The sequence below is a fragment of the Aquila chrysaetos genome, chromosome 19 (genome assembly GCF_900496995.4).
Source record: "Aquila chrysaetos chrysaetos chromosome 19, bAquChr1.4, whole genome shotgun sequence".
Lineage (NCBI taxonomy): Eukaryota > Metazoa > Chordata > Aves > Accipitriformes > Accipitridae > Aquila > Aquila chrysaetos.
Genome location: NC_044022.1, coordinates 12,026,607 through 12,314,964, shown reverse-complemented (window position 1 = coordinate 12,314,964; position 288,358 = coordinate 12,026,607). Strand labels below are relative to the sequence as shown.

Sequence of the window (288,358 nt, the reverse complement as noted above, 5' to 3'; positions counted from 1 at the left end):
CACAACATTTTTCAATATTGCATAACTTGAAAACATTAAAAAATATCTACAGGAATTAAGGGAATATTCTGCAAAGTGTTTGTTTTTCTTCCTGCTTCAGTTTCATACATTTTGAAGGGACAGAATTGAAGAAAGGAAGAGAGGATGAAATCTGAATTACACAGGAAAAGCAAATTGTCCAAAATTAATCCTGTTACACTGAAAATCTTGATGAGGTCTAAGCTTCCTAGGTGGACCCAAGAATTCATCATTAGTCTAATTAAAATCTGAACAGTCTAACTAAAGTTATTCTTGGTTCAGTTGCAATAGTGGTAACAGTGTTAACAATACAGTTAGGGCTGATGTATGCAAACTTTCTGGTACCTACTCCTTTTCCCTGCTGTTCTGCTCACCCATCCTCTTCCCGCCTCTTGCCACAGCCCCTCAAGAGGATGGTGGAGATTTTCAAGCAGGGATCAGTGTCCCGAGTTCTTTTCAGGGAGGAGTGTGACACTGGCATTCCTCAACCTGGGATCTGCTTGGATTCTTTTTACACACTATCTAAAGCAATATGCTTGCTTTCTTTATCTCCAGTGATTCCCAATTTAATATTTTGTTTGCTTTTCTATTCTTTTATTATCCTTAAAAAAATGTTTTACCAGCCACACATGGTTGCATTCCTACAGTGCCCAGTAATTGACCACTACCATTTGTGTTTACAGTCCTGGGGTTTTTGGTATCTGTCAGTTGCTATACTAAGATACTTTTTTATTATGGGATCATAGGCAGTTCACCCTATACAGAATAACTACTTGTTATCATTACCTATTAGTTAGCAGTAGGCATTGCACTGCACAATTGCACATGGCTAAACTAAAGCTAAAACAATTTAGGATATAGCTATCTGACCTCTAGACAATTGCTGTCACAGCTGTGATGTACTAAAATCAACTCAAGTCAAGAGAATTGCAGACAAGTCTGGAGAACCTGTATTATTGGGTTAATACAAAGTCTGTGGCCTCTTACCAGTAATGGCAAACTCATTTTTACTCAGCTACAGGGCTCAAATTTTGGTTGGGAAGTTCATGTGAAGGTTTTCTGAAAGTCAAGGATTTTTCTGAGAGTACTAATTATGGAAACATTAAATGAGTCAAATGAGTAATACAAATACTTCATGAAAGAAACCCATAAACTTTGAAATTGTGTAAATATACAGAGTTTTAATAAGGTTATTCCTATAAGTTTTAAATATTAAGAAACACTTATGGGTGGTCTGCTTATGAAGGCTTAATCTTGTCCAAGCTTCAGCTGTTAAGCCATAAGAAAGTAAGTATCTCATTACAACTGCAGATTGGAATTTTTACGGTCTAATCACTGACAGAAAACTTCATTATTATATATGTGAGAAGTGGATGTACTAATCATCTGCCTCTTGACAAAATAAATTTAACCTTTGACCTAAATTTTATCTTCAGTGGTTCTCTAGCCCATTTAATCTTATTTTGTCGTTTGTTCTAGATGTGTGAGCACAAATTCAACCCTTTACCACATATGGCCATTTCCTTTGAATCTTCTTCTCTTGGCATCTTTTTTCTTTTTTTGAGGAGGTGCTAGGACATAATTCTGGCAGTTTATCTTAACTTGGCAGCCTTTTATAAAAAGTCTAAGTGTATTAGCATTTCCACATGCTCTTTAGCATGCTTCATATACATTTTATGCTTTTTTATATTAGTAGCAGTCTTTAACTCTTTAGTCTAATAGAATTTGGATTTCCTAGGTACTGATTAAGGTCTACAATGTGCTTAGTATTTGTACCCATTAGCATGAAAACCATAAAACAGTAAAAGCTCTGCTAGAGTCATTGCATATCTAAAATAGTGGGCCTTAACTTGAGGAACTATTGCCAGTCTGATGCTGCTGAGGCCAAAACGAATCCCCACGCAGGGCCACCTAGCCCATGACAGAGCCCGCCTTGCAGCCTCAAGATTCTGAATTGTTGGTTTTCAGGTAGATTTGGTTTCAAATATACACTTATAAAAATGTCAGTAGAGACAATATTGTTCTGAGGTCTCAGGAGCTTGTCTGTATGTAAACACAGCACTGTTGCTTGAAAGGGTGTCAGGACATTACATTTTAATGGATCTGTATTGTTCCAGTTCTCTTGTTTCTATGAGACCTGTGGGAACACTTTTTCAGAGTGTAATTGCCCTTAAGCTTTTATGAATTGTTTTAAAAGACCATCAAGTATCCAGCACCAACACTTTTATACAACATGAGAAACTTCGCTGAGCAAAGTTGCTTGTCTTGGTAAATGTAACTCACTCTTGTAAAAATGCTGTTCTGAGACTGGCTGGTTGCTCACTTTAGCAATAATTGCTTGACTATTCTTTGGTGGGGAGGGGGTATGAATGAAAAGGACATTCATGATGCTACTTGATTTCAGCTTTTTTTTTTTTAATATCCCAATTGCATTTAATCAGATAGGATGGAGCAGATTCTTGAAAGTTTTCAAAACGGGGGATTTATGGTACAATAAAATCACTCACAGATAAGCTTGTACCAAGCACAGGTAAAGTGATTTGTCTCTGACACTGTTCTAAAGTTTTTATGTCAATATGTCTTGTGTTGGTGGAATAAATTTGAACAAATAATTAGCATCTCTTCTATTTGATGACCTGCAGAGCTACACACACTTGGCTTGTACATGTTACTGCTTCTGCTTAGGACTCTAATGCTTTGCTACAAAAGAATGGAAGGAAAATTATAAACATAAAAATGTTTTGCTTTCTCAGCCTACACACACATACATAGCACTTTGTAGATTTGAGCAGTAGCCTCTGTGTGTCTTCACTTTTCAGGATTGAATTATCTGTATAATTATAATTACACTACCTGCACTGTCTACGCTGATCTTTACTTTGCACCTGTCCATTACATGTGGTCCGAATTCTATTGTGATTATCAAGGACATATCAGTTTATAGATGAAAAACAGGTTGTAGGAGATGAACCTGAAAAACTAGAGTGCATTTTAAATGCGCTGTAGTCATTGGCTGAGGACAGGGTCCTACTATTGACCAAACAGTCTGTAGTCAAGGAACAGTCTTGATGTTCTTCTTAATATTAAGTTCCCTCAAAGTAACACTTGTGAATAAATTTCTATCACTTTTAGCTAGCTAAATAAATAGGTCCATTACATCCCACTCAATAATGATCCAGCATAGAGCACTTGAGCACATCTCTCAATGATACTTAGTCTCCTTATACGTGTAATATATATAATCATAGAAATATAGAATCATAGAATGGTTTGCTTTAGTAGGGACCTTTAAAGATCACCTAGTCCAACCCCCCTGCAATGAGCAGGGACATCTAGATCAGGTTGCTCAGAGCCTCGTCCAACCTGACCTTGAACACTTCCAGGGATGGGGCATCTACCACCTCTCTGGGCAACCTGTTCCATTGTCTCACCAGTCTCATCATAAAAAATTTCTTCCTTATATCTAGTCTGAATCTACCCTCTTTAAAACCATTACCCCTTGTCCTAATGCTACAGGCCCAATTAAAAAGTCTGTCTCCATCTTTCGTATAAGTCCCTTTTAAGTATTAAAAGGCCTCAATAAGGTCTCCTCAGAGCCTTCTCTTCTCCAGTCTAAACAACCCCCACTGTCTCAGCCTTTCTTCATAGGAGAGGTGTTCCAATCCTCTGATCATCTTCATGGCCCTTCTCTGGACCTGCTCCAACAGTTACATGTCTTCCAAATACAGTTGGAAGGGATCATTAGAGGTCATTTAGTCCAACGTCCCACTCAAGAAAGGCTATTGCAAGACTAGATCATACATTGTCTCAGAACTGGCTTCTGGTGGAGCTTGTAGTCTGTCTGTGGGTTAAAGCAAAACAGAGTCGAAGAACAGAGATGATGACTGTTGCCAATAGCTAAATTTTTCTGGCACAATGGAGAATAATAGGAAAGACTGTCCTACAAGGGGAGTGGATGTCTGAATTGTGAGGTATTCTGCACAAACTGTCAGAAATCGTATTGTCTTTTTGCATCAGTATAAAGGTGTATATCTTTTGGCTTGTCTTCTGATACAGAAATGCAAAGGAGTACCTTCTTCTTCAAACTAGCAGCAGCCTAATCACCAACCAAGCAAAATTAGAAGTACTTTTTAGAGGAGGAGAATATGAATAACAAATCATATGTAATGATACAACAGATTGAAGACATTGAGGATCTGTGGTGATAAACATGAGAAAAGAATCAATGCAAAATGAAATAGAAATATATTAACATCGTAATAATTAAATGCCAGGCCTATGGGAGAAATGTTCTCCTGAATTTTATTAATAAAAACTAACTTATTTTTGTCATGAAATAGGGGTTTTTGTTTCTGCACCCTAAATTTCATCTCAACATGTTGCCCTGCTTGCCTTCAAGAAAAAACAAACAAACAAAAAACTGCCTTAGAAATTCAATTTTACATTACCTGTCATAGTAAGTGCTTCAACTTGCCTGATGGCTCTGAGAAAGTGCTAAATCATTTATTTATATGGTAAAAACAATAAATGGCCTTGTTTAACTTAATATGTAATATACTAGTTTTATACTTTAGGTGGATAGTAAATCCAGCTAACATAACCAAAGAATGTCAGTGTTACACATGGTTCTGTAAGAGCTCTAGGAATGAAACATGGAAGAATGACACCATTTTTCTCAATTGCAGTTGGAGTCATCTGTCAGTTCAGGGGAATGTTGTGTTAAAACCTTCCTGCTAACAGATGAAATAAACAGTTCACAATCACTTAAGTATTAAATCACACAGCAGATGCTTGATCGATCTGTCTGTGTTCTTTCCCCCACTTGCTCATACATGCCCAACAATACAATAAGCAATAGTTAGGCTGAGCTATATTTTGAAATCAGGTTATCATTTCAACTTGTATTTACTCTGAGAAATGTGTTTTGAAATTCAGTGATTCAAGGAAAATCTGTATTTTTAATCCTATTCTTATAAGGGAAGGTCAATTTTCTAGGACAATAGCAGAATTTTTCCCTTGAAGTTTTCAGATGTGTCCTAAATTAATAATAAAACAAAGCCATCTCCTTATTTAATACAGTTTGCAGAACTACAGCTCTCTAAAAGTGAAACTTGGAGCTAAACTATACTAAGGCTTGCATTTTTCTTCCTAAGCTGAATAGTCATATTTGGTTTTTTTTTAATGTTGTATCATAGCAATCCCAAAATTTAATGAATTCAAGAGTGTTCCTGCTTCTATTTTTGTGAAGAACTGGGAAACATCTTTATCTTCAAAGGGTCAACTGACCCTTTTACAAATTTTTAGTGTCACGCTTCTAGTATTAAATTTTCCAAAGCTCAGGATGAAGTTTGCACTATGAAGGGAAGATCTTTACTTACTTGTACTTTCAGTCTAGCTGTCTCCTATAATTAAAGTATTTCATTCATTTAGAGCTCTTAATTTGAAGTAAAAACACCAAGCAGTAACTGAAAATTCAAAGTTTATTTTTTTTTCTACCTTGTGGGGGAAAAAGCAGTTAGAAAGATTATGGAGTTCTCATTATAAAGATTGAAAGGTCATAGGGTTATATTTTCAAACTTATTTAGACATTCAAATACATAGTTAGCTGCCCAATATGACTACATATTGTATATACGTATATATGCATATCTAAGCATCTAACTATCTTCAAATTTTGGCCAAGGATGACTTTGGCCAAAACTTATTAAATTCTGTTAATTCTGATAATTGTGATTCAAGAACAGATATGTGTGATACTCTAAACATGTTTTCACGTGACAGGTATTTCAGGAAAAAAAAATATTAAAAAAAGCGCAACAATTCTGTCTTGGTTGTTTTCAGTTCAGTCACAGTTTTCTGCTTAATACAGTCTGAGACAACTCTCAAATCAAATCGTGAACAAGGAATGCGTCATTCTTCAGTCTCTAAAATGTCAATAGAAAAATCAAGTTTCTAACAATGTATGCCGACTTATACGCTCTCTCAAATAAATATATACGAAGACAATATACCATTTTACTCAGCCAAAAATATCAAATATGCCATTAAGGTTACACTAGAAGGAAAATAAGTATATTATAGAGGCTATGCTGAAGAGGCAAACTCTGATTAAAAGGATGGTTTAGATCAATTGACCTGAGTCAGTCTTCCCTGGTGATAGAAAACAGCTTTTTATGATTACCTATAAATATTAAACATGACCTGATGTGTCATGCTTCTGTGTTTGGGGAAAAAAAAATCAACACAATGCATTTAATAGCATGTAGGAAAAAGTTGTACTGAACACCTTGGTGCAATTCTTACTTACTCACACTGAAGTTAAAGCTCTGACCATGCCTAGTACATGACTAGATTTTAAACGGTATTTTAGGATGGATATCTGGATTTTAGAGAGGCGGGGTTGTGTGATTCTGCAGCAAATCAAGTGTTGATAAAGGGGGCTAGTCTCAATGTAATTAGTATCTTTCATTCCAGTTTTAGTTGTTGGTACTACAGCGCTTGTAGGAGGAAAGTATGTCTCCCTTCCTTGCTTCTTGTTCTTCACCTGATGGAAAATGACAATGCCATATGCTAGTAAAATAAGCTAAGACACATTTCAATATGTTGAAAAATACATGAGACTTCAAGACTATTTCCAGATTCCATTAATATATTACAGTTTCATTGCATAGTAATAAGGGGCTGAACATTACATATGGAGGCAGGAGTTACTGTTTCTTAGAAAATAAGAAAAGGTATGCTGTTTGCTCAATACCTGTGTTGTTATTTCTGGAGAAAAAATTTGGCTGAAGATCTCCAACATGGAATACAACCTAACCTCATTGGAACAACCCTACAAACGTAGCTCAAAGGAAACCAATTAGAGTAATTAGAATGAGATTCAGCTCTTACCAAGGCTGACCTGCATATAATAACCATACTTGGTTTTGTCTCTCTGCATGAAGTTTTTAGATCCATAGAGGGTGAAAATGTGCACATAAAATGCTTGTAGTGTTTTCTTTAAAAGCACCCCTTAACGGCTGATATGCTCCATAAGTTTCCCCAAAGTTCTGAATATTGATGTTCAGTTCAGACTGGGACTTATTATGCTGAGCATGAACTTGCCAAATCCTATTATAGTGAAAACCTTGAGATAATGTTTAATGGCATGAAGTGAGACTGCTGTAGTGAAGTTAAATGATATGTGCCTGAAGAAAAGAAGTGATTTAGCAAGAATCTTGAAATCTTTAATCTTACACACAGTTTCTTAAAAGTGTATTTACAGACAAAAATAGAGTTTTTCAGCTCTGAGAGAAAAAATAAACAAAAGCAATATCAAAATGAAACAGCTATTTTTAGCTGGAGACATTTATTTTCTCCAAAAGGGAAAATCTGCAATGAGTCATTCCAGCAGCTGGTGCTAAAGCTGGGTTAGTCACATGCCTACAACCCTCTTAACATGGGTCCAAACACCAAAAGGTTCCTGAAGGAACTAAAACCAGAAGTCTGTAAAATATACGAAGGTCCATGACAAGCAGGTATCATCTATTTGAGTCATCTCCACGCTATCATCTTTTATACATGTGCCTGTGTTTTAACCAGTGCTTCCTGCATCTGTATCTTTAGCTGGGCATTGTATCAAGATGAATTAAGGTTAGCTTACTAATAACAGCTTTAACTAGCGCTTACACCTAGCAAGATGTATTATCCTGTAAACTGTATGTGGTGCTGATCCTAGCAAGGATGGCAGTGTCCACCTTTTCTGCATATCCACAACATGCGGCAATTCTCTTGGGCATTATATTGCAAAGCCATTTTTCCTTTCCAGGTGTTGAAAGTCAGTTGGTCTTTTAATGAGCTCAGGAAACTGAAAATATTATGGATTGCTCCTTTGAAATTCTTCCAGACTCCTCATAGAAGCTAAGAGAAGCAGGCTGATTGCAAAGAGCAAATAGTTGCTTACCGTGCACGGGTGGCTGAGAAGTCAAATCCATGATGGTGAGTCAAATTCTGTCCTTCTAACTAAATGACTGTAATAAAGTACAGTTGTTGGATGCTAAGTGAGATTTTTACCCCTCTTCGGTAGCTTTGCCAGCTCTTTTTGCATTTAACCTATGCTCAGTGCCTGGCCAGGAAAGATCAGGACTGTCATGATTTGTATCACTCTGCTCCAGGTTAAATGAAGTGGGGCAGCCTGATCCACAGCAGAAAGCCCTGAGTACTCTCCTGTATGTCATGTGCGTGGCTGAGCTGGCAATGCTGGCATCTAGACACACCAACAGCCAGGGATTAGTTACATATAATTGCAAACTCAAGAAACTGAACAGTTGGTAATGTTTATTTTAAATGTTGAAATCATTGCAAATGATGATAGATCGCAGCCAAACAATGATGTGTGATGTCTCATTGACCCTGCTCCACGGGAAAAACATGAAATCATTAGGGAAATAATTTTAATTCTAGCAAGAAGAGGAACAGCAGTCAGTCAGCCAGGCTATCAGTTAGGCAGTTCTTAGTTGTAAAGGAAAAAATAATAGCCAAGTATTTGTTATTTGCAATTGTTTCACCCCTTCAGTTCAGTAAATTTTGTTATTTTTATTAGGAAGCGCTTATTAGAACAAGTCCAAAAGAACCTAGTACATTACAGCTATGGAGGGGAGTGAAGCACTAAACAAAATGCATTCATATGTCAAAATGAAAGACAACTTCATCAGTATTTTTCTCCACTAGTCTGTGCCCTGTCAATGCTTTATCTTATCCATATGAAAGTTTCGTTTAACTTGAAAAGTGTGATGATATTTTCTAGTAAAACAGGTAGAGAGACTTCCGTACACACATTTTTATTATAAACTTAGTCTGCTTGAATTCTGGTTATTGCCATTAATTTCTTCTGAGTGTACACAAATTTCAACTGACCCAACTTTGCACAAGACCTTAATGTCTCTTTTTTTAATTAGCAAGCTCACTTACAAGTATCTAGACGCAGAAGAGCTGGTGAGATGATTAAATTCTGATACTGAAATAAGAATTACTGAAATAATTCTTTGCATACATTTTGGACACCATTCATATATTCTCTTTTATATAGAAATAAATAAAGTGCATTCTACCTTGCTACTGGGACAGTGTGCACATGCTCAGTTGCAGAAACTCACTTGACAGGTAGTAACTTGCTAAGACTTTAACAGATATTCATGAGTGATGTGTCAGAGTCCAAAACCTCTGACTGGCTCTTAGATTTGGCAGTGACAAAACCAGCAGTTCTGAGTTGACTAGAAACCTGTCAAGCTTAGGCAAGCTGTTCTTCTGCACTATTTCTAAACTGTTTTCTTTCTCCCACCATATTTTTCCATTTCCTATCCAAACAATCATAGAATCATAGAATCACAGAATGGTTTGGGTTGGAAGGGACCTTAAAGACTGTCCAGTTCCAACCCCCCTGCCAGGGGCAGGGACACCTTCCACCAGACCAGGTTGCACAAAGCCCCATCCCACCTGGCCTTGAACACTTCCGGGGGGGGGCATCCACAACCTCTCTGGGCAACCTGTTCTAGTGCCTCACCACCCTCACAGTGAACAACTTCCTCCTTACATATAATCTAAATCTACCCTCTTTCAGTTTAAAACCTTGTCCTAATGATACAGGCCCAATTAAAAAGTCTGTCCCCATCTTTAAGTATAAGGTCTCCCCGGAGCCTTCTCTTCTCCAGGCTGAACAACCCCAGCTCTCTCAGCCTGTCTTCACAGGAGAGCTGCTCCAGCCCTCTGATCATCTTCGTGGCCCTCCTCTGGACTCACTCCAGCAGGTCCATGTCCTTCTTATGTTGGGGGCCCCAGAGCTGAATGCAGTACTCAGGTAAACAAACACCACTCCAGTGACAAAACTTCACTTTTTATATCATAATGTTATATTTCTACATCCCTGAAGCCTCCATTATCTTCAATAACACCTCCCAGGTTTATGTTAAGCTATTTGAGTACTGAGAAGAAGGTATTAGGAGTGTGTGCTGGTGATTGTCATTGGTCCTACTCTACCTAGGTAATAGGCTAAGATTTCTTACAGCACTGCAAGTTGACACACGTTTATACATAAGCATACCTTCTTTTCCTATATGTAACTTGGAAGTGCAATTCACCTTTGTTACGCTCTGCAGGTCATCTGTACAGGGAAAGTGTAGAATTGCTATATCAACATACAGGTAATCTTGCGAGCCTTTTAAGTGCAATCCTGCTGGTTCTTCATAACAGCTTTACACCATCTAATACTATTTAGCCAAAAGACAACCAGACTCCAGAATGTATATGAAATCAAGGGTGGTATAACATAGTAGTATGATCTGTTCAACAATTGTAATAATAATAGTTTTCATACTGGTTTCATTGATGTTTCTGTTGATTATTTGTGCTAATGTAAGTTAAATCAGAATGGGTCCACGATGCCGAAAAGGCTTTCAAATGAGCCATTGCCAGATTGATGACAACATACAGCAAAACCTGTAGTCATTAGTGATCAGCTATAGCTGCAACCAGCCTATCAATTCAGAACCAGTTTTACTGACATGCAGGATACAGTAGTGTGGTGGGATGATCCTGGCCAGCAGCTAAACACCTACACAGCTGCCGGCTGACTGCTCCCCAACTGTGGGATGGGGGAGATAATAGGAAAGGCAAGAGTGAGAAAACTTGTAGGTCGAGATAAAGACAGTTTAAAAGTGAAGGAAAGAGAAAAACAAATCAAAAGCTGATGCAGAGGCCCCACCTCCCACAAGCAGACCAATGCCCAGCCAGTCTGAGCAACAGCTACTGTGGAAGACAACCCCCCCGCGCCTTTTTTTATTTATTGCTGACAGTGACATCATATAGTATGGAATATCCCTTTGGCCAATTTGGGCCAACTGACCCAGCTGTGTCCCCTCCCAAATTCTTGCCCACCCCCAATCTTTTTGCTTGTGAGGGCAAAATGACAGGGAAGGCCTTAATGCTGTGTAAGCACTGTTCAGCTACAGCCAAAACATTGGTGTTTTATCAACACTGGTTTAGTCACAGATCCAAAACACAGAACCATATGGGCTGCTATAAAGAAAATTAACTCCATCTCAGCCAGATCCAGTACAAGTAGAAAGAGTGCTTAGTGCCTAATCTATTGGAAACAGACTAAAATTCAGTGAATGGACTGCAGAACTTAATCTTACAAAACTGAGTGCAGTTCATTTCTTGGAGACCATGACTATAGTTTGCTATTTTTCTGCTAATTATGTAGACAACAGCTGCTCAGAGTGCCTGGTGCCTCCTGGCAGGCTCCTCGCCTGTAGAGAATAGCATGTGTGTCCTGGGGAGTAGGAGAGAGGCAGCAGGAGCTGTTTTGTGCTCAAGTCTCCACACGTGGTGAGGTTAGGCAACAGCTGTGTTGTACACTTGGTTCCAGGAACTAAAAAACATTTCTGAGTTTTGTGGTACAGATGTAGTCCAAAAAAACCCCTTTATTTCCTCTAAGTCTGGCATTGATCTGATGTCCTATGGTGGACTCAGAGCTGGAGGACAGTCTCATCCACAGCTGAACTTGAATGGGATGCCTTCATCTGCAAGGCATTTAACCATTGAAATACTTCCAGTGACCTAAAGTCAGGTGTTAACACTAACCTCTAGCTGAAGCAAAGTGTAATTTTAAGTTTGTACATAGGGAAAGGAAAAGGAGATTCACAAACTTGAAGAGTCAATGTAGTGTGCTTAGATCGTGTTTAATACCTTCTCTCTAGCTTGACACAGCCCTACCTTTCATTAGCAGTTCTGCAGATCTGTATTCACTTGCATTGACTTTCCTTTCAAGAAGGATGAGCTGTTCCTGCAGCAGCTGTGATATAACTTTTATGAATATGAGGGTGTACAATGTATTCCATTAACAGAGAGAGAATTATATTTTACTGGAAGTGTTGGAGGAACTCTGCCTCACCCCTTTGTACAATTTCTACACAGCAGTCAACAGAGAACCACACTTTGTGTTCATGAAAGCACTGCATGGCTTCCTGAATTGCTTCTTATGTGCATAATCTGAATGCAAATTGCAGCTCTGTGTTCATTATAGGTACAATAAAATAGCAGTAAGTGTTGAAATTTATAACTGACTGAATTTGCTTTAAATGATGTGTGCTTTATTGCCTGTTAATGCACAGTTGCTGCAGTAAACTTTGCAGTCTTGTTATTTTATAATGTTTTACCGTGCATATTAGAACAGCATGCTCACACTAGCATAGTTAAGAATGAGTTGCAGTTTCCATTACAAACTTCTGTTTTCAGTCGTAAAGACTCACTCGCTGCTCTAACACAGTGCATGAATTTTAGATCTGTGCTTTTTCCTTAGTAGCAGCCAGATTGGCTAATTCCAAATAATTTATGTATGAATACAAGAAGGCATTCGTTGGAATTTGGATTAATTTTCAATCTTGTATTTAAAAATGCAAGTGGCTGTAATTTAAACAAGGAAAACAGTTATTTACAGGAGCTGTTCTGGTTTAGTTAAGTGAACTCTTTTCCACTCTGTTTTCCTAGAAAGTAACGGAGGGCCTACATGACATAAAGTCATAATGACCTGATGTAGACCTGTATGTTAAATGAGTCAGTCCAGTTGGTCAGTGGGGCTTCTGCCTTAGTGAAGAGTACAAGACCAGTTTTACTATGAGTCGAAGTCCACATAGACAGATGTTTCCCAGAAGTTAGGTTTTTATGAATGCTTAATAAGGAAGAAATCCAGATAATCTTTTTTAATAATAATTTTGCATTCATGTTACATTTTGCCTCTGGAGACTTCATTGCACTATACAAAGAAGGGTACTGGAGGTACTGCTCCCTGCACTTATTCTCTAGAATGGAGGACACAGGTACTAAGTAGGCAAAATACATGGTATTAGTTAGTGACTCAGTATCAGAGAAAGGAAAAAAGTAGAATGCTGGTTAGTTACTGAGCAATATTGGGTTTTAGGCTAACCTCTCTGTTTTGGTTGTTTGGGTTTTTTTTTACTTTTCTACCTCAAGTTCAAGTACTTCCAAAGAAGCTGTAGAAGTCAGTATTTCTTAATCAGTAAACCTAAACGTGGCTGATATAGTTCTGGAAAAATACAGAGATGTGCATCTGTGCCTCACTCTTACTAAGAACTCACAGAAAGTATGTTGGGAAAAGAAGAGGATGGGGCAAGAGTGGAGGTCCATGCTCCAAGACATGTTCAAATGCAAGATTTTTGGGAAGATTTAGGCTTACACAAATCTTTCTTTGAAAGTCAGTGAGAAACCCTCATACTTCCTGGCTGTGTGTTGCATGGAGGTATGGGGTTTATTCTGGCAAACTGGAACCACTCTGTGAGAGTCCTTAGCAATCTGTTGAAGTTACAGGTTCACCATGGGCAACATCAAGGGCATAATGTTCCACTGAGATGGCAACTGAGAGGAAAAATGGAAAATAAGTGACTCAATGTACTTGCCCATGAAGTCATGTACTAACCAACTGGGTAGCAGTTCATGTGCTCAGCTGCAGCATCTTCCCAAAATGTTAGTGACTCTTAAGGAAGAGAAATCAGGAGCTAGTGCATGTGCCAAAACATCCCTCTGGGCAACTCTGTTCGCATATATTAGGAAATGGTGGAAGTGATTAACCTATAAAACTATTTGCTATCTGAGACCATTTCAGGCAAAAATGAGGCACAAATCACATTCCCCATGTCCGCTGCCGAGCTGCTGTGTCACAATGGGGACTTCCATTTCCTCTGCAAAATACCTGGAAAGCAACACAAAGTGGCAACATTCCGTGATTGCTCAAAAGGCAGTGGTACATATAGATGCACAATAATCGCAAAAAACTCACATCAAAGTCATTGTTTCACGGGCCAAATGTTTCCTGAGCTGAGAGAGACAGGGGTAGCACAGCCCTTGCAGATCTCCTCCACCCTTGTCCAGAGCCTGCATGCTGAGCTGCGAGGTGGCCCTTCATCTGCATCCTTATCCTGCACTCGTGAGTGCTCATTAAAGAGGACATGTTTTGCTTAACAAGAAAATCCCCTGCATCGTCCACTGTATAAGTCAGCTTCCCTTGGACTTCCCCTGAGTTGCAGCATTACATTTCTGGGAGCTGCTGACAGCCCCCGAGGCAGAGTTAAGCTGAGCTGAGGACAGCTGAAAAAAGAGGCAGTTTCCATGTGCACAGGCTTTTTATTGCATTTCAACTTTGCTCTAAATACTTTTCCCTTTCGAAAGGATGAATTAAGCAATGCTTTGCAGTGACAGGGACATCTTCAAAATAAGCATTTGCTGACAAAGACAAGTCTTTCAGCATCCACATCACAGGGTGACCTGCAGAACAAGGTGTGGGTGGTACCAAAGGGGGCTACAACCTGTGCCCTGACTTAACCTCTTCACCCAGCATTTAATACCCACCCCAGGAGGGGGTGGATCAAGTGAGCCTGTAGGAAACCCTGTGTGCTGTTAGCCAGGTAAGCGCAGGGTAGGCAGTATTTGGGGGAGCAGAGCTGAGCAGCAGCCACTGGCCCCTCCCTGTGCCACCTTCCCTGCTCCCCCAGTACCAAATGGTACTCAAAAACAAGCATGCAGGGCCACGGAGTGATGTGGCCATTTTCCATTAGACATCTCTCTCTTGTCAGGAGAGGCAGAAAGACCCAATCTATTTAGCACTGTGAATTCTTTGTTCTTCTACCCACACAGCTGATCTGCTTTTAATGACACCTTCAGTAATCAAAGGTGGCACAGAAACCATGAGATTAGCACAATTTCTTGCCCTTTCCAGTTGTTTCACATATAACATGATTAGGAGCAGTGATAGTCTTCATGGCACTTGTGAGATCCATGTGGAACTTATTTTCCAGCTACCTCAACTGTGATCTGGCAATGACAGTAATAATGTTGTTGATGTAGCGGCAGTGCTATAGCCGTGAAGGTCTAAGGATATAAACAGTGCAAGGTCTGAGGAGAGTGGTTATATCTTTTATCAGACCTACTAGATGCAGTTAAAAATATGATATGCTTCCAGGCATGCAAGACTCAATACCACATACAGAAATCTGTTTTCTCCATCTATGAGTAAGTCTAATAAAAATAAAAAAGGAGGGCTCACTGTGTAACCTTTCTCCTTTCTGTCAGAGGTTAACAGTTCTTAAGGACACTGTAGTTTGGCTCAGACAGACAGCAAACTAGAGAAAAAATTCTTGAGGATTAATGTGTTTTCCGCTGTATGCTGTGGGGCAAATGCTTGGTGACTGCTTCTCTCTGCACAGAAATCATCTATGCAGGGGATGCTGAACTCCCCCCCCCAAAAGAGCTCAGGTGAAAAGCTATAGCTGCTAATGCAGCCTGAAAACAGTGGTACTGCCTTTGATACTGATGCTTTGGGATCAGTTTCAGGAGCTGGATGTTAGTGTACAAATCCACAGCTCTGACTCTCCCTCTGCCTACCCCAGGCTGTGGCGTGGACAGGGGCAGCCCAGCACAGAGTTCTGTGTTGTGCAACCCAACAGGCTCCAGTTTCAAGATATTGCCACAGCTGTGGTTTCTGCAGCACGTATTTATCCTAATTCAGTTGCCATCAGTTCTGCTATGGCTTTTCCACGGGACTCAGGTGTGGTCCTGTGTGGAAATCCCATACTTTTGTTTCTAATGAAAGAAAAAAAAATAAATCAAAGCGAGCTGAACACCAGCATGTGAATACAAAGTCTTGTAGGTACTTAGTGCACTAGAGAAATACGATTTCATCATGTGCCTTATGATATCTATTTGCATAGAAACAATGTAAAAATTATGCTGTTGTAGAAAAGCACCCTTTGGAATAGATGCAAACAATCTCTTCCTAAAAGCACAAATGAGTTAAACTTATTTTAACTTCTTTACCCAAGACAAATTACTGCAGTGATTAAACACAGCTCAGGAGCCACTTGGTACATGGTGCTACTAAACTATCACAGACAAGTCAGCATGGACTGAAGGGAAGGTAAGATCCATATTCAGAAAAAAGATGAAAAAATACCAAGGGAGTATTATCACAGTGACACAGGGAGAAAAGTGACAAAATTAAAAGTAACAAGGGAAGTACAAGTTGCAAAGAGGAACTGCTGCATAAGGTATGCCTTTTTAAAGCATCAGAATTTTAGCTCTAGCTGAATGTAATCTTGCAGTTCTAGTCTGACAGGACATGGCTTTCCAAGAACATTTGGAAAGTAAAAGCTTGAGGAAAAACATGGTGTTCGATCGGGGACTAAGCAAAACCTTTAATCAGGATGGGCATAAACAGGGTGGGCAGCAGCACCTGCAGTTATGAGGTGTCTAGGGTAACATAACACTCAGGCACAGGTGTTTTTTTCTTTTATTTGACTTTCCTGGACATCAGTGGGCTTTTGGTTTGGTTTTTTTTGGTTTTGGGCTTTTTTTTTTTGGTTTGGCTTTTCACATATATTTTTATATATATATATATATATATATAGACATGAATTCACATATATTTTTATATTTTTTCCTGCACTGTTGGCTTAAAACATGCACTCTGCTGGAGAACATCACACAATGAATTTTGACAAAGTGGAAGGGATTGTCCCCACTCGCTCCTGCCCTTATCTACCATTTTTAGTGTGCCAGGTCTGAAGTTACAGAGCAACTGTAGGTGAGAATTTAAGAAATACAGAGACTTCCTTACTGAAAACATAGACAAAATATAAAACTTTTCTCTAGCTTTACAGATAAATATGAACTAAAATCCTAGATCCAAACGCCCTTCAATTTTGGAGAAAATTCAGACCTCGAATTAAATTGACAGATCTACTTTAAGATTTTCTCAGGTGGGAAGAGACATTTTAGGCTGGAAGAGATAATGCTGCAAAGACTGTGGCTTCAGATTTACACACCAGCTGAGCCAGAAGCTTTCAGGATTTCCGTTTAGGACTTCCCTGAGTGCATTCTCCCTAAATGCTACTTTACGTTCCTGGGGTTCTTTTTGGAGTTTCTGGCCATCAGATATATCTGAAAAACTTATGCACTCTCCTTTCAGCCAAAAGAATTGCTCAAAAATTGCTGGTAACAGTAGACTTTTATCTTTTGTATAGGCCAGTCACTGAAAAGGAAAATGTAATTTTTGGCAAGTTTGTGGCAGGAGGAAACATGCTGTTTATCCAGTTTGGAATGCTTTTCACATTTAGTAAGAGTGTAATTTAGGTAAACTTTTAAATTAGTTATGGGAGGTATGTTATAAACAGACATTATAAAAAAGGAAAGAAAACCTACAAGACTGAATGTCTGGAAAAATAATTCCTAAATGTGAAGTTCATTAAGCTGTGGTAAAATGTCCCAAGAGTAGCAGTGGTCAGCTGCTCAGCTCTTCGGTCAAATAAAAGTAGTCTGGACAAAGTATTGCAAAACACCCTTTAGGGAACAATTTTGTAGTAGCCAGGAAAATGGAGTAGGTGAACTAATAGGTCTTTTTCATCTCCATGTTCTATTACAGTATGGTTGTTTGAAGAAAATTTGTGTATTTAACCTCTGGCTCAGGAGTCTGAGAAAGCTGTTACAAAATCTATGTAGCCATTAAAATGTATACAAAGGTATAATGGAATATAAATTTAAAAGCAAGGGAAACCCCAAAAGAGTTAGGTACAAAATATATCTGTGTGTAATGTTAAAGTCCTGGTCATCTATGACATACGTGGTAATTTCAAGAAGCTTCTGGCATTTTGTTGGGGAATGTTTTCTTTTTGCTGTTCCAGCAGCCATTAGGAAAGCTTTAATAACTAATAGCAAATTCTCACTGCAATCAGCCTAAAACAACATCTTTTTAATGCCCTGCTGTCTTTTTAATTGGCACCTTTAGAGCTGCGAACTAAACAGAAGCAAATAGTTTAAATGTCACTCAGGTTTACATCTTTTTCAGGACACCTAGGGTAACAAATTGACTAGTGTCTGTGCAAATGAGGTGGTTTTTTAGTGTAGGCATGAATGCCTTGATTGTCGTAAGGGTGAAAATGACCCTGAATTGCATACATGCTGGTGTGAGTAGGGTTTTGAGTGGGCTGCCTGTTCTGGTGAACAGGTTATCTGTCCCTTTTACAACCATCCTATTTCATCAAAGCTCCTCCATTAGGCTCTGTTTGTAACTGATGCCTTAAATTGACTGTGTAGAGGTCCCCTGTGTTTATACGGCATGGCAATAGCAGTAGCTGAGCTACAGAGGTTATCGCCAGATTACACCAGCTAAGCTCCCACGAACATGATGTGCTTGCTTACACCTGATACTTTTCTCCAAAAAAATTCGGAAATGATTTGCTGAAGTGCCTTGAGGCCCCCTTGGCTATAACGATTGCTTCTCTGCTTTCTGTTACAGAGTGTGTGGCTCTGTTGGGCAAACATCTCATACAGACACCTCATCCTGGTGTCTGCATTTTGCATCGAGTCTCATTATTATCGTGTCTCAGTTTCACATTGACTGTGCTCAGGTTAAGGGAAAGAAGCACCTTCCTGGCTGCAAACCACGCAGACAGAGCTGAGCTAAGCACTCTCCTTCTGGTGGTGCCTCCGCGGGGACCAAAACTCAGCAGCTCAGGCCGTGCTTTCTGCAATATCCCCTGCTGTCAGTAAGTCTTATACGTGTGAGTGACAGGTTCATTACCTTCCAGCTATAGGGTTCTGTAGGGCTTCTCTCAGTTACGCATAAGGAGGAACGGGAACCACAACATACATATTCATAGGGGTTCAGACTCTGCAGGGCTCTTAGGGGTAAGAACAGCCAAACACACCTTTTTGTGCTGGTGTCAGCAATAGCTATCCAGTAACCCAATAATGAGACCAAGGAATAGCTGAGTTACCTGATAGCTCAGGCAGAGATGTCACATAGTTAATTAAAAAAAATGCTCCCCAACTTTCTCTACATGCTAAATGGAGGGAAAACAACTGAACTTGCCCCTACTATGCCTTGATCTGATATGCTGAAATGGCACCTATGCCTTGCTCAAGAGTGAAACTCATTACAGTCATTCATACAAGAAGCTTTACCCCATGTAATTTGGACCAGTGGGGCATTAAGAAGGTCTCAAGCTTGCTCTCCTGTACATTCAGTTTTTGATGGAAATCAGTTTCTGTTTCATTTAAGTACATTTAATGATGTTTGGAGTCACTCGGTGACTCCCAGCAGCTGCCATGGAAGTGCCAGCTGCGGCTCCTGCAGTCTGTCTTTGCTTTCCATTCAGGCTCTTGATGCAGCTAAAGATTCAACTCTTTTATTCTTTTTGTCAAATGCTATATTTTCTTCTTGCTTTCTCTTCCTCTGGTGCCTCTGGACAAATAGTATAATTCTGACACCAATAGTTGTTATAAATAATATAGTTCCTGCTCTGGGGAATGAAGACTTGACAAAGGGAGGCATTGTGCATTGAAAATAGCAGGAATGAAGCAGATCTGTCATGCAAGACCACCAACCCTATGTGAGCTACAGTGGAAATGCACTCAGCTTCAGTTTGCCTTTGGCTTCTGTGCTTCAGTTGGGAAAAGATAATGGATTTTAGATTATTCTTCAGATTTTAGGACATACCAGACTCGAGTACTTTGTGATATATATCCATGATAAACCTATGTATTTACCATAGATCTTGGCAAAAAGACTCTTGCCTAACACTTGGGACCCTTTTTGTTTTATAAAACGTGCAAGGACACACAAAAGGAGAAGTTCTTTAAAATCTGAACTGCAAGTCTGGCTTCTTAATTTTTAGGTTTAATTCTCAGCATCAGGGAACTTTTGGGGCTCAGTTTGTGTTTACCCTCTGTCATACATCAGTGAGGAAAGCTCATCTGTACTTCCTTGTTTACCTAAAACAGAAGTTTGGTAACATTTCAATTCCCACTTTATCCTGAGGACTAGTCTTTAGTTTTCAGTTTCTCCCATTTGTACACCTGACCTCTGGCTTGAGGAGTCAGTAGCAGGATGCAGCTCCTTTTATGCTGCAGCTCATTACGTTAACCATTTTTGTGTATTCATTCCATATACTTGTTCCCAGAGAGACTGTGGTGGGTGTATCTATTTTTAGAAGTAAACAATGACAAATATTTCCATCTGGACAATAGTAAAAATGTTGCTTCAGTAGAACCTAAAGTTTGACTCACAAGGAAACAGACTTTTGCCATACTTTGAACTTTTAAAGTGAAAAATTAGAAGGCAATTTAAGATAGGACTGAGGAGGATTTTCAACGGCAGCTGTGTCTGTCAGACATCTAATTGTCAATGACTTTTCTCCAGAAAAGTTTTAGGCCCCTGGCTGGTCTTCAGTGCCTTTGAAAAATCTCTTCTTTCCTAGTCCTGTGCTGTACATGCTGTGTGGAAACAATTCTGATTATCCCAGAGCTGCTTTCCTTAGGATAGCCAAAATGCAGCCATTTAAAAGGCACATGCCTCCAGTGAGCACTCCCTGGTAACACATTTCTGTAAAGCCTTAAAGGCAGGGACGAATCCCCCACAAAAACCCGTATAGGACAGAGCACTGCTGTTTGAATAGCAAAACCAACAAGGTTATTACTTTGAGGAAGCAATGGAAGTTGGCACTACAATGTGTCAGAGTAAGGTTAAGTGAGCTAAAGACTGCAGGCCTATTTAATTAAGTAAATAGACTATCAATCACAAAGAATAACTGTCCTAAATAATAGGTTTATAAACCTTGCAATCTTGTTCCACAGATTCCAATGTTGTCCTCTTTTCATTATGCAGAACTGGAGATTTTCACTGAAGAATCAATTCTCTGCAGGACAGCAGTTACAAGCTCCTGGCAATTTAGGGGAAAAAATGGCCAGATGCTCAGAATAGGTTTGACACTTAAAATGAAGAGATAGATACAGTGTCACCAGTCCCAAGTGTGCCAAGCTTATGGGTGACTTCGGAATTTTAAGTTTTCAGAAGGTAATACATATCCTTAGGACTTTCCTTTATTCTGTAACTTCTTCATTAATATTTTCAGGTTGGAAGGGTGAAGTTTGCTTTATATATTTTTAACCAAATACTGAGCTTCTGCTATAATTGTGTAGCTCTTGTAACTTGGTTCAAATAAAAACACCAAACTGCAGAACCTCTGAGATATGCCTATGACAGCTAGCAAGAGAGTGAGTTTCTTAACAAATTCCAGAGAGAAGACATAACAATAAATTCAAGCTGTTATGAGCCATTTTTAATGGAGATGCCTTAGATCTGATGCTAAATTCTGAAGTATTCAACAGACTTATTATAACTCATGTACAGTCCACGAATGCTCTTCCCCTGCATCCCATAATGATGCCACACCTCTGCAGGCAGTGACCCCTTCCATGGTGATAGGTGTCCAGTGGTCTGAGGAGATGACTGGGGCTCCCCCACCTGCCGGTGTGCCCCTCTGTTCCTTCATGTGTGGGGATGAGTATTAAAACACACAACCTGACAGTAATGACCATGTAAAAATTCAGACCTCAGCTATACTTTCTGTGATCATAGGATGGCAGAAAAGTTGCCTTAGGACCTTTGTCTGCAGTAAAGGTTTATAAATATGTGTAGATAATCCCTAATAGATGTTTATATTTTGTGTTTTTTTTTTAAATCCAAAGAAAGGAATTTTCCATCATTCTTGCTTGGTCTGCTCTGCTGTTTATCCAGTCTTAGACTGGTATTAAAGAAATTTTTACTCTAAACTGCTTTGCTAAAGGTTAATCTTGCTGGCCCTACTCTGAGCAGCACTGGAGAAGTACTACTCATTCTTCTGGAAGACATGCTAACAGACCTGTACCTATAAGACACAGGCTTACCTAAACATTTTACTGTAAACTATCCAAATTGACTGTCTTACAAGCTAGGCAATCCTCTCTAGCATGGCTTACTTGAAAGCTGTATGGGATATGTAGCCTGCTGAGTAATATTTCTGGACAGATTTTCCATTTTTTTTTCCTAGGTCATAGCATGTTGGGGGAAAAAAAAAAGGCACTTACTGGAAATGATGGAATTTCAAAGCATAGGAAATACAGTTTTGTAGAGACATTAAGGGCAGTAAGGGCAGCTTCTGTTTAAGCTAAGTTGACTTTCCCCTCTCTGTCATACATCACACCTGATCCTGAGAAAAGCTGACCTTTCATCCTCTCCTATTCCTGGCAAAATTAATGGAAGTTATCCTGTTGTATTATAAGTGATTGTGAGCTTCAACTGTATTGCTCCAAATTAGCTTAACTGGCACTGAAGGCACTGTTGATCCCTGGTAGCCCAGAAGAGTTACATTGCTGTGCCCTTTATCTGCTTTATATCTTGGATTAAGCTTCCTGTTTCTCTTCTCAGTAAATATCTAAACACCCATCTGCTATGAAATGCATTAAAATAAACCTTGATCTACCTGAAGCATGACATATTTTTATTGAACAACTGTTCTGAAACAGAAGAAAAGGCACTTTGCTTTGCTTACCAATACCTGATGTTGGAAGGTCTTATTGCTTAGATCACCAGTCAAGCCTGAGTATCTCCTAGAGCAGGATGCTTGCAGGTAATCAAGAAATAAATTAGAATGCTATTAGGGAAACATTCTAACTCTAACTTCTTTGCTATTTGCTAAGGTTAGAAATAGAAGAGTTTTATAGCCCTTTTTTAGAATGTAATTGGGAGAAAATGTAATAGAGAAGTGGGTGGCAAAAGGAAGACAAAAATTTATAAATCTTTCATCAGTTCTTCCTCTATCTTTTTAAAGTCCTGTTTGTCTTCTGCATCTTGGGTACCTAGTAGTCTACGATGAGCTATTTTTGGACTTGAACCCTGGGGGAAGAAGGAGGTTGTATTTTTGTCTGCTGATCTAACCCCATGGGCACTGTATTGTTTCTGAGCTGAATCCCAAGCAGGAAGAGGCACCACAACTTGGATGCTGCTAAAATCTCATGGGAACTCAGTTCTCGTGTAGTTTCAGCACCTGGTAGAGGCAATTTTCTAAGTTCCATATCTTGAAGGCTCCTGACACTCAAGACAATGTTCATCTGATAGTTTTATCTGCTTCTGTGATAATTCCAATATTTGGGATCAAATCTCATGGGAGCTGGTGAAGGGAATGGGAAAAAAGACATCTAGTCTAGTTTATACTTAACCATGGTCCAAACTCCAGCTCTTCTACAGGGCTCTTTCAGTGTCTTTCCCATGACATGGGTTATTCAAAAGTAGACAGCAGCAGAACACAACATGATTTTAATTCCCAATTTATTCAGTCAGCCACTAAGTTTTCCAACCTTTGTTTTTAAAAACCACCAACACTCGCTAATTAGGACTCCCTTCTTTCTCCAGCTGTTAATGGGCACAAACATGGCCAATTTGAAATATGTCTAATCAGAGCACTGCCTGATTCTGTCTTCATACAACAGCTATTACCCTAAGGGACAAATTACGTCTTCAATTGCACACACTCATCCCGTTCACCAAAGACTTGACAGTCCATCCATCAGAGGGAAAATATATACTGCAATTAGCTGCACAGGTTACATATTTATTCCTTTTTTGAAACCTCTATTTATTTTGCATATATGAATATACATGTGTAGTGATTTATTTGTTGTGGATTATAGTTTATTTTTTACTCTAGTGGTTCTGTTTTCTTTAAGACACTGTCCTTTATATCTGTGCACAAGCCTACAAGGAACCTTGAAGAAACCCACTCTCTTTAGATATGTTTCACAGAACATACTCACATGAACCCAAGCTACTCTGTAGCTGCAAATTAATCTCAGAAAACCTGTGTTTATTGACTGTTAAAGCTTGATAATCTCTCCAGTATGACTGTAGGCTGCAGGTCCTCTGCCACAAAATTGTACACCATCTCTTGTGGAGGCGCAGACTAAGCTTCATAGCCTGCTTAGAATGAGGACAGAGATAACAGCCAGGGTGGCTTGTGGATTATCCTCAGCCCATGACTCCTGCATGCATGGTGGTTAAATGGCACTTTGCAGCAGAAGAAGGATGTATTTTGGAGGAAGGGGTAGGGAGGAGAAAGGAAAGCATCAGGGCTCTGCTGTGGGTGGAGGTGGGAAAGAGGGGCTTGGAGTACTTGTGTCCTGAGGAAAGGTGGACTGGAGGCATGAGTTGTCATCCCTAAGGTTAGGGGGTGGAGAGGGAAAGGCAGGGCTGGCTTGAGAGTGGTTTTGATCTATACTCATGCAAGAAATCCCTTTTCACCTCTTGTCTCAGTGCCTTCTTGAAGCAGGGAGCCATCTGGAGATGTGAGCCGAGTAACAACAGGACACCGATACGGTTAGAGTTGTTCTCCTCTTTAATTCTACAACACTCAGTTATATATTGTTTCTCTTTCCTATCACGCGTAAGCCATCTGTTGATTGGTTAGCATGTGTCGTTCACGAGACTAAACAATAATCTAATTGGATAAATTCTTCTGATCACGCGAATGGTTCCTCCACTTGCATCTTGTTGCTAGTCACGTATGCTCGACCTTGTTCTACTTTTTATGCTTGCTTTGCAGTTTCGTTTCTTCCCCGTGTTGTATTTTCTTGAACAGTTTCGATTCCTCACCTTGAACAGTTTCGGTGCAGTTTTGTTTTCCCATATACTTTTCATCACTTAGAGTCTGTCCTCTGTTATCACTCCTGGGTTGTCCAAACCCTGCAGTATTATTCCATGACCATTTTCTGCAAGAAATTCCTCCACACCTTCTGCTATTGCTTCATTTGTTATGGACTACTGATTGGCAAAATTTCTAATGCCTTTGCAGAGGAAAGGAATGAGAAAACCAGTGTTTGGAATTTGGATTTGAAGCAAGTCTGAAGCTGCTTTCAAAATATCTTGCATTAGGGTGACATAGGCTGCTGAAAATGAGGGGAAACTGCCTATCAGTCACTGGACATAGGGTTTATGTCCAGTGAAAGGTAGAAAGCTGAATGTAAACCCCTCACTCCAAAGAAGGTAAAAAGTAACTAACAGTTCTCGGGTATTTAATTGCCATGTTCATTTTTGTCTAGCTTTTGTCCTTGTATTTTCCTAACACTAACCTACTTATATCACCAGATTCAGCTTCCTAGTCAGTGTGTTATGCTCTTTTTTTAGTGCTGGATCCACAGATAATTTGAGGGTCACAGCCCCCAGTGGTGCAGGTTAAAGGCAGTTGTATTTTAGCTGTGAAGGTACTGGTATATCAGATGAGGTAGCTGCTATTATACAAACAACTGTTTCCAGAGAAACAACTGGACTGCAACTGGACCCAAGGGGCAATCTCCACAAGACAATATGTGTCTGGAGATCCAGAGCCTCACTGGATATCAAACCCCATCTGGGTACCCTCATCTGTGACTGTTAGCTAAGGATATTATGTGCCCTGCAAAGTCAGAGCTGAGGAACTGAGAGTTTGTGGAATTAGATGGGGGGAAGGGGGAGACATAAAGCATGGTTACTAGGTAATCCTGCTCTCCCTTATAGGAATATTCCTGGATTTCTAAACATTGGCTGTCCATGATGATTTCTTCCAAACTCCAAACTAATAACATTACCAAGAATCTCATAGAAGTTTCACTGGCACTGCGAAAGCTGTTAAAAATATAGGTCTTCTGGTGATCTACATGCTAGACAAAAGGTTTGCATTATCTGACAAGCATATAAAATTGATTCTGCACCTTCAGCCATCTGACTGCTTTCAGGACTTATTAAAAAGTAAAATACAGTCCATCCCTGTGGTTTCCGCTAGTATGATCTACCAGTGCAAAGATGGCCTGGGATGTAGGCAGGACTTCTGCTACATAGATGAATGGATCAGTGACAGTTTAAATACAATCCAGAAGAAACTATTCATGGTCTCCAGATGAATATGAAGACAGCAGCTGCTCTCTGCTACATGCCTGCAGGAAAGAAATGGATTGGAATTGGTAAAGGAGGAAAGACCGTGATCTGAGCTGGTCTGAGCATCTCAGCTCAATGGTTGGAAGAGCTTTCTTAAGATAGCTTGCTGTGGGCCATAACCTTTATCATCACTGCTGCTTGCCAGGAAAAGTTACCTGCATCCTGACAGGGAGGGAAGAGCAGGCAGGCAAGCAGCAACAGCATTTAAATGCAAAGTGTATATTAGCATAAGTTGTCAGATAGCGAAATACTGCTCTGTTGTTGCTCCTGACTCTAATCGCAGCTGCCATGAATTTGTGTTCTAGCTTGTAAGTTAATGTATTAGTTATATTTCTGCCAACACAAGAACACAGTTAATATTCCTTGTAACTAGCATATACTATAGTTTTGCTTGCTTTTTATGTATTACAGAAGTTTCAGTGATTTCAACCAATTTGAATTTGATCTTCTTCCCCCCCGTGACTTCAACAAGTGACCCTAATCCTTCACAAACCAATGTAAAAGCATTTTAATATTTGCACATAGCAAAAGCTCTGCTCAGGATTTTTGGCTAAGAATACATTTTCTCACTAGGAAAGAAATAATGTAAGTTACTTTTTTCAAGGAAACTGCCTCTGAACAGGAGTTATTTATAGAATATCAAGAACAATTTGGATAGTAATCAGTTTTCATTTGCTTGCAGATAAAGGAGCCCAGACGAAACTGCCTGAACCTTTCTTTGTCTTAATCCAAAGGTTAAAGAGAAATCCAGGTAACTTTTTATTCTGTTTTGCAGTTTCTGCTGGTTCCAAATGTGCAGTTGTGGCTCATTACAAAACCAGTTAAGTGGAATCCATGAAAAGTCTCCAGTCCTGGGCAAGGGAACACAGCAATTGCAGTGGGTTCCTGCTCCCACTGAAACTCCTGGCAGTCCTTCCACTTATTGTGACCTGGACCCGCCATAGCAAAAAGTGCTGTGTTCCACTTATTGATAGTTCTAGGCTTTTCTGCCATGTGAAAAAGTCCAGTGGAAAGTGTTTGCACCATATGTATATGAGAGTCCTCTTAATCAGAAGTTCAGCTCAAGGATCAGGTTTTTCTGGTTTTAGTCAGGTCTTAGTTCCCACTGAACTGGTATCTTAAGATTTCTCATGCTGCTTGGTGACTACTTTTAAAGTGCCCTGCATTTTTCTTGGAATATGTAAGTGGGTAGAAATAGACATTTAATTTCATTATATCTCTAAGAAGATTTTGATCTGGGGTTGAAACTAGAAATACTGAAAACTTATGAAAGAGACTGCTTTTCTAAGATTTCAATCCAACTTCCATGAATGTACAAAGGTTAGAAATTCTAGGGAATTACGTATATTAGGCATGGACTCCACCTTGCCCAGCTTCTGTAAAAAAGTTAAATGCCTAGTCTGAACTCATTATGTGGCCTCCCTTGACAACTGTTGGAGGTAAGGACACCTTCATGTTAGAACTGAGACCTTTGCCTATATGAGACAGCTTTCATAGTACAAGACAAAATGCTATATAAAGATTCTTATTTCTCTCTGCTGATATAGGTTAGATGATAACTTCCATTAGACATCTAACTCTTAGCCAAAAGGAATTCATTGTGATGAATCCAATCATGGATGTTTGCATGTTCTAGGGGTTTTTTTAAACTCAAGTAGTAAATGATATGATATGATTTCTTTATCTGAGGATATAACTTTCAATTTCTGGCATGTGAGTATGGAGGGTTTGAAGCAAAACAAAGGAGAGTGAAAAATTATTGCCTAGCTTCACATTTTGTTTTCTTGGTTTGGTCATCCTTATTAAAATTTGAAATGAAAAAAAAAAAACCATAAAAACTCTCATCCTTTTTATGGATTTAATAGCTAAATAATTGTTGTGGTTTAACCCCAGCCAGCAACTAAGCACCACGCAGCCGCTCACTCACTCCCCCCCCACCCCAATGGGATGGGGGAGAAAATCGGGAAAAAGAAGCAAAACCCACGGGTTGAGATAAGAACAGTTTAATAGAACAGAAAAGAAGAAACGAATAATGATAATGATAACACTAATAAAATGACAACAGCAATAATGAAAGGATTGGAATGTACAAATGATGCGCAGTGCAATTGCTCACCACCCGCCGACCGGCACCCAGCTAGTCCCCGAGCGGCGATTCCCCACCCCCACTTCCCAGTTCCTATACTGGATGTGACGTCCCATGGTATGGAATACCCTGTTGGTCAGTTTGGGTCAGCTGCCCTGGCTGTGTCCTGTGCCAACTTCTTGTGCCCCTCCAGCTTTCTCGCTGGCTGGGCATGAGAAGCTGAAAAATCCTTGACATTAGTCTAAACACTACTAGCAGCAACTGAAAACATCAGTGTTATCAACATTCTTCACATACTGAACTCAAAACATAGCACCGTACCAGCTACTAGGAAGACAGTTAACTCTATCCCAGCTGAAACTAGGACAATAATAAAAAATCAAATTCTATCAAAACCAGATTAAAATTCTATCACTTTAATTAAACTAACTAAATTTGAATAATGCATTCCTCCAGACTAAGATAGCTGAAGTCAAATCAATGAACTGATGAATTAACAATAGTATGAAATTAAGTCAACAATTATTGAACAGCGTTGGACAACAGTTAAGATTCCCTCAATGAAAATCTACTACATATAAGTGACTCCTACAAATGATTAATTACAGAAATAAAAAAAATGTAACCTGCTTCCCTTACTCTCTGCTATGCAGGAAGGAGTCTCAAGGCTCCTGTTCAATAAGGGATTTACACAGTTAACCCTTGCTCCTTGCTTCAGTATAACACAATGCTTAACTTTAGTTTAAGGGTTTCTGGTAGATTTCTTTTTTCCATGATTACTTTATTAAGTTAAAGTGATACATGGAGTTGTGAAGTCGTGTTTGCCAAAAATAGGGATCTTCTTGTGCATTTGCTGAATATGCAAGCACATACATTTGCATCTCTACAGATACTTAGGAGAATAGCAGAGTAATATTTGTAGGCAGAGGTAATATATTCATTAGACAATCTTGTATAGCTGGAATAATGTGACAGACTTTCAGATGGACAAGTCCCTTTCCAGATATGCCGTAGAAATAGGGAATTTAAAAACCAAGGCTCAGAGTTTACTGAGATATGCACTAGATGAGTAGTATCCAAATGAGAGAGCAGTTGGTACTTGTGGAGTTGGAAGGAGGGGAGAATGGGAAAGAGTAGAAAGGTAGTTACTGCCTGGGGTAAAGAGACATCCATAATTCAAGATCCTATAATTTACTGTATTCTCAAACCATGCTCAGTGTAATCATTAGTGACTTTTTTTCCCTGTGCTCATAGTTCTTGTGTATTTTTATTCTCTCAGAATGTCCTTTAAATATTCACTTTAGCAGAAACAACAAAGATATTCTTCTTGTTCTGATCAGATAAAGGATTGCCTTTCATGATAAACAGATTTTACAGGAACAGAATTCAACAAAATTCCAAGTAAACTGTTAAGTATTTTCAAAAGAAAATTTGAAACTCATATGCACTAGTTCTTACCCAATCTATACCCCCCCAATTTAACAGTACATAGGATACACATAGGATGCCTATTTAAGATAATAAGAAAGTTATAACTAATTCAAATAGGAGCAAGACAGAAGATTACCCAGTGAAGTCCAGTATACTTTACAGATATCCATGTGCTACATTCCTTCTCAGCTGTTTGAATACTACGGAAAGGATACTACCAAATGGAAAAAAAAATCATTAAAAGGTAATGCCAATTTATTTATCATGTATTTTAAGACGGAACATCTGTGAATAACATGTAAAAATTATGGCTGATAGTTCTTGTACAGTCTTTGTCAAGGGTACTTAGACTGTAGTGTTGTTTGAGACTTGCAAGTGAAAGTTTATTTATCTTCTAATGCCAGTGAAGTAATTATTCAAGTTTACATTCAGCAGAATTTATTCCCTGAATAACCCTACCAAAATTAGGTAAGGAATGAATTTCACTGATTACGTTTTGTAAAGAAATCATTCTAATTTGCAGTTACACAGTGCTTGGTATCAAAGGATCTCAAAGCATATGACTGTTAATTAAATTTCATGACCTGTCCCTGTGGAAGACATGCCTAGCATTATCACTTAAACTTTTATTATATTCATTAAAATCTTGGCATCCCTTTTCACCGTTGCCTTCCCATGGAAAATGCTGAGCTGAATATGCTATGAATTTTGTTTTCCTTGGTTGTACCTCAGTGAAGTGACCACATGACAGTCAGTAAAGGCTGATAAACTTTTTAGGTGTGGTGGCACTTAGAATGGAATCCCAAACCATATTTTAGGACACAGTAAAAAAAAAAATCCTGAATATGGAACAAACTAAAATAATTCCAGGAAATACTGAGGCAAAGAACGAGTCTTGAGATCTTGCATCTTAAGCCCCTTGTTTAAAGGTGCAGGACATATTCCCTCCATGTGGGATTCATAGTTCTAAGTTTGTGCTGGAAAATAGGTCTGCACCATCATTTGAAATATACTTCTAAATGCAGGGACTGTAGAGGGAGAAAATGCTGCCCTTCTTTTCATTGTTAGTTCTCTTGCAAGAGTAAGTGTAATTTTGGATTTAGGTAGCTAAAGTTCACCCACATCCCACTTACAGTAATACTAGACTTTTCTGGATCTGGCACATTAAGACTAAGTAAATGTAACAAATCAAATCTTCCACTTCTAGGAAAACATTTTTATTAGGAGGATAGCACAACACAGCAAGAAATTACCCAGGGAGATTGCACAATTTCCGTCCTTGGAGGTTTTCAGGAGTAGGCTAGACATAGCCATGACTGATCTGTTCTTATGTTGGCAACAGACCCACTTTGAGTGAGACATTGGACTAAGTGGCCTCATGATGTTCCTTACAACCGAGTTGACTATGATTCTACGAAATCTTCCCATTCTGGATATCTGTTATGGGTAATCTGGCAGAAACCAGCAATGCATTGTCAGTGTTTTAGCTGACTATGATTGCATAACGTCAACCCACCGACCCATCTGTGAACAGCGAGGTTGATTTTGGGGATTCTTATTGCTCTGATTCATTTGAGTTTACCTTGTATTCAGCTTCTTACTAGCTTTTGTCTGCTTCCTCTGGGCTCTACCTTCTTATTTATCTACAACTAGAGAGGTTAAGTCAGGAAGTGGCGATTCATGAGAGAGTCAATGTCATAGTCGTAAATACAAACCAGAAAACTCAACTCTCAGTCCTTGTGATGCTGTCTGCACTGAACAGTAGCATTTCCAAAAAGGCCTGTTCTGGACTGCACAAGCAAAATGGAACAGAGCACAGCTCTATGGGAATTAAAGCTCTGCTTCTTGGCACTGTGTGAACCGCCACAGTTCTATGGACTTCTATGCAGTGATCAATATTCAGTAGTCAGTACTAGTCACAGCCACCACTCACAAATGATAGGGTAGTTTTTTATTCTAAGCATTTAAGAGGGAGCAAAATCATATATAATGCTTCTACTTTGACTGCAGCTGAAGAAAAAATATTAATATATGACCCTTTTGTCTATATTTTTCATATTCACTCCCTATAGAAGTCTTCACTAGGCTTGTAAGACTTGTCAGGGTCTGATGGTGATCAATCATCCATCACCCACAGCCTACCATCCTGGCTGAAAATTAAGAGCAGGAGGATGAAACCAGCATTTTTTTTAATTTTTTTTTGGGGGGGGTCATTACAGGCACGGGTTCATTTGAAGATGAGGCAACTAGTCAGTCACTGGCAGTTCAAAGCAATTTGAAGATAAACAGCGAGTATATGTGCATACATATATATATATAAACACACACAACACACATAGCACAAATAGGTTTTTAATATGATCAAAACCACTGGACAGGAAAACTTGGGTTCCATTGCTTTCTTACATTGATTTTTCAATTAAAATTTACTGCCTGGGTAACCACAAATTGGGATTAATCCCAGCTAACTACAGGCAACAAATTTCAAACTATTTATACAGTGTTTCGTCCCTTAAGTGTCTAAGATGGATACATGGATACGGGAGATGAATCCTAACCAGGACCTTCCCACTTCAGCTCAGTTGTCATTAATGTCATCATCTTAAGTAATTCTTCCAGAAAGTGAATATTCCACGTTCCAAAAATTTTGAAATTTAAAAACTTGTCTTCTGCTTTCTTCTGTACGGTGTCTTATGTGATCAAAGTGGATTCTGTCTCTCTTCCTAAGACTTATACAAGCTCCTTTTTCTCCAGGGATCTACTGTAAATAGCTTTTTCTGCTTAATTTTATACCATAATGATTTTGTACCTATTATTTTTTCAGCTTGTTCTTTCCTTTTTTGGGAACCCTCATCTGAAGCCAGATATCAAGTAAGAAGCAGAAGTTGATCTCTGCTGTCAGAAATCAATATATATTAACTAAGAAATTAAATATTGATGAGTTCAAAATCAATGCAAACATTAAGGAACAACAAATTTTGCTATGCACCAAAACAAGAAGTAAAAATAGAAGGTTTGCCACGGTATATGTCCATCTATCACTGAAATTCACTATATCTGTGTGCATTTAAAGGTAAAAATCTGACCTGTTATGTCTTGCTACATATATTGATCACCATATTCATATTTTTGTGTTGATGCATCTGATTTGGACTTCCTAACTGGATTAATGGGTCACGTCACTTATTTTTCTGAATGAAAATTCTGAAGAAGACATGAAATTAAAACCATATAAAAAGAAAAATTGGCACTTCTCTCCTGTAAAGTCAGCAGTGAATTTGATAAAGTTCACTGTTGTGTATTAGGAATGAGTGAAATACCATGACTGGAAAAATGTATTTCCGGGACCTATTATTGACCATTACTCATGAGCTGAAAGAATACAAATAGTGTCAGCTGGTTTCAGCTAGTCAAGAGATATGCTTCATATGTCTAATAATACTAAATATTTCACAATAATTTGTATTTATATGTGGGATTTACCATTACTTTTTGATTTATTTTCTTTATTAATTTCTCTATATCCATATTTTCTGGGACTTTACTTACTGGAAAAGATACAATGATCATGAAAGAAATACAATTATGGGAAATATGACTCATAGGAAAAGGTACTTAGCAAGATAAGCATGACCAGAAACATACTATAAGAAGAATTTGGCAAAGCTAAAGCAAAATTAGAGCAAAGCTAAATTCTAACCATTCTGTCCAAAATTTCCTGATTCATCCAAGATAAGCAGTCCCTATGACTCAGGGAAAAATGCATCAGCCCTCTTATGTTTAGAACTTCAAACATTCCTTGGAATTAGCCCCCTTGTTTTGGAGAAAAGGCTTCACATTTGTCAGGAACAACATTTATGCTAGAGATGACTATTTTACTCCTGTGGAAATTGCTTCAGTGGCAGCAGAATTACATGCCTTCACAAAACATTCAGTTCCCACATGTTCCCCAGTGATGCCTGTTATCAGCTGTACTCTCAGTGCATTTCAGACAACTTTGAACATCCTTCATCCACTTTGTCTCTCTAGATGATGAAGCTGTTATCACCCCTAAATACACTTCAGGAGCAAAGTTGGACCTTCTCATTACTGCTGCTTCCTTTTGTTCTGTGCCAGGGTGCTGTTACATAGCAGAATAACTCAAGAAACTTGCTCTTCTGTATTTTTCTGCTAAATAAAGGTCTTAGAGAAGGAATTTGAGCCCTATAGCTTTGGTCATCCATATTGCTTTATTGTAAATTCTGCTGCCTCTGGTTTGGACTGCTCTATTTAACTTATTCCAAGGTAATAGGCTGGGAGATTCAGTAAACCATTCATTTCGGGGACTGTTTCTGTAAGGTAGTAGGAATGGGTCTGTACCAGGTTTTCCTGTCTTCCAAGAGTGTCCCAAAAGACTTTGCACTCTCAAATTCCATGAGGAATACCTTCACCCAGTGAATGTTATATATACTCTTAATTTCAAGCAAAATTCCCCCACTGTTGTGTACAAACCTCACACTATTTCAGATTATTTGAACTGGGAAAGAAACAAAGCTTAAACACAGAACAATAATTCTGCTGTACAGCCACAGGAGGTCCAGAGGAGACCACAAACCAAGTACTATGTAGTATGGATGTGACAGTTCTGTGCTGTCAGTGGAAGAGTCTGAATATAGCCTCTCTCCGTAAAGCCTCTTTCCTCTATCCTAATCAGCAGGAAAACAGGCAGGCACTGCAGGAGGTCAGCTTGGCTGGACAGGGATTCCTGATGGAGTTCAAATGCAAAAAGGAAGCTCAGGTGGAAACTTTGCCAGGAGATGGAAAATGAGGCTACCAAAGAAGAAGCGTTTGCAGTGATTCTTGCAGTGATGAATGCCAGGCCTATATTGGGCTCCTTTAGCAACAACAAAGGTTGAAAGAAAATAATTATTAGATATCATTTTGTCCTCTATTTCACATACGTCCAGTTTTGGGACCCCACTACACGTTCAGGGACCTGAACCACAAGATGTATGAAAAAAGGGAGCTGCGTTTGCTCAGCCTGGAGAAAAAGACTAGGGAGGGGATCTGATTGCTCTCTTCATCTGTCTGAAGAGAATTATAGAAAAGATGGAGCCAGACTCTTCTCAGTGGTGCATGCTGAAAAGACAAGAACCAACAGCTGCAAGTTATAATAAAGGAAATTCCCACTAGGCACAAGGAAAAAAATATTCAGACTGAATGTGACAAAGCTCACAGAGACTGTGAAATCTCTACATCTGGAAATATTCAAAACTGGTCTGGAGAAGACCCTGAGCAGCCTAATCTGACTTTGAAGTTGGCCCTGCCTTGAACAGGAGTTTGGACCATGTAGTCCAAACCCAGAACCCTCCCAACTTAATCTTTTCTCATTCTATGCCATCCAGCTCCAGATCAAGATATTACTACCTATCCATCTTTTACCTACTCCTATAAATGTAAAGTTAGTGACTTCCAGCTTGTGTTTGGGTGGTGTGAAAGAAGAATTCATCAGTCTCAAAAAGAGCAAGGACACAAGCCAGACTGGGAGATAAGAAAAGGAATACTTCAGTGCAAGAAAACTCAGACTTCTCCAATGAATGGAAACCTTATGTGTGAAGCTTAAGCTGTGGATCACATAATTGGGATGACTTTCTGTTTACTCAATAGATATAAAAATGGTGCATCAGGGTGGGCATCAATGGGATACTGACACATTATCAAAGAAGCCCCACAGCTCTAAGTTTTTGCTGGAGAAAAAGTCACTAGTGGCACAGGGACCTGGGAGCAAAAAGAAAACAATGGTACCATCTTCAAAGTGTAAAAAATGGATACTCTGGTTGGGAAAAGAACAGACAGGCAAGGCTTGGTGCATATGAAGATTGTTGAGCATCAGTGGGAATGGAGAAACTGTGAAATGAGTTAGCAGTAGCTGAATTGGCCAGGCAAAAAGCCAAGCTGAGGATAGGCAGCCTGAGAAGCGAAACCTAGTACAGGCTTGTCAAGGGTTTCTCATCCCTCCCTTACACTTCTTGATATAGGTTGTGTTTAAATTAAGCTATACATGTATACCCTGCAGCCTGCTGAGGACCTGTTTTTCTATTTCTCAGGCCAGTGAAAGCATGCTGCATCTACTGAGTGCCTGATTTTCCTTTCTGTAGGGACAAACGTGCAAGGACATGAGGATGGGAAACAAGCGTATATATGATGGCTGGCAAAAGTTTGGAGTAGGGATGCAGCCAGTGTGTTCAACTGGATGTAGGAGCTTGAAAACGGTCTCACAGTTCATATTGGGCTGCAGAAACTATACCTCAGAATACTGCTAGCAGCCACTACAGTAGTTCAGGTATCTGAAGTCTGCAGGCGAAATTTCTAAGTGTCATCCTTGCTGTGTCTGAAGGTTTCTGCAATGCAGTGTGGTGGAATTGAGGGAAGTGACAGAAAAATGGCTCCTATTTCTTTTATAAAAGCTCACACTCTGAACTTAAACAAACCAGCTTACAGACCTTTCTGCATTTGCAAATTCTTATTCTTAAGCCATACCTGCCTGCATTACAGCCAGGAGGGGAGGGTAGCCTACAGCAATATTAACGGTGATGCCTACTTTATTAAATGTTGAAATGCCTCATGGTATTTCTGAAAAGGTTGTTAAGATTTTTATTTCTGTTACTGTGGGTGCCCCAGGCATGTGGCGGTATTCTAAAGTAACACTCCCTACTGCAGCATTTCCTGATTTATTGGATCTGCCTCGTCCCCTCCCACCTGAGATGCTCAAGGGTTTCATGAAAACAACATAGGACAGGGAACTTACTGAGGAGGTGTTACAGGGTGTGCCACAGGAGGTCAGTGAGTGCTAACAATGTTTGGGAAGAGGCTCATGAATACTCACGGGTATTTGGGCTGGAAGACACGAAGCAAAACAATTTCTTTCTTTCATTGCCAGTGGCCAGACCTAGATACTTCACAGGAAGCAACAAGCCCATAATAAAGAATAATAGGATAGTCGTTGCACAGAGGAATGTCTTTTCTAACCTGAGATAGTTTGTATTTTATATTTGAAGCATGGAAGTTTATGTACACTCATAAATTTTACACTATCTTAGTGCAACTCGGGGATTTATTTTTTTAATTCATTTTACCTGCTATTAAAAAAAATAATCTTATTAAACTCTTGATTTTGGTAATTTTTTGTGGCTGTTCCTCAAGTTAATATGGTGCCACAGAGACAAAAAACTTCTGCATTTGTCACTTTTCTATGTGAGTCTTTCTGTGAATCTTGCTCGTAATGCTAGAAAAAAGTGTCAAGGAGGGAGACTTTTTCTGTGCAGTCGCCTTTTAATCATGGTTCTTGCACTCACTAGTTCACAATGCGTGGATGCAAAAGGGTAAGTTCTCCACAAAAGCAAAACTCTCACGAAATGTTTCTTGTTTTGGAATATGGAAAGTAGCCAGAGGCTACCTTTGTTTTATCAGTGTTTCCTCCTTTTTTAAAGTTGAATTTCAAAAAGAGACCTGAAACTGTAAAATCACTTCTTTGGTTTGTTTCCTAGCTTCCTGTGTCTGAATAAACTTGTCAATCAGCCTCAAATCCTCTGCTTCTATCTTTCATATGCCTGGGAAAAGAATAAATAAAATAAGTTTCTCTCCTCTCTCATCCACTTCCCCTGTTTTCTTGAATCTGAGTCCACAGGGTCTGATTGGAAAGAAATTAAGAGCTCTGTCATCTGCTTTTTAAAGATCTGAACCTGTTTAAACTAAATGTTCCCCAGGCCTCATGCACAAAACATTTCACATTAGCAGAAAACTAACGGAGATCAGTGCCTGGCATCATAATGGTTTAGTTTATTAAGTGATGCTGAAATTAACTCCAGTGGAGTTAGTTTTAATTTCTCATGTGCAGAGAAGTAAGCTAAAAAAAAGGAAAATGAGAGGCAAACCAGGTAGGTAGACAATTATGGTCTAGCTTACTTGGTGAGAAATTTCTGTATGCATTTTTCAGGTTCAAATGGAGTATTCTGATAATCAGATACAGGAAATGCTAACTGCAAAGTGAAAGACTCTGCCAAAGTGAGTTTCCTTGTTCCTAAAATATATCCAAAGCAAATTTTGTTTTGATGTATTTTGTTTAAATTTTTTCTTCTCAGCTTATCTATCTGGAATCAAACTATCAAACTGAATTTCCTTTTGGCTCAGTGGGCACAGGTGACATCTGAAGACTGCAGGTCATCCAGCCAGAGGATGTGTGTACCCCGAAGCTTTTGTGTCACAGAGGGACAATAGCACTTTCCTTTCCTTCCCAGGTAAACAGCATAGCACTGCTTCCCCTTGCCCAAAGAACACACAAATGTTCTTTTGCACCTTTTATTCTTATTTTTACATAAATTAAAAATTAGTTGAAGTTGCTTGACTGGCAGCAACTTCAAGACAAGAACATCTTGCTGGCTATGAAACAGCATGGGGAGCACTGGTGGAAATCCCTCCACCCTGCTGTGAGCCTTTCTGAGAAGCTCCTTGACTGGTCTCTGTGTTAAGTCTGGCAGTTAGTTTTCCAATAAAGGCTAGTTTTAGTGGTAGCTTCTGTAAAGTGAAGCCACGGGATTCCTTTCAATGAGCCACTGAGCAGCTTTTATGCATCTTTTCAGCTCTGCCACTGTCAATAGGAACTGACAGCAGTAATGGCCAAACTTGCTGTCATTCAGACATTATCATCTGTGTCCCAGACACTCTTAACGGTTACTTAGGAAGGAACCTATGGCTCATCTATCACTTTAAAATTGCTCAGCTGTTATAATTCCACAGCTGACTCAGCAGGGACCGTAGCAAAGTCTACAAAGACAGTTAATGGGGACCAGTAAGGACTAAAAGAAATTGGCTGTTGGACATTTAGTGGAAGAGTTTCTTTCGGTGGGGTTGGGCAGTGGGTTCTGTCTGCCCTCTATTCCAGGGTGAAAGGCTAGGTATGCAACCAGAATAGACCACTGCACTGGGACTGGGGTGAATCTTAGTTCCTGAAATCCAGAACTGGGATCCAAGAAAACTTTGCCCATGATCCACCTAGACTTGCTAAATTTCTTCCTTTTAATCTGCTTCCTAAGCTTTCCAATCACTACATGTTTACATACAGGCAGCCATCATAAGCCCTACCTCCTGCCAGCTATATTTGGAAAACTGTGAGAGCCATTGAACCATTCACATACAATATGCAAGTGTTTAATGTAGGAATGAGTTTGGGGTACTGGACCCTATATGAAGAGATACCTGTCTTGTAGCCCTAAAGAAATAGGGAAATTCAGATACATTCCTGTGTGAAGCAATTCCTATTGCTTAGTATGTGGCTTCTGATGACTACCTGGGTTTTGCAGATTATTTTTCTGAGGTATTCTCTCCGTAATAACAACGACCTTTGGGTTTCCCATTGATGCTAGTCATCTAAAACACTTGTGCTATGATATCAAACTTAAAGGCAAGTAAATCCATGCTGAGGCTTGCTCTGAAGTCTATTTCTCTTCCCAAATCAAGTGAGCCAGTACAGCAACAAGAAATGGGCTGGACCCCCTCCTCTTCAGTGGAAAAGAAGTAGTGGTGGGTAGAAATATGGCAGAATCTGTATTATGTCTGAGCCCCTGAACAATTAAAAATATCAGTTAGGCTAATTAAGTGCTTACCCCTGAGACTGTCTTTCACTTTTTCTTCCACTCATGTCATGACTTTACTTCTGGCTGATGGTTGGGGTCAGAAAGCATGAAAAGGTGATACTGGGATGGATGGCTCACTCTTCAGTGGGTCTTTCAGGATGACTGAACAAAGGCTTGTCATATGAAGAATGAAGCTTTTCAACAGCTCTTATTATTAGGAAATGCGAGGATAAAATTAAACCTGAGAATGAAAAAAATACCTCTTAACTAACTGGAGCTGCACCAACTTAAATTTTCTCCATACTGCATGTTGGAAAGCGCCCAAAGAGTTAATGTACCTTTTTCAAAGCAGCTATTGCAGGCAACATTTTAACACTTTTTTTCTTATTCATTCTGCTAAGATATTTACCTGGAACTCATTCTTCCAGTTAGTTATAGCCCCCTGCCTTGCAGATTGTTCAGTACATTTTTTTCTCTGCTAATTTTGTATTGTCCTTCTTTGCTGAAATGTGAAAGAGACCTATCATCTGAAACAATTATTGTAGCTTTTCCTTCTGACTTCAGAATGTAATTATTACTCTTTTGTTTTGTTTGGATGCTATGGAAACTGTTAATTGACTTTTAATTAATAGCCAGGCTAGCTACAACTGAATATTCTTTAACTGGCATATATACCTTTAGGATTTACACACCACCAACAACCCACTTTAAACTGTGCTTGAGCATGCTAAGATTATGCAGAGTTATTCACAGAAAGGAAAGCTAAGAAGGGCAAAAGTTGCAGCCATATGCTTCCTGGGAACTTATCAAACAGAAACAAAGTCTATTAAAAAAATACCAAGGTTATTCCTTTGCCCAGGCTAATCTGTTGTGTTCTGACAGCTCAAAACTTGAAGGTACAAACACAATTTTGGAACAGAGAACTGCCGTAAGCCATGAATTTGCAAAAGTGGAGCTAGCAAAGGAGGGAAGGTGAGCAGACTGGGCTCAGCTTTAGGTGTGTGTTTTTAGACTACTTTCCTCACCGTCAGTTTCTTATTTAAAAATGTATTTGTAGCCATGGAATTTTTGCATGAAAGGACATTACTTCAAAGCTTTGCATAATTTGCATTCCTCTCCCTCTGATCTTTATGTTGGCTGCTTACAAAGAAAACCGTAATAAATTATCACTGCACTAATCAGGAAAAGGCAAAAATGCCAATCCTACATTTTGACATTTATAGTATCTCTTATATATTTCATCCTTATATCCCGTGATCTCAATTTCAAATGTTTTCATATAGAACACCCACAAAACTGTACCCACAAAGCCATTGTTCAAATACTTAGCGCATACAGGAGCTGTCAACCTCTGTTCAGGATACTGCATCCAGCCTTCCAGAAAAATTCATCTACATAAGCCTGTTCCCTCATGCCTTTTTTCTTCAGAAGCCCTCAGACATGGATAAAGCATGGACTCTCATGCTGTGGCCATGTGATGAACACTCAACCTGTTATGTGATGGGGTTGGGTTGAAGTACCTGACCAGCTTGATAGAAAGAGTTTAGTCAGGTTGATGTAAAGATCCTGTTTATGGTTAATGGCAATGAAAAGTTTGTGCACCAGTAACACGGAGTTACACAACCCCATGTTATTTGTTTTTAAGCTGCAAAATTCAATGCTGCTGAATAGTGTTTATCACAGGCAAAGGCTCTCCGTTTGTACAGTTACTCAGCCACTCAGAACTGAGTTACTCAGTTACTGAATTTTCAAGAGAAATTCATGAGAGATCTACTCCCATTAAAAGCTCAGTAGATGACTAGCCACTATTTGTGTTTGTGAATCTCTCCGAGTTGTGCAATGGCCATGCAGCGGCTCAGCAGCATGGTATAGGACCAAGAACTCTATTCCACACGCTCCCTGTATCCTCTTTTCCTCATCCATACAGCTTCTCTACCATCTTTAATTCCTCTGCAACTCTATCATGGATGACTCCCTTCTGTAGGTTTTCTAAAAAATGAGACTATTTTTTTATATATATATATATATATATATATATAAATACATTAGTGTAGCCCAGTATCTCAAATGTATTTTGGTTCATAAAACTCTTAGGAACTTAAAAGAGTCTGGGCAATACTTGTAGAGTCCAATGTAGTATATATAAAACAGACCTGAGGGGCTGATCATGCGCCTTGGAAAGTCTTTCTGCAGACTTTAGAAGTGTCTTTTGAACTTTCATGGAAAGGGGACTCAGATATATTAGCTTTTATGAAATGATCAGAGTTTCTTTGATGGTAACACTTCAGAAATGTTTGTTATTATCAAAGAATCTGAACAGCCAGCCTATGTCCATTATTTTCTACACTATTTTAATTATTTTTATTACATAAATCAGTTTAGTCTGCCAGTGAATGATTATTAATATAGCTTGACATGGTCTTTTGGGGTGTGAATTTTGATTTCATGGCCTGCCAATTTCACTGGAATTACTCTCAATTTAAACTGGTGAAAAAGGAAATCAGAATGAGCCCAAAGTTTTTATGAACCAAAGAGATTTTCTTCGATTTTGATGGGACATGCTTATATATTCAGAGGCAGAATTGGCTGTGCAGCAATCATCTGGCATTTTGCAGCTCTCACACTACTTGAATACAGAATACGAGAAAGAGGTTTCTGCAACTCAAACAGGTCTCATTACTAAGTGATGCATGAATACTCTCATGTACACAGTCTGTAGCACCTAGGAGATATGAAAAATTAAGAATGGCATAAAATTAACACAAAACTTGCTGTTCCTGTATCTCTTAGGATGTAATTTATTGATTAATTCTTCTGAGAATAGTCTGTGTCAACTGATCAATGCAAATGAAAACTGTTGACTGGCTAATACCTGCAGTGATGGTTTGAAAGGAGGCTGTGGCTAGAAAGTCTTAAGCATCAGAAGTAAAACTTGTATTCCATTAACAAAGACCCTTTCATCCTCCTTTATCCTTCACTCAAAGGAAGTCTAGTGTGCCTGTGGAAACTAGGAAACACACTCAGTGCTGACAGGCATCGTCTGTAACCCAGGTTGAGTCAATAGGATTTGATGGGACATCAACCTGTGTTGAGTATGCCCCTATATCTTCTGTAAACTGTCTCATCTATTATCTCTTGTGTGAGAATATAATTTTCTGTACCTGTCCAATGTATCCTCTCTCTACCTTGTTTCTGAGAGCCTGGAAGTGTCAAATTGGACTTAAAGCAGGAAATCATAAGGATTTTGGTATCTAAATCTCTTTCACTGATATATTGAGAAACACATAGCAAGTAACTCAGCTTTCCTGTCTGAAAATACCTGCATGTTGTTTTCTGTTTGTACTGCACAGTGCTGTTTTAAGATTTTCTTCATCAGTAAACTTTCATATACAGTGTCATCATTATGCATATTGACTTGAAAACCTTAAAAATTAAGCATAGTTATTGGACCTTATATAAAAAAAGAAAACAACAAAACAAAGCCCAACAAAATAAGGGGAGGTTCAGACTTGACATTAGAAAGCATTTCTTTACCAAGTGGGTGGTCAAAAACTGGAACAGGCTTCCTAAAGAGGTGGTCAATGCCCCAAGCCTGTCAGTGTTTAAGAGACATTTGGAAAATGCTTTTAATAACATGCTTTAACTTTTGGTCAGCCCTGAAGTGGTCAGGTAGTTGGACTAGATGATCATTGTAGGTCCCCTTCAACTGAAATTATTCTAATCTATTCTATTCTATTCTTTTCTATTCTATTCTATTCTTTTCTATTCTATTCTATTCTATTCTATTCTATTCTAAAAATGTCATGCAAGGTCAGCTACTGACCCTTTGACCCCCACTACTGATTTTAAGTTGATCTGAGAGCTCTTGGTGAAACTTCATTAGGAAATTTTCCTGATTAACATTGCGTTATTGGTCACTACTGGTCTTGTCCTTTATTAGTTTGTCTCTATCAGCTGGTGTTACTCTGAATCTCCAGCTGCTTATTTCTCATTCCACTGTTTTTTCTTCTTCTTCTGTGATCTTTATAGTCTTAAATTTCACTGATACACATTTTGCAATTTTCCTTTTCTTTCACTACATTTATTTCATGGACTATTACTTGCAAAAATTTTCACATGACTGTACTGATAAAATCTCTCTTGGTTGAAGATTGCAGTAAGCCATACTCATTCCTAAGGTCTTGTCAGATATCATCAACTTATATATGTCCCATTTTTCTGAAAAAGCTTCCTTGCTTTTAGACCTTTAATAAAAAACTGCATTCCTTATTTTTTATGCTTAGGAGAATGAGGGATAATTTAAAATGAACTATAAAGATGGAATAGAATTGAGAGCAGAAAATGTAAAAGAACTTTTGACTGACTGTACATACTCAAAAGGGCAAAAAGTAGAGTACAATATGGTGTACTGTAGTGTGGTGTGGTATATAACTATCTCATGAAAAATCTGTTCTCCTGAGAAATGGCATCCGGTTGATGTTAGCTTTGTCATACATACTGAGATTCCTGCTAAACCGGGCAACCTACTGAGAAGCAGAAATAATTGCCTGATGCATATGCTTCCTTCTTTCTATAAGAATATTGTGCAACCATCATAAGCTTTTAGATGTCATTTGTGATGGACTTCTCAGAAGAAATCAAAAGCTACTACCCTGAGCTCAGTGACCTCATCAGCTGTATCCTGAAAGCTTGTTAGACTTTTATATTTGGATGCACATATAAGTTGGGATACAACTCCCTGACCTCATGGGATGGACAGTACCAACAGCAGCACTGTGTGGTCCTTTGTGAACTTGGTTGTGTTTTCCAACAGCTGAACACCAGAAGGGGTCTTGAATGCATCTAAGTTTTTTTTCAAAGCTAGTTTAGCAATATGAACTATGTTGGAATAACCTGTGGCATGTGTGATTATTACTGTTGGATGGGTCACTGCAGGATTTAACACAAAGTTGCATCCAAAAGTCAACCCAAATATTGTCTAACAGCTGCAAAGCAAATGTTGAGGCTAGTTTTGGAAAAAAATTACATCGCAGGAAATCATAAAGAGCTGGTCTGAAGCTGACAGCTGCTGCATCTGTTTCTGAAACTCTTTCCAAGAATGATCATATTAGGAAGAACAACAAACTTTATATGGTGTTCTCCTCTTGCCCTGGTCAAATTCCTAGGTTAAGTGATACAAAAGTCATTTTGGTTAACAGTTGCTTAAATAAGAAGCATAGATTGTGTTAGGTAGCATAGACGCAATCAGTGGCAAGATGGATCTTACAAAAATTTGTTGTTGAGCCCTAATCAGGTTACTTTACTTTGTATGAAAAATCCATAGTTTTGTGTCAAGGCTGATGAATTGCATGCATAGCCTGACAATAACCATACATGCACAGATGGAGGCAGTTTCTGGAAAAGCACTGGTTATAGGGAACTAGTCAAGACCACAGATCAAAGACTGTGAAGACATATGTCAATTCTTAGATTTACATGTTCAGTATCTTTGTGTTGAAGTGATCGTCAAACAGGCAGATGACTTGAGGAGCCTGTTGCCATTTTAGACAAGCTACGACAAATGGGGTTCAGTGTCTTTGTGATAACCTGAAAGATGGCCAGATATTTGATCCGGGCAGCAACCTGCCAACTACATGACTGCATTAACTTCTCTGTCTGATTGAAGTTGATGAATGTGGTGTCTCTGGACTTTATAAGCTTTAGTCACATCAATTTAAGGGAAAGGAGAACCTGACAGTAGCTGGCTTGGTCTTCTCTTAGATATCCTGGGCTGAGTGCTGCTTTTGTGGAAAAGAAACTTTTGGAATTGCAATGTCACACTGGATAAAGTGCAGAAAAATAAGCACCATTTTTATGGCTTGAAAACTCCTGGAAGTGTACCCAAGGCAATATCTAAAGATCTGAGCATTTTTTATGGGTTTGATGATAACATTTGACATAGTGAGACACCCTGGATTTAAGAGCATCATGGTAAGACTGTCCTAGCCCAGAAAATTTTGTTCAGTCTTGAGATGGACAGCTCTGTGATGGTATATATGGAATAATATAATAATAATACTATATTATTATATTTCCTATAATAATAACCCAACAGTAATTAAAATAAAAATTCAGTTCATTATATAAAGATATAGAAATTATTGTGGGTTGTTTTCTAGTACTAAAATCCAGTTTGAGAGTGTTCAAAATCCTTTCTATATTTTCTTGTTTTTCATTAAAACTGTTTTGAGTCCACTGTAGCAGTGCTACATATCAAGGTGCCGCGATTAGATCACTGGTCGGCCCGGACCAGGGAAGAGACAGATAACACACATGGTGTGAGCGTCAACTCCGTCTTTTATTGCGCAGTTAATTCCTTTTATACTAACAACGGTAGGTGGGATTACTGATATGTCATAGGGAGGCGACGACTAGCCTTCTACCTTTCCGTGACATCGCGAGATCTTCCGAACGCCGTACCCTACAGTCCGTATTGGCTCTTACACAACACTGACAAGGTTTTTGGAAGATCCAACTCAGCAGATAGTTTTGATTATTTCAGCAAGCCACAACAGGCACTCTAAATAGAGCCTGTAAGCCACACTCAGCTTTGAAATTCTTTTTTACCACCCTTGTTTCAGTCACTACCAGTAAGTAAAATCCATACACCTGGGGAATTTTTTTCAAGGAAGGCCTACATAGAATATATATAAATAATGTGTTTGGGAACCAACTGTGTAAGCTTCATACACATTAATGGATAGCATATTCGCAAACGTTCTCTCCAATAAATATTGGCAAGACCTAACCAGTTGATTATATAAGAAAAGTTTCATTTGCATGTACTCATTTGTATTATGTTTACTTGTATCATATTGCTAAATATGTTAAGATCCTGCTGTAGTCATAACAAGGTAAACGCTAGTTTTTGAGATGTCTTCAAGGTCTGTGGAATGTTCTTATATTGCCATTGGCTGTTACTTCATTGACTAAGTTTCCCATCAGCTTCAAAATAAAGAAAACAAGTTCTCACATTGCACAGAGAGGTTGTGGCCACCGAAAAATAATGTTTATTTGAATATAGTAAAAAGGTTCATGTCAAAAATTTCTTTTACACTTCCTGACTTGGCTGCTCTCACAGTGTTGGATGTGTTACATTTATGATCTTACAGCACTGAAAAGCATATTAGATGCTTTCCAAAATGCCTGAGTTCATGGTCTTTCTGATTCCAAGACAAAAAGGGTGGTTCAGGTATTTAGACCTGAGGATTTGAAATAATTCTGCATTGCTGTAAAAAGAACCAGTTGATGGAATCAAGTGATCGCATATGAATTTAATTTTTCATATAAAACTTTTTTTAGATTTTATTATTGCAAAGATATAAACTCAAGATCCAAATGTAGTCTCAAATACTCAAAAGACATATTTGTTTCTTCAAAGAGTTGCCTCAGAATATGTAGGTTTAATTCATACTTTTTAAACACTGGGGTGTTTGAGACTATTAAGAAAGAATCATACAAAACATTTATCCTGACTTGCAATTCCCAGACTACTTAATGCAGGAGCTCCTATGCTAACCCATTTTTGTCCTCATTGTAAATATTTTGTGATCTGAGGAAGAGGTAGGTTACTTAGTCAAGTGTCTGTGATGATCACAAACATTTTCCAACAAAATTTGCAGCACTACCCAAAAGATCTACTGATGATGGTCCTCCTATTCTGCAATGCTCCAGCATATTCTTGCGTGTATGTATAACATTGCTATACATAGACTCTTCTGCCTTCTTTTGACCGAATATTCATTGCTATCTATTAAATGGCAGAAGATCAAAGGAGGTTCTTCTTAGACATCTGAGCTCTGTCTTGCAAGGTTTCGATTCATTGTAGGAGAGGTGCCTGGGCTTTTCTACATCATTCATCAGAAGCACAGGAGGTATTCATCCTACCTGACTGTAGACATCCCTACTATTAACAGCTATAGCTGAGTTGGTCTCTCTAGTATGTTCATAATGACTGGAGGGAAATGGTAATCTGTGGTGTGCATCAGCTGGTCCATTCTAGACATCTACTCAGGATAAAATCCATCACAGAAACACTAGAGATGCTAATTTCTTCACTGATTATGAGAAGAGCTTAAGGCCACTACATATGTGAATTCAAAATATTGGCATTTACTCAGATGACTTATTAGTCCCTCAGCGTATATTTCCGGCAGAGAATTTGTGCTACTGCTTAGGGTGGAGCAAAGTGGTACTCAGTATGAACGTCTCCAGCACACAGGCAAACCTCCTACACAGCACATAACACTAGTCTTTCAGAGTAATAGATGGATTTGGTTTGACTGACAAAGGCGGCTGTGAGAAGGATATAGTTTCGAAGAGTGGTTAAGGAAAAGATGCAAATGTCATTTTTAGCTATATGTCTGAGAAAACTGTCAGCTAGCCATACTTTTTGCTTGGCTTTCTATATTCTTCAGTAACCCAAAATAAGGATAAACATATTTTTCAGAATGCTGTGAGTTTCAATTATCTAGTCTGAAATATCTACTTAATATATAGGTAAAAGCAGCCCGATATTTTGAAATATGCCAAGCACCTAAAGCTCCTTTACAATTCAATGGGACTTGTTAGCCAGAGTCTCTAATAGCCAAGCAAACGAGAGGTTTAAGAACTAATTTTAGGCACTGAAGACAGAGTCTGGGCCACAAGAATCTGTAGCATTTCTAAACTAATATATCTATCTCCGATGAGAGATATTAAGTGGCCATAATCAGAACTGATGCAGAAATCCAGGGGTTTCAGAGATACTTTGGCAGCTAACTAGCCTTTTGACAGTAGAAACTACTATTCAGCTATTTCAGCATGTAGGTGTCTAAGAGCAGAACTAAGAATCCATAAGAGCTTGAACCATGGAACTGCAAAGGATACAGTGCCTGTGGTATCCTACGGTAATGTACTTTGAAAAAATAAATCTAATAAATAATAACACTAACCTGAAGTTTGACAAAAATAATTTAAGAGCTTTCCTGGACTAATACAAAACTTTAAAAAATGCAAACGATTAACATCGGTCTTTCACCTGCATTTTGCAGACCCATTGTCTTGCACAGAATCTAGACTAGAATCTTGCACAGGTCTAGAATACCGGTTTACTTAATAGATTACAAGTATCTCATAAGCGTTGCTATAATAAAGGCTGACTCATAAACATGCATTTTATGAGCTTTTTTTATGAGCTTATATGAGAATTTTTGAATCCCATCAGACCAGTGTCCTATTCACAATGAGTACGATGTGCTTTAACATGCCCTCAGGGAGGTGTCTATTTATGGCTCATTAATAAGGGCTGTTTTCCAAAGAGCTATCTGTTACATAATTATAAAGAACACTAAAAAATGACCTCCCAGTTACTGTGATGGGGTTGTTCAATGTTTTCTGATGGCATGAGAGCAGATGAAAGCATCTGCGCAGCCCTAGCTTCTTGCCTAATTAGTCAGCTCTGGTATATTTGCTTTTTCTTAAACCATACAAACACATTTTTAAATTACATTATCTTATTTGTAGTCTGTTGGGTGTACGGGTGAAATGTAAATTACGGTAGTTAATCATCTGTCTATCTACAGACATGTAGCCTTTCTCCCTCTTTTGTGTGGCTGTGAGTGGCATGCCAGGTGTTGTCTGGGGACCTCAGGATGTAACTGTGCCTGACATATCATTAAGGGCAATAATATGCAGCAGGAACAGCAGCTGAGAGATGAAACTGCTTTCTTTTGATATCTGCATCACACTGAGAAAAGAAGGAGGCATGACAGTCCTGAGGCTGGGCAGGAGGCTCAGCAAGCGGGGATGCGTCTTACCGACCTTCACTGGCACAAAGCACATTCGGCAGCTGAAGCATCTACCGAAGCTTTGCTCTGAATCACTGCTCAAATACCCAGGGCAGCCCTCCTGTCTCAACTATCTGTGTGACTTTGAGCAGGGTGCTGGTTTCCTTTGCCTGTCTGTGAAATAGCAATGACAATATATAATTATCCAGCCTACCGTGAAAGGGTAGTTCTGTTTGTAACAGGCTTTGAGCTTCTGGAATAAAAGCTGCCTAGCAAACACAAAATATTATGATGGCTTTAAAGTTGAATGGTATATCAAAACATGTAAGGGAAAGCACCCTGCTGGAGACTGCATAGTGCCTCCACATACACATTTCTATTTGTGTTTTCCCGGAGAATTTTATTGCTTTAAAGTTCCTTGTACAGGTGTGAGGAGCAACGGGGTGACCAGATCTTTTGTTATTTCTGCTAATAGGTGATAGAATTACCCATAAAGGTGATAGAATTACCCATAAAGGAGAAAGTCTCTCTTTTCCCTAGTTTTCCTCCAATCTCACAGTGTATTTCTTAGTAACGAAAAATCAACATGAATACCACCATGTTGTGTTTTCCTTTTCAGTTCTGCAAAACAAATACTTAATATTATATTCTTCTCAGATCATCTCATAACATGTACTATGCTGTTCCATAGTAAAAGTTATTAAATAGCATTGCAAGCTATGTTATGAGTCATTACTATACACGTAGGAAAGGAGGTATTTTTTTCATGCTTTTTATTAAACCTTCACATATAAATTAATGTATAAGGGCTTAATGGATGACTAATAGATATTTCAATAAATAATGAGTTATTATAGACTTCATCAGGTCAATAGTTTGCCAATTATCATAGTACTTATGTACATTATGTACTTATAACCATCTGGTACATGTACAGCTTAGACCTGTAGCAACCTCTTAATATCTATTAATCATTTTAAATAATTTATAAATGTAATATTTGAATGATGTGTGGGTTTTAGCATATGAAAAATAGAGATTCAGGTTTCTTAAAAGGAAAGAACCATTTAGTTCTTGGTTGTGTGTTCAATATGCTCAGCATCTAATTTGATTTGTAGCTTCTCTTGGTTTATGACAACGTGATCTTTCCCTGACAGCATTCCGTTGACAGTGCCAATACTTGCAGTTGCTTGTTCATGTGTGAATACTATTTTATAAGTCTCTATATTCATATGCTGTCATTCTGCAGCAGTAAAATAAACCACCATATTTTTCAGACATGGGTAGAATCAGATCAGAGTTTTTCTTTTCACAGAAAGATAAAGTAAAATGCTGAAGGATACTATTGCTGTGTTTTTGGAGCATTGTGAACTGAGCTGATGAGGAAGTAATTAAAGACAGGAAAAAACAATCCCACTGAATCCATCTCATACAAATTACAGGAATCAGAAAAGCTTTTCATATGTAGAAGCCTGATTTAAAAGCTCTGAGGGGAGAGGGGTAAAAAGAGGCTTTATTTGTGAGCAATGCACAAAATCAATGGATTAGGCTGAACAGGCATTAGCTCCTGGAGCCTGGAAACTGTGATTCACCTCTATTGTGTAGCAAGTGTTTTGGGGAGTTAGATCCTCAAGTCCTTCCAGATTTGTTCACAGGATCTGAACAATAAAGAATTCTATTATGATTGCAAAATATGAAATATTTCCTACTTACATTTTCTTCAGGGATTAAAGGCCAGCACTGCACCCTTCCAGCCTGAAACAGAAGGCAAAAAGGTGAGACTGACCCAGGTTTAAAAAGAAGGTCTCATTCCCCGCACACTGGACGTAAGTAGAAAGGGATAGTGCTACTTATTAAAGACTGTATTAAATTCTTCCCTTCAACATGATCTGTAGGGACACACACATGATTTGCTGTGAGGCAAAGTCAGGCAGCTGCCTCTGAAAGTGAATATTGCCCAACCTGTTCCTAGGCCCAGGCAGACTCACACCACCAGAGCGTGCTGCTGCTGAGAATGGCACACGTCTCGCACAAGGCTTTGCAGAGTCCTCCACAGCCACAGGCAGGACTAACGCGGCACTGGCTAACACACGGGGTATGAGTTAACTCAGGAGATTGAGAGACGGAGCAAGTGGGGATGGAAATGGCTTTCAGCATTTTTCAGTGTAGCTGGGCTATGTGTAGGAGTTCACTTCTCCCTAAGAGCTTCCACAGGGAAATACCTGTTGCAAAGACACCACAAGGCCTGCTGCTTCCAGGGTAAAGGTAAAGGAAGCTCCAGTATAATGGGAAGTGCAAAAATTTAGTAGATGCCTCTCCCCTTCCCTTTGTCCACTACAGATGATTGTGGATTAAACAGTAATGAGAAAATGTTCATAGGCACAGGAGCTTAACTGACCTGTTAGTAGGGTCCCCTATATGCTTTTTGCTCTTCACACTCTCATTAGGGACTGTTGTTCTTGTCAGTCCCACTGTTAAGACATGATTGTGTAAGAGTATGTGAGAGACTGAAAGAGTTAATGTCTCAAACATTCTGATGGGGCAAGTTCTGCTTAAAGACAAACCCTGCACAGCAAGAAGCCAAGGTGAAAAGCCCATCAGCTCACACACCAGCAACAGGAGGGGGAGGGCGTGCTGGAGGGTGCCCAGCTCCCTGTTCTGATAAGCTGTTCTGATACAAAGATCAAACAATGGCCACGTCTGCAGGGAAGAAGTTACTCCACAAATGACCCCCAAGCCCAAAGGCTCACAAACTGCTCATTAACCTGACGAGTTCGGGTGCCCGCCCGAAGGAGGGGCAAGGATGATAAAAGGACACAAACTGAAGCCCCGGATGCACAAGACCACCAGGACTGGACCCCTCGGCTGACTGGACACCTCGGCTGACTGAACCAACGCTGGACCCAGGATCCGTGAAATCTTTCTCTCTTCCTTTTTCTCTTTCTGTCTTCTTCTCTCTTTCCTTTTCCTTTTCCACAATCCCTACACCTCATCCGTTTCAAGATATAAACCGTTGACCAAGTCTGAGACTAAGAGTAGATCCAGCCGCCCCTAGACCCTTCTCTGAGGAGGAGTCTGGAAAGCAAGGGGGTCTGCTCTGAACCTCGTGACTCAACAGGAGGGATCTCCTTATTCCCTGAATCGATGTATATGGTTACACAGTTTACAGAAGCAGTCTTATGCCAATTCCTGTTGTGAGAAACCCTGCCACCTACTACCACGCCTCCCCAGTTCAGTTTGCTTCTGTCATGAATAAAATCTTTAACTGATCGTTTGGTGTCCTTTCACCTTAATTTAGCCCGAGGGAATTTCGAATTAAACACAACTCACTGGTCTGTCCAGTCTGGGTCCTGACAGAGTAATGAATGCAAAGGAGAGAACAAAGCTCCTGACCATCACCAAACTAACACAATCAATGGAAAGCTGATGAGCAAAATATTTTGTGAAAGATGATATTGAATGCATTAATTTTGTTAAAGGGGCAATAAGATACAAATTTTTGGAAAGAAGTGCAAAGACAGGTGTACATGAGGTGATTCCAGCTGAGGGAAGCCAAGGGGCAAAATGCTACACTGTCATGCCAAGATACCCATATAGCATCAAAATCATGTAGCTGAGGAAGTGCAGAAGTGAATGCAGGTGTGATGTTGAATGGGGCACTATGCCACAGCACAGCATTGTGCCAAACTGGGAGGACGGAGGTGGACAACACTGCTGCTACTGCTGTCTCTTCCAGCAGAGCCAGAGTGGGGGTAGCAGAGGCAGCCAACCATGGGAGGACCAGATTACTTCAGTTCACAGTTTCATCAGGGCCTCAGTGCATGGACAGGCCCCTAGGCATCTCCAGTTTCAAGATTTGTAAAAGCACAAAGATATAAAGTAAATTGATGTCTAGAGGTGAACACCACTAAGTATTTTTACAGTGATTAGTGGGAGGATCTCAATACCAGGGAAACTTGTCACCATTCAGAAACAGAAAGATGGTATTTTTATGCCCAGATTTTTTCTTGAACAACCAAATAGCAAAATCTAAGACCAATCAAATAGCAAAACCTAAGACCTATTAACTCAGTACAACATCACAAATAAGTACCTGTTTACAATCCTAGTCCAAAAAGTCATTTTCCTGATTGTTTTAAAGTTTCCATTCCGCCTGTACATGTGATATTTAGGAAATAAACTTGATAGGATAAAGTTGTGAACTCAAGTCTGTTTAACCCAGGATACCCTATACATGCTAAATAATACTAATTATAAACTATCTGTACTCTACAAGATCATTGAACCATCCAAGAGTACTGAGGGAACTGGTGGAGGTCCTTGCCAAGCCACTCTCTATCATCTATCAGCAATCCTGGTCAACAGGGGAGGTCCCAGAGGACTGGAGGCTTCCCAGCATGACTCCCATTTATAAGAAGGGTCAGAGGGAGGATCCGGAGAACTACAGGCCTGTCAGCCTGACCTCGGTACCGGGAAAGATTATGGAACAGCTTGTCTTGAGAGCACTCACATGGCATGTGCAGGACAACCAGGGGATCAGGCCCAGTCAGCATGGGTTTATGAAAGGCAGGTCCTGCTTGACCAACCTGATCTCCTTCTATGACCATGTGACCCGCCTAGTGGATGAGGGAAAGGCCGTGGATGTCATCTTCCTTGACTTCAGCAAGGCCTTTGACACTGTCTCTCATGGCATACTCCTTGACAAGCTGGCGTCTCATGGCTTGGACAAGTGTACTCTTCGCTGGGTGAAAAACTGGCTGGATGGCCGAGCCCAGAGGGTTGTGGTGAATGGGGTGAAATCCAGTTGGCAGCGGGTCACAAGTGGTGTTCCTCAGGGCTCGGTGTTGGGCTCTGTTCTGTTTAATATCTTTATCGATGATTTGGATGAGGGGATTGAGTGCACCCTCAGCAAGTTTGCAGACAACACCAAGTCAGGAGGCAGGGTTGATCTGCTTGAGGGTAGGGAGGCTCTACAAAGAGATCTGGACAGGCTGGATCAATGGGCTGAGGCCAATCATATGAAGTTCAACAAGGCCAAGTGCCAGGTCCTGCACTTGGGTCACAGCAACCCCATGCAACGCTACAAGCTTGGGGAAGAGTGTCTGGAAAGCTGCCCGGCAGAAAAAGACCTGGGCGTGCTGGTTGACAGGCGGCTGAATATGAGCCAGCAGTGTGCCCAGGTGGCCAAGAAGGCCAACAGCATCCTGGCTTGTATCAGAAATAGTGTGGCCAGCAGGAGCAGGGAGGTGATTGTTCCCCTGTGCTGACACTGGTGAGGCCGCACCTCGAGTACTGTGTTCAGTTTCGGGCCCCTCACTACAGGAAAGACATTGAGTTGCTGGACCATGTCCAGAGAAGAGCAATGAAGCTGGTGAAGGGTCTACAGCACAAGTCTTATGAGGAGCGGCTGAGGGAGCTGGGGCTGTTTAGTCTGGAGAAAAGGAGGCTGAGGGGAGACCTTATCGCTCTCTACAACTACCTGAAAGGAGGTTGTAGTGAGGTGGGTGCTGGTCTCTTCTGTCAGGTGGCTGGAGATAGGACGAGAGGAAATGGCCTCAAGTTGCAGCAAGGGAGATTTAGGTTAGATATTAGGAAAAATTTCTTTACTGAGAGGGTTGTCAGACATTGGAATAGGCTGCCCAGGGAAGTGGTTGAGTCACCATCCCTGGAGGTATTCAAAAAGCGCATAGATGGGGTCCATAACGTGGATTAGTGGGGATGGATGATGGTTGAACTCGATGATCTTGAAGGTCTTTTCCAACCTAAATGATTCTATGATTCTATGATTCTATCTACAAGTATAATTTTCTATTGCAATTTGTGCATTTGGACTCCCATAGATCCCCGATCTGGGGATGATCTGGGAACCTTGTGGTATCGTGGCACAACCCATTAAGTAAGTCAAGATCAAGCCTGAGGATAGTCCATTTAAAGGATGAAGTTCTTTCTATCTCTTACAGGGGTCCTAGGTAATTAACTTACATTAGATTCTAAATTCACAGATATCTAAAAACAAGTGATGGACTCCCGGTACATGTAAAAAAAAAACAGGGCCTTTTCCTAATGAAGGTTACATATAGCTACAAAATTTCTTGCTACTTTTGCTGTAAGCAGAAGAAAAGCAGGCAGCAGTCATTCCTTTCTGTCCTGCAACAAGGGCAGAAGAAAGTGTGTGGTAAAAGGGTTTATTTATATAGTCCACGTAGAAAGGACTGACTTGTAGTCTACCACCACTGGTAGAGGTGGCCACTGAGAAAGTCCACAAAGTGTAGCATACCATTGCTATTGGAATTGCTGTTATTGCAGTAACTTCAAAGAATACCTGCCGTATATCAACACCCCACAGTGCCAGGCTCTGTACTAACACAGGCCAAAGGATGATTCTTCCAACAGAGTTTTACCATTCAAAAGCAGAATAAAATATTCTTTGTGCTAACACATGCTGATCCATGCTGATCTAAATCATAATACGTGAGTGCATCTGAGACAAGCCAATCTCTTCAGCAATGTGAATACTAGCTGAATCTTAATTTTTAATTTATCTTTGCTCACTGCTCTTCCAGCTCATGTGGATGTCAGTGAGCTGCAAGGCCATTTCTGCATGCTACTGCTGGACCTATCTATTCTCAGTCATCTGCACTTTCTTCCATTTTGTTTGTTTCTCTTTTTAATATGTCCTCCTCATCACTCCCCATTCTCCCAGATGAGTTTCACTCTCTCCGTTGAAATAGTTTCTCCAGCATCTGGGTGTTTCTGGCATCTGGAAATTGGCAAAAGGAGAGCTTTTAAAAATGTGATGTAGTTGCCTCTAACATTATAAAGAATTGTCAACTCTGAAGGCCTTTTTTCAAGATGATCAGTGTTGAGGGAATTTATACTGCATGCAATTAACTGGGTATGTTTTATGGAGCTAAGACTGGGCACCCAAAACAAGTGCATTAACAGCGATTCTGCTTCCACCGAAATGGGCACATCTAGTGCTCAGAATTTCATTTACCTAGGAAAAGAACAGGTGTGTAGAAGGACTTGAAATGCCAGTGATGTAAAATATGGAGAAAAACATTCTGAGTTTGGTTCAGGGGTAACGTAACAGTAAACAAAAACAGGTAAACAGAATAGTTTGTGCACACAAAATATATTGCTTCAAATTAATAACATAGTGCAGACACAGCTGACAATGAGCACAGCCATGTATTTGTCTTTGTCATAACTGTGCATTGAATATTAAATTAAGTCAAAAAACAAAACAAGTTGGGGACGTAGAAAGTTGTGTCTAAGTCATCAGCACAGGAGTGCTGGTGTAGAGCCAGAGTAATACAGTAAGAACCAGGATCTGTGATTAAATCAATTGTCCTGAGCTGCTGCAGTTCTCGGAGAGAAAATAATTTATTACTTTTGTGTGGGTCTCTGAGTAAAGACAAAGAAATGCAGTGGAGTAGTAAGTGAAGAAGCTTTGATGCAGCAAAATTGTAGCCTGATCCTGTAGTGTTAATTAGAAAAAAGAATTATAAACTCTCCCGAGTACTGAAAGATACCAAAAGAAACGATATCTGTTTCTCCTATTTGTTTTCTCTGTTCAGTTCTGCTCATATTCATGTTTACTTTACATATAAACAGAGATAAGGTCAAGATAGTCTTCTCAGGTCATGGGCAGTCCTTCCTTACCTCCATTTATATAAGCAGAATCTGGACCTCTGATGGCAGCAAGGAATAAACTATCTGGGGAAGAATGATAAAACACAAAGAAAGACTTTGTGATTTTCCCAAGGTGGAACTAGATTTCATCTGTGAAGAGCTGTTCTCTTGACGTAATGTGGTCAGCTGCTTTCATCTGTGGATTAAGCTAACTAGAGGTCAGGGGACAGAGGTCAGGATTCAAAATGCTGACAGTGAAAGAAATTAATTTTCTCCCTCATGCTTCAGAAATGAACTGGAATGCCTTCAAAAACCTGACCAGAGTGGGCAGGATCCTGACTGGCTCAAGTGCAGTAAGGAAGCTTCAGCATGGGTGGTTGTGGGGAAATGAACCAAACATGGTACAGAAACCAAGTGCCTTCCTGTTGTTCAGAAATAAATGAAGTTTTGAGGCTGTGTTCTGTAAAAGCAAAATAAGGTGGGAAATGTAAGGGGCTTTCTCAGCCTAGATCTGGTAACAAGCAAAGAATTAGGCAGGTATGAACAAATTGTGTTCACAGCTAGGTGCATGGAAGTCAGCTCCAGGTGTCCAAAGCATCTTGTTTCAGGTAATCTCAGTTTTCTTTGGAGTCAATGTAGAGACAGAGAGGGAGGACAATTCAAAAGACCACAAATAGCTCTCTGGATGCACTTATCTTCTTCCACTGACTATAAAGAAGCTCAGACAACCAGCTTGGACTAGACACCCAACGCAAGATGCATGAATTAGCTAAGTCCTATCTTTAGTAACACAAAGAATGCCAGAATCTTGCCAGTCAAACAGGTATCATAATTTGTCATCAAAATACAAGTACGGGCAGAACGGGCTTTTCTGATTTGCTGTATTGTTTGTAGAAATGATCCCACCCATAGTTACACAGGGACATATCCCAGGGTGAGCCAGGCAGGTAAACAGAAACGTAGTTTGCAGTATACTGGGAGTGTTCAGTACTTAACCCTGACTAGTGTAAACTGATTATGTAGGAGATTTAACTGAAAAAAAACCCTGAATTTGAGCTAGGTTTTGGAGCACAACACAGAGGACAATGTTATGCCAGGTTATGCAGTATGTCTGAAGATTAAATGTGGTGTATTCATTCACTGAAGAGTAAAGTTCAATTTAGAAATTGCACTTTGAGAAGTGCATTAGCCTGAATGAGGCAGAACTGTCTGCACTTGCAAGCCACACACTGCTCAAACTCTTTGCAATCGCCTGCATGCTTGCACTCTTCTCACACTGTGAGTTGCTCAGAGTTCTGGGCTGGGGGCATGTTGCAGGGTCCTCAGGTGTACTCTGACGTGAATTGTCCTGCTTTGAATCATAAAAGCTTTCACAAGCCCTAAGCAGGAGTGTTCTCAAACCACTCAAAGACAGAAATGTTTTTTTCACCACTGTTTCCATCACAACCGACAGCACATCTAGGTATCAGCATCAAGGCAAACTGTGTACCAGTAGCAGAATTTAAATTCGGAGTTTATAATGAAGTGAAGGGATTGTTGACAGCAGCTCAAGGTCCTCAAATTTTGCAGTGTATCCAGCTCCGTGTAACCTGCCATCTTTATGTATGAGGTGCCTGACTGAGGTTAGGATGGTTGTGAATGCCCCTGTGCTCACCAGAGGGTCAGGGGCACTCACCAGAGCAGGGGGGCCACACCAGGCTTGCAGCTATCATCAGGACCTCGAGGATTTCTGAGAGAGTGGATGCAGGACAAGCTAGCTCTCGACGTCAGCCTGGAGTAAGACAGGTCTGCCAATTCAGAAGCAGGTTTCCACAGCCACCTGGAAGCCGATCTGCTCAGGCTCCTACAAGCTGGTCGGTGTTCAACATTAGTGAGTCAGTGCTGTCTTCAGCGGGGATGGTAAAGCCATTGTGCTTATAGTTTACCAGAGCTGGTGGAAATTGCTAATTTCTGGAAAAGGAGATCTGAAAAACAGATCCTAAATATAAAATCTGTTTTCACACGAGCAGCTTTTCCACAAGGCCCACAGTACACCCTCTTCACATTCCCTGCACATTACAGAATAGTCTATGCATTTGTTTCTCCATTTTAAATCGTGAGCTTCTGATACCTACTTTCTACACTCCGTAAAACACTTTAAGCTCTATGGATTAAATATGCTAGCTAAGATCCAGGTATGATTATCCTCACTGTTACTCTTTAATCCCCCAAGAGGTTTGCTGAAATGACTCAGTAGATTACTTTTGAATGTTTCTGACTTAATTTTCCTGTGTAATGCACATGTGAATAGGCAGGTGCCAGATGTTGACTACAATATTTGTATGATCAAAATTAGCAACCATTGTGCATTATTTGGTTCATCCCCACCTTGAATGTATAAATCAGAAGCTGAGTGGTGAGCCCTGGCTGCCATGATCCCTGACATGGGAAGAACAAGCGTAGCAAAGATTTACTTAGGAGTCCAACACCTAATTAAATGAGGGGCTGGAGAGAGGAAGAATAAAACAGCTATGGGGGTGAAAATAAAGAAAGAGTTTTACAAGTTTGCCCTTGCTCCAGGGAATAGCTCTAGTTCAAAACATAAAAAGGATGCTTTGGCTTACAAACATATGGCATGCTGGTTCAATTTAGAGGCATTAAATCTGCAAAAATTAAGTAAATATTCTGGCAGCTTTATTAAGCATTCTGCTTTCTCTAGAAAGGTAAATCCTAGATTGGACTCAGTTCAGAGACAGGTTCTCAGGCTTTACCAAAGGCACAAATATAGCAATTATATCACCCAATCGATGGAGCTGCCATCCCTTCCCTTGGGAAGTTTTTCACAGTCTGGTAGACCTCACTACAAGGAAAATCACACTAAAACTTCAGGTTGAGATTCAGTCTATTTTTCCCTTTTTTTGTCTCTCCCTCACCCTCCAAATTAATGCAAAATGTTCTTACAATCATCAGCACTGAGGTATAGTCTCTTGCACTTCTGACACTTCGTTGTCTTTTTCTTGATTTTTGAGCCTTTTGGGTTAAATTATAATAATTTCTAATGCATTTCCTTTGACAGAATCGATCAGGTCCTTAGCTGCTGCAGTGACCAGCTATTATTGCCTGCCAGGAAACCCCTTTACCTTCAGTACAGCATGTGGACTCTTCTGTGCAATGCAAGGAGACATATAGGCATGTAAGGAGGGAATTTTCAGAGAAAACACTGAGTTAAACATTATGTCACTAATAGGAGAAGACCCCTCATGAATCCCTACCATTTAAAAGTAGTAGATACCCAGCTGCACTTGGCATTCCCAGTCAATGCATCCTCTTTGGCTGCTGGAGCTTGATCCAGGTCAACCCTTTACCACGAAGGACCTCAAAGGCTATTGCCGATGTGACACATAGATGCAGCCTGTGCCCTCCTTCCTTTCCCATCATCTCTGCTGGGGCATACTTGAATAATCTATGGCTTGCTCTTTGCCTAGGGGCAAATGGGGTCAGTAGCCGGTCATTGAGCCTGCGATGTGAGCCCTGAGCAGCTCAGCAGGGACAAATCATTGGTGGGTTGAACTGCACAGACATGAACATAAGAACCTCATGGGTATTGCTCTCTGTTTAAGGTCTAGGCTACTATAAAGTTAAGCTGTAGCTGGGCAGAAGATTTGAGAACTGAAACGTGTCTCCAGAGACCTGAAACCTATATCTGCCATCTCACGGGTGTCTGGTTTCCCAGAACTGAGACAAACTTTTCTAGAGCAGAAAGAAAAATATGTTATTTGAGGGAGAAGGGGGATTTACATTGATGCAAGTAATTGAAACGACCTCCTTTTTTTTTCAAAAATACTGTAACACAATAGCCAAGTAGGTCCTACAAAGAACTATGTTGGTGGTGCGAAGATTGCATGACTCTACATGTTACAGGTTTATTCTTAGACCTGAGGTGGGTTCTGCAGCAAAGCAGCACTGCCTGTGGTCTGGTAGTGACACCTGGCTGCCATGAAGCCAGTGGGAAAACTCCAGTGACCCCAGAAGGTGAGCAGCCTTGAACATGGGAACCAGTGAGCAGGATCAGGTCTGCTGGCTGTCCTGTTTGCTGCTGAATCTCTGACAGTGCTCAGTTACAGGTGCTTTGGAAGAATATTCTAAGTGTAAAATACTCAAATTCCTAGGGCAGTATCTTGTAGCCAAGACATTAAGTCATTGCCTTTTGTCCTTAACCATGGTTTTAAATTTTTAGATACGTTTATCTCATTATATGAGTTATTACATGGATTCTTCAGACACAGAAAAGCCATGTCCTCAGCCTTGGAGACAAAACAATTTCACATTTCAGCCTCTTTTTCACTGGGATTCAGGTGATACTTTGTGTACTCTTTGGAAGGTAATACATTTTTTTATGGTCCAGACTACAGTTTTGTTTTATGCCTTTTAAGCTAAACAGCTTTTGCCTTCCAAATCCCAATAACTCATCACCAAAACCCAGAGGATACCCAGAGTGCTGTGAAGTTTGCTTCTTTCCATTTAGCATGTGAGTTGGAATGTGAAATACAGAGGGTGCAGAGCCCCAAGCCAAACTGGCACGGTTGCTGAAATGCATGCCAAGTGCATGAATGCATGTCGACTTGTGCCAGGTTTTGCACAGGTCCTGACGCAGGTTTGGAAGTAATGCAGCCTCAGTCCTGGTCACCGCCTTCCTCCCAGGGGAATTCAGTGCATGCTTGTGAAATGGAGGGCATGTAGCTGTCTGGGAGGGTGTGAGAGCACAGCAATGGACACAGCTGTTTTCCTCATTCTGTGTGCGGAATTTTTTCCTTTCTTGTTTACAGTGCTATAAATTGCTTGGTAGTCGGGCCTTTGTTCTGGGCACAGCTCAGCCTTGAGCTGGGTTTGCTTGTTTGTTTCCGTTGCTGCTCCGTTTCCTCTGCCTGCCTCCCAGTGTGACTAACACTGTCTGTGCTGCTTCCCTTGTCTCCACAGCTTCCCCTCCGTGCTCTGCCACCGACACGGGCAACTGCCGTGCTGCTCCTCCGTGTACTGCCACAGAGCGACCTGCTCAGCACGGAGCAGTGTGGGAAAGTGTGCTAACAGCAGCTGAAAGGTGATTGCTTCATAGAATCATAGAGTCACAGAATCGTTTAGGTTGGAAAAGACCTTTAAGATCATAGAGTCCAACTGTAAACCTAGCACTGACAAGTCCACCACTAACCCATGTCCCTCAGCACCACATCTACAGTCTTTTAAATACCTCCGGGGATGGTGACTCAACCACTTCCCTGGGCAACAGACCTTTACTTTTAGTTAAGCAAATGAAAGCTTTCCTAGGCTTTCCATTTTTTCTCTCACACTTATATGACCAAAGCAAGATGCATGGGTGATGAAGAGAAAGAGATCTTGTTAACTGATGTCGTGGTTCAACTCAGCTGGCAACTAAGCACCACACTGCCGCTCGCTCAACTCCCCCATGCCCCCCGCCCCAGTGGGGTGGGGGCGAGAATCAGAAAAGTGAGAAAACTCGTGGGCTGAGATAAAGACAGTTTAATAAGTAGAGCAAAAGCCATGCGCACAAGCAAAGCAAACCAAGGAATTCATTCCCCACTTCCCATGGGCAGGCAGGTGTTCAGCCATCTCCAGGAAAGCAGGGCTCCATCATGTGTAACCGTTACTTGGGAAGACAAACGCCACCACTCGAAACGTCCCCCCCTTCCTCCTTCTTCCCCCAGCTTTATATGCTGAGCATGACGTCGTATGGTGTGGAATATCCCTTGGGTCAGTCGGGGTCAGCTGTCCCAGCTGTGTCCCCTCCCAACTCCTTGTGCCCCCCCAGCCTGCTCGCTGGTGGGGTGGGGTGAGAAGCAGCAAAGCCCGTGGCTCTGTGTAAGCACTGCTCAGCAGTAATGAAAACATCCCTCTGTTATCAACACTGTTTTCAGCACAAATCCAATACATATACCCATACTAGCTACTATGAAGAAACTCAACTCTATCCCAGCCAAAATCAAAACACCTGGGGTAATTTCTGATTAATTAGTATAAGTCTGGGAGCTGTAAAGTGGCAGCTGTCTTCATTTGATCATTCATATTCCTTTGAACCAGAAACACGTTTTCCTTCTTTTATTTTGTCTTATATTTTGCTGGTCCGGGCCAAGCTTTTTGCTCTGCTATAATTGATATGATATATCTTCTTAAATGACAGCTCACTTTATCATTTCAAGCCTGCTAAGGCTCCTTGAAGCCCAGCTTGGCGCAGGGACCTCCGTCGCAGCGGTCCAGACCCTGCAGTGCCTTTGCTGCCTCTGCAGCTGCCGGCAGTCCCTGAGCTTAACTTCTGATTCATGCATTTTTCACTGCTTCTCAGAAAGTGCAGGCTTCCCCTTAGCACAGGAATGGCTTCATGTGCTAATGGATGTCCATGCACTGCAAGCATGGACCTTCTGAGCTGACTGGCTTGAGCAAAAGGGGTTGAATTATTTCCCTTGTTTACTACTGCTTGTATTTCATGTCTTTTGCAAGTGAAAGTGAAAATGAACTTGAACCGAATTCCACTGAGGTCAGTGAATGGATTGCTGCAGATATCAGTGGATGTTGGACGGTGGCCCTGAAACCTACAACTCCTCGGGGTACTCACCTTGACCAGCTTTGCACCTCAAGTTATCCCACTGACTTCAGGCAAGTATTTAAAAGCTTTGCTGAATCCATTCTGGGTTCACAGAGACCACGCTTCAAAGCTTTTGTGACAACAGAGCAATGACAGCTCAAAATGCAAGCAAGCAATGGGAAAAGCAAGAGTTTTGTTCTTCAAAAAGAATGATTCAACAGAATCAAAATAAATCTGCAAGTGGATTTAATGCAAGTTTTGCCAAGCTTAGTGCATGTTTTGCCATGTACAGGTTTTGCCAAAAGAGCATTGTTCGAGGAATTTGTCTCTGTTTTGCTTATTGCTCTGATATAAATTAAAATGCTGATAGCGGTATTTTTCACTCTGGACTGTTCCCTGTATCCTCACAAGGGTGGACAACATAGTGCTGGTGGAGTGAGTGTTCCTACGGCTTGGGACGCCAGCTGGGACTCAGAGGACCTGGGTCACTTTACAGCTTCCTCATGGACATCTAGAGTGGCCTATGTCAGCTACTGCACCTCATTTATAAAATATGGATAGCAGTGCCTCTATGTTTTAGAAAATGCTGTCAGGATAAAGCCTTTTAATGATTATGAGACACCACAGGCATGATAGTGATTGAAAGAACATACGTAGATAGATGTAACCTGTTGAGAGACTCAGACTGGGAATTGGTCTTGACAAAAATAAATGGGGAGAATCTAAATACAGACAATGGTTTTCTGCTGAATTACACTGTAACAAATCTGATATTACACACACGGCCTCAACACACAGATGTATATGTTGTGTACATTCTTTATAGGAATCGCTCTGAACATACACATCTTCACAATAAACAAGGGAAAGTAATTCAGGATATTCTCCCCGCACGATCTCAGTCATTACTCACTGGCAAAAAAAGTGAGCAAGTTGAGCATTTCCCCAGCTTGTCAGCTTCCTGGGAAGCTGAAGCGAGCCCGAATCACTGGGCAGGGCTGGCAGATGCAGGCTGCTGCCCAGGACAGCTTTCGCACAGCACCAGTCGCAGTGTGCTCCTGCTGCGCTCCTGCTCTGGGAACCCATCTGCAGCCATGTCTTACATGAAGGATGGTGGGAGGAAAACAGAAGTAACATTGCCATACTGGAGATGTGTGAGACACAGAAGGGGAGCCTGAAAAGGCAGGGGTGTATGTGAGTCTGACCTGACTGTATCTACTAGCAATACATCTATTCTTTTGTGGAGCAGAATCATGAAATAAGGTTTTCAACTACATTAAGTGGTTAGGGGCTGCTATTTATTTAAATGAAAGAGGCATCAACCTCTCTGGCTGTCTCTATGCTACTGAATGAAATGGGCCAGGGACTGTTCTTTGGCCAGAGGACATGGTGTGGTTCATCTCTGCATGGCTAAACTCTCTCCTCTGTCAGAACAGGGTGGCCTCATCCATCCATCCATCCATCCACCCATCCATTCATTGGGATACACTTCCTGGCACTTGCCATCTCCAAACTGTGCCTGAACATGGGCAAGGAGAGGACTAGTAGGTCTGAGCCAAAACTATTGCAAGGAACATCCTTATGACCAAACCCTGGCTAGCTGCAGAACAGGGCTTAGACCTGCACCTCTTTTTTTTTTACTAGAATAGATATAATGGGTAGGTAATTGGTAGAGATGGTTGTTCCATTCTGTGTTTGTAGCATGCCTCATATAGAAAGATTGTGGTCACTACGTAACTATAGTGACAGATCTTCATCTCATTGTAAAATAATAAGTAACAAGAAAGATGGCAGGTATTTGCCCCCTCCATGGTGTTGTTATGTCCTCAAACATATTCCTGTCTGAGACGCAAGATGGATCAAATTCAGTCCTATGGTAACAACCAGTGTATAAAAAATCATTAATGTAAAGGCCCTGCAGTTCCCTTTTTTATGGAGCTAAAACCAGCTATTTCATGAAATTGTAGGCGTGATTCCCAGTTTTCTATGAGATATACACGTTCTTCATTTCTAGCCAGGGCACTAAGAGATGACATTTTGTGGAACCAAAAGGTATTTCATATCATTTACAGGAAGTTTTATGGCTTCATCTGAGTCTGGCTTTATTGAACTTGTGATGAGGACACATGACTTCAATACCAAAAGGATGTGAAGGCAAGTCAAAATAATTTTTAAACATCCTTAAACTTTCATAACATAAATATCTGCAGCTTCCTTGGTATGTGCAAAATTCATTAAATGAGACTATACCCGATGATGCGGTGTACTTTACAGCCATGTAATGTTAGTTAGCCAGGAATTGGATTTCCACTATACAGACACTATGTAAAACAAATCCTGACCCAGACACCCTCCAGTTTAGGCAAGACTGTGCAGTCTGCTGACCATACATAATGGATTTCTGATTACTCATTTTATTCCTGTATAGGACTGTTAAAATGGTCTAGCATGGAGGCACAGGAGTTTAAATAAATACTGGAATGCAAATGAAAAGACTGGATAAAAACTACTTCTATTTTAAACAGGGTTACTGTAGGGCTCCTTTATGTATCCCTCAACTACAGGGACAAGGAACATTTATCCTTATAGATTTAAAATCAACCGCAAATTTAAATTTAAAAATAAATTTGAAAATAATATTAAAATTTAAGTAGACTTAAAAGTAATGGCTGTTACCCTTCCAGGCCTAAGCTAAACATCTTGCCTGTATCAAGTATGGTTGCCAATTACAAGCTGTATAGTGCCATGCAAGTTCCTAGTACCGGAACATTGTATTGCCCACATGTTTTCTTCAGAGTGTCAAACAATGTGTTAATAATTTACTTAAATGTTAGTACATCTAGTAGTTTTATGATATTATGATTTAATTTATTCCCTCATTAAATTAAGAAAACTGAGGTGGGACAAGAAAAGGGAAAAGGGCAGAAAAGGTGAGATCTGAACGTAAATGTAACTCCAACAATTATTTAGGGCTGGAAAGAAAGCATACATCCCACAATCCATACTTTTTTTCACAAAGGTAAGTATAAAGAAAGATGTATGGTTTACCTAAAAAAGGTAGCATCTGGACAACTTATCATGTGGACGACATGGAGTGAGGGAAAACTTCTGGCTTGCCTTAAAGGTCTTGTTCAGGAAAAACTAGTTTTAGAGGTCACAAAGAGAACAGAAAAAAAATTAATAACTTGGAATTAATTAAGAGAAAAGGATAAGAAAATATTTAAAAATAACCCCATGTGGACCCCAAGACAATCAAGATAACCATCCAGCCTCTCCTGGAGAAGAGGAGGAAGACACCTTTGCTCCCAGTCCTTCTTCACACAAAGACCCCAGGATGCTGACGCCACCACACAGCGACTGTCAGTGTTAGCACCCAGAATACCACAGGAAGGGGGACCATAACAGCAAAGAAAAGGAGGAAATACTAAGAAGGTTTTTTTATATAAAATTTTTAACAGATACTGAGTTTTTTCTTTATTAATTTAGGTTGTTAGTGTACAGTGTTGTTACTAAACTAATAAATGGGATTATTAGCCTGTTAAGACATTAACTCTACTAACTGTGAAATTCTTGTCTTCACATGTAAGTTGTTCTCCTCTCTGCTCATAGTAAAATTTTGAGCATAACAGAAGGTAAGAGGATGGTCTTCCCATAAGCTGCATGGATTAGTTTCAGAAATGGTAAGAAATGTGAAAGAAAAATATGATAGTGCCAGGAAAAATTCAAGGCATAGAGCAGAATAGAGGAGATAGCACTTAAAAACTGAGGGTCTTTTTGGAGCTTGTAACAGTTCTCTGCCTAAATATTACAACAAACTAAATTTGCGCAATTATAGAAATTACCAGGATGAAAGGATAAAGTAAAAGGACTTCCAACGAAAAAAAACCTAAGCCCCCAAATAAGAAAAAGAAGAGGTGAAAGTAATGTTAATTTTTATACCTGTGCTGTGGACATTTCATTAGCTAAACAAGCTCCTAAGACCAAGTGTTTTTTAAAGTCATACTGCCTTATCAAATTGTGATTTCTCATCTGTGACTTAGATATGTCCTGGATCAGTAACTTTTCAGAATTATTCTTTACATTATAAAAATATATATCTTAGTTTCTAAAAATAGCCTAGCTGTTCAGCAAAGCAACTTAAGGTCCTCAGACCATAGAGAGCCTATCACTTTTTATATGACCAATTCACACATTGTAATCATTCTTCTTTGCAAGGCTAAGATGTGTTTTATTTCTCTCTGGTGGCATTATGTACTATGATATAAGCTGTGGAGTACGGCATTTCAGTTTAAGTAAAAAGCTTTCTTCACTGGATCATTGTAAAAAAGCTTTTTCTGTAACTAAATTATGATTCTGCTAGCAGCTCCCTGTTCTATTTTATTATTATAAAAAGAATAACTTCCTATCAAAATAAGCTTAAAAGAATATAAAAATATGGTTTACTTAGGAGTTCAGCTACATCAGAATGGATTAGTTTTTGCCAACTTGTTCCCAAACATTTAGTTTGGCTTTTTAGAGGGCTCATGCATAGGTGAAGTTTGCAGCCACCTAGGTACTTCATGTGAGTCCCATGGGTAGAAACACTCGTGATATCACAGGAAATACACATCCTCTGGAGTAGCATTTTTACAGAAAGAAACCCACTTAAACATGAGAGCACATTTTAGGAAACGAGTACTTAAATTACTTTCTTCAGGTGAGTATTTTCAAGTCTAGATTTTTTTCAATCAGGGTTTCAGTAACTAAAAATGGAGTAAATTTTCAAAAACAGCTAAACACCAGAAAGCTTTCAGTGAAGCGATTGATCCACTGTAAATGTGTAACCTTAGGCAAATCATTTCAAAGTTTTTAAGTTAGGTTATGCCGTAAGAAGCTGGTCCCCACACACAGAGGAGCCCCCAGGATCAGTGGAGGGGGGGGACCCCAATTACACCCCAAACAGTTGCTCCTGAGGCATCGAAGGAGAGTGACCAGCCCCCCAAAGGCTTATCCCCCACCATGAAGGACACCGAGGCACAAGCACAGGGAGACCCCCCGGTGACCCCATCACAGACACAAGCCCCAACTTGCCCTGCTGGGCTGCCCTGGGGAGCCTCAGCCCATGGGCCGGGGGACACCCACCATCATAACCCAACAGGAGGGGGTCCCCATCACCCCACAGACTGAGGGGTGGTCACTGCCAGGGGCATGGGGACCAACATGGGAGGGCAGGGGAAGGGTGTTTCAGGATTGCACAGGACTTCTTATGGGATGACCCAGGAAGGATGGGTGAAGGGAGGATCGCGGTGTTTTGGGGAGGAGCGAGTGGGAAAACAGCAGGATAAGGGGACAAAAAGGGCCGGTCATGTGCAAGCTGGGGCTGGTCAGTGCACCTGCCTGGCCGTGCCCTGTGCGTGACCAGTGCAGTCTGTCCTGGCCTCTCACTAAACCCCATTTCTAGCCATTTTCCCAGGCAAGGGGCTCTGTCCTGTGTGCGGGGGCGTGTGGTGGGGGGGAGTGTCTCAGTGACAACCTGTGGGCTGGGACCAGGGGCTGGAGCCCTGTGTCTCCATGGTGCCAATGACTGGAGAGACCAAGCTGGCTGCTGGAGGGACCAGAGGGTCCAGGTCTGAAAGACTGTGGGGTCTGGGGGTCAACTGAGACCCACCTCTGTGTGTGTGTGTGTGTATGTGTTTGCACATCAGAGAGACATCCATACCAGCAGCTGGAGTAGGGCTGCAGCCTCAGGGGCTCATATGTCCAGGTGCTAGCATCCGGGGAGACTGGGTTCCCAGGGCAGCTACTGGGTGAACTGAGTGTCTGAGACCAGCTGCTGGAGGGATCCACCTTGCATGATTATTTTGCCCAGTAAGGGACCTTATAGAATTAATCATAGAATCATAGAATGGTTTGGGTTGGAAGGGACCTTAAAGATCATCTAGTTCCAACCCCCCTGCCATGGGCAGGGACACCTTCCACTAGACCAGGTTGCTCAAAGCCCCATCCAACCTGGCCTTGAACACTTCCAGGGAGGGGGCATCCACAACTTCTCTGGGCAACCTGTTCCAGTGCCTCACCACTCTCACAGTGAAGAGCTTCTTCCTTACGTCTCATCTAAATCTACCCTCTTTCAGTTTCAAGTCATTACCCCTTGCCCTGTCACTACATGCCCTTGTAAAAAGTCCCTCTCCAAGCTTTCTTGTAGGCCCCCTTTAGGTACTGGAAGGCTGCTATAAGGTCTCCCCGGAGCCTTCTCTTCTCCAGGCTGAACAACCCCAACTCTCTCAGCCTGTCTTCACAGGAGAGCTGCTCCAGTCCTCTGATCATCTTCGTGGCCCTCCTCTGGACTCACTCCAACACGTCCATGTCCTTCTTATGTTGGGGGCCCCAGAGCTGAATGTAGTACTCCAAGGTGGGGTCTCACCAGAGCAGAGTAGAGGGGCAGAATCACCTCCCTCGACCTGCTGGTCACACTTCTTTTGTTGCAGCCCAGGGTCTGGTTGGCTTTCTGGGCTGCAAGGGCACATTGCCAGGTCATGTTGAGCTTCTCGTCAACTGACACCCCCAAGTCCTTCTCCTCAGGGCTGCTCTCAATCCACTGATTGCCCAGCCTGTATTTGTGCTTGGGATTGCCCTGACTCATGTGCAGGACCTTGCACCTTTAGCCTGAACTGCCAGGTGGGAGGACAGGATGAGGCTATTGGTGCTGTTTGTGTCTTTTGGAGTGCTGTGTTTTCTGTCTGTGTTGATCTGTGTGGCCAGCTAGATATATATGTATATATGTGGTGTTTATGTGTGCTCTGTGCACATGTGCCTTCTGGGAACACTGGTTCACCCTCACTGCTGGCTGGACCTGGGGTATGGAGATGTGGCAGACTGGGCTCTGTTGAGCCACAGGATTTAGCAACCCCCTAACATCATGTGTGGCTTCACCTGCCTGTAAACGCCAACAACAAGGCAGTACTCTGCTTCCCTCATTAAAAAAAAATATCAAAGTTTAAATTAATGAAGTTGCCCTTAAGCAATTTTTTACTGAGGGCAGAAATCTGGTATTCAGAGGAATCAAACTGGTCTATGATCTGAACTGAGATGTGAGGCCAGGCAGTTTAGGTGAATAAGGAAAACGCCTGGTCTCCAGGAGCTGGAGCACACAGCCATTCTCAGTGAAGTCACTGGACACCCCACATGGAAGAGGTGCCTCTGCAGGAGGCTGTGCTAGCAGTCCTCACACTGAATCTTGAGAAAGCTATGGCTATTTGACTCTAGCCTTTTGTATACAAATTGAAAACCCAAGTCATGGTAATTCCCTTATCTGTGTTCTGCTTTTGTTCTGTGAGTCAGTGCAAATAATTTTCTTGAGAATGACAGTAATTACTGGAGAACAAAGCAGAAATCCTAGAGGGTGACTCTGGGGTCAAGCCCTTTATGTAGCTTTGACATTTATCAAAGATTTTTTTCTATCCTGTACCACAGATGTGACAACTTCCTCTGCACCAGACAATAGGGAATGATTCCTGGGACTGAAAACACCACTTACACAATGGCCAATTTTCAATTTCTTTTTTCATTGAGAGAAGAGGGACATTTTATATTTCATATTTCTACCCAGGTCTTGCTGCCTGAGTGGCAACAGCATTAATGACATACGAGATGGATAGCTGTGATGGATTACTTCAGCGACAGAGTTAATGTGGGGAGAATAAGAACAATCTACACAGAGACAGAAAATAAATAGAGCAGGAACCACCAGACCGCTGGGATGCACTTCTGTAAGAAACCTTTGTCAAGCACGAAAGAGAAGCTCAAGAGGGTCATTTTATACACACATTTTATGCATTGTTTGGTGTCTGTTCAAAGACTCACCACATCTCTTTTCCAGTGAGGCCAGATTGCACAAAAAGCTCGCAAGCAGTTACATGTGAGATTTGGCCCATGGATTCTGGTTTAATTTAGTAATTGGTGTCTAAAGAGCAGTGGACATACAGTGATGTGAGAATAAGTGTTAAAAACAAAGGTCAAGTGGTTTTCTGTTTCTCTGGGTCTCAAAATGCTGTGGGTATTGCCCTATCTTTGCATTCCTCAGGTTTCCCATAGAACACAATGATAATTTCTGTCCCCCACAACAAGAAAATCCTGACCCTACAGCATCTCTTTGATATGCCATATTCACGATTATTGCTCTGTATCTCTCCTGGGCACTATTTTTCAAACTGGTAACAATACCCATAGACATGCTGTTTGATTATTCTGTTGTGGTTTGCCTTATTTAATTACAAAGCCTGGAGAAATCCAGACCCATGCCTTGAAACTTTTGTTCTTCAATCTAAACTACAAACTAAAGCAAGCTGAAGGCGCTGATCAATAGATCCTCCTGAAGACAAATGCAGCAATGGTCAGGTAAGCAATATATTCAGCTTATTGGTAAGTAGAATATCGCACCCGGGAGAGGCACTCTGGCTTTCTGTGCAGCACAATAAAAATGGGACTGACTTTCCTGCCTCAGGAAGAGGCCACATGCTGCTTGGACAAGCAAAAAAATAGAAGAGGTGTGTGTGGGGGTGCAGGTCTTTTATGCACTTAGTGACCTTACCGTATAGTGGTGCAATACTGCAGTGTTCAGACAGTTATGTGCAGAGGCAAGGGAATCCTCAGGAGCCAAGTATCCTCAGGTAGTCATCACTCTTCATAAGATGGACTTTAACATTTACAAGTTAGAGTAATTTATTACCACCCTGCAGGTTTTTGACACGTCTTTAAGAACGAACCCTTTGATGCAGAGCACAGTCCTGCTTGAGGTCCTTGCCCTGACTTCCCAGCATCTGCACATTCCACGGGAGCGGGTCACAGAAGCTTTCTCTGCTCTGCCAGTGTGGTGTCTGTCTTGTCTCCTGGCATTGGCTACTCAAACCTAAGAACAATATATGGATTACAGCACCTAAAGTAAAGGTCTTGGGTATTTGCATTCATGCAGAACTGTGTTACAGGATAAGGGTTTGGGTCCAAAATGTCGCTCAAAAAAATATGATAGAACACATCAGTCTCAGAGTCTTTGCACTTTTTTTTTTTTTTTTTCAAGGGGGAACATGAACTGAATTTCAGCAGATTCTCTCCTTGTGATGACTGCTCATGTCTGCCAGATTTTTGAGAGTTTAGAAGGTTAAAATGGGTTAGCAAAAATGGCACAAGGTTAACCTCCCGATCCTCAACCTGCAGTAGAGGAATGGAGACTAACTGTGCTGAGTACTGCTGTAAACTTGCACTGGTCCATGCATGTCTGCATTTTTTTATGTATACGTGTGCAGTTTGGCAATGGCACGGTGACTTGTTAATTCTGCAGCTTTGTTAATTTGGGGAGTTTCCGTGATGGTCTCAGTATTTCAGAATAGGAGGGCTCCCCTTTGTGGCCCCCAGCCAGCTCACCCAGCCCCCACCGCGCTGCCTCCAGCCCCACGGTTTGGGCACCGGCACCCCGCAGCCGGGGCAGGGCACGCTGCCGGCACAGATGAGGCCCCCGCTGCTGAGCTTGCACCGGCACAGCCACACTCACGGCTCGTTGAGAGCAGGGCAAGCTGAGCAAATGCAAAGTGTGGCATTCTGGGGTTTTGCTCATCTTTTATGGAGAGGCAAGGGCTGCTCTGCACCAGTGGCTGACGGGGACGAAGCTTATGTAGTCACAAAATCTTAGCTCCTGGTACTGACGTTAGGGTGATGGGCACGATCAGATTCATTATTACGATGAGATTGGTATACGACCCTTACAGACAGAGAGACTATATCGTGACAGTGATTTAGTAGCTTGGTGTCCAGATGCATAGTGCTCATTGAAATCAATACCTGTTAGTTATCTGAGCACCTCTGAAGATCTGGGCCAATGTACTCTAATGCTTCATCAGCTCAGCAAGTGGAGCTTTTCATCTGAAAAACAAGGACAGAGGCTCCCGCAGAGTGTCTAATAACGCCTCATTATGCCCGCTGATTTTACATAAAAGGTGCTCAGACCATCTGCAGGTGGACAGCAGCACAAATCTTACAGGAGCTGCCTAGAAAACACAGTGTTGGTTTTCAGTCCATTGGATGCTGCTGTTTTACATTGACGCTGCTTTACATCTCCTTATTACAGCAGTGATAAACTGTCAGGCTTATCAGCAAGTTCTCCTCGAAGGTGTGACTTGCATGTGCATTTAAAAATCTCTGTTTTCAATCCTACCCTAAAGTTATCTATCAGCATAAATTTTAATCATTGTTATCTCAAGAGGAAATGCTATACTCTAATTAATGGCTCAAATAATTGTGCTCAGTATGCAATTTGGCTGCTAGTCACAGCTTTTGTTAACTATATGATCGCTGTTGTGGCTCGTACTGGAAAATCATGTTATTACCATTTCAAGATAATCAGCATTTACTCTGCGAATTTAGAGGCTGAGCAGCGCAGAGTCGCATACACCAGAGTAACTCCATGTAACATACTGCATTGCAGCAAGACAGCTAATAACAGTGCAGCAAAGCACATTAGCTGTCAGGCAATACACTACGCTGTGGAGAATAGACTGATACCATGTCATATTTTGTAATCATGCTTACATTGGGGGATTTTTTAAGAGCTGAGGCATATTTCTAACAGGGATGCTAATATAATGAGCAGTCATATGCATTTCTTTCACTCTGGTAATTTGTAAAATATTATTACTCTGGTATTTGTAGATGTTGGTGAGACAATTCTCTATCTGTTAGAGTGCACTGTTTGTCTGATGGCACATCCCATAGGGAACAGAGAATAATGTGACAAGCCTGTTGCAGTAACTATACCCTGGTTTAAAACAAAATCCAGCAACAAGAGTTATAGAGCCACAATATTTTAGAATGATAATACCTTTTCTGTGAGGATATTTTCAGTCACACAAAACAGAGTTGGACATTTGTTTTCCCAGTGAATTTCAGAAGAAGTTTGGCACTTAAAAATCAACTGTGCCTTTGGAACAAATGGTAATTTCACTGGATAGCTGTCTTTGTAATGGTTGTCAGTGGTTTGCCTCATAATTGGGGATACAAGCAGCGTAGAAAGTATCAGAGCAATACCTATTCCTATGAGTAAAAAAACTGAACACCACACTACACTTTCCCATCTCTTTGCAGGTGATTCAGGAATTCCCTGTAACTCCCTGGCTTCACTTGAGCTGTCCTGGACTTTCCTACTGGTCAGTGCATAATAAGGGGGGTGGCGGGAAGAAAGGTAAGTCAAGCCTGGTGGATGCTCAAGCGCCGGTGCAGACCTATGCACAGTAATCACAGTTTGCAGCACTCACCAGACTGTGAGTTGACCTGCACCTGCACCTTTTGCTTTGCACCATTTCCTTACCCAGCAATGTGGGCCAATCCCAAGAAGTGGAGGTTTTCCCTCCCTAGGGCATGTCATTGCTGCCTATTAGTAGCTATGAGTACAAAAGGACTGGCTAATAAATTGCTCTCAGCCAAAAAAACCCTTAGCCTGTCCTTAAAAATCTGTCCTGAACAACTGTCCTTCCAGTTTCTACACACAGACTTCCCGAAGAAGCACATACAGTCCATCCAAATCATCTAGGAATGCACTGCTAGGTAAGATTAAATAAAGTTTGAAGATTGCTTGACTATATAGCTGAACAGCAAAATGTGCTTGATATTACTTGGGAGACAAATCTGCTAGTTTTCTATGAATACATGGAGAAAAATATTCAAAATACCTTCAGAAATATTAATAGAGGATGCCTTTTTTTTAAATGGAAAGTGAATTAGGTTGTAGATTTTTTCAAGATTTGATTTTATTATGGCAAGTAAATAAAACAGCTTTAAGAATTTGCACTGAAATTCTGAAACTGCTTTTGAAGAGCTCACATAAACTATATAGTGATCCAAAGGAAGAGAATCAGAAAATTTTAGCAGGAACAGTGCAGCCAAGGATTAGCAAATTCACAAGGACATAGATAGCAAAACCACCCTCACTTACTGTACACAAGAATAACTAACCAAGAAAACCAAGAAAGGAAAGTATCTTACTGTATGATATATACCAATATATTGTTACATTATATATACAAATTATGTATACCAAGTTTCAGTGGAAACATAGAAAAGAGACAATAACTGCCTCGTGGACTTCTGAATTTACTGCTGACTCAAAAGGGTATTATCATGGAGGGGAATTTAAATGGTCTGTGGCTTTTAAACTTTATCATAAAACAAATGAAGCATCAAGCATAGAAAGTTTGATTGCTTTAAAAGTGGTCTATATGAATGGAAAATGTTAATAATTAACAAAGAGTGACAGCAAACCACAAAGGTTTTATTTAACTATTTAATGGCCTTGAAGGGATTTATATCAAACTCTCCCCAAATCCTCCTCTTGTCAGAAACTCCAGGTTCAAAGACAGTTTTTTGAGAAAAATGAGGAGTGTATGATAATAATTTGCCCAAGTTCATAACCTTAAATATAGTGGGTTTTTTTTAAGAAATTGTGAATTTTTTATTTCAGGAATACAGATTTGACTTTGCATTCATAACTTCTATGAACATAACAATATTTTTATTAAGGTGTTTCCTTAAGTTGATCAGTATTTTTCCAAGCAGATTTTAGGTTATGGGTCATTTGCAAGTGGTTTTCTTCAGTATTTCTTCAACTGTGTGACAGTTATAAGCCAACACGATGCTTGTTTCGCTACAGAGAAGACAGAAGGTGAAATTAATTCTATACAAAGAACCAGTGCAAATTATTTATACTTGCCATGAATAAATTGAACATGATTTCCCCAGCAGTATATCTCAAAGTATGATCAGAGAGAAGTTTAAACTTGCTTTCAATCCTACTGCTGCCCTTTGCATTTTTGCAACGGGTTTTTGTAGCATCTATGAATATCTCATCTCTAATTCTTTCATTTTGTTAACATGTCAACATATTAATCAAAATATATTCTTCTCCATGGTCAGGAAGTTGATCTTCAGGATCCCAATTGCTGACCAGTTCAAAAATCTGCTGTAAAGTATATGTGTGAGGAAATACTAAGGTAACTAAAAAATCCTTTATTTAATGTTATTGATTTCTGGCAGTGTTGAGCTGTAGAGATCTGTACTCCTTCTTAGTTTAGCCTCATAGTGACCTTTTTTTTTTTCTTTTAATTAATCTTTAGGATTTTGTTTTGGAGAGAAAACAATATAGCTCGGCTAGGAAACACCACTTTCCCACCAGCAGCCTTGAACATTTTTTCACCAAGTAGGTACAAAATGAAAAAATACTGAGACAACATTATCTTTCTTCAAAGCTATTTGGACAAAGGAATGGCATCAAAGAAACATTTTTCTGTAGAGGATGATGGGATTCTGGGCTGGCTAGCTGCTAGCAGAGGTTTTGTGCTGTTTTAGGGTCAGTTTTGGCTCAGGCTTAACCAACTAATGTCTATCTGGAGCATGAGATACCATGCTGCTCTGAGAATAGTCTGGCTCCATCTTCTATGTAACCTCACATCAGGTAACTGTAGACAGCAATAAGGTCTCCTGCTCTCCATGCCCTTCTCCAGGCTGAACAGTCCCAGCTCACTTAGACTCTCCTTGTATGACAGATACTCCAAGCCATAAATCAGCTTTATGGCCCTTTGCTTGACTCACCAGTATGTCCATGTCTCTCTCATACTGGGGAAAACCCTTCTTGTACCAGTAATTCTTAACATCACAGCAGTATTCCCTTCCCTTCCCCATAGGCTGAGGCCACTTTTGATCTGTGGGAACTGAAGTCAGCAAAGAACTTATATTTTTTTGCATTTCCTCTCACTTTCAAGAGTTGCACTCTGCAAAGCTTAGTCAAAACTATCACACCAATGGATCATATCTAAACATTGGCTGAAGAAGTGAAGGATCTGTGTGTTCAGCATCAATTGATCTCTGCTGTCACTGGCCTGAATAGTAAGATTTTCAGTGAATTCAAAATAATTAGCGTCACTGGTTTTAAAAAAAAAAACTCATGCAACTATTTTTGGAAATGGTCCTGGCTTTTACTCTTTTGGCCACAGAGAAAGTAAGTGTGGTTTTGAGTCACTTGGCCATTCTTGTGAATTATGAATTGCTTGTGATCTTGTTTACAGAGCCTTGACATGGTTCCCTTCCTGCCTGACTGGTTTGAAACAGATGCTGAATAGTTATCTTACAACAGAAACAATGCATGTGTCCTATCTACTTCTGCAAGTTGCTTTTCTGGGCACAGGTATAACAAAGCATCCACAGCTTAATTTGTTCCATGCTCAGTAAAAGAGTGTTAATCATGATGAACTAATGTGATTTTAATGGAAATGTCATAAGTACCCCTATGCAAATTCTATTTTAATGTAGCAATTAATTGTACTGTGATTTCACCAAATGAGATAGCTTGCAGTGCACCATTACAGCTGGTGCACAGAAATATCGTGACCTTTGATGCAGACCTGTGTTATTGACAGGATCTTCCTACATAAATGTCGGAAATAGAGGGGGGGCCAGGCAGCTAGGAGGGGGGATGTACAGACCAAATTTGATTCTTTATTCTCGTTGCATACATGGTAATTAATCCAACTGAAGGAATCAAAAGCAGGTGAGTAGAGTATAACTGGTCAATATTTGTGGTGGAGAAACCTAGTTTATAAATCATTCAACACAAGAATTCCAGTTTCCCACAAGGAAAAGGACCTCTGCCTCCACTGACCGGCATAGCTTATTCCTTTGCACTCACTTATCTCTGCTTGCACATTTTTCCCATTACTTGTAGTATTTCCAAAAGGCAGAGACAGAAGAATAGACCCTCCCACTTTAACAAAAAATGTAGAAATTACCTCTGTAGTACTAATGAAACAATTGGCTGTCTTCCCAGAGAGCTAGGACAGTAACAAGGGTACCCCTTAGAACCTGCATCAACAGCAGAGAAATATGTTTTGGAGAGGTGTTCTGAGGCTGACATGCTTTTCTGCACACTGCTGCTCACAAACCTCTGCTGAAGTGGTCTTCTCACACTTCCCCAACGCATGGGATGTCAGTCGTAGCACTGCACTGGCCTTCAAAGAGAAGGGAGAGACAGCAGTAGGGTATTAATTCTTTACAGCTACTGTTAAATACAGATGGTTGTCCTGACTGTGCAGAAGTCTCCTCTGTCAAGGGGGAAGGGAAAGGCTGGTGTTCAGGTCACTGGATACAGGCACAAGCAGCAGTCAGGCTCCCTCCTGGACACCTTCTGCCCTGTCAGCAGGAATCTGACTTGCCTTCTTGCAGGACACCCCCAGTTCTGCTAGTGCTGTGGCTTATTTTGTGAACTTAGGGCACATTCTGGGAAGGGAAGGGAAGGGAAGGGAAGGGAAGGGAAGGGAAGGGAAGGGAAGGGAAGGGAAGGGAAGGGAAGGGAAGGGGAAGGGGGAGGGGAAGGGGAAGGGGAAGAATCAAGAACTAGGGATTCAAACACCCAAAGCCTGAGGAAGAGAAAATAAAGCTCTCCTTTTTTTTCTGGGCAGCAACCTGACTGATAAGTAGTCTTCCAAAGCAGACCTCTTCTGAGGGGATTTTGAATGTGTCCTGGTTTTGGCTGGGATAGAGTTAATTTTCTTTCTAGTAGCTGGTATAGTGGTATGTTTTGGATTCAGTATGAGAAGAATGTTGATAACACACTGATGTTTTCAGTTGTTGCTAAGTGGTGTTTAGACTAAGTCAAGGATTTTTCAGCTTCTCATGCCCAGCCAGCAAGAAGGCTGGAGGGGCACGAGAAGTTGGGAGGGGACACAGCCAGGGCACCTGACCCAAACTGGCCAAAGAGGTATTCCATACCATGTGATGTCATGCCTAGTATATAAACTGGGTGGAGTTGGCCTGGGGGGGATTGCTGCTTGGGAACTAACTGGGCATTGGCCAGCGAGTGGTGAGCAATTGCATTGTGCATCACTTGTTTTGTATATTCCAATCCTTTTATTATTGGGGTTTTTTTATCTTTATTAATTTCTTCCTTTCTGTTCTATTAAACTGTTCTTATCTCAATCCACGAGTTTTACCTTTTCCTTCCAATTCTCTCCCCCATCCCACTGGGTGGGGGGGAAGCAAGTGAGTGGGGGCGTGGTACTTAGTTGCTGGCTGGGGATAAACCACATCAAAGGTGCTGCTGTGCTGCCCAGGATCAGTCGCCTACTTAGACATAGGTTTTCTGGACAGACAACTCCAGCCAGAAGGCAGGAGCTTTCGTTTGTCCTCCAGAGTAACACATTGCTCATCATCCAGACTGTCCTCTGAACCTTTAATAAATCTGCAGCATCCCTTTTGGGCTGTAGGAACCAGAACTGCACCCAGCAGTCTATATATGGTTGAAACAATTTAATTCAAAGGCATAACTTGTTTTGTTTTCAAGTAATTTGTGTTTGTTTTGTTTCTGAGTAATTCTTAACATTTGCTTTTTGTTTGCATTTTTACTGTGCAGGTTCCCACTTACTTATGTATGTTAGGACAAACTGAAAAACTGTCAAGTATCAGGACAAATTCCAAAACAGTTCAGTCTCTGGCATGTCTGAGATTTAACCTGATTATAGAATTCCAGAGTACCCACTGAACACAATTATCAACAAATGCTTTATTCTGAGTTTTATAGCAAGGCTTATACATAGCTTTTTGTTTGTTTGTTTGTTTGTTATGCATGCTTCCTGAGCTCAGGCCATGATGTTTCCTAGAAATACACAGAGACCTTGAAAGTGATTTGAAATTTAGTGGGAAACCAGAATGCAGACTACAGAGCCAGACAGATGTAGCTGTGTTAGCATGCATGGCTAAGACACACTACGTGTGTTTCTACTAGCTAGAATTTCCTACATGCTGAAAGTTCATGCCTATGTTTTGCTATTGTCTAGCAAGGAAGTAACATGGGAATAAATAATGAAAATAAGCTCACTGCTGATCTAAGTCAGACAAAGGCTTCTAATGAACTTAAGAAGGGTAACACTGTAGATGCAATCATGCACAAACCTACCTGTAATAAGGATCAAAGAGCAGTTCTCAGCTTGGCCAACTGGAAGCTTCACTTCTGCTCCATTGGTGTTATGGGCTTTTTGGTGCAGATGTCTTCATAAGTTAGTCTTATCCAAGCACAGGGCTGTAATGGTTTGACTGTAGTGGATGGAGGATGGGCAGTGTGAGTCCTCTGCATATTTCTGCTATCTACTATGTTTGATCTGTCTAGTACATTTTTTCATCACTAGTTCACCTAATTTTTATTTCTAGTTTCTGAAGAAGACAAGTTCTTATGACTTTGGATATCCATAAGGAGCAGGCTTACCTTAAGGGCAGACCATTTTCTCTCACTGTAACCTATGTCAGCCACGATGAGCACTGTGGAAAGGTAGAGGAAGAGCATAACAAACATGTCTTCTCTACCACTGATGATTAGTAGAGCCACTGAAGTTTTTTTCATATCCACCTCCTTCCTGAATACAGATCATCATACCTAAAGTATTAGATTTGGTAAGATAAACTGACAGTTGTATTACTTGGAAATGAGATTGTCAGCAGAAATATATTCAGAAGATATCCAGAAAAGACTCCTTTGTTAAGGGTTCGGACTTTAAAGTAGAATATAACAAATCCTTTTCCAATTGCTTCACTGGTGTGTGCAGTGTATAGAAAAGGCAACCACTGTTTGTGATAAACTTCAATAAATCAGAATAATGGTTTAAAGGTAGGCTGCAAACAAATGGGACTGATGCTGGCTGATTGTAAAAACATAGGATGATATTTCTCCAAGGTGGGTAAGAGTAATCTGAACTCTAAGACTTTTCTGGCAGGAAAACAATTTGGTATAAATCAGTTATAAATAAAAATAGGCCAAAATTTACAAGAATTTTTCTAAACATCTAAAGATTGAGGCTCTGATAGAGCTTTCCAAAGCTCCTCCAACTGGGGAGAGAAACCCAACTCAGTCTAAGGTAAAGTTTGTTAAAGATGATGAAAAGAAACTTATAACATGGCTGAATGTAACGTCAAGAGACTGGGCTGAGTGATTCAGGAAGGCCTTTTTTGGTTTATATTCTCATAGTCATCATTTTACGAAGTGCATTTGGGATAAGATTTGGCAGCCTACATGGAAAGATTATGAGGAAATTGCTATTTTTCATCCAGTCTATCTTACCTCTTGTTTCTGCCATTTCATTTCCACTTCTCATCCAAAGTGATACCTGTGATCAGGTTTTGTTGTTCTTGTTTTCAATCAGGATGAACACAGGCAATAAACACCTGACATAATCCCACAGCTGTTAGCAATTGGATTTCTATTTTTCTTCAGGAAAGTCTTACAGCTACTGAATTGGAATCAGAAATGCATTTGGAAGTCAAACAGTTTCCTGACTAATGCACATTCCCATTTTCTAGATGAGACTCCCTTCCCTTAGAGCAATGAGAACTGCATGCAACCCATACAAAACTTGAGCCTTCACTTGTGGCTGTTTCCTGCATAATGTTTTCAGAGCAAATTCATTCTGCAGCATAGATCTCGATTACACATTTATTCCAATTGTTAGATGCATTGTCAGGAGGATAATAAGGATAGTGGGGATGGGGAAGATTTATCTGGCTAGGAAAATCACATTGTGTTTGGACTCCCTGTAGAGCTTTTATTGACTCTGCTGCCAGCAGAGATTAGTGCAATGCAAAACTGTTAAATACGCTGCCCAGCACTTCCCACTATTCAAGTGGTTCAGATAATTAGCAGTTCTCAGCCTCTCCATTTACATCTTTTTTCCAGTTGGCACACTCATTTTAAAAAAATATATCTACATGGATTTGTGTCCCACTTTAACACTTTTGAATTCAAAGGCTTCTACTGGGCAGTCGATCACTTTGGATGAACATCTTACCCAGTGCAACATCTTCAGGAGACTATTAAAGGCATTAAGTTAGAGCCCCTTCACAAAATTACAGAAGCCACATTTCATATGTAAATTAATGTATTCATTTATATTCAGTCACATAAGTGCTGCATCTACAGTGGTTTACAATAAATTACTTCCCAAATCTCTTTCAATAGAAATTCTTTCCATTGACAATATAGAGAACCTGAAGGTATTTAGTCCTATCTTGACTTCAGCACCTAAAAGTACATAGAAAGGTCTCAATGTTTGCTGTCAGGTGTGACGCAATGCACCCCATCAGATAGCCTGGTGCACAGCACAGGATGGAAAGAAGGTGAAGGAAAGATGAGGCTAAATTTCCAAAGTGTGTTACAGTAATCATGTTCTCAGCTTTATATCAGATGCAAAGGGTTATTCTTCAAGACAGGGGTGTTACTGGAGTAAACTGCTTCTGTGTGTTCTTGGATGTTTCATTATATTGTGTATGAGCAGCACTTCCTTTGCTTTGGTTTGTACAGTGCAATATGAGATTTTTCTTCTGCTATCTCCTTCTTGTGTGGCTGAATGACACTCTAGTTTCAGAGTAGAATAGGCTCAGAATTTCAAAGATATGTAGGAAAAAAAGGTGGTGGAGAGGAGGTACATGGTACGTTTAAACTGTCTACCTAAGAGCAAGAATTGATTCAGACAGTGTGGGATCCTGAGAAAAAATGAGAAATGGGACTCTAAATTATTCTTAAAAGAGGAAATACAGCTGGGGCCCCTCTGAAAGCCCATCCATCAGCCAGTTCAACTTCTTTTCCTCCTTTGCATAAGCCCACTTTCCCCCAAAAGCATCAGTATTAGGAAGAAAGAGAACAGTACATACTTTGGCTGTACCATGCAAAGACTTCAGATCCAGCACTAAATGCACCGGTAATTCATTATTAGCTTTGATTTATGTATTGCCTCCTGCCAGACTCTTTTGAGTCTGATGCGTCACTTTAGAGAATTGCCCCCATGAGCTTGAGGGGACCACTTTGCTTAATCTGTTTTGAAACTGCAGGTGACTCCAGGGTGTAAAATGGCAGACATTAATTGGTAGCTGTAAACACCACACAGCTGAAGTCTAACCCTGTAAAAGTTGCTGCTTTCAAATCCTCTGACCTTGGTATCATTGCACGCTCCCAGGCAAAAGGTCTTTACACTGGTAGCTGTGGAAAATCAGTCTCAATTCCCTAAAGATGGGAGTGCTGTCGCTAAAGGTCACTGAAAGTTAGCAGCTGCTTTTCACTGCTGGAGTCTTGAAGAGAAGTTTTAAAAAGCAAACAATGGTTTGGTGATTGTACGCAGGTTCAGGTGTCTGTGTTGCTGTTTCAACTGTGATGTTCAATTTTTGGTATCCCCATCTGAGGACATCTCCTCTTTTTGTACACTGTCATCTTTACCTTTCCTAAGCTTTTTAATGTCTTTGGGAGTCATCCATAGAGTTGTGTGTTCTGTGGGTTCTCATTCCAGAGTCCAGGCAATGAAACTCAGCAGGACTGATGTTCACATTATTTTGGTCTAATAAATTACTCTGTGAAGACTTGGTCAAACCAAAGACCTGAATTTAGTGAGAATATCTTCTTTTATTTAATTGAACCAAATCAGACTCAGAATTGGAACAGCCTGGGAAAAAAACAAGGTAAATAAGCACAACTGACAACTAGATAGTGCATAAGTGTATCAGCGTATCTGCATTTGTGCTTTCTGCTGGGTATAATGAGGAGTGATTGAGTTAAATCTTTGTGTCTTTGCTGGTCTTTGGATGATTCATATTTTAGAAAAATTAAAAAAAAACAAAACACCCAAAGGAAGAAAAAACAGTACAGGTGTTTAAACATGGAATTAATTATGAAAAATTCTAGCAGTCCCTACATCTTAGCTATATTACTTCAGTGTCTTTCGCAACTCTTGAATCCCTTTTCCCTCTGGAGTGTAGGCATAATAACAGCTATTTGTATAATTCATTGTGAATTTGAGGCTTTCATAATAAATATTTTTTTACAACTTAACTGTTGCAACTCCAGTCTTTTTAACACTCAAAATTGTTGAAGCATACTGTCAACACAGTATCTTGAAAACAAAAAGCTATGCTTGTCTTCTGTTTTTCTTTGGCTGTTTAACTTCTTCAGATTCTGTGAGTTACACACCAGCAAATCATAACCCTGCCCAGATAATCCTGTATCTTCCTCTTCTTCCCAAATTTGTAGTATTACAATTATTAATTTAGATGGCTGTTATTTATAATCGCTGGTGTCAGTCTTGAATACACAGATTACAGGGATAAAGGAAAATAGTGGTTAAAATGTAGTAGTGCTCTCCAGGACATTAATAAATCCTTTTTAGTCTGTATTTGATGACAAATACTTGAAGGCAGTGTCCTAAGACCCTGCAAATGGTTTTTAATGAGATATTGCAGTTTTATGTTTTAATCAGCAGTAGCAAATTATTGCTAGCATTAAATGTTTGTCACAACTGACACATTTAAACAAAGAAGCTTGACCAAAATGTTATTCTAGCCATTCTGGCACTGTGCTTTCTCAGATTTACAATAAATTATTTGACTAATAAGGTGGGATGCAGTCTTCTAAATACAGGTTTCAAGCTACCTCCCCAGCAGGGCTTGGGACTCTGTAGACCTTGTTTCACATCTGCTGCTCCCACCTGGGTGTCTCAGATACCGTGGAGCATCTGAGAAATGTGGTCCTGAACACCAGTGTTCAGGCAACTGATCTCCACTCCTTATATGTCTTATCTGTCAGTTGATCTGACCTGGGGGAAGGAAGGTAGAAAAAGAGGACAAGGATACAAATCAGTTCCCATTTTCATAACAGATATAATTTTAAAAGGTTTTGAAATTACTTACCTAACTTCTGAAATTTAAGTCCTCAGTCATTCCTGCTTTTTCTATGCATCTGGACTATGTGGAAGTCTTAGAGAGTCACTTAAATAGTTGGGAGGAAGTTTGGAGTCCTCTTGTCCATCCTTCTGCTAAAAGTAGGAAAGTTGCTGACACTAGATGATGGCTGCATGGTTTTACAGAGCTGAGCCTTGAAAGCCTCCAAGGATGGACATTTGACAGCCTCTCTGGGCAGCCTGTGCCAGGGCTGTACTGCAGTAATAGTGAACCAGATTTTCCTCATGTCCAGGCAGAATGACTCAAGCCAAGAACTGTGACTGTTGCTCCTTGTCACACCATCTCTTGTTACCAAGAGTTTCACTCTGCTGCTTCTGTAAGTCTCCTTCAAGCAGCTGCTGACAACTATTAGATTTTCCTTCAGTCTTCTCTTCACCAGACTAAACAAGCCCACCTTCCTCAGCCTTTCCCTATGGGCCATGAGCTGTAGGTCCCTCACCGTCTTGGTAGTCCTCTGCTGGAATCTCTCCAGTTTCTCAATATTTTTCTTGAACTAGAGGGGGGGCTAAAACTGGGCACAGGTTTCCTGCTGTTGCCTCATCAGTGGTAGATGTGGGGAGACACCACCACCTTCTCTTCTGCTGATGACAGTCACCCTAAGGTATCCCAGGATGCAGTTTTGCACTGAGAGCACATAGTTGGCTGATGTTTAGCCTGGTGCTGACAGTAACTCCCTGTCCTTTTAGGCATGGCTGCTACTCAGCCAGTCATTTCCTAGCTTATACTGGTGGACGGGGTTAGTCTACCTGGGCACAGAGGTTTGCACTTCCCATTGCTGAACTCCATGGGATTTCTGCTGGCCCAGTTCTCAAAGCTGTCAGGGTCCTTCTGGACTGAGTCTATAATGCACTGTCTTACACAGTCCCTTCCTTTTTTCTGTCTCCAATTTAGTGCCATTCACAGATTTGCTAAGATTTTACTTTTTCTCCGCATACAGGTCAACGATGAAGACACTAAACAAGACTGCCTTAGTACTGAGCTCTGGGTAAGGCACCATGTTTACAGTCTTGCAAAGAATTCACCACTGTATCTGGTTTACATTATTTCCCTTTCAATAGTTTGTTGTTTGTTCACATGTATCAGATTACACTGGCACTGCATATTCTTAACCTCAGTGGACCTCTTAAAAACAAAATACAGACAGTTTGGATATAAGTGCTGAGAACATATGCTTTCAACATAAAAAAAAGACAGCTGGGTGAACTCAGTAACTTTGAAAGAATAGAGAAAGCAATAATTTAAATATGGACTTAGGTACTAATTTTTTTGTGATTAAATGTCATATTATTTATGAAATTTATGGCTTGTACAGTCTCCAGATAATGCACTAATTTCTAGAGTCAGATACTTGACATAGGTGTCCAAGGCAGAAGCCATATTGTACTACTAAATTCAGTAAAGGAAGATAGGAGCAGAGAAACACACCTCCAGCCACACACACCTTCATCCAGCAGGTACTTCATCCCACCTCAGAGGCACCTTGGACTTTTACAGTTGGATTCATTTCACCTATTGTTAGAGGTCTACAGTGCAGATACTAAGGATCCTGTTAAAATTGATATAGGGAAATAAGCATTTTTGGGGCATAATTTGTCTGACTAAATGTAGAAATCCACTTTAGGTTGCCTGTTCCTCTCCCTTTGTTATATATGGGACATTCTTATCATTGATTTAATTGTGGATGCTTACGTTATGGTCATCTGCACCTGGTCAACTGAATCTCACCCTTGTTGACTATAGAATGATCCTGTGGTTTACACAAATTCCAAACCTCCATGCCTAAATGTAATTTGAATAAATATGTTCCTTCTTTGTGCTTTGCAGAATGGAATGCAGAAATGGAAACTGTCTTTTACTGATTTCCTTAACCTCAGAACAAGTAAACTTCACCTGTTGCTTCTCATCTTAATGCTTTGCAGCCATTTAGAAGATTCATCTTTGCTGTACTCACCTCTGTTCTTCACTTTGGTCATTGTAAGAATAAGAGTGTCTGCAATCATCAGAGCTATCCCTCCTCCTGTACAGCCGTGATGAGAGGACACCTCAGGAGATTATCAAAATGCAGCCTAGAAAGACATGCAGAGCTGTTATCCAAACTATAAAATAAAGAGAGAGCTAGTAGTAGTTGAAACTGCAGGTGATAAAAAGAAAAAACTTTGATAGAATCAGAGAGGAAAGGAGTCAGGAAGAACCTTTAGAGGGATGACAGGACTCAATAAAATACAGCATCCATATAGAAAATTAAATGAACTTAGCTTCTACTCAGCTGGGCAAGACTGACTCCATCACAGTAAGTAAGCCACTTACATAGCTGTCATTTTAGTATTAGAACATATGCACAGTATTTTAATTTCTCATAATTCTACAGAACTCAATAGAGAGCCTGAATCACTAATATTAATAGGATTTAGATAGATACCTACTAGTACTGCATCAAATATATCATATGGAAAGAATAATAGGTTGCATATAAAAATAATACAGCACAGTACCATTAGTAGCATTAACTAATTACAGTCTCTTACTTTTTTCTCAGGGAGTATGACCAGAAAAGATATTTCCATTACTTGGGATCTGCTACCCTGAAAAATTCCCTTCTGCTAGATGTGGAACTTCTTTTGCAATCCTAGCACCATTCTGGGGTGGAAGAGCTCTGAGACATTCCTGAGAGCACTCAGAGGCCTTTTTGGACTATGGAACCATGACTTCGGACTTTAGCAGGGAAACGAGATCCTTCATGAGGCAATGCCAGACGCTAGCTAGAAATCATAATTTGTTTGAAATACAACTATTTTCTGCTGTTTCATATTCTGTTTATTACAGAGAATCCCTAGTCTGGGAATTGGACACTTGCCCAATTGATCTCAATGGGAATTTGTGCAATGAAAAAAAGATAGTTTATGTAATGTTGCATATGATAAAGCTCCTTAATGAAATCATGTTTTTATTGGCAATAAAACACACCCCTCCTGCGTGTAGTAAAGTTCTGTAGGTTCTATGGAGGTCTCTGGTGTGGGTTGGTCAGATAGTATTTCTTCTCTGGCAAGCTGTTCAGAGTCCTGCTTCAAAATCCAAAGTGGTAATGTATACTTTTGGCAGCTAATAAGGTGGTTAAAGTTTCTACCTCCTGTAAAGACTGTGTAAAGCTCACAGCATACTTCTTTTGACTGCAGAGCTTTAAGAATTGTTTGCTGACTGCAGCACAGCATTACTTAGAGAAAATTTGTCGAGGAATTGGCACTATTTACAGTGCAGTCAGCAGGGGTGGCAGGTAACATTTAATTACATATTTAAATGCCTACATGTTTTGCTATGAACACTCAAACAAGAAAGAATATCACATTTTATTAATAACACTAATGCCCGGTCTGGCTATTGTTCCTCATGGCAGGTGGTATTGCTTGGATCACAAAGCTGTAATCAAAAGGGTATTAAAGCCAAATTGATAATTTTCTGAACACTTACTTTTTTCAATTTGCTGGATTTTTGTTGTTCAAAATTGTGTCACTTTGTGCCATTGCAATTTCATGCAATTGCATAATTCCATGCAGTTGCAGCTCTTTTCTTAGGCACTGGATTTCTTTTGTTACGTGTGTCCCTCTCCCTCCAACCAACTTTCCTTCTTTCCTTCTTTACTTCCTTCCTTCCTTCTCTCCTTCCTTCCTTCCCTCCTTCCTTCCCTTCTGTAAACAGTAAACAATAGACTTGAGTTCAGTTAGCTAAAACAATTAGTTATTAAAATTAACAAATTTGTGATAAAGAATATTCTTCCAAATGCAAGAATATAAAGTTGAACAAGTTCAGCACAATGCTGTCAGGGACCAGGGTGGTCCTGCCTTCTCCCAGCCAGCTTTTCCTACCAGCTCAGAGAGCTGATTCTGATTTTTTTTTTCTTTTTGGTTAATTTTCATCCAGATATTTCCATGGTCTATCTCACTGCATGACTATGTAAGTGTTAACAACAGTGGAGGTGAAGCAGAAGAAACTAATGTCCACTAGAGTGATATCAAAGATACTGGAACTTAGCATTTTGGATGAAGCATAGACTGTCCTAAGTCAAAGTGACAACATCACCAAACCTCATCACCTTCAAGAAATTAACTTAAGCATGCACACACAAGCTTTGCTGAATTTCAGTCATAAAAAAGTCTTCCTGAGATTCAGAGATTGAAGCTGAGGCTTTAGACATACTCAGTTCCATGAAACCAAACCAGAATGAACAGCACCCAAATTAACCTGTTTTCCAGCTTATGATGAATTTTCTTCTCAGCTTCCAGCTTTTGTACCCTTCTACCCTTCTGGCCCTTCTCTTTTTCTTTAAAGCTATACCTTAAATCCCAAATCTTTTTAACTGCAGAACCTTGATGCTTTATATACTCTGTACATAAATAGTGTACTGCTATTTCTATCTCATTGTGCAACAGTTCTTGCAAGTGGTCTTTCTGGCTAATGTTGTTTTCTGTCTCAAAAATTGCACAGGCAATATTCTTAAGCTCACTTATAATAATGTGTAATTAAAAAAAAGGTTTGAGAAATAAATTATAGCACAAACTGTTTTTAGGTTTTAGAAACTGTCTCTGTTTACTAGATCAAAACAAAATTAATCCAGAGTTTCTCTACAGTTTGAAAGCAGCACTAAATTAAATGCTATCTTCTCTATCATGCTGCCAGTGCTGCTAAGAAATACAGCATTAGAAATAAGATGCCACAGTAACTCTTTTGCAGTTTAATTCCTGCAAGGCTTCTAGCATTTGTTGCTCTGCAATCTAAGATTTTTTTAGCACAGTAAGAAGCACAGAGAAGATTTTTGAGAGAGCAAAAGGATAATTTATAACATGCTACTTGACCCATTCCTCAACTAATAAGATCAATTCTACCCTCTGTGATACCTGAATGTCATGGGGAGTTAATCATCAGAGCTTTCGGTCTTTACACAGTTCCCATCAGGCTTACTGCACCATGGGTTCCCTCAACCTAGTATCTTTTCTCAAATTCATATTGCTCATTGTCTCCATGTTATCCTGCTGAATTACTTCTTTTGGCTTTGTAGTGATGAATCACACACTCCGGTGGGTCCAACATTGAGTAAATTAACATATTAGGAGGCTACAAAAATTCAGATTTTCAAAGGTGATTTTCAATATCCATTTTGCCCATTAATATGACTGGGAATTTGTAATCAGCTAGACTAGACAGCTTCCAGATAAATAAATAAATAAATAAATATTATTTTTTTTTTAATTTTGTGAAACCAGAATCAGAACTTCTATGTCACTTAAAAAAAAAATTAAAATCTTGTGAGTGCTAGCTGTCTGTCATTACATCTGCAATATCTACAGTTTCGCTGGGTGCTCTGCAGGTCAGCCTTTTCCAGCAGTTTTTATTGGCACCCATTGCTCATAAGTGAGCACTGGCCAGTGCCCATGAGGTTTGACTGAACAAGGTCGCTTTGGGGACAGCAGGCGTGGTCAGGGCTTGCAAATCACCTGCTGTACACAGATTGGAAAAGAAGCTGTTTAAAATTCAGCTCTTTTTCTCAGACAAATGGTTTGGGGTGAGATTTTATCTTCATCCTCTCAGGAAAACCTCTACAGAATATAAATACTTGTGGGGAGGGTATCACAACAGTTTTTAAGTTTCACTATTCTTCCAATTAATATCACACATCAGGAAAGCTGTGGAAGCTGAAACCCTGATTTGTATTCATTTTCGGATGCGGCCTCTTAGAATGTTTTTCTAGCTTGTGGTGATATCACATTGGTGCATGTAAATAAATGCTCAGCACAAGCTGAAAACTTTGGCTTAGGTGAAGCATGGCTGTTCTGAATTGCACAGAGAGGTTTGCCCTGTCATTTCACCAAAATATCTTTTTTGCATTCAAGATCTAATGTAAAATATTCAGCAGGACTACAACAGAAAGAGTAAATGTTTCTTTGTGGACCAGAATCAGTTAACTTGTGAATCCAATGGGAAAAAAAAAAAAGGAGATGGGGCTGAAATGAAATCTTGCTCCTACACACTGCATGATATGGAAGGACCTCAAAAAAAGGGGAGCAAAACAGTTGTGTTGGATTAGAAATAACAGCTAGAAATATCAAGCTGTGAGATGTAAGCATGTACCCAAACTAAGCTCAGGAGCTGGGGTTTTGCTTTAGAACTATCTCTAGAAACAATTGTAATGATCCATGCCACGAATGACATGATATATGACATTGTATGCCTGAAAAGAATTAGTACTCTACAAGCGTGATAAATCCATCTGCCATCCATCCCAAAGGAAAAAGGACCTCCTATAGTTTCCTCTGCATCACTCCATCCATTTCAGCTGAATTCCGAACAATGTTCGGGCATGGTAGGTTTCCCAGCCACTTGTACATTCTCTTGTAATAACTCTTTTATGGGAACTCAGTCTTCCTGCTATTAGTTGAAATGTACTTTATAACTGCCCATTGCTTCAGCCTGTCCTAGCAGTTCAGAATTAATAGACAGGAAGTTTATATTTTCTGCAGTTTTCATGACTTTTTTGTTGCCTTGCATCCTGCCATTCAGTCTTCACTGGGAAGTGAATGGAGAGTATTGTTTGCTAATAGACAGGGGAGAGGACTTTGCAGTGATCTATCATTTATTTTTAGTTTCACCAGATTTTAGCATGAAGCAATGGATGATGTAATCATTGTACTCAGTATAGTTGGCAAAGACTGCCTTGAAATAGGCAGTGTGAACAAATAGCATTGTATCACTCACTTTCTTCAAGGAGGAAAATTATTTATTTGCACTGCAATAGCATGCTTGTGCTTAAATTTACCTTACTATCTACAAAGCATGCCAGTATCTCTGCATTCCGGTCTTACAAATGCTATATCAACACCATATTTAAGATGTATAACTGTATTTAACATCATACTTAAGTTCAAACCTGTGTAACTATAGCATGTTAAAACACTGTGTTAGAAGGAAGAGGTGGGGAATCTTTACATAACCAAGTAGGAACAGTAAATGTAGATGACCTTTCTTCAAAGCCCAGGGAGTGGTGTGTCTAGTTACCAGTGACTCCTTAGCCCAATTATTCAGCTCTCCATCTTCAAATGCGTGTCCTGGCACCAGCCTTCAACCTTCAACAAGAGCAAGACTTAAACTAACCCTTCTGTATTGCCTTGTACGTGATGCTGTCCCTGTGCATCACCAGTCCCTCCCTACTCCTTGTGGTACCACTTGCTAATTAGCTGTATGTATCAGGAACTGAACCTGGGATGGGTCAGCCATAGCACTTGCACTGAACTGGGCTGTTGGACGATCTTGTCAAGGGACCGCTTGTTCCTCTCTGTTCTCCTTCCCTGACCTGGTTAAGATGCTTGTGTTACCGTCAGGGAAGCTGCCCTGCATTTGATCAGAGGATTGTTCCATTTTGGATTAAATGGAGGAGGAGCAACTGCTTGAAAACAAATGCAGTTAAAGAAATTACTCAGAAAACTTTCTGAGACTAGGAAAAAAAACCCGCAACTTCAGTGTAATATATTATACACTATTGTACAGCAAGTTTCTCAGTTATTCAGTACCATATCAGATGCTCTACACTCAGGACAGTTCATAATGTCCTTGCCAGTTTTCAAGGACCATCCCTATTATTCGGTTTTCCTGGACTGTGCAGTCTTTGTGAGTTTTCTCCAGGTTAAAGGCCTTACCATGGTCTTTTTAAATGTCCAGCATTTATCTATAGGCAGCTTTTTGCCTATTTTATGCTGCACCCACATAATCAAATAGCTTACACAGGTTTTATAGAGAGCAAATAACAATATTTTGTGTCAGCCTTCACTTTGATAAGCTAAACAAATGTCAGGTTGCTTCTTTGGTCAAACCAGTTGTAGAGTGTCTGCTTGTATGCCTCTGAAGGCCAATGTCACTGGGTATCAGGCACTGTAGTTTAGAGGGGCATAATGCAGTGGAAAAGGCAGGAGGTGTCAGTGGGAGTTCACTTAGCAAATGCCTCATAAACTTAGTTTATAGGTGGGTTATCACTTTGCCAACTTACAGCCAATGTTGATTATTCAGTAGGGTCCTACATGAATATACAACATTGTATTTTGGAGTTTAAAAGCAAATTGCTGTCTTTAAACACATGCCAGCAGCAAGAAAACTCCCTCAGCACATATACAAATCATTCTAAACATGTGTTGGTGTTTTTTGTTTGTTTGTTTGTTTTTTTAATGTAGACATTTGCATATCCATGTGAGCTCTGCTTTATACTCTTTGGTCTCTGTTTTTCAATAAGCACTGCTGTGAAGGGCAAAGAACAGCAGTTTAGTATTTGATGAAACTTGCATAGCTTGTCAAAATGCTTATCAAGCAAAAGAACTTATATATTCAGATAAAATAAAAAGCACTTGATGATGGCTAGAGCTCAGTGAAATCAGCTAGTGATACTAAAATGCAAGGACTGGTTTTCATTTGCTCCTTGAATTAGCTTTACGTAGAAGGACTTTTTAAGGGATACTTCCATTTTGGTTATTAAAATTGCTGACTTAGCCCGCATTGTTCAATCCTGAAGATGTCAGGTATGCAGTAGCTGCATTTCTCAGCGAAACTAATTTGCTTACCTTTTCTTGTCAGGGTCTTAATTTGGACCCAAGTGTCTTCATTTTAATTGAAAGAAAACAATTAGTCTTCTTCATGGAAGCCTACATGGCTTATCTTCATTTAATAATCAGTTGTGTAATTGGTGTTCAGATACAGATTAACTGCGAAAATTGCAGCATTTTGCCTATGTGGGGTTATCTGAATACTGAAACTGCAGCTTCCTATAAAGCAATCGATTCCTTGAGGGCACACAAATCCTTGCCTGACCTTTTGAAATAAATTAGCAACAGAATCCAAGGGTTGGTATTTTGATGTAAAGGTTGCAATGAATGCCATCTGTCGGGTATCAGAATGGTTTAATGAAGGCCTCTTTTACATCAGGTGCTCTCTGAGTTCAGGAGGATGCTCTGGGGGCGGTGCTGTAGCCCAGCCTGTATATTGCAGTAAAGCTGGACAATTTGCCTTCCTATGACTTAATGAGAAAATCTATCTGGAAGCTGCGAAATACAGCAGTCTCCAATCTTTTCACAATTTATGAAAGATTCCCCTGTGATGGCTTGCTGAACGGTGTTAGCGGCTGCTGAGTCTGGCGGCCTGATGGAGGCGAAGGCTGCCGCAGCCCCATACACCCACATCCAGCCAGCAGCGGGGCCGAGCACGTCTTCCCATAGACACACACACACATACACACAGGTGGGTCTCCAGACCCCACAGTCTTTCAGACCTGGACCCTCTGGTCCCTCCAGCAGCCAGCTTGGTCTCTCCAGTCATTGGCACCATGGAGACACAGGGCTCCAGCCCCTGGTCCCAGCCCACAGGCTGTCACTGAGACACTCCCCCCCACCACACGCCCCCGCACACAGGACAAAGCCCCTTGCCTGGGAAAATGGCTAGAAATGGGGTTTAGTGAGAGGCCAGGACAGACTGCACTGGTCACGCACAGGGCACGGCCAGGCAGGTGCACTGACCAGCCCCAGCTTGCACATGACCGGCCCTTTTTGTCCCCTTATCCTGCTGTTTTCCCACTCGCTCCTCCCCAAAACACCGCGATCCTCCCTTCACCCATCCTTCCTGGGTCATCCCATAAGAAGTCCTGTGCAATCCTGAAACACCCTTCCCCTGCCCTCCCATGTTGGTCCCCATGCCCCTGGCAGTGACCACCCCTCAGTCTGTGGGGTGATGGGGACCCCCTCCTGTTGGGTTATGATGGTGGGTGTCCCCCGGCCCATGGGCTGAGGCTCCCCAGGGCAGCCCAGGGCGGGTGATGGGGTTGAGGGCTCCATTGGTCTGATGAGGTGACTGTGGCTCCCTCCTGTGCCGGTGTGCCCCTCTGCTCCTTCTTGTGGGTGGGGACAAGCCTTTAGTCCGTCATGTAAGCTAACAAGTTGTGTCTGTGTTATTAACGAACCAGACATTTACAACACCTGAGGGGGGAAAAAAATCCTCCTGCAGGGATGTTTGGCCCTTCTCCTCACACCACCTAAGGTATGTGGCTCTGTCTTGGTCCTTGAATTATTATACCGCTGATGCTGTTGGGTAAGTGTTGGGCTAGGAGCTCAAAATCCTGCCTACCTTGGCAGGGAGAAGGGCCTGGTCACCAAGGACTGGAGAGTCCTCCCTGAGCCACAGCCTTCAGTGGAGGTCCAAGCCTTTTTCAGACTTTTCTTTGTCTCTTGTTCCACACAGTTTGTCAAAACAAACTAATGCCTTCCCCTTGCTTTACATAAAGTCTAGTAATAGAGTGGAGTCTCCATCCTTGGAGAAATTCAAAACCCAACTGGACATGACTGAGCAACGTGCCGTAGGTGACTGCTTTTAGCAGAGGGTTGGACAAGACCATCTCCAGAGGTCCCTTCCCACCTCAGCCAGTCTGTGATTCTTCGATGCATAATAGTTTATCATTTTGGGGGAGGGAATCCTCTTTCTTCATATACTAGGTCCAAGTGGAAATACCATACCATCAAACCAAATTGATTTGTTTATTCTTTGTTTGGTAAAAGGCGATGACTATGACAGTGGATAGAAAGATTTGACAGAATTGTATTGTTACAAAGGGTGGTTCTCCAGACCACCTTCACCTTGGAGAGGGTAAACTCATTTCAGACTGAGCTGAGAGAGCTCATGTCAGTGCACCCTCTACTTGAGATGATACTCTCCAAACTCAAACACGGAACAAAAAGGTTAAGATGTCTGCTCTTATTACTTATCTAATAAAATGCAAGGAATAAAAGTTAAGGTTTTTTTCTTATGTCATCACCCTTTATATCAAAATATTTGAAAGGTACCTAGTTCTTTTTACTCTGTTCTCTTGCCACTGATTCTGAAACTGAAATTCTTTCAACTGAAGCAGAAATCCTTTGTCAGCTTGCAAATGAAGCATTTAGTACAGTAACTGTTATTACATAACTAGTTCTGTTTTTATTAAAGCATGCCTGTGCCACAGCAACTTTCTACAAGCAATACATAAATCACGTTTGGAAACTCGGTTTCAAAAATCAGGTTTTATAAATTCAGTTTTAACTTATCATTTTCACTACCTATAAAGAAATTTCAGACCAAGTCTTAATTCAAATCAATTTTAGAAGATAGTCTAAAACCTAGAATACTTCCTTTCTACTATTTATGGCAGAATACTTGCTGGTTTGGAAATCCCATTTCTTGAGGAAGTCTTTGAAAAGAAATGCAAAATCAAATTTGCACTTTAAACACTTAAGGCATATTTTCAAGGCCCATCAATGAATGACCAGATAAATAATGAATGTTATGTATTTCAGGATATTTGACCAAGACTATCAATAAGCAAAGTTAAAGTTCCTAGAATGAGGAACCAGAATACTAATTTCTGCATTTTCATTAGCTGCTGCACTGGAGTCCCTGGGAGAATAAGTACAAATTGGACATCTGTTAAATTTGCATTACAGCATGTGACTGGGCAATGCACTCCAGAAAAGAGCAAGGGAAAGTTTAAATTAATTTGCAGGGAAGTATTTTTACAGCTGTTACAGATCTTAAACTCAGCTAGAAGAAGATTCTGTGTTCTTCAAAACTAGGAAGAATGTTTAAAAAATACATTTGTTTTTATAAAAAGGTGATGGTGAGTTCCTGAATGACCTCAGGAACCATATACTTCTTCAGCTGAGGAGACACAGAGCTACTTTTCATATTGCAGATTTATAAAAGCTTTCACTCATGTGAGCACAAGGACAAACTGATAATGTTAGCTAGCCATTAGTTATATAGGCACATAGCAATGCCAGATGGGAGGAGCTTTATGCCATCCTTGAATACTTAGCAATTGCTGAGCTGCTGTCTACACAGGGTATACAGTGCATATCTGAAGGGCAAAAAATTTCTCCTCCACCCATTAAGTATGTCCTTGTTCACTGCACACAAGAGAACCACTTCTTTTGTTAGGAAATGTCTCTTCTGACTGCCTTTTTGAGGGGAAAAAAAAAAAAAAGATATGTAAATTCTTTGAGTAACAAGGACCAAACCAAAGGGGGCAAATATGCTCATCTGAACAGCTGACTGTTCCAGGTCGGTGGCACTACTGTACAAAGCAAGGTGCACATACATGAGGACAGGCTGCAAAGCTGGGTCGCCAGACTGTATGCTATCTGTATTTCCCTTATCAGACAGGGCATCTAGCTAGTGAAGAATTAATTTGGCAAAAATTTCATGACCTTATTCAGTCCAAGATCCAGTGAAGGCCTAAGGCAGCTTTAGCTTAACAGAGGAACCTTAAACTGAAAGTTAAGTTATCAAAGCTATGAAAGTTGTGTTCCAGATGCAACACAACAAAATTTGCTTCTGCCAAAGCTGGGGGAAATGCCTGAACTCACAAGCGTAGATTAAATTTCCCCATCTTGAGAGGCTTTATGTTCCTCCATCTGCCCTGTGCACAGCAATTGGATGCTTAGCTCTGTCCTGGTTCAGGTGAGATGTGGAGCTTCAGCAGGAGCTTCGTTTGCCAGTAAGGAGCAACTTCAGTAGGGCAAGCGAGGACGTCTCTGCTGGAGCCAAGCCAAGCCTATGGGGGCTGAGACCAGCACTGAGTCTGGGGGAGTGCCCTAATCCGGCTATCCAAAATCCTGTGCTGCTGTCACACTGCTACTGCTTCACAAGGAAGCTGTCAGCTCTTCCAGCTTGGGGGTTCAAAGTCGATTATCCCAAAATTGCACTCTGGTACTTCCCTGATGCTCCTGTGAATGACTGCTAAGATTCACCAGGAGACCTAGCACAGATGGTGTCATAGTGTGGAAATGTCTTCCAGTAAATCAGGGGGTTTAGTTCATCTGAATTCTGAATAATCACTCAGAGTATCTTCTTTCAAAAGCAGTATTTATTTTTTCATCAAGATAAGACACATTACATACTGCATAAAGTAAAAAATACTGCTAGGAAAGCTGCATTTAACTCAGATAACAAAAAAAAAATATATAGATTGCACTTGAGAAAGTAGGCTCTATCCCAGAAGAATACAGTAAATAAAAAGCTAGTGAGCAGTTTGAAATTAGGAATCTTTCTGAATTTCCTTTGAAAATGTATTTATTTTGGGAGGTTCCAATTCCACCAATAAAAATGAACCAGATTAGTTTTTTTTAATAGCTTTGCTTTTTAAGTTAAAATAGTATGTAAACAACATAATAATTATTACATAGACAAAAGAGACAGTAAAGGTATGGAAAAACATCTCTGCAATTTCTGCTAATAAATAGAAAGGAAAAGTTTTGCTGGTATTTGGTTTCACCAGGGTCATTGCAGCATGGGGCTTGGGGTTTGGGGAGTTTTTCTTAGTTCACATGTATGTTATCATCCTCACACTGCAACATAAAGCCCACCCTTGACTCTCCTGCACTGGCCAGGAGCATGCTATCTGTATGGCAGATGGCATCAAGAAGCAGTGGTTGGTTCCATTCATTATTAAGTGTCCCAGGAGTAATGCTTTAAGTTTTGTGACAAGTTTAGCCTGTATTTAAGAAGTGAACCCAACATTAAGCAAGAGGGTAATACCTATCATACCACTTTACAGCTGAATTTTTCTGCTGGACCCTGGCAGCCACTGCTGCCTCTATCTAATTCAGTTAGTTAAACTATTAGCTGTTCAGTCTTTAAAATAAGTATTCATACCATCCACCTTTGTGTATCTCACTTAGATGCCCAGATCAGATTTCTGATCTCTCTCTATAGTCGAAAGAGAGAAAGAAAAGCTCCCACATGGGCCGATTTCAACCTGGGGGCTAAGGCACACTTTGGAAGAGCCTCTCTCACCCAATTGCCTTTAGCAGTAACTCAGGCTTCCACACAAGGCTGGATCCCCCAAATTAGGAGACGTAAATACCCCTCCCAACACAGGGCTGTTGGGGTGGAGACTGGACCAGCAGGCAGAGGTGAATGGGAGGCACCAGGCACAGTGGATGCCTGGTGCACATTTTCCCCTGGGGGGGTGGGAATTATTGGACCACTTAAAGCACAAAGCCATATGAAACTGGTGTTTCCTACAACCAATGCTAACTATGAGGCCAGAGTGCTTAGGCATCATTTGGGCATAATTCAGTCAGGAATATACAATGGAGTGCACTGTCTCAAAAACAGTCAATACTGCCAAGGTCTCGCATGCAAATTTCTTCCAAAATTAGCTAAAAATTATGGAAGGGATGGATCAATCTTGTTATTAAGCTAGAGACAGAAAAAGAATGAAGTCTTCTTTAAACACTCCTGAACTACGAAACAAAGCTGGCAATCTTTGGTTACAGTGCTGTTCTTTTAATGTGAATTGCTTTGAAAAATGATGAATCACTTCCCAAGTCAGCATTCAGGAGCATTTTTAAATAGACATCTGGGAGCCAGAGAGGAAAAATTAATATAAATAATAAAAACCCCACATGTCTTGAATCTCAAAGGTTGAAGTACAGGAAAGAAAGTAACACAACATTTCTAAGGGCTGTTTCAGTAAAGTTTTGCTAAAATTATGAAAGAGCATTTATAAAATATTTGAGCTGATAAAGAGGATAAGTCAGAACATCAGGGCGCTTTTGTAACAAAACTGTAGATTGCTAAAACATACTGGCTTGAAGGCTCTGAATACTATATGATAGCACATGCCAGTTTCCACTAATTATAACACACTATTGTCAAACTACTTTACTCTTTCAGAGAGACAGAAACACAACAGGCAACACAAACAAGATGAATTGATGCAGCTGCTATTAAATATAAAACCTTAGCCATTAAACGTGCCGCCCCATTCCCTCTGTTACATTCATGATCAAAACTCCAATTCTTTGCCAGACTTAAATCTGCCTGTATTTTACACTTTTGGAGCAGCATTTAAAAACCTTTAAAGCTAGTTTGGAAGGATTTTTTTTTCCTTTTTCACCTAGAGCACTTTCATAATATTTTAAAAGGCATAGGAAGCTATGCTGTAGCTTTTAAAGTGCTTATTTTATTATGAGATGGTGTTTAATAATAATCTTCTGGAAGTTAATAAATGATGCACATTTTCCATGACAGACAGACATTGCTTAATGAGTTAATATGCCTCAGCAAAATGCAATCAAAAAGAAATTCACTGTCAACAGTTTAACCATGGCAATACACAGAGCTGAAATGAGACAACTAACCTCAGATAACTAAGATTAATGCATATATGACAAAGTTATAATAATCCATATTTAAAACGAACAAACAAACAAACAAACAAACAAACCCCAAAGCAAATAACGATAATTAAATCTCAAGCACAGTTTTGTTTCCAATAACACAACTGCAAAACAAATCAATATTTTCAACAAACAACTGCTGTATCTTCGTCGCCTGCGTGGGGAAACATGCACTCCTCAAACTGCAGTGAGGAGGATACAAAGGGTGGGCTGTCTCTCCCTTTTCATGTAGAGGGGGCTCCTCCTGGGCAACTGTCAGCAGCTCTGGGCAAGGGGCAGGACTTCAGCCTAGGTAGGTAGAGACCAGAATCAAATCAAACCCAGCCCACAGGGATTTACCTGGGGACCTGGCAGGAGCCCCCTCTAGCAGAAGCGCCTGGCTGATGGCTCCCATGTAGTCACCATGGCAAAAGTACCAGCCTCCACACCCCCCTATCACCACCAGTGTCCCGGCTTATGCAAAGCATCTACTAATTTCAGCACATGATCTGCTTGAGTACAAACAATGAGATTTGACTTCACTGGTGTGTTATTTCATGTAGTGATGGATATTCCTCATTATATCTCACTCTGTTGGGCTGGAACGTTGGGAAGTTCCCTCTTGGAGCGGGACAAACCATTTTACACTCATACAGGCTCAAATTCTCTCTTCATTTGTACCCACAAAACCCTACTGACTGTCAAGAGAGCGGAGCAGGTAGAAATGGCAGCAGAATTTGAGTGTAGGAACTGGTGAGTGAGAAACAGAAACACAACGCTATTTCATTGCCAGCTACCACAAATACCTACACAACTGGTGTTTAATTTCAGTGGGCATTGTGTGCCTAAGGACTGTAAGTGAGCTTTGAAAATATTAACCCTCAGAATCTAGCTACAGATAACCATAATCCTATATTCTTGGATGCTGATACATAAATCTATGATATACTTGTTTAGCTGCCATGGCACTAATCAGCACAGCTATGCTGAAACACAGCGATCATTTTCGCTAATTGCAAAGGCAGGCTAGTAGCAAAGTTCAAATGATTAGTGAGCAAAGGTCCGCAGAGCAATCCTGCTTAAAAGTAAATGTCCGGTAAGCTGCAATTAGTGTGTCTTGTTTTTTCCTTTTTTTTTTTTTTTATCGGGGTGGTCTTGAACTGCAGATACAATCACAACGCTCATGGTGATCCAGCTGTATATCTACTAAGGCCATGTTGTTCCTGGTTCTGCCTTTTCTTCTGGTATGCCCAGCCTCAGGGACGAATTTCAGCACCTGGGAGGATCAATAGAAATGCATTGATTAGAAAACGCTGTCAGAGATTTGAGGAGAGTGTTGGGACCCTGAGGGCACAAACAGCCCTTAATGGCCCTGACCAGCATTAATTTGGACACATTTTTGTTTTACTTCCAGCTTTTTCTTTCCACTCTGTGACATCCTGCTGTACTGTTTGTCCTGGAGCTTTGACAGATTGGATTATTTCCCACATCAGGTATCTTTATAATGTGCAGTTCCCTAACCATGTCCAGAGTTGCTCCTTTGCATGCAAATTATCAAGCATGTTTCCTTTGGCTCATCTTTGCAGTCCCATACATTTTTGAATTGCTCTGCCCCTTCTCTCACTTGTATAATATTTCTGCTCTAAAGAACAAGGAACATTTTTCTATGCAATTTGAAATTTCTGAAGCACATATCATTAGAATTGGTCCAAAAATGAAATGCCTGTGGGAAGCAGGAGATGAATTGAGCTTGTGCACAATATGTGCCGGATCCTATTGAGTTTCTCTGGAATCTGACTTCTGTTGGCTTATCTTAAAAATCTCTCCTTCAATTTAAATAATTTCTTAAGAATTTACTGTGAATAATGTGAAACAAACAAACAAACAAACAAACAATTATTTCCTAGGGAAATATACATCATATAGGAGGCTTCTGAAAAAATTCTGTCTAGGCAAGATAATCCCAAGCCTCCTAAAAAGGAGGGTTGAAGGTTATAAAGGAGATGAAAATGAAGCAACAAACATAAGTTGCAACAAAAGAAATCCTATTTGGGTATATGGAAGAAAATACTGAGAGTGGTTAAACAGGGGAGCAGGTTGCCCAGAGAGGTTGCAGAAACCTTGAAGATAGTAAAAATTAACAGGACAAGGCCCTGAGCAACCTCATCTAACTTCAAAATTCTCCCTGCTTTGAATGGGAGATTGGGCTAGATGACCCCCAGAGCTGCTTTCCAACCCATATTATTATATGAATCTATGATTCCCTGAAAATGGTCTGTAGATATGTGGAAAACAGCCATAATGTTGCATCCTATCTAATCTGTGATAGTGTAAGTATGTAAACCATGGACTGGAAAATGCTGAGGAGGATGGCGGGTTGCAGGGACATGCTTTGCGAGCCCACCACTGGAGGTTGAGTTGCTGTGTAAGAGCTCATACTCCCACTAGCATGGTGGTGCAGGTTGAGGGGGAGAAATCTGTTTTGTTTCATTAGTTTGCTGTTGATGGGCATCCAGTAGTTTAACAAAAGAGATATTAATTTCCAATTTCTGCCCTGAAGCTCAAATACTAGTTTGGATTAGGTACAACAAAAGAGTTAAGACTAAGAACACTTTAACTCTCCTACAGCATTTTTCTTCCCAAATCTCACAGTGCATTGCACAGAAAGTTATGCATCATTGTCAAACTTGTATAGACAGAGAACCTGAAACTGATTTGCTCAAGGCTCTGCAACACATCAGTAGAAAAACTACCAGCACCATTATATGGTCCTTTCCCTTTTGAAATCACGTATTTACTGATGGGGAGCAGGACACAGCGAAAGCAAGGCTGCAGCTCCACAGCTGGCGGTAGGCAGGTGGGCCAGTTCTGCTCTCTGTGGCCTCAAGCACTTGAGTCCAGAAACCATGCACCAGTACGGTACTAAAACTAACACATCTTATGTCTTGGCAGACTGTTGTGACTCATGCTAGCTTGGCGAAATGACTGCTAGTTCAGCTATATTTTTCTTGCTTGTTCAAAAGATAGAGAAAAGTCTGTCTTGTCTATAACCTGCCAAAGCCACTGGTCAAGTGGGAAGTGGGACCTAAACATCTTTAGTGTCAAAGCCACAGAAATACCCACACTTCTGCCCTGAATAACAAGTCCCCTAACTAACAGATCATACTGTTATTCAATTAATAAACCTCTTTTTTTTACAAAGTACTTTCTGTACTTTGACATCACAACACCATACAAGAATTGAGATGGTCTTGGGAAGGAGAAGGAATAAGTAGCTACATACCAGATCAACAAACTACTAGCAATTTCAACAGAATTAGAAAGTCCCAAAAAAGTAAGTGTGAATGACTTGCCAAAGGTTAACCACAGATGATGTGCAGAGCAGGTGGGGAAGGGCAGGCAGGTGAGCAGCCTTCAGGATGAGACCATTTGTTCTCTACCATTAATGCCTGGAGGGCAGGAAGGCCATGGGATGTAACAAAAGTGATAAGCACGGAACACAATCTATATTTTGTGATAAACTTTATGTTTAACCTAAGTAATACTGAGAGGAAGGGCTGTGCCTAAGCAAGGTGCAGACATGCTGCTTTAATATGTTGGAAATATATAATTACTTTTCCCTGTTAGAAATACAGAGACTGTCTTTTTTTTTTTTTTTTTAAAGCAACAAAATTATAATGGATTTGAATTGATTTCAAAAGTGGACTGCTTCAATATATGCAATAAATCCTGATGGACACCAGGACAATTCACTGTACCACACTCATCCAAAACACAGAGGAACTGAACCCAATCAGGTTGCTGCGATTATTACAGAGCTGAAAATAGACCGCATCTTCAAAGATGCTTTCTTTAAGAAAACATACTTTTAAAATCAAGTGCAGATGCTGATGCTGAACCTATGATAAAATTTTTTATTTAAAGAAGTCTTTCATCAAAATCTGACAAATTCAGATGATTGGCACTTTGCAAGATCATGGGTGGGTAGATCTGCTTTTTTCAGTTGAGAGCAAATGAAAGTATGCAACAGGATAAGAGCAAAGATGTGGGCTGTTTTTAAGCTAACAGACCTCCTGACAGCTTGGGGTTTTTCCCTGTGTTTTATATTAAGAAACATGAGCACAGTATACGGGCTTTGCTGATAAGAGTAGAAAAATGAATTGGCAGGCACTTCCCCAGACGAGACAGGAAAGCAGTGTTTGAACAGAGCTGAAATTATAGAATCAGAGAGTCATAGAAATGTTTAGGTTGGAAAAGACCTTTAAGATCATCGAGTCCAACCATAAACCTAACACTGCCAAGTCCACCACTAAACCATGTCCCTAAGTGCCACACCTACACGTCTTTTAAATCCCTCCAGGGATGGTGACTCAACCACTTCCCTGGGCAGCCTGTTCCAATGCTTGACAACCCCTTCAGTGAAGAAAATTTTCTTAACATCCAAGCTAAACCTCCCCTGCTGCAACTTCAGGCCATCTCCTCTTGTCCTATCGCTTGTTACTTGGGAGAAGAGACCAACCCCCACCTCGCTACAACCTCCTTTCAGGTAGTTGTAGAGAGTGATAAGGTCTCCCCTCAGCCCCCTTTTCTCCAGGCTAAACAACCCCAGTTCCCTCAGCCGCTCCTCATAAGACTTGTGCTCCAGGCCCTTCACCAGCTTCGTTGCCCTTCTCTGGACACACTCCAGCACCTCGATGTCTTTCTTGTAGTGAGGGGCCCAAAACTGAACACAGTATTCGAGGTGCAGCCTCACCAGTGCTGAGCACAGGGGGACGATCACTGGTCTGCACCTGCTGGCCACACTATTTCTGATACAAGCCAGGATACTATTGGCCTTCTTGGCCAACTGGCAACACTGTCGGCTCATATATTCAGCCGCCTGTCAACCAGCACCCCCAGGTCTTTTTCCTCCAGGCAGCTTTCCAGCCACTCTTCCCCAAGGCTGTAGCACTGCAGGGGGTTGTTGTGACCCAAGTGCAGGACCCAGCACTCAGCCTTGTTGAACCTCATGCAGTTGGTCTCAGCCCATTGATCCAGCCTGTCCAGATCCCTCCGTAGGACTGCTTTAACAGCTGATCTCGGAACTGATGTTCAAAGCTCTCCATCTAGCTTCATCTAATAGTTTTAGTTTCAGCTAAATACAAGGGAATTGAAAAGAATCAGGAAGTAAGGCCATTTGTGGTGACTACAGTAGTTGAAAGAAAACCCGTTATTCTGAAAAAGCTGCTGTTTATTCATTACATGGTCAGGTCCTTAAAGGTGAGGAACCACTGAATTAATGAAAACAGTTCAAAGAAATTTTGTTCAGGGCACTTTATTGCTCTTTTTTTGATGGGATCAATAGCTGTAAGAAATGTGGATGTGAGGAAGGTCTGGAATGCTCAGAAGGTTTGTTTTGTGTGGGCAAAAAAGAATAACTTTGCAGTTTTCAAATTAAAGGAGCAATGTCTGTCACTACTAATCAAAATGTGGTGCCTTATCAGTTCAGATCATTGCCTCACAAAGAGCATATAACTACAGCCATATCCCCCTCATCAAACACTGAGTTAACTATGGTCATAAACCTATTAAAGCAACAACAACAAAAAATCAAGACAGATGACAGCTTCTGAGCTGGATTTGGTGTTTCTAGGTAATACAAAAAAGGCTATCAGGGCCTTGTAGCATTTCTTGTGCACATAGCTCCATAGGAGCACACCAATATGCTGGATGGCATTTTACTTTGTAGATAATGTCTGAGCATCGGAGAGGTTTCAAGGTGAGGTGACTGTGGCCACTGCGTAGCTTTCCTTTGGGGGCAGTGGTGAAGGAAATCTAAAGAAAATGATTACATGCATTTCCCTGCCAGGAATCTTGCTTATTGATCATGCATTGAATTTATATGTCAGCTTTTGAAGGACTCTTTAAATGAGAGAGCAAAGCTATCACAGTAACAGTATCTGGAAGTTGAAGCCAGAAAAACTCAAACTGGATTTAGGGCACACTTGTTCAAGTCAGGCCAACTCATCACCTGGACAGTCCTACAAGGAACTGTGGGGTTTCCAGCCTGTTTGAAGACATCAGAAAATGGCTGCCTTTCCAGAAGATATACAGTACAAGTTTGGGTCTTGCTTTGGGAGCAACAGGGTGCTCTCCAATGGCCTGTAAAGGACAGGAAGTCAGGGCTGATGGCCCGGCAGCCCCTCTAATTTCAGCAGATCTGTAAGAGAACTTCGTGATCAGAGGCTGAGGAGAGCAAAGCGGTGTTGACTGCTAGGGAGAAGACCCAGCTGGAGATAACCTGTTCACCCTGACCCATACCCAGCATTTCTCCAGTAGAAGCAGCAACAAAGAGGTGACTCCAGAGAATGATTCACCTGAAACACCCACCTCTGGTGGGGCTAGCTCTGATAACTAGGAAAGGAGCCCAAAGGCTGGACTTGCAGCTTTAGATGGGTAGAGCCAGATGAGGTGAATCACTCCCTCCAGCATTCACTGATGGTCCTAGCCATGTATCATTTATCTTCGAAGTCAGGCAACATTTAGCCATGACAGTCCATGATGGCTGATTTCTGTTTTAATAAAAAACAAAGAGTAATAGGAAACCTAGTCAACACTTCTTAAAAATAATTTAAAAAAGGGGTATCCAGTTGCTTATAGCCATTTTTTACCTATTATCATTTACTTTATTTATTAGGAGAAATAATAACCTGTAGGAGAAGACCAGGTTTAAGACCATCTAAGAAAACTGAAGGTGCACAAGTCCATGGGACCTGATGAGATGCATCCATGAGTCTCAAGGGAACTGGTGGATGAAGCCACTATCCATCACATCTGAGAAGTCGTAGCAGTCCAGGAAGTTCCCACTGACTAGAAAAGGGGAAACATAACCCCTGTTTTTAAAAAGCGAAAAAAGGAAGACCTGGGGAACTACAGGCCAGACAGTCTCACCTCTGTGCCCAGCAAGATCATGGAGCAGATCCTCCTGGAAACTATACTAAGGCACATGGAAAATAAGGAGGTGATTGGTGACAGCCAACGTGACTTCACTAAGGGCAAATTGTGCCTGACAAATTTGGTGGTCTTTTACGACAGGGTTACAGTGTTGGTGGATAAGGAAAGAGCAACGGACATCATATACTTGGACTTGTGCAAAGCTTTTGACACTGCCTGACATCCTTGTCTCTAAACTGGAGAGACATGGATTTCATGGATGGACCACTCAGTGAATAAGGAATTGGCTGGATGGTCGCGCTCAAAGAGCTGCAGTCAATGGCTCGATGGCCAAGTGGAGTCCAGTGACGAGTGGCATTCCTCAGGGGTCAGTATTGGGACCAGCACTGTTCAACATCTTTGTTGGTGACAAAGGAATTGAGTGCACCCTCAGCAAGTTTGTTGATGACACCAAGCTGTGTGGTGCGGTCAACACACTGGAGGGAAGGGATGCCATCCAGAGGGACCTTGACAGGCTTCAGGGGTGGGCCTGTGCGAACCTCATGAAGTTCAATAAGGCCAAGTGCAAGGTCCTGCACATGGGTCAGGGCAATTCCAAGCACAAATACAGGCTGGGCGACGAGTGGACTGAGAGCAGCCCTGAGGAGAAGGACTTGGGGGTATTAGTGGATGAAAAACTGAGTATGAGCCAGCAATGTGCGCTTGCAGCCCAGAAAGCCAATAGCATTCTGGGCTGCATCAAAAGAAGCATGACCAGCAGGTCGAGGGAGGTGATTCTCCCCCTCGACTCTACTCTCATGAGACCCCGTCTGGAGTACTGTGTTCAGCTCTGGGGCCCCCAACATAAGAAGGACATGGACCTGTTGGAGCGAGTCCAGAGGAGGGCCATGAACATGATCAGAGGGCTGGAGCCCCTCTCCTGTGAAGACAGGCTGAGAGAGTTGGGGTTGTTCAGCCTGGAGAAGAGAAGGCTCCAGGGAGACCTTGTAGCAGCCTTCCAGTACCTAAAGGGGGCCTACAAGAAAGCTGGAGAGGGACTTTTTACAAGGGCATGTAGTGACAGGGCAAGGGGTAATGACTTGAAACTGAAAGAGGATAGATTTAGATGAGACGTAAGGAAGAAGTTGTTCACTGTGAGGGTGGTGAGGCACTGGAACAGGTTGCCCAGAGAGGTTGTGGATGCCCCCTCCCTGGAAGTGTTCAAGGCCAGGTTGGATGGGGCTTTGGGCAACCTGGTCTAGTGGAAGGTGTCCCTGCCCATGGCAGGGGGGTTGGAACTGGATAGTCTTTAAGGTCCCTTCCAACCCAAACAGTCTATGATCCTATGAACATTCTTTGTTAAATTCTTGAGCAGTAGTTTGAACACCAATAGAAATCTGAAGCTTCACTCCAAAATAATCTCTTTTTTTTTTTTTCCTGATTAGCTTAAGACCACAGATAATCAATAACATGACTATGGCTTACCAAACATCTGGTTAGCTTCATATTCCAGTGACAGAGGATGGAGAGCAACTCTGGATGCTATTTTAGGTAGTGAAATTCACACTTTGCAGAACTTATTTTAAAATCCTGCTATGCAGCATTATCTAATCTCCTTCTGCTCATCTAAAAATACCATCATTCTAGCATGCAAACCAAATTATATTTGTCTGAGATTCATGAAAGAGGAAGCATCATAAGTGCAAAACATTCAACACAGATCCAAGTTCTGATACAGATGAAAAATCTTACTCTGCAATTTTTGAAAGTTATCTAATCCAAAGGTCACACACAGTTTAGCTGTGCTCTGAGCATAAGAAACCAAGCATTATGGGAATGTGGTTCATAATTTTGCATAAGGACCCTTATTCTAGTAGGAAAATAGCCTAAAATAATGACACAGACCCAAAGCTATATTCTTTCTTACTAGTGGTAATTATAGGTTATCAGGAACAAGAAAAAAGAGTTTGTTTGCTGATCAGTGGTAGCATTCAAACTAAGGTATTTAATGTAGATGGGATTATTGATTCTATTTTTCTATTTGTATGAATAAGAAACACCTGGGTTTAACACAGCAAACATGGGAAAAAATTTTAATTGGCTTAAAACTCAGGCATCTGAAACAGTCACTAAAGCTATGATGTTTTTGACATACGTGACATTAACAAGACCCTCACTTTGGGTGATCTTGTCATGCATTATGGCTCCAGCTATTGCTTTTTCACTGACCAAATACAGGTGTTCCCCCTTCTCAAACTCCTTCTCTGCCCAGACATGTCCCAGGATGTCTCACTTGCTTAACTTCCAGATGTCATCTCAGGACCTTTCATTTTCACCTAGTAAAAAAATGAACCTTTTTTCTCTCACTGCACCTCCATGCTCTCTCTGCTCATCCTGTGACCTAGCAGTCATATCTGACTCATTCTGTTTCCTTGTATTTGCATTCCAAATAAATCCCATTGCTGCTTCTTGTATAACATTTCTATGCATTAACTCTTTTGTCAGGTTAATTCTGTGCCTTTATTACCATAACAACCTTTTATCTCCTTTATACATGTACTATCAAGTCCAGGACATACAACAATCAGACCATATCCCTTGCATACTGGTTTGATGATACTAGCTCTTTTTAATCCCTTAGCAAATTTCCTTTGTTGTATCAGCAGCATTTGTATAATTTTTGTCCTGTTATCTTATGTTTCTCTGTGTAAAGACAGGATAAGAATTATTATCTGCTCTCTCAAGTGCCTTCTTAAGGTTTGCTTCTCATTTCTCTGAAAAACAGAAAGAGAAAAAAAGCCCCCATAATACCAATGCAAAGACTTAGTATTGTGTAGGTACTTTGAGGTGCCTGCTACCTCTCTCAGGGCAGCAAGAGGCTATGAAGTAGCCATCCTAACACTGATCTAAACCCTGTTGTTGAGAACTAATTGCATATATGTCCTGTGAAGGCACCAGACAAGCTCCAGTCAATATGAAACTTGAATGGAGGTATAACACTTCACAAAGGGGGAGATGGGGGTGGGCGGCGGGGCAGGGAGGGAAGCACCATATAGGCAATGAAAAATGCATCAGTCTTTACAGAATAGACAAGTAGGTAAAAGATGCAATCAGCTCTTACCACTTCGCTTTTTTCCTTACATGCCTTTTATCTGTGTTGCTCAGCACTGTGTTCCTGGAGGTTTATACATTCTGACAAATTCTGGTTGCTACCTTAAGAGCATTTACTCCTCACGGAAACTCATTTCACATCTCATCAGTTACAGCAATGAGATGGGGAAACTGATTTCTTGTTTCTCTGAGGTATGTGCATGCTGGGCAGATGGCACAGCCGCAGCCCAAGCTAAAGAGTCCTGGCCTGAGTTCCCCCACACCTCCTCTGGGCTGGGTGATCTCCAGGTTTAGTGCTCTCTTTAAAGAGCAGCTCCAGGCATTTCCAAAGAAATGCACTGCAATGGAAAACATGCTTTCATTTCAGCTCCTCTTTAGCAAGTTAGACAGCAGTAGATGTGAGCGTTTGATTAAGGCGTGCTGCATCCATTTCCATGTATTGCTTTGTCTTTCCCTTGCACGGAGCCCTGCAACATAATTCAGTATCACTTATAGTAGACTGTGCCTGAGAGATGATTTGAGACACTGCCAGCACTTGGCCTGTTTGGTTTGCAGGGTTCATAACACTATGTGGTAAGTCATGAGTATTTGTCTATGAGCTCTGGTCTTAAGCAAACCCAGAAGCCATGGAAAACCACAGAGCATCACAAGACTCCTGCAAAAAAACCCCACCCATAAAACTATCTGTTTGCTCAAATTACGAATCTATTTACTTCTGGAAGCTGCTGAGTATTTTGGTAAAGTTATGGCAAACTTCCAGGTTATAAAAAAGACCTGAGATCTCATTATTAGCATTTCCTAGGGCAATAAAGAAAAAGATATCCCTTACTGTGGCATTCTCATTTTCTTATTTTCCCTGCTGTTGCATTACTTCTTACAATTGGATGTGATAGGAAAGCGCTGTACAGCCTGTTCAGGGAACTGGAGCAGCACTCACAGCTCGGGAAATTAAAGGCTACACGTGATAGCTATTAGTCCTGCGATACTAGGAAGGAGCACTCGGTGATGAGTACAGTGTGAGGCTTTGAATAGGAACTAAGGGGAAACTGAAAAACATTAAGAGCATAAGGAGAAAATAACCTTGAAATCTCTCTGGACTGGAAGCCTCTCTCTCAGCAAACACTCTGGGCTTTAGTGTCCCCACAGCTGCCGGCACGCAGCTACTCCGGCACTGCAAGGCACTGGCTACAAAGCCAAAAAGGAGCCTATCACTTCTGGGAAATTTGCCTGCCTGTCTTTCTCACCCAGAAATACCGGGTCGCTCAGAAATGCCAAACAACTTTTAAGTGATTTCCAGTTGCATTTTTACTGTTGAGGACAAGCATATCCATATGCAGGACAAATAGCTCTGGTGGGTCCAAGGAGCTCAGCAGAAGAAGCTCCAGGATATCTGTTAGGCAAAATCAGCCTGGTAAGAGAAGTGGTCTGGGGCCTGCAGGATTCAGTTTCAGCTGCTACTTTGCTCCACTACCTTATACTTCCTTCTGGTGTCTTTTGCAAGTAAATCAAAGTAACTGAGACTTGTGTTTGAATCTGGCCTATGTTCTCCTGCAGCAGAGGTAGAGATTTTTAACCAAATTAACAGCACTGAGGATTTCACAAAATGTGAAGCTCCGTCCTTCGTTATGCAACTAAGGCTTTTTGGTTAAGGTTAGTGGGTTTCAAATTGGCTTTGAAAAGAGTACACCAGCTCCATGGCTCTAAAACTGGCGTGTTGAGAGGCCCCTCCTCAGTGCCTTTACTGACAGGCATTTAAATAAAATTAGAGTTAAGTGTCGAAAGAGAATAAAGAATAAAACTGATTAGCTATGCATGGCTAATAATAATAATAAAGTGGAAAATATTTTGGACTAAAAGTAATGGACACATCTTTAGTATGTCATACGTGAATTTATCTGCATGACTGCCACTCCTATTAATGGGAGCTACTTGGCTAAATTTCTGCTCACTGAGCTTTTAATTCATCCCTAAGGGATTAAGTTTAAATTTAAACTTACAAAAGTCATTTAATGTTAAAGCTGAAACACTGTCTTAAATTCATACAGTTTTCAGAGAACAAAGGAGTAGTGAAATAAATTAGCAGTGATGTATTAGTATGAATATTGAATTTCCTGATTTTAGTGATTAATTTGGGGTGGTCATAAGTCATGACATCCTGGTTCTGACCAATACTTGGTTAGTGTGACATTCTGCTGTCCCAGCACCAGATGCTCTCAAACACTTGATAAAAAATAAGTGCTTGATAACATGTTTATAATCAGCATTTTTATTCTAGCTACTGTCAATAGTTGGCTTAAGTTCTGACACAGATGTGACCCAGGGTTCTTTAGTTTATATTTTACTTCTAGTTCTCTCAGAATCCTTCTGAATTATGCACTACTCGTATTTAAGGGTTAAAATTCCATATAGATTTACTGTGTAAAAAAAAAAATCAAATCCCTTTTTATCATTTTAAATTAGCTCCCTTTCAATCTCTCTCTTGTTCTTTTTTTAAGGAAAAGTTTATTTAGGAAGACCTAATTTTCCTTTAGGTATTCTTCACTATTTTCTTTCTTTCACTGTGTCGTCTCTTATTCCCAGTTTTTTCTAAATGAAATTATCCAAAACTTTTTAGCTACTTTCCTTACAAATGTTTTTGATGTGTATCTTCTCCTGTATCTCTCTTGATGTATGTTTTCTGCTTCTATATATCTTTTCTACTCCTGCCTGTATCCTTTTAACGATCAAAACTCAGTATAAAAGTACCCCAACAATTTATCCAGGCCATAATATTTGCTGTGTTATTACCTGTTCACCTCTATTCCTGCAGAAGACTGTAACTTGTTTTTTTCCTATCACCACTGCAGTAAATAACTGTTTTCCTGAAGTTCTTCACAGTTATTCACTACCCAACCTTTAGTCCAACTTCCACCCCTTGTTTCTCCTTCCTCTCCTCAGATACCCGGTGTTAGATGAATAAATAGTTGAGACTACTCATCCTAATGCTCACTGCTTTTCTAAACTGCATTTATTAGTTACATAGGCCTTCTGAAATCCCTCTTAGCCTTCTCTGCTGTTAAAGTATGTTATCTCCTGTGCTAGCTGTCTTTTTTGCCACCTCTCTGTTCACCTCCCTCCAGACTGATCATACATGAAATAACACTTAATCCGCGTGCTGGGGGCACCTACAGATAGCCACTTCCTATGTAGAAAATTGCTCATCTCTTCCACCTCTTTGACTTTATCTCTTAACCAGCTTCTACTCCATGTCTGATCTTGTCTGCTTGACTGTTCACTCTCTGAAGGAGGTGCCAGGTCTTTTAGCATTCTTGTACAATGTTGTGGTGCTGTATAAATATTTATTCATACATAAGGCATTCTTAGTTCATTTTATCAGCTCATATTCATCTAGGTGTTTTATACCTATTAATTTTTTTTCCAATTAACTTTTCTACCACTGAGATAAGGCTTTCCACTCTGTAATTACCAGAGTCATCCCCTGCATCTTGTTTAAATTTAGATAAAATATTAACTATTCTCTAGTCCCAGCTGATGTGGAATATGCTGTATTCTGCAGTTAATTGTGAGAAAAAATATCTTACCTTGGAAAAGAGTAACCACTCTGCTCACAGCAAGGCAAAGGTCTGACCTTCAATGGCCTTCTGCTATTGCAGCCCTAGGGTCTCCAAAGTTAATGCCTTTATGGTATGAGCCCACATCACATCCAGATTTAAAGTCCATAAAGCTCATTTTCACTTGAGACTTCAGCTAAGTGGTAAATCAGGCTCTTACAAGAGATATGTGTCAGAAATTAAGTCAGCATGGCATGCAGCTACCTACTTTCAGACAATTAAAAGGATAATACCAAGTAACCTTCCCAGATATGTTCACTTTAGTGAACATTGTTCATGTCCGATTCTGAAAATACTGATTTAGAAGCAAGAATATAAAATGCTCTTTCCTTGGTTTTTTTTCCTCTCTAAATGTGTTCTGAATGGATTAAAAATAAATATAATGGACTTTGTTCTTATGCAGAAATTTTGCCTTCCTAAAAAACTGCTGAGTGGGAAAAAAGCTAAGGCTGAAAGACTGAACTGCTTCCTACAGGTAATAAATCAGGAAGGGAAGAGAGTTTACAAGTGACTTAATTGTCATTTCCAAGCATGGTCATAAGTTTAAAAGATATAGCACAACACAAGAGGAAGTGCAGTCAAATGTCTCAAGGAACACATGCCTCTGTGTTACTAGAAAGAACATTTCGAGTGGTATATACATTCATGTTGTATCAGTCCTTCGCTAGGAAAAATCAGTCCAACATAAGCCTCATTCTTGCAATAAAGTTCACTAGGATGCTGCGGTAGCATCCACACAGAGAGGTGGCAAATGTTCTCTCCAACTTCTAAATTAACTTACCCATAAATACCTAACACCCCTTTCTAATACATATATAACCTCCTTCCACTCTGCTCATTCACTACTTCCAAACGTAAATGGTTGGGCGATGCTGTGGCATTAAAGACAGTAATATTAAACTTATTTAAAATCAGGCCTTCCTGCAGGTTGACTGCGTGGATGTGCATCTCTCTACGGCTTACTGCAGTTGAAGGTATGAATGCTACTCCACGAGGTACCAAGCTGGTATCTAGCACGGACAGCAAAAGCAATGCCATTATCTAAGTCGAGGCTCCACTCTAAGGCTACCTAAACCTGTCTGGAAGCCTAAGCAGATCGTTCACCTCAGGAAAAGTGGTGACCAGAGGGGGCATTCACTTAAACACTCTGGTCTCTCTCAAATGGTAGCATCTTTGCCTATGACACTTCACTGTGGTCAGTGATTTTTGCCCATTGATTTTTGCACTGCAGATCCAACATGATAATCAAAACAAGCATGATAATGTAATGTGATAATGATAATATAACATGATATAGCCTTCTGATAATATAACATAATAAAACATGATCAATATAACATGATAATCAATATAAGCAGCACACATGGCTCTGAGAAAAGCCTTCAAAATCCATGTAAGCAATAAATACCCAAAAGAACTACCAAAGAAAAGAAAAAGAGTGAAAATACCTCATGATATTTTTTCACTGTTTTCCCTGACATGCAAGTGCAGGACTTCCAGTTCGAAGTCCCACAGCCACAGTTTCCTCCACAACGCTGGACAAGGAGGCAGCGGGGGAAGAAAACTACGTTTGTCAGCTTCAGTTCCTCCCTTAAATTGACAGAGTAGTTTCTTGGAGTGCAGCTGTAACGTTTCACATCATCATTCAACCTGTCCAGGTCAACTGCAATGCAAAAGAAGTTTCATTAGTAAGGTTTGAGTGGGACATTTCTCTGGTTTATACTGCTCCCCAGGCAGTCAATAACACAAAGTGATGTGACACTGGTTGGAAAGCATGTGAAGTATAGCAGTGATTTCTGAACAGATAGATATAAACTCACCAATTTTACATCATTACAGGTGGCCATCCAGGCTCTCATCCTACTCCCACTGACTCCCATAGCAGAGCTCACACTGACTATAAAGGTGAAGGGTAGGCTTGCAGTAAAATATTGGCCTGAAGTTGAAGACTAGTTATTTGCTTTGTCACTATCTGTTGGATCCTTGGGTAAGAGATTCCACCTCTGCTACTCTCTTCCCTCCTTTGCTTATACCTGGCTTACTTAGATGATGACCTCTTTTTTGTTATTATGGGCGTAACTCCTTTTGCCTAGCTGCAGGCATACAAAAGGAAAACACTTCAAACAAGGCTCTTCCTGTGGTCAGTAGAGTAACATCTTTGGAGAGTGATTCATCCCTTCCTCACAAGGGCATTTAGGAAAGGTGGCATGACTTGCTTTCTCAAGTTGTCTATCCGTATTGTTTATGGGTAGGGTCTCGATAACTCTCTTTTAGATGGAGAAATCAATCTAAGCAATATTAATTTCAGCTGGTAAATGCTACTATAATAGGCATACAAATAAATACAATTAAAACTAATGAGCTTCATTGAATGCCAGTAGTTGGTTGATGTTTAAATGCCTGGTATCTCTGAGATGTGTCATGTAAACAAGTAGTAAAGCCAACCATAAAAATAACTTATAGACTATTAACTGTGAGTTTAAGTGCTGTTTCTAGCTTTAGCTTGTAAAGCTAAAACAAAACAAAAATACCCTTCCATAAATACATTTTCCACAACTGTAACACAGATGAAAGTAACAAATATAATGAGTTTTATTTCTATAGAAGTTTTCTAATTTCTTTTTCTGCTTTCTTCTTTTCCTTAGGATTCTGTCCAACTAAGTTTCAAAAGCTCAGTAATTCATTCAGGACTGAAGGACATGTGAACTTGTGTTGAGTTCCCACCCGAAACAGTATTTGCTAATAGAAACATCAACAGGAAAATAGGAATGGGTCAAAGGAGAACTGAGATAACAGTGTACTGTTTGTGAACATATCAGATTTTCATGGGCATGTTTAATAGCTCAACACCATCCCTGGTCCTGAGTGCACCTATACCTATGCTTTACTATACACATGAGAAAACCCATAACAAAGACACTTCATACCTTCTGTGACTCAGTCCTTGTCAACATCACAAAGTAAATTGTGGAAAAAGCTGTGATGTGTAAATATCATGCACCTTTACATTCTGGCCTGGAGATATTCACAAGGCAGATATGCAAGAGGCAAGGGTACGTAAATGTCACAAGTGCTATTATAGAAAATCATAGCAGCTTCACTTTTCTGGGAAGGTGTTATCTCAGTCAATGAGAATTTAGCAGATAAATTGCGATTTTATAGCAATTGTGATACATCTCACCATGAAATCTCAGTGGTTCTCTCCAGAGAGCTAGCATCTCTCCAAAAGAGGTATAGATCATCCTCCTGGTATAAGCACAAAATCAATGGGGCTGCTGGTATACTCATGCACTGGGAGAAAAATACACTCCAGATGTCCACAGCCAGGACTTAGAAGTCCAGAGAATATTGATTTCTTTGTTTTAACAGATGATATTTTCTTCTCTGCTGTCATTCTCCAAAGCCACCCCTTCTCATTGCAGGCTCCCACAGTAATTCTTCTTGCAGGGAAGTGTTTCCCACTCCTCTAAATGTTCTCATCAGGACCTTTGCCACCAGCTTTGCTTACTGATAAAGCAAAGAGGTATGTGGCTACTATTCATTTCAGCCAATTCATGTGAAGGAATAATTAACCAAAGGAAGAAGAGGGCAGAAAATATTCTGCCTTCATGATTAATGAGATTTCTTGAGGGGAAAGCTTGGATCTTCCACACTCTGGCACTGCAGCAGTCCAGGGGAATAGATACTGATATGAGAAGGCTCCTACTGGGACAGGCTGGCTGTGGACTAGAATGGCATTTGCTGAAGGTGCATCTCTAGAAAGAGTTAGAATAAAATGCTCAAAGGCTTAATTCAGCCTTAATTCAGCTGAGGTAACATAGGAAACAAGGCTTCCAGTAACAAACTGGTCATTAAAGAGGGCCCAGACCCAGGTCACATGAACTGACATCTGTGTCCAGGAGATGGCCAGGAGACTGAACAAAATTTGCTCTATCACAGATGAAATTTCCGCTGAGGCTCAACAGTCCTTCTTCCTGCGTTGAGATGATACCTATTACCACTGCTGCGTTATCAATGCAGAAATGAGTCTTTGTAACGAGGCTGGCAGAGAGGGAAAGCACCAGCATTTAAGGGACCGGGGTGGGGGGGCTTTCCTGCAGAGAGCATATTATATCCATCACAGTGTTACACATATTAGCTTCAGTACTTAAGCTGCTCAATTTAAATAGCAAGGGGTGACCTGGCAAAGGGCTTTCACTGGAGGGAAGGCTTTGCTTACTAGCCTTCAGAAGCCTAGTTTTGATGACTTTCAGAAGTCTTTGCAGGCTCTTTTAGGCTGTAGCTGAATCAGTACAGAGAGCTGTTGACTTGCTCGAAGCATAGGAGGGAATAACCAGATAATTAGGATAATTTTTTTTCTCTATGAAGTATGAGGGACTCAGCTGTTTTCAATGAGGGGTCAAAACTTTCTCCAGATGCATTCTTCAGGAATTCTGAAATCAACCAGTAGCAAAATACATTTATTTAGTGTATTTTTCTATGATGAACTATATTTGAAAAACCTATAGAAAATTTTCAAATGGAAAATTGCATTAATTCTCCTTGGTATCATACTCAAGGCATTCTGATCCTGACTTATTAGCAGCTTTTGGGACCCCAAATCCCAGAGTTATCAGTTAAGACGTGAATTCTCTGCACTTTGCTATATCTCAGGTATCAGAGTCCAGGCTGAAATGGACAAATTCATTAGCAGAAAGGTCTTATTTTAGTGATGCTGAAATCATGAAAACAAATAACTTCAAGCAGAGCAGGAGAGACTAAATAAAGGGTTTAAGAGATACACAAGTTATCCTCCATAAAAATTCATCTGGAGGTAAACACCTATGCTCTTTTTGACTCTCCTCTACAGAAATCCAGTGCTTGGTGGGATAGGGTGAGCGCACAATCTCTTCTGTGAACAGTGTATACTGTACTTTGGTAGCATCACACTGACACCCAAGAACAGTTCCCATTGCCTAATTAGCTTTAGACCATGGTTTGCAGCCCACTAACAAAAGAACACATTTTGCTCTGAACAACTTTCTCTGCTGAAAGCTTTGACATGCATTTTTCCCTGTCTTGGGATTGTTTTAGTGTCTGGAGCCAGTCCATTTCCTCATCCGTATAACAATAAGATTTTACAGTACAGTCAGTTTCATGCATCACTTCACTGCTGTGACTAAAATGTAACCGAGCCTTGGTGTGATTGGTGTGAAATCCTGCTGCTTTACTTATCAAGGACTGAAACCACTGGAGTCCTTAATTTAAAACTAGAACTAAAAGGTTCTGTAGACTGGATGCAAATAACTTCAAAGTATTATTACAGAATGTCTGCATCAGAGATTCAATTTGAAGGCAAGGCAGACATAAAAGATGCACTGGAGCAGTAAGCTGGATACTTGGGGTACAGTGTTTGCCCCCTCCTCCCCCTTAAATCCTATGCTTAAATCCATCCTCATTTCACATAGTGCTATGGCATGTGCTTACCTTGAAACATTGATCTTAATCAGATGTAAGCACTGAAATTAGGCACTGCAGCTAATACCATGTCTTATTCAGAAGGGACAGCCTTAAAGATTGGAGAGAAAACCTGTGCTGCTGGTCACTGACTAATTTTAAGAAGACCGGCAGTCTGTTAGGATTTCTTTTAACACTTTATCTGTTCCAAATTCATACATGGCCCTAACATTGTCATATCTGAACAGTTTACACTTTTTTTCGTGCATCAGCCACAGACCAGAGCTGAGGCATAAGAGATAGTAGCCACCTTGCCATGGTATTCCTATACCACATGTCAAGGCCATCTATAAGTAAGGCAAGAAGGATTCAGGCAGGTGCAGAACAGTCAGCCTAACCTCAGCCCATGGTAAAATTAAGGGGTAAATCCTCCTGGAAGCAATGTCCAAGCACATGAAAGACAGGAGGGTGACTAGGAATAGATTTACCAAGGGCAAATTGTGATGGACCAAGCTGAGAGTCTGCTATGATGAGACAACTGTCTTGCTGGATGAGGTGAAAACAGCAGAGGCATCTGCTGATTTTGACAGTGATCCGTAGTATCCTTGCAACCATACTGCTGAGATATAATGGGATAGGTGGACTACAAATTTGGTACATAACTGGAAGGTCCAAGAGGCTTGAGCAAAATGGTCAGCAATTCCAAGTACAGCTGGTGGCTGGCTACTAGCAGTGTTCCCCAGGGGGTAACTCTGGGGTCAATACTGCTAAAGATCTTCACTAATGATCTGAACAATGGAATGATGTGAACCCTCAGCAAGTTTGTCAGTGACATTACATTAGGGAAATTTGTCCACGTACTGCAGGGCTGCCTTTCAGAAGGACCTCAGCAGACTGGAGAAATGTGCTGCCAAGAACCTCATGAGGTTCAGTGATGACAAATGGAAATTCCTGCACCTGACATGGAATAATCCCATGCATCAGTCCAGACTGGGCACACACTGGCTAAGCAGAAGCTTTGCAGAAAAAGCCTTGGCATCCTAGTAGACAGCAGGTTAAATATGAGTCAGCTGCTTGCCTTGCAGTGACAGAGGCTGCACACTGAGCTGCATTAGGAAGAATGTGGCAGCAGGTTGAGGGAGATGAACTCCTGTGAACCTGCATCTGGAGTACTGTGTCCAGTTTTGAGCCCCCTCCAGCAGAAGAGAATGATGAACAAACTAGGAGTTCAGTGAAGGGTGACCATGATGGTTAAGGTGCTGGTCCAAAACAGCCACAGTGAGGCTAAGGGAACCAGATTTGTTTAGTCTGGAAAGAAGACTAAGAGGCGTTCTAATAATCATCTCCAGCTATCTAAAAGGGGCTACAGGGAGGATGGAGCCAGTCTCTTCTTGGATGTGCACAGCAAAAATACAAGGGGCAAAAATCACAAGCTGCAGCAAGGGACATTTCAGTAAGCTCTAAAGAAAAACTAATCATGATGAGGGTGGTCAAACACTGGGACAAGTTATCCAAAAGCTTGTGGAATTGCTCCAGTTGGAAATATTCAAAACTTAACTAGAGAAGGCCCTAAGTAACCTGAATTAACTTCAAGGTCAGTCCTGCACCGAGCAGAGTTTTGGATGAGATGATCCACAGAGTGCCCTTGTAACCAAAATTATTCTGTTAATCTATGATTGATACTAAGCTGCCACAATGCCTATATGTCTGCTGTCCTTCCTAAAAGGGTATTGACATCACTATCCATATGGACAGATAAGGTTTAAAAGTTTGATTTTTGTCTGTTATGAAGGCAATGTGGATGTGTGGAACCAGATTTCAGCAAGACACTCAGCACCAGACTATGCTGATGACAGGCCACATTAAGAATCATCTGTATGTAGACAAACTATAAAGCTTAGATCCTCAGAGATGTTAAAATACTTAACTCTCACTGAACGGACTTGCCCACATTATGCAGGGAATGTGTACAGAGACTTCCCAGCCACTGACCATCCTCCCCTGGATGTCAAGCACAAATCTGCATCTCCTTGAGCCTCCTGCCAAAGGCATGCAAACCAGTGCCAATTCTGCTAAAATTTCTAACTCTTGTGCTCTTTTTGGCAGCTAAAGAGATGTACTCATGAAAGGGGCCTGCACTTGCTCGCTTGCCCGTGTTCATATTTTGTGCATCAGCAAGGGATGGAACTGCAGTGTGGTTGGAGTATTGAGTGTCAAGTGGGGATCCCGAGCTGAGTTCTAGTTTGACTCTCATCCCTTTCACGTGTGGCTTACAGTTTTTAACAAAGATGTTGTGCTGCTGTTTTAATTTTGACTCTTGGCTTTAAAAAATTCCTCGTATAGAGCATGGAATTTCTCAGAGACCTATGAATGTATTGAACCCTATCTCCCCAGGATTCATGCCCCACTAGCAGAAAGGTGTGTGCCAGGGCTGTGTCAGATAGAGTAGAGGTACTGTACAAGCAGTCAAAGATTCAGAGCAGTGCTGTAGCTGACTGAAGCTATGGTGTGGTTGAACTTGAGTTGGAAAATGCAGTCCCATACATATGACAAAGTCACATCTCCCACTGGTTAAATCACCTAAATGCACTGACACTGATGAAATTATTCTTCTCCATACCAAATGTTAACCAAACCCTGTGGCTTTTAGACTTCAACACACATGGTTGATGGTTTTCACTGTTCCACTGCACATGCTTAATGATACCACAATAAGCACTTTGTTAAATACACCTAAAAACTTTGGGAGCTGTCCAAGTCTTTCTCATGGGAGCTGGGGAGAAGATGCTGCAATTTGGATTTACCACAGAATCACAATGCCAAGACAAACCTCCTCGATACAGCAACTATTATTTTAGAGGAATGAGAGATCAGAATTTCAGTGGGATTATAACTGTCCACATGAAACAAGGTTCACAATATACAGGCTTATTATAGACTGGCAAACCAATTATCAGCTGTGGTATGGGTCAAGTAGCAAAAGCAGGCCAAACTATCAGTGTCATAAATGGACATAGCTTCATTGAAATCAATGTAATTTAACAGCTTATTCCAGTAATAAATAATATGCTGCAAGTTTCACTAGCATTTTAAAGAAGGGTTTAATAAGAAAAGCTTTCACTGCAGTGACCGACAATAATGTCACATAAAGCATGAGGGAAAATCTCATTTGTCACAGAGGGGGAAGAGTATGGATATAGATCTGAATTAGACTGTGAAATGAATGAATGTGTGTAGTTTGCATGCAACAGGCAACTTGGTTCTGAACTGAAGAAGGGGGGAAGAAATACCCTGTTTTTTAAGCACAAGGAATACTTTAAATTAGCAGCTATTTGAGAAGGTATTCCATATACTTGGAACATTCACATTTGCTGCGAATGAGCAGTCATTCAGCATTTGTGATGCCTGCACTCTCTCCCTGTCTGGTGCACTGAAACTTGCTGGCAGCCATCCCAGGACCTTTCAAGGAAGAGTACATGGACATTTGCAGTAATTTATTTGCCACTGTTTGCAAACCCCTGAGAAATTACATTCCTGAGTTAAAATTTTAACTTCTTGCTAGACCATTGTAAGTAGTGACAATTAAGAACTATTGTTAAGGACATGGCAAAACTTGCCTGATCTTGGAAACCTGTTCGGCAATAGACAGCAGAAACATTCCATGAGGACTTGTGGTCTCATCTCACTACTCTCCTAGAGAGCAGTGTGGCTATGCCAGCAAGTGTTTATTTATTTAACTTGTAAAGCTGTCATTGCAGACAGATGTTATTGCAAGAATGACCCACCTGATTAATTTCTTCTGATAGCCAAAGGCTTCTTGCATACCATTTCCAACAAAGAAAATGAGCTCAGAGGCATGTGTAGTCTTGTTAATTACCAGAATGTATCTATCTACATGTGTACAAAAAAAACCCCAAACCCAAAACCCATTCCTTTTCAAAGATGACCCCTTTCTGTAGGTACCATCCCCTAGACATTTGGATCTACTTCTACGATGAGAAACAGTGAACTTTTTTTCCTCCTTTCTTTCTTCATTTGTACACAAGCCAATTCACAGGCAGAGGTCTTTTTAAAATTATAAAGCCTTTTTCAATAGGATGTAAAACTTTAGAGTGAACAACAAAAGATAAATGCAAACAAGCATGTGGGAAAAGTTAATGTTTAACTGATGGTTGGAACTGTTTACAACAGTACCTCTGAGGAGCTCTTCTAATATTATCAAGCAGACACATTGATGCTTTCAAAAATTTAAACTGTAGGATGAAGAGGTTTCCTTCAAACACATCTGAAAGCTTCTTATTATTCTTTTAGAGAGAAACCTATTTGTGTAGAAGTTCAACATAATTCATAGAGTATGGCTGTTTTCTTTTTTATATCTACCTGTGTTCTTGCTAAGAACAGTATTAAATAACCCAATAACCAGTGATATCCTTTTAGAGATGTTTTATATTTCTAATAGCCAAATTATTATGACACTACAACATATTACAGCAATGCAAAAGGAATTATTTTAAAGGATATACTTTATTTGGTATGACCTGCTTTTTTCCTAAGAGTCTAGGATAAGCTTAAGGCTGAATATTCATACTTTCAGAGTTTCTAAAATGCAGCAATGGCTAGCAAACTGTTTTGAGTATATTTACAACTGCCGCAAGGTTATTTGAAACATCTACTTGTCATATTTCCATGTAGGAGGTGTACACTGCAGTTTATACCTTATACAAGGCCTCTCATTTAAGGATTTTGAAAATGTGAATGCGTGTCTTCCCCCTTCTTTTCTGCCCTTTTCTGCCAGTCTGGGTTTCACTGCAATTCTATAGTCAACTTTTACTGGAGTGGTTAACAGCAAACCTCACTAATCCCATGTAGAATTAAATTTCAAACTTCATGTGGTTATTAGCGAGACACACCTCATACCAGTATCTCACTTCAATAGTGTAAATAGAAATGCATTTAACTCAATGAGTTGCATCAGTGTTGTTGAGGTGTGAGATCAGATTTTGTAGATGGAATGGAGTTATCATACATCTAGATGTAATGAACACACTCTTCATCTTTAAGGTTCTTGCAGGAGGTATCCAGGGAGGGATTGATCTGTATATGTGTATATTGATGTGTATAAATACATGAAGGGAGGGAGTAAAGAAGGTGGAGCCAGAGTCTTTGTTGAAAGGACAAGAGGTACTGGACTCAAACTGTAACACAGGAAAACCTACTTAAACGTTAAAAAAACCCAAACTTTTTTTTTTTTGTTTGTCCAGGGGGTGGTCAAACACAGGTTGTCCAGAGAGGTTGTGCAGTCTCCATCCTTGGAGATATTCAAAACCTGACTGGACATGGTCCCAAGCAACCTGCTGTTGGTGACCCTGTCTTGAGCAGGGGGGTTGGACTAGACAAATTCCTGAGAAGCCTTCCCACTTCATCTATCCTGTGATTCTGTGAGTTTCAGCTATGCTATAATACTGTACTTCTTATTTCCTTGACCCTGATCCTTATCTTTGTAGATTATTGATTGTCAAATTAAGAAAACATACCATTTAAATATCATTTATCACATATCCCTGTTATCAGAATTGGTATTCAGCAACACTGCCTCTTACGCTCAATTTTGTGGCACAATTTGGTATGGGCAGAGAGTTGGATAGGAGCGAAATCATTAGTGATTCATTTATACCATTTATATGACATGTTCTGAAAATGCTGTGAAAGATAGGCAGAGATTACATCAAATTGTTCTTATCTGCCTCAGGGCTGTTCTAACTAAGGATAAAAAATAAAACCCAAGCTGGAAGCAGAAACAGATAGATATCTGAGATAAATGATGATATAATCTATTGCTCTCTTTGCTACAAGGTCATCCCAGTGCCTCTAAACATTCTTCAGAGATCCACAGAGTCTGTGTTTAAAAGCCACCAAGCATTTCTAATTTAAGTACTCGTTAAAGTTATTCCCTACCCCTGACATCATCCAAGAACAAGCCTTTAATCTTGTCAGAAGTTTATGACTAAATAAAAATTCTTAACTGAATTTTTTTAAGGATTTGATTGTGGTGAGGTACTTTTGTCCAGAGGGCTGCTAACAGTCAGGGAATTTGGCCTTTAGTTTGAAGACAAAAGAAAAACTGTTATAAAACCTTTTTTCTTATTCCTGTAACCAGAACAACAAAAAAGTCCTATTAAAATAAATCAAGTGTTAAAATAATAATAATGGGAAAACTCTTTATGTTTTTTTATAGTGTTTTGTTACACAAGAAGCTGAATTACATTTACACGAAATGGAGAAACCTTTATGCATCTGAATTTTCCGAGCACTACCAGATAGACTGATACCTCTAGCCTACATGATCAGCATCAATAAAGAAGCAAATGCTATTTTATATATACATGGTCATTTAAATATATGGGGTACTAGGCCAAATATGATCTGAGAATCAAATGAAAACTGGAGAGCAGAACCAGTACGGGATCCAGGTTTCTAATCAGCTTCTATTAAAATCAAAACAGACCCTTTATTTCTTTTGTATACATGTCTATTGGTGCCCAATCCAGCCTGGGAATAAGGGGGACACAGATCACATTTCACAGACCCCTAAATGAGATCAAACTGATCTCAGAAGTGACGCAGTGGCAGTCAGGTGATGTTTTTCACAAAACATGGGCTGTTGTGGTTGCCTGAAATTTCTGATGTGCCAAAAGGGAACAAAGAAAAGGGGTTCAGTTTTCACTGGATGGGTGCTCAGGGCTTTATCGCAGATTCCTTTGAAGTGCTGAGCCCAAAATCAGAGACGGCCAACATGTCTTGGAAACTGTACGCCAAGTTGGCTGCGCATTTACTAATACATTGTATGTGCTTGAGGTTATTCTCCTGCACAAAGGTCAACAGCCACGGGACAGCCCACATCCCTACCATTTATCTCTTACTCTCCAAGACAAGGTGGCCACATGTAAACTACCCACCAGGAATGGCAGCTGGCCTCTGCCAACTCCTGGTTCACGCCCAGCAATGACCTGGGAGAATGACACTTGGCTTAGGCCAAAACTAAGCAGAGACCAGGCTGACAATTTAGCAATATGGTGATTGGATTTCAGGGCCTGGGAACACTCCTTGATACTATTTGCCCTCATACAGATGCAGCCTATATATCCTTTTTAAGATCAAAGCTTCATCATTTGATAACAAGTAAGTTACAAACACAGAATTAAAATCCTCTCTCCCATGCTTAACATAGCGGGGGATGGGATTTGAGATGCAAATAAATGGTAGATTGCACAGAATCAGAACTATGATTTGGGCATTATGATTTTAAAGTTATAAAGAAGAATGCACATGAATACATAAGTTGGAAATGGAAGACAATATTAGCAAGACAACTCAAATAAAATATTTCACTTCAGATCTTCTGTGAAAACTACAGCAATTGCCATCCTGGAGAACCCCAACACACCTCCTAGATCTGTACTTGCACACAAAGGGCAATTTTATCAGGCCCTTCAGTGCATGGTTACCCCAGAGCATGACTGTCTCTTTTAAATAGTGTTTCTTTATCATTATGGGTTTGTACTGCTAGCTTAACATCCCTTTGCTTTACCATTTGGTGGATGATTTGAACTAACAGAAGGAAACAAGAAACATAACCCAGAAACATGTGCTTTGCTCAATTACAGACAACAATGTTAAACCATAATAACGTTCCCCACCAACATAATGAAAAAGTGAGATGTTCACATCCTAAAAAAACAGCTGCACATACAGGTGTCTGCACCAGATGCTTCCCTAAGCACAATGTGATAAAAGTGATTATTCCTCACTCAACAGAGAACAATCCCTAAGCAGGGTATTTAAAGGAGGATGATAGTGCAGGTAATTAGGAGCCCCATGCCTTACACACAAAGCAAGGGCTTTAAGAGAGTGAAGCTGAGAACCATCTGTCCTTTACACATGGGCCTATGTTTGTATTTGTGAATTCATCATGACAATGGGCAGTTTTCAGTCTGATTTCTCAGGCGAGATTCTACTCAGTCAGAAAATGGTTAAGGATTAAATGACTTATCCCTGGTTTTAATAGGTGGTACCTTGCCCTGTGACTCCAACAGGAACACGGGCACCAGAATCTAATACCTGACCAATGGACATTTCTATGAGGAGTGAAGGAATATCCTGGTCTTGCCCCAAAGTGTGTATATAGTGTCTTTTCCTACCTTTGGACTTCCTGTCATGGTAGCTCCTGCCTCGATAATGGTGGCCACTGTCTGTGTACAAATTCTCGAGATCTTCTTGCCAGGAGTCCGGGTTAAAGTGTTTGAGCAGATCCTCCACCGTGTCAAATGCAGCAATGGTCTGATCCAGTGCTTCCGCTGTGAGCGTAGGGTCAGTCACTGATGGAGAGGGATAGGATACCCCCTAAGAGTGACATACATCTCAGTGTACTTGGAATAAGTTACAGCACCACTTAGAACAACTGAAAACAGTTACTGAGAAACTTGTCTCATTATTGACTGAAACAGCTACTTTGGGCCATCTTTTGAAGTCCTTAGCTGGGCCAGGCTTTGTTACGCCTGTGTTTTCTTTTTGCAAGGAGAAGAAACACCAAGGAACTCCCAAGCAAATCCTGGAGGAGGTGCAGGGAGTGGAAGCACTGCCACTGCTGGACTGTCAACATGCACACCCAAACGGGATGACGGTGTGCACATATACAAAGATGTAATGGAAATGTCTTTTGAAATGACTGTGGTGGACATGACCATAGAACAGAAGTGCCTTGTAGTGCTGGGCTGGTGCCTTCACAGCTCTGCCAGCTCTGCTGGTAAATCCGTAATAGGCAGATCAGAAAACACAGCAGAGAAAGACAAAGGCAACAAGTCCACTAGACTGTCTTTCTTTCCCTGTCAATTTGGACAACAAATTTGGCTTGGTTAAAGACTTGAAAAGATGGCCCTTTATTCCCAAGAATTCAATGTATTGTGAAACACCGATGAATGCCAATTGTCCTGCTCTTTTACCAAAAATACAAGTTACTGAGCAAACAAGAAAAAATGTGATATTTGGATCTCAGCAATGTAACAATGAATATTGGGATTACCAACATAGTGATATCCTCACAATTATATCACAATATCAAATGGAATATTATTTCCCACCAGGAAGGGCCAGGTACCGTTCTCTGAGCGTACATGGTTCCCGCTGAACTTGTGGCACAACTGGACTTTGACAGAAAGATTGTAGAAATTTCATTTTTACTGGAGAGGACTTTAAACATTTTTATTAATAATTATTTAGTATCACAATTTTTCCCTTGTCCAAGCACAAAGGCTAATAGTATGTGTAAAATATGTGCAAGAAAAACTATTAATGCAGATCTGTTACTTTATAAAGGACCACAATCAAAATACCTGATTTTGTCCAATGAGAAGCATAATATAGCACACGAGTTGTTTGGATTTTGGTCTTAGAAGTTAAAACATTGGAGGAAAAACCCTAGAAATCCTCTCCTCTCATGAAACCCAGCTCTGAAGTAATGTAGCAGAAATATGCCATTTAAAATTAATGGCTCCCCAAAATAATTTTTTTGCCTCATCTCCCAAGTAAATGCATATGTTAAACTATTAATCTTTGTGATTAACTTCACTTGGTTGGGTAGTAATGGGAAGGTCAACTCATTTGAGTAAAGTTACTCACTTGTTTGCAGGATTGTGTCCTTCAATGCTTACCAAAATAGTTTTAAAGCATATATGTCTTTTAAAATAAAACAGTTGTCTTTAACAGTAAGTTATATCACAAAAGTAACAATCCTTGATATTTTACTGCATATGTTTGCTGAAACTAATAACAGTCCAAATTATTCAAAACAAGAAAGAGGAGAAATAAGAAAACATTACAATAGTGGGGTGAAGAAAGCATAGCTGTGCTTTATTGCTTATAATGAACAGCACAAGAAGTTTCAGAGGGCCCACTTGTGACTGCAATGCCTCTACAATGCAGTGCTAAATAAGACATAGTACAGATGGCTGTAAAAATTCATGACCCACTAAGAGAGAAGGCGTACCTCAAAGCATCTCTCCTGACTTCTAAGTGGCTTGGAATAGAGACCATCAGAGAGATGGGAGCGGCAGGAGTTGAAAAGCTCACACCAGCAAAGTGAACACAGCATTGTTATCTAAAACAGTGCTGGAGGAGAGACTGTGCTGCGGGTGGGTATTGTGCAGTGTGCTAACACAGTCTTCAAGGTTACAAAAGAAAAATGCACCCAAATGCTACTTGCTTACTGAGGAGTCATCTGTGACTGCAGCCCAACAGGGAAATGTCAGTCCCCGACTGCCTTTCAAAAGTGAGGGAGATGGTGCAAGGCTGCTGAAGAAACAGCAGCATAAAAATCAGGCCATAGGTGTGTGGCTTAGATGATGCAAAATTTTTCTTCATGTGTTCAACTGTGCATTTCCTTACAGAACTACAGGTCAGGTTGTGAATTTGCAGGGCATTTCAAACTCATACAAGCAGCAGGAATTCCCCATTGTCTTTTCGTATAAAAGTTCCTACTCAAGAGATTTGTGCAACCTCGTTCACACACAGAAGAAAGCTTAACTTTTTCTCAGTGACAGCCAAGTCAGGAGGAATTATTTCAACAGCTCAGATAACCTGCTGGCAGGGACATCATGTGACAGGCCCAAAAGCAACTTCAAAGCTGCCAACCCAACTGCTTCTCTTTTGACCTGCCAGGAACAAGGCGCTAGCTTTAGAAGAGCTTGCACTTGTCGTAATCTGGCTTCTGAGATCGCATCCAAAGAGAGGGCAAGAGGAAGAGTGAAATGCAAGAAGCAATGAAGAGCAAAGATCTTCCATGTTATGTACCTCTTCTACGTTTCTTAAAAGCTCTGAACGCATTTTTCATTTCATGCGATACAAAGGTATCTTTTTTTTGTCAGTGCTCTTACCCTTAATTTCTGTTCCCCTGTTATTTTCTATTTTCTATCTGTACTGTGAAGCTGACAGGGAGTTCAACGTGCATCACAGTTGTTTGTTGGTCATAACATTACTTCACAACTAATGGAAACTAACCTAATAAGGCGTGAATTTTGTTTCCTTTTTTCCTGGGTTTGTCATGCTGGGTTAAGGGCAGAAGTATTGGTCTTTGTTTTCTGAGGAAAAAACCCCAAAATATGACTCTGTGATATGACCTCAGACATGGAAGAAAGAATTTGCTCACTCTCAAATTTTCATTCTGAGAGTTGTAATGTATCCAGATCCTAAAATGAATCTTTGGGTTGCCCATAGGTTTGAGGGGCAAAACTTAGATCTGCCACGTTAACTGAGTATCAGCAGAACAGTATGCCAGCTTGTCGGCAACTGACAGGTCTGAGTTTGCCCTTCCGTCCCTCAGGACCATAGCAGGATCCCTGAACCTCTCTCTCCTGAAGAATGTGAATATCCTCAGACTTTTTCATTGGTGCCTTTGGGAAAAATTACTCAACCTCTCCACCTTACTTTCTCTGAGGATAAGAGAGGGCTAGTGGGTGCAATGCATGCCCGGTGGAAGAAGGTATGTTTTATTAGACAGGGGATGGCATGGCAAAACCCAATGAAACTGGGGTTCTCCTTCTGGTTTAGCTGTAGGTCTCCATGTGACCTCGGGCATCAGCTTGCTACCTGTAATATTTGTACTGAACTTCCCTACCTGTAACACATTAACAACAACTTTTCAGAAACAAATAGATGTGAAAGATAAAAAAACTTTTATTTTTCAATACAAAAAGAATACTGGATTATTGTTTGGTGTATTGTGTATCTTAAAATGTTAAGGAGGATAACTAACATGGTGTTTACCACATACTAGGTCTCATTTTCATAGTTACCTGATGAGGGAGCCCTAGGCTTACATTTTTAAACATCAGCCTACCATATTTTTAAACAAAATACTCTATCACATAGATTTTTTTTTTTTGCAACACCATATTAGAATGAAAAATGAGTTTATGTCTTTCAGTAAAACAGTGTTTTAGCATCTCCTGCTTGGCACATCCAGTGGATTTCAGCCCTGCTAACATTACTACTCAGGACTTCCAGCACAATTAGTTCAAGGCTACCAATGCATTGTATCATGAAGGAAAAGTGTCATTTGCAAACTCAGAGGCAAACACGAGCGAGATTGGCTTAACTTCTTCCAATTTTGGCAATACAGAATTTTCTCTCACTCCCTGGCTTGGACACTAACCAGTAGAATTTACCTGTATTTTATTTACTGCTCCTCCACTGGCAACTCCTGGCAGCCACTTTAACAAATATGCCATCACTAAACCCTCTTCCATGAATGCTCCAAACATTGGTCTCAAGTCTGCTTTGAGCACTTGTCCTCATCTCATGTGTTTTAAGAGTTTACAAGAGCTGGGACATGGTGCTGACCAGCCAGCAGAGTGCACAGAAGAGGACTGCCCATATTACAAATTCTGATGCTACATTGCCACTCCCCAGCATTTAACTTGGGAAATGAAAGAGGGGATGGATTTTTGGCCAATGACACAAATCAAATGTAATGAAGAGAAAAATTGAATTTTATACTGGATTACTTGTTTTCCTTATTTTTCCCCCGCCCCGTCACATTTCACTGCTGAATATGGAGACTTCAGGTAGAAGATTTTATTACAAACACTTAAAAAAAATCTCAGTATTGACAATGAAAAGCTAGATCCATTTTCCTGCCAGCCTGTTTTAAGTATAGTCTTCTATTTACGTCGAGATATTTTACAACTGAAAATGGTAAGGAGTTTATATCTTGTATTTTCATCTTGGCAGGATGAGTTTGAAAGCAAGAAAAGTTTCCCAATGGCTATCTCATGTGGTTACAACAGCTGATGGCATATCCTGAAACTTTTATCCTTAAAAACACACTGGTTGACTCCAGTATGGGTTGGATAAACACTTATTTCATCCTCTGCCAAAGGTGAATACATGGTTCCTCTGTGCAGGTGCCATTTCAGTGAGTTGGATTCAAACCATCCTATCAACCCATCCATGGGCAAAATAGTAACAAATTACTTACTGAGACAGAGCTTGTGACTGACTCCCAGTTGGTTTCTGAGGCTGCATGTTGGAAATCATCCTAAGGGGAAAAACCCACAGTAAAAATCACCACTAAGGCAATGTCCTAAATTAACTGCAGAATCTAAAGTATGTTTCAGCATTCAACATCTGTCACATTTTTCAACCCTCTTTAATGCAAAAGGCCATTGCCATGTGTCATTCCTAAATAATACTACTTCCATTCAGGTTCCTCCCTTTTCATTGTTTATAAACTAGCTCCTTGTGAGCTTGCTGGGGCAAGAATAGGTATTATTATTATTTGTAATATGATATACGCTGCTTTGCATAGCAGGACCTAATCTGGTCAAGGCTATTACATTTATCTTCCAACATAAACATTAAACACCAATTCTGTATGTCTACAATCGGAGTATTAATGCTGTCCCCAAAACTGATCCATTCTGGAAAGAATGTGGACATGCTAATACCCTGGTACTACTTAGCCAAGGTGAAAAGCAGGGTAATCTAATCCATTTGAAATGTAGTCCTAACATGACTGTACTGCTTTTGGTGCTTGTGCTGAACAGGACTTGATCATCTGTGCAGAGCACTGAATGGCACTATGTCCTTTACATCAAAAAACGCAGGCACAGTACATTCACATTAGAAGAGTCATCACACAAAACCTCTGGGCATTTATGATTAATTTGAGCACAGGGATGGGATTCATCTCATCTACCTTTGGACATCTACAAAGCAAACATATAAGCTAGTCGCTCTTGTTTCCATTTACAGTCAACTAAAACTAGCAATTTTAGGGTGCAAATCATCTCATCTATTTTAGAAGCTTAATTTGGGATGACACTGCATCCTAAAAATGCTTTTTTCTCTCAGTTGTCTATAAAGTGAGCCTGCGAGGACCTGCTTAGACACAGATGTCAAAATTGTAGATATTGATATGAGGTCACCCGAATCCCAATCCACATGTCTGACCAGTGATGGGCAATCATTACTTAAATAATGAAGAAGCCATTTCTTTAATCTTTTGACAGTTTTACTAATTTCCAACTGGAATAATTAAACCATGAAAAATGGAAAAAAAGGCAGCATTACAGAATGGTTAATAAACACACATATGCAGTGAATAGCTAATGAACAGCATGAATAGGCAGGTAAGGAAAGTGGACTGAAGTGACAGCATACCAAGTTTTTAATTTCTAATAACAGAATTTATAATGAAAGGATTTAAAGAAGATGGATTAATGCCTGGGCTCACCATTTACACTGACTCAGTATCTGCTACACATTTTTTAAGTTGGCAACTGAAAGTGAAAATGGAAGGGTAGCTGCTCAGCTGATGCTCTCTAGAGTCCATGCTGCATTGGACCATACATATATGCATATATTCAATTATTTCTTAGGAATGGAAAAGAGAAAATTGATCACATAATATGCTAATTCGTCAGTAAAATTCTCCTTTAGTCACGAAGGAACAGAGCCACTTTCAGATCCAGACTCAATATACGTGGTAATTTAATGTTTTTCATTTGCTATAGAAAAACAGTCAAGTGTCTCAAAAGTCACAAAATTGTTTACTCAATATTGTTACTGTTTCTTCTTCCTTAAAATGTTATTTTCTCTCAAATTTCAGGAAGCAAAACTTTAGTGATTTCTTCAGTACTTAAGATCAGTAGAAGTTAAGAAACGCTATCACACTGTAGTGTCCCTAAGTGACCACTGAAACTGCAGGGCTATTAAAAAATTAATAACTGAAGTAGCCATTTTCTTCTAGGAATACAGAAGCAAAATATTATTGGTGAAATTTTTAATGCAGATTTTTTTTATAAACAGTAAAGAGATCTGCAAATGCTATGATCAGGTCATAAATAATTCAGGAGCAGTGGGCTACCTTGGCCACATTCTCTACACATTTGGTTGCCCAGTTCTTGACAAGTCACGATTTAAAGTACATAAAAATGGATTTGAAAAGCTCATGGATCCTCTGGTAATGGTTGCCAGTTGCAAAACTTGGAAATAATTTCCTCTCTGTCATTAGCTTCCATTTAGCACTTCCAAAAAAAGTGGCATTGAGTTCTGAGGCATTATTTTGAAACAGAAACAATCTGCCTCATTGAATGTCTGGAGAAGACTGTGGACAAGGAATAATTTTGTGTTTGAAGTGACGGTCCCCTTGTGTTATCTAATTGTAGATATCAAAACCGCATCTTTAGTCTATGATTCTTTGAGATGGTTGATGCCAGGGAACCCCTCCAAAACCCTGAGAAAGACATGTGTACCACCTGCTTCTTGGATCTCAAACCCAATGACTGCACATTTTGACTCTGATTATATTTCATCTGCATAAACTTTTCACAACTATATGGCTTTGTTCCACCATTACTCAAGGCAGCTGCAGTCATTCTTGGCTTCTTGGAGCTTTCAACCTCTACAGTTTGAAGATTATTATTATCTATGGCTTCTGCTTGCAGCTATTTCAAGTAATAATATCAAAGTGGTTCTCATCATTACAAAACCCTCTCCTCCATTCTCACCATTGTCCCTAGCAGAACCTGAAGGACAAATCTATTTTCAGTGCTATCTGTTCAATTCACACTACCTTGTTTATGTGAATTTGCATATGATCACTTGGCTATTGTTTTCTTCATTACTTAAAATGACATTAAAACTTTTAGTTAAAACATAAAAAAATATTACATATTTTTTAGCTGAAAACTGGAAAAACAGGGTGGTAATAATCTGGCTACATCACCCTGACAACAGTGCTTTTATTTTCGTATGTGTGTCATGGTAACATAACAACATCACATGAGACTTCGGCAAAGTATTGCATTAACTGTTCTACAAGCAGCAAAAATACAGGCAAAACAACAGGGCTACCCATCACCTTCTGATAGCAGCTACTTTTATTGAAGAAAATCGACTTCCATACCTCAACTTCCAAAATTACACTTCAGCAAGACATATCCTGAGTCAGTCCTTAGAGTTAGATATGTAAGGACATGGATATATTGTTCTTGGCTCTGTTTCAGACAAAGATAAACTACTCTCTCCTTCACAGACTGACTTTGTCTATAGCCTGTCTCGCACCACTCATCTCCAGTAAGTGACACAGAGTCATGGGGAATACTCTTTGTTTCACCTAGGGCTTTCACGAGCGGAGATCATGAGGCAAAATCACTGCTATCAAGGATATATGAGACTGCAGAGCCCAATAGCACTGGTTGCTGAGGAAGATGGTTTGTAGCCTGGGGGTCCATGACCTGCAGCAGCACAGGCTCTGCTGGGCTCAAGCCATGGGGTTTGGCAGGGGCAGTAGGAACAGGGAGGCATCAGGAAGACACACCAGGGATGAGGCTGGGAAGCTCGCCAGTTTGAGAAGCATATTGTCCATGACTCACTTTGCTGTACCACAAATACGGCAAACATGTTAGTCCTCCCAGCCATGCTGAATTACTGCCTGGTCCTCAAATTAAAAGCAAGAAGCACTTTCTAACATTTCTGTGATTCTTCATTTCTTACATACTTTCTCACTGTAGGCCAGTCTTTTGTCAGCTTAGTGCTTGACATCTATGAGGCATGATGCCTGGGAGAGGCAATAATCGCCACAGGATGGGCACAACACACAGGCAGCTCTCTCCAGTGAAAAGAAGCACCTCCATATGTCTATAAGCTCCTCTCTAAACTGTTTCTCCTAATCTGCAGGTCTCTGGGGTGATTGGATTAGATTTGGTCAAAGATTGTTTATCTGCCAAAACAACTATAAGCTATGGCTAATAAAAGCTGAGGTGACGCTCTCCACTTCAGGGTGTGGGAAAGGTTCACAAAAGAGTTGTGGTAAAGAAAAGCCCAGACAGCATCCTAGACTGATGTTTAGGGTCTACCAGTTTAATAAGGTCCTCCCGTGAAGGAGCAACCTTCTCTACTGTGACTTTGTCATGGGAGTAGGAGAGAACTGAGGGAGGGAAAGGTAAAAATGCAGGCATGTCCTTGGGGCAAGTAAACATGAGAAAGAGGAAGAAAGAAACAAACTAAGGAAAAATTAACACAGAAAAGCTGAAAGTGTTGGACTCTGTCTGTGGTCACCTCATTTGTGGTATTTAGATGCCATAGCTATAAAAGAGAAGCAGCTTCTAGAAATTTGCAGAAGAACAGGGCTAAGGGATGTGCTGAGGCACAGAGCAGATTCTGCAAAAGCAAATCAGGGGTGAAATGGGGCATATTCAAAGAGGTCCAGTACAGAAACAAAAAGAAGTCGGGATCTCTCACTAGAACATAAACATTATGGAGTAGGACAGTGGAAAGTCTCTAAGGAAAATCTAGGGTAAATTACAACTTGAAGAAGAGATGAAATTATCCTAACATTTAAATTAAGAAAAGGAAACTCAGTGATAACTATTTTTGAACAATAGTCAACATGCATCTATTGCATTCAGCGTTGTTTCGACAGGTAGCTGATAAGCAGATAAACTTCCACTTGTAGTTAGTAATAATAATTACAATAATCTAGAAATAAGGTATTTCTTTTTTTCCCTGTAACAAGCAATAGTACCAATGTTTTCTCTGATCATTGAATTTATAAATATTACATTTTATACACAAAGTGACAGGTATATCAAGCAAATACACCCCAAACTCAGAACACACCGTGTAACAGCAAAGGTGTTAGGTAAGTAAAAGGCAAAAGAAAAGTCAGTTCCATTCCAAAAAATGCTGTGATAAATGCTAAAGCTTGTATACTTCCACTGATTATTTATAATTTCTCATGTAGTGTTTTAGTACACTCCAATTTCTATTGTTAAAGATCAATAAAAGCATAGAGACGTACACTTTGAAATATCTTTTTCTTTTACCATACTTTCAATCCATCACATTGTTAGGTTTCATTTTCATATCCATATCGGAATGGTATTTATTACCACTTCTCCTAAGGATGCTGAAAGATACCTATTTTCCTACCAAAGGCTACTCACTAGGAAGTCAGAGGCTGCATTTTTCTTACCTACAGTAATGGCCAAACCACTGCTCTGTTCAGTTCTGGTGAGCAGGCTTTAAAATAGAAGATGCTGAATTTGGAAACCATGCAACAATGATTATTCATAATCTGGAAATCATGCCTTGCAATGAAACACTAAATGGAGGCCAGTGTCTTTCAAGAAGATTAGAGGTAACTTAACCTTGTCTCTCCAGATAATAACCTGTAGTTAGCTACAAGAGGCCGTTACCAACGTCAGCAAGCTCTTTTATGTAGCAGTGCAAACATTCAACAAAATCAGGTGGCTGTAATCTGAAGGCAGTAATATTCAAACTGGAAGTACAAGCAAATTTTACCACTGAAGGCAACTATTACTGGAACAGATAAGAAATGAACAAATAACTTTACCCATACTGAATTTTGTTTTCTATGTTTTGGTGTCATCCTAAAAGGCAGGCCATCCATGACACCACTATTTTAAAGTCAGTAACAAAAGGTGAGACAGCTACCAAAGTGTCTGATCCCAAATGTGATAGTATGATTCTTGCCCTTTAAAAAAAGACATAAATTGAGCTTCTGAAGCCCAGTTGCCACTACATATCAGTAGCCACAACCTTATCAGTTATGACTAAGTTAATACTAGTGCAAAATGACATATAAAATCACTCTTGATTTGTTCTGACACATTTACTAGCTATAATTGAGCAGGAAGAACAAGATACTTAAAATTTCAAAAGTTTAAAGTTGTAATAATATTTTAGGTTAACTGCAGTTTGATACATTTATTTATGAAAATTGAAGTAAAACTGAAGCAGAAAAATATATTTAATAACAGTTACATTTGGTCAATAGTTTTCTTCATCCTTCATCTAGTTTTGGAATTAGGCATTGCTGGGTGTGTATTATTAGAGTGCCCAAGACACTGACATTTAAATGATCTCTCTAAAAAGCCAGATAATATTTGTTCAAACAAGACAATAGCTATGCCTTTGAAAAATCAGATGTCATCTAACACTACACTGCCCATGAACACCCCCTTTGATGCACATACCTGCAAGAGAGTGCACAGGACTTCACTGCCATGCTGTGCAAATTGGGCATTACCTTTAATTCTTCTATTTATCACAGAGGCCTGTGCTTATATCTCCATGTGCAAGGGATTTCATTTGCTAATACCCACTCTGGTGCATACTGCACTTAAGCAATTGTAAACAAAATATAAATCAAATAACATTCATTGTAAATACTCTGCAATCCCTCCTTTGCCATTTTTACGTGAATGGCAAATTTTACTTCCACAATTAAACATTGGGACACAAAACTTGAGAGGCTCTTCCAGGTCGTCATTTCCAAAACCTTCAGACTGGTTGGCTGTTTCCAAGCTAAATTTATCTTAATTGTACTTATGTAAGTGCCAGCTTTGTCCTTTTCTTCCTCTCCCAAGTTTGCTTCCTGCAGTACTTCTGAAGAGACGTTATATCTCCTCTCAGCATCCGTTTTATTACACTAAGTAAGCCAAGTTGTCTTGGCCCTCAGTAAGAAATGTCCTCTTTTCCCCCGACTGTCCTGTAGCTGTTCCCTGAACACAGTCCAAGAAAGATGTGGTTGCTCTGTACTATGGGGACCAAAACTGTACAAAGTATTCCAGAAAAGATGCAACTACCGCATCATTGGTCCTATGCCTAGTACACCCAGAAACTTTCTTCTCCCCTCTTTGCTAACCAGTGAGATGTCATGTAACAGCAAATGTTTTTGTTATTAATCTCTACATGAGTGACTTCTTTGCTCTTTTTGGGCTGTTGCTTTTCACTGCAAATCAATTCTCCAGTGCTCAAGGTCACCCAGTTCTCCTCTCCAATACTCTGATTTTCTCATTCATGAGCAATGCACTTCAGCTCTGTGTGCACTGCAAAAGCCATTAAAATGCTACTCTGAGAGGCTGTGCTCTGGTCCCTAAAACACCCTGAAAATAAAACCGATCATAAGACCAATCCTTTCGAAACTCCCATTAGCGAGCTCTCCCTGGCTGGATACTCCCTTTTGCATTACAGCACACTGCCTCCCCTTTGACTGCCTCGTGGCTCTTTTATTAATTGCCATCTCCTCCAGGGTAAGTGATTGTTTCCTGCGTGGCACTGGGTGAGATGCTCCTCTGAAGTCCAATTAGATTTGCTATACAGCATTTCCTTCCCCTCTAGCCTATCCTCCAGTCTGGCATGAACTTCTTTGATAAAGACACATGGAGTTTTTTTCTAGTTTCCTGTATCTTTCACCACCTTCTCTGCTGATAAGTGCCCCGTAAGCTTTCTAGGTCAGACTAACGAGCAGGCACTTGCCCTGGCCACTCTCCTGCCGTTGATGTTACAGGCTACCACTGCATTTGCTGTTTCCCTGTGAGCACTGGCTCACCTTATCACATCCAGGGATGCAAGCCAGGTGTGTTAAGCTACGACTGTGGCTGCTCCCTTTATGTTACTATTGTATAGAGAGACAGACTTGCTTTCAGCAGTGACTCTGTGCCTTATGGTCTGCAGTGCCCATCTCTTGGCAGTGACAGTGGATGGTGCTGAAGGCAATTGGGCTCCTTGCTCACCTTGGTTCAGTGTTTAAGCACACCGGGGCCACGGTGCCAGCCCATTTTGCAGAGCTTGCTGGTCCCCCTGTGATGCCCCATGCCAGCTCTTCCAGGGCAGTGGGGAGCGGACAGCAAGAGGGGTCCTGGTCAGTGCGATGCTGTGCATCAGAATGGTGTTGGGGAGCTGCCAGGTGAAAAAGAGCTTGGGAGGAGTGACCCCAGGAGCCAAAAACTCGCTCCCAGGTCAGAGTCCAGTGCCCTTGAGAGGACTTTGGTGAACTTCTGCCACGCTGACTGACAGGTTTTTGGAAGCAGCCTCCCTGGTAATAGGTGAATCTGCCCCGAGCAAAACTGAAAAAGCTGACACTTCACTTGCCCGGCAGTGTCCAGGTGGGCAAAAAAGTCTTTCAGAGTTAACAGAAGGCAGTGACAGCTGGTTATTTCAGGCCCTCCTTCTTGGTGTGACTCATACCAAGTGGGAATGTACTGAGAGGCCCCAGTACTAGGGTTAGAAGGAAAAATTTTAATGAAAAAAAACCTCCTAGGAGCAAGCTATTAATTTTCTGTCTTCTTTCCACTTCGGTTTTTACCTATTTTTTATAGATTTAAGCACACTCTATAATCAGTGGAAAATAACCATTAACAAATACAGCCTAATTTCATTTAATATTCCAAGTTTTCCATTGTTCTACCAGGAGGATCTGCTAAGTGCTCTGACATGCACGCTCACATTTTCAGATGTGATTTAGGAGAAACATGGGAGGAATAATAATAATAATGAAAAACTCTAATGGAGCTAAGCAAATTTAATTCCAAAGCTGAGGACACAATGTAAAAAGGTACCAGTAAGGGACATTAGCTGTCCTAGCAGCAATCCCAGCCTATTGATTTTTTGTGAAGGATCCATTTGTTTTTGAGCTCTCTCCCAGAGGATGCCGTTTAATTCTGCAGCAAGCATGCAGCAGGAGCATGTGTTATGTTTCACAGATAATGCAAAGCAAAACAATTTGTTCACCCTCCTGCTTTGACTGGAAGGCATTGCGTTTTCTAGGACAACAAAAAAGGACTACTATACAAACTTTCTAAGATGATAACAATAATCATAAAAATAGAAAGAATACATAATCTCTGAAGAATACAAGAACCATTTTCTCTTAGCTTTTCCAGGTTTTTGATGGGATCAAAAGCAGTTGATTTATTGCAAACAGCATGGGGTACTGCTTACTGGGAATTTCTTTTAACTTGAGTTTCATCAAACAGCTAGAGTAAGGAAAAAAAACCTATTCAGACTAGACTTCCAGCCCCACATCTATTCCTAAAAAATGCCATTGCTGTTAAAACTAAATACAAGTACCTTAGGAACAGTCACACTTCTCATTTCTCTTATGCATTATTCTTACAAGTATCAATTATAAGTAACACTGAACAAAGACTAGGTAAAAAGAAAACACCTTACATTTGCCACATTTTTGTAAACAATCTCACTAAACCATGTTATCAGTTTTGGGATTATTTTACCAAAAGCCAGCCTGGGAAACCCTTCTAAACACCAAACTGAGACCATTATCTCAGGACCAGGAAGGTGTGTACTGGGTCAGAATTAGTATGTGACACATTTTATTTAAATTCTGACTAAATACAAGCATAACCAAATAGACTAAGGATGGCTGTAGAATTACAATAGGCTAAATATTTTTCAAGCAATGAAAATCAAGAGGAACAGGTTTTTTCAGTTTTGTACTAATGACCTGGAAAATGTCACAGAAGTTGAAGCTGGGGAAAAAAAAAAAGTTGGGAAAAGAAAATAAAAAGAAGTTGTAAACACCATTTAATACAAAGAAATATGCTGGGACTACCAGAGGTCAGAAGCAGAGGCAGAAAAGAAAAATAAGCTTTCATTTAGAAGAATGCAAATGGAGAAAAAGGTACAAGCCATAAACTCTATTTGGTGGCACACATGGACTCATAACTCCTGCCAAGAGCCTGGGCTGAGCAAAGAAGAAAAACATGAAACTAACCTACAGTGTGACATGGTGGCACAGCGCGCAGGGTGACTTATGCCTGCACACACAGAGATCTCCTCCAGGGCGCGGGGAGATGGTCTCCCCATACCAAAGGGATGGACACCACACCACCACAGACCACCACCTCCCAGCGGACCATGGGCAGAGGTGGGGCCTCTCCTCACTGCGTGAACACCTCCATGTCTTCACCACCTTCCCACAGGTGCAGGACAGGGTCGTGCTCAGAAGAGCGCGAGGTCTGTAGGTGCAAGCGGCTTCTCTGGAAACCGAAGATGGGTATCCTCCAGACAACAGGCACAGCCAGTTAGTTTTAACCTACTTGGGTGTGGTATCAGTATCAATAAAAATTGCAGGAGGTAGCTTCATACTGCATCTATGAAGACACCAAGGAGGCACCAAACCCATGCCATCCTGGCCTTGCAGTGCTAGTCTGAGCAGGCCAGGTTTTCAGGCTGTCCACCTCCATAAGCAACGCAGGCTTATGGGGAGAAAACAGGGGGAGAGTGCTCTTGCACCCTCCAGCAGAAAAACTTTGCTCTGTGGTTCAAAAACTCTGAGTCCTTCTTGAACACCAGACAGCATTTTTAATGTACCAAACCTAAAGTCTGTTGAGTTTTTACTGCTGGTTTTAGTATAGCCCTCCTGGCCACCCTGTCCATTTTTGTTCAGGATGAGAAACCCTCCTGGACAGCCAGTGCACCACCAGAAGACCAGAAGCCATGCAATCTTCCAGATTTCAGCTGCTGGCATTACAAGCATTTTCTCTGCTTTTAATCTATTTCTTAATGCACATGGAAAATGTACCTGAACCAGCACTGAGCTAGCAATGCCAGAACACAAAGTTGCTGCTAAGGTGGGAAAGCAGAGTGTTTGCTTTCACATATTTCTGATGGAGATAAATTACATATATAGGGAGCAGAGTGTCCTATTTTCTGCTGCCTTATTTTATCTGCCCTGACTGCTCTTTTTTTTTTTCCCTTCAGAGCTTAATAATACCAATTTTTCTGTATCCGTGCGTATGCAGAAAAGGGGTGGAAGGTCTGAATAAGAATATGACCGATAGATCCAGGCTCTTTGCTAACCATGAGGGTAAGATAAGCACATAAGACCTTGTGTTGATCATACCTTCCTAGAGGACAGGTGGCTCAGAGCCAATACAGACACATAGTACACTGCACATTTTGAAATAAGGATTGCATTTCCAGTCAGGTGCAAAAGTTTCACCTCATCTGTAAAAACAGCAATTGCTTTCTGTTTGGTTTAGGTACCCACACCTACACAGTATTCCCAATTTCTGTTCACTTCTAGAGAAAGCAAAGTTTTCAGCAGCCTATTTCCATCACCAGCAGCCTCTTCAGCATGCAACACAAACCATACGGAGCAGTCAGACTGTCTGTCCTCATAGTGTCCAGGTTCTTCCAAGCATTTTTTTTTGTTTCAACTTTATTGGCCAGACCTTGGTGTGAGATAAATTTTTGTGGCCGAAAGATGGTTGCTTTACCCTGCCTTACAGCAGTTGAAAAATTGGCCTCGTTTTTTCTAGGCCATTTTCCCAAGTTTAAGGGTTTGTTTGTTCTTTTTATTTTTTTTTTCTTAAAGATAAGTTTCTCTTTTAAAATTACCCATAAGTCTGCAAACATTGAACCCCAGGGCTCACAGATGCTGTTAACTCTATCACTTACGATGCTGTCAAGCAGTGATGAGAAAATGAAAGAAAAGACTGACCTCCATGTAAGAATTTTTGGGCTACATCTGTATTAGTAAATAAAATGAGGTAGAGATATGGTATGACTCATGTCCTAGGACATAACTATTACCCTGCAAAACAGAGTGGCCACAACAAACTCATATTGGAAACAGCCCGAGGCCTGTGCTGGCCCCAAACTAGCCGTGCTAAAAATATGAGAGTGCAAGCAACCTTGTGCCTATGCTTTGGCTCACATCCAGCCTGTTTAATAATCTTTGCTGACAATTTGGGATAGACAGAGTTCTTTATTAGAGGGTCTGATCCTGCAAGAGCTTGTATTTATGCTTCATTATATGACTGATGGTTGGACAACAACGGTGGCTAGAATCAAGAACACGCAGTGAGACAACATGGTGCCTGATCCCTACAGTCTGAGGAAAACTTGCATTACAGAGTATTTTTTACCACACATCACCTAAGAAATACATCAGGACACAAATGTTTATTCAAAGGAAGCATTTTTATAGCTGCCAAGATCAGAAGTATTATTAAAAAAAAAAAGTCTTCTGCAGATTAAGAAAAGAAGTGGACCTGGAAAATAAGTTTTGTCTGCCACAAAACATCAATTTGTACAATTAAAATATTTCCCCAAACAAAAATTATTAAAATGAAAAAAACCCTGTTGTTAAGGGTCACAGAAAAATTGGCTGTTATTTGATTCTGCTGAAAATGATCTGACAAGATACACAAATTCCACAGATCTAAAAATTATTTTTAGCTTCCAGTGCTGCAGATGAGTTGCAAAATCTGACCCTGTGTAGTTACAGGCTTAGACCTTCTCTAATTAAGCACTGACTAGTCATCAAACTGACAATCAAGGAAAACAGAACTGCATTTTTCTTGGTATTACAAGACGTGGGAAATGTGATATATCTGTGTTTTGGCATGGCATGTATGTTCAAAATCAGTTCAGCATGGCGAGAAATGTGTGGGTTGAAAAATAGAGAGGGGGTTGTAGGCAAAGATTATAGTAACAACACAGGCACTGGGTTTGAGGAGGTGTTCAGTTCAGTAGCACAAAGCTCAGCACCAGGCAGGGGCTTATTTTATGTAACAGTGTCATTTAGCCAAAAATTTTCTAGTAAGATTTATCCTATCAAGTCTAAAGTGACAGGAACCCTGCAACTAATGAAAGATGTGTGTGTGAATATGCATGTGTAAGGGAAAAACAGAAACACTCTGTGACATATCTGTCATCTGTGTTATTATGAAGACAAGCATGGACTTTATCAAGTGCTCAGAGCAAAACAGAAGGCTGTAAATTTAATAAAGATGTATGCATAGAAAATACAAATCAGATTTATACAGTGCCATGACTGTCTTTGGAAATGTGGCGTATAGCATGAAGGTCATTGAAGCTAGAAGCAACGTGCTGAGCGAAGAACAGTGCCAGCCTGCAAGCACACCAGCTTCTCCAGCACGGAGGAAGGACCTTCTCTGATGACCTGTGCCTGGAGCTGCAGAGCCAGAATAAGACTACGCATTTTTAAAATGAAGTGTAGAGATCCCAAGAGCTCCAGTTATGATACAGCCCAAGGAGGAGGAGAGGGATGACAACAGCTACCAGCCTTCTCCCACCCACCAAACCAGTTGCAAGTGCCTCGGCGTGGTCTGAAGCCAGTTTTTGCTGTTTCATCTTCCTGGTTTGGAATCTGGGATTGCTGTTATCTGTTTTGTAATCATATGATTTCTTAAACTAGACATGACCTCAGGTAAGTCTGGCAGGCACAGAAAAAGCAAGCATCCAAATAAAAGAGCGTAGCAGACAAATCCCTTTATTCATCAGTCTCAGTTCGGCCATGCAGCCCACCCAACTGGCACAGTGTCCCAGACTGCAAGCAGGAACAACACAGTGGGCCTCTGTAGCGTCTTTTAGAAGGTAATCTTGTGGCATTTTACAAAGGCTCGTTGTGCCTGTCTTTGAGGTGGGAAGACCTGAGGCTGTGAGAAGGTGTCAGGCCAAGCAGCGGTGGAGCCTGGCCCGGAGCTGCAGCTGTGAGGCTAGCACCCTCCCCGAGGCAATGATGCTGCGTCCAAACCTGCAGACAATGCAACAGCAGGCACAGCCAACTTCACTGAGGACATGGCAAAATCACAAATATTATCACAACCCAGCAAGGGGAAAGTTTACCCCGGAAAAATGCAACCTAATGTGTTCCTAAATTACATGCTAAGCAGAAGGAGGAACCTAGGAAACTTGGGAACTCAAAGACGGACTGAGCTGACAGAGGAAAACACATTAAAAGACACATTCCCAGTGTTAGGGCAGCCAAACTGGCCAGTGCCATATAGATCTGCCTAAGCCCAGTACCGTGGCAGGTGACACTCCACCCATAACACAGCCCTGGTGATGCCTGAACCACCAGGTTCAGCTCCCTTCAATACCACAGAGACATTGTAAAAAGCTGGGAAAATCTGGGGGAGTTTTGAAAAGAACATCAAAAACTCTGAGGGGATTGGATAGACTGAATTTTGGGGAAAGATTAAAAGCTAAATACGGACATCAATGCTTGACTAAGCAATAAGCAAAGAAATGTGAGAGCACTCTGCAAATATCTGAAGGAGATAAACACCCACGACAAAGAGAACAGACTTCGTTATCGTAAATTAGGAAGGAATATAATCGCAGGCAATGGTACGGCATTAGAAAAAGGAAAATTAAAACTGATTATCAAAGAAAAAATGTCTTTCCAACAGTGATTTATTAGTCTACGGTTTAATCTCCCGTGAGGTATGCTCCTGTGCTTGTTATACTTAAAAATGATACTAGATGAACAACCAATGAATTTACAATACAGAAAATTCTTGTCCTTAGAGAAAAATGGGCTGAATGACCTCATATCTTTAAATTAACAGATTGTAGGTTTGGCTGCATCACACATTACTGAACAAAAAAAAAGCCTACAAGCCCCCTAAATTTAGACTCAGAAATCTTAAAACAATCAGTATCATTTGATCCAGGGCTCTAAGTATTTTCCAGCAGTTACTGCTGTTGCAACAAACAAGGCAAAACACATTGAACAGTGCTAAGATTGCAAAAGACCCTGCAACCCAAACTTGGGCTAGAACAGTACAAGAACAGGATTGTGTTGCCAGGCTTTGTAAGATAACATTGACACAAAGTCAAATAAATAGTATTGGTGGAATACAAAACATGAAGTTGAGCCTTGGAGCCCACCTCTCCACAAGAGAGTGAAGACATGCAATTCTTGTTTTGATTTAAAAGACAACTTGCAACCAACACCTGCTGTGATGGGTTTTCACAAATTTCTCAGTGCAGGTTGGAGGTCTAGTGCGTTTCAATTCACCAGTCACTTCCTCTGGAAGTCTGTCAGGAGAAAATTCTGAAAGGAGATTGACTTCCTACCCTTCTCCAACACAGTTGGCACACATTAAAGTTAAGCTGCACCTTCGCCTTTTGTGGAAAATCTAGAGCAGAGGCTGCTCAACAGGAACAGAGCGTGGGAAGAACAGGCCACTTGCTCTTCCCTTGTGGCCACGGTGGCAGGAGGGACCAGCCTTTACACACTGAAGCACGAGGAGCTAATTAACACCTCTTTGCAGCGTTGTAATACAATCTTAATGCCTAATTAACCTTTTTACAGAATCAAACATGGCATCTCTGTTCCCCCTACAAATCCATCATCTATAACTAGATTTCTCTAAAACACCCTCCAGAGTTACCAAAACAAAATAAAAGGTAAGTTCTTCATATATTATCATCATTTCACATGCTAATATTCTTCAACTGTTGGTAAAGTGAAATTAAAGGACAGAATATGGATTTACAGAGACAGCATTATGTTCTCAAGTCAACAATCTAAAATAGTCCCACTTTTCAACCAAACAGCTAATGTGATGGACAGGTTGATGAGTGTTGTTAAAAAAGTCTGACAGTGTAAACTCACCTCATATTCATACACACTGATGTGTGGTTCAGGGTAAACTAAGGTGAGAATGGTTGGATTTAACCTTCCTCTTCAGTGTAGACACAGAGACATCCACACATGTACCAGCAGCACTGATGGGGTGTTTGTGGCACGTCCAGTTCGCTACTGTATTTCCCATCTCTCCTTCTTGTGCCCTCCTAATGGTCAACTCTAAGCAGATAAATTAGCTACAAGGTCTTTCCATGTCTTCTAACAGGAGCTGTATTAAGACTGCTATTGGTCTGTCCCTATTGCAGTGTCAAAATATCATGTCCAAGCTATTGATATTTTCTGTTTGGTTGCACAGATATGGGAAGCAAAGTCAGGGAACAGGATGGCCTTTGTCCTCTCCTGTGTTATGCTCATTATGGCACAGAAAATGTACCCCTTCATTTCATGCATTACAATTTTCAGTGCTGGATCTATCCTTACTTTCTGCTACAAATGCATGTTTAATGTTAATTAAGAATATTGCTTTATGAATACCCTGAAAAAGCTGTCCAACATACGTGATAAGTAGAATTACTGATTTTAAGACTGGCAAGCTCTAAAAAAAGCCTGATGTAATAAATCCTTTTTAAAACTAGATTTGCCCAGAGTAGTTTTAATACAAAAATATCTTGAATATCCTCCATGCATTTTTTAACCACCACTCATTCACAGGACTTCCAGACTGTTACAAATCATTGATTTATTTCTCTAATTATCAACGGTTACTTAAGAGCTTTCCAACCAGTTTGGGGATGGGTTTCATTTCCTACTTGTCCAATAGGACAGTTTTGCCACTGACCAGTAATTCATGAACTCTGGCTTGCTGAAAGTCTACTTGTAGTGTACTCTGTATTTTTATTTAACAGAGATTGCTTGACCCTAGCTGACATTTGAAGAACAGGGAAAAGATGAGCTTTCATCTAGAATTTTTTTATGTATCCAGGTATGTTAGGACTAGAAACTGATTATGAACTAGGAAGCAGTATGGGCATGCAAGCTGAAGGCACAGACAACTCACCATGCATCTTCACACGTCCCCTCACTTAGCCATACAGCAGCAAGATCATGGCCAGTTGCTACGAGACTGGGGGCCCCTTCATTCATTTAATTAAAAAACCAAAGTCACTATTCTGCCAGTATTACACACTTCCCAACAACTGCAACATTCCTGTGGCCCTTATCCACTATTCTTATATACTATGTAGTTGTTTGATCTCATTACTAATATGGTTGTGTGCTTCTTGGAATTTGCATCTTCCAATTTGCTTCTGCTGTATTTTGCAAGAAATCATACTGATGTTGAATAAGGCTTTTGAGCTTCTACAAAGAATAAACTATGATTTTTTTTGTCTAACATGGGTAACCTTGTTAGTACTGCACGTGATGGTCTTTTTTCTTTTTTTGTCTTTGTATCTCTAACTTACCTTGGAAAAGTAGGAATTTCCTCTGGGTCACTGACTTCCTCAGGAATTCTTAAAACAGGTAGGTACTGCCAGCAGGAAATGCAGTCCTTCAAAATCTAAAGCTGTCCTAAATGAACAATGCTTCTAAGTCTTGTTAGAGTCAACTATTTGGGACAGGATACTGGATTTGAAAATAACATGCTTGTGTTTGTATAATCCTTTGAAGATGTAAAGCGCTACATTTTCTTGTCCTTGGCTGCTGCCACGAGTTTGTTGAATTCTCAAACAGTGCATAACACACTACTGGATTAAAGATGTAGCGTTTTCAACAGGAATGGGACATCAACAGGATTGCTGCTGGTTTAAGACAGATCGATGACAACGTCCTGCAAAGGACCACACTGAGCTGGCAACAAATCAGGGGTGGAGGAGAGCAAATGGCCAGTTCTCCACCATGCTGTTGAAACAACAAAACTTTCAGGCACACATGCTTGCAGCTGGGAAAACACAGACACTAAGGTCTGTTTTCCTTTCTGATTAAAACAATTGTTTTATCAGTTGAAGTCTGACAGCTTCCAGGAGCTTCTGTGTGCTTACTGGGTCCTGCTGCTTCTGGTTTTGGTATCTTCCTTGCCAGAAGGTCTGTACTTCCCTGGCCATAACTCAATTCCTCACCCATGTTCCTGGCTGACTCTTTTCACTTTTGAAACATCCCCAAACCCAGCCTTACTACTCCTGAAGTTCACAGTCACGGGTTTTGCCAAAAGAGGCTGATCTAGCGAAATGGTCCTACTTTTGCCCTGCTTTGTACCCAATCCACACCTGCCCTCCCTCCTCTCCCAGACCCAGTCTTTCGTATTTCAGGTCCACTGCCTGTTTAAAATCTCCGATTCATTTGCCTCCTTTCCTTCCAACTATGCCACTGCAACTCCTTTGGTTTACACAAATCCCTCCTCCCCTTCATTCCCTTGTTAAAAATGTTTCCTTAATTGCCATTCACCCTTCTTCAGTCCAACTGAAACTGCTTTCATATTACTGTAATGAACAAGTGACATGTGGACATCTTCCTGGTAAAGAGGGAAGGCTTCTTGTTCCTCATCTTTCATGATGCATTTGCTAAGTTTGATATCATCAGACACACCCTCTCTGTCCTTTGGCTTTTTCATTTTTCCTTTCAGCTTTCAAGAACCTTTGCTTGTTTGGGGCTTCCTCTGCCTCCTCTGCCCATTGCATTTTGGCATTTCTGCTGCCTTCTCTCTCTGTGGACTTGCCTCTTCCATTGTGTGTGCTTGCCTTATCCACAATTACCTTTATTTCTGAACTTGGACTATACTTAACTCTCCTCCCTTGTCCTTGCTGTTGCTGCTGTTTCATTGCCATTCCTGGATGATCCTATGTCAGTCCTTCCCTCTAGTACTTGTAGCATCCTCTGACGCCAAGCTGGTAGGTGATTCCTCTTCTCCCTGAAACCTACTTTTGTTCACCACTCTCTTATCAGTGTCATCTCTGACTTAACAAATAGCTTTAGAAATTAGGACACAAGACAGGGAGACTCCTAATGAAACTTAAAAATCAGAGTCAGATAGTAGAAGGATTGGGACCAATCTTTGTGTCTGAGACAAGAGTAAACGTGGAAGGAGCATTAGACCTTCAGAAAAGACTGGCCAAGAGAAGGACTACATTAGAACACAGTCTAGGGAAAACTGGGAGAAGATGCAGTCTGGGACAACTGACTGTGAAGTGTTGGGTCAGGTCATAGCTTTGGCTGCAGCCCCTAGGCTCCCTCCGACTCATATGCTGCATTCAGCTGGTGGGTCTCAGGCTTGAAAACCTGCAAGGTTTTCCACCTGAGGAGATGGGGCAGGCAAGACATAGCAGTTAGGCAGTAAAGGTTTGGGGTTTTGGAAGGTGCGATAGGACATTGGAGGGAGAAATAGTTCTTGGTTAGATGCAAATGTTGGAATGAAACTTTTAATTAGGAACTTTGGCTGCCCCTGGAACAGCCAATGCGCCTGTGAAACTTCTCGTCCAGACGTGCCTTCTCAACCCAAGAATGCTGTTTCCTTATTGCCAAGCTATCTGATTCCCAGTTTTGCTTCTTTGTATCTCTCACTATCTTTTATTCTGCTCTGAGTGCTGGAAGAACTGGAATGTCCCTGCCTACCACACTGCCTGGCTTGTCTACCACACCACTCTCCTTTCTTCATCAACCCCTGCTGAAGGACAGGTTAGGTCCTGAGAGATGAATTGAGCAGCAGATTGAGGCTTGCTGGATTCTCAGGAACCTTCATTAAATGGAAAGCACTCCTCCTCCCCATATAAAATTACTCTGAGATGCTCCATGTCTCAAGATGCACTGAGGCACAATCTCTCTTTTTAACATGCTGCTATTTTATATTGCTTTTTAAAACATTATATATAAAAAATTGTGCATAGATAATCTCTTAAATCCTCTGGTTATGTAAAGTTGGGGAAGGAATGTTAAAGATTTTGAGCAAGTTTTATCTAATTAGAAAGGACTTAATTACTCTGGCTGATAACTTTATGAAGATGGTATGCCTTGAGCAAAAACACGGAAAATAATACTTTTCTGCCAGAACTTAAGAAAATAGAAGTTTCATCATATAGATTGTTAGGAGTTTTGTACATGGGTTGTATTTATAAAAAATCATTGCTGTCTAGCATAAACAGACAATCAAAACTGAAATCAGAGAAAGAGTAGCAGAACAACTGATAAAGCTTCCACGTGTAAGCTCTTGCTTCTTCATCGTGAGATCTATTTCATGTTCAACCACTTTATTAACCAAGACATTCCCCCCCACCCCATTCCTCCCCTTTTGTACCCCCAGCAATTTACTGGGATTCCTTCTGTGGATTATCTAAAAGCAGGGAAGGTATTCATGCACCATTATCATGCCTGTTGTCACATGAGATATATTATATGGGTTTTCAGGCAGCATATTTTGTCTTGGAGACAGAAATGAAAAGTCTATTCCGTGAAAGAAGTGACAAGCTGAAACAGAAGCACAGCAGCAAAGACTCCTGCAGCTTCCAGGCTGGATTCAGCTCTGTGGCTGGTGATAAAGAATTAATCATCCTTTATGGTCTTTAGGAATCTGTATTCACACTAGTGGCTGAATCTTTTTGTGATCACGTTAACTCTTACAAGGGAGTTTATTTATTGACTTATTTAAAAAAACTGCAGTCTGATGCTGCGCTACTTGTGCAAACAAATCTGGTAAAATACAGGCAGCCAGTCACTTAATTCAGAGTGACTGTGAGTACAAGTATCAAGATCGGGTTCTTATTCTGCCCATTTTCTGATTGTGCTTTGAATTTGTGTTGTTTTCTCGTGAGCTTAACAGGCAAGTATCAAAGAGTTTAAGTTTAATATTTGAACTAACTTTGGTCAATATTTTTTGCACGGGAAAGTAACTAAATTTTATTAGACTGTGGTGTCTTACCCCACTTTGTGACCAATGCTCTTGTTTTGATCATATGAGTGGTGACCTATGGCCTGGGTGTTTAGCAGAAAGCTACTTCTCTACAAATTCCACATGATGGATCAAACCCAAAAGTCCGTGTCCCCCCTCCATTCCATTAATTTCTTTATGGCTCCTTCATTCAAAAAATGTCATTTCAAACAAGCAAAAATTACGCAATGATCTAACACACTGATACACATTTTGACACATAAGTTTATCCTGGGACAAATGCATTTACGTTCTCCTCTTTAGCACCACCTGTCCACCACTGTTGGTTTACAATTCCCAAATAAGTAAAGCTTGCTCTTAATGCCATGTGATGCTTCCTAGTCATGAATTATATTATAAAGAAAAGAAAGGTAAAAGCACATACATATGTGTATATATGTAAAAAGATGTATATATAAATACATATTTTTTTAACCTTACATCTTTGTATATATGCATGTTTGTACATATACATACACATATGTTCCTAGCTTTTTTGTAGCCCTTGTTTCCAGTAATGATTTTCGTCAAAGTTCCAATATACAGATTTCATTTAGGATTAACAAAACAATTAGTAAGGCAATAACAATTTACTGTTATAAACGTATAACAAATACATGCCTTTTATAATATACTCAAAATAATGTTTTTAATTAGCAAATGGAATCCAATATTTTCTAGTTGTCTCATTAAAATGAAATTAGATGCAGGAATTTTAATTCAAAACATTCACCTTTATTGTTGGAACATGTTCCTGAACGAGTTCCTAGATTATTTTACTAAATGTCCATGCTAATGTACTTAAAAAACATGGAATCCAGTCTTGTTAACATTCCCTTCCAGAATTAGGACATTGGAAGAATTTCACTTCAGAAGGAAAAAGGGAATTGTATAAAATTACTTCAATCAAGCAAAGATTATTTCCATGTGTAACAGTGTAACTTAATTTACATTCCTACATCTCAAAATAATTGATGCAGTATTTTTAGTAATTATTGAATACTTACTTGCTACATGCAAGATCCCTCAGTTGAGGTGACTGCACTGCAAGCAGCGGTGGAATGATATTTTACATTTGTGGCAATGCGGAATATTCACATCAGCTACTTTAAGGTGTGCAACCCAGGGGCCTTTCTCACGACAGTGCCTACCTCCCCTCTAGCAACTGTGCAAGTAACTTAAGATTACTTATCTTCCTCTGTATCACATATCTCTACAGTGTTTGCTGTGAAACACTATGTCCTTAGAGTAAGAAATTATATAACGCGTGAGAAAAAAACACCTGGAATACCTCAGTGCCTTCTATACTGCAAATTGATGTTTCTAAGGCAACTCAATCAGGAAAAGCAAAAAAAAAAAAAGTTTAGAAATAAGCACTTTAAGTGATAAAGGCAGGGAAGAATTTCAAACAAATTCGCAGCTAAGTCAGGCTCTTGCCTAATAGCCGTCCAGGGCTTGCTCCAGACCATTTTTGCTCTAGGTCTGTGAAGCTTGAAGGGGAAGACAATTTTTAAAGAGGTTCGAGGGAGACATTTCTCTGTGCGGATACCCAGGCTAAGCCAACAAACTGCACAGCTACAAGTGGGGGCTTTGAATGTGAAGTGTCTGTAGACACCAGCCACCAGCTGCACATATTTACCTACTTCTGCACCATCACAGACAGCACAGGGTAGGAGTGACTTTTTCCAGCCACCTTAGGACACTTTTGACTCTTATTCATGTTGGGATAAGCAGTGGGGCACACTCAGCTCAACTCCTGGAGTTAGGTCCACCCTGGAGCTCCCACCCCAGGGAGTCCTAAGGCTTCATGGGGAAAGAGCGGATCAGGGACAGGCAACAGGCAGCAGCATGTTGGGTCACCCCCTTCCTTCCAAAACCACCCTCACTGCTCCCCCTCCAGCCTTCCTAGTCCCTCAGATCCACAGAGGGGAGGGCAGAGGCAGAGGTGTCACGGGGCAGGGGGTGCGAGGAGAGGAGGAGGAAGAAGGTGGAGGGAGCCAGCCTTGGCAAGCAAAAGTTGCTGAATGCTGCGTTTAGATGGTCAGACTATTTCACAGATCTGCTCCCTTGCCCATTGTCCCTTCTCCTATATTGGGACAGATAATTACTCCCATGCATCCGTATGGCTTTCAAGGTTGCCCTGTTAAATACATCCTTGTATTTTTTTCAGTCTAATTTTCCAGAGTTACTTTCAATTCTAATCCCACTGTCCTGAGTGACTGAGCCTCTTATATGAGTTGCTTGCTTTGCATGCCTTGTTTTACAAGGGCAAACGTGATTTTCATGGATACAAGTCTAACTTACGTCTTCTCTAGAAAAATAATCCCTTTTTGTTTCTCTAAATGGTACTGAAATGTGAAGTTAATGCAAAAACACAAGTACATGAAGATAATGAAGTATGTTTCTGCTAAGCTCTGCAGTGCCTCATTTGTGCCTCATGCAGAGTGCTGAACTAAGTAAAAATTTGATCTGCATCAAATGAAGTGAACTTAACTGACTTCCTTGAAGATTCATAAATGAGAAGGCCAGAGAGCAAGGCTGCAAGGTTGTTTGGCTGCATGCATAACGGGGAGAAATTCATCCAGCCATTCTGGCACCAAGCTCAGGAGATGCGGCTGATCAATAAACTCAAGTGAACTCTCCAAATTGCTTGCTTCAATTTTCTCTGGAAAATTATCAGTCAGACTCTGGTATACAAATAAACAACTGCCATGCAGATCCAAACTCGAAATATAAGAAAAAACAAGGGAGTTAAAGATTTGCACATATCTTGTGAACCATTTTCCAAGAAAGCCCCCGGAAGTAGCCTTGTCTTGGAGAAGGTTACAAAGGAAAGAAAAAAAGCAATGTAAAGGTCTTTCATTTCATCTGATACAAAATACCATACGTTTTTGCATGCTTCATTAATGCTCCCTCCTTTGCTGCCTAGAAACGCACAATGAGTTCAACCTTCAGGGGTCAGCAGTGCTCAGCATATCTATATGAACTGTGCTCTAAGTGACTGTGGGGACTATGGAATAAGGGCTGACTCTGCTAAATATTAATCCTGCAGTTTTAGGTTGGACGGTTTGGAATCTGAAGACCAGCTAAGTACATATCATCCCCCATCTCGCAAATGCCACTAATCACCTGTACAGTTCTCAGAAATAAAACAGTATTTCATTCAGAGGGTGCACTTGGAGAATATTCTTCTGAATTTGCTAGACTGTAAAATTCTCTGTTTACTCATAGTTTTGAAATTAGATAAATACAGTAGCCTTTGTGAGCTTTCTAGTGCAGAGAGTCCTGTGTTTTGAGTGATAACATTCATTTTTGGAAAGCATAATACTATCAGACTAGCTGTACGTGTTCTGGAATAAAGCTTGCTAAATGCAGCAGAGTTTTTGTGGCTGCACTGAAATACGAGCAGTGTAAAGACAGACTGCTTCACTGTCTCATTTTTATGCCCAGTGGTCTTTCATAGACTGTTCTGCCTAAAATTTAGTTTTAGTAGATTACCTTCAAATTAGAGTAAATTAGAGCTCAGGATTTACTCACAGTGCAATGCCTTACTCCAGTAGAAGCCTAACAATTTAAATGCAGGGGAGCACAATCTTTATAGCTTTAGACTTGTCTTGACAATGTGCTGTTTATGGACTCTTTTTAGCATACATAGGCATAAATGCATGCAAAGCCGAGAGGTTGAAATGAAATGACTCAAACAGTGGATCTCTCCTGTTACAGCATCAACATTATTGCTATTCTAGGCTTTCTTATTCTTGTTAAATAACAGTGGATTGAATAAAAAAGGAATAAGAAGTGTGATGGATATGAAAATATAATGATGACAGTATAATAAATTAATGCTTACCATTTCCTGAGTGTTTGCAAAATCTGCCTCTTTCGAGCTACACTGCACCAAAAGCATTATAATATTAATCAGGACAATACAAAGGAATATGTATTTGTATCAAAATTTACTTAGAGCAATAAGCATTCCTGCTCCCTAAAGACAAAACCAAAATAAAAAAAGAGGAGGTTTTCATCTCATTGAAACAGTACATGATACGCTGCTAATGCCACTGCGTATACAAAGAGGCATGTTTATACGTGGTTAAAAATACAGCCTGAGCCTTAGCACATTGTCTTACATGTAGAATTTTATTGCATGTAGAATAAACTACTCTGCAACTAACTCAGAATCACAGCCATAACCCCTCAAGGTATTTTTATTTGACCTCAAATAAACATAAAAAAGGAGTTTGTAGCACAGCCATTTCTTTGCTATTTCTGCAGCATCTGTCAAGGCACTGGCAGTGCAGCCCCAGTGTAGAAAGTGTTAGTACTACTGAAACATGTTACTAGTGTAAATCTTGGCCTGGACTTGACTTTATTCTATATTTAATGACAGGATGTCAAATATACTTTGATCTGTATTAATGTAGTTGCTGGAATGAAAATACTTTCAGTCAATCAGTGTTTTGATCCAATGCAGTTAGCTACATCATCCAGTCTTCAAGTACTGATGCTCTTTTATACTACAATCTGTCTCTCACCCGTGACACAGCTAGGTGACTTACCACAAGAGAGTAACAAATCTTGAATCCAGGTTTAGCCACAAAGTAGTCATCGGATTTGAAGGTTATCTTTATCTGATTTGTTCTTGATGTTATTCTTGGAGGTACTTCCTTGTGTCCACACCACCGTCCTCGTATAACCGTGCTGGTCTCTGATACATCTTCCACTTCCACAAAGTCATACCTGGGAACCAGTTTGAAGGATTAGGTTTTGCTAATTCTGGTTACAGAAGATGGCTGCTAATAGACAGGAGCACAGCTGGAGACACAAAGACAACTGTCCCCCATTCTCTACTGCAAAACATCAGACTAAATATTACAAACGGTGGACATGCTTGTGCAGCACACAATAGGCTAAGCTGCAAGCTACTGCCCGAGTGCTCAAATGGCTGATTTTTGGGCTCCTGGAAAATGACAGGCAGTATTTTCTACCACGTTAAAATAGCAATGAGAGACACTTGCACATGCTTAGTACACAGTAAGCATACGCACTGTGTTTCATGTAGTTGATAAATAATTTAGAGACCTGATAAAATATTATTTACGGCAGGCTGCTCAAGCTGAGCAGCTGCAAGCACTCGCGCACTTTCTGGTGGTCCCCCAACTCCCTGCAGCAGCAGCCACCAGCTCCTGCACGCTGCGCCTGCCAGAGGGCTGGAGCCGGGCTGCCGCCGTGCCAGGAGCAAAGGGAGATGCTGGAGGGACACACATGCTGCTGAAAGGTGCTTTTTAGGACCTTCCTTGTAGGTGGCACGGTGCTCCTGCTAGATGGTTTGGAAAGACTCATTTCAAGCTTTCAAGCCGAAAAGGGCAGGCTGGCACTCTGTGTGCCGTGGCGGGGATTCCTTCGCTGTTCGCCTGGGTGCTGTCACCAGGGGCAAAGTAACAGCACGTCTTGCGCTGTGCAAGGTCACAACTTGGCCAGGCGCCCGTGCCACAGTCGTGGTGCTCTGAGCCCCAGGAGGGCTCTGGCAGGAGCAGCAGACACTAAACCCCAGGGATGAGAGAACACGGCGACAGCGCTCGCTGCCACGGCCTGCGTATTCGCTGGCTTGGGTCATTTATTGAGCTGGAGAATAAAGAAGGCAGAGAATAAAGTCCTGATCTCACTATGTCTATGAGAAAAACAGTCCCTCGATATCTGTGGAGCCAGAGTTAGGCCCCACACATTGCGGCCAGCGAGGGAGAGGTGATGACAAGAGGGGCAGGTTGAGTGCAGGTAGCGAGAGACAGGGAGAGCTGCCATCCTCACATCCTTCAGTACAGTTAAGCCTTAGAACTCTGGAGGTCTTTACCAGAAAAGGTTTTTATTATCAAATCATGTGCTCCCTCCAAAGAGGGAGTTTAAGACTGTTAACCAATTCTTACTAGCAATGTGCGACTCCCCCCCAAGGTCTGCGGGCCAGGCGCCCGCCTCCCTGCCCAGTTGTGGGAGCTGAATAGCTCTGTAAATAACAGATCTGCTTTTCTTTTTCTGCTGAGAGCCCATGTGAAAAAAAGGCAAGGACTATGCGGCTTGAGAATATCAGCACTGCTGCTTTTATATTCACCAACCCCAAATTGCACAGAACAGAAAATAACAGATTTGCCATAACCAAATCACTTAAATCTGCCCAGACTCTGCTGAAACATACATTTTTTTTGTTACGCTACAAAGTTTAGTTCCAGACAGAGGTAAATGTGTCTCAGGCTCTCTCCACTGTCCTCTGGTCCCACTCCCTCATGGTGATGGAAGTGGTACCCGGGCAGAGCTCTGCGCTGCCCGTGCAAGCATCCACCCCTGCCCCCGGGTAGCATGACAGCCAGTGAATGCTTATTGTAACACGAGGGGTTGCAGAGTTCTCAGCGTAAGACAACCTTGTAGGCTTTGGTGAAAATTGTCCTGACTGACCTCCCCACTTTTTGAGGCCAGGAGCCACACTAACTGCTAGCAAAAATGGGGCAAATCCATGGGCTTTCAGAGATTATTTCTGCTTTCAATAGCAGAGGCTTTGCTGCAACAATCATGGAGGTAGGTGCAATCTCGGTTGTTTCTGTGCATCCAAGAAGCCTTAGTGGCTGAGTAATTTAATTGCTTTTCAGAATCCTCTCTTATCAAGTGACTGTGGAAATGCTAACAGCACTTCTAGAAAATTCTGTAAAACCTCGAATATTTCCCCTCCTTCTGAAACAGCTCTGCTAAAGTATACTTTTTCATTCCTCAGCATGAATGAATTTCTATCAGTTCAGTCTTAATAGTATGTAAATTACAGTAATTAGCATTAATGAAAAATTGAAAGAAAACACTAGGAAGTTTCTGGAAAAAAAGCATAAGGTCAAAAGCAAGTACAAAAGGAAGGTAAGGTGCAGAGGTCCTGAATTACTTGTCCAATATGCACAGCATTCAAGCACATGCTCAGCTCTCAGCATTCATTTCAATTAAAACATGCCTGGCTGTCTCTCTAAAGCAGCACTGCAGGGATTGTCAGGGACTAAAGTTGCAGAAAGGACCTAGTTTTGAAAAACATATTGAGCATTAGCAAAAAATCTAACTATGCACACAGTACTTAACAGGCTTAAAGCCATCACGAGCTGTCTGCCCGAGAAATTCCTCACTCTGGAAATAATACTACACAAATAAAGGTCTTCCAGGAACTCCAGGGAAAGCTTTATTGCAGAAAAGAATGTGGTATTTCTCTAGCTTCTATAGACACTATGGATGATGGAAGTCTTTCCTTCTCTCTGCATCCTAAATTAGCTGCTCTGGAAGAAGCAGGTAGACTGTCTTCCAAGACTGTCCAAACCCATAATGCCAGTAACGGCCTGACATCCCCTCATCATGCCACCACCTTTAAGGGCTCTTGACAGAGAATACTTCATCTTTTTTTCCACAGTAAATTAGCCCTCTGCTTCAAAGTTGCAATGCTTTAAGGTCAGCCACAGTTTATCCACTTTGTAAATATTAACAGGCTGCTTCTGTATGCATTAGGCTCTCAATCTGGGAAAGCGTTTGCAGTGCTAGGAGGTAACTTGTCATTACTGACTCTGCTGCTGATCTCCCACCAACAGCACCAGAGCAGCAGCTGCCAAGACCATCAAGGCGCAGGCAAGGAGAGCCAGTTTCAGGCTTCATTCTTTTATTACTAAATGGAAAGTAAACCTGCAGAAATGGTTTTCTCTATTGGTAATGTAGAAAATTAACAAAGCAAAACAAGAAAAAAAGATCCACACTGTAAAACCCCCACAGAGCTGCCAAACCCTATAAATGCAAATTAATTGACAAAGGAGATAAGATAAGCAGAGGCTGGGTGTGCAGAAATCCTAACAACCCAGTTCTCTGCATAGATAAGGTGTAAGTAACAACATGATCAGGCAGAGAGCTGGAAGCTGAGACTTGAGCATTTTATGTAAGTAGCATCACAGTAATCTGCCTTTTGGAGTGCAAGGGAATCTTGAGCCTGCTCTCTCCCACAGACCAGATAGCTGAATAAAAGAAATATGAACACCTCCCCCTCCCCGCCCCGGATTTACACTGTTTTAGTGAATGCTGGCAAGATTCACCTCGGTGCTCTGCTAATGCAAAGCAGTTTTCCACCTGGGTTAATCAGCTAGATCAACTGAGCTTATGGTTGCTTTGCTTCAAAGGGGAAACCAAAGCAACCAGGATATAGTAATTACAGTTTATTAGCTATATTAGCATGCAGAGTACATTGATGTTTGTAGACATATATTTAAAGGTTTTAAAAGAAACTGTACCAGTGAAGAATAACAGTAAAGACAAACAATTTGAAGAACATAATTATGTTTTTCAATGCATGTTTATCTGTCCCTCATACTGCAATGTAAACACATACCTACTCACTCACATCTCCCAGAGCCTTCCACCTACTGAAAAGGATGGGTTTTGCCCAGCTGAACCTTGACAGAGGTGATAGAGGTCAAAATCCTATTAAAGTAGTACCTGAGTTGTTAGGTAGCTAGATTTGAGCGTACAAGTGCCTTGTGCTTAAAATATTATAGAAGGACTAAAACCTGCCAGAACAGCTTCAAGTCCAGGACAGCTCAGTTTATTTATAAACTCAAAGACCACTTTGGATTGGAAGGGACACTTGGAGGTCTGTCCTCCACACAGGGCCATCCCAGACCCAGCCAGAGATATGCAGGTTCTGGTTTGCAGTCTCATGCCAATGGCCAATCTCTTAAGCTCGAAGGTCGTGTTAAGGAGCCCTTAGCAAACTTTGACACAAGATGGCTCGCCACTCACCTGCAGATATCATTTTCGGGCTCCTCCAGTCCAAACTGATTATCAAAAGCCAGCTGGATCCTGGTGCTCTCCGGGGAGTGGAGCCGCCACGTCAGCAAGAGGTTCCTGGGGTAACTGCTGGGGAAGCGAGGACTGTGGATGCAGCCGTTCCCTGCCACGCTGATTGTCTCTTCTTTTCGGTACAAGTCTGTGAGGTGATTGCTCTCTGTTAGTAGTCACAACTTGTAGAAATTAGTGTGTTGTTCCAGTTACAGGAAGGCAAAAAACACAACAGTTTATAACACAGCACAAATTATTTGCATTTAAAGTCTATAAAAAGTTGGGCCTAGAAGCAGTTATTATTAATTAGGAAATATAGTGTATTTTCTCTTAACTCAATCACCTATAAACAATAAGAAAAAACAGTACTCAACTATAGAGACTCTTTATTTTACGCTAAATGTATCATTACTTTTACATTTATATAGATTATATAATTTCATTCTCACCATTTTGGTTTTAAAACAGAATTTAAACCTTAATAAAAGCTGCAAGCTTGAGAACAATGGAGTGAGACAGAGTGAAGTAAAAGGTAAACAGCCCTGCTTCCCAAATTTGGGGCTCTGGGGAGTGATGCCCTCTGAACAAAAGCAGCAACAAAAGGCTGCAGGAAAGTGCGTGTGAGTGAGTCTAAGTTTGTTTATTGTGCTTAAGTATTTTCTCCCAGAAGCATGTGTTAGGTCACATTTTGATTTTATTTATATGGTGTGAATCATTTGCTGTCAATGGATCATTAACACAAATAGCTATTCCACGCTTACACCGATGTAACTAAAGTTAGAAACTGTCCCATCAACTGTCTTATTGGGTAACTTCAAGACAAATAGCCAAGTCTTTACTTAATTAAAATTCCACAACTTCTACCTGAGCAAATACTCAATTGTTCCTGAAGTTTACTTATACAGAGGTAAAGCCTCAGCTGCTGTAAATCCTTGGCTCCAAGGATAACAGGAACTGTGGCAAGACCCAGCTCTTAAAGTCAAAATGTCTTCTCAGTTGCACCATGCACTTGCATTGTCCAGCATTGGCTCCCAGCACCAAACAAGTATTTTTTTGTGCATTGACAACTTTAGTGTGGCGAAATTTTGAGGATCAGAAGGCTCCAAGGCAACATGCAGATCACGGCAGAGTTCAGTTCCCAGTTAAGACACTCAGATCTGATCTTCCACCCGTGAGACAGCTATCTGTGTTCCCCATGTGGTGTGTGGGGATCTCAGGCACAGTTCAGTTACTCACACAGATTTCTAACACCATGTAAGACATAGTACAGTTTCCTGCCTGGTCTCCATGAGGAGAGCGAGGTCCAGCAGCACATCAAGCAGCCCCCAGCCAAAGTCCCGTGGAAGCTGTGCTGTCTCGCGGAGCCACCCACGTGTGGGTAAGCTGAGCCCCTTCTCAAATAGCTGGTGGGAGCTACACCCAGACAGGTCCTGAGTCAGTCACCCAACTGCATTGACCAAATTTCTACTTACTACAGGAACTTGGACACTTGCTTTCATATAAACATCTGAACTCCAGTGTCCTAATCTTAAACTGAACATCACCCCCAGTACTCTGCTGAATGTCCGGTCAACCTCCAGTTCCACTACAAGCAACAGAAATATAAAACCAGTGCCTTCTCCTGAATTTGGCTACTGAGGAAAAGCAAATGGTGGGAAAATTTCTCCCACCAAGCCACTCTATGAACATTGGAAATATAAATCCAAAGTAAGCAACCAGCCACAGCCATCTGTCACACATAGGAATCAAAGTTTTCTCTCTCAAAATAAAATCTAATGTTTGACTGATGCTTTCTAAGCTCTTTATATAAAAGAAATATATTTGTTTCATAAATGCTCATAGAAAACAGGAACCCAGAAAAATAGTACAAACTTCATGGTAAGTACATCTACTTTTCAGGTTGCTTTTTACTGGTTCCTGGCTGTAAATACCTCCCCGCACGTAGCTGCAAGCAAAGCGTGGTTGTCTGTCAACAACTCATTGTACCCTTCTGACAGGGTAATAATTCTCGCTTCCAAACAACCTGAAACTTAGAAGAGAGAAGTCTGGGTTTCCTGTAAAAACTATCTCCAAAGATCTATTTGTGACATCTTTCTAAGATACTTTCATTCAAGATGCAATGCTCTCACACCCTGAGCCACCCTGAGCCACCCTTTCGAAGGAAATAAGGCCCTGACTCCATAGCTCACAAAGTGCAGAACTAACCAGTTTTGTTTTGTTTTGACCAAACAATTTACATTGGAAAAGTGACAATTCAGTGAAAATAAAGACCACCCACCTATCAGTTTTGCTGCAATTTTCATCAGGAACATCTACACTCAAGTCTGTTTTCTATTTTATTTTATTCTGAGTAATATATGTTATTTTTTCGGGGGGGGGGGGGGGGGAAGATGCCTCTTTTTTTTTCCCTTAATCTGGAATGAAACAAAATGTCCAGCCAAAACTACTGAGTTCCTACTGAAATGCTGAGGATCTTTGGAGTCTGAAAACGCCCAGTATACCCAAGAGGACAAGATATTTCACAGGACTATGTCCAAAATATCCAAGAAAACGGATAAAAATAAAACAGCTTTGATGAAAGCAAATTCTGCACTTTTGAATTAAAAAAAATTCCCTAAGTCAGAACAAAAGTTACTGCAGTAAAACATGGCACAACTCATCCTATACCTGAGAGTACTTTGCTCATCTTTCTTGGACAGCAAATTCTTGCCATTTTCCCACTATCAGCATGAATTTCACTGTGTGGTTCAATGTGGTTCATACTTCTGAGGGAAAGGTTCCCTTTTCCCAGCCAGTCCTAGTACAGGCTTTACTCTGGAGTTGTCAACTGCTGAGATTAGAGTGCTAGGGACAGTATGTTTTAAATGTGCTCATATAAATATCCCCCCCCAAAAATCTGTGCACTTTACTCAGCACACCAGCTGACAAAGTATGTTACCAGTGTTCCTGTACCCCAAGAAGACAGGCTCTGTCACAACTTTTCATTTCACAACTTAAACTCTGAATCCCACAGACCGGGGTGCTCTGCAGCAAGTCAATCACATCTGTCCAAGATCAGTGATCAAATGTAATGGCTGGTGCAGCTCTGTAGTATCCAAGTTGAACAGGTAAATGGAGAAATAAAGCTGCACATGTTAAAAAGCTTAAAAATCAAAGTACGGTGACTTGTTATTTTTATTATGGTAAATGCAGTAATTATAAAGTCATTATAGAGGAAAGGCTGGAGAGAAGCATGGGAGACAATGCTCAGTATATTAAAATAGGAGATATAAAAATATTACAGTATGAAGATATGCCTTTTTCACAAAGGAAGAAAGTCTGCTTGATGTGAATGGCCATAAATACCATTTCTATAACTCACATGGGATGAAATGCAAAGCCACTCAGAGCCTTCACCTGAAACTGGGGTAGACTCTTCAGGAGCTCTGAAACAGCTTGATTCCCTCTTACCTGTCTCCCCACACACTAAATTACAACCTGAAGTGGTGTAGCCGGGACTGGAACGAAAAGCACTAGAGTTTTCTAAGGAGATTTTCAGTAGGATTTTGCAGAGTTAACTGGTTTAGATAGACGTGGGAACAGAGTCAACCCAAACTTGGTCTCTGGAGGTTGGCCCCTCATGAATCATTAAGCACTTGGGAAACAGCTTGAGGAGATGTGAGCAACTCCTGTACTTCTTGTAGCAGCTAAGATATGAGACTAAAATGACAAGACCTTTCCAAGGACACAAGTATTATCCTCATCAGAAACACTGGGGGAACTCATGGAAACCAGACACTGGCCATGCACAAAGTAAGGAAAAAAAACACTTTAGAAAAGATGTAGGCAAAGGAAGAGGCAGTGCCTCTTTCAAGGCACTGAACCATCCCATGTTGCAATGCAATACATTGCAGTATTATACAGTGTCCTGAATGTCACATACTAACTTTATTCCATAATGCTTTATGGAAGTAAATAAAAGATGACAGTGGGTAATACGCTGCCTGTCACATTTACTAAAAAGCATATAAAATCATTTCACAATGAATAAAAGTAGGTGTTAAGTCATAAAGCAAAAAGGCCATTTAAGCAGTACACAGAAGGAGGATATTCTAGATGGCAGGAGCTACAAAGACATCTTTGTACTGGGGGAGGGAACTATCTCATAAGGAAGATGAGTGGGAAGGAAGCTGGGAGACATCTTTTGCAGTGAGGCAATTCCCTGCAGAGAGTCTGAACTGACTGGGAAGCAGCTTGCTCTATATTTTATTTATCTGAACTAATGTCTCTTTTCTTTTCCTCTTAATTCTTTCCCAGCCAGTAATTTTAAACATAATGGTATACATGGTAGTCCAGCTGTCCAAGTTAGAGGAGCTCCCATTTAAGTTCTCGAAGCAGCTGCATTTTCAGAAGTGCTTGCCCTCCTCTCCCTGTATGGAGGGCAGCTGGGTGTCAAACTGGGAACTGGGAAGTTCAGCTCAATATTCAGAAAACTGTGCTTGTCTCAAGACTTTCACCACCATGGGTGCCCAGCACATCCAATGTTTCTCCTTCCCAGCTAGGGCATGTTCTCCTAATGCCATGCTGCATAAGCAGCAAGATTCAGAAACACAAATTTCATCCTGCATTTGCTCTAGATGCCTGCATTTCCTTGCAAGCTTTAGCAATGTATCGACACATTCTTGTTAAAGCTACTCCCAGTCATGACATACTTACTACAGAAAGAATTTCGCTTTTATTATCATTCAACAGACAATGAATTCCTTCACTAAAATTAAAAAAAAACACCACCAACAACAACCAAACCAAAAGGCAATTACTGCTTGCTAATAGCTAATCTGACATCTGTTCTTAGATATCCATTGAGCAAGAAGAGTCCGTAAGTGTCAGTTCCTTCAGAAAGAATAGATCAGAGAATGACCTTGTCTAAGGTCCTAACCAGTAATATGGAATATTTTGTTCCACTTTTCTAAGGTTTCTGGAATTGCAGCCTCACTTCCTAAGGTGTTGGCCTGTGTATAAGCTTGCTTCTGTCTTGTAGAAGTGGTTGGCCAACGTCAACAAGTTTGATATAGTGGTAGAGGCTGAAAAGATACCATATTCTGACATGTTTTATGACAAAAAATATACCCTCTTAAATCCCATGGAGTGTAACCCAGTGAGCTCATCCTCTGCTACAGCTGAGGAGAGAGTTGCTGGAAACCATGTGAAGCTCATTTTACCACTCGTGAAACTATTTGTTATTTCAGGAAAGGACCTTGGGAGTTTGCACGTGGGAGTTTTCCAGATAGAACCCTCCTCCCCCACGGCTGCTCTCTTTGAAACAAATACAGCGGTCAATGGTTGGCCACCAGTTTTTAAACAAATGAGATAACCTTCAGGGAGAATAATAGCTCTTCAGTTTCTTCAGTTGAAAATTGGCCTGATCTAAATAGCTGAATCCACAGAGTGAGAAGCAAAGAACAGTAAAATATTTTTGAATCCAGGCCACAAATCAGTTCATCTCAGGGACAGGCGTGCCAAGCAAGCTGTATTTATGGCAGCCTGTTCAGATAGTCATTGGCTTTTTTTTATTCCCCCACCCTCCTGCAATAAGGAGAAACTTTATTTGTTATCCATATGGTTCTGTGTAAATCAGAGGAAAAGATGACAGAGGTCAAAATAGTGTATTCCATAGCTGGTCACGGCTTGTTGGGAAGGTATAAAACTGTAAGGTCATTTACCTTGTTAAAAATGATTTTTTTTTTAGTGAATATAAACAATAAAATGAATCCTAGCAGGTGAACACATCACATTTCTGCTCTATAATGAAGAAAATAATACTATATGGTAGTACCTATCTTAGACATCTCTGTCCTTTTAAGGACAGAAGCCTAACACACCTAGGTCAGTTTTGCTCCCACCACGATTCACCAGCAGTTCTCCAAGAAGGCAGACCAAGGGAGGGAAAGGGTTGGGATCACCAGTAATGAAACAGGAATAGCACAACCCTGGCCAGGCTAAGAATTGTAAATTGTCTCTTATAGAGGCACTAAGCTGATAATACAGTCATTCTGGTATAAGGATGCATATGTAAGAGTATATTGGGCCAGTGGATCCAGTCCAAAGCATTACTTCAGGTTGCTTTCAGCTTTATACAAGTTCAATAATCCCATTTATTTCAAGGAGACTACAAACTAACTCATAGTTAAGCTCATACTTAAGGAGTTTGCTGGATCAAGACCTAAATAAGGAAGCAGCATTTTAATACCATGCTACATGTTACTTGTCACCCAGCAACCCAGGCATTAAGAATTGGACCCAAACCCTACTGGAGCTGATGACAGACTTTCAGTTTGGTTGACTTGCCTCTGAACTTCAGAGAAGCAGCTCCAGGCATCTCTTCCTTCTCTTATCAACAGGCCCTTTCTTTTTATCAGGAGCATGAAAGATACTCCAGGCATCATCAGAGTTCAAATCCAATGCATGACCTGTTCTGTCACTGAGGCAGTATCAAAAGATGCTGTGTTCAGCCAAATTCAGACCTCACATGCACTCCCTCAGCACCCTCCGAATCTCTGAGCTGTGTGGAGATCTTTGCTAGAAGAATATGTTTTATATCTGTATAGGATATATAAAAGCAATGAAAAATTGAGCTGTAGTTGAAAGAAGCAAAATTAGCCAGTGCAGAAGGTATCAGAGAATGAAAAAAACCCAGCTGTCTAACATTCAATTCAGAGCCATCATCCATTTTATAACAGAATGGTTAGTAGTCTGCCTGTGCTTCTGTGCAGAGAAACCTCACAACTCTTCGCATTAGATAGTCAGTCTACGGTTGAACAGGACCTCAGCAAAGACCACTCATGAGAATATTAAGTGGGCAATTGATAAGGAAGTCCAGGCTTATAATTCATAGGGACAGACTGTTAGAACGCTTCTCACTATAATAAGCATTATTTTATCTGCATTTAATAATATTATTTGTACTGTGGAATGGGCACCATCATAACTGCATTTTGAATGTGGTACTAAAGAAACAGTCGCAAAATGAAGAACAGGCTGGACTGCATTTTGGTGGGATGAAGGCTGTAACTCTCCTTTGTCCCCTTTGGTGGGTGCCTTGCTCAGACTTCCACAGATGAACACCAAGAAAACAATTCCTTACTTATTTTTATGGGGATATCAAACTCTGTGATTTTTGCTTTTTGCAGTGACTTGTGTTACTTGCCTTTATTTGACTTCTTGATAGAGATTTTGTTCTACATGAAGTAACATGCTGAATGTCTTATATTAAAGCAAAAGTGTCTACAGAAAAGTAACATATGTTAGGCCATCATATAAAAAATCTTTAACTGCTAGTTCTTTCATGGGTGGTAGTGTTGCAATGCATCCCTCTGTTGGACTCTTAAACCAACAGCAAACTGAATGTATTTTTCTCTTGGGATTCCATAATTAAGTATGAAAAAGTACATATCAAGAATGTGTAGCTCTAATGATGTGGAGTAAGACTAATGTAAATAACCCCACAATCATGAGAATAAAAATACACAAACCCTTGAGAAACTGAGAAAAATAAATAGGGAAATGAGTCTCCTGTTGCTGCAAAAAGCTTAAGGGAAACCTGGTAACTGAAGCAGAATTTTTCAGTGAGTGCTGACACCTCCATGAGAAGGCTGGTACATAACAAACTTGTGTAGTGCCTCAGACAAGATGATGCCAATTATCGATGCAATTGCTATTAAGCATGAATATCAACACCGGACTTTGGCTCACATTGTTTTGCAAAGGACTAGCGCATCGTGGACTTAGGCACTCCAAATCTTCCCATTTAGGTAGTGGCTTCAAGTAAGCAGATCTTTATGGGACGCTTCCTTCAAATCCTCCTGGTGCAATGAAAATATACTCCTTTTTCATTTTCCCTTCATTTTTTTTCAACTTTTTATGACCAAGCAAGAACTTTTTGCCTCAGAAGTCTGGCATGGCTCAAGTCTTAAAAGAGAATTTGTTTTAGGATATTGTTTTAGAAACTGTTTCAGTCAAGCACTCCTAACATTCAACAAGATGTGGAATTTCCTTAAAGAAAGAAAAATGTTGATAAAAGGAAAAAGAAAATCCAGTCAAAGGGGGAAAGGCTTCTCATGTTAAACATATTGTAGCAGATAGACAAGCAATTTCTGAGTGGAAGGTCATATGTTGGAACATTAGGCAGTAAAAGGAGAAGCTCTTTCAAAAGACAAATCGAGGAAATTTTCTCTTGTAACGTGAGTTTCCTTACCCTCTATGTCAGTATTGAAGATCTGAAATCTCTGGAAGGCAGTGCAAGGTTGGTTCTTAGAATAGAAAGTCTGGCAACAGCATTCTAGCAGAGATCGTTTGCTTGGACTGAATTTGCCATGGGCATGCTTTTAGTCTTTTAAGGTCCATATATCAACTGATTGCACAAAGAAAGATAAAAGCTTGTGGGGATATTTCAGTCCCTTTAAGGCAGGTGTGTTAAAGACCTAAGTACCTTAAAGTTACCTAGATCTTTAAAAAAAACCCCAACCATAGGCAGATCTCATTGTATTAAAGTATGATTGTCGGTAGTCCTTTCCTTTTTCTGTAATAGCCTAACAGCTAAATCTCTTCCAAGGAAATAGGAGCCTGTGCTGTGATTCTTCTATTTGCTTGAGAGAATTCAGACTACTTCTGTCTCCTCTCAAGGGACGGATGGGTTCTGGATGCTGCTTCAAAGATGGGTTGTCCTTTTTCCAAGAAACAGTTAGGGGTAAAATGCAGAGGCAGTTCTTGGAGCAGGGACCAGAACCCAAGACTTAGCCACAAAGTAAAGATTCAGCAGCTTTTCTACTTTCTACTCCAAGGCACGCTGTCCTGGGTCTCTGACAGTTTAGACCAGAGCACACCACAGATCCCTTTTTGTCCCCATGCCTCAGCTTTCTTCTGCTGGAAACCACAGTGCTGGGGCAAAGAGGACAGTAGACACTGAGGTCTTTTCCCAGCATGGAGGCAGAACACAAGTAGGTCCACAGGGACGGCTTTCCATCATTTAGGTAAAAGCCCTGTGTTGAGAAACAACATTTCCCCAGTCTGGAAAGCAATTTAAGTCGTACATACTGAAAGTGCTGAGTACTTTAAGTGCAGAGGATCTTTCCTGTAATTGCTTAGGGTTTTCTCTGGAGGTTTGGCATCAGTATGCTGCAGAGCTGTCATGTGGGTAGATACTGCAATTTAACAAAGTTTCCAGGCACATTCATAAAATTCTTGGCTGTGGCCTTCTTTTATAGTTATGATCTTGCACCAAAGGATCATCTAGAGATTTCCTCAGTCCTGCACCAAAGAACAAAACTACATGTGGTGAAAGAGCAGGAGAGCTCATTCACTGCCAATATCTAGGAACCAGTGGCTGGGAAGATGATGCTCGTGTACATCAGCACAGCCCACAAGCTCAGGAGCTGCTGTGCCACATGCAGCAACGATCTCTCACACCAGCACAGCCACATCCTGATCACTGTAAGCTGAAACCAAAATTGGAAATGGAGTTTGCTCCAAAGGTTTAATTTACACATCCCAGGTTCCCAAGTCCTTTCTGGAAAAACAGCTGTTTGGCTGGTTACCAAGAGGAAGCGATTGGAAACATTCCTTCTAGGCTGTGTGTGGGTGTCTGACAAAAAAAGAAGAGCTTAAGAAGTTGTGGAGCTAAGCCACCATTCAGGCTCTGCTCATATTGCTGCCCCAGGCAGACCCTGCTGCAGCCATCCCACCTGCACTCAGCCCCAGTGGTACAGGGCTTCGTGTATGACTGGCTGGTCACAGCTCCGCAGTGAGGGTAAGGATGTCAAGTCAGGAGAATCACATCAGTTTCAGTTCTGATTGTGGAATTTACCAGTCATTTGTGATACTTACTGCATGAGTCGAGCCATCTAGTGCAAAACTTTGTTCTCTTACTGTGTCCTCATCGCAGTGCCCAACACTGGAGGGGCAATGTAAAATGTAATGTAATGTAAATTAAAAAAAATGTAAAATAAGCGGTGTAAAGATACATACAGGTAAAGGCAATTCCGAGGTCAGAAGACTATTGCATCACAGTTCTCTGCTTAACAGTGGATGCCTCACTGGTTTTGCTCCCTGTCTAACCTGACATGAACCTAATATGTTCATCATCAATTTTGTGGTGGTTGGAGATTCCGATCAACATTGTTTTGCACTATGGAAACAAAGTGAGAGAAAACCTCTCCTCTGAAAAGTTTACAGTTTACAAGATAAAGGATGGAAGAACTAGAAAGTCCAGAGAAACATTTTTTATATCTTTCAGCAAACAGGGGAAGGGACAAAGAATTAAATTTATCTTTCCGGATTTCTATTCCAAAGCCCTTATTGGGCAATGCCCTTAGAAAACCAGGTTTTGTTCTTTACCCAGAAGCTTCCTAAATGGGATGGGAAAACTATAAAGAAGAATAGTAATTAAAACAAAAATCAGTAGGTTACTTTCTCCTTTTCTAACAAATTAGGTCACAATAAAATGAAGATGTGCCTGGAGGTTTTCTTCCTGAAAGAAAGGTTTTCTGTCCATTTCGCCCATTAAATAAATTCCACCTCACACTTTTTCAGCTGAAAAACATGTGATCAGAGCAGGACTGGGACTTTCTGCTGCACATGTTCCCAAACCTTTTATAATATGTCTCCCTACCCTTAAGTTTGTTAAGTTAGAGCCACAACAGATACTGCATGAGCAGATGAAAACACATTGAAACCTGTGTGGAGGAAATGATATTCAGGACTCTTCTAAGACTCCATGGGGAGCAGACATTATGTATCTTTATGTTCTGAACAGGGCTGAATATACTGTTGGCAAATCAAGAAGTAATTAAATAATCCTTCACTTTCACGGGCCTTCGATGAACTCTCACTTTTAAATGGAAAACTGGAGTCCCCCGTGTAATCACACTGGAGGCAAAGCCAAACTTCAAAGTTGTCCTTTGACTGTGGATTCAGTGAAATGTTTGACAGAAGAAGAATTGAGCATTTACAATGATAAATTCAGCCAGCTTCGGCTCCGGATCTCTCCAGCAGGAACACAAAGCAGCACATTTCACTCCTCCAGCTTTCAGAAGACACACGAGACGATGTAACATTAACCAGCAGACCCCATCAGCACCCCCTCACCTTAAAGCTTCCAGAGAAACATGGTGAACCAACGAAACTCAGTTTGCCCCTACCTTGCTGAAAGCCTAATGCTGTGCAGAAATGCCTGTAGATGTCAGGGCAGAGGATATAAGGAAGAAATCTCAGGCTGTGCCTTACTTCTCTTGACCTAGATCACATATCAAAAAAGCAGAGAAGCACACAACAGTGGTATGCATGTGGCTGGACACCAGTCGGGACTTTCATGCTTGGCTCAGGCGTGGCCGGAGTAGGTCTCTGGGAGCATGTGGGACCCAGCAGGTGGAGACCAATGCCAGGCCACCAAGGCTTGCAGCCTGTGCGTAGCCCTATGTGAGAAGGTCCACCCTCCATCTTTGTTGGCTGGAGAAGTCAAAGGAGACTATTTCACTGCTGTCTCACCCCAGCTCTGTGCTGGTATTGATGTTGCACGTCTAGACAAACGTCATGTGCTGAGGTCCTGTCCACTAGAAAGGCACAGCTGCATGTTCACTACTTAACACAGCTATGAGCAGCTGTTTGGCCAGAAAGGAGCCTGATAAGAGGCTTATGTGACTGAGATACAAAGGGTGAGAAAGTCCAGTAAACACACTACTCTCACATCATTTCATTTTGTGAACACCCTGTATCAGAGCTATTGAATGGAGACAGGGACATATTGCACCATTTTCTAGGAAAACTTTTTTTCACACTAATGCTTGAAATGCAGAAGGCTACCTTGGCACTCTTTGGACTACCCAAACAAGTGACTTTTACTCAGTTAGCTTTGCATATTTTCATGGCATCTAGGATTACAGTCCAGTAAGACAAAAATTTTAGCATCAGTCCATCTCTACTCATAACAAGAACAGAATATATGATGCGGGGGGTGGAGTTTATTACCTTCAGCAATCTTGAGCCAGATATTACCAGGTATGGCACCAAGAAAAGAAAAATAAACTCACCATAGTAATGCCTAAAACTATGTTTTGGTCAGCTTCCAGAAAAAAAAATGAGGAAAAATAAATGTTCCTTTATTGCATTTAAAGCTCAGAAAATAACAGTTACAAGCCACTTCACTCTTGCCAGATTGAACCCTTGCCCAAAAGAGGAAAAATGTTAAAGTTCATGTGTTTGACACAAGAAAGAAAAGCAAAAAATTCAGCTTGGCAGAGCAGATATGAAAACAGGATTAATGACAAATTTGGTGTCAAAACTGTATTTTTCTGATTTCTACTTGTTGGAAAGAATTCCAGAGACTTTTTTTTCATTGTTTGTTTGCACTTCCAACCTGCCTCAGTCATTCCTGCTGCGTATATCTTAGTCTTTTCCATGGAAACCACAGAAGAACAGTTCATCAAAAGATAAAATTTTAAATCTTTCTTGATTTAAAGACTTCAGAAGTCCTATGTTACAGCAGACACCCAAGAGTAGTCAATAAGATGGAATGGCAACAACCATTTTTGGGTTGCCTAAGGTGAAATGTTCTGGGGTTTTTTTATAGCTTAGACTGTAATTAAGAAAATACCACAACTATGACCTTGAATATCTTCTAGTATAAACTATAATTAAATAACTGACATCTTCAGTAAATAACTGCTGCACTGTATGTTACTAAAATCAGTTGTGAGTAGTGTCAGTAGTGTTTTACTACTGTCCTATCAGTTGCTGGCCTCTGTATTGATTTACTTGATTTAAAGTGGTTATTTTTTTTGCATTCTCAGGGTGCTCCTCGTCTCACAACAGCTCCATCTTTCTCAGACCTTCACTTCTGATTCATTACTAAGACAAATTTCCTACATCATAAACCTCATGAGCCGTTAGGAACACTGATTTGCTCCATGCTCAGCCATTTGTCCCCTCTGCTTGCAGCTGAAGCAGAGCAGCTGCAAGGACCGCTGAGGTACTGGACTCGGCTATGGCGGTACTGGAGGGCAGCAGACACCAGCTCAGGGAAGCTGCAGAAGCACTGGGGGAATCGCACCGAGGTGTTTCACCCCAGCTCATTCCCACACACCAGATTTGCCAATGCAGTCCTTGCCCTTTCAGTGCACAAGACGTGGGCCAGCGTTTCGGAGCTGCTGCCCTCGCTGCGCTCCCTGAGAGCTCCCTGAGGGCTACGGATGGGATGGAGCATGCTATGGCAGCTGCCCACATCCACGCTCCCTCTCCCAGTTACAGGAGGGAGTACTTTTCAAATCTACACTGACATGAGCAAACACTACCAAGATTTGTGCAGCAAATATTTGGCAAGGAGAAGGTGGCCCTCCCTCCCTCCCTGCCCTGGTGCAGCAGGGTCAGTGCTGGCACCCACTGGCAGAAGGCAGTGGCATTCCCCAAAAGCAACAGGAAAACCTGAAATCCCAGCAGACCTGCAGGTTGCAGCCTGCCGAGGGTTTGTCTGATACACAGCTGCAAGGTAAAGGCCATGAGTCTTCCTGATTCATTCACTTTAATTAAGGGACTGGTAATCCCCCACCTGCCAATTCAAGTCTACCCATATACACATTTACTTCGTTATTTCATACATAAAGCTTTAAATAAAATGCCTTTCTTTTTTGTTCTTACTTTTTAATGGATGCAGAGAACCATTCTGTCAAGAAAGAAACAAATACTCCACTAAACCCATCTCAATGGACAATTTGTTTCTTCAATGCAGCATTTAAGTAATAAAGAAAGAATAAACATAAAACTCTCCTAAGAAATAAAATGAAAACACCCTTAAAAAACACTTGTCTGAGGCATATTAGGATGCTAATAAACTCAGATCAGACATTTACAGACGAAGCTCTCTCGCCAAATCCATTTCCATAAAGCAGTAAGACAACCTGCAACCAGATCACTTGCTTCTGTAAATCAGCAGCATCCTTATAGTGATCACAGCTATTTACACCAGCTGAGGATCTGACCAGAGCAGCAGATGAAAAACGGAAGAGAAAACTGTAAGAGCAGGATGCAGAATCTGAGAAGGAGCAGAAGCAGTAAATGCCCAGCGCAGTGATACAGTGAGCTCATGAGAAATTGAACTAAATCAGCTCATAGTGATATCAGGGAAAATCCAAGGTGTGCCTCTCTGACGTATTAATTAGAGTTGAAGAAATAATGGATGTTTTTCATACATAGGTTGAATTGGGGAGGGGAAAACTCCTATTTATATCAACATGGTATGAGTTGTTTGATCCAAAGGAAAAGATTTTATTTTCATGTATTTCTAAACAAATTTTAAAAGATAATATATCAATTTTTTTTTTTAATTTCTGAATTATCTTCTGGACATAAAAGTAATGTCTGAATTCAGCCAAATTTGTGAATTTCCTTCACTACTTTTCACATTTTTAGTGGTATTATAACTTGCTGGGGTCATTGAGGCACCCTTGAAAGTCTCAGCTACCTGCACTGGGGACTCTTGTATGACTCAAGAGAACGTCATCTCATCAACAGGTGCAGATCAGTATTGTTCAGATGACTAAAAAGGAGCTGGTCTGATTTACGGTCCTGGAGCTGAGCAGCAAGCACGCAGTGAAGCCAGCTGCTCTTCAGCTGGCAGGAGAGAGCAAAGGAAAACACTCAGCCCTTTACCAGAATGCAATGATCAATGCCTTCACCCAGGTAACATAATTCCTGTTATGTTTTTTCCTTTACTGGTCACACCTTTTGAACAAAATTTCCACGACTGCACACAGAGCTAGAACACAGATGTTGAAGTCTGAGTTTGACATTAAAATGCATAGTTTACCATTTATAAAATTACTCAGATGCTACACCATTTGTGAATTTTTTAAAACTAATGTAATCCCTTTAACATTGTGTTACTGACATAAACACATAGATAGTGTCAGGCCCTTAATTCAAAATTCACCTAAAATTTTGTCAATAGCAGATTCCTGGGCAAGGTATTTGACTTTGTTTTTGTTTTCTCCCCTTCTTGAATCATCTGAAATCCATATGGCCATAAAAAGACTGCTTTTAAGAAGCAAGTCCTGAAAGAAATGCCAACTAGTCATTAAAAGCCTACGAATCAGATACATGCCGAGTTCTTCACGTTCTCCAAATACAGGTTGCTGTTTATGTCAAGATGCAGAATTATCAGTCTTTGTGTACTATAACAATTAGTCAAGAAATCCAACGGCAGGAGTCAGCTCAGGAAAAAAAAAAAAGTTTGGATGAGCTGGTTCCAAAAAAGCACATTGGCAATAGCACTTTGTTAAAAGGAATATTAAAGAACAAAACCTCAAGCCAACTGCAGGCTTGAAACAAGATAAACAATGAAAAGAGAAATTAAAAAAACCTGGGGATTTATTTTCTTAGTTGAGAACGTACAGCTTGGATGTAGGGATTTATTTTTTTCTCCCCTAAAAAGACAAGAACTCACAAGCTGGACCAACTATTAGAGAGGAAAAAAGTTTGCAGAGAATGACTTTCTGCCAGAACATAATGCATGGCTGATTATGAGGAAACCTGCAGAGTGTATTTTCTCTCAGAAACTAAAGGAGCAAGAGGCAAAGACTGTCAAAGCATTTGACATTACCATAAATATCTAAGGTTAGTGGAAGGACATTAAAGGTAGTATTACTCTCCAAATTCAACAGTGGCAGATAAGAAAAGGGAGTTTTCTTGGCTGCTGGAAAAGACAAGAGACATGTTAGAGCTATAAATTATTAGCATTACCGTAGTAGCAGCAATATTGTTAATATACAGTAACTTCCAGCAGACTAAGACCAAGGCTCTGTTATGGCAGGTGTTGACAAATATAATGGGAAACAGACTGTAGTCCTAGGAGGCTATGTATTGAATAGATATCACCAAAGGAATCTAAATTACCACGATTCAGACAAAATTTACAATTCAGAGGGACTGGACACCAGATTGCTTTATCAGGAGAATCCATACATTTGTCATTACTCATATTCTTTGTACCCCAAATTGTGGCTAGATCCAAAAATACCACTTGGGCATCATATTCATACTACAATTCTGGCAGAATTATACTTCTGAATTCCACCAGCGCACTCTGTAGAACTTCCGCCTCTCTTCTTAGGCGCCTGGGAGCACCGCACCTTCTGCAGGGCTTTACCCTCCACGTTCTGCCACAGCCCACATCCAGGAGGTCCCAAACACAGGCTGACTGGGCACAAATTACTCCTGATCCCATGTTTGTAAGAGTTAATAGGTATTTTCTGGCAGATTACAACAGCTTTTCATCAGGCATGCCATGGAGCACTGCATACTGTGATAGAAGTCAAAATGCTGATAGTTTGAATTTCTGTGCATGCAGAACTATATATTCACAGCCATTTTTTTGAGAATCTGCATGCACAGCTAAGACATTTCTGCACGCATGCCTCTGGTGCTTTTTTTCCCCCTAAATGAGTACATCTATGATTAAATTATAATAGTTTTCTACATAGCTTTCTTAATGTTTAGACTGATTGATAGAAGAATATGTTTTATTCCCATTACTTGAAAAAGCTCTTACTGAAAGTAAACAGTGATTAAAGAAACCATAAACATTGCTTCATTCAGAATTAAAGTGACTTCAGTTACATCTTTCGTAAAAAGTACAGAAAGAAGCAAGGCAGGTCGTTGTTATTGCACAGAATCTGCTCACAACGCAAGTATTTTTTAAGTGTCTTCATATTTTTGCAGGAAGTAATAAAATTAACTGAATAGGCCTGGATCTCCAAATGTTTTATCCCCCTCACTGCCATTGCCAGCATGAATAAAAGAAACCAAGCAGACAGAAACTGAAAAAACTCAAACCACAATCAAGTTGCAATTAGTTCTTATGAAAGGCTCACTTGTTATAATATCCTTTATTCTAGATCCTGCTTGTCATTAAAAAGGGAATTGATTATTACAGAAGACACCCAGGGGCTTAAGCACATTTCGAATGAAAAATAGAAATCTGGAGAGAAAAGCCCCCACTGTTCTTGCCAAGCAGAATTAGGGGAGGATGGTATTTGTGGATGTTCATGTAGCCTTTCTCTTAGGACATGATCTTATTCTCCTTGAAGCTGCATTAGTTTCGTCAGTAACAGGACTGGGCTTCCATTTTTCATTCATGCTGGATTTTGTCTCTGTGCTTCTTTTCTCCCCATCCCTTTTTCATGGTCGGAAAAGATGTAAACGGCATAAACAGATGGGATTTTGCTACACTAGTTAACATATTGATCAATCACATCATCTGCTGTGTGAGCCATCCTTCCCTTCCCTCCCCTCTTTCCACAAACACACAAAGAAAACCACCAGACTGTTTGTATATCATTGGTCACAATGATAGGCAACACATTTCTCAGTTTGCTCCCCCCTTCGAACATATAAAGGTCTACACAAGGTTTTTGCACCTAACTTAACCATAGATATACAATGCTCAGAAAAAAACCCTGGTGACAGTTTCTGCTGTGCAGTGTAAGATCTAGGACATATGTGCCCACAGCTTCTTGGAAGTCTTCCTTCAGGGTTGGCAAAGGAGCATGCCACAACTGCCTGGGGACACCTTCAGTGACGAGATGTCTCTTTATAACACGGCTGTTGCTCTTAAAATGTATTATGGCAGTGACTTGTAGTCCTCAGATTCAAGGCATTTCCTGAGCTAGGCACCATATGGTTATGCAAAACCCTTCTGCAAAAGCTGACGTGATGACAACAGCAGGATAGGAGAAGTGGAGAAGGACCACAAAACCAGATCACTGCAACAATGATAAGTGATAGGAGAATATATATAAAGCAACAGTCACTGCACATTCACATTCATTACTAATTATATGTCTAGTGTTTGCCAGTAGAAAAACGCTATGTGGTCTGAGGATAGAAAAGAAAATTTGCAAGAAAAGGTAAAATTTTTTAATTAGACCAGCTGAATTGTCTTAAAAAATCAAAACACCTTTGAGCACAAAGCATTTTCATCCATCCTCTCTTCTTTGTGGCTGAGTCTCATTGGTGAGGTTTAGAAGTGGATTTTTGAAGGCTTCACTCCTTCTAATGAGGGACCTGGGAGTGCGGGAAGTGCAGATGAAATACACTCTCCAGACTACTGGGACCAGAGCTGGTCTCCTGGAAGTGAACACCTTGAGAAAAATGGAGAAGGGCCAAAACACTCCAGACTTAAACAACGGGCTTCCTTCCTGCATGCAAATGAGATGTCGGGGCTGGACCCCATTTTTTAAGGAAACCCATAAATAGAATCATGCCTACTTTATTCTGAGCACTTTTTAGCAGTAATTAACACACACAGATTGCAAAGCTCTTCTAGCAGCTGTGATGCTGCTGTTCTGTAAAGATGCTTAGGAAAGACATGACACTGCTCCCTGCCTTAAAAGCTGCTGTCTAATAAAAGCAGACATTAATCCCAAATTGCATTCAGAGCACACGGGGGAGCAAAATCAGTGTTTGGCCAAACAGATCAAGGAAAACAACTACTTGGCAAAGTAACTGTGGTTTTCATATTCCTATGTGCCCGGTTCAAATGCTACTGAAGTCAATGCAAAAACTCCCTTAGGGTTTTGATAGAATCAAAAAATGATACCCCCCCCAAAAAAAATAAATATCAAATACAGACCCAAAACCCTGACCGTGAAGCACATTTAAAATGCAAGCAATGTACAGCTCATATTCTCTGGACCCAGTGTTTTAGTGTTCTCTGGACCCAATGTTTTAGTGTGAGAATCAGGCAAAGGTGCACAAGGTCCCTTCAGCTGGCATACATATTAGCGAGCGAATTTTGCCAACCATCAAGATTTTAACGGAAATATCACTTCTGTTTAATGTTGTCTGAAAGAGCTGTAGCATCTAATATTTAAACATCAAAGGAGGTGAACATATACCAGCAAAACTATTAATCTTTAAAGGCAGAAGAAAGGTAGTATTTTCAATACACTGAGAGATTGAAGATTTCTCTACATTATCTTATTTTTGTTCAATAATCTGTGTCCATTCAGAGGTAGCAGCACATGCTTAAAATGTTGAGAAAAAAAAAACATTCCAGCAGTGGCAACAGTACGGATGCAATCGACTTTTGACTGATTCCTTTGAAGGAAAAAGGCTAAAATATGGGGCTGTATTTATGGCAAAATAAGTGCAAATGTAGTTGGAGAAAGGGAGGGAGAAAAAATGCTAAAGCCTTTCTTATAATGTGACATTTGAACTTGAATGTAAAGATTCAATTATTATTTATAAAGTTGTGTTTTCAATAGACCTTTTCATCAAACCCGTAAAAGAACAAACAACTCCAGCATTAATCATCAATCACTTGTTTTTCACCATTTTTTCCATTTTTGTGGAGGGTTTACCACTAGAAAGTAGTTGTTAAAAACCTGTATTAATCTCTGAAACTGCTTTTCTTTAAAAAACTTCCAAAGTTTTCTTCAAAAAAAATATACATAAAATACAGGCAAAGAAACAAAAGCAAAGAAGCAGTGGACAGAACTCATATTATCAAAAATTACTGATGCTGTGTAAGCATTATGCACAATCTAAGAGCAAGGACTTGCTGCTCTTCAGGATGCAATGGTTTACACAATACTCATTCATTACTGCTAGGGAAAAACCATGGGCAATGCTATTTTGGTCTTCTTAACTCCATGACCAAAATGTGAGAATTGTATGCATAGCATTGCCTTATGTGTATTTACATTCTGCGACTGGATTCAAATGATTCAGAGCATTTTTCTGATAACAATCATGCTCTTCTGCAACATTTTTTATGACCTTTTCCATGTCTGGATATTGCAATTATATTAGAGAAAGAGACTCAGAACTGGCGAGGGACCCAAGATCTCGAGATCCAAACCTGAGTGCACTCTCTCCCACACAGTTTGCTTCAGCAAAGTCTTTGCAGAATACTAAATTTCCAGAAATAAAAGTTAACAATTGTGATTGATTGATTAAAAATTCTTTTTGTGACAATCAACCAGCTTTATGAGTACTAAGACAAATAATTTCCCAAAGGGAAAGGACTTCTGTAGAGAACAATCTAGCAGCAAACAAAACTTAGACCAGTATTAAGTTGTTTACCTATGTTTCATATGCATCACTGATGCAAAAGCTGGTGAATACTACTGTGAAAAGAAAACTGCATAAGGGATGGAGAGAAAATGAGACTTACTGTTCATGTCTCTTAGTTGTACTTAAAGGTGTTAATGCACACTACAGTAACACCTAGACAGGACTCGGGGGGATGCAGGACTATCCTCATTCAGAAAGTCCGTGGCTGAAGATGGAATAAAATAGTTTGAGAAAGAGAAGTAAAGTTTGGGATCCCCTCTTCTCAAACCTCACTGAAGATGTGTTTTCAGAGCAGTTTTGAGATAACAGGCCACAGCTAGCTACCTAATAAATAAATTATTCAATAACCTAATCACACCAAACCCTAATCATTGTCTACATCCATGATCAACAGGTCACATTGACAACGTCATAAAAAGCAAAAAAAGGAAATTAAAAGAAAAATGGGGACAAGGGATAGATCTTGATATGTATCCAAGAATCAACAGATACATTACTGTCAGACAAACAGTTCACAGATGATAAAACCAGAAGGGAGCATCATGAACATCCATTACAACTTGCAGCAGGATACAGGCTATAGCCCAAAGCCAAAATGTATTAGGTTAGAAACAACGGTTCTGTGAACAGCAGAACAAATGAAGATTGGTTTCCTACTGTCTCTCTCTTGCTTGCTCAACTTCTGAGCTGAATCATACTGAGATATTCTGTTATCTCTGCCTTTCTCCTTAAAACCCTACCCCACAGTATTTGGCAGCATGCCATAGACCACTCCAGCAAACAGGTCCCAGAGATGTTATGGCTGCAGAATTTAACTGACCTGTTCAGGATCATGCCGTAAGACACTGGCAGAATGGGTTGAATAACCTAACATGAACAGCAAGCACCTGACCTTCAGACAGGGCAAGAAGAGCTCATGTTGAGCATTTTCCAAGGCCAGCCCAATTCTCAGTTTCAGACTGTCTTAGTAAGAGGGATCGAGGAGATCTGTGGGAACTAGATGATGCCAAAATTGCATTTTCTAAACCTTAAATGTGAAGATCAGAGATCAGGAGATAACTGATAACGTGTATATGTATACATACACGTGTGCATATACACATACATTTGTGGTAACCAATACCTATGTATGGGAAAGGGATATGGTACTTTGGCTGCTTACTAACTAAACACAGAGGTGTCTCCCAGCTTGACTCCAGCAGCAACATGAAGTATATGTTCATGAATCAGATTTCTTCTAGATGCCTCTAGGGATAATGAGAAAAACTAATTAAAAGGCCATAAAAAATGTAATGGCATTCTTTCCCCACTAAATTCAGGCACAAATTTAATTCTCCAAATGCTGCGTCAAAGCTGCACTCTGAGGACTAGCAGCTCTTGTTGGCTGCATAGGATGTAACCAGACCTCAGGGACTGTACATGGTATTTAAACTAGCAATCTTTCAAATCAGCAAAATACTGAATGGAAAAGGAATGAGGAGAAAGGAGTTACCAGATGCATTAATTTCTAACCCTGTCTTTTCCCAGAAATTATTATATAGCAAAGTGGTCAAGATCTTTCCTTCAGCTTCATCCAGGGTGACAGCATATTTATGTATTTGACAGATATGATGATCATTACTTGTCACCATTCATTATGGATCCCAACCACACTTCTCACACCCTGCTCTGAAAGTACACACATATCGAAAAAGCAGAAAAATAGATGAGCAATTATATCAATTTATTCCACTCTGAATCCTAAGCATTGGAAGGAGCATGTTTGTCAATGCTCATTCAGTTGATGGAAAAGGTCAACGTGTATAGAAGAAACAGTTGCTAACACAATATTATCTAATCTTTCTGTCATAGGTAGTTTTAAGGTACCCTTCACATGGAACCTACATTTAGAAAAATGGAAGGGTCAACTTAATGTAACAAGGCAATTGCAATACTAGGTAAAGAAAGGACGGTTGGAATGAATAACCTGACTACCAGTTTTAGTGGCAACATTGTAAAGGTTTGTGCAATCCAGAAGACATCTTAAAACAGCAGTAGTAGCAGCAGACATGCAATAAAGATGTCCATTACTGTAAGGTGAGGAAGGTTTTGTTTGGGGGTTGGGGTTTTTTTGTGAGGTTTTATTTTTCTCCAAACCCTCCATTTTAAATAAATAAATCAAAAATTGCCAATTTAGAAGACAGATATGTACAGTTCAATTATAGGGGAGATAGTTTTCCGTTACCCTATAAAAGAAGAATTCCAGGGACCTTGCAGAATTTTTCATTCGCAGCAGCACCTTGGCTTTATTACGTGTGTCAGAGAAAACTGCTATGGGACCCAGCAGCTACTCTTTGAGATTCTGAAGACATTCAGATCACACTTAGTCGGGAGTATAGCATGGAAAATATTTTTATTTTACATGGATGTTTTCAGAAGTTCATATTCAATAAGCAGCATTTTTCACCTTGAGAGGCAGCTATTTACAGGGCTTCATCTACCCTCAGGCAGAGACTGAGGTGAAGGGAGTTCCTGCCATTTGCAGAAGGGATCTGAAGTCCCTCAACAGCATGTCTTTGAAGTTACATATGGACCTAAATGCCTGGAAGAAGACAAGTGTCACTGTAATATCTTTGTTTTCTAACAAGCATGAATAATATATGCAAAATTCACTCCCTCCCCTCTCAGAATTATGTGTCCTAGCTGAGATAAGGTTGTGTGCATTTGTTTGTCAGAAACAAGGTAATGAGCTATACTGTAATTGTAGCTTGTGCCCTGTGCAAGGGCTGTGTGTAGCTCTGCCAGCCCTGCGGTGGACCAAGGGATGACAGCACTCTGCCACTCACAACTCATTTGGTTTGCTCTGGGTCCTGAGGTCCAGAACCCGGGTCAGGACGCTAATCTGACAAAGCAGTCTTGGTGGAAGTATGTGGTCCTGCACACCCATGTCCATCCACACATAAAGCACACAAGACTCCATTGTGGACCTGAAGTGTTGGCTTCAGGTTAGGGAGCTCTGATATACTGTAGTCAGGACAAAAAGAGCAGCTTTAAAAGAGTCATTCAGAGCTACAACACAAGAAAAAGCTTTTCCAAGGTAAGAAACAACCCAAAGAAGAGGATTCGGTTTTCTGATTTCAGGAACAAATACGACCTTTATAGAAGCCTTTTTTGTTCCAAAGGTAGGACTCTCATAAAAATGACTTTATTACTCATGTAAGTCCTTTAGAGGTGCCTTAAAACCAAACATGTGAAAATCATTTATTTTAAAAGGCCATGCTAATGGTCTTCAGGGGCAAGAGTTTGAAATTACTTGTGTGCCTGCTTTCCTTTGTTCAAGAGTAAGTTGCAGCATCAACAGTGTGCCAAGCTAACAGAGTGCCAAGCTCCTTACCGATGTGACAGCCACAAACCTTGTACAAGTGTCACATTGCTGAGGACTGAAAACATTGATATTGTCCAATACTAAACAGGAAGAAAATGGAGGAAATCACCAAACTTGACCTTGTCACAATGCTCACATACTTCTCTGCATACTTTTTCATGCAACCCAACAGCAGCCATTAAGAAACTGTCACTGCCAGGCAGTGAGACATCAAAGCTTTGCTTAATACTCCAAACCTGGGATAATTAATTTCAATTAACAGCTGACAAATGCTGACCTTCATTGTATCCAGTGAAGTCAGATATCTATGACAAAAGATGTACTGATATGGAGAAAAAGAAACAGGTAGTCCCTTCCATCTCATTTACTGGGGTCCTGTTACCGTATTTCTGGCCTATAGTGTTGGCACCATTTTCTCACTCCAGATCCTATATTTGTCATGCCATGCATAAGCTGTCTCAATTCTCTTACTGACCTGCTCTGCTGTATCAAGTATAAGGTACTTGTCCTGACTTCCAAAGCCTGTATAATAAATTATGGCTCACTCCTAACTTATATGCTATCAAACTGTTGATGACTATAGTGGCAAACTATAACCTATGATCTGCAGTCCATGACCACCATAGTTGGTCTGCTATCTGATTTGCAAAGATGCATCTTCCTATCAGCCCCTGAGGAACTCATTTTTGTTTCCTTACGCTATCCTGCATATAATACCTATGAAGACTTTACAACGGCCAGGGCAGTCCAGCTGCTGGGTATTATGATAACTTGTTTTAGAATCATAGAAACATAGAATGGTTTGGGTTGGAAGGGACCTTCAAAGATCATCTAGTCCAACCCCCCGCCATGGGCAGGGACATCTCTCATTGGATCAGGTTTCTCAAAGCCCCATCCAACCTGACCTTGAATGCTTCCAATGATGGGACATATAACTTCTCTGGGGAACCTGTTCCAGTGTCTCACCACCCTCATTGTAGGAAATTCCTTCCTTACATCCAATCTGAACCTCCCCTCTTTCAGTTTAAAACCATTATCCCTTAAGCCATCACTACAGCCCCTGGTAAAAAGTCTCTCTCCATCTTTCTTATAAGCCCTCTTTATATATTGAAAGGCTGCAGTAAGGTCACCCCAAAGCCTTCTGTTCTCCAGGCTGAACAACCCCAACTCTCTCAGCCTTTCTACACAGGAGAGGTGCTCCACCCCTCTGATCATTTTCAGGGCCCTCCTCTGGACCTGCTCCAACAGGTCCATGTCCTTCTTGTACTGTGGGCTGCAGAGCTGGATGCAGTATTTCAGGTGGAGTCTCATAAGAGCAGAATAGAGGGGGAGAATCAACTCCCTCAACCCGCTGGTCGTGCTTCTTTTGATGCAGTCCAGGGTACGGTTGGCTTTCTGGGCTGCGAGCACACATTGTCAGATCATGTCCAATTATTCATCCACCAGTACCCGCAAGTCCTTCTCCGCAGGCCTGCTCTCAACAGTCAATTTAGCCTGCCATTGCTTGTGTGGGACTCCATCCGGTCAGGGTAACCTCTTTTTCATTCATGCAGCACTCAGGACAAAGAAGATGCCCAACTGTATTGATGGCTGCTTTTTCTTTGGGGAATGTGACCTAAGCAAATTCAGGACTGGGATGTGAACATGCTGAAGAGGGTCATGTCTTTGATTTTCAGCTGCCTGAAAGTAAGGCATCTTACTAAACCTTTCACATAGGCTCCCCTTACAATCAGTGGATTCAGAATTAAGATGTTTATCTGCTGGCCTGCACAGCTGAATTGTCTCACTTTAGGATGCCCATCGTTTGGTATGGTAATGCCTGCCTTGGAGTAGGAGGCAGCAGGTGGGGGCACAGGGCTGTTGGTTTCACCAGCTCCTCTCTCCGGACTCTGAGGACCACCTGTCTTGGCCCACTGAGGACCTGCTCACACCTGGGCAAGGTCCAACAACCTGCAGTAACTTCCTAACTTCAGTCCCCCTCACCACAGCCAGGTGGTTTTACTGACACAAGTTTTAACCAGCTACTGGAATTTAACATCACCTCTGTAATGACAGCAAGTCGGATTTAAGGAAAAATGGAACGGCCTCCTGGTCTGCCTGCCCTGCCGTCAATATGCTGCTGGCACTGCAGTAATGGGGGTTTCTCATACATGACTTGAAGCAAATAGTTCGTATTAAGTTTTAGTGAGAGGCAGAGAGCTAAACTGGCTCAGGAGAACTTTGGTGCCCCCTAACTGTGGGGGGGTGGTTAAAAATGATTCACTGTTCTTCTTTTTCTTCTGGACAAGACCGCATGTTTTGCCTTTTTTTCTTCCCCTTGGCTGACTCAAAATCAGAGACAGAGGACTCATGTGCCTCCAACAGACTTGACATCAGTTGTTACAGGCTGCAAGACTTGACAACGCTGACAACTTTACCTGATTTTGTAGGAATGCATTGTTTCTGCCTCCTTTTTGAAAACCAGAAGGCTTGACTGCTTGTTCTCACCTATCAGCACAACCTTGGATTTTGCAGGTATTTCTGTCTCCTTGTTCCTTACACAAACCCTCCCCAAACTAGTACAGCTTAAGAGGAACAAAGAGGTTAAAAAGAGTAGGACTTGATTTATTTTTTTTTTCCTCTGCCACCATTTGGTGCTGCTGCAGGACCACAACAAACCTTTGCTCTTTGTCCCTTTTTAAATAAGAATAAATGCGACTGCCAGCCCCCACGCCATGTGATCACCCTTTATGAAGAAAAAACGCCATCTGCATACATTTCAATTTCATGAGACAAAGTGCCTAGTTCATCTAAAATCTCTCCAGGGGCGTGTATCAGAGTTACGTTGCCCTCAAACGTCCAGCTGTAGATAAAGTCACTAAGCACTTACACAGATCAGAAACAGACCTAAACGGGGCACACAAAAAGAGGACCCCCACCGTTAGTGACCACTGCTGGCTGGCTTTAATGGCAGGAGTGTGATTTCCAACTTCACGCTGCCAATTTTGGGTCTTCTGAGTACTATGACTCAGGAGCCAGGAATCTGCGAGGAATGAACCAGAGACCCCAAATGCTGTAGCAGCCAATGATGCATGGGTGCATGCTCCAGTTCACGTGTCGGAGACAACATACCTGACGTGAGGCTGCACGTCACCCACTGCTTCGAGATGGAGGAGCAGAGTAGGGCTCTCTCCTGAGCAGTCCCTTCCTCCTCATGTGTGCTGGTAAATGTGGTGCCTCCCTTACACAAATCAGCGATCCCCTATGCCACTCAGCAGGGATGTCATGGAAAGCACATGCAGCCCTGTGTTCCCCATGGAAGCCCTGGTGCTACCACAAGGAAAGTCTTCCTCAGCCGCGACCAGGAGATGCTCCGCGTGGCTGCACTTGCACGAGCTCCGGGGAGTATCCACTGAGCATGGACAAACACAGCTTTTCTCTCAGATATGGGTAGGAGGGGCACATCAAAAAGCACTTTCTTATCTGAAATTGAGCCCCTCATTCCCACCACCAACCATCCCCTGACAAATTTCAGGTCTCCAGCAAAATACAGAGGAGTTATAGCTACTCTAAGAAAGTCAACGCATTTATCAAGATCAGAAAACAAACATTTTCTTTCCCTCTTTTATTCCCAGAAATGCCTGAAATTTTCTGGTCACCATTTTCCCAAAGAAAATAATTAAAATAATATGGCTTACGGCAGATATCCATCTTGGAAAAACTCATCTGAAGCTGTCAAAGTGTAGCATAGTCATTAATCTTAAAAAAAAAAGGAGTAAATGAATGAGGTCTTCGTAAGAGATGTTATTCCTAAGGGTCCTCAGTAGGACTGTGAGCGGAGCTGAGCTGAACTGATCCTTCCTCCCAAAACATGTCCCACGACACGGCTGGTGGTGTGCCAGGCCAGCCCCGAAGGGTGCTGAGCGGCGGCTGCCACTGTTCCTTCCTGGGGGCACAGTAGTCAGCATGTGAGCTCTCACTCCAAGCACAGAATTAAAAGGATAAACTCCAAGCCATGGCAGTGAATTGAGTCTAGCTTTAAAGGCAGATGGATTTGATTAATAATCCTACAGATTTCTTTTAAGAGCACTATAAATGTTTCTCAAGGAGCTTCCCTGATCCATCTCTACCATGGACCCTCTCTGCTTTGGTGTGACACAAGGGTTTATCAGCACTCCTCCAGGAAAAGTGCATAACTGTGTCATGCCTCATCTCCAGTAACACAGCCAGACCCTGAAAGACTCACAATAAAACCCTTATCCCATATCTCACAGTACACTGTTTTTACCCCTCAACCTTCCTTGCTCCCGCTCATTCTTGTCTCTACCCATAAACACGTACGACTTTGAGAGTATTTCCACATACTCATGAGTGTAATCTTGCATAAAATATACACATTATATTAAATACACCTGAAAAAATAATCTCACAAAATAAATTACCTAAGTTTTGTTTTTAAAAAATAAGACCAACATGAAATGCTTATCACATTACGACATTCAAATTTCTCTGATTAAAATGGATTAAAATGTGCACACATACACACACACACAGAAAAGAGAAGGTGAACACAGATACTCTCAGAGAAGACATCTCCAAGTGAAAACTGCCTTCATATTTTGCTTCCTGCAAGGATATACTTCTAAATGCTATAAGCAGAAAAATCTGCATTACTAATATACTTCAGTCTCAACTTATTCTATGTTTTTGAAACTCTTCAGTCACTGATGCCTTTGCCCTAGAAGGTCAATCATTTAAGAAGACAACATTTTGCCTTTTGAGAGCACTATATATCACGAGAAGTGTTGAAGAAAGAATTTCACTGAAAGCCCTTGATGAAACATTCCTCTGAAATAACAAAAATCAATAAAATCTTTGAAGTGTTGTTCTGAAGTACAACTGGTCTCATTTTCTTATGTGCCAGCGTAAAACTGACTTCTGAGCAATTTTTACAGAAAGAAGTAAGTAGGAATTGTCGTATTTGAAATGGAGGCCACGATAAAATCAACAGAAAACTTATACCATATTTTAGATAAATGCTTTGAGAGGCTAACAAAAATAAACAAATGCAGTAAACATTTTAAAAAACTAATGACAGAGCCAAATGCTTGAATTCAGTGAGGTATGTGTTCAACATCTACCTGGAATTTTGGATGGGGGAAAGAGGGATTTGAGCTCCCAGTTCCCAGGATCCTACCAATTTTCTTGGAAAGAGAGTTTGAAGAGGTCTGCCGGTAGTGCCTGCAGCCTCCCCTGCAGTCCCACCGAGGCTGGTGTGGCTTGGGAAGATCACACGCATCCCACAGGAGAGGGCACACCCAAGCCCACAGCAGTCTGCTGCAGCAGACGCAGAAGTCTGTCTGCGCTTAATTAATTTCAGTTTTTAATAGCATGCATCATTATCCTTTATTGTACTCAAATCCAGCAGGGCCCTTGCCCACACTGCATTCATCAATTTGTACAAAAGGCAACAAGCATTAGCTTCCACCCTTGCAAATGCACACCATGTACCTGCCACAGACCCACTCTGCACCAACGACCTCCTTATGTATTTATTCTACCCTTCACTAGAGTGCTCTGATATGTTTGGAATTATATAATCCCAATGAATCCTAATCAATGATTAATAATCACAAAGCTCACGCAGACTACTAGAGTAATTTGGAACCACCAAATGATAATACTACCTAGTAGGGTTGCAAAAGACTTTGTCATCCTTTCTTAAATAAAAATTGCTAAGTTACAATGTGCAATGAAAGGCGTACAGCTCATCATTTCTCTTCAGATGTTCAGCAACATCTTCCCCTGTTTCCAGGGCTATCGTAGCACTTATGGGATATTCATAAGCATCAAAGTAATGTTTTAGCTATCACCACATTTTCATGTTGCATTGGTAAGAAATGTTTTTGACTTAACCTGATACTTTTTATGCATGTCACTGCCTTAATACGTTTTCACACAGTTGTTCTTTTTTTCTTTTTTTTTTTTAATACCGTAATTTTTTATGTTTTAAAGCATCTCTGTGAGATTGCTACTCAAAAGGCACTCCTTGGAGGGATGGTTAGAAGCAGTCAGAAGAAGAGACGGTTGTGCCATTTTTTCCCAGCATCCACGAAGACAAGAATGAAACATACTCAGACCACTTCCCAGGGACCATGGGCAATGCTCACAAAGCTCCTGAGAAGTACAGAGCACTGCCCTGTCCTTGTCTCACAGGTCCCACCTCTGAAGCTGCCTGCTGAAGAGTTGCTTCCACTCCCCCTTTTATGTTCCACATCTTGTTTCATTTTGAAACGTAATTCAGCATCACTCCCACACTGCAATGTTCTCTGCAACCTCAGAATAAAATTATTTGCAATACATAAACATGCTGGCAGCATCAACGTGCCCACGAAACACCAGGAGTCTGGTGAAACATAAAACGTCCACACTCAAACCAGACTTACGTCACTCTGACCTTCAGGCAAACATTAATGTCAGGAACTATTAACTTTACTAAGTTTATTATGTATTGAGTGTTTTTCTTGGAAATATTCTCGTTTATAATCTTGTGTTGTATAATGTTATGCTCAGGATTATATGATTTTCATAATGGTGTGGAATCAGACTTTGAACAACATTATTACAAAACCAGAACAGCCGTATTTATATTTTCTTAATTTCCTTGCAAATAATAGAGAAGAAACAGATGAGCAATCACAGCAAACAGAAGCAGATATGGTCTCTGTTTAAACTGTTTCTGACTCGTGTCACCAGATCACTGCTTCAGTAAAGAATGAGACAACATCCCACTACTCCATGAGCTACGGCATTTCATGTAACCAAACTAAATGATAGGAATTATGCCAATATTAACATGAAGTCTCAATGTTTTCAATTACAGACATCATAATTTCATGACTACTGAAATAGCACAGGGCTAATTTGGAAAACAGAAGAAGTGTCCACGCAGGCAGCCATGGACCTAAGCAAGATCTCCAGGGTCATGCAGGTGACTTTCAACGCCTTCTAAACGATATTTAAATGCCTAATCTTTTAATGATCTTTAAATGCCTTTTAAAACCTTCTGCAACATTAGAGGGTCCTGGCACGGTTAATGGGCAACAGCTATTACGAAGTAATGTGAAAGACCTCTCAACATCTCTGTTACACCTCATTCATAATAACAGGCTCCAGACTATACTAACAATTTTTTTGCCTGAGAGCAGTTCTTAAAATATTAAAAATAATCAGTGTGATTACTCTCCAGCTATATATGTGAGTGATACATGGGATCTCAGTGTCTTTCACTCTTTTTCATACTCCTGCGAGGAAAAAACAGCTTGATGTCTTCATTAATATTTTGCAGGCCACTAATACATGCTATGAAATGGAGCCTCAAGCGGGAGGGGAATAAATGAACTTTCTGAGCCACTGGCAATTAGTTTTGAAAGATTGTGTAGATCTGGTAAGCTCCCAAAGAAACAGAAAAAGGAAAAGGTGGTCTCTGTCTTTCAAAAAATAGAGATAACAATTACCCGAAAAGCAAAGCAATGTGCCTCTGGCCCTTCCAAAGGCAGGCCAGCTGAGTCCCTAGTCCTCTACTTTACCCAGAGGGTGAACATACCACTTGGGTGTTGCATTGACAGAGTATCGAAAGAGGAGAAAATTGCTAAACTACCCAACAGACAGTGACATGGAAGAACAGCAGCTTTCTGCATCAGGACTGCTTTCAGGAAAAACAACAAAGAACCTGAAAGTTCATTTGCAATGTAGAAAACCACATCCAAGGGGAAAATACTATCTCCCCAAGCAAAGTGCTCCATATGAAATGCTTGACTTTGTTTTTAACCCATTTAATCATTCACAAAGAAAGACTATCCACAATATACCTAACCAGAATTTTACCTTATCAGGTGACAGACCAGCAAGTCTGTCACTGTGAACCATATGTTAGACATAGCTGGCAATTCCTCTGCTTATAAATCTGATGCTGGCTTTTATGAGCCCTTGCTGAAGTCATGGTGATGAGGTTGTTACTTCATAACTGAATAATGCAGTTTTATGGCTTGTAAATTCCCTGCTGAATGGTTTGATGTGAACTCGTGGAAAACAGAGGGAGGCAGAATGGCTGTAGAGGAAGATTGCTGCAGAAATCTGCCATCCCCACTGCCTGGAGACAACTCCACACTCTCTCTTACTAAAGGCTGAGTCTGCAGCTTTGGAAGAGATTTGAAAAATATTTCATGATGCATGACAAAAATGGTGAAATGTGTTTTGCCTGTGTTTTCCACATTGGTTTGAGAGTAGGAAGAGAGCATTCAGAGGTTGTGCTGACCATATTTAGTTCATCAAATAACACTTTGCTCTCCAAAGTTATTTCAGTAGACCTGAAGTTGCTGCAGGTCAGATCTGAGCCTCTGGAATTTCTTGGATTGTAAAAGCACCCTATGCCACAGAGTTTACATTCATAATAGGAGACAAGGGTCCTGGAAAAAATACTAGCAGAGAAACTCAAATGATTTCTAAAAAAAATTCAGTACTTTCTTGCAAAAGATAAAGGAGAGAAAGAGAAAACACAATACAGCATTGCAGCATAGCAATGCATGAACTTGAATGAAGTGTTACAGCAGAAAAGGGAGGAGAATTCACAGAGAAACACAGCAAAGATGACTACAAAGTATAGAAGATTAAACTGTATTTCTATGCTACATGCTAACCCCCAGGGTATTTCAGGGCATACATATTCTCAGATAGTGTGCCTAAACGAGAGTCTGGAGAAAGATATTTCTGCCAATTAAAGGCAGATTTTTCTGTCACCAGTGCTGAAGTGGCCATTTTATTCCCTGCCAAACTACAGATTGCTTTGAAAGAAAAAAGGTTTCTTTTTTATTATGATGACTCTAAACCAGTTACAGCTGTCTAACAAAACAGATGTGGGACAGCAGAAGTGGAGGAAAGTTCACTGGATCGACTCTAAAGGAAATAATTGCAAGACAATATGCTATTCTGGAACCCTAAGTCAGTGCAGAAATGCTAACAGCTTTAATGCGGACCCCCCCTTCCTTCCCAACGGCACAATCTGCTGAGAAACGTAGGCACTGTTGAATTCTATTTGCTTGCTCCTGGAAGGCACTGATGCCACGCGTGCTGCTGTGATGCTCAGAATTTTAATGCTGCCCTATCACAAGAAGAAACAAACACAGTGATCCTTATCATGATGCTGCCCTGCCCCTCCCTCCCATCATTTTCCTCACCTTTTTCATTTCCTGCAGTCAAACCGAATACCTGCAAATGAAGAAAAGCAGTCTTCCTTTTCCATTTTCCATTATCTTCTTGGGTATACCCCATATATTACATAGAATACTTATTCACCGTGTAATCAGAGTACTTATTCACAGTCAACACTCCAGTCACTAGCGCTCAAGGGAACATATTTGAGCTATCTTTAAATTAGCTATCTCAGTATTGATAGCAGAGTAGCTATCATAACACAGAGCACAGCACAGCATGCCGAATATTGCAGCTGCTTGAAAGTTACCACAGGTATTTCTAAGAGAGCTGCAATCTCAGCAGCATTTGCAATGAGGGGCTCTTTTTTTTTGCATAGTTATTGTAAGTATCACAAGTTCAGAAATAAAGAATGGAGGATAATGAAATAGAGAAAAAGAGAGAGGGATGAAAACCAACATGAATCAGCTGAAGGAAGAAAACAAAAAACAGGCTGAAAGAAGCTAAATTTGCAGTGTGTAGTGGGATCTTACACATTTGTTGAAATTTTCTCACAGGAAAGTAAGAAAGCATATGCTTAATTTGGGATGAGAGAGGGATATAGTCCTGGTCAGTAGGATGGATGGATAGGGGAAGGTCCTCAGGTATGATGCACAAGCAACATCTAACACTCCTATTTATTTCTTCAAGATAAGGACATTTCCAAATAATTAGTGCTGGGACATTGCCCACATTTGAAAAGTCACATCAGGCATCATGTACAGAACAGAAAGAAGATCAGCAAAAGGACAACACGACTTCTTACAAAACAAACTTTGAACTCTCTTACTTGTCAGCCTTGGTTGACTTAAACCATTATCTGAGCAACCCAATGTTCTGGATCAGAGATCTTCACACAAGGGAGTATACATAGATAGATGAGCTGTCAGTTCTTTCTCCTCCTGTTTTGAGACTTATGATCTATCTACACAGCTTAAAGAAACATTCCTACTGATGCATTTTCAGTATTTCATGCACTTAATCTTCATTTTCACCCAGATGGTTTGCTTAGTCAGATAATTTATATGATCAATATATTATGAAGACAAGAATTACCAGAATATATTACAAAAGATCTGGAAGACTTGAACAATAATGATACTGAAAAAAAGTTATTTGAATTATATCCCAAAACTTGCATAAAGCCCCCAAACTTGTGTAAACCTATAGTAAACTGAACTCTCTTCTCTCATTCCAGTGGATTACTGCATGTCAGAGGCCTTGTACAACCCAAGTAGAGATATGGAATAAAAATGATCCCAAAAGCCAAAGTCTATCCAAAAAGATTTAGTTTACAAAAGAAATAGTGCTATAAATACCCACGAAAAGCATTCCTGGCAAGTACTCACCAGAGGGAGTGCCACAGATCTAGGAAGAGATACTAAAGATGAATGCTGAAGCTTAATTTTCTAAAAGATACCAGATTTTTAGTCTCTGTAGCCTCAAGAGACAGAAAGTGAATTCGATCATGTAAAAAGACTATGATCAAAAGCTTGGATAGTCATAAAAATGCTCAGGGGGAAAGGGATGATATTGAGTAACACAAACGTTTAGTGTTGTACTATGGTCTGCACAGCTTCTTATCAATAAAAAATTTACTTACCTGAACATATCCTGGGACAAATATTGTCCCCAGCTTCACTAAGGCCACTCAGCTAAGGTCCATGAATTCAGACAGATGCAGAAAAAGGCAGGATTATGTTATTTAGTGTAACCCATCATTTATGAACCAAGTTCACAACATCCACTTGCAATAAAAGAAATATATGGAAATACCTAAATAGGCTGTTACTGTTTAACTTTTTATATAAAATTATCTTTCCCTTTTGGAGAAATTAGTCTTTTTCAAACTAATGCAGCATATTCATGGGTGACTATCTATGTCCTCAGAGAACAGTAACATTAGAAATAATTATGAGCCATCTTAATTAATTAAAGCTGTTTTTCCACCCACTTAAGTTTTTAATCTATTGCTGTGCTAGCCAACTGAGAATTGACACACTGACAGTAAGGAACTGATTATATCACTACCAGCATTTTCTGAAAAAGCTAAGAGCCAAATACCGGCTCGTCCTTGGGAAAGAATGCAGCTCTACAGAGAAAGTGGAACTAAACCTGGTAAAAGTAGCATCAGATGAAAGACTTGAGGCATTTCTGTACTGATGTCTCTTCCGAAAGCCAAATTTCTCGAAGACACATGTCCATACTGGTACAAGTAACAGGCCAGAATGAGATCAACATGACAAGCACACACTGAAGTCAACAGAACCAACCTAATCTCCCTGCAACATGATGGAACAAAAATATTATTTTCATTATGTCCTTAATTTTGGTGTATCTTTAAAAAGGCTTTTCAGAAAGAATGGTGCTTGCATGCTCTGCATTCAAAGCTACACCATCTCCAAATTATGTTAAAAATTTTGGCCAGGAGTAACTAAACTGTGGCTCTGCTACTGTAGATGCCACTGCATAGAATTATAGGTAAATAGTTAGTGGATCAGAGAAGGAGTGTTCATGCAACGGCACCTGCAAAAGCAGAGCAAGTCACCGTACAAACCTCCTGGACCAAGACTTGCGGGGAATGGTGATGTGAACTTTCATTCAAGAAAGAAAAAAAATTAATGTAATAAATAAAAGCTAACAATGACTCAAGAAAATTTAACTCATTTCACAGGTAAGCTTTAGAACTCCTATATTTGAATTTTTCAGTTATGTCCAGCTCTGCTGGACCTGATATTCATCAGCAAGAAAGGACTGATCAGGGATGTGAAGGCTGGGGGCAGACTTGGCTGCAGGACCATGAAATGGTGGAGGTCAGGTTCCTGAGAGGATGTAACAAGGCAAACAGTAGGATCACGGCCCTGGACTTCAGGAGAACAGACTTTGACCTGTTTGGGGAGCTGCTTGGAAGAACCATGATACCATCCTGGAGCATAGAGGGGTCCAAGAGCTGGTTGATTTTCAAGGATCACCTCCTCCAAGCTCAAGATTAGTCCATCCCTAAAAGCAGGAAGTCAAGCACAGGTGGCCTGCAGCCTTCATGGATGAATAAGGAGCTGCTGACTGAACTCAAACATAAAAAGGAAGCGTACAAGAGGTGGAAGCAGGGACAGGAGAAATGTAGAAACGGTCTGAGCATGCAGGGATGAGGTTGGGAAAACCAAAGCCCATCTGGAGTTTAACCTGGTGAGGGATGTGATAGGCAACAATTCCACAAGTATATTTGCAGCAAAAGACAGACTAGGGGAAATGCAAACCTGCTGCCGAATGGGAATGGGGACCTGCTGACAAACGACATGGAAACAACTGAGGTATTCATTGCATTTTGTATTGACAAACTGATGAAGTATAGACTAGATAAGTGGACAGTGAGTTGGACTGAAAACTGCCAGGCTCACAGTGTTGTGGTCAGTGGCATGAAATCCATTTGGAAGGCCAGTCACTAGTGGTGCACCCCAGAGGTTGATACTGGGACCTACTAAATACTGTTTAGCATCCTCATTAATTACCTGGATGATGGGACAGAGTGCATCCTCAGCAAGTTTGCAGATGATACAAAACTGGGAGGAGTGGCTGACCAGATGATGTGCTGCCATTTAGAGGGACCTCAAGAGGATGGAGAAACAGGCTGACAAGGACCTCATGAAGTTCAACAAAGGGAAATTACAAATCCTGCACCTAGGAAGGAATAACCCCAAGCACCAGGACAGGCTGGGATCAAACGGCTGAAAAGCAGCTCTGCAGAGAAGGACCTGGGGGTCCTGCTGAACAACAAGTTGAATATAAGGCAGCAATGTGTCCCTGTGGCAAAGGCCAACAGTCTCCTGTGATAGACAGAGCATTGCCAGCAAGTGGAGTGAGGTGATCCTTCCTCAGCCCTAGTGAGGCCACACCTGGAGTGCTGTGTCCAGATCTGGCCTCCTCAGTACCACGGAGACATGGACATGTTGGCAATGTGCACTTGCAGCCCAGAAAGCCAGCCATACCCTGGGCTGCATCAAAAGAAGTATGACCAGCAGGTCGAGGGAGGTGATTCTGCCCCTCCACTCCACTCTTGTGAGACCCTACCTCCAGTACTGTGTCCAGCTCTGGGGCCCACAGTACAAGAAGGACATGGACCTGTTGGAGCAGGTCCAGAGGAGGGCCATGAAGATGACCAGAGGGCTGGAGCCCCTCTCCTGTGAAGACAGGCTGAGAGAGTTGGGGTTGTTCAGCCTGGAGAAGAGAAGGCTCCAGGGAGACCTTATAGCAGCCTTCCAGTACCTAAAGGGGGCCTACAAGAAAGCTGGAGAGGGACTTTTTACAAGGGCATATAGTTATAGGACAAGGGGTAATGGCTTTAAGCTGAAAGAGAGTAGATTTAGATTAGATATAAGGCAGAAATTCTTCCCTGTGAGGGTGGTGAGGCACTGGAACAGGTTGCCCAGAGAGGCTGTGGATGGCCCATCCCTGGAAGCGTTCAAGTCCAGGCTGGATGGGGCTTTGAGCAACCTGGTCTAGTGGAAGGTGTCCCTGCCCATGGCAGGGGGGTTGGAACTAGATGATCTTTAAGGTCCCTTCCAACCCAAACCATTCTGTGATTCTATGACATACTGGAGACAGACCAGCAAAGGGCCACAAATATGATTAAGGTCTTGAAGCATTTGTCATGTGAGGAGACACTGTGAGAGGTGGGACTGTTCAGCCTGGAGAAGAGAAGTCTCTGGGGGATCTCATCAATGTATATAGATACCTGAAGGGGCTGTAAAGAAGATAGAGCCAGGGTCTTCTCAGTGGTGTACAGTCAAAGAAAAAGAGGTAATGGGCACAAACTGAAATGCATGGAATTTCATTTAAACATCATAAAAATCATTTTTCTCTCTTAAGGAGGGTCAAATGCTGGAAAGGGCTGCCCACAGAGATTGTGGAGTTTCATCCTTAAGAGGTATTCAAAATGCAACTGGACACAGCCCTGGGCAACCTGCTCTAGTTGACCCTGCTTTGAGCAGGACGTTTGGACTAGATGATCTCCAGAGGTGCCTTCTGACCTCAACTATTCTGTGATTCTATTATTCTGTTTTTCCTCGTATCCTGATACTTGGCTTCCTACAGTGTGAAAGCACACGGCATTTTAAGACCACAACAGCAAAAAATGCATACACGCTTGCATATACACAAGCAGTCTACACAAGTAGAGTAGCAGATGCCTTTACAGGCATGCAATACTGTGCATTTCTGATGGAGTGGAAGTTGTACCACAACCTCTGTTCTTTGGCCAAGAGAGAGAATTGACCCAAGTCCCTACGTAACAGAAAAGCAGTTATCCCTTATTCATCGCTTTTCAAACAAAGCAAAAGAATAAATGAGTGATGTGCATGCTGCATGGATCAGGAATTTTGGGAAGCAAAGTGCCAGCGAGCAAACCACATCTGTACTCCTGGTATATCATTTTACAGTGTTCCTGGCTGGAATGTGCTAAAGCAGCTTAGCCCAATTTGCAGCCAGCGAGTCAAACCCAGTGCCTCCATTCAGCCTGCTGCCTTTTCCCTGGGCAGCACAAAGAAAGGCTGGCTGAGCAGCCAAACCCCTCCTCCCACACCGGCTCACGGGCCCCTGGGCTCTGCTGGCTGCCTCTGAGGGAGCAGATGGGAAGAGGTTGCTATTTCTGGGGGAGGGAGGGAATAACCTGTGGTTGCCAGTGGGGTGAGAAGCTTACTTAAGGAGGGAAAAGGTGGGAGTGGGTTGCTGCTGCCCTGAGGTGGTGGGGAAGGCAGCTGCTTGTGTAGGGAGGGTGAAGATAGGCAGATGCTGTTAGAATAGCCAGTGGTGTTTAAGGTGGAGGGACAGGGGGTAGTCCTCTCTGGGATAACACAGAATGGATCCAGCTGCCAAGATCACTCTGCACAAGTGCATCTCCACAAATCCGTCCTGACAGCATTAGTAATGAAATGCCTTGTTTCTAGTATTGCAGTCCTATGTTACCTAATTCCCCACCTTCCCCCTCCAGGTGTAAGCGCACCTCCTCCCTGCCCAGGTCCGATGCCCAGCTTCTCCGGTACGTGCATAGCTGCAGCAGTGCAATCATGCATGCAGGGAGACTGCATGGACGGAGCTACCAATCTGGCAAGCCTCTTCCAAACCTGCATATTCCTTCCTTACGTACTCTCTGCTTTGACATATGATACTGTTTAAGCACCACCAGTGCTTTAACTGAATCCTATAAATAGGAAGAAGAGGCATTAACTTTTTGTCTACCAATAGACTGTTAATAACTTTTACTGGCAGTCTCCTGTCCTCTCAAGTCAATTTTTCAGGTTAATTTTACTTTACTATGTTCTTTATTTATGCAAAATTATGATGTAGTTTTTCACAGAAATATGCAAATATGCCTATATGCACAGACATATGCAATATTAGACAGAAGAGACACAGCATCAGAATTTATATTAAAATGTAGTTAGTAACTTGACTGACCCAAGAGAGAATGTGGTGGATGCTGACAATCAGAGGAAAATGTATTGTATGCACAGATTCTATGCAATCACTGTACCATAACTGCACACATGTATAGAAACTACTGTGCTATCCTTACCACTCCTAGACAGGGTAGTACTCTGGCTGAATGCATAATATTGTTTCCAAAACAAGCGCAAACTCCAGGTCCTAAATCCAGCTTGCTTATAAGACACAAGGCTAATTCCCCACCGAGTCTGAAGTGAGGTGCCCATCTGCTCTTCTCAACTAGAGATACATTTCCACAATGATAAACAGCTGCTTGAAAAACTTTGAGAGACAATAACTTAGAACAATACAAATGAAGACAAGCTATATCAGGAAAGTCACTTCAAAACCTGTGCATTTCTGGTAACAAACCAAAAGGCCTGCCTGAGATGTAAATACCCGCTCCAGCTAGTGGCCTCATATTAGCACCCCTAATCTCCTAGGATCCACAGCTCCAGGGAGTATTTTCTACGCCACAGGGAAATTATCCATCTCTAAAAGCTGCAGGATGCTAGGCAGATGGGGAATTAAGGCCACACACTAAAGACACTCAGCTTTTTGTGGCTATCTGTCTTGTTTGGCAGGACAACTGGCACGGCAGACAGGGTGATGTGGCCTCAGCTGTCAGGAAGGGGCGACTCCACGCAGGAGGTGTCTGGGAACAGCTGGGAAACCTCCCCACACTTTCTACCCCACGATAAGCCAGCAATAAAACAATACTTTGTAAACCAAGTAAGTACCCGGATTTAGTGTGGACGTTCCTTCCAGTGACCCCTGCAGTGCTGTTCAACGATGGGAAAGTGTCATGGTGTTCATTTTACAGGGGGGGAACTGGCAGCACACCTAATGGCAGTGATGTAAATAAATGAAATCCAAAGCTGCAACCCTGGCTTCATGGTAATGCACAAAGTTTTACCACTAATGTCACTGAAGCCAAATTTCACTCAGATCTGCTGACTCCTGTACATTCCTTTCAGCCTCTTTTTTGGTATGAATTTGCTTTTGGTTTTTTTACGGTGTGGGAAGAGCTATTCCCTAGGATTGCTGTTAGCAATGCCCATCTCTTTGTTACAAACATGCTCACTACATACCAGGGAAACAACAACCAGTTCTGCACTTTTGAATTCAGGAGTCCTAAGGTGGATATAGAGAAAGATGAACACTGTGAGAAGCTGAGAAGGAAAATAACCTGAAATTTAAAATAATAACCTGCAAAAATTGATTAACTGCTTTTGCTTCTATTTAAACTGGCAATGTGCATGGGTAGCAATGCAACCTTTCTCCATGATATCCTCCAATCACACGATCTCCTGGATCCACTGGGATCAGTTCTAGGAGCACAAAGATAATTCAATGCCCATAATCATTCAGAGGTTGAGGCCTCTGAGGTGAGGCACATGGTAATGTCAGGACCACTACGCCTTGAGCATGATGCAGCACCACTCCTGTTATTTTCAGTCTTATAAAATATTCATTACTTTTTTTCTATCCTACCACTAAGTTTTCCTGGAAGTCCTCTCCCATGGCTGACTCTCTGACCTTGTCTTTGACCCCTCTCAAAATCTGCTCACAGCTTTCTGTTCCCTGACCCCATCGTGTTAATGATTCTGCCTTCACATTTCCATATAGCACAGTCCCAGTCAGAGCACAGCCCTGAGCCCTCCTTCAGCCCCGTGGACCCCCATGCCTGCCCACTGGCACTTTCATCCTTCCTGGAGTTATTACACTGGTTTAGCACAACTTCACTCAGGCAAAACCGTCACAGAAAGGCCATGGGTCTATTGCTTGAATAAGGACTTTGCAAAAAGCCCCAGATTTGGCTGACTGAGATTATACACTTCTGGAGGAAACCAGTTCATGAATTCAGGCAAGGCACCAAGACACTAAACCTCATATGTGGATAAAAGGTATTTCTTGAATTAGTGTCACAGAGGGACACTGACTTGTGTTGTCACCGTCAACAACAAGCACATGCTCTCTCCTTACTCCAAACCCAAAACCCAAACAAAGAAAAAAACTCAACTCAACCAGACCCAACTAAAACCCAGCCAAACCAAACCAAAACCATGACAGGTCAGAAGGTGTTCTCAGGGACACCTGTGCCCCTAAAGGTACCATTGTGCCTTTGAGCGACACAGAGCCACATCGTATCAGCAGCAGGTAATTAATTTCAGGTCACCACGGTGCTTTTAAGAGGGTGGTAGGGAACAATCCTTACAGAAGGCAGCCCCACTCCATCCCTGGCCAGCACTTGGGGCAGGGCCATCGCTCATCCCCACTGGGAAAAGCAGCAGCGTTCACCACCACCTCTCATTGCAGGCAGAGGAATAAAGCAACTCAGTTTGGCTGATGCAAGGACGCACATCTGCGATGGCTTGATCTGGTCAGCTTGCATCCAGCATCATATGCCATCAAATATAGTGGGCACGCTACGAGCTGTTTAAAAGCCACAATGAGGAGACAACATGCTCTTCAGTGATAGACAGCTCTAAACAAGCTAATGCATAAAATTAGAAGCAATCTGTAGAACTGTAATTTCCATTCTCCCATGGAATTGAAAGGAAGATGATTATTATAGCAGCTAGGGCTGCTATATCAAAAGGTCAACCTGCAATTTCATTACCTCCACCCCTCAATACATGCACACATAACAAAGACCAAACCATTCACATTTCAAGAGCTTGTAACTCCTCCAGACATGTCATGTAGTATACAAATCAGAGCCCAGAAGCACTCGCTTGCCATAGTAAAACTAGAAGGTCTGTTTGTAGGTATATTTGAAGTTGAGGAGGTCTAATAAAACCTGGGTACATTTTCATGTCAGCTTGTTTCACACACTTCAGCAAAACAGCTTTTACTTTTTCTTATTGAGGAATTTTGCACCCTATTAACCTGCTGTCTATTGTATCAGGAACATGAGCACAGCTACATTATTCTCCTGTGCAGAAACCAGAGACCGGACCTGTGGCTGGGGATTGATCCTTTTCTTTGACCCTTTCAGTCTCAGTACATTTGCAGAATGTACCCAACTTACAAACCACATTTTTACAGGATTAAAATGTGTATTGCTACCAGCAGTAAAAGATGAATGACCTTACTGAAACAGCAACTTTAAGCTGGCATTGTCCCTTTAACATTGCAAAGGCTTCTTCTGAAATAAAAGCCATAATATCTATTGGTTTCAAGATATTTTTAAAATTGCTAAATGTTTTGTGATTGTGATCGGAGAAAACTGAATTATCTTCTCTCACATAACAGCTTCACCTTCTAAAAAATATCATCAATGAGGAAATGATATACTAGTTCAATACGATGCTCAGCTATGATGGCCCACAAGAATATCAGTGAAATTTTGTGTGATGAACACTGTAATATTGAACATTATATGAGACTGAAGAAAAAAATGAGGGAACCTTCAGTGCATTAAAAGCAATTACCAACTAAACCAAGATCAATGACATGACAAACTACAACACAGGAATGCTTTTGCTTGCTTGAACTTCATCTGCTCTCAAGCTTCAAACAGAAACCTAACTTAGAGCTTCTGAATTTCATGGCCTCCTACTATGATCTCCTTAGTTCACACCAAAACCTTGCAGATAAATGTATCAGTCAAGTTACTGTGATAGCATAAAACCAGTCTGGACCTGTTGCAATGCATTCTGTTACACAGCAACAATACACCATAGGTCAGGCACTGAGATTATCTCAACCTAAAACGTACATTTACTCTTGACACCAAACACAGTATTTGTTTTTAAAGGATTGCTGTGGTTGGGTCATTGTATAAAACTACAGGAAAATAAATCTTAACTCTCCCTTTAGAAGATCTGACATCAAACAAAGCATGGAGGCCCGGTAAAGAGCCTAATTTTGGTGGATTCAGCAGATATTTTGGCACGAAAAAGTAGGAACAGGCCAGAAAATACTTGCTTCATCTGAACCTTCCTACAAGTGAAACCGGATGACATTCGCTAGTAATTCAATCCTAAGAAACTTATCCCTGATGAGGTTTTCTAAATGACTGGGTGAGGGATAGGAGCATGGTCTGAGAATTTTGGCTCACCCTGCCTTTGTACCAGCAGTGCCCCATATTCTCAGCAGAGAAGACAAAATCACCCCGCTCCAGAAGAAAGAAAACATGTTAGTGGATGCCTAGGAGCGGCCTTTTAAAAACTGACTATGGATATGCAGAAAAAACCCCACCACTTTCAGAGTAAATTGACCTATACAAAATCCTTTTTAGTGAATTAAGAATGAGAAAAAATAGGAGAATCCTAACCCAGGGATATGACTGCCTCCAAGCTACTTGCTGTACAACCCAGATGGACTCAACTTCTTCAAAGGAAAAAATCCCACCATCTCCAAATCCCCCAAAAAGCTGAATATCAAATTACATATTTAATGCATTTTATAACGCTATCTGTGCAGGAACATATTCCATGTAAGAGCAACAACTGAACAAGAACATCCTGACCTGAAATTTCAGTCCCAATACATTTTTGTAAGGACATATCCATGGTACTCCTGTGCCCAGCACTACCACAGTATTGTAAAATCTTTAACACATGTATACTCACAAAACTCTGTCAGGCAAGGAAGTATTATTGCAACAGAAGATTCAGGTCTGTGCTACAAGAGGGATGTTACCACATCAGATTGCATTGGTTTATACTAATGAGAGAAGACAATCCTTCAATAGTCCCCGAAATACCTCTCATTGGATGGAGAATTGGTCAATAAGGATTGCAATGGAAGTTGTTGGGGAAGCAGGGGTTTAAAATGTTTTTTTCCAAGCAGTCATTAGACTCTTCTTCCACTCTTCTTATTCAGACCTAATATTTACCACCTTCAAACCTCCTCTGGGCTTTATTTGCCATCTGCATAGGACTTAACAGCGAACTATTATTACAGAACTAGTGCTGGCTTGATTCCCCTGTAATTATCAGTTTAATATGAGAAAGAGGAACTCATATCAGGAATTCAAGCCTCTTGAAGTTTTTGTTGAGGAAGGAGAAAGAACTCACAGGAAATTAATATGGAACCATATTTTGATTTCCAGTCTATGTCTGGCATCTTTTGCCTTATAATGACTGAATCTACACTACAAGGGAAAAAAAAGGTCTCACTGTAGTTACAGTCTACGGCCTAAATGCTGACTGAGATGGGCACTTTGTCTGAAGTGTCAAAAGCTATGGCAAAAGCTAGCTCATTTTAAAAAAAATCTACATATGTGAATAGCGTGGTTGTATGTTAAGGATAAAAGAAAAATGTATTGTAGTTGAAGTCTGGCATGTGCTTGGGAATGTAAAACAGAGCACTCTTGCAGAGGAGACATTGGCAGAGTCTCAGTTATAACACGCAAGTTACTGCCACTATAATATAATGCAGCTATTTCAAATATTTCAAACATTTAGAATTTTTGTACAATCACAATGCTTTTGAAAATCCACTGCATTGATGCACTGTGTTTATGGGGCGGAGAGATAGGATGGGGCAGGCAAAGAGGAGGTTCATCCATCATGGGGCAGGGGGATGTCCCTGCTCGGGGCAGTGAGACAGTTCTAGCACACGTTTTTACAGGCAGCTATAGAATTTCAGACTCCAATAAAAGAGTCAATTCTTACTACCCTATGTCTAATACAGCTTTGCCTTCAGAAGAAGATCAATGTATATTTATAAACTTTAACTCTTCTTTTCCTCATGATAAAAACAAGTTGGTTTTTTTTTTTCTAATAAGTGCAGAATACTTCTTTTTATAAAATATCATGTAAACAAACTGCCTGCTAAATGCGTAAATTCCACAGATTAGGTACTAAGTACCCTGGGCTTTTGCTTCAGAATAACAATTTTGCACAGTAGGTGCAATTTCTTCTTGAGCACAGCTAACCATTAAAGTAACATTAACTTTTACTACAAAAATAGTAAGGCACTTATGAATATTTCCTATGTAAAAATAGGACAAAAAAAATCTTGAAGCAAACAAAACTTAATGATAACATCTCTCCCTAACCCTATTAGCAGACTAAATTACAAATTAAACCATTTAAGCATTTAATTCCTTAAACAATGAAAATCTTATGGGGTTCAAAAAAGGAAAGAAAACTGAATATATTTAACATTAGTTCACTTAGCACTTGATGAAATGCAAAGGAAACCTGTTTATCTACCCCTGGAACCAGCAGCTCTTAAACATGACTGTGCTTTGTTTTCTCTCCATGCAAGGAAGTATCTAAACCATTGTTCTACACCACCCACACAGCCACACTCTCACGCCCTTGCCAGAACCCAGCTTTATTCTTGCCATTTCACAGAGAATCGAGGCTCAGCTTTAGCCCTATGAAATCAAGCTGAAGCTTCCCTTGCTGCCACCAGAGCACCAGAAATACCCAGTGGATGGTTCACACCACTTACTTACCGGAGATACAGCCTCTAGGACTCGATGAACCACCTTACAGAGGGGGGTAGCTTTTTCCATCGGCTGTGAGGAAAGATTACAGCAGCTTTCCCTGGGTTAGATGCTTAATTTTAAAATCTCCAGAGCCAGAGGGATCCCAGTCTGACCAGGAGAGAGATCTGGCACGTCACAAAGGAACCCTGAAGCAGGGCAGCCACCTAGGGCTGGCCAGTGGGAGTCCCGGGATGGTCACTAGGCCATACTTCCATGGGGAATGGACCAGCCCTATGGGAGCATTACAGCTCTGACTTCTTAGAAATACAGGTCGTTCAGCAACAACTCCGTAACTACTTAAGGGAAGCCATGGAGGGAGGTGGGATACAACAGACACTCAATAAAGAGGGTTTGCATGGTCCTCAAAAGTGACCCTTACACCTCAAGTGAGTTTCATCCTTCCCTGCTCATCCAAAATCGCTTTACTGTGTTTCCTCTCTGCAATCTCTTTCTTCTCCCATCTGCTAATGTGAAAGATGTCTGAACAACAGACTGTGACCCACCTGATCCACTCTGCTACCAACACCAGTATTTTTGCACTGTAGGTAAAGGCTGTCAATGGCACCAATACAATCCTGCAGTTTCCTCTGTTGTTTCCTCCAAACAACCTTAATTCACATGATGACAGTGAAGCCACTCCCTTACAGTAGGAGATGTTCGTATGAATAAAGGTCACTTACTTGACCCCAAATGCAAAAGAAGGTGCCTGTAAGACTAGCAGAGCTATTCCAGCCATCTCAGGCTGTGAGAGCCCTATGATCAGGTTATTAGAGGACTGGAAAGTGCCTTGCATCAGTGCCAACTTTCTTATATCTGAATATATACATATTTAGCTCTATATATTTAAGCAAGAAGAAAAACCAAATACACTCTATTTGCTCCAACTACTCACCGAGATGTGAAGAATCTCTCGTTTCATGAACGTAACGAAAAATAAACAAGAGTTGTAACATACACTCTCCTGAGAACAAACCATGGTTGTTCATAAAGCTTTTGAATGGTCTGGCAGTCCTTTCTGCCTATGGACATGCTATAATTGCTGCCTCTCAGCTGGATCGAACCTCCAGCCTGGTGCCTGACCTTGTGGTCACCCCCACTTTCATCTTTTATATTGGCTTAGCAGACAAGGCGGCTTTATAAAATCTGTGCCTAACGCATTTTGGCAAAATACCACAACCTGATACTGTTTTGCTTTCAACAGGCTTCTCGTAACTCTGGCCACTTCTGTAGTTTCACTCACTGCAACTATCCAGTATCATCCAGGGACCGAAATGTGCAAGTGGTATGCTGCTTGTAAAAAAATCCCCAAAAGCCTCCTTCAGGCCAAAGGAAATTCACCTCCTGCCCTTAAGCTGAGCTCTCCTCGTTCTCAGTCTCATTGGGCTCGAGTCGGGAAGCAGAGATTGGCTCCATGTGTCAGAGGAGAAACTGCCAGCCCCCGGCGAGGCTCAGGTCTGGCACAGACCCCAGCAGACACCGCAGCAGCAGGCGTGACGGCTGGGACGTATGACAGAGGTGGAAAGGTTGGAGCTTCCAGAACAAGTGGGATGAGAAAGCTGGCAGTTCTGTGTCTAAACAAGATTTGACACAGATATTTTGGCCACTGTTTGCTCATAGGTTTGGAAACAGAAAGATCATCAATAAAGTTTCTCAACAAGTAAAGCCACAATGAAATCAACATAGCAATAGAGAGGAATGCAGGCTCTTGGAAAGATCCAGGATTTCTAAGTAACAAACTCCAGAAAAAGAAGGCAAAGCTGACACTTACTTGGTTGCTGATGCTTTCTGATCAGAAAGGTTGAACTGTCTTATTTGCATCATGCAACTACCCTGACCCAAAACTCTCACTGAGGGGAATGGACCATTTCGGCCCTCTCTTCCCACTTTGAGTCCAAGATAGGTACCAGCTCGAACGCACACAGGGCATTTTCCCTCCTCTCTCCTCCAAAGAAGTAGAAAATAAATACATGTTGTGTTACCCAAGGTGGGGTTCATCCAAGTATAGCGATCTAAAGCAGAGGTATCTCTGTCACCTCAAGGCTTTTTCTGTAGCCAGCAAAGACAGGCTGCCCTGGAAAGGAGTTCACCCTCTGCGCATCTTAGAATGGGATGTGTTTACTTTTAAATGAACAAAGTTGGATGACATAAATTCCCACCAGAGTGTGCCATTTTTCACATACCTTCTTTCCTACACAAGTTCAAGACACTTGCAAGGAGCAAAATAGCTGGCAAAACAAAGGTAAAATAAAAATGGTCTCCATCAGTTCAGGGCAATCCCTGGCTTTAGCTGAGGTCAGCAATTCCTGTAGCAGTGAATGGGAGCTCGCACTCTGAATTTCATGGTGGGGTCTGTGGTTGGGATGTGACAAAGCTACTGAATTCTTGTACCGTGTCATTCCTGTGTCAGGGGGTTGCTCTCCTTGCCCCACTGCAGCGTGTTTGTGGCACTTCTATGCTGCCAGGAGAGCATATGCAGACTGTGTCAGGGATGAGAATCAGCTGCTGCAACTTGCTGTGTTCAAATGCAAGAAGGCAGACAGCTTCAGCTCTTTTGTACCAAGCAAAGCAATGGAGATGAGAGCCAGAGGGGAAATGCAGTACTTTAGGAGCTCCTTATAGCCTCACTCCTCTGCTCCCTTGTTCCTCATTAAATGTTTGCTCAATCCATCAAATTTATTCAGCTATTGTTTTCCCAGCTCAGCTGTTTTGCAGAGGCTCTGACAACATAGCCATTCCTTATGAACATCATTCCACCAACATATTGCAGAAGAAAGAATGCCACACAGTACAAAACAAAAGAGGAAGAAACGGCAGAAGAAATAGGGACATCCAGACTGTAGACCACAAGACAGAGAAACTCTTTTCCATGCTCGTGAATGAAGAAGAAAGTCTAAAAAAGCTACCTTGAACAAGCACTACCCTGCAGACTGCTTTGTAGAATACATACAGTTTCAGAGGAGCAGCTTTCATGTGCCGTAAGAAAAATTGAGCTGAAGTTGCTACGGAATCCCTGAAACAGAACAATTTTAAAGCCTCGTAAAGGTTGGCTGAAGTTACTTGTGGTTATTGCAATGCAGGAGATGATAATGTGGACACGCATGGGGCAGACAGCCAAGAACACACTATTTCTATCTATTGCCTTCCTAATCTCATCCTAGGAAAGTCTCCAGTGAAGACCAGAGCTAAAAAAAAAAGACTAACTGATAAAAAAAGATCACTAGCAACTGAATGGGTGCTTAGGGATCTCATGCCTCTGCACAAGCTTCAGCTGTCTGTGGCCTAAGAACTAGAAACTGATGGACCTTGGCTCTCCAGAATGCCTCTTGGCTGACTACAGGTGAGTAAGGATCAATTAAGAAAAGACCAAATAGAACCTAATCACTATTTGTTTAAATCATGCTGTTGCATTTGAATGCATCTGTCTCTAATAAACCTATTTAAAGTCAAATTGAAAACAATTATATCTATTAAAACTTAAAATATTAATACTGTTTTACTTACACTGAATAATTAAAACAGTACATGCTTGTTGTCAAAGTTTTAAAACAAGTCAAATATCTAAAGTGGTTTATTAGTAACAAGTTAAATGGAAGACAGTGGTTAAGCACCTAGAATAAGAAGTGTTAGAACAGATCCTGACAGCACTAGTCTCTTCTGCAAATACAGATAATGTATCTTTCTTGACAGTTTATTTAAATATTTTTGGTTCACTGAATAATTCATTTTAAGTTGAAACCAACTATGAGTTGAAGAAAAAAAAAACCCAAACCAAAACACTTCAGACACAGCATGCTTTCTAATTTCACCTTGTGAATAAAAGCACAAGGTGAGAGGATGAGCACTGCAGCTCTAAAACCTTGAAGGCAGTTATCAGAAATAAACAGATCAAGTCATTAACTACAAAGTTCTTTTGTTTAATTAATCGCTTTGTTTTAAATCATAAAACTTGCAGAAAAAAATATTGAAAGGCAAAATATATTCCACGTATATAACATAGTTCTGACTCTTTAACAACATTGTAAGAATGCTGCTTTTGAACATTTTTCAGTAAATCTGATGTTTTATCCTTACACAAGTTGGGACTTGAACAAGTAAGAAAAAAATTATAATTACTATCCAGGGAGAGCCGCATTATTCTTTTTCACTTGTTTGTTTTATTAAGACATATAGATCAAGATTCTGAGTGAACCCGATGTTTCTGGGTCACAGAAGAGATGCTTACTGCAGGATGCCACTTGACAGCTTGTGGAAGCAGAGGGCTTTGCTCGTGGAGCGAAACTGCTGCTGGGGATAGTGCCTTGTATGAAGAGAGGGTAACCGCAGCACAACACTACAGCCTCTTTCCTTAGTCTTCGAGCAGGAAGAGCTAGGTGCAGAGACCGCAGATCAAACTGCGTTTGACCAACAGAGTCCTGGCAAGGGACAGAGGCCATAGCTCCGCACTGCAATTACATGAGGAGTGGGTTTAGCTATTGCAAAGTGCAAGCCATGAGTCAGCTGTGTAGACCTCATGCTCAACACATTAGTACTTCTGACATCAAAGCCCTGCTTCGGCACCAACCTGAACTCTAGCAAAGCCACAGGATTTCTAAGACGTGCATATTGGCCAGGAGACTTTTTATCTTGATTTTTCTTTTTGAAGTGAGGGGAGCAATGTTTCCCTACCTTCCTTGCAGGCATGCAAGAAAAGTGATCGAGTTGAGGTTTGGGGGCACATCTGACTGCAGAAAATGCCATACACTTAAATGAAGTTGACTGAGAAGATAGTATGAAAATCAACAGGTAAAGGAGGCAGGAGGAGGTGTTCAAGACTGCTTCATGCTCTCTTACAAGCAGATTCAAATCTGATCACTACGACTACGAACAAACAACCCCACCTAGGTAAAAAAGAAGAAAATGAGGAAAGTCAGTGTGAAGAATTCCTCTTTTAGGGATCAGGTTACTGCAATATTTGCTTTCTGTTAAAATTCTTCAAGCTGTAAATTTAAAATACCCTTTATTAGTCTGAGAAGACAAATTTATGCTGCTTAATTTGTATCCAGAAGAAAAAAAAGAAAAAAAAAAAGATTCACCTGACACTCAGTTATGCAGTCATTTTTTAGCTCTGCTGTATTACTGCACAAGAGAGATAAAGTACCATCACTGGGGACGCTTTGAATGCTGTGATGTAGCTAACAGCCTCCTGGGCGCATTTCCTCAAACAGAGCTGCATTTCACTCACTGCACCAGTTTCTCTGAACATTGTGCTGGAAATGAAGGGCTGGCAGACTCCCTCACCAGAGTCCCTGGCCGCTATCTGCAGCGATTCAATGTCTGGAGGTACTCTAAACAGTTTTCTTCAAAGATGCCACTTCATAAAAACTTCAATATATAAACGAAGTTTCATCATGTCAAACATTGTTCACGCACAAGAAAAAGACTACTGCTGTGACAGACAGAAAGTCTGCCTGAATTGCGTGGTTTGGCACTAGAAAATTCCGATCCCTTTCCGTACTACAGGGAAAGAAACAGCAGCAAGAGTTACTGCTGTCGGTGGGACACAAATGCTCAAACAGGACTGGCATGCTTTATTTCCACTAGCATAAAATGGAAGATATTCAGGACCTTACCTGTATAAACAACCTTCTGTACTTCAATGCTTCATGCCAAATAAGTGAAACAAGAGGTTTTACTCCACAGCATACGACTACAGCGAGACTTTGCTATTCCCAAGATGCTGGAGAGGAGAGGAGCGGTGCCCAGGCGCCCCACTGCTCCCCGTGCACTCGGGTGCCCACCTCAGTTTCGGCAGTCAGGAGGAGGACAAGTGGTTCATTGTACCCCCCGGCTTCCCATTCAGAAAGACGGTCAAAACCCCCAAACTGGGCACCTTGGGCAGTTCCAACCCCTCCCAGCCTCCCCACGCTGCCTCCGCAGGGGACTGGTACCCAGCAGTGCGGGGTACCCAACACGGACCTGCTTGCGGCTCTCCTGAGCTCGAGCATCACGACAGCTGCAGCGCTAGCCACGTGTCGCAGGAGGTCTGAACTGAAGGAACCTTAATTAATTCCCAGGTCCTCATTGAGGAAACAAAAGCCACTGAATCATCTTGGCTTCCCAAGGTGTGAAGCAGAAGTTAGCTGGTTTGTTTATCCTGTTTGCTTCTTCCAGGGTGGCCCTGTGTGTCTTGAGCACAAAGAGTTTTACAGACACAAACAACATTCCTGGGCCTTTGCTGCTATTTCTGGTGGGTGTGGAGCCATGCCTCACCAACACCCAAGCTGCTCCTCCTGGCTGGGAGCTTGACAAAGCATATCTTCCAGGGCCAAGCTCTATCCCACGGCAAGATCATCAATTATCTCATTAAGAATAGTCAACTTAAGGCAGAATTTAGTCTTTTGGGTAGGGAAAAAGTCACTGGGGGAGATGCCATGAGATAGCACCATAATCAGTGCACCATAATTAAAACACTACAAAGCAAGCCAGGCTGTAACACAGCAGTTCTACAGAACAGGTATTCCATATCTAGGATTTATAGAAATGTTAGGAGTTCAAGAGGAATTACTCTAAAAAGCCACAGGATTTATTAGACAGTGCTAAACTTTCTATTAGCATTTTGACCTATCCATATAAAATACAACAGGCATACAGCTTTTTAGTGCAAAGCATTTTCCAGATACGACATTTTTTTTTTTCTTATTTCCTATTAGAAGTTACATGAGTTTTCAGCAGGCATTTTAAGCCTATAGAATTTGAGATCCTCGTCTGTTAGCCCAGTGGTGGACCAAAAACACTTGAAAGGTCTCACAATGCCGTTTTTCCCTCCACTGTTAGATCCTTTCAAAAGGTGAAACATTCTCCACGAATGGCTGGCTAGCTGCCTGGCCCAGTGAAGAGATGAAGCACCTGCCACCTCCCCTCCTATTTCTATAAGGAAGAGAGAAAATGGAAATCTTCTATCCTGAAAAGCATGAGCTGAGCTGCATAGACATGCTATTGTGTGTACACCTGCTGTGGGAAGGCATGGGGGAACGTCTCCAATGAACAGTCAGGAGGAATCAGGAAAAATGTCATCCTGGGAGAAAATGAAACTCCACCTAGAAACTGAACAACAAGGAAAGAGCTTGAAAATTTGCTTCTAGTGCTCTTGAGCAATACAGAGCAATGCTGGCAAACCTGGGAAGACACTGTCCTGCAGAGACAGTGCTGCTGCACTTGCAAGGTCCCTCTCCTGCTGGAGGGACCCACTACCACACAAGGACCTGCACCAGCTCTGCGGGACACACCAAGGTCACAGTGGGTTTAACAAAGAACGCAGCCTTCTCCCCGTTTCTTTGTCTCATGGAGGCTAAGGGAAAGAAACCGGTCCAGCATTAAAACACAATACCAGACACACACCCCATTATCTGGTATTTAAAGAGAAACCATAGAAACCATTCAGATCTCAACAGATATTAATCCTCACCTTGTGTACCATTGCTATCCAACATAAAAAGTACAATCGGTTATGTATTAAAGATTGTTTAAATGTGACTTTAATTTTCTCTTTTTTCATTAGCAGGAGTAAGTAGTTTTGGAGGGTTTAATTAAAACTAACTGAAATAACTGTCTGATGGTTTTAAGAATTAAATGTTTTTCAATTCCTACGCTGAAAAGCGTGCAGCATGTTTGCAACACAGAGGTTGTGGGGAAGGTCAGACACTTCACTCAATACAGTCTCTTTCCAGAAAGTCAGCAAAAGTGCCACTGACGGCTTTTTCTGCCAAAAAAAAGCAGGCCAAAAAATGGTTGGGTTGAGGTTAAAATGAAAAGGATATTCCTTTACTTTCCTATAGCCAGGGAATCACAAGTAGAGAGGCCAGTCACTCCAGTCGTGTGCTGTTTGGCTCACGAGAGGCAGAAGGGCGGTCACCATGTGCACAGGCACAGCCAGGTACCCCGAGCCCCTGTCTCCGACACCTCATACCCTCTGCACAGAGACAGGATGGAATTCGCATCACAGTGAAGGAAATGGATACTGTGGAATATAAGCAGCACGTTTACAGACAGCAAAATCAAATAGTTTCCATACAGCATGTAACTACCTCATGGAGCTCACTGTCACAGGATATGGAAGAGGCTTAATGGTTTAAATGAGTTCAAAAAAGGACTACGCATTTGTAGAGGACAGATTCATCACAAGCTGTAAAATATGATGGTTTGGATGCAAACTATGGCTCAGCAAGTCTCTAGAGTATTGATTACTGAAAGTTGGAAGACTGTAGCAGAGCAAATGTCTCTAGATTTCCTCTGATTTTTATATTTGGTCCAACCTTTGTGTTATTGCAGTCCTTGCACATCTGAAAATAACCTTTCTGCGTGCAAAAGACTACAGCAGGAAGGCCAGGAACTACTTTGTGTTAGGCACTGACTCCCTTTATGGCCCTGGCCAAGGCATTTGGCCTCTGTTCTCTTTCTGCAGTCACCAACTTGCAAGCAGTTTGAGGGCAACTAATTAGCTAATGTTATATATGTCTTAAACATGAAATATGCTACATATCATCAATTAGTCTCATTTAACAAATCCAAAAGAAAAATTTATTAAAAACCCTATTTCTTTAGGAACTTGTACAAAGAGGTAGCTGTTACAGCTTCTAGCACAGCAACCTGACATTTTTAAAAAAATCTCTGTATTAAAATACCATATTAAAACAGTACAGCCTTGAGGGTGAGATGGAATAACTGATGACATAGCCAATTCTACTCAGCTTTTACATAGTACTAGCTTCAAAGTAACGACATTAAGTTTACATGGATACAAGCCAGGTGTCACAAACTCCCCGAGATGAGATATTACATATCCAGTATCTTCCAGATGGATCTCACCTCAGAGACTGAAGAATGTGAACATGACTATACCATGGTCTGCAGCAACAGCAGCTCATGGAAAATGCTGCATTATCTCTAAACTACCTAAATCTGGATAGCTGTAACAGTACAGGTGCAGCAGCATAAGGCTTAGGATGAACTAACTACCAAAGCATTTACACAGCTCCTTGGGCAAGCTTACCCACCTGTCCTGAGCTCTATATGCACTGGTGGCAATGCATAATCAAGGCAGTCCAAAATTACATTGGGTATATGTAAATGCAGCCCCTGCAGTCAAGGAGAAATGGGCTTACTAGCTGGGATAATCCCTCTGAAGCTGCCTACCCAGTCTAAATTAAATGTCTGGGTTTCCTCTGTAGTCACAAGAGCTGGAATGACCAAGCACAGACCCAAAGCTGACGCTGTGTGTGTAAGAATCAATATCCAGTTCCAGACACCAGATTTTCTAGGCATCAGATGTGAACTACATTTGTACTTCCATCCTTCATTCAGGTTGTCTGCTGTTTTAATTGAATAAAGTAATAAAACTATCACTGTGCTATGTAAAAAGCCTTAATGTGGCTGCCAACAGGGCAAATTAAGAGACAAAAGGACCAGTAGTTTATCACATGGTTTATTGCTGAGAAAAACATTGCGCTCAAGCTATTATCACTATTATGCTACAAGTTATAACAGGAAATCAATAAGGATAAGACAGAGAAATGTTCACATTCATCCCCGAGGCACTGAAATCTCCCCTCCTTTATGCAAAAGGAAATAAGAGCATTGAACAACTTCAATGTCACTGAATGATGTCAAAAGGCACGTCTATTACTCACAAAACAAGTGTTGCTACAGCAGCCATTTAGTGAACTTCGAGTATTTTAAACCAAACCTACCTTCACTGAATTTCATAGCACACAAATATCAGACTGTAGGAAATGAGGTGTGGAAGCAAATCCTCTGCCCAGCAGAGATCCCCCCAGCCCTGATGCTGACTGGAGCTGGTATCTCAAGCTGCCGATTGACAGGTCTAACGTACATCTCCCACGCAACTGCACGTAAAGGAGCTCCCCTCCGCTCCTGCTCTGTTCCTGACGCTGCTTTTCTCTCGCCAAGCCCAGCTGCGGCACAGGCTGATCCTCCCTCCCCAGCTCATTGCCTCCTGACCTCCGGGACCTTCTGCTGAATGTTGCCACTTGCTATTATCATTAGTACTTGGAAAGAAATACATCTACTACAGAATGGTAGTCGACCAGCAACTAAGGCAGGCACCTTTAAATGAAAGGTCAGTTCATTCTCCTTGGGGAAAAAAAAAGATATTAAGTGACTTCTATGCAACTGTGTTGCATCCACTGACATTGCAGTGTAGCTCTTGTGAGGAAGCGAACAGAAGAGAAATAGAGGAGCAGGTGAGAAATGGACACAAGGAATGAATGGGTGAGGACAGTGAGGACAAGGGAAGCCATAAACTGAATGGAGTAAAAGGGAGATCTAAATTAGAGTTGGAAGAAAAAAAAACCAAAAAAAAAACCCAAAAAACAAAAAACATGATGGCGATGCTATTAAGTAAGAAAAGGCTTCAGTTGCTGAACCTCCAGATCTGAGGGTTGTTGTTACTTTTCATCATATGCTCTCCAAAACTACTTCTATTTATTTGCTTAGTTATTATAAGTACATCTTCTTATGCTTTATCAATGAAAAAGTTCTTCATTTATTTGCTATGACTCATAAATTAGTCCAACCTATTTATAGTGCCTAAGAATACAGAAAATAGAACTGGTTCATTTTTTCCCAAGACATCTATAAAATTCCTAAGATCAGCTTTTGTATAAATATGTAATATAAAAAAAAAAATCCATGATGTTGAAGTCGAAGCCTTATATTGACATGTGCTTTGTCCATTGCTTTGCTCCTATCTTGTATTTCAGTATCCTCATGACAACATTAGAACAGAAGAGAAATGGCCAGTTAACATTTCTCAACTGATGCATCTGATTAATGAAATGACAGTAATGGATTATTGAAAAGTGATTATGGTGTTTTGGTTTTTTCCCCCCTCCATTATTCTTTCAGCTGAATGATGTTGTTTTTACAAGTAGGAATACATAAAAAATGACACTGGACTCTTTCAAACTCTCTCAGAATATTTCTAAAATATGTATGACATACACAGAATGTTTAATTTAATGCTATTACAGAAAGAAAACATTATAGTCTTCAGGATAGCTTCACTTTTTGTTTAACCTCAAGTAAGCAGTGCACCAAATTCAGTTAGATAAATTTTATTTGACAATACCCATCTCTCATATTCTTATCTACTGCCACACAAAAATTATCATCTATTTGAGGAAGTTGCAAGACTGCATAACCAGGAGCTAGAACTTTTAAAGGAAAAAGGTGGTGAGGTCACTTGTGAGCACACCTACCTGAGTCCCTTCATTCCACTGTGCAGCCTCTGCTACCACTCACATTAACCCATTTTTGCTGCATGATTTTCTCTGGCCTGTCCTGTGCAAGCGTTAAGGCACTGGAGTCACTTCTACTAAATTACAAAAATTTAATCTAGGCTATTAAAATTATTCGGGGGGGGAGAAGCAGGCTTTCAGTAAATATTTTGGATTCCCATTTCTTTTTCATTTCTCATGCATCCTCTACTCTCTGCCCTTTCACAGGCTTTTCTATCATATATTAAATATATTAACTTCTCTCTAGCAACAGGACATAAACACAGAAATTGGCAGCTTATGGTAGCTTTCAGCTTTTCCATGCTGTCCTCCATCTTGGCCATTTTTGCTCCCAGTTGTGCAACACTCAGCATGTGCTACACGCTCTTTAGAGCAACACACGACCTAGCATATTAATTTACAAAGAGGCAGAAATGAAGTCGAAAAAGTAATGTAAACTAATATATTCTCCCTAGGGACTATGGCAAATAAAATAAGGAAAAGAAGGAAGAAGACAGGTCATAGATCAAGGAAATGCCCTAACCAAAGTTTTTAATTGAATGAAAATTAAGAAACAGCTAGCATGCTCTGAAATGCTAATAGTTAGGGGGATGCAGACTTCCGTTGCGCAAAAGCAGTCCCACAGGACAGTCAGAAAATTAGCCAAAAAAAACAGGAAAGCAGAGGGGATTAATATCACCTTGCCTTAACATCAGTCTGAGATGGGGTAAAGCCTTCTCAGGATGAGCCTGTCATTGCTCATTGCCTACAGACAGAACCCAGATGACCAGCTTCACATACACACTGCTTAAATCATTGAGTGAGATGAATCCAAAGGTGTCACCAACTCTTCTCCATTTCAGCAGGACATTCTTCATCGAGGACAAAAAAAAAAAAAGCTGCAAGGCAGCTTCAGGGAACATCTGTGCATGTATGTGCCTTTGAAACCTCTGCAAGTCTGTGTTCTACTGAATCTCCCTGTAAACAAGATGATATCACTTTCTATTTTTCATCCTTTCTGGCACACTATTTCATCAGCATTTCTCCTGTAATCACTAACTGACAACACATGTTAGCATTTTCCAGCATAATATTTAACATTGCATACAGAGAAATCTCTGCCAAAGTTTCACTGTGTCACTGGCATGTTAGGCAACACTGGAAATATTCTCCCACCAGAAAGCTTGCCACCTCCACAATCTACTCTTTTTTTTCAAGAAACTATTTGATATTCACTCTTTCCAGAATCTGCAGAAATCTCAAGCTTTCTGGAGTATTATCTTGATCTTTGAAAGCTTCATTAAAACAATTAATAGAGTAATATAAGTCCCAGTTAAGTTCACAATGTCCTTTTTCCAGAATGACATCCTATAGTCTACCACAACCCCAATCTTCTGTTAAGCAAGAGCTAACAGCTCAGAGAGTGGTTACACGTGGGGCTAACCATTACTCATGAAGCCACACCAAATCTGAAGGATGACCACGCTGCAGAGAGAGGTCCTATGTGGATACGCCTCAAACCAAACTTAAAGAGCTCTGTTCATAATAGGAGAAAAAAAAAAAAAAAAGACTTTACACATAAAATCATGTCCTCCAGAGCCCGTGGCTTAAACAACTGTAGATCTGCCACTGTCTCACAGCAATCCAGGTTTCTGGGGACTGATAAGCATGAATCATAAGGGTCCACTCTTCCAAAGTTTTATGTGAGACTTTCTTCAGCAGTAAGGAGGACAGAAGGGAGCAGAAGTCAGAGGGAACACAACACACCTTAGCAGGTGGAAGACAGGAGATACATGTCCCCTTTTACCAGCTGGAAAATAGCTAATTCCACAGTTCTCCCAAATGGAAAGGAACAGAACCAGCAAAGTGGCGGGGGAAGAAATTTTGACCATAACAACAACCTTCACTGGAGGGTCCAAGATATAAAACAATGTACTTTTGGCAAAGCATGACCATGCTTCTCACCAGTAGATCATAAGCTGCTCTGAGTCTGGAAATCATCCTGGGATATACCTCACCTAGGGATAGCAGGGCTATTTGACTTCATGTCACATCTTATTTTAAAGCTTAGCAATAAAGTGCAGAGTTATCTTGAAAAATCTGAATTCTAGTCAGTCTCATAGGTGACAAAACTGTATAAAACTGACATAAAGAACAAGCTGGTCTTATTGCCTTAAAAAGCTGGGGGTAGTCTTTTACACTAGAGCAAATTCACATATTGAAAATTTTCTTAGCCAGTACACATCTTCTGTTCCCGTTGCCATTATTGCAAATATTTACATTTGAGGCACAGCAAGCTGCTACAGTTCAGACAAGTCTAGACAAATTCTGACTGAAAATGAGATCAACTTAAACTCTGAACCAGTGGAATAACTTAACAGTGGATTCTAGCAAGTTTAAGTGTTTAAAAATAGGATTTTTAAGTAATGAAACAAAAATTTGCTCTAAACTTAATCAGAAATGTGTCACTGCAATGAAGTAATCATTTGGTGAAATATTATAGTCTGCTTAATGAAGAATGCCAGAATAAATCTAGTTGTTTCTTCTGGTCTAAAACTTGCTTACAAGTTCTGCAGGAACTCCTCTTGCAGAATAACTACCCTAGGATGAATCTGCATTTATAACAATATTGTAAGTGCACCACAATGGCATTATTTGAAAGGCCACTATCAGCATCACAGCTCTAATGCATCAGGCCATTCCTTAGCAGTATCCTACTTCGGCTGAAATCATTCAAGCTACAGTGGCATGAAAGAAGAGAAAGGTCTTGAAGACTCAAAAAATTGAGCCTTTGTTCAGAGCTGAGAGAGATAGTGAGATCAGTCTTTCAACTCAACATCCACATGGTGATCAGCAACCACAATGGGAATAGTAATACACAGATGGAGCGTAAATAGGCTTCAGCATAAGAGAAAGATTCCTCAAAGTCTTTCCACCCTAAAAAAGTATTCATGCTTCTTTTATTGTACTGTTTATGTTAGCCTTATTCATTCTTAAACCACAACACCCTTCTCAGTAGAAAAAAAAAACCAACAAAGATTAATAATACCAAATATATTAGGTTATTCTGAACAAATGCAAATATTGGTCACATTTCACCCTGCAGTGACATGAAACTTTTGCCAAGAGCGCCCTCAGCTCTAGTTGCTGGCACGTAGCAGCACACTCTGTGATCTCCTAAGTATGAAGATTTGACAGGGCATCCTGGAAACCGATTTTCACTTTTAGGCAACTGGTTCACATAACTTTTGCAATCAGACCTTTGTTTACAATGTACATGCATGGACACAAAGAAGCTTAATGCTACTGCAGTCAATGGGGTGGAAGTACGTGCTTGAGTGTTGTCTTGATTCAGGGCCAAAAAGTAAGGCTCTTGAAGAGGTTCAGAAATGGGCGTTGGAAGGTGGGACACCTATCTATTCTGATAGAGAATTCTGCTAAGTATTTAATAGCTAATAAATCATGAGAGTCAAATGCTTTTGCCCACTTCTTCCACTTAAGCCAACATAAAATTGAAGAGGTGCAAAGCTTTAGAGCTCTGACACTTAACCACCTCAATGGGTTGTATATGACTAATATTTCAAGAACATCAACATTATCTCCACTTTCTGCAAAGGACCATGGTAAACAGAGCTAGTCCTTTATACAGGCATAAGACTGGCCTTTAAACTGGTTGCACATAAATTCTTCAGTCATATATATTTTTCATCAAACTTAGTATTTTTAAGCATGTGAGACTTGTACTTGGTGAGCTATAATTTAATAATTATACTATGCTTGAAGTGTGCACAATAACATTCAATATACAAAAGGATCTTATATTGAGTCAGCACATTTACAGGCAAACAGAGTTTTAGAGCTGGTTTCCCATGTGAACACACTTAAGTCTACATGTCTGCTTGTCAATCCCCACTACTGCATTTTTAACCTTCAAGCCAATATGAGATAGGAAAAGAGGTTGCAATATATAGTATTTCTACAAGTTAAAGGAAAAAGGAGGCCAGCTAGAAAAAAGGGACTCTGTTAATGACACCACTCAGAAAAAGGCTGCAGAATGGGAGCACCCTTATCAGGCATCAGGGAATCCACACTGGCTCTCACCGTAAAGACTGAAAACCCTTAAGAAACCAATCTTTGTTGGTTCACTGCTCACAAAACAACTTCGTGTCACTCAGAAAAGCATTTTAATAACTTAGCACCCAAAACCTAATTTACCTGTCCTCTCTAACTAATAATAAAAACTAGTATTTTCAACCACTCTTAATACACTGCCACTGCTTGTACAGCAGTATAGCATTCATGTGCTAAAACTGGAGGCCAGCGTGGTAGTTCCGCATTCCGGAAGGAAACAGGAAACAAAATGACTCAGAACATCTTCCTATTAGCAAGCGTCAGTTTATCAACACATAACATGATCATTTTCTATAAATACACCAAGGAGTTAATACCAAAGAAAGAGAACCACCCAAGCTAGAGGACAGAGTTCACCTGGGAGCAAACAGATGTAAACTTGGCACAGCCAAATCATGGCCAGAATTATAGGAAGGTTGCTAAGCAGCTTTGGTATAGCCCCCAAGTAATACCAGCAGTAGCACAGAATATACTATTTTTAAGACAGAGCTCACTTTACCTGTATACAGGGACTTGGACTGAGACAGGCCTTCCAACTGAGTGTAAGCTAAAAAAGACAGAGGTGAAGCACCAGCACATATTTTATAGTTAAAAATATGTGAATTTTAACAAAGGATTTCATAGGAAATATGAAGAGCAGTAAATTATGTTAGGAATATTGCCTAGTAGGAAGACAGATATAGCTCTGTTGAAGGGCAAAGATTCAGGCCTCAGAAAAAAATGCTGATTTAGCATAATATAGCATACAAAAAAAAGGCATGAGACATGAAAGACAAAAGACAAACTGTGGGTAGCGTGAGGCACGACTTACCCTACTGAAGGCTAAAAAGGGGAATGAGCTGCACAGAGAAATGAAGGACAAAAATAATTTAGTTGAAGAATGGGAGAGGACAATCAAGCTGAGAAGCCTCCAGTCATACGGCAAAAGAAGCCTTTGAAAGTGGACTATAGCTTAGAGTAGAGAGACCACAGGCTTGCAAAATGTTAAGGACACTGAGTAATCTACTCCCAGGATTAAACACATTTACATTTGTTGCTATATCTGAGCCACAATTCTCAGCATTTTTTACGATCAAGCCAGTAAGGAGAAGAAAGCCATCTAACAGTTGCGAACCTCATGAAAACGTCAAGTGAAAAGATGGAGAGATGCAGGAAGAGAAATGAGGACCTTAGCTTTATTTTTAACGCCTGTTAAAAGCCTTCAAGGTGCAGACTAAAATTAAGATACAAAATGCTATTATTAGCTTCAGTTCCTTCATTCTGAACCAGCCTTTCCCCCAGTGGACTGCTATTCAGACCAAGAGACAACTGATGCCAAGATCCTTTGGTTCAGATCACATCCAAGTGAGTTTTTTCAGTGTGTCAACAGATAATAATCAGAGGAGAGGACAAAAAGCCACTGCTTGTCCAAATCATCATCTCCAACATATTCTACACATCTGCCTTTGCTTTTCTGGATTCATAGCCTTAGAAACATTCAGTTAATTTAATGATAGTTTCTATTCAGTTTCATTCAGGACCAAGTTCTGCACATTGGAAACAATGGTAGCAATGTCATTATCTTCCAGGGCATACAGTCAAATCCAGAAGTGTCTTAGCATTGCTCAAAACTTATTAAACCATTTGTCTCACATTAGATGCAATCAGATACCCTTTAGAAATATTCTGAACCAGGCCTTCTACCACTTGAACTTTCGCAAGTGAATTTATTGTGTAAATAAATCCTTACACAACTTCTACAGAAACACTGTTTTTCCGTTAAATTGGGTTCCGTCATCTATTCCCAAAGAGGGTCAAAGAAAGAATTCCATCTTAGCTTTTCCGTACAGTGTTATTTATACACCCTCTTACATCTCTTTTTGTGCAGTTTGTTTACCTAAATAAAAGATGCCTCACAGCTGCAAGACAAAGAAGCAAGACTTAAAAGTCCCCACAGGACATGTCTGTATTTCCACAGGTTTGGATTTTTGGTGTCTCAGAATGTAAAGCTTTTCAAGCTTAACTTTGAAAAGACAACTGATAAATAATAATACCATTTAAACTACAAGTTACTTGTGGGGACAAAAGTCCAAGCTTGCAAATACTTTTTTTAACACCAGTAGTTGGAAGGAAATAATATAAAGGGCTGAATAAGAATGGGCTGGGATCTTTTCTTGAAAAGGATGAAATGGGGCATGCTGAGCTATGATGTTTTATTTGTGTTGTAAATGCAGTACGTGTGAACCAGAAACAGTATTTGGCTGTCCAGAAAATACTGTTTCTAGTTGCAATTGTTTTGGATTCAGAGTCATTGCACAATGCTAAACAAACCTTGTAGACTCATGGTGTTCCTACCGAGATATAAATCTCAGTCTAATATCCAAAATGTGATTTAACTCTCTACTTCTCCCATGCAGTCTGTCATCTATGATATGCGTTATGCGTATGTTCTACTTTCAGATGGGAATAACACATTAACTACCTTACTGGCAAGTTTCAATATACATACCTTATGTCCATTCTTAATGGCACAGAATCTCTCTGGACTCTTGCTTTCATTAACTTATTTTGACTACTATCATTTTCAAGAAGAGACATTCCTTTTCTCTTCTTTTTCAAGAAGAGAAATTCCCTACTTCCTATGACTCTTTCTTCCTTTATGTGTTTAAATTCTACTATCTGAAATGCTCATAACTCTCTGAAAAATAAAAATATGACTGGATGGGGACTTCTGAAAGCTCTCAATACTCTATTCTCATTGAAGTCCCTGCTAGCTTTATCCCACACTCCAGTGGGATGAGAGCTCAGGCAGAGGCCTGATTCCATGTTGTAGTGCTTCCATCAGTGGACTTCTAGGTATACACAAAACCTGTTTTTTAATACTTAAGCATTCAGTAACATCACCAGTGTGAATTTGCTCTATGCCTACATTCCCATTTGTGAGCTTCCCTAATAACTATTGAACCTGTTGGCTAAATTGAGGATAAAAGCCTCAAAGGTATTTCAGTTTGTTTTCTGAAGACAGGCAGGAAAACAGAGAGAAGAGAGGCTGTATTAATGCCTCCCTGGGAGCAGGGAAGCAGCATGAGCCACATTCCCATTGGTCAGCAGGCAATCCAGAGGGAGAACATTACTGTACGCCTGAACACTGGGAAAAGTTTCAAATGCAGCTCACATTTCACAGCACAGCCTACCAATGAGGTACAAAGCCTTAAGAGATCAGGTTGCATTACTTCTGCTGTCCAAAGAATTACATTTTATTTGACTTCAATATATTAAATAAAGGTTAGGCCTTAACACAGTGAGATGTAGACATTTTATATCTGCATTTAGATAGGTTTATTTTAAGCAAGAAAATACATTCTAAAACAAATTCTAAATACGCGTGGGATTATTTCTTTTTTCTTTGCTTTTACATCTGCTGATCAACAAGGGAAAATGGTGTCTTATAACATGTGAGTGGTAGACAGCCACCAAATATCTCCCATTACACAGTCCGGGGTGCAGGAACACATGTAGAAGTCAATGACTATATGGGCTACAGCTGCAGGTCCAGGGAGATCTGCAGGCACAGGTCTCTGTCAGCATTATGTCTGAGTGAGTTCGGTCGGGATGAGAGAAGAGAGGGAAAGGGGGAAGAGGCCTCAGTTGAGCACAACTGCAAAGATTCAGAAGATAGAGAGGTAATGGGCTCAAAAAGTATAGATTTGTATTTGCACTTACATGTTCATACAGCCAGCTCACACCCTAAGGTATCTTCCTAGGAACGCTACCACAACAAGATTCATGACGTTCTTTGCAGTTTGGGAATCGGCATTCAACCAACCCCTCTTCCCTCCAGTACTTACAACTCTGCAGCAACCTCTGGCTCAACTCTCGTGACTGCGTACCTTCAACCAGCCGCAGCTGAGAGCTGCTTCCTTACAGGCAGTGATTTCAGACCCTGCCAGAAACCTCTGACAAATTTGTTCTCCATAAGTCAGAGCCTAGTGCCATTATGAGGTCTAAAATAGCTGGCAGGGGTGATACGTATTAATCTCAGTTGACCTCTATACATATAAGAAATGGCTAACACAAGATCTTGCACAAATATATGCTGGTCTAAATCTATTTAATAACTGCCTGTGATCCTGAAAAAAAAGGGGAGCCAAATCTAATCCTAAACCTGCTCTTATTCCAACAGTAGTGTCAACCCTCCACATTTTATCCCAAAAGCTGTGGTAGCAAATGTTATTCTTGAAGCTCACATTCCCAGAGTGACGTACTAATATCACTTGCTAGTCAGAAGTAACTAGTATAATGTCATTGTTCATCACTCTAAAGAAATCTTTAATCTTATCCTAAAGATGCACCATTTTGAAAAGATCAAGAAGACCCAACTCACATTTCTCAGAGAGTGATAAAAATTGGAATATTTTTAGATACTTCTCTGAGCTTGCTGTTCTAGTGACCTAGTTGCCCTAGACTTGCTTTATACTGAGTGCAGAAAGAAGGCACATGCAGAAGGTAATTCATCCCACCTAAAGACGGACACCTAAAACAAATAGTACAAACAGTTCTCTGCAGGTGCCTTTCTCTCCCCCTCAATTATAGGGGAAGCTTTAACAAGATGCCCCATTTTTCAAACCACCAAAGTTTGGTAAAATAAACTTTTTTTCTCTACCAGTTACATTTCTGCCTCATTTAAACACACAGTAAGGCAGACTGAATCTAAATGTGAATGTATGAGAATCCCTTAAGCACAAGGCAAACACACACATACATACATACATATACATATGTATATACATCTGTAGGTACATATGCATACACAGACACACACACTTTTCAAAGGCCTGCAGCCAGGACCTGAGATAAAGTGACTGACTTCAGGACATATTTTCTAGTCTACTGTGGGGTTGGGAAAATAGATTGATTCACATTTGAGATTTCAGCTGGGATTTAAAGCTACTAGTAGGAAACCTAGCCTAATATCTTTAATTTTAATCTGAGTTTTCATTTTTATTGTTCAGGCTTGTTTGTTTTAAAAGAATATTTAAAGACACAACCATTAAGAACATATTTGTCTGCAATTAAATATAACTTAGCACAAGATGAAATAATTCTTTCTGCTCCCTAGGAAGATGAGCTATGTCTAATAATATGTAAAGCTACTTTACCTCACTATATATTTATTGCACATCCTGAATTTTATGATTTTTTTAAGGTGTCAGGGAACATTTCATAATAATGAAAATGATTGTTTTGACTGTGATTTGCATCAAGCTGCATTTGGATAGAAATCAGAATTCAATTAAAATGTGCATATCCCAGCATTTTAAATAGCTCTTAGTTAAATAAAGTACCTTAATTGTCTTGAAAGCATCAGAAAAAGAAGTACCATAACATGTTTTGCATTCAAGTTTGACTTAGTAAATAAAGGAAATACTGCCTAATAATGAACTCCCGTTGCTCCTATTCACACAATAGCAGCCGTATTTCTGAAATGATTCATGGGCCCCAAAATAAAATGCGGTGAAAATTTAAATCTTTTTGAAAACATTTGTGCAGGTATGTTCCTATTGGAATTCTGGATGTTTTTCTCTGCAATGCTGACTTCATACACTTGTAGTTGTTTTTTACTTATGGACTGAAAGAGAAAATGAATCATTCTGTTTGTGTTCTGTTTGGTTTGGGGGTTTTCGTAAGCCCAAACTGATTTCTCAATTTTGAGTGAACTAAACAAAATGAAAGAAGAATATTCACTCTACACTTGCCATGTAAATTGAAACCAGGAATAATGAAAGCAAAATTTCTGTACAGCAGCAATTGATGTCTCAGATTTTGAAATAAATGCCAACACCAGCATTCAATCTACTGTAAATATAGAAAATACAGGTATTTAATAAACCACATCCCACTGTCATATGGTTGCAAAACTTGAGCTGACCTCAAGAGATAAAAATAGTTCTTCAATTCCATACATAATTAAGAAAACAGCAATATTTCAAGTAGTGGAATTTGACAGATCTCAATGAAATGGCATTTTGCAGTTACCCAACACCATGTGTTATATCTTGCAAAGTATTACATTTTGCTCACAACTTCAAATAAGCTGTCATGATTTCAAATGGGTTTCTTTTTCAAACTAGAAAGCATGCATTTTTTATTAATAATGTTTTTATTTATTTTGATTAACAATTTATCCCTGTATTTAAGAAAAAATATATTTATAATTAATCATAAAGAAAAATGTGCGGATTTTATGAAGATTTGTGCAGAATAGTCTCCAGAGCATAGCAGCCCCACCAGCATTGTTTGCAATGCAATAGATGTAAACAATACAAAAAGTAAATAGACCTTCACAATGCTATTAATTTCATCAAGATCATACAACATCAATTCTTCAAAACAACATGGGATTAGAAAGATTTTCATTGAAATATAAAACATTATTATAGCTGAGAACAATACATTTATTACTGTAGTATAAAAGTTTTATGTCCAGACAGCTCCAAAACTGTAGAAGCAAAAAAAGCATGACCTGCTTTTCTGTGTCTATCAGAACAATAAAAAGTCCCATATGGACTTTACATAGAAGGTTGTAGGGCCTCTTAACAAAACTGTATCATTTGGACACCTGAATTTGGAGTTAGGTCCCAGATACTCAGAGATGAGCATCAGCTTAGATCCCATGCATACTACCAGGGATAGTGAACTAAATAAATGTGTAACACTTTGCACTTATTGAAAAGAAAGCCTAACTGTAAGTGACATAAGAACCTTCTCACTGGCTGATAATGTCATTTGGTCCATAGCAGGGATTCTTTTTCTGTTCTTAAAACTGAGGCAAATAGAAATGGATTATTCTGAAATTATTCTGGCAGGAAGAGCCAAAGGAATGAAACACAAATATAACAGCATAGAGGCTGCATATTATCTTTAGAATGCTCTGTGTAAACACAGATATTTACACTAGAATCAAGTAATACTGCATGGCATTTGATTACCTTTCCATAGATAGACTAGCTGCTACACGCTCAGGTACAAACACATACAGAATCACACACACCAGGAACCACCATTTCTCTGTTAGAAAAACAGGATGCAGGAGAAGGTTACAGAATGTGGTTAATGTCTCAAAGCTACATCCTTGAGAGCACTGGAAACGAGAAATCTCTCCAAAGAAGCCCTAAGACCCCCATCAGTGACAGCATGAATGTAAGCCTGAACCACCTTTGCAGCAGAGGATTTCTCCATGGGGAGGGCAACCGAAGCTGTTTGAGGTATATTCACTACATTTTAGTTTAGAAGCTGCTAGAATAATCACAAGGAGAGACAGTAACCACTAGAGGATAATAGAGCTTACAAAATAATAACTCATAATTTACATGCTTAAAATTAGATGGTATCAGCTGCTGCCCCAGTGTTGACTGAGTGATCCTGATGGATTTATGAGACGCAATGCTACAAACTGTTTTCTCCCAAGATTCCTCAGGCATATGTTTCTTTGCATACAGGATGGTCTCCAGCCACCAGATCTAGAGGAAAGCGCACGTGAAGATGCTGCCTCTCATGTTTTCTGTAATATTCCTTTCTCCTCTGCCAACCACAAGGGAGAAAAGCCATAATTGTTTTATACATAGTTTAACCAGTTCTATTCCTTTTCTTCTCTACTAAAAGTCAAATATGGATCTGTAGAGTATGAATGAAAGGATGCCACTTAATACTGGAAACACGGACCTCACTCAAACCACAGTGGCACTAACAGCTTCATTACAGTTTGATTCCTCTCAGCAAAGGTGTCTAAAAATTGTCAGATTAGAGCAACTATTCAGTGTAGTGTGGAAATTAGATGCTAATTAAGTTATCTGAATACCTGAACTTTTGCAGCACAAAAGCTATAAAATAGATTAGCATTTTATTTACCAGTCATTAATAAGAGGTGAACAGCAGCTGAAATCACACTACGTTAATAAGGTCACAATTACAGTAAATTACTTTTGTACAAATTGAGCACAATCACACAGTATTTAAAACTGCATTATTGCCAGTCTTGGGAGTAAGGTGAAAACAGGATCTATACCTAGTGTCTGTTTTCCACGGGAAGTGAAAATGGCATGCACTGACACAAAATGACACAAAAGATATATATGCCTCACGTGAGGTGCACATGGACAGTCTCTCCCATGCGGCTCAGTGAGGAATATGGAGACTGAACACGTCATCTGCTTTTCGTAGCAAAAGCTGCAGTACCACATGGAGGAACTGCAAAAAGTCAAATTTAGCCACGTATCAGATTGTTTGCTGGCACAGGGCTAAGCTGTGGCTTCAGTTCTTTCTGCAGAGAGGAGGAGACAGGAGGGAGCCCCATCCAGCACACACTGAACCAAGGAGATGCTCTTCCATGTTCATCAAGACATGGAGCAGGTACTCCAGCAGGGAGTAAGAAGGAGTCTTAACACACTATCCAACTTCTTCCAGCCTCTCTGCCTTAGTCATTATTCATAACGACACCCTTTCTATTGCACTGTGTTTGTACACCCGAGGGGAAGATTAACTGGAAAACTGAAGCAGGGCTGCAGCTCCTGCCCCATCTTCCCTCTGACACTCAGTACGTGGCTGGTAATGCACATGCTCAACGTGCATGATTTTACCCTTTAGTCCTGCTACATCTGGCCCTACAATGAACCCAACAAAAAGAAAGATAGCATTTTTAGTTCTTCTGTTTTCTTTATTTTGTACATTTAACAAGGCTGTGTAGTCAATTACACTTTGTACCTAATGTGATTTTGAATTTCATTTTAAAAATATGTTTCAGGTTAATCCCACATGTTTAGTCATCTGGCAATGTTTTTTTTTGTCCTGGCAAGAACAGAAATGAAAATTTCTTGGCTGCTAAAATATTTTTTTCTTACTCTCTTTTTGGTTGTTTTCCTTTGCCTCATAAGAGCAAATATTTGGCAAAAGGATTGTGAGGGCAGTGCTTTGTTTTCAATATAGTACATGTGGGGATTTGATAGGTACTAGAAATCTTCAGCTTCCAGTATTGCCAGTCTATTCTCAACTTTGTTTTTCTGGGCCTCAGACGTCAGCATCAAAAAGTCAAAATTTACCAAGTTTTTAACAGAAATGGTGCATGTGAAATCATTCAGCAACCATTATGGGTATGAACTCTTTATTAGTATCCATCATAGGCAAGCACAGTTGTGCTGGTTTTGGCTGTGATAGAGTTAAATTTCTTCATAGTAGCTAGTATGGGGCTATGTACTGGATTTGTGATGAAAACAGTGTTGATAACAGAGGGATGTTTTCATTCCTGCTGAGCAGTGCTTACACAGAGCCAAGGGCTTTGCTGCTTCTCACCCCACCCCACCAGCGAGCAGGCTGGGGGGGCACAAGGAGCTGGGAGGGGACACAGCTGGGACAGCTGACCCCGACTGACCAGAGGGATATTCCACACCATACGACGTCATGCTCAGCGTATAAAGCTGGGGCAAGAAGGAGGAAGGGGGGTACATTTCGAGTGATGGCGTTTGTCTTCCCAAGTAACCATTACGTGTGATGGAGCCCTGCTTTCCTGGAGATGGCTGAACACCTGCCTGCCCATGCGAAGCGGTGAAGGAATTCCTTGTTTTGCTTTGCTTTGCTTGCATGCATGGCTTTAAACTGTCTTTATCTCAGCCCATGAGTTTTCTCACTTTTACCCTTCTGATTCTCTCCCCCATCCCACTGTGAGGGAGGTGAGCGAGCGGCTGCGTGGTGCTTAGTTGCCAGCTGGGGTTAAACCACGACAACAGTGTATCATCTTAGACCTGGCATGTAGCTTTCTCACAGAAGTTCCACTAGTCCCTAGTGGAAGCTCCCTGGGTTTCTTCCAGTCAGCTCTTTCAGCAGGCCCGTTCATGCTCTCTGAAAAGCTGTGCCAGCTGCTGCTGCATGGGTAGGAACCTCTGTCAAAACCAATTTACAGAACTGCCTGTATTCACGTGCTAGCATTGGATCCTCTATTTTATCTGGTAATTCTAAGAAATTTTAAACTGGCAGAAACATCAAGCCAACAAAATCACGGTAATACTGTGCAGTTCATGCTGGTTTGTGTCTGAAGTATAGGCTTTGCTTTAGCTACAGTAAATGTAAAATAAAAATTAAAAATTGACAATACTGACTTATAATAAATAAGCAAAGGAAATGCTTGTCTCCTACCCATGGAAACAGAAGGGAAGCAGAAGCCACATAAGGTGACCAGGCTGGCTATCCTCTCTAGAAAGAAACAAGGCAGCCCTGGGTACTTCTGTTCTAGTTTGGCCAATCATCTTTGAAGGCCTTTTTGAAAATTAAATGCTAGAAATTCACTGTCAAAACTACAACGATGTGTAGTTAAATTTGAAATCACTTCATTGCAAAAGCATATATAGAAATACACTCTCTCTTCTGATAAGAAAAACAGGTGACACTTTTTTCTTCAGTCAATATTTTGACTAATGGCTTGCCTAAGGTAAGCTGAAAAGCAATCTGCCTGAGAAGACTTAACTTTAGGTCCTGCAAGGGTTGGTGATGGAACAAAAAATAGCAGTAGCATCAGGAAATGGCATTGTCATAATGCTGCAGAGAGAAATCCTGAGACAAGATCCCTGCACAAAAATAAAAGGCAGCACCGGCAAGCCTTGAAAAATATCCTGCACATATTGATAAAAAAGCCTTTAAAGTCATTCTTCTAAAAAATAAACTGAACTGACATAGCAAGTCATTATGATTTCTTCTTCACGGCCTTCCTCTATTTCCTTATGCACGAGATGAAACCAAACCCAAGGAACATGCAAAGAAACAAAACCAGGATAATAGCTTTCCCTGTTTTGGTCTGGGGTTTCTTTGGAGGGGAGACTGCTATTTAACTCCCAGACCACAGGAGGCAAGCATGTGAGAGCCAAGATATTTGATTTTTATGCAGGACATCATACTGTTGTTTTGTATGATTCTCTCTTCCCCAAAAACGGCTATCCACGTGCCCTGTTATTTTACCTCAGTATGTCACATAGCTTTGCGCCTGCAAAAACACTGGCAACTCTGAGCAGGAAAGTGGACAGGAGGTGGGACACCACAGGCAGCACGGCCACAGCATTTTAAGGATGGCTGCACCCTGGTAAGGATCTCCAGTCTTGCCCACATGTAATGACTGCTGTGGGTGGCACTTCTGCCTCTCCAAGCTGCCAGGGCTTGACCCCTACAGTGAAGAGAAGGTATTACCATATAGTGTTACTGCCCACAGAAAAATGTCATCAAATGTGTGAACACTGCCCAGCAAAGGCTTACTACATGTGCTGTGACTGGTTAGGGGACTGGGGAAAGAGCAGGCTGAACAGCCACACTGATCTGCTTCTCATCCTCCTCTGCTTGCCACTGTGGGAATGACAGAGGTCCAGGATCAGTCCTCAGGTGTGTACTGGAGTATGGCATGAGGTTCCTCTGTGGTACAAACAAATTTATTTTCTGGAGTGATGCTTGTTTCCATGTTGTCATGTGGGCAAGGAAATTACTTGTTTCTTGAAGTCTGTTGGGAGGCAGGCTGTATGTATGGAAATGGAGATGCAACGTCAAAACCTGGCTCTGCCACGCAGGTCAAAAGACAGACCGAAGACACCTCAGCATTACTCAAGGGTGCTGCAATGGTGGGGTTGTTATTGTGTCCATTTCTCAGAGGCACCACTCAAGACACCCTTAGTGCACTGTGCAGTAAACGTGGTGTGCACTGTCAGAGAACTGACTTTGGAGGTTCACATTTGTACATGCTAATTATGTAAAAGCAGATGACATATATACTAGGAGAAGCTAGATCACTACTATATGATGCAAAAATCTTATCTCTTGAAGAGGTTAACTTTGGCTCCCACTTTCCAGGATCTAATGAATGATGAGAATTGGTGAGAAATGCATAACATGTCATTAAGCTCTCCTGGGTGACAAGCATTAATTACAAACAAAAATAAAACCAAGCCTACCCAGGCAAAGAACTGTTCTCTGCCATTATGAGGATCAAAGGAGTAAAGAATATCTTTCCACTTCTCACAACCACATAGCCATCCTACCAGAACAACAGTGATACATGCAGGCATGGCGGTTTGGGAGCCCCAGGTCACACCGTATGGACAGTGATGAAGAAAACCACCATCCCCCTGTGCTGACTTCCAAACATTCAGCAACCTAACACAGCAATGTGAAAGCGGCTTACAGCGGCAAGGGAACAGGCCTACAACCTGATCCAGGAAAAGTACTGTAACTTTGGGTCTTTCTGTTGATTTCAAAGCAGGAAATTCTCTATGATGAGGTCTTAAACCCTTTTACTGACATCTGGATGTGTTAGTGAAATCATTCCTATCAGTGTTTATCCCTGCTGAGACATAGTGATTAAGAAGCTGTGTTGGTCCATTTCCACAAAAAACCTCAAGGCACTATTACCACCTACTTGCTGTTTTCATGCAACACTACTGTCACTGGTTTGCTAAAGCACAGGATTTATCTTTCAAGCAAATTCCTAGTTGAAAAATTAAGAGCACAACGGTACATAAAGGGTTTCCAAATTCCACAGTACTTCTGGTAATCAACATTCTGTGTACCTATTTTTATTCTCTCTAACCAGTCTGGGTCTCTGCTTTATCCTCAATCCACTTTTATTGTAAGTCACATCAGATTAGAAATACATTCAACTATGAGAAAAATCTTCTGCAACTGATCCAAGAAGAAACAATAACAAAAACCCACGCATATTACACTTGGAGCCTCTTTAAAACTAAAAAACAAACAGAAACAATGCAAGACACTGAAAAATACTGACAGATTTCATTAAGGTCTTGTTTAGAAATGTACTGCAGCTGAAGTCTCTTGTAGGATATCCTGTGGATGACACATAAGATTGTCAGTATAGGATAAAAAGCAGCCGGACCCATTGACCCCATAAGGCTTAGTTCTGTACTTTTGCTAAACCATCTGTACTACATCAGTTACCCCTTCATCTCTATAAGTGCAATTGATTTGAGTTTTTTTCAGTGAATGGACACTAACTGAGTATCTTAACTATGAGTATTGTAAAGCTTACCTACATAAGCCCCTCACTACAAGATAGACATTGAGGTGCTGGAGTGTGTACAAAGAAGGGCAACAAAGCTGGTGAAGGGTCTAGAGCACAAGTCTTATGAGGAGCGGCTGAGGGAGCTGGGGTTGTTTAGCCTGGAGAAAAGGAGGCTGAGGGGAGACCTTATCGCTCTCTACAACTACCTGAAAGGAGGTGGTAGTGAGGTGGGGGTCGGTCTCCCAAGTATCAAGTGATAGGGCAAGAGGAAACGGCCTCAAGTTGCACCAGGGGAGGTTTAGATTGGAAACTGGGAAAAATTTCTTCACTGAAAGGGTTGTCAAGCATTGGAACAGGCTGCTGGGGGAAGCGGTTGAGTCACCACCCCTGGAGTTATTTGAAAGACGTGTAGATGTGGTGCTTAGGGACATGGTTCAGTGGTGGACTTGCAGTGCTAGCTTTAAGGTTGGACTCGATGATCTTAAGGGTCTCTTCTGACCTAAATGACTCTATGATTCTGTAACAAACTCGTCACTGAATTCCTAAGCATTTTCTTTTATCCTGTATTAATTCATGTAAACTGTGAGCCAGACCCTGCTGCAGTAAGAGCTGATGGAAGTTTTGTCATTGATTTCAGTGCAATGAAAGGCAAGACAGCTGTTTTTCAAGTTTTTCATGGACCTAGTGTTTAATAAATATTTTTACACAGTCTAACATCATCGAGTCCCAATGCACAGCAGGGCTAAAATACATTGGCAGGAAGTTTGTACAGGAGGTAAAAGTGTGTCCTCCCGCACCATCTTCAAATTTGCAGAGCTCTGACTGCCAAAGCAGAAATATGGGATGTTGGCCTTCACAGCATGGGACACAGATCAAAAAGGAAGCATGAAACTGAAGATTACTCAAGTACAATAGGAAGCCTGAGATCATGTAGGATTTATTCACTACCAAAAATATCAGAGCCAAACCCAAACTCCCAAAAGAATATCTAGCCAGTTTGACACCATAAACAGGACACTTCCTTAGCTTTGTAAACAGGAGATTGATTTGAAACAAACTGCCAAGTAACCTAACACAATCCAGTATTTTAGCCAAGAGATCCTCTCCAGAAGCAGTGATACAAGTGGTCTCTTTTATCAAAAATGTGGTATAATACAATCAACCTTATAAATATCATAGCAGGATTTTTGGAGGCAATTCTCGAATACAGCTTGAATCAACTAACTAAAAGGAGTACTACTAAATTTTCCTGCATTAGTGAGCAAATTCTTACTACAGAGAATGCCAACACAGAGCCTTCATGGTATTTCTTAGGACTCATTTAATATCCCAGTGTCAAATCCCTGCAGGTCCACAAAAGCCAGAGCAGGCGGGGCAAACAGCCCTTCTCTAGGGTTGGGAACATGCTATGAACATTGAGAGCTAACTCAAGCTTTCTTAGCTGGGTAGGCAAAACTGAACGTTGCTACACAAGGAACAGAGGAGGAAGGCAAGGAGAAGGGACACAGCTGGGCCCAGAGATGTAGGAGAACCACACTTCATGTTCCTGCTAGTGCTGCACGTGGGAAAAGGGGTGAGAGTGGGCAAGAGGGAGAGCAGGACAGAAGAGACAGGCAAAGCGACCACTGCTTCTGAGGCAGGATATGTTCCACCCATCGCCACCCCTGTCAGCTGCAGTAGGTGCCATTACAGAATGGTTGAGGCTGGAAGGGAACTCTGGAGGTCATCATTATTGCTCTGGAGGCAACAAGGAGCTAGACATTTTGAAGCCTTTTGGAGTCTGATATCGCAGGCAGCTGCCTACTTTTTCTGTTTTCAGAGCCAGTCCTGTAAGATATTTTATTTGCTGTTAAAGAGATCAGTCTGTAATTTGCTGCAGATATATTTTAATACAAGCAAGACTATCCATATGAAAAGACTGCAGCATAAAATACATAAACTTCTGCTGCACCTTTTCTATATATACTATCATTAGAGGTATGAAATGAAAGCCATTCCCTGTCCTTCTAATTTACTGTTCCTCAAAGAAGTTTTTTGCTGTATAAATAATACACATTTTGCAGATCTGTTCCTTTTATGCAATATTTACACCCAGTCTAAAGAAGGAGTACCAGAAATGTAATGTAGTGAATTTGTATATTATTTTTTTGAAAGAATTTCTGCCTTCAATAATCCTTTTCCCTATAAGTTCCTTTTTACCTAATAAAAATTTTAATAACATGTAAATTACTTTCAGAACTTCCACTCACAACCTGGAAAACTGACAAACATTTTTAAACACAACTTGCTTTCAACCCAAATTCCATAAATGACATACCTAACAACATCATGTAAAGAGGATCTTAACTACCTTCAATAGTTAGGCTCAAATATTTGTCTATCAGTTCATCGTTCAACCAGGACTTCAAAAAGTTACATTAAACCTGGGGGGGGGTGGGATTAGTATTCTAAAAAAAAAATTCCCTGGGTACAATATTTTTGTGATTCAAATGCTAATTTGGAAACAATTATATTAAGTGTACTTATACTCATTTCCCTGTGCTTATGTCCTCTGATTTATGTGCATATATAATATCCTACATGACATAATATGCAAAAGATGCAATATATATTTATTCTACATATCCATGTACATAATATTCATGCCTATGAAACATATGCATTATATTTTTATTTTAACAGAATACTTGACAAATATATTTGACAAAAACATAGTGACAAAGGATGAGGAAAAGGCTGAGGTACTTAATGACTTCTATGCCTCAGTCTTTAATAGTAAGACTAGTTGTTCTTTGGGTACCCAGCCCCCTGAGCTGGAAGACAGGGACGGGGAGCAGAATGAAGCCCCCCATAATCCAAGGGGAAATGGTGAGCGACCTGCTACACCACTAAGACACACACACAAGTCTATGGGGCCAGAGGGGATCCACCCAAGCGTACTGAGGGAGCTGGCACAAGTGCTCACCAAGCCACTTTCCATCATTTACCAGCAGTCCTGGCTAACCAGGGAGGTCCCAGTTGACTGGAGGTTAACAAATGTGATGCCCATCTACAAGAAGGGCCTGAAGGAAGATCCAGGGAACTACAGGCCTGTCAGTCTGACCTCGGTGCTGGGAAAGATTATGGAGCAGATCATCTTGAGTGCCATCACACGGCACATGCAGGACAACCAGGTGATCAGGCCCAGTCAGCATGGGTTTATGAAAGGCAGGTCCTGATCTCTCTCCATCTATGACAAGGTGACCCACTTTGTGGATTAGGGAAAGGCTGTGGATGTTGTCTACCTGGATTTAGTAAAGGCTTTGACACTGTTTCCCACAGAATTCTCCTGGAGAAACTGGCTGCTCATGGCTTGGACATGCATACTCTTTGCTGGGTAAAAAACTGGCTGGATGATTGAGCCCAAAGAGTGGAAGTGAATGGAATTAAATTCAGATGGCGGCCGGTCACAGGTGGTGTCCCTAGGGCTCAGTTTTGGGGCCAGTTCTGTTTAGTATCTTTATCAATGATCTGGATGAGGGGATCAAGTGCACCCTCAGTAAGTTTGCAGACAACACCAAGTTGGGTGGGAGTGTTGGTCTGCTGGAGGGTAGGAAGGCTCCGCAGAGGGATCTGGACAGGCTGGATCGATGGGCTGAGGCCAACTGTATGAGGTTCAACAAGACCAAGTGCAGGGTCCTGCACTTGGGTCACAACAACCCCATGCACTGCTACAGCCTTGGGGAAGAGTGGCTGGAAAGCTGCCCAGCAGATAAAGGACCTGGGGGTGTTGGTTAACAACGAGCTGAATATGAGCCAGTAGTGTGCCCAGGTGGCCAAGAAGGGCAACAGCATCCTGGCTTGTATCAGAAATAGTGTGGCCAGCAGGACTAGGGAAGTGATCGTCCCCCTGCGCTCGACACCGGTGAGGCCGCACCTTGAATACTGCATTCAGTTTTGGGCCCCTCACTACAAGAAAGACATCGAGGTGCTGGAGCATGTCCAGAGAAGGGCAACGAATCTGGTGAAGGGTCTAGAGCACAAGTGTTCTGGGGAGTGGCTGAGGGAGCTGGGGTTGTTTAGCCTGGAGAAAAGGAGGCTGAAGGGAGACCTTATCACTCTACAACTACCTGAAAGGAGGTGGTAGTGAGGTGGGGGTCAGTCTCTTCTCCCAAGTATCAAGTGATAGGGCAAGAGGAAACGGCCTCAAGTTGCACCAGGGGAGGTTTAGATTGGAGACTGAGAAAAATTTCTTCACTGAAAGGGTTGTCAAGCATTGGAACAGGCTGCTGGGGGAAGCAGTTGAGTCACCACCCCTGGAGGTATTTGAAAGACATGTAGATGTGGTGCTTAGGGACATGGTTTAGTGGTGGACTTGGCAGTGTTAGGTTTATGGTTGCACTGAATGATCTAAAGTTCTTTTCCAACCTAAAAAATTCTATGATTCAATGATTCTAAATTTTGCAAATACTTGTACTTTTGGTTCATCGTAAGCTATAGTTAGTTTTACTCGGCATCATCTCACTTATATATAAGCTATTCGAGCTTATATAAATATATTTTATCCTGTAGGACTGAGTCCCTTGACTTCAATGGAATTATAAAGATGCTGAAAGTTAAGGACATGGAGAATGTTATTGCACTAATGATTCCCTGTGAGTTTCCTATTTATGCCTATTCCTAGGTGTTTTATAAAACACAGCCTTTCTGTGGGATCACAGTGAAAAAAAAATACATTATTTTAGAATTTTCAGCAGTGTTCAGTTTCTAAGAATCAAAGCAAAACAATTATCAAGTTTTCTCTGCAAGCCTTTTAAGAATTAGCTGACCCAATTAAGTTTCATTCAAATACATTTTAAAAAAAAGAAACAAGAAGTGTTGAGAGACTGGCTGGAGAGTTTATAGTGACTTCCACTAAATTATATACATCTACCTGATAAAAGACGTTTCAAAGCTCCTTTGGAGAATTATTCCATGCTGCTTGCTGCTGAGTCAGGGTTGGAATTCTCGTGCAATATCCTTTGATACTTCAGTTCAAATAGTTAATTATACAGATAAGAGAATCATCAAAGTTAAATAATTGTAGACCAAAGTGCATTACTACAGGTAAATTATTAAGGGTTTTTTTTTTTATCTGATGAAGACTGAAATACATTTTTTTTTTACAAAACCTCCAAAAACAATCAGGATAATAAGCTTATAAAAGCAAATTTATTTTAGCTATTTTCCAGTTGACACAATTTTATGTTACTAGAGTCCTTTAAAAAAACATGTACACAAGCCTATTATAAAATAACTCAAGAAGTGCATTCCAAACCTGAGGTTCTTATACTGATACAACAGCCATTTCAAAGTGGTATGAAAAACACCCCAAAAGCAGACAGTTAACACCTGTTTGGTGAGAGAATACTGCCCAAATCACCAAATGCTCTTCCCTGTGCTTAGGCACAGGCCAACACAGGGAAGGGGAGGGTAGAGTTAATGGCACACATCCCTTTGGACAGGCCATCAAAGAGCCAAAAGCTGTTACCGTTTCCCCAGAATGGTAAAGTACAATTTTTCTTTGTATTTTGGTGTTTAACAAGCAAACCAAAGTTTAGAAATTCCATATTTATTTTGATTGATAATGAAAACCACAAGAGCCCAGAATCTTATCTCAAGTCGTCTGATGTTACGGTTTCAAACCCACATCAGAAGATACTGATTCCATGGCGTTCTGTTGTTTACATACTGAAATGATTTGACACTATGCTGACTGTTCTGTTCTGCCTTTTCTTTAAACTTTGGATTTTAAAGTTTAAAATATGTATAGTGATGCTTAGTCTGAGTATACAGACTAGGCATACTTTCCTAGTTTGCACATTCATACAGATGTTTGTTCCATAACAGATAAGAACGAGCAACTGATGTTTCAGTTAGACACCATACAGTAAATAATATTACTTAGCATTTTTCATCTCCACTTTTGATCTCCTAGTACACATAAACAACCAAAATAGCAGAAACAAAATATCAGACTTCTTCTAATTAGGCAGTATTACCTGTATACTGCAAACTGGGAAACTGATGCAAAGAGAACAATGGAAGCATCTGGAAGCTCCCTCTGTGTGTTATTCTGACAAACTTCAAACGACTTAACAGGTAATGGCATTAATAAAGACTTTAAGTAAATACTACTACATGTGCTATAAATATGGCTGGCATCTCCAGGACACTTTAAAAAATTGATTAGTGCTACACTGGACAGCTGAGTCATCAATGCCCGTCCTTCCGCTAGGACAAGAGGATGTCTTGTAAGCAGGTTATTTATATTCTTAATATCTTCAGCAGGAAGTACAGGCTGGTTAGGTTTGGTAGTCATTAAATGGCACTTTTTTTGTATGTGCTGCCCTTCATCTATAGATTTCTTCCCAGAGCAACCTCAGTCTAAAGTAAGAGCAATTACAAATAGGCCAACCTCTTTTAGCCTAAAAGAAGAAAGATAATCTCGAATCGCGCACAGTGCAAAGGTTTGTTTTGGCCGGAAGCAATACCAAGCCTCCATATTAAAGCTCTGTGTATGCAGTATCACTAGTTTATCCTGGTTGGAGGTAACAGAAAACTGGAATCCAAAGGATTGCTTTCTTTTTTAATGAAATGTGCAGGTGGTCTTGGACTTGCCAAGATACAGTACTTTTTAAAAGAGCTGAACAGACCTTGCTTCCTCTTCAGTATCTCTCTTAATTCCACAACATAATAATCATGATCATCAACCCAGGACATAATATTAAATTAGTTTTTATCCCTGCTGCACGCTTTGAGAGAGACTGTTGGAACATATTAGCTCCAGTGTATTGTGTGCTCTTAGATCCTCTTCCATATTATCATATCTGCGAATATTTACAATGCAAAAAATACTGTCCCACTCAGCAATGCAACCCACATGTCTTTAATGCTATTCTGTATCAGCGCTGCAAACCAAAACAAGACACAAACACCACTGAAAATTAGACAAAAATACTTATAGTGGCCTACAGCCAACTATGGTCTAAGCACTTTGCTTGTGAGGTCATCACATGCATGCAACATTTGGAATACAGCTCATAACCTTTGGCTGCACAAATATAGACCTTTAGTCAACAAACTCAAGCAACAGTTTGGTTCCTTTGACTAAAATCAGGACCATCAGCAGCTTATCTGCTTCAGATGTTGTGACCCGATAGCCAGCTCCACTGACCATACCAGAACACATCATCCTTTGCAGCCAAAAAGCAAGAGGATTCCCAAGCACAAGGAGGGAGCAAGGCTGCAGCATGCTAAGGGTTTGCATGTGGTCTTCCTAAAAGTGTGTTTGGAGTTTGACTTGGAAGGAAGCTGGCTTAGCTTAGTTCAGTGATGGTGTCAGTTCTTCTAGAAGGTTTAAGATGACAGGCTAACAAGTCATGAGGCTTGATAAAATACACAATAGTTTTAAAGGATGAAACAGAAATAATGCATGTATGCTTTTATTATGAACACATATATTTTTATCACATTAAATTTGGCTTCTGAGACAGAAGGAACTGCAATTCTGTCTTGTTTCCAGACTCGCTATCCCAATTCTAAGAAAAAGCCTCTTCACCTTCTCTATGCCTTCTTTCAGTGACTAGGAAAGGCAGAGAATTAAGTTCAATATGGCTCCAAAGCTGAAACATAAACATCTTCCTAAAACAACTGTATACCCATTATACACATTGTATACATGCTGAAAAATAAACACTGGCAAATACAGAGTACAATCTTGGAAATGGCTCAAGTGACTGGGTTTTTTAAAAGGGTTTATAAAATATATAAATTCTGGCAACTGGAAGACGTTAACTTGAAGACTGAACTTAACCCTGTTCATTTTCAGGGAGAATATCTCGCATTTCACTCTGCAAGAGGGTACAGTCCAACATGCAAAAGCAGGTCCTCCCGCATGAAGTTGGAACACAACAGGTTGCTCCCCAACCAGAGGCTCATCGCCCTTCCCAAACCGAAAGACCTGGTTATCTTTAATCACAAACAAGTGGATTCCAAAGGCGAATTTCAGCGGTGCTATTTTCATGCAGCCTCCACATTCGTTCACCACAGGGCCACGGCACACGGCCACGCTGACCGCTCACTCGAGGCGCCTGCGCCCGCGCAGCTGTGCTGCAGACCGTCGACAGCACCTCAGCTGTCGGGGATATGCCCTGCCGGCCGCTCGCAGCGCGAAACGCACCAGAGCCCAAACACGAAGACTGAACCCGCTCTTTGGGCTGTGTCTGAAAGCCCGCAGCCACCCTCCCTGGTGCCCACCGTCACTGGGCATCCTACTCCTGCCGACGGTGCGGCAGGCACAAGGGACGAGGCCAGTCCTCGCGGGGCACTGCCCAGCAGACCCGGGCGAACGCCCAGCCCTGGGCCCAGACCCTCCCGCCAAGGCGGCCCTCCACCCGGAGGACGGCTCCCCGAGAGCCGCTACAGGAGCCGAAAGAGGCCAAAGGCCGCAGCGCGGCCGGGAGAGGAGCCGCGCTCCCGCCGAGCACCCCTGAGGCGGCGGCGGCGCCGCCCGCGCCCCGCCCCGAGGCCCAGCGGCCGCCGCCCGCGCGTCCTCCCTCGCCCACCACACGCCGCCCCCGGGGGGACACGGCGGCGGCCCCGCTCAGGCCGGAGCCGCCACAAACTCGCCGCCCTCCCCGCACTGCCCCCGGCGTCGGCACCGCAAAGGGACACAGACGAGACGGGGCCCGCGGGTGCCGAGGGGCGCCGGGCGGGGCCCTCCGCGGCAGCTGGGACCGGGCACCCCGCGCCGGCAGGGGCAAGGTGCCGCCCGCAGCCCGGAGCGGACGCGGGGAGCGCCGCCGGCTCCCAGGAAGCCTCCCCGAAGTTGCCCCGAGAAGTTTGGGACCGCCCGGAGGAGCAGCCGCCGGGCAGAGCCGCCCCCTCAGCCGACACCTCCCTCCCTCCCCCTGGCCGCACGCTCCCCGGCCGACCCCCGCCGGCCTCCGGGGACCGGCCCCCGCGCCCCGGCTGACCCCGCCGGCCTCTCAGGGACGGGACCCCCGCCCGGACAGAACGCCGCCGGCCTCTGGGGAAGGGGGGACGGCAGCCCCCGGGGCGCGCTCCGGGCTCGGGGCTTCCTCTGCAAGTGCAGCCCCTGGCAATAAAGAAGACAGAGAGACGCTTACCATCTCGCCTGATATTCGAGGACCGCAAGGCTTTTATAGATCCGCTCTGGGCAGGGGCAGTGGTGCCCTGACGGCTGCAAAAGTTCGCACAGACGACAGCGTAGAGGAGGAGGAGGATGAGCAGTTGCATTGGGATCCGCTGTGAACGGGACCGTGTCTCTGCAAAGAAACCCGGCTCTCCCCACCCAGGGTGCTTCCCTCTCTCGTGTTCTCTCCCCCTTCCCGGACTTTTGGTTGTTGTTGTTGCGGGTTGCTTGCGTGTTTGGGGGAGTTGTATGCAGGGAAGGAAAAAAAAAAAAAAGCACACAAAAGCCCCGAAAACCAAAAAAAAACCACACCACCCGAAACAGCAGTCACGGCTGCCGAGTTACTCTCCGAGCTGCCCCCAAACTTCCTGCATGCTGAACTTTCTGCTGCCTTTCTGGGGCCGGCCAAACCCGGCAAAGGTGAGAAATCCCCGGGCCGGGACCGCCGCCCCCTCCCCTCGGCCGGCAGCGCCGTGCCCCACGTCGCAGGCGGGGGGGCTGCCGCTGCCGCAGCCGCGCTCCCCTGCGGCCGCCGCGGCGCAGCTCCGCGCCCCGCTGCCGGGCTGCGCCCGCCGCCTCGCACCGCCGCCGCGCCGCGCCGCTCCGCTCGGCAGGAGCCGCCGCTGGGGTGTGGAGCGGCGGGAGCGCCCCGCGCTCCGCGGAAAGGGGGCCGGGGGGGAGAGGCGGCCCGGGGGAAGGGGGCGGCCCGGGGGCAGGGAGGGAGGCGGGCGGGAGCGGCCGGCGCCGGGGAGGCAGGGAGCGGTGCCCGGGTCCTCCGTGAGCTACCGGCCGCGCCGTCTCCAGCCCGGGCAGAAAGCGGCAGGAGGGGTGGTGCGAGGGGGGGCTGGCCCCGGTGCGGAGTGAACCTGCCCTGCCGGGACCGCGGGGCACCCGGCGGGTGGGTCCGGTGGGAGCCGTGTGCCGGGGGCTCCCCGCCAGCAAAGAGGCCACGCACCCGTCACCCGCGGGCCCGCAGTGGCCACGTAAAGGTTATCCGTTGGGCTGGAATGACTCAAATCACTGAGTTGCACCGGGGCGGGCGTGGAGACTTAGTGGAGTAACTGGTGAAAACACATTGGCTGAAGAAAGCCGGCAGCTGTCCCTGGGAGAAATACATGGGCTCTTCTGTCATGCCAAGCACTGTCCAAAGCTTCTCATAAAAAGTTAATTCCTACTAATTTAGACCCTCATTAAGTTGGGTCCGGTATTAAAAGATTGTATTGCTGCCTGGGAGAGTTCAGCTCTAAACCAAAGGCATGTGAGGATTGTGATCAGATTGCTGTTTTACTACTCTTTTTCCTTCCATTAGCTGCAATGAAAATAATCAAGTGAAGACGTAGAAAAAACAATCAGGTTTTAACAGTTCTCTAATAAATTCTTACCTACTCAGTTTATTTCTTAAGGCATTTTATATGGTCTTAGCCAGTCTGACAAATTGTGACATGCTGCCGGACCTTTAGCAACATGAAACAACACCTCACTAGCAGAAGAAAAATGTCAATATAGTGCTGTATGAGGAATATTGGATGAGTCCTGCTACACTCAGAAGACTGCCTCTGGCTGTATGAAATATTTTCTCCAAGAGCGTGTTAGGATGACAATGGGACTGAAACATCTTGTATGTCTTAAGGAACCAGTAGGGTGCAATTCTGTTATGCATAATTCATGGTTCTTTATCCCTCTCATGTTCCCCAAAACCGACAGCGAACCTAATCCTGCTCCCATGTGGTAGATAATGGAAAGGCTCCAACAGTGCTTCATTTGTGAGCAGATGTGCCTATATTTTACGTGCCCGTTTCAGGGGGGAAACTGGGCAAACAGAGGGAAGGTGGCCAACCCAATCATCCTAATAGAAGCAGAAAGTCAAATAGAGGACATACAGCAAATGAAGACAGGGGGAGCTGTGAAGATGTGTTCTGTTCATCCAGTCAATGTGTCTGTCTCTTTCCAATTACATTACAACGAAGTGGCAGAAAATGTCAATAGGATCCCAGCTACCTAGCTCTCTTCTGAGTGCAGGTACCTTGTAAGATAAAAGGAGGTGGTCAATACCCTGGCCTTACCACAACCCCCGTGGTGAAGTCTTCCCTTCCTCAGTGTCCTGAGGCCCTCATTGACTCTTAGATTTAGGGAGCTAGAACCCGTAATTGCTTCCCCTTGGGGGCGTGCAGTGACCGTTTTAAGGCGGTGGAGGAGGAAGAGAAGGAAGGACGGATTATCTTCCATCCAGAAGGCAGACAAAAGGTGTTTTGACAGTATCTGAGCAGTTATATAATTCAGTCAAGAAAGGGCACTGTTTCCAAGGCTGTTTCTGTACCCAGCTTCACCTGTATAAATTTTCTTATATAAAATTCATACACCTTCCCAAGAGCTGAGTCTGGAGCTGGAGTCATGCGGTGTCTTTCTGGCCCCATGCCTGCCTGGCTGCACAGGTCCAGCTTTGACACAAGAGTGGAACAGGCTTTCACCTAAAACACTCCACAGCTGTTTGGCTGATGTGCTCCCTGGCTTGATATAGACGATAAGTTTCAACTTCCTCAAGCTGACCCAGCTACAGAACTGAGGTTTTTCTCAGCATTTTTTTTTTTTTCTTTTAAAGAAGTACATACTGCTTGTGATGCATAAGATGAAATTCCTGTTTCTGCAGCAGAGGTACTTGTTGCTTAGAGAACTCTAAAGCAAAACAGCATGGGGCCTCATAAATTAGACAGTGATGAAAACAGGAAAGTGGATTCCACCACCAGTGGCTTTGATATATATCAAGAGGAACTGTGTATAACTCCTATCATAAGCTTATGGTACTTTTCTCTTCCTCCCTGTACAAAGCATGAGAAGCTGCCATCTTTGTTCTGAAGCCAAAAATATTCTTGTAGCAGAAGGGATGAGTCTTTTTCTCAGGTCAGAAAACAACCAGGGAATATTACTGTGGGGTTCCAAACACAGGCCTCACTCTATCAATTATCAGGTATTTACTTTAGCCCCAATATCAAAAAATCCCAGATTTTTCCATTTGATGTACAGGTGTACAGAAAGATTTTGGGATAGAGCACCAAGACTGACATGCATTGGTAGACCTTTGTAGAAAAGGTCTGCATTCCAATGGCTGTTGCTGCAGCTTTTCAATTCACTTTAAAAAGCACTAAACCCACTACAAAACAAAACAGTATCTTTATAATAAGGTGTCATAGAACACCATGTCAAAGTGTGAGAAGTTTGGATTATGCTCAGACAGTTTTATGAGCAGATGACTGGATCTTCAGTTTCTGGAAAACATTCTAGTACATTGGCTAATCTGTATTCTAAGGGTCTGGGACAATTTAAAGCATCAGGTGATTTCTATATGAAGACCTACAGCAACTCATGGTTACTACATAAAAGGACATACTGATGTATAAGTGTGATGACCTAGGTAATTACAAATCTGTCAGCCTGACTGAGATCTTGATAAAATAATGTAACAGTTGATATAAGACTCAATTAATACAAATTAAAAGGAAAATAATATAATTAATGCTAATCAACCTGGAAAATCTTATCATGCTAACTTGGAAATCTGGTTGACAAACAGAATAGCATCAAATTACAGCTTTCATAAGGCATTTGACTTGGTACCACACAATTTAAATCATACGAAATGAAAGTCATGCATACTAAATGTTTTCAAAACTCATTAAATGACAGGTTTAAAAATGTTTACTAAAAAGGGAAACATTATTAAATGGATTCTTTTCGAGGGCGTGCCACTTTAGCTAATTTTTGCTTCTGCATTGATTTGCATTTCCAACAATGACCTGGGAAAAATTCAGTCATTACTCATGACATTTGTAGATGACAAAAATCTTGGGGGAGTAATAGGCTGATTTATAGTAATGGTGTTATATGGAGATAGACATGTAGATACTGGGTAGAACTGTAAAGCTGAGCCCTGGCATATGGCAGCACTACTGAGTTTTTGTGGCATCCATCTCACCGCATTTTAGTCCTTTGAAAGTGGCTGGTGTAAGCCAGTCACACAGGTTCTCATTGTTCATTGAGAGAATCGGATACCCATCAGAGGGCACTCTAGCCCAGCGGTTTTAGACAGTTGTGCTGGGATGGGATAAGTTTTTTTCTGGAAGGTCCACTTTCTCTCCACTGGCTATGGAGAGAGTATAGGGAACAAATACATTTATAGTTACTAGATAAAGTAGTTAATCCTAGAAAGCACTGATGCAGAAAAAATTACAGGGGTGCATTATCAAGGAAGTCAATGGGCTGTAGCCCTCTCTGTTATAATTTGATGGCTGGGAGATGCTTCACTGTCATGTAGTTTGTCTGTGGAGCACAGATGTAATGTGTGTCCACTCCTCAGAACATTGGAAATATGGTGGTTAAGTAGCAAAACCAAAGACCTTTGTGTGTTACCACTGGGATCCTTGGATATTTGCTTAAAGAGGGGAATATCAATTAGAGTAGGAACATTATGCTTTCTTCTGTTATTAGACTGCTGCATCAAGTTCCTGTGAATATAGTCTGAAAAAGGACCATAATAAAGAGAAAAACACTGAGAGGAAAACCACAGGATTGGTTAGAGATTGAGAAACATGCTATTCAGGGAAGAGCTTAAAAATCACAAGATGTTTAGCTTGTCAAGGAGAAAATCAGAGAGGTCACAGCTACCTCCTGGAGGTGGGATATTGATTCGAGAAGGCTATTCTGTCTAGTGGACAATGACATATCAAGGTGAAAGTTCCAGTTAGACAAATTAAAATTAGAAGTAACAGGCATACTTTTCAGTATGGAAAGCTATGGAAGTATCAAAGTTGTATATTCTTCATCACTGAAAACTTGAAAGGCAAGATTTGACATTTTCCTAAAATGAATCAAGTGGTTTCAAGCTGTACTTAGGAACTCATGGGGTCTATTGATCTCTTCTAAAAGATCTGTAAAGGTGACAGAGAAAAGCATGTTCATATGTACCATACTACAAGCCACAGATGAAATTTCTAAGTGGTTCTGCAGTTTATTGGAAAATGACAACTAATAAAATGTACCTCCAGGGATTAATTCAGGGCAGCACTGTGATTTCTGTTATATAGGCGGGCAAGCAAGTGATGGCAACAGCCCCATCCCCAAGTTTATAATCTGTGAATGATGTGAAAATGAGCAGAGGTGCATAGAGAGGATGGAGAAACATCTCACAATTGCTAAAATATATGTCTTAAGTAAATGAATGTAACAATGTAACAATGTTTTGGCAGACCAAAACAATGCAAGGAAAAGGTAGACCAAAGCCATTATATGTCTGGAATTAGAAAATAGGGGCAGAGTGGTGTGTTGCTAAGAAAATCACAATATCCCACAGGCAGCAACACACCAAGAAAAGAAGAACCACACAGTGATCCATGGCCCAGATTTACTATCTCAGCTACAGGCAGCAGTTCAACAACATACAAAGAAAATCCCCAGTGAACCTGATCTCTTTAGGTGTTGAGATTATCAAACACAAGCTCAAGAACTGCTGCCTGGTATCACTACAAACTTGGCATTGATTCATGGGAACTCATGTTAAAACACTCTGAACATTAGATCTGGGCCACAGACCTGCAACTGGTGCTGCTCTTTGTCCTCCTCCAACAGCCAGCTGTGCATGCTCGCTTGTCTCGCCTATTCTTGAAAACAGCTGCAGGCAGCTTTGATTTATCCAGTCTTTCAATTTTCCCTCTTGTGTCTGCACTGCTACAGGATGCTGTGCCCTTCTCCCTTTCAATGAACACCTGCTTACCTTCCCAACTGTTAAATGACTTTTGCTGGCTGTACGTAACTTTTGGCTAGTTCTCCACTGCAAGCATGTATTGGGTTTGTGCGGCAAGGTTTTGGTAGTGGGGTGGCTACAAGGGTGACTTCTGTGAGAAGCTGCTGGAAGCTTCCCCTATGTCCGACAGAGCCAACGCCAGCTGACTCCAAGATGGACCCGCTGCTGGCCAAGGCCGAGCCCATCAGCGACGGTGGTAGTGCCTTTGGGATAACAGGTTTAAGAAGGGGAAAAAAACCTGCGCAATGGCAACTGCAGCAGAAGAGAGGAGTGAGAATATGTGAGAGAAACAACTCTGCGGACACCAAGGTCAGTGAAGAAGAAGGGGGAGGAGGTGCTCCAGGCGCCGGAGCAGAGATTCCCCTGCAGCCCATGGGGAAGACCACGGTGAGGCAGGCTGTCCTCCTGCAGCCCAGGGAGGTCCACGGTGGAGCAGATCTCCACCTGCAGCCCATGGAGGACCCCACACTGGAGCAGGTGGGTGCCTGAAGGAGGCTGTGACCCCATGGGAAGCCTGCGCTGGAGCAGGCTCCTGGCAGGACCTGTGGAGAGAGGAGCCCAGGCTGGAGCAGGCTTGCTGGCAGGACTTGTGACACCACGGGGGACCCACGCTGGAGCAGTCTGTGCCTGAAGGACTGCAGCCCATGGAAGGGACCCACGCTGGAGCAGTTCATGAAGAACTGCAGCCCGTGGGAAGAACTCACATTGGAGAAGTTCATGGAGAACTGTCTCCCATGGGAGGGACCCCACGCTGGAGCAGGAGAAGAGTGAGGAGTCCTGCCCCTGAGGAGGAAGGAGCAGCAGAGACAACGTGTGATGAACTGACCCCAACCCCCATTCCCTGTCCCCCTGCGCTGCTGCGGGGGGAGGAGGTAGAGAAAACTGGGAGTAAAGCTAAGCCTGGGAAGAAGGGAGGGGCGGGGCGAAGGTGTTTTTAATATTTGGTTTTATTTCTCATTACCCTACTCTGATTTGATTGGTAATAAATTAAATTAATTTTTTCTCCAAGTCAAGTCTGTTTTGCCCATGATGGTCATTGGTGAATGATCTCTCCGTGTCCTTATCTTGACCCACAACCTTTTTGTTATATTTTTTCTCTCCCCTGTCCAGCTGAGAAGGGGAGTGATAGAGCAGCTTTGGAGGGCACCTGGCATCCAGCCAGGGTCAACCCACCACAGTCCTTTTTTGGTGCCCAATGTGGGGCATAAGGAATTCAAGATAAGGATACTAATGGTAGAGGTAGTGGGCAAAACATGGACTGAACACAGCTAGAGAGTGAGAAGTGGAATGATCATGGGGAATTTCTGTTGTAATTGTGGTGAAGGGACAACGGGTGGGTTGTGTGTAAATTGTCCACTTTTCCACACTACAAAGTGTTAGAGACAAATATCGCACCACTGACATGCACGTAGGGAGGGAGAGAAAAAGGATGTCCCAAGCTGAACATGTTCATTTATTACATTTTGAGAAACTGCTATAATCACTCTGACTCTCCCACTGGTACCTAGTGTCAGGGCCAACTGACAGGTAGTGTGCATGCAATATTCAGAGTCATGCTTCCAAAAAATTAGTATGAATGAAAAAAGAAATGTTGCCTTCCTGAGGTTAAGTAGGATTTCTTTTCCCCATCTATATAAGTAGAACCAGCATTTAGATTTAAATTCAGGTTTAAAAATAATGGACTATGCTTTCTCATAAGTTTTTCTTAATAAGAAAATAATACCTTCAAAAAGACTACATTTCTTCTGTATCCCAATTCCCAGGTTCATCAATTTAAAGGATAGAAGAGACCTTTCTCACATGATATAGTTTGACTACTTGCATAAATAAGCCACAGCATTTTGCTGTGTGACCTCCTGCTTTGATTTCTCAAGAGTTAGCATGGTATCTTTTAGAAAAAAAGATCAAAACTTGATTTTAAAATAGGAGAAAACTCGATTTTACAGTATCTTGAGGCAGAGAATCCCCCACCATCAATGTTAAGTAATTAAAGTGATTAATGACAATTTTACAGATATGGGTTTTTTTCCCTTTGGAACCTGTACTGTGTATGAACAGTAATGGTTTATCAGGATCCTCTGCTTCGTCTTTCAAAATATTTGGATACAAGGAATCTGAAACTACTACTCTGGACTTTGCAAAACAGCTGTCCTCAAACCAAGGTAACTTCTACCTAACCACTCTCGTTATTTCTGCGATCAATTACTTTGCACCTGTCAAAATGAGGTCAGATTTTGTTTGTCTTGGATATAATATGTTTGAGTTAGAAAACTGTCACCTAGAATTTTAGAGAAATTCTAGGAATGTTTTATTACTGGTAGCCTGAGATCTCTAGGATCAGAGGTTTCAGACTGAAATTTCCCATGATAATTCATGCTTTCTGTCTGCACATTGTAGATATTACTTAAGGTTAGTATGACAGGTTTAGTATGACAGAGAACAGTATGGTGTAGGTTCCTCTGCGTGTAGTCCTGCCCAGACACTCCCTCTGAACTGCTCTCTGTTCTCTCCTATGGGACAGGAAGCATTTTCATTCTCTTGTCTTCAGCATTTTCCTTCTCCAGCACATTTTCAGCATGGGAACACTCTAAAATTCTGTAAATTATTATCTTGTGAACAACTTAAAGCATACCATCTGAACAATGTTGTAAAGACTGAAATGCACCTTGATGCCGAACTCTCAGGGCAGAGTAACTTGGGTCTTGGCACCACAAAGATGGCACATGAATTTCTTGCAATGTACTGTTTTTCAGTTTGTGCTCAATGAGAAAATATGTAAGAGATCAAATGTGTTCCTTTGTCGATTAAACGTTCCCCCTCAATTTCCCGGGAGTTGAAGTTCTGATCACCCATCACACTCGTGTGTCCTATACAAAGTCCTCTATTCAGCCATCTAGATCATCAGAAGTTTATGTAATATTTTCAGGATTTTATAAGGACTGAACCTTCTAGTTATGTAAAATTTTTCCTTGTCCTCCTGAGTTACATCCTCCTGAGTTACAGCTTGCATTTCATCCTTTGTCTTCAGTTTTACAGAACACCACTTACTCATCTTGTCAACAGTGTTTCAAAACTGCTGAGCCATGACTCTGGGCTTTTTTTTTTCTTTCCTTCATGGGTAATTTCATTCCTCTTTGAGGTTTGGGTGCACATGTGCAATGGAGATACTTACTAAATCCAATTGACCAAAAACCTCAGCCTCATTTTTTTCTGTTCTTCTTTCCCACTCAGGAATTTTCCAACATCATTTTACAAAGAGGGAAATTTCTGGCTTGCAGTAAGAAATGTGCAACGAAAAACAGAGAACCACTTTTCCATTGCTCACCATCTTAGTACTGTGTGTAGTTTTATGCTTGGAAAGCAAATTTGTCATACTTCCTCTTGACATGCCTATATTTCACAGATATAGCAAAATGAGGCCTTTTCAGTCATTTCAGAATCAATAAGTAGACACCATTAAATGGACAAATCTAGAACATAAGTCAGAAATTCAAAACTCTGAGGTTCAAAACTCTGCCTCCTGGAGCTTGTATCATATAATCATACAATGTTTTGTGTTGGAAGGGACCTTCAAAGATCATCTAGTCCAATCCCCGGGCCATGGGAAGGATATCTTTCACTAGATCAGGTTGCTCAAAGCCCTGTCCAATGTGACCTTGAACATTTCCAATGATAGGGCATCCACAACTCCTTGGGGAAACCTGTTCCAGCATCTCACCACCCTCACTGTAAAAAAATTCTTCCTTACATCCGATCCAAACCTACTCTTTTCAGTTTAAAACCATTGCCCCTTAACCTGTCACTACAGACCCTGGTAAAAAGTCTCTCCATCTTTCCTATAAGCCCCCTTTATATATTGAAGGGCCACAATAAGGTCTCCCCAGAGCCTTCTGTTCTCCAGGCTGAACAACCTCAACTCTCTCAGCCTTTCTACACAGGAGAGGTGCTCCATCCCTCTGATCATTTTTGTGGCCCTCCTCTGGACCCACTCCAACAGGTCCATGTCTTTCCTGTGCTGAGGACTCCAGAGCTGAACGCAGTGCTGCAGGTGGGGTCTCACCATAGTAAAGTAGAGGGGCAGAATCACCTCCCTCAACCTGCTGGCCACGTTTCTTTTGATGCAGACCAGGATACGGTTGGCTTTCTGGGCTGCGAGCACACATTGCTCACTCATGTCCAGCTGTTCATCCACCAGTACCCCCAAGTCCTTCTCCACAGGGCTGCTCTCAATCCATTCATCCCTCCAGTCTGTATTGATACTGGGGATTGCCCTGACGTATGTGCAGGACCTTGCACTCAGTGTTGTATATCTTAAAATGTACTCTGTGCTTATAGTCCGTCTTTTTCAGGGAGAGTAATTTTACATCATACCAAAAATAGAACCCGTATACAACAGACTACAATATATAAGCAACAAGATTTTCAAATTGAGTTTATTTGTAAGTATTGGAGAAGGCACATTAAGCATATTTAAATTTGTTTCCTTTAAATATGCGCAGTTTGTAAATCAGCTTGTTAAGAAAAAATTCTTGTCAATCTGCTTTAGATGGCAATGCATGAGAGTCTTCATCTTACCTTAAGGGCAGCAGTGAGAATGATTTATCTCTGGTTCCAAATTAGTGGGAATACATTCAGGCTGCCCAACTCTTTCTTCAGATCACGTTGTCATATAGAGGAGTTGAGTTCACAGTTTTATGCGCACAACACATTAACATAAACTAGTTAACCACCTGGCATTGGTTAAGCAGAATTTATGCTGATACTGTGCTAATGACCTTGCACTATCATTAAACTAAATCAGTCTCCTGGGGGAGAACCCAACAAAGCATACTAATTCAATGCATTCCTAGGAAGTAGCATGTACAGTAAAATACATTTTGTCATTTATCTAGCTCCATTTTCATTCAAAAGTACTTTCTAAATTAAATACCGAGGCGTCTCCAGAGGCCTCTGGAATGGCAGAATGAGATAAAAACATGCACTGAAAAAAGACAAACAAAAGAAAGATTTGTGCACACCTACAGTCATTGTGGGCATTTTAAAGTACTGATGTACTGTATTAACAAGTGTTGGAATAATCTGCGCTAAACCTAGACTTAGAAAAGGAAACTTAGAAGGGTAAACAAAATGTAGAAGGCTAAATGTGATGTAGAAACCATAGGCTCCCTTTACAGTCTGTGAGAGAAACAGGTGCCACCAGAAGGTGCTTAATGTAACATGCCATTTTCATAATTATCTTAGGAAGTGTTGAATTCTCCTTGCCCCCCACCCCCCAAGGGCTTTCTCTTTCCTCAGTGACTGTAAGACAACTATGGGTGATTAGCACAGACTATAGATGTCTAACTTAAGGAAACATAAGTTAGGGCAGATGAATTTCAGCCCAAACAATCATAGCAATCAGGAGTTAGAAAATTTCAGAAATAAAATGCGTTGTGAATCTTAATTCAGCCTCCTCTTACATATGTAGGACATATGCTTTAATTATTAGGTGTGCAAACTACTTTTTTCAGAGGATTCAGTAAACACAATGGAGGAGATGAATCATGATTTTACGGTACAAAGGGAGATAGTCTGTAGAACCTTTGCTTCATTTGTAGCAGAGTTGAAAGTTATGAAGTGAGTGGGGCAGGAGGTGGATGGAAAAGAAAACTGAATCCCTAAGGCTATTGAGTGCTGTGAAAGGGTTTCTACACCCCCCCCGTTTGTGCTGCTACAAGAATGACGTAAACCAGATTTCTCACAGCTGGTCTCTAGTGCTATGTTTCTCATTTTCTGGATGCCCAGCTGGAGACAGTAGGGTCTGACTTGAAATGCAGAGCATGCATAACTATATTTGAAGTTAACAGAAGTTGTTTTTTGAATATGTGTGGTGATATATAATGCCAAAGATTATAAATCTTAGTATCTAAAACTAGTGGAAACAATTTACCTTAATCATTCTGCACCCCAATCCCATTTGAGAAAGGGGATGATGACATACTTCGCTATACACTGTAGCACCTAAATTAAATGCCTCGTATATATTCTGCCAAATAAAATCTTGCATCTAACCATAGATGTGTCTGTAACATAGACAAAAATAGACAGTTTTTGAACAGGGTTCACGTGATTTAGATGTCTAAGAGTAAGCTGAGTTGTACCCTAGAAGTACCTGTTTCTTTTTTCACTAAGGGAAGCCCAAAGTGACTAGTTCAGGTGTAGACATCAGGGCTGCAGATATCTGAAGGCAGGGCAGGTGAATCCTGCCTTCTGTGATGACCTCCATTTTGGGCACTGAATGAGGCAGAGACTGTATAAGAAAAAATAGTCTCCAATCATGTTATTTGTTAGTTGGCTTCGTAACTAAGCACAAGGGACGAAATTAAGGTTGCGCAGAATGCCTTTTGAAAGCTTGGCATGGCAATCTTAATAGCAGTATAATAGTTATTCTTGGGAATGAAAAGACATCAGCCTGAGGCAGACACTTGGAATGTTGCATTTCAGTTCAAACAGTTGAAGTTTGAAAAGAGAGTCTTATAGTAGGAAAGGAGGGCAAATTAATAATAGGTGGTTTTACCAGGTCTCCCTGAGAAACTTTCAGCCTTTCTCAGTTCTGCTTGTATGGCAGCCCTGTAAGCCTGTGCATGTCTCAACTCTAGTCCTTTGTTCAGCATTCCTCAGGAGTTAGTAAGGACATGGCATTTTCAAAAGTTTTTACAAAAGTGGCCCAATCATCAGAGCTTTTCTCTGGAAACTAGCTAGATTTTTATTAACATTCACACTGTAGAGATAGGGAAAATATTGGTTAAAATTATTTGTCCAATGTCACATTGCACAAAATTATCAAGTAAAAAATGGCAGTCCAAGTCAGTGTTTAACTCATTAGGCTAAAATGTCTAACAAAATTTTCTTTCTGATGCTTCCTGGCAAAGCTGCACTGTACCATTTCATGTAGGGCAATGACTTTGCATGCTGATGTTACAGACTTGTGTAAAAGGAAAAGGACCTTGACTAAGCACTTAAAACTGGTTATGAGATATTGTCACTTAAAACATCTCAAGGATTGCAGTGTCTGGCAGGACAAGGGATCTTTCATGTGTCCTCCTGGTGTAAGTCTCAGAGATATTGTATGAGCAACAAGAAGTCTTTCAGACTCACCAAACAGCATTAGCTACCATTGCCTTTCCTTCCTAACTTCCTTTCATCTGCACTTTGCTTGCTCGGAAGCTGCTCTGGATGGTGGAGGTCAGCAGGATCAGGCGTTAGAGGCTCTGGTATAGGCTCACTCTGGCTGTATCACAATGGAAACTTTCATTAAGCAGGGGCAGATCATGTGAGCCTCTTATTAGCCATTATGAAGCCACTGAACAGTGTATGACAATTTGGTGACCTTCCTAGGCAGGGCATTAACATCTAACATATTGGAAATGGGCCTTGGAGACATGAATTCTAAGCCTGACTTGATTTAGTTTACTGCAGGATGCCAGAAAACTGATTTAGACCTGTATTTCCAAAATTGCCTACTAATTTTGGAAACCTGATTTTCAGAAGAGTGCATCCTCTGCAGCCACAGTAGATACCCAGGCATTACAAATGCATGTCTATTGCAGTTGCAAATTTACTTGGGAAGGGAGAGGAGAAATGGACCATGAACTTTTTAGTCATTCCATTAACACTGACCAATTCAGCACATGATTAGGCATATTTGCATTACTATCATTCCCCACCCTCAGTTTAAATAAGGACTGTGGGACTACTCACTGTGTTAGAAAGATGTTTTGGAGAGATCTGATATTTGTATGGCTATACTGGCAGCTGCCCTATATCAACAGTCAGTGGAGGTGGGAATGAATTGTATTTAGCAATCTGACATCTGAATTTACCCTGTGCAAATCTGCATGGCTGAAAAGTGACATGTCACACAGTGACTGCTATACACAGACAGCAGTTTTAGACTGAGCCCATTGCGATGTTGGTGCAAATCTAAGACACCAAGCAAAAACTCCAATAAAAAACCTTACAGATATTTACCTATGAAAGAAATATTCTTGCTCAAAACTTCAGGACTGCAGAATCTGCTGCTCTGGTCTTCAGTCAGTTGTCAAAATAAACTAATCCGGAACAAAATCAGCTGCATCATGGAGATCTGAAAAGAACAATTTGCAGAGGGCAAAATGGTTGGTCTGTTTCTTGGATAAAAAGAGATAAAAGAGGTTTACTACAGATTTTATGAAAGCATTCGAACAATGTTTTCTGACCAAACCTCACAGTTTTAACAGAGAAGGAATTTATTTAAGTAATTGAAAACCGTGGTTTTTGTGTAAGATTCTGTATTGGAAGTTATGTGCTTATCTTGGCTGTATTCTTACAGCTGACACTTTTACCTATCCACACAGTACTGGTTATTTACTGTTTGTTAGAGTAATTTGCTGTACGCACCTGCACACATGCACACTGTCTTCTAATATATTTGCAGAAGAGAGACCCTATTTTATGTTCATCATCAGATCTAGTCAGTGATGAAAAGGAACTCAGTTCCGGTAACCTAGCTCTGTGACTCTGAGGCAGGTAGCCAGCCTATGATTTACAGTATGACCTTTTTTCTATCATATTTTCTTAGTGTTTTCATAAACAAAATGAGATAATAACTCTACAGAAGGAGTAATAATGCATTCTTCTAAATTCTGTTGCAGAAGGCAGAGAAGAAAAAGCAAATTAATTGTAAGGGACAATTTCTGTTTGCCTGACAATTCCCTTCTAAGTCAGTTACACTTTAAGTGGTGTAAACAGAGATTTAGATTAAAAATGAGAAGCATTGCTTTTATATTAGATATTTGAGAAGCACAAAGAAAAAATTGAACCCAAGGAAGATGTGCTTTCTTAGTTTGGAATTCAGTCCATAATTGCAGTGGAGGGAGCTATGGTTTAAAGAACTGAATCAGGAATGTTAGTTTGTTATTCATAAAAGTTGAACAGTAGATGATTTTAATAGCTTTACTTCCTGTCAATTGATGTGTGTTTTCAGATACAGTCTCAATGCAATGGCCAGCCATCAGCTGTAGTCTAAGTAACTATTAGCTGTAGCACAAGTAACCATTAATTAATGTATGTTGAACTACCATGCACAGCATTTGTGGGTTACTTCACCTTCATCCTGAGTTTTAAGATACCCATGGTGATCATTTTTCCCTTCCTGAGGGAGTGATGGAAATAGTCTTGGGCTTATTTACAACCGGAACTGCTTTATGAGCAGGAGTTTATTTGTAGTTTTTTGTTAGTGTCCATTAAACATTATTCATTTAAAAAATGGAAATCCACCATGTTAGACATGCCTGGTTTGGTAAGAATACCTCGCAGTTTGAGTAGATTAAGCTCTTGGGAGCTTACACCAATTTGTATCTTTTCAGAAGTACTGAACCTCAAGTGACAGTCTACCTGGTTGCAGGATGAGGTGTCTCAATATGTTCCGCCCCCACTGAATTACTGTCTTAAGTACAGTCTATAATCAGTAATTTGAGACCCTGTGTAGGTCATACAGAGGTGTCAGTCAGTGGAATCACAATACGTTTGTGCCTTCCTTTGATTTATAATTAACATTGCCTTAATTTTCCTCCTACCTCCCCAAACTCACATTTTCTTCCTTTTTTTGTAGCTGCTCTTGAACTTTGTTATCCACATTTTAGGCTTTTTGAAGGCACGTACATTGGCCTGTGCTGTAGTAATCTTCCTTAATTGATTTGGGATGTCTGCCAGTCTCTTCTATTATTCTGTGCTGATATCTTTATATGACTGGCTTTTATCCAAAGCTGTCATCTTTTGCATTCTTTTTATCCCTTTGCTCTTTTTGTGCTGAGAGACCATATTCTTAGCTGTTGAGTGTTGCCCCATCTTCCCTCACGTTTGCAGTGTTAAAAGGTACAAAGGGCAAAGTTTCCAAATATTGAGATCTCCATGCTTGGCCTTTCTGATATTTTCTTTACTCTTTTTGGTTAAGGCAGTTGTTGCATGGCATTCATCTACTTAGTAAGATGACATTTAAAGGTTTGATTCATTTTATTCCCGTTTAGTACTTTGATGAACTTTAGTGCCTTAATTTTTTCTTGGTATTTTACTTTGTATTTTCCACTCTACTCATTCATTAAAGAAAAGGATGTGATTCAGAATCAGAACACCGTGCCATCATCATGTTCCCATAAAGCTTTCTCATGAAGCTTTTTGATTTCTTAAAACGTGTTGTAAAAGAGATTAATTTATAACGAGCTTTAATGTAATTGAAAAGCAACTTGGTTTTATACTGGGGATCATTATGTTTTCATCTTCATTATAAGGCTCATAATGTATATCACTTCTTTTAGATTAAAGGAAAAAAGCTATCCCTAGACAACTGAAAATTCCTGTGTTGTGGTTATATTTGATTACCTTTACACAGTCCAGCTCTTTCTTCATGTGTCATCAGCTGCAAAATGAGCTCTGCTCTAAAAAACATAGGAGCAAAGTAGTTCTTTGGTATCTTGCTATAAATTATCAGCAGTGATCTACAGAGGAAGAAATATAAAATCCAATTTAATTATGGACCACGACAAAATCACTTATAACTGATTTCCTCAATACATATTTTCTTAGTATTTAATCCAAATCCCAACCAAACCAAAGGGTTTTTTTTTTTTTCTCATTTCAGTGGTCTGTCAATCAGGCCGTTAATCCTTGGATAATAGAGCAACCATATTCAGCACAATGCATTACCATTCCCTTAGCCAAAAATGTGTGGCTAATTCAGTCAGTCAAACTACTGTGATTAGTAATAACTCCCTGTGTCAGGTTAACTTTGATAAATTAAGTATTTTCTAAAGAACAGGGCCTTGCAAACTTTGTTTTTGTGGATTTATTATCTGATTAGCCAGATGCCTATCGCCAACTTGATGAAGACCTTGTAGCCATCCTCTCCTGTCTTCAGTTCATGAAATCATCAGTGACTCATCTTTTATTACTGTAAGACCTAATCTTTTTGCATATGGAAAAGCTTTCATGGATGAACCCAGTTGGACCCTAGCTGTCTAAGTGAATGGAAGAAGACAGTTTATTTTATACTTTTTGTAATCAAGATTATGATTTTGGTGTCTTATGTTTTTAGGGTTGTAAGTACTGGAGAACATACATATAGAAGTTGGAGATCTGATTCTACTAACTATAAGGATTATTATCCAAATGCTTTAGAGATTACACCATCTGGATGCATTTCAGAAGTATTAGATTTCCTCTTGGATCATTATGCAAATATTTATATTTACAGATAAGACATTGTAACTGTCTATAGTTATTTTTTTTATTAGTACTAAAAATAATAATGTATTATCATGTCTTTAGTATATTTTATGTAATATACTATGTGGAATGGATGCAATTACAATCAGTAATATATACTTATAGTTCCCATCTGAAATAGTATCTGAGCTGTTTTCAGAATATGTTCATCTCCATAATACCTCTGTTAGGGATTATTAATTATAACCTGCCATGGTTTTACAGAAGGAGAACTGAAAACATAGGCTCTGTGTACACTGTTTTTTGAAAGCAGATTCACCAGTTGGCCATGTTATTCACAAGGAGTGATGCAAGGGCCAGGTTTAGGGTAAGCCAGCTGCTTCACACAATAGGAAAATCTCTAGTACCTTCTGCATTGTAAAGTGCATCCAAAGGCACCGTTATCTGCAGTGACAGCAGATCCACCCTAGCAGCATGTGTCTGGCCATTTTCATATTTCTTGTCTGCCTTTCCAGTGACATCATAGGACTAATATCATGCATGCAAGAGAGACCAAAATTCTTCTTAGAAGGGACTGATTTACCATTTACAAGGTAAAGTGGGATTTTTAGTCAGTCCTCATTCTGGTTGCTTACAAGGACAAGGTTTGTACCTGAACCAGGTCTCCAGAGGATATGAACATGTGCCATTGCTGTGACCAGGCAGCTAAGGTTCAGTATAGATGCCATCACTGAGACTAGGTAACTTGCCTTGTATCACACAGGGGGGTATGTGATAAAGTAGGGAATTAAATTCTGTATTTCCATATGCCACAGTAATACTGTAGCTATCGGGCCTTCTATCTTATAGCTTGCCAGTTAGTGTTCACAAAATTATTAGAAGGCTGAAGATGATTATCATGTGTACACAGGTATTAGCCCTGAATTGAAAGACTGCAGTGTTTAACTAATGCAGATCATAGATTTGAATTTTCTGTTCAACTTGAAATTCAAGACATAGCATCACAGAAGATCAAGTCTTTGCAAGGTCTGTCCAAATGACTCAGTAGGCTATTTTGCCACCTTGTCCTATAATTAACTATAGCAGGTAGTAATTAACAAGGGTGCTCTAAATCCTTGATTTAATGTTCCTTTAAAATAGATACAAGGTAAATGGAACCCTGGACAATCTGGCTTTCTCTTCTCTAGCATTTCAAAGGCACCTAGAAACTTGGCTTCTAAGTACTACTAAGCAGATTTAGACCCAAAGGGCATGAGATACATAAAAATTAGTCTGGCTGTAAGAGAAAATGGAAAGGGCAGATTGGCAGCATTACATCAGAGAAGACAGTCTGTTCAGCATAAAAGAGGAATAGGACTATCTCTTAAAACTCTTAGACTTCAGGTGACATTAATAAGCTACTTTCTCTCTCATGCTTGTAGCATTATTATGTACAGGAGACGAATATAATGTTCTTGTGTATAATTTATTCTGTCACTAACCTGTCGATGCCTAATCTCATGCTCTGGGGAGAATTTTCAGAGTTTGACTCCAAATTTGCAGGACTTTCAGAGATGCCAGAGGAAGCATACCTGCAGACATGTGAACAGTAAAGCTGATATTAAAAAAAGTAGACAGGAAGGTGAACTACCGGTATCACTCATTGCCACAAAATGTACTGAATCTAAGAATTCAGGAGCAAACAGAAAGCACTGGATGATTGATGAGTAATGAGAGTATCAAAGTTTAAAACAGAATTTAAACAAAACCCAAACCAAAAGCACAATTAATTGGAATTACTCAGGGTATATTCCCACAGAATGATGGGAACAAGAGAATATCACTGTGTTAAATTATTTCATGGCTATAGGAGAAGGGTGAGACAGTACGATCAGGAGATGGTGCTCATTGTGTAAGTGAGAGGTAAGGACTATTGTGGCATAAAATAAATCTTTCATACTTGCATAGCAGCAAGTATTACAACTACAGCCTTTTATCTGCTGTACGTGGAACTTTAGACAAAACCTAACGGTAATCATATTGTGATTCTTTCCTGTGGTAATTTCTAGTATGTATAAGTCTGAAATATTCTTTGTCAAAAATATTCTTACTTTCTTTTTTCTGATTGGGAAATATAAAGCAAAATGAAATTAATTACATAATGGGAAATGTTGCCTAATAGTCTAGTAATCAGACTGGAAGTTATGAGATCTGCAGTGTGTTCAGTTGTAGTTACAGTGAATTGATACCTGGTTTTGGAACTTTGGGATTACATTTACTTCTGCCCTTATTTGTGTCTGAAATGAGAAAATAGCGAAACAGTTTGGACTGAAGCAAAGAATAATAAATGTATTGGCATGCTTCCATATTTGGAAGAAAAACCAGTAATAAATACCAAAGCGCGAACTTCTCCCATCATGACAATTTCTTAAAATTTCTTAAAATTTCTTAAATTCTTCTTATGACCTATAGTTTGGCCAGCAGGACTAGGGCAGTGTTCGTGCCCCTGTGCTCAGCACTGGTGAGGCCGCACCTTGAATACTGAGTTCAGTTTTGGGCCCCTCACTACAAGAAAGACATCGAGGTGCTGGAGTGCGTCCAAAGAAGTGCAAGAAAGCTGGTGAAGGGTCTAGAGCACAAGTCTTATGAGGAGCAGCTGAGGGAACTGGGGTTGTTTAGCCTGGAGAAAAGGAGGCTGAGGGGAGACCTTATCGCTCTCTACAGCTACCTGAAAGGAGGTTGTAGTGAGGTGGGGGTCGGTCTCTTCTCCCAAGTATCAAGTGATAGGGCAAGAGGAGATGGCCTTAAGTTGCATCAGGGGAGGTTTAGATTGGAGACTGAGAAAAATTTCTTCACTGAAAGGGTTGTCAAGCATTGGAACAGGCTGCTGGGGGAAGCAGTTGAGTCACCACCCCTGGAGTTATTTGAAAGACGTGTAGATGTGGTGCTTAGGGACATGGTTTAGTGGTAAGTCTAGTGGCAGTGCTAGGTTAACAATTGGACTCGACGATCTTAAGGGTCTTTTTTGTAACCTAAACGGTTCTATGATTCTATGATTCTTGACTGATAAGTCATAAAGCAGCAGCATGATCCATCAGGAAGTCTTCAAAGTTTAATGCATAGTATCATCTCAAACTTTTCCCACTAGCACAGAAAAAGGCTGTCATTGCAAGCTCTGTAAGACCCACTGAGCATAAATGTTATTTCTTTCTCACAACATAGCTTCTACAGTATTTTCCATGAAGAAATTTGCTGTGCACTTAGTTTTCTATTCAAGATTTAAAAGGGTGATGAATCTGGCTCTCTTTTGACTCAAAGATGGTTGATTTAGTTCATGAATCCATCCATCTGCTATTAGTATGCAAAACTGAAGTGAAAATTCTTTGAAGATAGAGTACGTGTCCAAAAAAATAGGGCAAAAGGACTGCAGAAGATCAGTTAGACTGAATTCCTGCCATGAAACAGGATAAAAAACTTAGTGGTTGGAACCAGTGTTTTAGATAATATTTCTGTTTAGAAGTAGCTCAGATTTAGTATCAAATGGGATGTATAATGAAAAGTAGAATAATGTAAGAAACTAAAAATGAATTGCTCTTCATGAAGTAGAGGTTTCTTACTCCCCCCTTCTATACAGTTTAGCATGGCTGGTTTTTTTGGAAATGACATGCCACACTTAGCAAAACCGTCACTGTCCCAGTCTCAGTATATAAACAAGTATGTAAATTTAAATACACACATAGTGCAGGGGACAGATTTTTAAAGGCACTTGAGCACCTAATTCTTAGCCTTGTGTGCTCTAGTACCTTTCCTAATCAAGTCACATTCATCTATCAAGCACTTGCTATCCTAAGTTAGGAATCTACTTTGCAAATATTATTTATTAAATTCTCAGGGCCCTGTGAATTAGGCAGACTTCAGGACAGCCATTTTAAAGACTGGTACATGCAAGTTCAAAGGTGCTAAATGGATGATAAGGTACATCAGTAGAAAAGCTGTGTCAAGTACCTAGCAGACTTAAATTCTAGTCCTCTACATTCAACATTTCTTTATAAAGTTGCCTGTATATCTTATAAAGCTCCAACAATGTGCAATTTAATAATGTTTTTTGTGGTCTCCCTGAGATTCAGTACATGGATGGTTTCCTAGAAGTCAAGACAAATGATGTATAAATAGTTGCAATCCAAGTTCTTAAGGTGTAAGTAGGATTTTTCCAAAGCTCATCTTGCTGCTAGAGTTTATTGTGACCTGTTAGTTGTGGGGGTTATTTTTCAGTCTTTGGTGCAATTATTTGGTAATCTTTAGTGTTAGAGAACATGGAGCTGTCCTATGCAGCTTTCTTTGCTTTATGGATGACAGCAGGAAGACAGTGCCAAAGGTTAGAGATGGCAAAATTCACTTCATTCGCAGCAAAATAGAAATAGGAAAGATACTAAAATCTGTTTCTATTTGTAGCTTTATAATGGATATTACAAATCACCTCAGTTGCAAAGTGTCTTCTCATTGAATGCTAAATGGCATTCATAATAGTATAAATTCTACAAGATGCATAAGACAATTTTATAGTACAAATTTTGAAACTTTCTGCATAGGCAAAGAAAAGCCAAATGTAGTTTTTAAAGGAATTCATACATATTGCTCACCTAACGTTAGCTCCTGGGCTGTAGTATCTTGCATCCTCTTAAGTGATATGCAAGTCACCTCAGTTTTCTCACTACATATCTATTCAAGGCAGGCAAATTCTGCAACACTGGCAGGCTGTAAAATTATAAAGCATTGTATGTAAAGGCCCTTCATCTTTTCTACTTTTTCAGCTATACTATTTGTACTAATTGCCATTATTTACAGACTTTTCCTTGTGTATGTTCTCAGGCAGCGGTGGTTACGTTACTGCTGGGCACTTGTCTGTGGCACTTTTATACAGCATACCCCAAATATGGTGAAAATAATGAGGCCCTGAATCTGAAAAATGTCGTAAGCCTTATTTTAAACCCTGCAGCATCCATCTCCAAATTGAACCCCCTTACAAGCCTAAGTTTAGGCACTCACTTACTTACTTTGCTGACTTAGAATGCTGATGAGCCACAGTAGCATAAGAGAAGGAAACCTCACTGAAAGGTTTTAAATGTGCTTTGCTTGTGTCCCAACTTCTCAGGATATTGTAACACCAATGGTGTAAATCAACATAAAAAATCCAAAGCAAAACAAAAATCCCGAAAACAATTTAGGGTAAAAATAAATAAAGAAAAAAAATCATTTTGAGCAATCTCTACTAAGAAAAATGTTAAAAAATATGTATAAATAAATACTTCCTCTTCTTCAGATACCTGTCGTACTGTTGTGTGAAGAGAAACATGAATTTTGACATTCACCATGACAACCTATAATGCCACAGTGCATTTTTTCATTGTAGCCTGTAAGCTATTATTATTTTTTGTTACCATAAGTATGCAAAGCCATTTACTCAGTGGCTTGTAAAAAGCCATGTTTCAGTGGACTTTCAAACAATTTTTCAAACTTTATCATTGTTTATTATTAGTGATTGGACCAGGTGATTTGTCTATTCATTTTAGTTATTTTTGTCAGTTTCTTATCCATTGGATTTAAGTTGCTGAGTATTAAATGGGAAACATCAAAATTCATGAATGATGCTGAATATTTTTCTACCTGTCTTGTTTGAGGACTAACCTAAACCAAAGTGGCAGGCGAGAGATTTGCTAGAGGTTTGCTGCCTGCAATTGGGTAAGAACAGAAAACAGTAAATTTTAAAAGGTTAAACTAATATAATTGTCTTAAAGAACATGAAGTTTTTGAAAATGTATTTAGAGTGCTATACCAAAAAAAAAAACCCTGCAGTGACTAAAAATGGATTATTTTCAAAGAGCTAAGCCAACTCCAAATTCCTCTGAAAATCTACCAGGAGGTCTTTTAGATGTGCCAAGTATACCTCTCTGCTCTTTTTCCTTTTACTCTTTCCATAGATTTTTTACAAAATTTGCTAAGTGGTAAAAAGCAGTAACTTCCTTTTTTTTCATGGTTGATTGATGCCGCTGTCAAGATCTAAGCTTTTGGGCTGCCTCACTCCTGTTAGAAATCCATCCCTGTTGTAATTTTTTATGAATTGCATCAGGTCAGTATTGTACCTCATGCACAATTTTTGGCCACTGGTTTTAAGGGGTTCTGATGCATTATGGGGGTTCTAGGAGAAGAACCTGATTACATTATTTTTCAGGTGGAACTGATATATGGGAATATTAATGCTCAAATCCATGAAAGGTTCAGACATTTCTCCAGAGCTGGGTGGAATTTAGACATTCAAGTGCAGAAATGCAGACCCTAATCCCATCCTTTTTAACAGTAACGTTTGGCAGATACTTTGTGTTCTCATCCTGGGCAAGACCAGACACATGTCAATCTTTCATGGGGGCTGAAAGGTTTGACTTTTGACTCATTAAGAAAAGTTTTCCAGAGAACAGGCATTCCCACAGTCAATACTCATAAGTGCCCAGTGGCCCAGCCCAGCAGGGGTGCCTTTAGCTTATCTCAAGAGGACCTACAGGATCATGCACAGCATCAAATCCAGTGATCACTGTATTCATACAACAGAACTTGAGAAGAGGAAGTACTAGTTTTCCTTTTGTGCAAGAGCATGGTGGTTAAAGCATTTCCCAGAAACATATCAAATGCAGTTCACAGCATGGGCCATAACAGATTTTATCCATTGACTTAGCTATTTTTAAAAAGGTACCCTATTCCCTCTAAAATACAAAAATAAGACAGGACTTAGAAAATAAAGATGTTGGTTTTGTAATTACCTGAATAATTTTGCATTATCATGCTTTACAAGCAAAAGAACAAGGATTTCATAGGAAAGGAAAAGTTATCAAACAAAGTGCAAAAGAGAAGTTTTTTAAATAGTGGAAAGTGTTTTACAGAACAATTTCTTCATTGCGACTGCTGCAGAAAGGGAAGACAGAGCATGTGCAGAATTTTAACTATCATCTCTTCAAATCCAAAAGACTTCCAGTGAGGAGAAAAAACCACCCTTTTCCATGTGCATGAAAAAGTAATCAGGTGATGCACAGTATTTTGCAGATACATAATCTTTATACTTAGCCAATATCTATTACAAAATTGTTAAAAAAAATAGTAAGATGAGCAATGAAGACAAGTAAGATAACTAAGTCCAATAATTTATTTTATAGGCATTTTTAAATTAAAATACCGTGATAGCTTGTTACTTTCTATTTAACTGTGTCCAATTTTTTTCAGCATCATCATGTTCATCTATCTATCTAGTTTGCTCTCTTGTTAAGCATAATCACTAGCACAGCAGTGACAGCAGTAGACCATTTTCTCCGCAGCCCAATGCATGCCAAGGCTGAGTGCAAGGTCCTGCACATGGGTTGGGGCAACCCCCATTATCAATACAGGCTGGGGGATGAATGGATTGACAGCAGGCCTGCAGAGAAGAACTTGGGGATACTGGTGGGTAAAAAATTGGACATGAGCCAACAATGTGCACTTGCAGCCCAGAAAGCCAATAGTACCCTGGGCTGCATCCAAAAAAGTGCGGCCAGCAGGTCAAGGGAGGTGATTCTTCCTCCACACTCCCTGCTCCCATGAGAACGCACCTGCAGTACTGCGTCCAGCTCTGGGGCCCACAGTACAAGGAAGACATGGACCTATTGGAGTGGGTCCAGAGCTGGGCCATGAAAATGATTAGAGACTGGAACACCTCTCCTGTGAAGAAAGGCTGAGAGAGTTGGGGTCGTTCAGCCTGGAGAACAGAAGGCTCTGGGGAGAACGTATTGCAGCCCTTCAATATATAAAGAGGGCTTATAAGAAAGATGGAGAGAGACTTTTTACCAGGGTCTGTAGTGACAGGACAAGGGGCAGTGGTCTTAAACTGAAAGAGGTTAGGGTTAGACTGGAGATAAGGAAGAAATTTCCTACAATAAGGGTGGTGAGACACTGGAACAGGTTGCCTAGAGAAGTTGTGGATGCCCCATCACTGGAAATGTTGAAAGTCAGGTTGGATGGGGCTTTGAGCAACCTGGTCTAGTGGAAAGTGTCCCTACCTATGGCAGGAGGGTTGGACTAGGTGATCTTTGAAGGTCCCTTCCAACCCAAACCATTCTATGATTCTGTGACATGAAATCTAGGGCTTGATCATGTTTTATGGATGCAGCTGTGCAATGCAAACTACAGCATGTCAGTGCTGACTTGGTCTGTCTTTGAGCATATGGGATGTTACCACATCCCTATCTGGAGACCCATTTAGAAATTTTAGTACAAAATTCTATGTAATGCTGTTTAGCTTCCTCTCAGAAAATGTAAATGTCACTACTGCCATGGCTGGAATGGATTTAGTCTTGAAAGTCCAAAGTAATAGTTTTTAGAGGAAGCCTATGCTTTCTCGGATGCTCAAACTAGGAGTCCTTCTGCTCATCTGAATGTCAGGGTTTGACCTGGCAGAATTGGGAGGTTCTGAGGACATACATTCTGAACCCAGTTTCACACAAAGTAAAAAAAAGTCCCAGAATCTGTAACAGAAATGTTAGAACTGTACCTACCACAAGGATCTGGATTACTGTTCATACTCTGTAATAACTCTTTCAGTAACAAAATAAAACTCTGGCACTTCTATTGATATCTGAGCTTTGTTACCACGAAGCAAAACCCATGGACATTCCAGGTCCTGCCCAGAATTTACCTGCCTATCTCAGACAAAGTGAAGCAGCTTCATTAAAGTAGCTGTTTGAGTGCCCCACCCAGGAATACGTCTAATCTTCAGAGGTAAGCCACTGCTACAGTTCCCTCACATGGAAGAATAAACTGAAGCTGGAAGTGTTTTACACATGCCGGATGAGTACAATAATCTCATAATCATTGAATAAATGTATGTTGAGCAGTTCTTCAGCCATGTTTTGTGAGAAAAATTTGAGTGAGGCACTTTTAACTTCAGGAGATAAGTTTTAAGTCACTTTCTTCAGTATGGAGAAACTTTCCTAAATCCTTGGGGAAGAAGGGTATAGTTTAAAACACACTCCCCTTTTCAGGGGGTGGAAATCACATTCTTGCTTTCCATAGACAGGTTCCTGATCAGATATAGGCTTTTGCGGATCCCTTTCTTTTCCAACAATCACTACATCTAAGTATTGCTCTTCAACGGAGATCTACAAAATATATTGAAAATATGAACCTGGCAACTAAAATTCATAACTACTGGAGCCACAGACTGAATAGAGACATTGGTTTACAGCTCTTTACAATTTTCCTGCCTCTTCTCCCGTCTGCCCCACAGATGCCAACCAACCTTTCCTTTCACACAGTCTGTTTTTTCTCTGGTATACAAATTATATCCATATCAATTGTTCCTAGCTGGAATTTAGCTTGATACTTGCTATGTTTCTCCTAGAGAAAGGCTTGTTCCTCTGAAAGCTTGTCTGCTTTTAGCTATATATATACATATGTATATACACACAGGTTAGGCAAATAAAAATATTGCTTGTTCCCACAAACTTTCTTTTTTGTATGGGAATCTACATATCTAATCTAGGTTTTTGCTAAGTTTTCCTGTGCAAAAAGGTATGTGCTTCAGCCTTTTTTCACTGGAGAATTAAAACAAAGGCTATATTACTTTATGCAGTGGTGTTTTCAGATCACGGATCTCAGCATGATTAATTTTCAAGCTGACCCTATATCAGGGTGTATTTTTGTTTGCTTGGAGTTCTGGTTTCTGCACAAAGGGAAACTGTGTGGTGCAGACAGGACCCCTCTGTGCTCTGGATGTTCTGTGGATTCAGTATGTGGGTGACCCATGAATTTATACACTGACATAGTTTTGTTTTCTGTTTTGTTCTCAAATAATTTTCTAATAAGTCCTAGGATTTGATCTGTTGGGTTTTGTTGGTTGGTTGGTTGGTTGGTTGTTCATTTTGCCATCTGGCGGGTACTGAGCACATTTTTCCATTGATCTATCTCTTATAACCCCAAGTCTCACCAGTGTAGCATTAATGGTCACCTCAGAGCCTGTCATTTTATACAGGAAGCTGAGCATCTTTCTCCTCACATACATCACTTGACATTTATCTACGCTGCATTTCATCTTTCGTTTTATTGCCCAGTTAGTCAGTCTCATAAGTTCCCTATGTAGTTCTTCACAGTGATCTCCTGTCTTTTTTATTTTGAATAACTTCATATCATCAGCAGACTTTATCACCTCAGAGCTCACTCTCTTTTCCAGCTCATTTATGAATATGCTGTCTGGAGAACAAATGTATGCTGTATAGAGAACAGCTCTTGTGGAAGGCACTGTGAATCCTTCAATACTTTGACTTTAGTACAAAAGCATCCACCTGAGAATTTTGTGGTAGAAGTGCCTGTCGAATGCTAACGGATGGAGAACTTTGCAAGCCTTCATTTGGATGTTCCCTATGGAGACAGGTGCAGTGGGCTGCGATGATCCAGGCAAGAGAAAGGGTTTCCACATAGACACATCAGAGGAGATAAGGAAATAGTAATTCCCGGATAACGTGGGAAGGATTGTTCAATATTATGACTGCATACAGCTTTCTTTAAATGCTGTGCCTATAATTTGTTAGGGTGAGGAAGACATTCCGGCCACTACTCTAAAGGCCAGAGTCATATGCATTGTGAACTCATTCCAGATGTTTGTTTGAAAGTAGATTTCTCCATTCTTTGAAGTATTTTCATTGGGGATTAGTTTGGGTTTGGTGTTGTTATCCTGCTCTCCCATTGCTTTAAATCAAATAATACAAATCTAGAAGCAAAGAGCATGTATCATACCGAAATGGAGTTATTATTGGATGGAATTATTACAAAAGGGCACCTTCCTCATCATCAGGGTGATGAAATGTCTTTGGAAGAAAACATCAGTCATCAACTGAATGTGTAACCCCAAAGCAGAGCTGCAGCAGCTAACTGGGCAAATGTAAACTTTGTCTCTTTAAGCAAGACAGTAGCAAATAAGAAGGTGATTTTCCCTCTCTGTCTGGAGATGACAGGACTACTTGTGAAAAGCCACTAATGTCTTCATTTAAAAACATATGCTGGAAAATTGAAAAGTATCAAAGGTCACAAGAATGTTACGAAAACCTGCATTACAGTAAAAGAAGAAACTCAGTCTACTTATGGAAAAAAAAAAAGAAAGAGTAAGAAGTAATTTGAAAATGACAATATGCAGAATCTGAAAAAAAAAAAAAAAAAAGTAGAGAAATCCAGTGACTGGAAGCTCAAGCAAGACAAAATTAAATCAAAACTGGAATCGATGCTTGAAGTGAAGTAATTGTTCAGTCAAATGGATGTGATGGACTCTATTACTTCATATATTTCAGTTGTGAGTACGTATTTTTGTACAGGGATGATCTAACTGAAACAGAAGTTACATTCTTGTTATGCAAGCTGTATTGTAGTTGACACTGCCTTTGCCATGCTTAGGGCTTTAAAATATACAGATATATAAACTCAGCTTCAGACATGGGAGTAACTGTGTCTGAGCTAATGTTTATGGAGAGGAGTTCAATTGGTCAGAATATATGTTTCTTAAAATTAATTTTAGCAGCAAAAAGATAATTATACTGCATATACAGGCTCTATAAAGTGGCAAGGTATTCACAGTCCTTTATTTCTACATCTCTGTGGTCAAACTGCAAAGTCTTCCTCTCACAACAGCATGAAGCTCTCTACCCATTTCAATCACCTGTTTGAGAAATGGTTTCACATTAGTATGAGCCTTCATGCCAGAATTTTAATACCTAAGAATAATTTTCTGCACGGTGTTAACTCTCAGATATACTCCAAGTCAGAAATACCTTAGGCATAACAGAGAAGCAATCATTAGTGAGGTTTTACTACTTTTGCTCTCAACTCAAGCACCAGTATTTTCATCTTTTGATCAGATGGCAAGATACAGTTGTTTCTAAAGAACTAGATTTAAAGGACTGTAATTGGTCTTAGTGTAATGACTTATCTAAACAGTAACTGAGAGCTTCATCTCCCATGATTCCTTATTTCTTCAGTATTTCATAGTTATAAGTAATCCTCTTCCTGATGGCTGAGTTTGAATGCAACAGTCCCAGAACCAACACTGCAGTATCTTTCCCAGCTAATCTGATTTAAAAGACTTATGCCACCTAACTCACCTATCATTGTATCTAACCTATCATTGTATCTTTAAATATTTTGGTACAATTTCATAATTTCATAATTAATCCATTAACTTTTGTGTTGTATGATGTATTTCTCCTGAGAAAACTCTTATCCTGAGGCATTTTGATATTTGTGTTAACATAATGGAAGTATTATGTGTAAGTTTTTCCTTGATCTTTAGAATTTCACTGAAAAGTGCCATTTGGGAATGCATTGATTAGTTTTAATCACAGAGTTGGATCATTAAATAACATGTAACTAGCATAAACAATTATTTTACCCCTTGACTATTTTATGCAGCTTATCAATAATGAATAATTTGGCACTAAAAAATAATTAGGACACCAAAGGTAATGTATTTACCACACAAAGACAACTGACTACATTTTGCATCGCTGCTATTAGTGCCTGCAATAACACTTCAGCTCTTACTTTTGCTTGTAAGTTTTAATGTATGTAATATCTACTGTGCTAGGTCATCATCATGGCTCTCTTTTTGATTCCACAAAGCAATCATGCACATGATTAAAGCTGTGTGCTTAATGTTTCAGGACATCCAAGGGCTGTCACTGTTACACATATTACAGTATTACATTTCAGTGATTCCATTTACTTGCAGGCTTATGTGTTACCAAATCACAGCCTTTTTTTCCTATATGCAATATTGGCTTCCTAGAGCTAGAACCAGCTGAAGTAAACAAGCATAGCTCCACTTATTTCAGTGCAAAACTTCTTTTTCTATGTAACTGATTTTTATTACCTGATCCACTCGTTCTTATGGTTAAGACTTAGAAAGGTCATATAGTAAAAAAGATCCCATACAGGAATCAATTCTCTAGTACAGTTATCAAAAACTAGGGAGAAAAACCCAACCATGTAAAAGAACACTGGAAGACTCCAGCTGTTCAGAAAACCATTTGTTACCATTTGATTATGTGTTATTCCCAGGTTTCATTTATGAGCCTAATGCTTCTTTTTAATGTCTGTAATAATCTAACAGAAAGTCCACCCAACTGTATTCCTCACTACATTTGAGATGATGTTGCTTTCCTGGGAAAATTGTACCATCCCATGATTTTCCTCATAGTTTAAAAAATTTTTTTCTGATGTCTGACTTTTCCATTTTCTAACTCTAAATACTCACAGATACCTGTGAACTTTCTGCCTTTTGTTCCACCCTGCGTATCTTTTCTCTGCTACTTTTGTGCACTGGATCACAAAGCCAATGGTACAAAGAAGACCACTGCATTGTTAATTGTGCTTTGGGAAAGGCTGTCAGCTCTCAGAGGCAATGATCAAATGCTTACTTTTCAAATATTCTTTTTTCCACCCGCTCTGTGAAATCCAGTCTAGTCAGGATATGATTCAGTAATGGGTGGTGTTACAGTAAAAGAAAGGCTTTTTTCCTTCTTCTTTGGATGTGAATTCTTCTCCTAAAATTTATCTGTTTTCCAGTGAATCCAACAGCTTAAACAGACATTCTTAAGGGCAGCTAAAACCATGTCTTGCTCCTCTTAAGTCAATGTAATTTTTGATCTAACGAGAAGAAAGAGAATGTTTGCTATGAAACATATATCACACTAATGAAAAGAAGCAATTAGTTCAGTGGATATAAGAGGATTGGTTTATTTATCCATTGGTTTTTCAGGACTGTGCACCTAAAGTACCCTAAAACAGTGCCTTTTAAACACTGAGATCCTCTGTCAGTTATTCCCAAAAAGTTATGCAGCTAGTAGTAATAAAAATAAGATCCAAAATACATATAACAATGTGATTTCGTGGGAAAATATTGGTGTTTAAAAATAACCCCTCAAGCTCAGTGTCCATCAATAAACGCAGTGAAACTCCCATTATTATTGTGAGAATTAAGAATTTTCAGGGGGTTTTATTTTTATTATGAGGGTAAACCTAATTAAAGAAAGCAATTTAGTGATTTAAAACTGCTTAAAAATGACTGACTGGATGTTTTGCCCCAGAATCTGTGCTGTGGACTGGTGTCTTAGTGAAGCACTAGGCATGGATTCCATTTTCTAGAGGTAGGTATCTGGTGCCATTTGAAAAGCCTTTGGTATCCTGCTAGGCCTTCAGATGCTACTACAGAAGGGCACAGCTCTTCTGCAAGTCCTGAATGGTACCAGTCAGCAGTAATGGATTCTTTAGAACATTTCCAATCTTAGATACATCTAGATAACTGAAGCATACCACATATGCTCCAAATAATTAAAAAAATTTGTGTGACATCCAGAACAGTTTCTGCATCACTGCCATTTCTGTGCTGCTGAGCTGTTAAGAGCATGAGGTCAGCACATCTCTTCAGCAAACTCCTCCAGCCTCTGTTGCCCCATCTACTCCCAGGTGTATAAAAGAGATGATCCAATGATTCCTCTGTCAGTGGGGCAAGTTGCAGCTTTGGGAGCTGAAGAATCGCACAGAATGCTCCATGTCATAGAATCATAGAATGGTTTGGGTTGGAAGGGACCTTCAAAGATCATCTAGTCCAATCCCCGGGCCATAGGTAGGGACACTTTCCACTAGACCAGGTTGCTCAAAGCCCCATCCAACCTGACTTTCAACATTTCCAGTGATGGGGCATCCACAACTTCTCTAGGCAACCTGTTCCAGTGTCTCACCACCCTTATTGTAGGAAATTTCTTCCTTATCTCCAGTCTAACCCTAACCTCTTTCAGTTTAAGACCACTGCCCCTTGTCCTGTCACTACAGACCCTGGTAAAAAGTCTCTCTCCATCTTTCTTATAAGCCCTCTTTATATATTGAAGGGCTGCAATACGTTCTCCCCAGAGCCTTCTGTTCTCCAGGCTGAACGACCCCAACTCTCTCAGCCTTTCTTCACAGGAGAGGTGTTCCAGTCTCTAATCATTTTCATGGCCCAGCTCTGGACCCACTCCAATAGGTCCATGTCTTCCTTGTACTGTGGGCCCCAGAGCTGGACGCAGTACTGCAGGTGCGTTCTCATGGGAGCAGGGAGTGTGGAGGAAGAATCACCTCCCTTGACCTGCTGGCCGCACTTTTTTGGATGCAGCCCAGGGTACTATTGGCTTTCTGGGCTGCAAGTGCACATTGTTGGCTCATGTCCAATTTTTTACCCTCCAGTATCCCCATGTACAGATCCTTGAGGAACACCACTTGTTACTGGATTCCTGAAAAAAAGGGCAAGATTTGTAAGGCATATGAGATACCTTAATCTTGTATATAAGATCAGAAACTATGTGAATGCTGAGTTAGAAGAGGTGTTAATGAAAGACAGGGTGCTTGCAATAAGTACTGTGAAAACACAAAATAATTAATGTTGTACCTTGAAACCTCAGTGATGGGCACTGGTTCCAGCTGTGAGATGGCTAAAGAGACATTACGGAGACATTACAGCTGAATAAGTTCTGTGAATGTGTCCTGGTTTCAGCTAGGATAGAGTTAATTGTCTTCCTAGTAGCTGGTACAGTGCTATGTTTTGAGTTCAGTATGTGAAGAATGTTGATAACACTGATGTTTTCAGTTGCTGCTAGTAGTGTTTAGACTAATGTCAAGGATTTTTCAGCTTCTCATGCCCAGCCAGCGAGAAAGCTGGAGGGGCACCAAGAAGTTGGCACAGGATGGAGCCAGGGCAGCTGACCCAAACTGGCCAACGGGGTATTCCATACCATGTGATGTCACATCTAGTGTATAAACTGGGGGGAGTGGGGGTGGAGGGATCGCCGCTCAGGGTTTAGCTGGGTGTCGATTGGCGGGTGGTGAGCAATTGCACTGAGCATCATTTGTACATTCCAATCCTTTTATTATTGCTTTTGTCATTTTATTAGTGTTATCGTTATCATTATTAGTTTCTTCTTTTCTGTTCTATTAAATTGTTCTTATCTCAACCCGTGATTTTTACTACTTCTCCCGATTTTCTCCCCCATCCCATTGGGTGGGGGGGAGTCAGTGAGCAGCTGTGTGGTGCTTAGTTGCTGGCTGAGGTTAAACCACGACAGAATGCTGGCTGATTCCATCAGCTGATCCCAGTCCCTTCCCTAGTAGAAGCTTAGCCTTTTGTATAACTAAGAAACTTGACTTTTGTTTTGCTTTTTTTGTGCAAAGTTACAAAGAAGTCTTCATCAGAAGGTACACATTCCCATAACTGAAATCACTTTGACCAAATAGCGAATGACTTCCACTGGGATGTTTTTCTTAGCATTGCTTTTGTGTCAGGTAGAACTGCTTACTTTAAAAATCAGTGTAATGTTCTAGCAAGATGTATGACTAATGAATTAGTCAAATTCTAAGCAACTAAACAAATAAATAAACCCAACAATATCCATTTCAGACATTTTCGGGGGATTTTCAGTAATGCTGAAAAACGAACAAAGATATTACTCTGAAATAAAATACTGAAGAGTAAGATAAAATACATATCAGTGTGGTCATTTATGCCTTCTCAGGCAATAATATGGATCAAAAGACAAAACCATCTTATTTCTATAGCAAAATGAAACTAGTTGGATCTTTTTAAAAAAGCTTTCCATTGGAAGCTAAGATGCCAGAACTAATCAGTTGCATTCTCTCCTCTCCATCTCACCTGACCCTCATCACTTCTGTTCTTTACAATGACACTGAGTAAACAGTTTGGTCTGGAGAAATGGTAAATGAAAGTCACAGGAAAGCCTGCCTTCCTCTTCCAGTCTTTATAACCATAAAGCTGATTTCTACACAACATATGAATCTGGAAATACTGTTGCAATTAGTGAACATATAAAAAAGAGGTCATGATATCTATAGATTTACTTACTTAACCAAAACTGTTGACTGGAAGATTCTGATTAGTGAGAACATTGCAGTCACTTTACAGGAGCATAGTTATTCATGGTGCTAGTTAACACAGAAGCAGTAGAACAACAGGATTAATTCCTTACTGGAAACTGGGACACTGGAATACACCACTGGGTGTTAATCAGATATTTCTTTTGGTATATAGTAGCGCCCTTTCAGGACACTACTTATATTAAAACCAGGAGCAAAACTTTCAGAAGTATTCCAGTGGTACAGATTAATTGCTAGAGAAGAAGAAATTATATTTGGATGATGCTTACTAATGCAATGAATTACCATTGTGCTGTCTTGTTTTTCCCCTTAATAAGTCAGAACCTTCTGGCAGGAAAAAGTAAGAAAGTGAATGAAAGAGAATTTAAGTATCCCCAAAGAGTTTAACGAATAGAGGGAGAATACAGTCTTTCTGATTGCCTCTATATTTCTGGCCTGCAGTGATGTGCCAGCTCACTAGGGAATAGGGTGGAATAGTGAATAATAGGGAACTAGATACTAGGAAAGTAGAAATTATTAATTATTTCTATTGCTAGAAGCTTTTCATGGACTGTCTTACATTGTCCTAGAAAGAAGGAAATGCATCTGAGGACAAGGGTTTGCAAATGCAATGACCCTAATTTCTTCCTTGGTTTACATATTACCTGCCTTCCCACGTTTCTCACTTGATGCTTACCTCTCTATTCCCCTTTCCTGTGTTCCTTCCCATCATTTTGGGTGTCTTCAGCCTCCATATTGAGGTCTACTACCAATTATATCTGCCAACATCCTGTCATAAGCCTGCATGAAATGAGTTGCAAGTAGTCGGTCACAAAGTGTTTGTAATGGTGGTGAAGGGGACTATTTTGTGCTACTGATGTTGTATATTAATTAAATGGTAAGATCTTAATCGGAAATGTTGGGAAATGGCTTACCACAGGACAGAAGGCTTTAGCATCTTATGGGTTTCACATACCTTTTCTACTTCCTACCACATGGTGTTTTTCCTGAAGGGAAGGAAGAACTATGGGGAGTGAGAGGACAAGAAATTTTTGTGACCCATGTCAAGCTGCACCCAAGTAGGGTGTAGTAAAAAAGTGGACTTCTGTATAAGTAGGAGTGATATTATTTCCCATACACCATCTCTCAATGTCTTTTGTATTTAGCTTAAAAGCTGTTTGGGATAAGACTTTCTTTTGCTAGAGGTTACAGACTATGACTACTAGCCTGATGTTCCTGTGCAAGGGAACAGATGCCAGGCAGCAGGGAAGCAGGCTCTGCAGGGTCCTCTCTGACAAGATACATGGGAAAGGTGGGAACAGATAAGACCTGCACCATACACAGTGACATACTTTGTGCCATGTAAAGGGGAGAAAGGATCCTGAACTTGCTTGGTGTCTGAGGAATAACATATTATACATACTGGGGAACACACACCCCCATGTTTGTTTGACATGTGTAGACAATCTAAGAAACTTGGATTTGGATAATCAGAATAGTGATATTTGAAAAGAGATCATAGAAAAATAAGTCAAATTTTCTGGGACCAAAAGTACTAGCTAAAAAACACTGACACACATCTTACATTTTCTGTTAAATCTCTGTGTGTGGAATCTGGCTTCAAAAACCTGGAATAGGTTCATGGAAAGTTCTCTTAAGCAAGGGCATGATAAGGGGAGAACAGTAGATTTGGCAGGTCTGAGAAGCAATCTATTGCTTATTTTTGTTGACGTTTGCATTCACCTTGCTGCTGTGTGAAAGCACATTTTTTCCGAATAGTGCAGAGAGGAAATCTGTTCATATTAAAGTCCTGACATGTTCCCTTCCTGCTCAGATGTTATCCTAACAAGGGTTGCATCATTGTACAAGAACCCAGGGGAGCTATAAAGATGGTACTGATGTGTTTTTACTGTTTAGGACTCAGAGTCATGTTAGGGCAGAATACAAAATGATAAATTACAAAAAAAACCCAAATCCCCAAACTGACAAAAACCCAAGGCATTTGAGGCTACTGTTTGTATGTATCATCCAATAAATGTCTCATGCAGACTTCATAAATAGCCCTGGTGACACCCAGAACTTCCCGCTCTTGTGTGAGTGTGTGAAACATTAGTCTACAGAATCAAGGCTTTGGGAAGTGGAAAAGTTCATGCAGTGAGGGAACAGAACTTGCTCCACAACCACCATGCTGTGATGCTAAAGAGGCGTCCTTTCTCCTTAGGACTAGTTACGTTAGACTCCTGTTACAGTCAGTGGAGAGAAACAGGAACATTTAATGTTGCTATTCATCTTAATCAAAGGGGTCATCTGCCACAGAAGTACTGATCACTCACCACTGACTCAATTGTCTACGTATCTATAGAGACAGACATCTCTATAAATGTATCTGTAGTGTAATTGCCTGTGGTGAAAGGAGACAAATACCAGTCCCTAAGGATTTTGTTGGTACACAAATATTACAAAAACAAGGTCAGTATGAGATGAGTGATAAATATTGTGTTAGGAGACCTGCAAAACCAGGCCTTAAGACTCTCAGGCTGGGCACCCCAAATTTGCAGTCACCTTTAACTTTCTGTGCCTAAAGATCCCATCTGTCCCTGGGACTAAAAATAGTACTGGCTTACCTTGGAAGGTAGTTATAAAGTCTGTGAAGCTGTATAATTTTGACAATCATCACAGAAACACCAGGGGAAAAAATATGTACACTAGCTTTGCATCAGGACAAGAGTACCGTGCAAAAAAAACAATTCACTGGGCTGCATACTGAACAACATTTTGTCATTGTTCTTTAACTGAATACAATCCATCCTATGCAGTGACTGCCAATATGGCAGTCTTACCTGTCTTAGCTGTTGTCTCCTAGAAAACATCCATTAGCCATGGAATTCCCTATAGATTCACATAAAGATGCATATTTCTGCTACTCTGATTTTATTGATCGAAATATTACCGTATATTGCATCAAATCCAGAGCAGACATTACTAAAGATTTTTTCCAATAATTGATGATAAAGATTTTTTTTAAAAAAAAACTCAAATTCTCAGAAAACCATAAATCTAAGTCAATAATGGTAAGACAACACTGGTATCTTAAGACAACACTGGTATCTCGGTAACTTCCCCAAGTCATGGTAGAATCTAAGTTTTGCCAAAGTATGTAAGCCAATTTTTTGTGATTCAGCTGTCTCTATGGTCGACTATGTCACAAGAGCTGGTGCAGCGGTCTTTTAATTCCTGCGTAGTGGAATCTCATTTGCCATCTTTCTATGATTCTTTTTATTATTTGAATCAATGAGATTGCTAATCAGGTAATACGATGCAGTAGTATTCAGGAATAGAATGCTGTCTAGAGGAGACTCAGAGCCTTACATTCATTGGCAATTTAACATCTGCAGTGTTCTTTCCCTCTGCTCTGATTTTTCAGACCACAACTCTCCCAGAAATGTCAAAGCATGTAAAGGAAGTGCATAAAAGTCATGTTTTGCAAAGCCAGGTACTTGGAACGTGTTGAGAAAAGATACTGGTTTAACATAGGAAGGGTATTATAAAAAGATCTGTCATGATAAATATTAGTCATGTTTCAATACATATCCCTTGGAGGTGTTGAACACTAGGACAGGTGCAGTGCAGGCTTCAGTGGATTAGACTGGACTAAGCTAAACAGAAAGCTGCCTTGCTCCAGTCTGTCACCCAAGGACAAAAAGAGTGCAAAGGAGAGAGTTTTGAATTCACTTTGAAACAAAATCCTTCCTCAGAGTCGAAACCTGACTCAAATCCCGTGCAGTTCAGGGTTAAGGGACCTCACATGAGTGATGATTTACTGACCTGTGATGCATAAGGTACCAAAACCATCCAACTCATATTTTGACGCAACTCAATTACTTTTTAAAAACCATGAAATCAGGTCACTTAATCAGATTAGGACTGCCTGATCACTCAGTTTCAATTCCAGTATGGTCTGCAAAGCTGATGTCTTGTATTTCTGTGGTACCAAGCTGGGGTTTCTCAGTCCTTGTGTGACATCTGAACATGTTTTCCCTTACTGCCGATCAATATTTTCATATTTTACTATCCTACTTGTAGTAAATGCCGCACTAGGTGTGCAGGTCATCTTCACAGGCCACTGAGTGTTTGTGAGTCAAATGATAAACTCTGAAGTCTGGGTTTTTTTGCAAAACATTTCAGTGGACCACATCTTTTATGACGTAGCATAGTACAAATGCTCATTTTTGTGGGTTGTGCTAGAGACCCTGAAGGTATTGCATTATGCATCTGCTAGAAGTATTGGTAAACCAACACAGAATGGACCAGTTGTTAGAGGTGAGACTCACCTCATCTGTTTTCGGTATGTACGATGCAAATTTCTCACCTTCTGAAGTAGGTTTCCTTTTTAGCCAGTGGAGAGAAACAGGTGCTTTTAGGGATCATTCATTTGACCTGCTTCAGACATTGATTTAGGATGAAATGAATCATATCTTAGAACGGGTTTTTCTTCTCTACTCACTATGAAGTAAGCCTTGGGCATAACTCCACTATTAGCATAGAAGGGTGAAGTTCAGTGAAACTATCCCATCCTCGCAGACTGTGACCGATATAAGGGACCCTATGTCACCCATGCTTATGCCATCTTTAGTTATTCTGTTTCTAAGGTTCAGACTAACACTTTGCCTGTTTTATGTTGAACTAGAGCTGATCTTAATGAAAGCCATTGATGAACACAAAACACTTAACTCCATTAAAAGAAATGGCTGCTCAGAATTTGCTATGATTGCCCTGCACATGCAGTGTTCAAAAAGTGACGCAGAATACCTGCGCCAGCATGGTCTCTCCACAGGCTGCACTGTGGATATCTGCTCCGCCATGGTCCTCCATGGCCTGCAGGGGAATCTCCACTCCAGCACCTGGAGCACATCCTCTGCCCCCCTTCTTCTCTGGCCCTGCTCTTCATACAGTTGTTTCTCTAGGCTTGCCAATGTGACTCCCATTTATAAGAAGGGTCAGAGGGAGGATCCGGGGAACTACAGGCCTGTCAGCCTGACCTCGGTACCGGGGAAGATTATGGAACAGCTTGTCTTGAGAGCACTCACATGGCATGTGCAGGATAAGAAGGGGATCAGGCCCAGTCAGCATGGGTTTACGAAAGGCAGGTCCTGCTTGACCAACCTGATCTCCTTCTATGACCATGTGACCTGCCTAGTGGATGAGGGAAGGGCTGTGGATGTCATCTTCCTTGACTTCAGCAAGGCCTTTGACACTGTCTCTCATGGCATACTCCTTGACAAGCTGGCGTCTCATGGCTTGGACAAGTGTACTCTTCGCTGGGTGAAAAACTGGCTGGATGGCCGAACCCAGAGGGTTGTGGTGAATGGGGTGAAATCCAGTTGGCAGCGGGTCACAAGTGGTGTTCCTCAGGGCTCGGTGTTGGGCTCTGTTCTGTTTAATATCTTTATCGATGATTTGGATGAGGGGATTGAGTGCACCCTCAGCAAGTTTGCAGACAACACCAAGTCAGGAGGCAGGGTTGATCTGCTTGAGGGTAGGGAGGCTCTACAGAGAGATCTGGACAGGCTGGATCAATGGGCTGAGGCCAATCGTATGAAGTTCAACAAGGCCAAGTGCTGGGTCCTGCACTTCAGTCACAACAACCCCATGCAACGCTACAGGCTTGGGGAAGAGTGGCTGGAAAGCTGCCCGGCAGAGAAAGACCTGTGTGTGCTGGTTGACAGCCAGCTGAACATGAGCCAGCAGTGTGCCCAGGTGGCCAAGAAGGCCAATCGCATCCTAGCCTGTATCAGAAATAGTGTGGCCAGCAGGAAGAGGGAGGTGGTTGTTCCCCTGTACTTGGCACTGGTGAGGCCGCACCTCGAGTGCTGTGTTCAGTTTTGGGCCCCTCACGACAGGAAAGACATGGAGGTGCTGGAGTGTGTCCAGAGAAGGGCAACCAAGTTGGTTAGGGGCCTGGAGCACAAGTCTTCTGAGGAGTGTCTGAGGGAACTGGGGCTGTTCAGTCTAGAAAAGAGAAGGCTGAGGGGAGACCTTATCGCTCTCTACAACTACCTGAAAGGAGGTTGTAGTGAGGTAGGTGCTAGTCTCTTCTGTCAGGTGGCTGGAGATAGGACAAGAGGAAATGGCCTCAAGTTGAGGCAAGGGAGATTTAGGTTAGATATTAGGAAAAACTTCTTTACTGAGAGGGTTGTTAAACATTGGAATGGGCTACCCAGGGAAGTGGTTGAGTCACCACCCCTGGAGATATTCAAAAAGCGAGTGGACAGGGTACTTCAGGACATGGTTTAGTGGGCATGGTTAATGGTTGGACTCGATGATCTTGAAGGTCTTTTCCAGCCTAAATGATTCTATGATTCTATGATTCTCACACTGTTTCTCCTCGCACCACCATGAGGTGTTTTGCCCTTTCTTAAATACATTTTCCCAGAGGCGCCACCATCTTGGCTGAGGGGCTCAGCTGTGCCCTGTGGCGGGTCTGTTGGAGCCGGCTGGAAACAGCTCTCTGTGGCACTAGGCAGCCCTGGCCTCTCCTCACAGAGGCCGCCCTGCAGACCCCCGCTGCCAACACCTTGTTATGTAAACCCAATACATTACTTTATTGCCAGTCTCTCTTTTTTTTTTTTTTTTTTTTTTTTTAGGATGTAGCTAGGGGAAAGAGAGGAAATCTACTCATTTACCTGGTCCTGGCTTCTGCTCCCTGAACTAGATGAATTCTCAGATGGGAGAGGTTCTTCCCTGAGAGCAACTGGGCATGGTCAGGGGGTCATGCTCAATTAGCGCAAGCAGAGGGAGCCCTAGGAAGGCATTTTCCCTCTTCAGGCAATACAGCGGTGACAGAGAGCTTGCAGAGGGGACAAGCATTAAGAATAGAGCTGGACCTCAGACATGATGGGAAGACAGACATATTCTTTGTGGGTTTGGAAGGTGACCGACTGTGTCAGTTGTTGCGAGGAAGCTGCTGAGCTGAGAGAAGCCTGGAGGAAAGGATGTTATCAATGAGAGGTAAGGGTTGTTTATATGCCCTCTATTCTTGTACTGTTTTATCTAGTCACTCTGAGTTTTGCTATTGTAAAAGACGTATTGTAGTAAGGCCTGACTTTTAAGGCCTGAAGCCCTTTAGAGACTTTGTGTTTACAGAAAGGTGAGGGACTACTCTATCTCAAAGCTTTGGTAATGATGATGTAGTTTCCCTTTGCAATATTTCTTTGTGTGCAGGTATTAGTTAATAGGGATTTTCGTAGGGCTTTTACCCAGAGCAGGAGGCACTCCAATAGAGAGCAATTCAGGGACATCGGGTCAGGATGGAGCAAACCCCTTGCTTTCTGGTGTTCACAGCTGTGTAATGTGCCTGTGGTAACTCTGAAAGTTAGACATGACAAACTAAAATTAGGGAACTCCTTGGTATGTTTTAAGTATCACTCCTGAACTAATTTAGCTTTTGAAGAGAAGGCAAAGTCAGTACTCTGGCATCTCAGTGGAAATTAGGTACCAGTCATTTTGTGTGCCTAGAAGCATGTGACTGATTTTAGGATTTTCTGTGCTAGACAAGTACTGGTGCTGTCAAATGTCCCATACTTTAATGTGATACAGCTGAAGTTTCTGCACTCAGGAGGACATTCTCTATGTAGTCCTGGGCATTCAGCAAATGATCCACAGCCAGGCGAGATCTGACTTCCCCATGGGCTTTCTCCCAGGCTGAGGAAGCAGGATGGCTCCAGCCAATCTGGAACCTGTGATTTCCTTCCTTTCCTCACCTGTGGCACAAAGGTGTTGCCTGCATTAGCTCTTCCTGAAGAAACACATGAAGTTTAGTTAGCTCCAGAAGGCATCTGCTTCTCAAAAACATGACCTAGTCTCAAATAGTTTTGCCTCTCTGGCCAAATCATTTAAAATAACTTCTCAGGATTTAATCAGTCTTTATAAAGGAGTTATTTTGCAAGTCAGAGTTCTTCCTATAATAATGTTCAAGTCTGGGCACAGTCAGTGTTTTGGTCCAGAACATAGCACAAATGAGAGCACTTGGTGTCTACCACAGGAAACAATTTTTTTCCATTTGAAGCAAACAAGTTTTCCTTAGTCACATTGTGTTACTGCTGTTTAGTGAGGCTTTTCTTTAGTCCTAGCAAGAAAAAGGAGCTTGAGGAGTGCAGAGAGTGTGTGTTGTTTCCAGGAAACCCTGTCCTGTGTCTCAAAGAACCTGTTCCAGACAAAGGGTATCCAAGGCATGTATCCAATCTGCAGTTGGTATAGACTGGCAGGAGCTTGCAAGATGTCGCTCAGGCTGTAGTCTAAGGGCCTTTGTTTTTGGGGGTAGGTGAGACAGAACCACAAGTTATAAAAACAGAAAATGAGTGATTTTCCTCATTTTTTTGTGGCCACCTGTCTGGCATAATATTAACAAAAAATTCTGCATACCTACATGCACAGGTTACTGAAATAGTATATAGACCTTGTGACACCAGAGGTAACATCATTTAGAGAGCGCAGTGAAGATGTGGCTTATGGGACATCTTCAAAAGGAACATATTTACTGTGTCAGTTGGGCTCCCTTATAAAAGTGACAGAACTCATGGGAAAGCTAGTGGATGACTTTAAGAGCAGTATCTCTCTTCACCGTGTTAAAAATAGTTTATAATTGAGGCATAAGTTAAGGAACAGTTCAGATATTTCCTTGCTGTACAGCTTTGGGTAAACTGATAATGGGTAAGATTTTTCAAAAGATAATAGGAAAATAGTTTTGGTTGAAATGATGTTAAATTTAGGCATCTTAGTTTCTTTTGGAAAATTCACTTATGCAGCTTTTTGCTTCTTCAAAACCTTTACTGTCATAGGATCATTTTATTCCTGTAATTCAAGAAAGAGAAAAGAGAAGGATGTAAGTTTGTGGGAGATCTACAGGAATATTTTTCTGCTCTGGATGGTTTTTCCATTAGGTGGCACCTTTAGAAGATAGGCTAGAGAGCCACAGTGCTTTGTGTTCTTGTTATGAATGCATACTATTATTAATATCCCTTACCATGGTCAATGTGCCCCTACATGCTTCATCTGTGTGCACACCTACTGAGTCAAGATGACTTTAATCTTAGCAGTGACCCAGCATGTAAAGAGTCACTAGGAAAGTTAGCTGGCGAAGTCAAAACTGGAAGATGCAAGTGTGCTTGAGTTGATATGACTGAAACATCATCACAGATTCATTTTAAAATGAGACTATTATTTTGTGGAGAAGGTAGGCTCCAATTTGTTTTTATTATCTCTTTGAATGATGTTGCATGGTGCTCAAGGGCAGTGTGTCTCTTTTTCTTTTTTTTTGTAACTGTAGAGTATCATATACTACTGGTGTATTCTTTACAAAAGTGAAGCACAGGTTCAAGCAACTGAAGAGGAGATTGACTAGCATATGTAAATTGATCAAAGAATAAGCTGTGAATAAGAAAAAAATGATGGTAGGATTCATTGAGGGAAGTACTTCAGCAGAGACAGCAAAATTTTTAAGTTACTAAACCAGCATATTTTTTAATCCAGTAAAACAAGAGCTTAGAGGATATGGGAGTGCTGTATGTAAATATATTGGGGGAGGAGGAGAAGGAACCAAACTGCTTTTGGTCCAGAGATGGTCCTCAAATATGAAAAGGGTTTTCTGATGTTTGTAATAGGCAGGGATACATCTGATGACCTCAGAGTTTCTTTTTAGGCTTGGGAAGACTTGGGAAGTAACTAATCTGTTTTAGTCTTTAGACTTTGAAACTTTCCTAGGGCAAAGGCCTGTCTTTATATTCAAGTGGGACACAGCTCAGAGCTCTGTTGGTTCTTCATTGGAGTGAACGTCAACACCATACACATTTCAATTGCCAGGAGTAGCTCCAAATACAGTCAAAGTAGGTAGTAGCTTACAGCAGTTGTCAGTCCTGGGTGGGATAACAGCCATAGCACATCTGTTTACTTAACTTGTGCCAGAGCTATGAAAATCAGGTTAACCACCTTCCTTTTCCCACTGTAGGAAAGGCCATGGAGTTGTAATGCTTCCTGAAAGGAGAAGTTTCTGGCATCACTGTATCCATCTGCTTCTCCACATACAGAGTAGTGAGTCTGGCACTCCAGGTTTCTGTCCTTGA

General features: G+C 40.9%; 1 protein-coding gene across 5 annotated transcripts; it reads right to left on the bottom strand.

The window, feature by feature from the left end:
• Positions 1 to 97,667: 97,667 nt before the first annotated feature.
• Positions 97,668 to 244,768, bottom strand: PDGFD (platelet derived growth factor D). 5 transcript variants are annotated; one of them, XM_030043012.2, is made up of 8 exons: positions 244,239 to 244,768; positions 161,000 to 161,186; positions 156,760 to 156,940; positions 156,051 to 156,092; positions 132,085 to 132,144; positions 127,253 to 127,454; positions 115,067 to 115,281; positions 97,668 to 101,260 (listed from the first exon to the last, which is right to left on the bottom strand). In XM_030043012.2, the coding sequence occupies exons 1-8, from the start codon at positions 244,366 to 244,368 to the stop codon at positions 101,126 to 101,128; spliced, it is 1,152 nt and encodes a 383-aa protein (XP_029898872.1). In that variant the 5' UTR covers positions 244,369 to 244,768; the 3' UTR covers positions 97,668 to 101,125. The 5 variants fall into 5 exon arrangements, with proteins under 5 accessions (XP_029898872.1, XP_029898871.1, XP_029898874.1 ...); XM_030043011.2 differs by having other exon boundaries at positions 161,000 to 161,204; positions 244,239 to 244,765; XM_030043014.2 differs by lacking the exon at positions 156,051 to 156,092 and having other exon boundaries at positions 244,239 to 244,761.
• Positions 244,769 to 288,358: the final 43,590 nt, after the last annotated feature.

Bases quoted from the DNA above. Each gene is read 5' to 3' on its own strand.
- PDGFD (XM_030043011.2), bottom strand. From the start codon at position 244,368: ATGCAACTGCTCATCCTCCTCCTCCTCTACGCTGTCGTCTGTGCGAAC. The intron at 132,145-156,050 runs GTAAGCATTAAT...TTTTCCCCTTAG, and splicing joins TTGCAAACACTCAGGAAATG to GATGATTTCCAACATGCAGC. The intron at 101,261-115,066 runs GTATTTTCACTC...TGATCCTCCCAG, and splicing joins CAGTGAAAAAATATCATGAG to GTGCTGAAATTCGTCCCTGA.